A 273,718-nucleotide genomic window follows, 5' to 3' on the forward strand; every position below is an offset into this window, starting at 1 on the left:
TTCTTCGGTATGCTTGCAATTTCCTGTCTAATTGTTTGATCGGTTGCTGAGAGGTAGGCCATGGGTTATTTAATTACTTTTTTTTAACCCTCACCCAAGGATATTTTTCCATTGATTTTTAGAGAGGGTGGAAGAGAGAGGGAAAGACAGAAAGAAATATTGATGTAAGAGAAATACATCGTCTGATTGCCTCCTGCACGTGCCCTGACCAGGGCCTGGGCCAGGAGGAACCTGCAACCAAGGTACATGCCTTTGGCTGGAATTGAACCCAGGACCCTTTGGTCTGCAGGTCGATGCTCTACCCACTGAGCCAAACCGGCTAGGGCTGGTTTGAGTGTAGGCCAATTCAAATCCTGAACCCTGGAGAAGCTCTGCTGAGATTCACTCTATTGGCCTAGCATGGAAAGTACAAAGAGCAAATATGCACACATTGTCCTAAGCTGTGTGTATATGTCACTCTAATCCTCATAACAAACCTATAAGTATCATCATCATCATGCCCTGACTGGTTTGGCTCAGTGGGTAGAGCGTCGGCCTGAGGACTGCAGGGTCCCAGGTTCGATTCCAGTCAAGGGCATGTACCTTGGTTGTGGGCACATCCCCAGTGGGGGGTGTGCAGGAGGCAGCTGATTGGTGTTTCCCATTGATGTTTCTAACTCTCTATTCCTCTCCCTTCCTCTCTGTAAAAAATCAATAAAATATATATTTTTAAAAAGTATCATCATCATTATTACTTTACAGATGAGGAAACTGAGGCACAGGGAGGTTGAGGAACCTAACCAAGGTCAAGTAGAGTAGCCTGGAAACAAACCTAGGCAATCTGGCTCCTGAATATGAGCTTTTGACCTCTACACTATACTGCTCCTTAAAAAATGACACGATTTCCCAGGACAGATAAGAAAGGCTTACTATGAAAGCCCTTTCCTCCTTGATGATTGGCCAGGCAAAGAATCAAAAACACTTCCATCAAGTTTTCTTTGAAATACATGGAAGGATTTAAGGGAGGCCCACAAAGATGGATTCATGAGTTTCTAGTAAGATCACTACTTCCCCATTCCAACACTGTTCACCTCACCACTACAATGTGAGGTGGAATGAAATAGAATGAAAATCAAGGCTTGTGAATGAATACAGTGTCACTCACCACTTGTGGCAACTGAACACAGAAATGTGGCAAGTCTCATTTGAGCTGTGCCTCAAGTGTAAAATGCAAACTGGATTTCGAAGACTTCATATGGAGAAAAGAATGTAAAATGTATCACTAATAACTTTTAATATTGATTATGTGTTGAAATGATAACATTTTTATATATTAGGTTAAAGAAATATACTCTTAAAAATTTTTTTTAAAAGATAAGGCTTCAGGGTCAAACAGCCTGGGTTTAAACCCAGGATGCCTATTTACTAGCTTTATGACCTTGGGAAGATTATCCAACCTCTGTGTCCGTTCCCCACCTATAAATAGTCAGATAGTAACAGGGTTGTCATGAGGGAGAAGGAAATGAACAAATGAAAATGCTTAGAATAGTTCTCAGCATAGTTCAATAGATGTTGTATATTGTTATTATTATTACTAGAGGCCCAGTGCACAAAATTCATGCACGGGGTGGGGGGAAGGTGTCCCTCAGCCCAGCCTGCACTCTCACAAGCCAGGACCCCTCGGGGGAATGTATGACTGCCGGTGTAGGCCTGATCCCTCCTGCGGGATCAGGCCTAACCTGGCAGTTGGACATCCCTCTCACAAGCTGGGACCACTGGCTCCTAACCACTGGCCTGCCTGCCTGCCTGTTCTCCCCTAACCACTGGCCTGCCTGCCTGCCTGTTCTCCCCTAACCACTCGCCTGCCTGCCTCATCACCCCTAACCACCTCTGCCTGCCAGCCTGATCGCCCCTAACCTCCTCTGCCTCGGCCCCCGGTACCATGGTTTCGTCCAGAAGGTCATTCAGCTGTCCAGTCTAATTAGCATATTATGCTTTTATTATTATAGATTGCAAACTGCTTAAGAGATCAATCTCAAAACAGAGACTACAACTGACACTAACTTCCTGCCTTTCACAAAGAAAAAATCATGCCTTACATCCCTGTTGATTGCAGGCATGCCACATGCCTACACTTGCCAGGGTATTCATTCTCACCTTGACTTAGCCCTTAATGACTCTGTTTACCCACTCTTGGGTTCAATTTCCTAACTCCTCCTACCCAGCCCCAAAACCTTTCACTGGAACTTAAGGTCAATCAACAAAGCACTCCAGTTATCAACCCTTCTTGCTCTCACAAAATTGTGGCTTTCCTCCAAAGCCACTGTTTCCTGGCAACCCTTGGAGGAAACATTTGTTTTTTCTCCTACACGCCACATACCCTGAGGTGAGGCAGGTGTCTTTCTTACTCCCCTTCCAAAAACTTCAGCTTCCCTACCAAACCCCAGACTCTTTGAAGCATATGCCAACAGACTAAATCACTCATTTCCCAGGATCGAACCCACAACCTTGGGGTAACAGGACAATGCTCTAACAGGCTGAGCTACCCAGCCGGGGCTCATTATCCATTCTTGTTGCAATCACTTTCCATCTACCTTCACTGAAGGCTTAAGCATTTGGCTTATGTTTACTTACCATTAATGATGATTTTATTAATGTGGACTAAGACATCCACCTAGACAACCCATCCAACACCCCTACCTCTCAGGTCCTTGTCCTCTGCAACCTAGTACAATCTTCTCCTTCATCCCACCTCAACAACACACTCCAATGGCCAAACCCTAGAATTCTGTCATTACCAGTAACTGCACTACCACCAATCTGCTGATTTCCAGCCTCCATCTTTCCAGTCCCCTCTCTGGCACCCTCAGTTCAACAATCCTTACATGCTTGGGGCTCTTTAGTCTGTTGACCAGTCCACATTTTCACTGTCCACCACCCTCTTCATGTCTTCACATTCCACCTCACTCAGTTTAGATCTGATTGTTTATTACTACTATCATTCTTCTGCATACACTTCTAATTCTCTTGTCCTTCTCCCTCCATCTTACTTGCAAGACTGCAAGTGTGATTAAACCAAACTCACCAACAATGAGACTTTCCCTGAGCTTCTAAGAGTAGCTGGAGATAAACAACTGTGCTGACAGATCTCACTTGGAGTTTATAATGACAACTCACAAGTAGGCTCTCAGGACTGCCCGACCATCTTATGGTTTCCCTATTCTCTCTCCTATTCTCTGAAATGATGACTACATATCCCTTCTCTCCTCAAATGGCACCCCCCATCCTCAGCTAGTGATCCTACATTTTTTAGTTGATTTTTAGAGAGTGAGTGGGGGGGAGAAAGGAGAGAGAGAAACATTGATTTGTTGTTCCACTTATTTATGCATTTATTGGTTGATACTTTTTTAAAAATATATTTTATTGGTTTTTTTACAGAGAGGAAGGGAGAGGGATAGAGAGCCAGAAACATCAATGAGAGAGAAACATCGATCAGCTGCCTCCTGCACACTCCCCACTGGGAATGTGCCCGCAACCAAGGTACATGCCCTTGACCTGAATCGAACCTGGGACCCTTAAGTCTGCAGGCCGACGCTCTATCCACTGAGCCAAACCGGTTAGGGCAGTTGATACTTTTTTTATGTGCCCTGATCAGGGATCAAACCCACAACCTTGGCATATCAGGATAATGCTCTAACCAACTGAGCTACTAGTCCAAGCTGTGATCTTAATTTTGATTTTATAAAGAAAAGGGAAGCAACCAGAAAAGAACTTACCAATTTTCCCACCAGTGCGTCTTATGATGTCTAGTCCCTGCAAATTCCCGTTTTTCTATTTGTTTGTGAGTCTTTCATGTTGAATGTGTTCCTCAAATGTCTAGACATTTTTTCTTCCCCATTCATATCCCCACCACTCCAGCGAACACACTGTTGTTGAGATAATGCCAAATCCCTGGACAGTACTCACCCTCTTGGCAGCATTTAATGGAGTTGTCCCTCCCTCCTCGAAACTCTACCTTGGCCTCCAGGACATCTCACTCTCCTAGTTTTCCTCCCACCATGCCAGGGGATCTTTTGCTAGCGCCGCCTCCGCTTACAAGTTTCTCTTCCTCTACCCTCTGTTCTCTGACTACACTCACTTCCCTACCACTGCCCCACATACCTGTCTTTCCCGTTTATTGATGGCACCAATCATCCCATCATTGGGTCCAAATCTTAGTGTTCATCCATGCACGCAAACCCTCACCAGGTCCCAAAGGCTGTATCTTTAAACTGTTTCCCAAATCTTGTCACTTTTCACCAACTCTACCATTATTACCACATGGGTCCAGGCTACATCTATCCCTCACCTGGGCTGCCATAAGAACCTCCTTAATGGTCGCCCAACTCCCAGTCTTACCGGTCCACAATCCATCTCCTCATAACAAAGGGTAACAGTAGAACCTAAAGCTGATGATGTCAGCCACTGTTCCAAACTCTCCAGTGACTTCCCCATGACACCTATGATAGCACTCAAACTCTTACCACTACCAACAAGGGTTAGAGCCCTACATCACCTCTCCAGCTCTTCTATCACTCACCAAGCTCCCACTCGGCAATTCTTTGTGTGCCTACAGCAGGCCAAGTTCATTTCCTCACAGACTTCTCCCAAATCTTCCTTCTTTCCTGAATGTTACTGCCTCCGAGAAACCTTCCCTAACCTCCCTAACTAAAACAGTTCTCATGACCTGTTAGTCTATCTCCTTAACTTGTTATGTTTTTTCTCTTAATACTGTTCACTACCTAAAGTTATATATTTATTTGTTTGTTTATTGTCTCCCTTCCTGACTGACTCCCCAGCATGTTGAGCAATGCCCGGTATAACTCAATAAATATCTGCTGTATGAAAGAAAGAAAAGGAGAGAGGGAAGAAAGCGAGATAGAAAAAGCAGATATGCAAAAAAATCTTGGGAAACTGGTTTTGTCTAAAGCTGCCTTAAATCATTAGCTCTTCCCCTCTTCATATTTCATCCATCGTGTTGATCACACAGCCCAGCATTTACCACCACAAGAATTAGAGTCTGACAGGCTGGAGTCCAAGTCCCAGCTTGACTAGTTTCAACTGGGTGGTCTTAGGCAAAATCTCTCTGGGCCTCATACACTCATTCAGCAGATATTTACTGAGTGCCTACTTTACAGCAGGGACACTATTCTGTGGCTATTGTGAAAATTATATAAGGTAATATATGATAACTCTCTAGCAACAAGGCTGGCTAATCATAAATACTTAATAATCTGCTGTTGCCCGGCCCGGCATGGCTCAGTGGTTGAGCATTGACCTATGAACCAGGAGGTCAGGGTTCAATTCCCGGTCAGGGCACAAGCCCAGGTTGCAGGTTCAATCCCCAGTGGGGGGTGTGCAGGAGGCAGCCGATCAATGATTATCTCTCTCATCATTGATGTTTCTATCTCTCCCTCTCCCTTCCTCTCTGAAATCAATAAAAATATATTTTTTAGCCCAAACCGGTTTGGCTCAGTGGATAGAGCATCGGCCTGCGGACTCAAGGGTCCCAGGTTCGATTCAGGTCAAGGGCATGTACCTTTGTTGCGGGCACATACCCAGTAGGGAGTGTGCAGGAGGCAGCTGATCGATGTTCCTCTCTCATCGATGTTTCTAACTCTCTATCCCTCTCCCTTCCTCTCTGTAAAAAGTTAATAAAATATATTTTAAAAGAATATATATATATATATATATATATATATTTTTTTTTTTTTTAAAAAGGGCCTTTTAAAAAAAATAATAATCATCTAGTGTTATTTATGCCCATTCTTCAAGTTTTGCCAAGATGCATTCTCATTGTCTGTTTATAATAATCTTTGTAATTTGGATGTTCGAATTTATCAAAGAATTATTTAGGAGAGTTTTGGGTTTTTTAAGAGGTTGCTTACCTCTTAGACCGTGTAAAGTTCTAGTTTATTGTAAAGTGGTAAGAGAATGTGGCCAATACAATTTCAGGTTTGGGGAATTTGGTATTTCTTTCAGAGCTTAATGAAAAAGGTGTGTTCTCCATCTATGAGATACAAAGTTCAGTAAATATAATTTGAATACAAACTCTAGGATGGAGAATATCTATGTTCACTGCTGTATTCCTGGTATCCGGCAAGGGGCCTGGTATTACAGACATTCAATGAATATTTGTTGAATGAGTGGCTAATTAACCAGCTTCTGGCTGAGGGACGCTCCCCCTGCGGGAGCATACTAACCACCAGGGGACAGCACCTGCATTGAGCACCTGCCCCATGGTGGTCAGTGTGTGTCGTAGCAACTGGTCCTTCTGCTGTTCTGTTGATTTGCATATTAGCCTTTTGTTATATAGGATAATGTCTTATTATGGGCAAGGCCTCTAATTCAATTTTTTTTTAGGTAGTTAAAGGGAGGGGCAGAATTTTCACTTGAGCCTGAAGCTAAAGTTGCCCTTAGCTCAAAAATCTGCATACCACTGAGACACAGCTTGGTGAGGCTCATTCTAAACCCATACACTGTTCTATTATGTGTATAAGTATTGGGAGCCACCAACAGGGTTGCTTTAACACAGAAACCTCCATCCGCAAGCCCACCGGCTCCAGGAGCACGCAGGAGGTTGAAAGTGGCCGTGGGTAGATGAGGCTGGTGCCAGGCAACCTGGCAGGTGTTAGCGGCTTGGCTGTCTGAGCCCCAAGTGTGGGGAGACAGGCTCTGACGTCACCACCACGCGGGGGATTTGACAGCAGCGACTTCAGAGCTTGTTGCTATTTTGTTTTATTTATATCTCCTTTTCCCTTTAAACCTCTAGGTTGCCTTTGTTGGAGACAGGAGCAGCCTTTGCAGCCTCCTCGGTGGAGAGCAGGCCTTCGATCTGGGTTCACACGCAGCGAGACAGACTCCTGTTTAGAAACACGTGTGGGTCTTGCATTATTTGCTCTGTCACGGATAAAGATGGTTTTAGATTCTGGCACGTAAATGTGTTTCCTGCTTATCCACGACGGCAGGCCGAGCACAGCCACTGGCACAGCCACAGTTCTTCACTCCTTCCCAGGCCTCCGTCCAAGGGCGGCGCAGGCACTTCACACAGGGAGGGGGACGGAGAGCAGGTGGGGCAGCCCTGCGTTTCCCAGACCTTCTGTCTCAGTCCCCATCTTCCTGCTCCGGGTCTGCAGGGTCTTCCTTTTGAGGCGGATTCAGGCGTCTGGGGGGACATGTTTATCACAGCTGTTTTCCGTGTGGGTGGTCAACAGGGGGGTGTTCCTGAATCAGGCTTCCTTCGGCATTGCAGTGGAGGGTGGGGAGGGGAGACAGCATGAAGGTGCAAACACAACCCGTGGGGAAGTCTCGCTGAGCACCTTCTGTATACCTTCTTTATACCTGGTGGGTGTCTCCCCTCAGAAAGGGTGCTCCCTATGTCTGCGACCAGTAGGTGTGTGTGTATGTTGGGGGGTTGGGGGGGGGGGTGAGGCTGGTTGGCTGCTGTAGTGCCCTCATAGCCAGTGTCAGCGGGTGGGGCAGAGTACCTGGGACCCTGGATTCGCTCTGGGGTCTGCAGAATCGCCCCCTCCCTTTGTTCTCCCATTCTCCGTGGAGGAGGAGGCTGTTGGCAGACAGCAGGGCGGATGGATCCTCCATCAGACCTACCGCCGGACCTCCAGGGAGGTTTCCTGACCCCTCTGTGTCCCCCGCTCACCTGAAGCCCCTAAAATAGTCAGGGTGCCCACTGCTCAGAGGCTCCCGTGAGCTCATGGAGGTGGGCCCTTGGTCATCGGTTTTTATTTTTTTACTACATTTCTTCCGTGTGCAGTGATCACACTTCATCTGGAGCAGGGCGGGCTCAAGTGACCTTGTGGAGCGTCTAGGGCGGGGAAGCAGCCGCAGTGCCATGGTTGTCAGTGCCTGCAGCTCCGGACCACCCCACTTGGTTTTAAATGCAAACCCGCCTTGGACAGGCCTTCAAGGTCTTTTTTCCTTCTGTCTGCTCACATTCAAGTGCTGGCAGTGCTGGTCCCTTGGCGCCTGTCCTGTCCTCTTCAGATTCAACCTGCAGGACTACTAAGGAAGCCAGTCCAAGGGATGGGAAGCAGCCTCAGTGCTGATCATGATCACAGGGCCGCAGGCAAGGCGGCACCTCAGATCACGATCACTGGCTGGGGAACGGGAAAAGGCAGCCAGGTTCTCCGATCCAGGGCTGGGGGGCACCTGGCTCTTGCCTGCCGCCTGGGTTTCCGATCACAGTTCTTCCATCCTTCCCCTTTCACCTCCCATCATTGTGCCTATGTATGCAAATTAACCGCCATCTTTCTTGGCAGTTAATTTGCATATCACCCTGATTAGCCAATGGGAAGCGTAGCAAAGGTACAGTCAATTACCCTTTTTGTCTTTTATTAGATTAGATTATTATTATTACTAGAGGCCCGGTGCACAAAAATTTGTGCACTGGGGGGGGGGGGTCCCTCAGCCCCGCCTGTGCCCTCTCACAGTTTGGGACCCCTTGGGGGATGACCACCTGCTGGCTTAGGCCCACTCCCCAGGGGATTGGGCCTAAGCTGGCAATCAGACATCCCTCTGGCAGCCAGGGAGCCCTCGGGGGATGTCCACTTGCCAGCGGGGAGCAGGCCTAAGCTGAAGTCTGACATCCTTAGTGCTGTTGAGGAGGCAGGAGAGGGTCCCACCACCACCGCTGTACTGGCAGCCATCAGCGTGGCTTGTGGCTGAGCAGAGCTCCCCCTGTGGGAGCACACTGACCACCAAGGGGCAGCTCCTGCATTAAGCGTCTGCCCCCTGGTGGTCAGTGTGTGTCATAGTGACCAGTCATTCCCAGTCGTTCTGCTGTTAGGGTCAGTTTGCATATTACACTTTTATTATATAGGATAGAGTCCTGGTGCATGGGTGGGAGCCGGCTGGTTTGCCCTGAAGGGTGTCCCGGATCAGGGTGAGGGTCCCGCTGGGGTGCCTGGCCAGCCTGGGTGAGGGGCTGAGGGCTGTTTGCAGGCTGGCCACACCCCCTTTAGGGTGGGGGGGTCCCCACTGGGTTGCCTGGCCAGTCTGGGTGAGGGGTGAGGGCCGTTTTCAGGCTGGCCAAGCCCCCTGGTGATGGAAGCTCCCAGCCTCTCCTTTTTTTCTTTTCTTTTTTATTCTGGGATTTATTTACCTTCTATAATTGAAACTTTGTTGCCTTCAGTGGAACTCAGAGCCAGCTGTGGCAGGCGGGAAGCTTGGCTTCCTCCATCACTGGAGCAACCAAGCCTCCTGCTAGCTCCAGCTCCGTGGCTGCCGGCCGCCATCTTGGTTGGGTTAATTTGCATATAGTTGCTCTGATTGGCTGGTGGGTGTGGCTTAAGGCATAGCGAAGGTACGGTCAATTTGCATGTTTGTCTTTTATTAGATTATATTATTGTTATTTTGATTCTTTTGTTTGTTTTTGATTAATTCTCACCAGAGGATATTTTTCCATTGATTTTTAGGGAGAGTGGAAGAGAGAGGGAAAGACAGAGAGAAACATCGATGTGAAAGAAACACATCAATTGGTTGCCTCCTGCACGTGCCCTGACCAGGGCCCAGGCTGGGGAGGAGCCTGAAACCAAGGTATGTGCCCTTAACTGGAATTGAACCCAGGTCCCTTTGATCTGTAGGCCAATGCTCTATCCACTGAGCCAAACCAGCTAGGGCTTATTTTGGATTCTTGATACTTTTGTATATTTTTTCTTACTTCATCTGCCAGAGTCTGGTGAGTTATGTCACAGTTTCCCACTATTATTACATTTCTGAAAGTTTCCCAATGTGTTTCTATTTTGGCTTTATATATTTCAATACACTATGAGTTAGTGCCTAAAGGTTTTATGGCTAGTCTATAACCATTATAAAAGTACCCATATCAATAGAAAGTGACCATTGAACAACACACTATCTATACAATATGGTTTAATTTTAGTATGCTTTTTTTTTGATAAGCAACACATTACTAATAAAACTCAAAAGGTACAAAAATACCTTTTCACAAAAGTGAAAAGTAATTTCCCTTTCTCTCTTATCTCCCATTACCCCATTCCCCTCCCCTGAAGCAACCACTGTTAAAAGAATTTTACTGATTAACTCAATTTGAAAACATTAATTTTTCTCATAGAGGAGTTTAAAATATTTACATGAATTGTTTTACCTATATATTTGGTATAGTCATCTTATTTTATGATTCCTTGATGCTTTATCTTCTGCTATGTGAGTTAAGTTTTTTTCTATTTTATCTTTTCTGATGCTTTGGAAGGCATATAACCTATTTTTTATTGCTCTAATATTTCCTTTAAGATTTTCAAAAGTATCCTTATCTTGTATTTCTTGACTTGGGGGTCAAGAGTGATATAACATTCACCGATAAGTGTTTAATCTCCAACATTTACAAGGAACTCATACAATTTAACAAAAGAGAGATAAACGACCCAATCAAAAAATGGGCAATGGACCTAAATAGATACTTTTTAAAAGAAGACAGAAGGAAGGCCAAGAGACATATGAAAACATGCTCACAGTCACTAATCATTCGAGAGATGCAAATCAAAACGACAATGTGGTACCATCTCACACCTGTCAGAATGGCTCTCATCAACAAATCAACAAATGACAAGTGCTGGTGAGGATGCGGAGAAAAAGGAACCTTCGTGCACTGCTGGTGGGAAAGCAGACTGGTGCAGACACTGTAGAGAATAGTATGGAGTTTCCTCAAAAAACTAAAAATGGAACTCCCATTTGACCCAGTGATCCCACTTCAGGAATATATCCCAAGAAACTAGAAACACCAATCAGAACGGATATATGCACCCCTATGCTCATAGCAGCACAATTCACCATAGCTAAGATTTGTACATAACCTAAGTGCCCATCAGCAGATGAGTGGATTAGAAAACTGTGGTACATCTACACAATGGAATACTACGCTGCAGTAAAAAAGGAGTTCTTACCATTTGCAACAGAATGGATGGAACTGGAGAGCATTATGCTAAGTGAAATAAGCCAGTCAGAGAAAGATAAATATCACATGACCTCACTCATTTATGGAATATAATAAACAACATAAACTGATGAACAAAAACAGATCCAGAGACAGAGAATCATTGATCAGAACATCAAACCTCAGAGGCAAGGTAGGGGAGGGTGGGAGGGAAGTAAGAGGGAGAGATCAACCAAAGGACTTGTATGCATGCATATAAGCCTAGCCAATGGACACAAACAACAGGGGGGTGAGGGCATGAGTGGGGGGGGGGAAGTAATGGGGGGATAAGGACACATATGTAATACCTTAATCAATAAAGAAATTAAAAATAAAAAAAGAGTGAAATAACATGCTAATACTTTCCAATTACATCAAGAAGTTAAGCATATCTCTTTCCTTCTCTCCTCAGATAATGTTGATTAAATCAAGGTTACAAATAGAGGCCTGGTGCACGGTTTCATGCACCAGTGGAGTCCTCAGCCTGGCCTGTGGGGATCGGGCTGAAACAAGCTCTCTGACATTCCTGCAGGGGTCCCGGATTATGAGAGGGAGGTTCTCAGGTGATGCACACCGGAATTGGGCTCCCCCTCTCTGTTCTGGATGCGTCACCCAAGAACTGCAGCTGCCAAGATACTCTGCAGCTCCTTCATTTAGCGTCTGCCCCCTGGTGGTCAGTATGTGTCATAGCTACTGGTCGGATGGTCAGAAGGTTAGCCGGTTGCTTAGGCTTTTATATATAGAGATCGTTCTAATCTGGCCCTGTGGTTGTAAGAAAAGATTGCCCATTATCGGTTCATGTAGCTCCCCAAAATTCATAATTTAAGTCCTAACCCCCAATGTGACTCTTTAGAGGTAGGTTCTTTAAATAAGTTAAAGTGAAGTCATTACAATGGGCCCTCATTCAAAATTACTGGTATTCTTATAAAAAGAGGAAATTTGGACACTGACGTGTCAGAGGGAAGATCACATGAGGATACAGGAAGGAGACTGCTATCTACAAGCTAAATTAACCAACCCTGCTGACATCCTGACTGATCTCGGCCTTCTGGCCCCCAGAACTCTGAGAATCAATTTCTGTTGTTTAAGCCACCCAGTCTGTGGTACTTTGTTTCAGCAGCCCTAGCAAACTAATACATTACCCAAAATAACTCAAAGAAAAGGGGACCATGTGGCAAGCCCCTTCTCATCTTCCCACAGTGTCTCTAATGACCCTCCCAAGAAGAACCAATAGAAGACAGAGCATCCTGTGTTCCGTGCTGGGCTGCCATCTGCTGGCAGTTCTTTCCTGCCATTCAGTGTCCCCAGTGAGGATATGGTGACTGACACCTCTTAGATGACATTTCACAGGGACTAGTCGCAGGGGTGGGCAAACTTTTTGACTGGAGGGCCACAATGGGTTCTTAAACTGGACCGGAGGGCCGGAACAAAAGCATGGATGGAGCGTTTGTGTGAACTAATATAAATGCAAAGTAAACATCATCACATAAAAGGGTACGGTCTTTTTTTTTTTTTTTTTTTAGTTTTATTCATTTCAAACGGGCCGGATCCGGCCCACGGGCCGCAGTTTGCCCACGGCTGGACTAGTGCCTTCCCCTGCTCAGGATTCCTCCTTGCTAGCATCCCTGAAGTGAGTATACACTACATTAATAAGGAGTTAAGCAGTCTTTTTTTTTTTTTTAATATATTTTATTGATTTTTTACAGAGAGGAAGGGAGAGGGATAGAGAATTAGAAACATCGATGAGAGAGAAACATCTATCAGTTGCCTCCTGCACCCACCCCACTGGTGATGTGCTCGCAACCAAGGTACATGCCCTTGACCGGAATCGAACCTGGGACTCTTCAGTCCCCAGGCCGACGCTCTATCCACTGAGCCAAACCGGCCAGGGCAGTCTTTTTTTTTTTTTTTTTTTTTTTAAGAAAAATTTTATTGTGTTTTTTAGAGAGAAAGGAAGGGGAAGGGAGAGAAAGAGAAAAACATCGATGTGCGAGCAAAACATCATGGGCTGCCTCCTGCATGATCCCTACCAGGGATCGAGCCCAAAACCCCAGCATGTGCCTTTGACCAGGAATCAAACCGGCAACCATTCGGTGCAATGGGACAACGCCCAACCAACTGAGTCACACTGGCCAGGGCAGAAATTAAGCAGTCTTGACTGCAATGTTTTGATATCTCATCCTGGAGATAATGAGGAGAGAGACACTGGGCATGGAGCTACCACTCTAGCAACTTTGTTCTTTACCCCATACTCACAGATGGCTCCTCATTCTTTTCTTTCTTTCTTTTTTTTTTAATATATACTTTCTTGATTTTTTTACAGAGAGGAGGGAAGAGGGGTAGAGAGTTAGAAACATTGATGAGAGAGAAACATCGATCAGCTGCCTCCTGCACACCCCCTACTGGGGATGTGCCCGCAACCTGGGCATGTGCCCTTGACCAGAATCGAATGTGGGACCCCTTCAGTCCTCAGGCCAAAGCTCTATTCACTGAGCCACACCGGTTAGGGCTCCTCATTCTTAATACTCTGCCTATTTCTACAATTCTCTCCTAATTTCTGCTGGGTTGGTGCCCTTTTCTCAGGAAACACAACCCCTTCTTGCCTATGGAAAGAATCTATCCAATACCTTCTTGGGTCTTGCAAATATTGCAGTCAAATGCATTTCTCCCAGTGGGCCTCAGTGTCTATTCACCACAAACATGCAGTGGAGGGTGAGAAGGGACAGTGAGCTCTGGTCCCCTGGTCTCCAGGTGTCTCAGCAGTGAGAGGGGAGAGGAGAGGGGCTATAGTCACAACCTTTCTACTGAAAAATCTGAAATCAAACCCTCATCACCATTTGGGGACTATTTCCCTTCTGAAGACATCCCCTCCACTCATTTGGACCTTCGTTCTCAGGACCTGATAACTCTGGCCTTACCATGCTAAGAGATCATTCAACCCCCACCCCCACCCCAGATTACATTATGAGACATCCTCAATGGGGTCCTCTGAAAAGCATCACTCTTATTCCCCGATATCCCTTCATACCTTTCACCTCCATGGTTTTATGTCCCCAATTCAGGAAACAAAACCACTATTCATTTGTTTGCCCAAGCCTGAGATTTAGTTTTGTTTCATGTTTGGTTTCCTTTTTTCCCATTACCTCCACATTGAATCCATCAGTAACCCACTGCCCTCCATACACATCCCCACGCTCCACACCTACATCCTTTCTCACCCGCACCGCTGTGATAGTCCCCAACCCCTGCTTCCACCCTTCCCCTCTACAGCCATTCCCTGGACACTACCAAAACAATCTCTTAAAAAAATAAATAAAATCATATCACTCCCTTGCTTAAACACCCCCCACCCCCCGCAAGGCTTCTAAATGCCTCACAAGGCCCTATATGATCTAACCTCTGCCTACCCTTTTGCCCTCATCTTGGATACCTCTCCCCCATGATTTTTAGAGATAGTGGGAGGGAGGGAGGGAGGGAGGGAGGGAGGGAAGGAGGGAGGGAGGGAGAGAAGGGAGAGAGAGAGAGAGAGAGAGAGAGAGAGAGAGAGAGAGAGAGAGAAACATCGATGTGAGGGAGACACATCGGTTGGTTGCCTCCCGCACATACCTGGACCAAGGCTGGGGATCAAACCTGCAACCCAGCCTGACCAGTGTGGCTCAGTGGTTGAATGTCAACCCATGAACCAGGAGGTCACAGTTCAATTCTCAGTCAGGGCACATGCCTGGGTTGCAGGCTCAATCCCCAATGGGGGGTGTGCGGAAGGCAGCTGGTCAATTATTCTCTCCCATCACTGATGTTTCTATCTCTCTCTCCCTCTCCCTTCCTCTCTGAAATCAATAAAAATATATTTTTTTTTTAAATCTGCAACCCAGCCGAAACCGGTTTGGCTCAGTGGATAGAGCGTCGGCCTGCAGATTGAAAGGTCCCGGGTTTGATTCCGGTCGAGGGCATGTGCCTGGGTTGCGGGCACATCCCCAGTGGGAGATGTGCAGGAGGCAGCTGATCGATGTTTCTCTCTCATCGATGTTTCTGGCTCTCTATCTCTCTCCCTTCCTCTCTGTAAAAAATCAATAAAAAATATATTTTAAAAAAAATCTTCAACCCAGGTATGTGCCCTTGACTAGGAATCAAACCCGCAACCCTATGGTGTGCGGGCCAATGCTCTAACCAATTAGCCACCGGCCAGGGCCTTTAGGTCCCTTAATGCAACTCTTCTCTGCCAGAGCCTTTACCGGTCCCTCAACCCAGAACATGCTCTGCCTCCAGTTCATCACGTGGCTGTCTCTTCCTGTCCTTCAGGCCTCTTCCAAGAGGCTCCCCTCTCTGAGTGGAGGCAACAAACCGTTACGGTCAACACCACAGACTCTGGAGCCAAACTGCCTGGATTCCCATTCAGGCACTTTCAGTTTCCTCATCTGCAAGTCAAGGCTGATGATAATCATTCCTATTGTAGGTTTGTTATGAGAATTGTGGGTGTTAATATATATTAAATACTTAGAACAGAGCCTGGCGTGCAGGATAGCCATTGTTACCATGTTAGTTATTATTATTAGTATATCCTACAGGCCCACTGCTAACATTTGCAAGGCCCAGGACAGGAGTACAAATGAAGCCCCACATATCTAAAGTCTAAGTGTTTTAATGTATAAATCAAGCTGTACCCACGGCCTCGCCCACATTTGTGCCCTTAGCCCAGGGGTGGGCAAACTTTTTGACTCGAGGGCCAGAGTGGGTTCTTAAACTGGATCGGAGGGCCGGAACAAAAGCATGGATGGAGTGTTTGTGTGAACTAATATAAATTCAAAGTAAACATCATTACATAAAAGGGTACGGTCTTTTTTTTTTTTTTAGTTTTATTCATTTCAAACGGGCCGGATCCGGCCCGCGGGCCGTAGTTTGCCCACGGCTGCCTTAGCCTATGCACCTCCTTACAATCCAGAGGCTAAAGGACCCAAAGTCTTCCCTGGACCAGAGCTGCCACCTGCAAACCTAAGGGCTGGCCCGAACAGCTGGGGCAGGGTGAGCAGATGCTGCCCAGATTCCCATGATGACACCCCCCACCCCCATCCCTGACACACAACCTTGGTGTATCGGGACAACGCTCTAACCAACTCAGCTCCCCGGCCACAGCCAACACAATGCTTTCTTAACACTCAAAATTTTTAAAATATATTTTTATTGATTTCAGAGAGGAAGGAAGAGGGAGAGGGAGATAGAAACATCAATGATCGGCTGCCTCCTGCACACCCCCGACTGGGGAGCGAGCGCACAACCCGGGCATGTGACCTTGACCGGAATCGAACCCGGGACCCTCCAGTCCGCAGGCCGACGCTCTAGCCACTGAGCCAAACCAGCTAGGGCTTAACACTCAAGTTTTTTTATTTTTTGTTAATTACAGCTCTTTTAGAACCTTAAAAAAATTATCCTGATACATACATGAAAAGAAAAATGTAAGTAAAACAAATTGGTTAAAATATTCCTAAAGTTTCTTAGGGTCTGACTCTCTGAATCACTTTCTGACTGTTATCAATGTCTGTGTATTCCCACGCAGCACTGTCCTCTGTGCCCTCAAGGGCGCCGCTGATGCAGCTTTCCATGTTGTCAGTGTTTTGGATTTTGGCCTTTCTAATGGGTGTGCGGGGACATCTGCATCTCTCTAGTGACATGATTTTGAGCATCTTTTGAGATGCTTACTTGTCATCTTTATGTCTTCTTTCTTCAATGTAAATGCTTTATTGTTTCATGTATTACATATGTCTCCTTTCCCCTTTGACCTCTCCTTGGCCACCCCCAACCCCCAGCATCGTTATATCTTCTTTGGTGAGGTGTATATTCAGGTCTTGTGCCCAATGTTTTAATCAGGTTATTTTTTATTATTGTTGAGTTTTAAGAGTTCTTTGTATGTTTTTTCCCCCCTTTCAAGTCATTTTAATAACCTGGCAGTGACTCAAAATAGGAAAAGCAGATTCAAACGTGTTCCCTTTAAGGGGGGGGGAGGGGATGCTACCATGATTGGTTTGCACAAGCATGATCAAAGATAATGATGGCACTGGATCCCAAAGAGCAAGGGTGGTAAGAAGGCTTCGAGGCTCACAGAGTGGACAGAGGGGTAGCAAGTGGCAGGAGAGACATGACATTTAAGGAACCCTCAGATTACAGGGCGAGGTTGCTGGGTCATCAGAACCTTTAAACATTTTTTCATGGTGATTCGGTGTCGAGAGTATGTGTCGTCTGGGGAGCACAGAGCAGGATGGGCCGAGCAGGTCTGTTGTCCCACAGGATCAAACTTCTTCAGGGCATGGACCGGTCTCCCTGTTCATTGAGGTGACACCGGAGAAACATGATCTCGCTGAGCAGGAGGTTCCAATTCCACCTGCAGCGCTCTTTGTGTGTTTTAGATAACAACCCTTTATCAGGTATGTCTTTTGCAAATATGTTCTCCCATCCTGTGACTCACCTTCTCGTTCTCTTGACAGTGTCTTTCTCAGAGCGGAAGTTTTTATTTATTTATTTTTTAGCAAAGGTGGAAATTTATTGAAGAACAAGCACAGACTCTCAGATGGGGAGGGGGAAAGAGTCCCCTCAGAGTAGTTTTTAATTTTATTTTTAAAATATACTTTATTGATTTTTTTTACAGAGATGAAGGGAGAAGGAGAGGAATAGAGAGTTGGAAACATCGATCGATGAGAGAGAAACACCGATTCAGCTGCCTCCTGCACACTCCCCCACTGGGGATGTGCCCGAAACCAAGGTACATGCCCTTGACCGGAATCGAACCTGGGAGCCTTCAGTCTGCAGGCTGACGCTCTATCCATTGAGCCAAACCGGTCAGGGCAGAAATTTTTAATTTTAATGAAGTCCAACTTGTCAGTTATTTCTTTCGTGAATCATACCTGCAAGTTAGTTCTACCTTTGGACGTTTTGATGACCTAAACCAAGAAATCCCCTTTTTGTTCTGGTAAACTTGGTTTTTCCTGATACAGTTCTTTAAAATGGCCCCTGGACAAGGCACATTCCGTTTCATAACTAGATTTATGAAACTTATTTACAGTTATGCCAAGACTTTCACATTTTGGAGTTTTCTATTTTACTTCATTTTTTGGTAAGTTAAAATACTTTTAAAAGAAGAAGGAGGAGGAAGTGGAAGAGGGAAAGGAAGAGAAAACAGTGGTATTTCCAAACCCAAGCATTCTCAGAAATGCAATTCTGTTGCCCTTCACACACAAAAAGCAACTTAAATATATATACAGTAAGTGAATGATGGCTTTTGGGTTTTGTTGTTATTTTTCTTTTGCTGTCGTTACTATATACGTTGCTCCTTTGTCGTCTGCCATCGCAGAGAAATCTCAGGCCAGACCCGCTTGTGTTCCTTTCTAGGTAGCCCTTCAGTTCTGCTGAGATGGACCCTTTAATTCCCAGTTCTCTTCCTTATGGCTCCTGATTATTTATGGTTTTAATTTCCTCGTGGCTTTTGCTCACTCCCTGCTTTCATATTTATTTTCATTTGGGGCCGCCCTTCCCTCTGACGACTCTCTCATGTTGCCTCACATTCAAGTTTCCCAAGAATAAAGATCCCATTTGTTGATCAGTCATCATTAAGTGAGGTACCTCTGCTGGGCAGAGATCTTGCCTCAAGCTTCCTCATAGGTCTCTGGCTATGGGTCAGCTACTCATACCTGGCTCAATCAGCTGTGGCTAGACAATGGGGTCTGTATCAGTCAGCTATTGCTGTGGAACAACAACAACAACAAAAAAACCAAACCCACAAAGTCTTAGTGGCATATAAATATGGGCATTTATTTCACTCATACATGTATGAGGGTTGGTTGGAGGTCAGCAGATACAGGCTGGGATTTGATCTGGGCCTTTTCGCTGTATCTTACACCTTCCTTTTACCAGTGGGTTAACTTGGGCATGTTATTCCCATGGCAGTGATGGGGCACAAGGCCTAGGCTCAGAACTGGGATATTGTCACTTCTGCCCACATTCCACTGTGCCCATATGGTGAGAGGTACAGGCTGTCTCTGGTGGGAGGGACAACAACTGTCATAGCAAAAAGCATGGAGGACTGAAGAACTGGAGCAAAGAGTTCAATTCTTACCACAGGATCACCTGGTTATATAGCCATCAGCTATAAAGCTAAGAAGCATGGAAAACCATCTGTACAGACCCCCTCAAAGGAGGTTGCAGGGATAACGACAGTCTGGGTCTTTTCAGAGAGAGGCAGGGTAACAAGTTAAAGGATGCTTTTGGAACACTTACAGGTAACCACTACCAGGATTTATAATATGCCTTCTAAAACACAAGAGAATATTAAATAAATAAATAAATAAAATAACAACTCAGGATAAGAGACAGAAAAGTTAATGAAAAGAGACATCCAAAAACAACATAGAAGTTTTTTTAAAGCATTACACAATGCAACGAAAGCCAAACAAAATATCAGTTATTACAATAACTGTCTATGAATCAGAGGCAGACAGTGGGGAGAGCTTCCAAGCACTTTCTTTTTCAGGCATCCTCTAATTCATAAACAGTAGCTCCTCTGTCTCAGAAACAGTAAAAATTTCTCTAACATTCTAGCATTCATTTTGAGGGGTAAGTTTTCTCCATTTTTCATGTCTCTGTAGCTGTTTGAGTGGATGGCCAGGACAAGCGACAGCAGAGGCCACTGGCTGAATACCACTTTCCGTGTGACATTCTCAACGCCTGCCTTCTGAAGTCCTGCAGCACTTCCTGCCGCCCTGGTCTCTTCCATGGCACTCCCACATCCTGCTTGAGCCTTCACTCTCCTTTTTTTGCTCCCAAGGCCCATATCTGAGTCTCATGCATGCAATTTTGAATCCTCGCAGTCTCCAGAGCAAGGACCTGTCCACAGCATGGGCTCTGTATCAAAAAGACTCTATGTAGCCCTGGCCAGTTTGGCTCAGTGGATAAAGAGAGCATCGGCCTGCAGACTAAGGGGTCCCAGGTTCGATTCTGGTCAAGGGCATATGCCAGGGTTGCAGGCGTGTAGGAGGTAGCCAATAAATGATTCTCTCTCATCACTGATGTTTCTCTCTCTCTCTCTCTCTCTCTCTCTCTCTCTCTCTCTCTCTCCCTTCCTCTCTGAAATCAATAAAAATTATTTAAACAAATATTTATGGTGTGTGTGTTTTTTAAAGACTCTTTGAAGTAGCCAGCAGAAATACAATTCAAACTGCTGCACATAATCAAAACTTTCCAAGGGATGATCGGGCCTCTGGCATAGCTGAATCTGCATGCTCAAAGATATAATAATCAACAGACTTAGTGTCTTTCCAGCCTTTGAATGTTCTTTCCTCTGGATTGACTTCACTTTCTAACACCCAATGTGCTACCAGCAATTTCAGGTCCCCAACAAAAACAGAACTTCTTTGACCTCAGATTGCCAACAACAAAAAAACAGAAAACAATTCCCAGGGGGACTGGCTTGGATCACGTGGCCGTCGCTGAGTCAAACACTGAGGCCGTGGATAGATGCTCTACCCACTCAGGCTCCCACGGAGAGCCCAGCAGGAAGAGGGCTTGATAAACAAATATGGAGGAGAAGAAGAAATGAAAGAACAACGAATGTCCACTACTCTCTTCTTAGTTTCTTTCCAGAAGGAAACCTCCCTGCAGGACTCATGGAAATGATGAGGCCACCATACAGCTGCTTGGTGTATCCTAGTTTATACAAGCACAGCTTCCATTGTCTCATTTAATCCTTACAGCCAGCCTGTGAGCCAAGTGCCACGACACAGATAAGGCAACTAAGGCTTAGATAAATTAAGGGGCTTGACTAAATCACAAAGCAGGTAAGCAGCCCACAGAGGAGCTGAGGAGAGGTGCGTGCAGGGAAAAGAGGAAGAACACACTGACCCCAGGCAACTTCCTCTGTGTCAAGCTCCCCCACCGTCTGCACCACATCCTCCCCTTCACCTCACGGACAGCAGTCCCCGCACCCCCCCCCCTACCGCCTCTTTGCCCGTGTCTCCTGCTTCTCCCCCTTATCATCGATCGGGCCTGTCTAGTTTCTGCCACACCTCTTTCCTGACCTTTGCTCCTTGCTCCAGGCTTGTTTTCCTCCCCGCTGGCCTCCGGGCTCACTTTCACCCACAGCCTGTCCAGCCACCTCACCATGTGCACGGGACAGTGTGCCCGCTTCGTGGGGCTCTCCCTCATCACCCTCTCCCTTGTCTGCATCGTGGCGAACGCCCTCCTGCTGGTGCCTAATGGGGAGACCACTTGGACCAAGGCGGACAAACTCAGCTTGCAAGTCTGGTTAATGGCTGGCTTCTTCGGCGGGGGCCTGATGGTGAGAAGGCTAGTGAGGCAGGGGGCTGGGTGTCCCTCTCGCAGCGGTTCTCAACCTGTGGGTCGCGAACAATGAAAATACATCCTGCATATCAGATATTTACATGACGATTCATAACAGTAGCAAAATTACAGTTCATGAAGTAGCAACGAAAATAATTTTATGGTTGGGGGTCACCACAACATGAGGAACTGTATTAAAGGGTCGCGGCATTGGGAAGGTTGAGAACCACTGCAAGGGGTTCTGAACAGGAGGGAGAGGGAGAGAGGGAAAAGGGCGGCTGCCTGGGAAGGGGTGGCAGTGGGACAGTGAGACCTGGAGCACTCTGAATCTGGTCCCAAACACTGGGCACTGGGGAGAGGTGCTGGAGGAGCCTCACAGCGCTGAGCTGAATGTCTGAGGGGAACAGGAAGGAAGGGAGCCTCACTGCTCTAAGCAGCTTCCCTTCTGGGAAGGGAGTATGTCCTACCTGCCCCTCCTCATCCCACCACTGAGCAGATGTTTGCAGCCACAAGGGCTGAGGCTGAAGGAGCAGCTGGTTGTGTGGGAGGTTATCAGGGCAAGATAATAATGGGTGTGTGTGTTGGGGGGGGTGCTTTGATAAAGTCTGGAGCCAGGAAGCTGTGTCACAGATTAGTCATTCTATTTCTCATCTTGGTGTCACCTTCCCCAGTCTCCATGTCTCTTCACTCTCAGCCCACATTTCTTTTTTTTTTTTTTAATGGGAATTTCTTTTTTTATTTTTTTCTGTTCATCAGTTTATTTATTCACTTGATTTTTAGAGTCACTTGTTGATAGATGTGTATTTGTTGTTCATAGTTTGTATCTTTACCATTTTCTTCTTCTTCCTCTTCTTAAAGGATACCTTTTAGCATTTCATATAATACTGGTTTAGTGGTGATGAACTCCTTTAGCTTTTTCTTATCTGTGAAGCTCTTTATCTGACCTTCAATTCTGAATGATAGCTTTGCTGGATAAAGTAATCTTGGTTGTAGGTTCTTGGCATTCATCACTTTGAATATTTCTTGCCACTCCCTTCTGGCCTGCAAAGTTTCTGTTGAAAAATCAGCTGACAGTCATATGGTTACTCCCTTGTAGGTAATTGACTTTCTTTCTCTTGTTGCTTTTAAGATTCTCTCTTTGTCTTTTGCTCTTGGCATTTTAATTATGATGTGTCTTGGTGTGGTCCTCTTTGGATTCCTTTTGTTTGGGGTTCTCTGTGCTTCCTGGACTTGACAGTCTATTTCTTTCACCAGGTAGGGGACGTTTTCTGTCATTATTTCTTCAAATAGGTTTTCAATATCTTGCTCTCTCTCTCTTCTTCTGGCACCCCTATAATTTGGATATTGGTACACTTGAAGCTGTCCCAGAGGCTCCTTACACTATCTTCATATTTTTGGATTCTTTTTTCATTTTGCTTTTCCGGTTGGGTGTTTTTTGCTTCTTTGTATTTCAAATCTTTGCCTTGATTCTTGCGATCCTCTAGTCTGCTGTTGGAACTCTGTATAATATTCTTTATTTCAGTCAGTGTACGTTTAATTTCTAGTTGGTCCTTTATCACAACCTCGAGGGTCTGATTAGATTTCTTGAGGGTCTCATTAAGTTTATCGGCGGTTTCTAGAAAATTCTTGAAAAACCTTAAAATTGTGGTTTTGAACTCTATATCCAGTAGTTTGCTTTCCTCCATTTCTGTCATTTGTGTCTTGTTTCTTTGTCTCCGCATTTTTTTATGCTTCACTGTGTCGACAGAGTGACTTTCTGTACTAGGTGTCCTATAGGGCCCAGTGGCTTAGCCTCCCCAATTACCTGAGGTAGACACTCTTGGTGCACCCCCTTGTGGGCTTTGTGCACAGTCTTGTTGTAGTTAAATCTTGATTGTTGTTAGGTAACACTGGGAGGGATTGACCTCCAGGCCAATTGGCTGTGAGAATCAGCTGTGTCTGCAGTGGGAGAACTTCTGTACTGGAGACACCCCTCTGGGGCAAGACTTGCTTCAATGGGGCTTTGGTGCTCACTGAGTCTGCCCTCTGGGTGTGTCCTTTATGAATCTGAGGAGCTGCAATCTGGATGGTCCCACTCTGACCACCAGGCACACTGGCTCCTGGATCTCTAAGGAGGTGCTAATCTAGCCTCTGCCTGAGGCTATCCAGCAGGAGCTCAGCAGTGAAGCAATGCAAGTTGCCCTGGGGCCTGGGGCCAGCTGCAGTTTGTTAGGTAATTATCAGATTGCAAAGGGCCAGGCCTTTCATATGCAAAAGCCTCCATAGCTTGGGCAGGGCGGGGTCCCAGGGGATCAACAGGGGGAATGAGCAGTTATGGCTGCTCTCAGTCCTGCCCTCAGAGGCCCTGCTTCTCAGTGTCCCGGCAATCGCTGCAAGCACCCCTGAGAGAAAGCTGCCCTCGAGTTCCGACCGATGCCAGACAGTCCAGTTTCTCCCATATGAGTCTGGGTCCTCAGAGACTCACCCGGAACTGGAGCTCAGAGCTTGAGACTCCCTCCCGATTGAAAAAGACAACCATGTCCTCAGCCACCAACCCTCTCCGCATGCGCCTCTGTACCTCTGTATTTTACTTCCGCACCACACCTCCTCTGAGTCTCGGTATGCTTTTCTCTTTCCTTCTAGTTGTAGAATTTCCACTCAGCCAGCCTTCCTGTGGTTCTGGATGATGTCCGTTCATCTTTTAGTTGTATTTTTGAAGTGGTTGTGCGAGGCAGCAATCTCCAATGTTTACCTATGCCGCCATCTTGGTTTCTCCTTCTTTTCTATTTTTTAATATATTTTATTGATTTTTTTTTAACAGAGAGGAAGGGAGAGGGATAGAGAGTTAGAAACATTGATGAGAGAGAAACATCGATCAGCTGCCTCCTGCACACCCCCTACTGGGGATGTGTCCACAACCAAGGTACATGCCCTTGACCGGAATCGAACCTGGGACCCTTCAGTCCTCAGGCTGACGCTCTATCCACTGAGCCAAGCCAGTTAGGGCCTCACCCCACATTTCTGAATGCCCCCTCTGTGCTCAGAGCTAAGGATAAACTCAAACCTAGGTCAGGGTGATGAAGAAGGTGCCCCCACATCTTCCTGGAGACTGGAATCGGTCAGGAAAAGGGGGAGACTGGGAGACACAGATTCCCTGGACTTCCTACCTCCCATCCTGCAACTCCCTCCCCATTTAGAGGAACTTTGGAATGTCAAGCTAGTTTAATATCTTCATGGGATGAAGACAAAACACCTACCCAGCACAGTTCCACACTTCTCAGTATAGTTGACTGATAAAATTTTCTGGGAGACATCTCCCCTTTATCTCTTTCATAGGTCCACCTCTTCTACTGTATCCACCAATCTCCTCTTAACCTCTGGGGTCTTTGTTCCTCCTCCCCATCCCACATGGATTCATGGCTATTGGGCTCTACTCCATCCTTCTGACTTTAACTCTCCCTGAGATGTCACACTCCTCCCAGACCTACACCCTCACTCAGGATCACATCATGCTCTTCTCTAGCTTAAACCATCCCAACCTGCCCACAATATAACCAGCCTGCTTCAGGGGAGATCCCTGAGGATACCCTCTCAACGTGAATTTTTACAAAGTGAACATACCCACATACTCAGCACTCAAAATACAGGTCATTACCAGAATCCCAGGTGTGCCTCCCACCAGACACTACCTGCCACTGACAAGAGTCCCAACTATCTTGGCTTCTATCCCATAGATTGGTTTTGCCTAATTGGCACTTTATATAAATGGACTCATACAGTGTGGCCACCGGTGTCTGGCTTCTTGAGCTCAACATTATGTGTGTGAGGTTCATCCATATTATTGCATGTATTTGTAGTTTATTATTTCTTATGCATTCCATTGTGTGAATATACCACAATTTATTTAAGCATTCGACTGTTGATGGACATTTGGATAGTTTCCAAATTGGGTTTATTACAAATAAGGCTACCATAAAGATACCTGAAAATGTCTTTAGGTGAATAAATGTTTGCATTTCTGTTGGATGTGTACCTAGAAGTAAAACTGCTGGTTCTTAAGTGTGCAAATATTCAGTGCAACTAGATATTATCAAAGTTTTCTGAAGCTCTTATACTAAGTCCATGTCCATTAGCAAAGTATTAGAGTTCTAGTTGCTCCATACCCTATTGGGCTTAAGAAGATCCCTGTGGCCCTGGCTGGTGTGGCTCAATTGGTTGGGTGTCCTCCAGTGCACCAGGAGGTTGACGGTTCAATTTCCCCATCAAGGGCATATGCCTGGGTTTTGGGCTCGATCTCCACTAGGGGCCATGCAGGAGGCAGCCAATCGATGTTGCATTTTCAGATCCATGTTTCTCTCTCTCCCTTTCCTTTCTGCACACTCCACTCTCTCGCTAAAAAAGTTTTTTTAAATCAGTAAACTATTATTTTTTTATTTTTAAATAAACTATTCTTTTAAAGAAAATCCCTCGTGCAGCTATGTGGAGAATGGAGAGTGGGAAGTCAATAGTGGATGCAGAAAGATCAGATGGAGGGATGAAGGTCACTGCAGTTGCCCAGGAGAGATGATAGTGGCTTGAACTAGGCCAGTGGCCATGAGATGGAGAAAAGTAAGCAGATTAGAGCTATACACTCAATGTTTCCTCCTGTGTTTACAATTACTCATCTCTTTTCATTAAGATGAGTAGATAGAGAGACAGGGAAACTCAGATAACAAAAGAAACACTTTGACTGAAAAAGTAAGAATATCAAATAGATAGGTCATTCCAAATTGGTAGACCCAAAAGGCAATTCTAGGTGTCTGGATCCAGGAGCTTCCCAGTAAGTGACCTAACCAGAGAGGCTAAGCCAGAGGGTCAAAACTGACCCTAGAGCCCTGGCCAGTGTTTCTCAGTGGTTAGAGATGAACCAATTCCTGGAGTGTGCAGTGCATTGGGGTTAGCATTAAACTCAGGCCTCCTAACTGCCATTCAGTTGGGCACTGAACATGTCTCAAGATTTATTGAGACTATATTATTAGGCCCTACCCTCCTGGAGGCTACAATCTGGACAGAAATAAGTAGTCACATAAATTATGATAAATTAGAATGGAACCTGAGAGTGCTCCGGGAGAAGTACAGATAAGGTCTTCCTACAGTCCAAAGGGCTGAGGACATCACAGGCAGGTTCCAGGAGGAGGTTAGCACCGATGAGCTAAGGCCTGGAGGATCTGGAGGGACTGGCTGTCACACGCACTTTTGTTCCATAGGTGCTGTGTCCGGGAATTGCAGCCGTCCGGGCAGGGGGCAAGGGCTGTTGCGGTGCAGGCTGCTGTGGGAATCGCTGCAGGGTAAGATCCAAATTCAGAGGGGATCCAGGATCGGTCTTTGAACCGGTCTCGGAAGAACCAACCTAAAGCCACGCCCCCTCTTCCTAGCAACACCAGCTGCTCTGCAGTCTCAGGATCCACCTCTCCCCCGCCCGACCCCTACCCCTACCCCTACCCCTACCCCATTACCCCCTCCCAATCTTAGGCCTCAATGGGCCTGATTAGAGGGGACTACAACCCCCATGAACCTCTGCAGCCGCTGGCTTTTAGGGTTAACCTAACTCCTAGCAATGGGGTTTGAAGGAAAATGTATAGGGAGAGGGGGTAGGAGCTAGGCGGGGCCGACTCACCTTTCCTTCCTCTCCACGTCCAGATGCTGCGCTCGGTCTTCTGCTCGGCGTTAGGGATGATTGGAGCTATCTATTGCGTCTCAGTATCCGGGACCGGGCTCCGAGATGGACCCATATGCTCTAAGAACGGCTCTTGGGTCTCCCCTTTCAAAGAGACCGAGTAAGGCTTAGCCGGTTTTCGCGCCCTCACTACCCCATTCTGTGCCTCTCCCCACGTGGGCCGGACCTGCCTTTGAGCGCTTCCCCCACGTGGGCCTCATGCGCCCTCTGCAAGTCCCCCGTGGCGCGTGCTCAGGACGGGGAACCGGGAGGGGGGCCTCCGCGGCGACCTCCGTCTCTCACGTGACCTTTTCGGATCCACAGAGGCTCTTACTTGCTCAACCGCACCCTGTGGGATCTGTGCGAGGAGCCACCTAATGTGGTCACCTGGCACGTGACGCTCTTCTCGCTGCTGCTGGCCGCCTCGTGCCTGGAGCTGGTGCTGTGCGGGGTGCAGGTGGTGAACGCGGCCATGGGTGTCCTCTGCGGCGACTGCAGGAAGAAGGTGGGACCGCGCGCCCAGGAGCTTTGGAGGGAACCTGCTTGCTCCCTGGCTGCGTTCTCACGGTCTCTTTTCCGCAGGGCGCCCCTGAATGAGGCTCCACTGACCACCCTGCTCGCCGCTGGACGCCCACCCGACCCACCCCCGCCCTGAAATAAACCGTTTTGAGCTCTCTTGTGCATCTCAGATCGTGCCCTATGTGAGGAGTGTCCAAGGCGGGGCTTGTGGCTCCCCTGTGTGGGGCCCCTGCACCGCGCTTATTTTCTTAGCAAATAGTTATTTTTTAAGCCTGAGTTTAAATTTTTTATTTATCATTTTTCATTGATTTGAGAGAGGGGGAAGGGAAGAGAAAGAGAAACATGGGTGCCAGAGAGAAACATCGATTGGTTGCCTCACCCACGCACCCCAGCCAGGATCCATCGGCAGTCTGGGTCCCAACCGGGAAGGAACCACCTCTTAGTGCACCTACCAGGCTCCCACCAGCTGAGCCAGGAGGGCCAGGGCAGCAAATAGTTATTGAGCTATTAGTGTGCACCGGAAATACCGAAGTTAACAAGACAGACAAGTTCTGGGCTCTCAACTTAACATTCCAGGATGTGAGGGCGATCTGGCTGCGACATTTGTTACCCCATTGATCGCCAGGGTTGATTCGGCTGATCTGGCTGGCTGGGCGGGTGTCCCCCTCCTCCCTCACCAATCCATGTGCGTCCTCCCAGAGGAGAGGACCGGTCTTCGGTAAGGGTATACGAGTAGCTGCGCTCCCCTGCTAGAACCTCCAAGCAAGCTCTCAATTTAATATTCCAGGGTGGAAAATTGGCAATTTTTAAAAGATCAGCTGATGATAAGCACTTTTACAAAGCTCGTTGAGACCTGGCCAGTGTGGCTCAGTTGGTTGGAACGTAGTCCTGTACACCCAAAGGTTGCCTGCTCTTTGGATTCTGGGTCAGGGCACATACCTACCTAGGTTACAGGCTCAATCCTGGTGGGGACTCATACTAGAGGCAGGTAACCAACTCTCTCTCTCCCCCCTACCATTTCAAAGAGACCGAGTAAGGCTTAGCCGGTATTTTCGCCTTCACTACCCCATTCTGTGCCTCTCCCCATGTAGGTCAGACCTGCCTTTGAGAGTGCTACGTCCACATGGGCCTAATGAGCCCTTTGCAAGTCCCCCTTGGCACATGCTCAGGACGGGGAACCCTTTCTCTAAAATCAGTAAAACATATCCTCAGGTGAAGATTAAAAAATAACAACACGTTGATAATGGGATAGATATAAACCCTGAGGAAGTGAAATTAGAGCTGAAGTCTGCTTGTGAGCTAACCACCTGGGTGCTGAGGGATTCCAGGCAGAGAGAACATCAAGGGCAAAGATCCAAAATGGGAATCAGTATACAGAAAAGCCACCCTTGGGGTTGTGTAGAGGGGAGGGGGGTGGGGAGGGGACAACTATGGAAGAGACACATTAACCAATTAAGCTATAGAAAATGAAGCCTGAAGGTGTGGTAACATGTCGCCTCCTAATTTGGTAGAAGTTTCTTAATCTGAGGTCACTGGTGGCTCAGAAAATAAATATCCTGGGCACTTAATGGGCATGATGTGTATGCAGACGCCCCCAGAGAGCCAGGGACTTCCTTCACTTGTATGCAAATGGAAGTGACTAAAGGTCCATAACTTTGGGTAGCCTGTCATGGACTCCTAAGCCAAACCTGAATTTCAGCCTGGCCCAGTGCTAGGCTAGGAGACAGGGAGATGCAGTTTTCTATGCCTAAAACAAATGACACCAAAGCCATGACGGGGAAGCTTTAATTCGGGAGGTGGGACAGCCGGAGGTGGGGCCGGGAGCCGACCGCAAAGGGATCAGCTGCTGCAGCAGAAAAAACGCACGTCGTTCATCGCGGTGTCGTCGGGGAGGCCTCTAGGCCGCTGGATCTTGGTCTGCAAACCACATATGCCTTTAGGACACGGCTCGCTCCAGCTTCCAAAGTCTCCCCAGGCCAGGCCAGGCCCCTCCAGCTCCTTGCCGTCGGAGCAGCGGAAGCGCACGTTGTTGGCGCCCGTGTTGTCCCCAAGGGTCTTGGGTGCCTCCACTCGGAGTGAGAAAGCCACGAGGAAGCTGCCATGGGGACACCACAGCGGCTCGCTCCATGCGCCCCACCTGCGAGGGAAGGGAAGACTCATGGCTGTGGGGCGCCCCCGACTCACCTCCAGCCCGACCCAGGTCTGGGGACTTCCCAAGCCAGGGGCTCCTTGGCCTCAAGGGTCGGGTCTAATCACCTGACATCCAGCACGGTGCGCAGGGGTGGTCTACAACCTACTCCCCAGGTCTAAGGTGTGGCAGCTAGAGTTACCTGCCGGCTGGGAGGGGGTGGTGTAACAGGATAAGGCGCATACCCCACCCTAGGGGATCATTGGCCCCTGCCCCTCACCTTCCGGACTCGGACTCCACTTTGTGCCCACGGGAGCAGTGCAGCCGAATCCCATTCATTGCCGTGTCGTCTCCAGGAATGCCTTGCGGGGGCTCCACCTGGCGCCGAGAGGAGGGGGAAAGATGAGTCAGACTACCAGTCACTATTTTATTTTTTTTACAAATAAGCGTTGAATGCATTCTTTTTAATTTTTATTACTAGAATTGGTTGGTATCTTTTATTTAAAAAAACATATTTTTATTGATTTCAGAGAGGGAGGGGGAGAGAGAGAGACAAACATCAATGATGAAAGAGAGCCTTAGCCAGTTTGGCTCAGTGGATAGAGCGTCAGCCTGGGGACTGAAGGATCCCAGGTTCGATTCTGGTCAAGGGCACATGCCTGGGTTTCGGGCTTGATCCCCAGTGGGTGGTGTGCAGGAGGCAGCCAATCAATGATTCTCTTTCATCATTGATGTTTCTATCTCTCTCTACCTCTTCCTTCCTCTCTGAAATCAATAAATATATATTTTTTAAATGATGAAAGAGAATTATTGATTGGCTGCCTCCTACACACCCCTCTCGCAACCAGCATGTGCCCTTGCTTGGAATCTAACCTGCACCCTTAAGTCCACAGGCAAAGTTCTATCCACTGAGCCAAGCCTTTGAGACCTAGATCTGAGCCCTCACCTTGATGGAGAATCCGATGGTGAAAAATCCATCAGGACAAGTCTCGGGCCAGGCCCAGTCGCCCCAGGGGCCCCCGTTGGTCACCTCGATCACTTGGGTGTAGCTTCTGGAACCAACCGCTCTGGTGTGCCCGCAGCACATCGCCCACAGCAGCAGCAGCTTGGCTCCCACTGGCTCCATTCTGCAGCCTCTGTGAGCCAGGGCCCCTTAAGCAGGTTTATACCACCTCTGCCCCATGAGGGCTCCGATTGCGGAAGGGCCACTCGGATTAAGTGACACCAAAAACTAATCTGCTCCCGGAACCCTGCAGACCTGATCTGCTGCTCAGGGAGACCTATGCTCCCAGCACCAGAGGAGGAGGGGCATCAGGAGCAGACAAGTTGAAATCACCACCATCGCCTGAACTTTTACTACAGGCCACAAACTGTGGTTAGCGTCTTGCAGGCATGTTCTATTTAACCCTCACAATTTTAGAAGGTGGGAATTACCCTTCCTATTATGTAGATTAGGGAACTGGGGCTTAGAAATGGCAAGCAACTTGCCTAAGGTCACTGTCAGCCAAGCTGAGAAACACTTTAACACTGGGAAATGGGAAGCTAGGGATGGAAGTGAAGGCTCCTGAATCCCACAGAAAGGGATGGGATTGGTCAGTAGCAAACTCAGGGACCTCCCAGAGTCAAGGGAGCATCAGAGTGAGAGACAGGGCAAGAATCCATGAACTGTGGGAGCTAGGAAGAGTCTTCGTATAGATTGGGGTCCTGACTCCTTGATAATCTGGGGTATTCTCCCTCACCTCACCCCAAGAAGAAAATATACACAGAGACAGGGACAATTCTAAGAAGTTTACGGACTGGGGGCTAAGAACAGGAGATAATAGTTTCTTTGATTGCATCCTGTATCCTTTCTCTGAAAGCACCCCTTCCATGGCCACTAGGTGGACTCCTAATTTGCAAAAATCAAAACTATGCCCCAAAAAAGTGCAAATTTGTCATCTGGGGCACTACCCTTGTTTGCCCACCCCTAATACACATTTCTTTGTTTATTAACATACTAGAAGCCCAGTGCACGAAATTCATGCACTGGCAGGGTCCCTAGTGGCTGCGGAGTTGGGGGGTCTCCCTCCCTTCCCCTGGCTGGCCCTGCCCCTTGGCCGAACTCCCTATGAACTCCCTGTTGAGGGGACAATTTGCATGCTACACTTTTATTATATAGAATACGTATTTTGCAATAATGTACTTTGGCCCAGGTAATATTCTAAATTCTGTAAATAGAGTTACAACCAAGAAAAACAAGATTCATCAGAGCTCACATTCCAGTGGGGTAAACAAATTATTAAGTCTCTAATGGACCTTGAGCTCTATGAAGGCTCAGATTATTTGTCTCCTTGAGGCCTAATCAGGGCTTGGCATGTGGAAGTACTTAATAAAGATTTGTTTGATAAATAATAGAGGAGCCAACCTGGAGTTGGGACAAGGACTGGGCAGGAGCTGGTGAGGGCATGGTGGATCAAGCCTGAAGTATACAATCAGGAGTTGATGTATTTAGATCAAGACAAGGTCCCGTGGGGATAGGCTAGAGAATTTAGACGTGGGTGCTCCCTGGATCCCAGGTGCCCGGTGCTTGAACTTTATAGGTAAGATTTATGGAGCAATTGTGGTAAGCTTTTCCATTTATAGTGTTTACACGTACATTATCATTTAATCCTGGCCAAGTACCTATTATTATCCTCAATTTACACTGGAAGGAACTCTAGCCCAGAGTCTGTTATCTTAGGACCCACATCATTGCTCAGTGTGGGAGCTGGTACTGACCCCAGCCTCCCTTCCCGATACCCAGGCTGCTTCTTCCTACAACCTGATCCTATAAGGAAGGGAAATACAGAGACGTGTCATTGCCACCGAACTTCCCAAATCCTCTTAATCTGGTTTCTCACCCCTGAGGTGCTGCCCTCTGGGGCAAAGGACACAGGGTAAGGGGCCTTAGATTAATGATTAACCCTTGCACTTCAGTGCACTGCGGCCTTCTCTTCCTTCTGGGAGGCGGAGGGATAAGGCCTGGGTAGGAGCTGGTGAGGGGTGGTGGTCCCAGCAGCGCCCATGGGGGTCGTGCTGCTTCCACAGGTCTCCAGGCGCTGGCTCCGCCATCCAATTCCTCTTGCCATTTTCGCGCTGCTACTTTTTTATCTCTGTACTCGGAGCCTACGTGAGTGGCCTCTTCCCCCACCTTCTCTGGCAGGAACCCAGGAATCCAGGTCCTGGGGAACTAAGGCCCCTCTTCGAGTCCTCACCGCCCCGCCTTGTTTCTCCCCAGGCGCCCTCTCGGGCTGCGGATCGGGGGCCCAGCCCTGCGTTAAGGAGGGACCTCAGCCTTCACAGGTATGCTGGGGGCAGGGCTGGGGCCGGGAGCTCCAAGCAGGACCCTCAACAGGGGGAAGGTGGAGCCAGGCTGACTGACTCCCTGCTGAGGAGCAGAGCGGGTCCTCCTTCCTGTCCCCCCACCCTAGACAGAAGCCGAGAGCACAGCAGGAGGGACACCAGCTAGACCTTAGGTTGGCGAAGGAGGCCTAACAGGCTAGGGGTTCTGCTCCCCCAGATCCGGCAACAGTTGGGATCCCTGGAGGCCCCGGAGCGGGAAGAGCCTCGGTGTCTGGGCCCCGAGGGGATGCTGGGCCGCTTGGTGAGGCCGTTCCGCGCTAGTCTGAACCTGGACGGGGATGTGGAACTGTCGCAGTACCTGGCGGGATGGAGGGAGCTCATCAAGTGAGTGGTCTCCCTCCCCTCATCCTTCCCCGCCTCCATGGCTCCATCGCCCTCTCTCTAACCAGCCCACTCTTCCCACCACCGAACACACAGATTCCTAACTCCCTTCGGCTCCATCTTCACCTTCGCCACCAGCGAAGCCTTCACCAAAGTGACAGCCCTCGAGGCTCGGGTGCACGGCCCAGAGGCCGCGCACTACACATCGCTGGCGACCATGGCCGCGTGGGAGCGGCGGGCGGGACTGCTGGAGAGGCCTGGGGTCGCCCCTCCGGACTCGGCCAAGGCCTCGGGCTCACGGACGACTCTCCTGCTGCACCGGGCGCTACGCTGGTCCCAGCTCTGCCTGCAGCGGGTGGCCACCGGGGCGCACCGAGGCCCGAGCGCCGGCGAGCAGTGCAGCGACGCCTACAGCACCGTCCTGGGCCCGCACCACCCCTGGCTGGTTCGGCAGGCCGCCCGCCTCGCGTTCCTCTCCTTCCCGGGTCGCGGCCGCCTGCTGGACCTGGCCTGTCCGCGGACCAGAGAGGCGGAGGCGCGGGCCGCGTTGGCTCGCGCGGCGGGCACCCTGGAGGAAGTCTACAACCGGACGCAGGGTTTGCTGGCCGAGCGCGGCCTGCTCCAGCTGGCCTAGGGGACCCGCCGGGGAGGGAGCGCCCCGGGGCGGGACCCGCGCAGCTCTGGGCTCAGGGTCCAGGCCCCCGGAGCCCGGCTACCGAGGGGCGGGGCGCCGGATATCCCGCCTCTTCGGTGACGTCATTCCCTGCAGGCGCGCCCCGGGTAGGGTGGGATTTTTTTTTCTCCTCCCTCTACCCGAAGTCCCGGGAAGAAGGGAGAAGCTAGAGGGAATAAAAGGTATTTTTTGGTAGCCGTCGATTTAGGGCGTTTTTTTGTGTGAGGCCAGCGGGCACTTTAAGGGGAAACAGAAAACAGTGGGTGTGGGAAGATGTGTCATCCCTGTTCCCGGCAGCGGAGAGACTCACGCTCCCCGTGGCTATCTCAGCCACGCCTATGGCTGCCCTTGGCCAACCACAGGCCAAGCCTCCAGCCCGGACCTGTCTCCTGAGCTACCTCCACGGACCCCGCAAAGGCAACACGTCCGGCTGGGATCCAATCGCCTCCTCCCAGTACTGCACCTCTTGTGTTCCTTGTCTCTGTGAATAAATGGCACCCTTTTCTGTCAGCCACCCAAGCCTAAAACCTGTGCATTATGCCTCACACCAGAGAGGCATTTAATCTTTACTAAATGACTTTGGCTGCTCCCACAACGAGAGTGAACACGAAAGAGCTTAGCATTTCATACACTGATAACTCCCAAATTACAACTCCAACCCAGTTTGCCCTGATTCCAGAATCCAGGCGACACACCTCCTCATTCGACATCTCCATTTGGATTTCAACTAGACATAGCAAAGTTAAATGCCTAAAACTATGCTTCTAATTCCCTCTCCTCCAAAGTACCCTCTTTATAGCCTTTGCTATCTCAGTAAGTGACAATTCCATTCTTCCAGGTCCTTAGACCAAAAACCTTGTAGTCATCCTGACACTTCTGTTTCTCGTTCGTTGTACCCACATTCAATTTGTCAGAACCTGACTACTTCCCACTATCTCCACTGCTACCACACTTGTAAAGTCAATTTTATTACCTATATTGTTGCAATAGTCTAATTGTCTCTCTGTTCCATACTTTACGTCCCTATAATGTATGTTCAATAGAGCAGCCAAAACGATTATTTAAAATGTAGTTCACATCATGTCACGTCCCTGCTCAAAACCTTCCAATGGCTTCCTATTACATTCTGATTTTTAAAATTAATGTAGCCTTAGTTGGTTTGGCTCAGTGGATACAGTGTCAGCCTGCGGACTGAAGGGTCCCAGATTCGATTCAGGTCAAGAGCACATGCCCAGGTTGCCTGCTCGACCTCCAGTAGAGGGCGTGCAAGAGGCAGCTGATCAATGAATGATTCTCATTATTGATGTTTCTTTCTCTCCCTCTCCCTTCCTCTCTGAAATCAATAAAAATATTTTTTTTAAAAATTAATCAGGACATTTTCTGTATCATATTTTCAGTTAAGAATGTTGAAAAGCTTTGTAAAGATCCTACCTGATCTGACTCTGCATTAGCCAAATTGACCTCCTCAATATTCACTGGACATGTCAGATTGATCTTGCCTCAGAACCTTTGCACTTTCTCTCCCCTCTGTCCATACCGTTTTTCCCCCAAATAGACAAATGTCTTCCCTCCTTACTTCCTTCTGGTCTTTATTCAAATGTCTCCTCAGTGAGATCTTTCCTGATTATTCTAAAATGTGAACACACACACACACACACACACTTCCTAACTTCTTTCCTTGCTTTATTTTTCTTCTTATTCAATTCACTCTCTAACATACTGTATATTGGGATTCTTTATTTTTTGTTGTCTCACCCAACATATATATAAGCTCCATGGTGAGAGACCAGTCGGGAGCCAAAAACCAGGATTATAGGCTTTATTAAGGGAAAGAGACCTGCCGGGCTGTCTCGCAGTGGGAGAACAGCAGCACGTGCAGAGGTGAGCATGCCTTTTGAGGGAAGGAATGGGGGCTTAGTGTACTCGGCGTGCGCTGATTGGTGGCTTAATGTATGGTCCATATAGGAACAAGGGCTTAGGGCAGTGATGGCGAACCTATGACACCTCTGACACGCGAACTCATTTTTTTTATTTTTCTTTGTTAAATGGCATTTAAATATATAAAATAAATATCAAAAATATAAGCCTTTGTTTTACTATGGTTGCAAATATAAAAAAACTTCTATATGTGACACGACACCAGAGTTAAGTTAGGGTTTTTCAAAACGCTGACACGTCAAGCTCAAAAGGTTCGCCATCACTGGCTTAGGGTATTTAGCAGGTATTGATCGGTGGTTCAATGTATTGTCCATATAAGGTACATGATTAGTCACTCAGGTATTTCCGGGCTGCAGGTTACATCATACTCCGCCCACCAGTTGGGGGAAGGGAGGATGTATCACATGGGGCTAGAAATTTCTGTCCATTTTGTTCCCTGATGTACCTTCAGTGCCTCACACAGTGCCTGGTACCTGGTAAACACAATGGTTTGTTGAATGAATGTATGAGCACAAAAAATAGTTCAGATGGCTGGAGCCAAGAGAGTCAAAAAGAAAAGAAGGGGGTTGCATAACAATGTAAATGTACTTGGTGTTACTAGATTGTACACCAAAAATGGCTAAAATGCTACATTTTATGTTGTTTATATTTTACTACAATAAAAAAATGTAAAAGAAGCCTGGCTGGTGTGGCTCAGTGGTTGAGTGTTGACCTATGAACCAGGAGATCACAGTTCAATTCTGGTAGGGACACATGCCAGGATTGCCGGCTTTGATCCCAGTCTGGGGCGTGCAGGAGGCAGCCAATCAACGATTCTCTCTCATCACTGATGTTTCTATCTCTCCCTCTCCCTTCCTCTCTCTGAAATCCATAAAAACATATTTTAAAAAGTATATAAAAGCCCTAACCTGTTTGGCTCAGTGGATAGAGTGTCGGCCTGCGGACTTAAAGGTCCCAGGTTCGATTCCGGTCAAGGGCATGTACCTTGGTTGCAGGCACATCCCCAGTGGGGGGGTGTGCAGGAGGCAGCTGATTGATGTTTCCCTCTCATCAATGTTTCTAACTCTCTATCCCTCTCCCTTCCTCTCTGTAAAAAAAATCAATAAAATATATATATATATTTTTTAAATTTTCACAAACTTTGTTTTTATTTTTTTTTAATTTATTGCTTAAAGTATTACAAAGGGTATTACATATGTGTCCATTTTATCCCCCCGCCCTAGACAGTCCCCTAGCCTCCCCTATCCCCCAATGTCTTATGTCCACTGGTTATACTTATATGCATGCATACAAGTCCTTTAGTTGATCTCTTACCCCCCTACCTCCCGCCCCCCAACCCTCCCCGGCCTTCCTGCTGCAGTTTGACAATCTGTTTGAGGCAGCTCTGCCTCTGTATCTATTATTGTTCAAAAGTTTATAATGGTCTCTATTATCCATGAATGAGTGAGATCATGTGGTATTTTTCCTTCATTGACTGGCTTATTTCACTTAGCATAATGCTCTCCAGTTCCATCCATGACGTTGCAAATGGTAAGAGTTCCTTCCTTTTTAGAGCAGCATAGTATTCCATCGTGTAGATGTACCACAGTTTTCTAATCCATTCATCTACTGATGGGCACTTAGGCTGTTTCCAGATCTTAGCTATGGTGAATTGTGCTGCTATGAACATAGGGGTGCATATATCCTTTCTGATTGGTGTTTCTGGTTTCTTGGGATATATTCCTAGAAGTGGGATCACAGGGTCCAATGAATGCATAGATAAGTAGAACAAAGTGGTCATCTCCCTCTCCCTCCCGTCCTTCCACTCTCTTTCCCTTCCTCTCTCTCTCTCAAATCGATAAATAAAAATTAAAAGAAAAAAAAAGTTATTTGAAAAGATCAAGAAAATTAACAAAACTTTAGGTAGACTAACCAATAAAAAAATGTGGGAAGACAAATGATTAAAATCAATAATGAAAGGGGACATTACTACAAATCTTAACAGAAATAAATGGGATTATAAGGGAATACTATAAACCACTGTAGACTAACAAATTAGGTAACCTAACAGAAATGGACACATTCATAGAAAGACATAAAATACCAAAATGGACTCAAAGGTAAAAAGAGCCCTAGCCAGTTTGACTCAGTGGGTAGGGTGTCGGCCTATCGACTGAAGGGTCCCAGGTTCTATTCTGGTCAAGGGCACATGCCTGGGTTGTGGGCTTGATCCCCAGTGGGGAGCGTGCAGGAGGCAGCTGATCAATGATTCTCTCCCATAATTGATATTTCTATCTCTCCCTCTTCCTTCCTATCTGAAATCAATTTAAAAAATTTAAAATAAAGAGAATACATTTTTTTTAAAGAAAAGTAAATAGAGCCAAAACCAGTTTGGCTCAGTGCATAGAGCGTCGGCCTGCGGACTGAAAGGTCCCAGGTTCGATTCCGGTCAAGGGCATGTACCTGGGTTGCGGGCACATCCCCAGTGGGGAGTGTGCAGGAGGCAGCTGATCGATGTTTCTCTCTCATCGATGTTTCTAACTCTCTATCTCTCTCCCTTCCTCTCTGTAAAAATCAATAAAATATATTTAAAAAAAAAACAAATACAGATCAACAAACATCCAAAAAAAAAAAAAGTAAATAGAAACTCTGACTAGTCCTATAATGAAGAGACTGAGTTAGTAATAAAAACTTCCCACAAAGAAAAGCCCAGCACCAGACATTTTCACTGATAAACTCTACTGAATGTTTAAAAAAAAAAATTAATGGCAATCCTTCTCAAACTCTTACAAAAATAGAAGAGGAGGGAAATCTTCCCTACTTATTCTAAGAGGCCTATATTACCCTGATGCCAAAGATATATATATAAAAAAGCAATTACAGACCAATATATTGATATATTGTATGAGTAGAGATGTAAAAAATCTTCAACAAAATACTAGCAAACTATATATAAAAAGTATAAGCCCTGGCCAATGTTGTTCAGTGGTTAGAGCACTGGCCATGCACTGATGGGTCATGGGTTTGATTCCCAGTCAAGGGCACGTACCTGGGTTGCAAGTTTGTGCGATCCCCGCCCTGGTTGGGGTGCTGTGGGAGGTAAGCAATCTATGTGTCTCTTTCACATCAATGTTTCTCTCTCTCCCCCCTCCTACTCCATCTACCTCCCTCCTCCCCTCTCTCCCTCCCTCCTATTCTCTAAAAATCAATGGAAAAAATATCCTCAGGTGAGGATTAACAAAAAAAGTATTACACCCATGGTCAAATGATTTTCAACAAAGGTGTCAAGACCATTCAAAGGGGACAGAATAGTCTTTTCAACAAATGGTGCTGGAACAAATGAATATCCACGTACAAAAGAATGAATATTGGATCTTAGCCGGTTTGGCTCAATGGATAGAACATCGGCCTGCAGACTGAAGGGTCCCAGTTTCGATTCTGGTCAAGGGTACATGCCCGGGTTGCATTACGGGGCTCCATCCCAGTTGGGGGCGTGTAGGAGGCAGCGGATCAATGATTATCTCTCATCATTGATGTTTCTATCGCTCTCTCCCTCTCCCTTCCTCTTTGAAATCAATGTTTTATATATATATATAGAGAGAGAGAGAGAGAGAGAGAGAGAGAGAGCCCCTACATATTAAATACAAAAATTAACTCAAAATTAATCATAGACCTAAAAACATAAGAATTAAAATTATAACACTGTTAGGTGAAAACATAGCGGTAAATCTTTGTAGCCTTGGGTTAGGCAACAGTTTCTCAGATATCAAAAGCATAAGCAACTAAAGGAAAAACACAAAATTGGACTTCACCAAAACTTAAAATTTTGTGCTTCAAATGATACCAATGAAAAAAGTGAAAAGATAATCCATAGAACGGGAGGAAATATTTGCAGATCATGTATCTGATACAGGTCTAGTATCTACAATACCAAAAACACTCTTACAAACTTAACAAAAGATAACCCAATTGTAAAATGGGCAAAGGACTTCTTCAATAGACATTCCTCCAAAGAAGATAAACAAACGGACAATTAGCATATGAAAATAGGCTCACCATCACTAATCATTAGGGAAGTACAAAAACAACAACAACAACCCACAAGATACCAATTCACACCATCTAGGATGGCTAAAGTAAAAACACGCAACAACAATCAGTGCCGATGTAGAGAAACTGGAATCCTGTTACGTGGCTGGTGGGGATGCCAACTGGGATAGCTATTGTGAAAAACAGTTGTCCGTTCCTCAGAATGTTGAACAGTTAGTTTATGACCCAGCAATTCCACGCCTGGCACTGTATATACTACCAGGTATATACATACCTAAGAGAAATGAAGACATAGTGTGCTCTCTGTAAGTCAGAGGCTCAAGTCTGTCTTGAAGACTTTTTTTTTTTTTTACTTTTTTAGAATATATTTTTATTTATTTCAGAAAGGAAGGGAGAGGGAGGGATAGAGAGACATCAATGATGAGAGAGAGAGTCACTGATCGGCTGCCTCCTGCACTAGGGATCAGGCCTGCAACCTGGGCACGTGCCCTGGGCACGTGCCCTTGGCCCGAATCGAACCTGGGACCCTTCAGTCCGCTCTATCCCCAGCCAAACCGGCCAGGGCTCCCTGAGCTTTCTTGTCAGTGTCTGTGAGGCTGTTCAGGATATGATCAAAAGCCCAAAACGCTTTCTGCAAGTACATGTCTGTTGTGTGACCTGCACTGCAGTCCAGTGGCACTTGCCCCGTGTCGCTAATGGGCACCTGGAACGTGGTTGCGGCGAGTGAAAACGGAACTTAAAATTACACTTAAGTTCAACCCTATGTGGCAAGTGGTTACCACGGGACAGTGCAGGTCCAGTGTCCAGCACGCTGGGACCTGGCAGGGAGCAGGCAATGTCTGAAACTTCTATAACCTTGCTCCGGACGCAGCAGGGCAAGGCCTCAAACCGTTCCCACAATGTTCTCGCAAGCACGGCAGGAATGCACTTGAAGGTTTTTTGATTTGTAATCCCAATCAGATATATCAGTACTGCACAATCCAATCGGAAGCACAGCCCTTGCCGACTGGGTTGTGGTTTTTTGTTGTTGTTGTTGTTTTGGGGGGTGGTGGTATTTTTGTTTGCTTACTTGCCTGCCACGCTGCCGTCAAGCATTCACTGTCGCAAAAGAAACGTCCTTCCACATTTCTTTTCCCTTCTGCCGTCAACCGCGGCCCAGCTTCGCTCCCAGAAGGCCTCGGAGCACGACTAAAGGGAGTGACAGAGCGCTTTACGACAGTTGCTTTGTGGCAGCACCAGAGGAGAAAGATGGCGGCCACCTTAGTAGCTAGAGGAGCGGGTCCGGCTCCAGCCTGGGGGCCGGAGGCCATTACCCCCGACTGGGAAAACCGGGAAGTCTCCACAGGGGTGAGGAAGGACTCGGGGTTCAGGAGATGTGCGCACGTCTGAATGCGATGGGAGGACAGGCCTGGGAGCGTTGGGAGGCCTGGGGGGCGGGGGCGGGAGGCGGTCTGGGATGTGCTGGAGGCCGAGGGAGAGGTGTCCCGAGGGTGCGTGGTGGTAGGACGGGAAGGCCGGCGGAAGTGTGGAGTTCTGGAAACGTGCGCGACACAGGCTAAAGCTGGGATGAGCCTATGGGGATTTGAAGGTTGGAATTGTGATATTTTGCGGGTCGTTGAGGCCCCTCTGAGACTTGACAGTGGGTCCCTCGTACTCTAGGGGCTGGTAGGGGGATCATTGCTTGTGCTGGAGGATGCGAACAGGCCCACACTCACCCCTTTCTCTTCTTTCCCAGACCACTATCATGGCCGTTCAGTTTGACGGGGGCGTGGTTCTGGGCGCCGATTCCCGAACAACCACGGGGTGAGCTCACGACGGACGTGGGAAAGGTCTTCCTGTCTTTCTCTTCCTTCCATGCCTGCCAGCCCATCCTTACCCTCCGCACTCAGCTGCGGGAGCGGGAGGTTTCTCCCCTCCCTGGAGATAAGGATTTGTTCCAGCTTCTGCAACTCACCCGTAGGTGAAATTCTTGCAGAAGCCTGTCCTCCAGACTGCTTCAGTTTGGATGAGAACAGGAAGTAGAAGACGCCCTATTCCTGAGGCCAGAGGGAGTAGATAATAATGGGATGGAGGTGGGAGACAAGTGGGGTCCTTTCCCTCACTATCCTGTCATTCTGCAGGTCCTACATCGCCAACCGGGTGACTGACAAGCTAACCCCTATTCACGATCGTATCTTCTGCTGCCGCTCAGGCTCTGCAGCCGATACCCAGGCTGTAGCTGATGCTGTTACCTATCAGCTTGGTTTCCACAGGTGCTTGTGGGCTGGGAAGAAACAAGTATGTGAAGGGAGCTGGGATGGTCTGACTTCTAGGTCCTGATGATGCCTTCCCTGTGACTCCCCTCGTCTTCTAGCATTGAGCTGAACGAGCCGCCTCTGGTCCACACTGCAGCCAGCCTCTTTAAGGAAATGTGTTACCGATACCGCGAAGACCTGATGGCAGGAATCATCGTCGCAGGCTGGGACTCCCAAGAAGGAGGGCAGGTCAGATACTCCCCACCCCTGGAGTCTTGGGGCCATGCCTTTGATCTTCTCCCCACCCCAGGTATTTTCTGTTTGCAGCCTCTACCTCACTATTAACTCTTCCCAGATCAATCCCACAATGGACAGGTGAATGTACATGTGTTGTGAGGAGGGTACAACTGATGACTCTTTTCCTCCCTCCACCTGGCAGGTGTACTCGGTGCCCATGGGGGGGATGATGGTAAGACAGTCCTTTGCCATTGGAGGCTCCGGAAGCTCCTATATTTATGGCTATGTTGATGCTACCTACCGGGAAGGTATGACCAAGGAAGAGTGTCTACAATTCACTGCTAACGGTGAGAACGGGTTTCTGGGCCTATGAGCTTCAACCCCCATACCCACGCCAGTCCAATTTTCATCATTCCTTGTAGTGATGCCAGCAGCCAACTCTGACCCCCAACTTTTTTTTATCCACAGCTCTCGCTTTGGCCATGGAGAGGGATGGCTCCAGTGGAGGGGTGATCCGTCTGGCATCCATATCAGAATCAGGGGTAGAGCGGCAGGTACTCTTGGGAGACCAGATTCCCAAATTCTCCATTGCCACTTTACCGCCTCCCTGAACCCTGGGATTCTAGGGTACAGTAAGAGACATCCCATACTGACCCAAAATTCAATAAAGTTTTTCAAAGAGTCGGTGTGCTTTGGGGTTCTTTTTTTTTTTTTTTTTTTTTTTTTTTTTTTACTTCAAGCCTGAACTTGTCTGGACCACTACAGTTTGTACAGGCCACTGCTCTGAGCTCTGGGGGCATTGGAGAGGAGCCTTTACAGGGGTGGTTTTCAAACTCTTCAGGCCACCTTCCCCCACATTTCCTTTCCTCTACTAAATCCAGCTCCTTGTGACACCAGACTGTAGTTTATGCGGAACCACCAACAAATGATCCTATCCCCACCTCTGTTCAAGCCCGAGGTAGAACTCAGTATTCTGACTGAGACTAAGGTCTCCTCCCGTTAGCCTGCCTCCTGCCTGTCATCATGGGAGGCTACTGGCTCTAAGGCCAGAAGGACTCCAGATCTCTTCTGACTCAGGCTCATGGTCTCCTCTCTCCAAACTCACCTCTGTCACCTCATCTTGTCAGGAGCAGCAGTGTGACTTCCTTGGCTTTTGGGAGAAAGGTGTTTGCAATTGGAGCTTCAGATGGACATTGGGTGGGAGAGGGCAGCCACAGAGAGTGCGGTGGACCAGTTCTGGAAGCCACCGTTCCCATGGGGAGTGTAGTGATATGTCGGCCTTCAGCCCCTTAGATGGGAGACAGAGAGTGGATTCTGGCCCCTCCGTGGCTGTCTCCACTCAAGCCAGGGCCCTAAGTGAGCAAAGTGGTGTTCATTGACAGTGACCAACATTCTTAATCCTGTCCCAGTCTTCTTTTCTCCCCATTATGGGCCAGGGAACTGAATAAGCTACATTTGAAAACTTTGTTCTAGAATATAATCCTGCCCTGTAGAGGGATAGTATCTGATTAAGTGAAAAAGAGCAGAAAAGGATCTCTGTCCTCAAACGTGTACTTCAAACTTAAAATAACCAATAGAGAACTTCTGATTTTCCTGCCAAACCTGTTCTGGTCCTCCCTGCCTTAGGGCATCTTTGATTCCTTTCTTCCCTGTGTACTCCACATTCAGTCTAACAGTAAGTCCTAAAACTCTCCAAAAGTACCTGTAGAATCTGTCTGCCTCTCACTGCGCTGCCGTGGGCCAAGCCATCTTCATCTCTTGCCTGGAGGATGGCAACACCCTCCCCTACATGGCCTTACTGCTTCCATACTTGATCTTCTCCAATCTTTTTCCAGGTACAGCAACTAAAGTAATCTTTCATTGTAAGTGAAATCATGTTGTTTCCCTGCTCACAATTCTTCAGTGGCTTACCATTCCATCTAGAATGCTATTTTAACCCCTTACCGTGGCCTAGAAGACTCAGCAGTTTCCCTCAATCTTGCCACTCCAGTCACTGGCTTTTTTCCCTAGAACCTAAGAGGTTTTGCACTTAAGTTACTGGTGTTTTGTTTTGTTTTTTTGCCTAAGACTACTCTGCTGATTTTTTAAAAAATTATTTTTTAGAGCAGTTTTAGGTCCATAACAAAATTGACTGGAAGATACAGAGATTTCCCATAACCTTCCTGCCCCCCACATATGCATAGCATCTCCCACTATCAGCATCCTGCACTGAGTGGTGCACTTTTTACAGTTGATGAGCCTACATTGACACATCATTCAGGTCTCAGCTCTGAATGGCACCTTATCAGAAAGGCCTTCCCTAACCACCTGAAATTTAAGAAACAGCCCCCCACCACCACCTCTTCCATATTACCCTGTTTAATTTTCTTCATAGCAGCAGTTATTGCTATCTCATATTATCTTGTTTACTTACTGTCTACCTCCTCTATTAGGAAGTAAGGTCAGGGAGAAGAGAGAATTCTTTCTGCTTGTTCACTGATACATCCTCAGTGCCTAGAAGAGAGTGGACAGTGAATGAACATGACAGCCCTGTCTGCTGTCCTGCCTAGCCCCCAACCTCTGCAAACTGCTCTCACCACACTCAACTCTGCAGTTTGATTTCAGCAAACTTCCAGCTAGCCACAGCGGGCTCTTCATTAGATCAGCTACACCATATTGACCACTCCTATGTTCCCCACTCCCACCCAATTCTGCACTTCCCACCTCAGCCCCCTAACCAAGTCCACTCCCCATCTACTCTTCACCCCGACATACATGCACATACACAGAACATTTGGCAACTCTGAATATATTTAATGAGAAGATCATGAGGGACTTGGGGGAGCCAGAAACGAATCACTGAGAAGCGGGGGAAGGAAGGTTGCCAAGGCTTCCTAGAAGTTCAGCCCCTGGTTGTCCCCTTCAAATGGTAGAGTCATTGGCTGATGCTATGTCATGCAGCTGGTGGCGGAAGGAGAGCCGGGCTTTCCTGCTGAAGTAGGCACTAGACCCTAGGGAGGGCATCCCTCCCTCAGGCATGATGGGGGCTGTCACTGGGCTGGGATCTGGATCTGGAGGGGCAGCTGGGTCCAGACCTAAAAGGGAGATTGAAAGAAGAAGGGAATTGTGAGTCTGGATCCCTTTTACCCCCACACCACCACCCTCAGTGAGGAGGAAAAAGGCCAGGGAAGACATCTGAGGGTCCTGGGTGAATGTTGGTGGCATCAGCAGGGAGAGGGAGAAGAGTCCTTGAGAGAGCTGGCCTGTGCAGTTGCAAAGGACCCTACACTCAGAAGGACCCCATGCTGGGTGTACTGCTCTACTCTCATCTTGAAATTCTTAATCATTTTTTTTTAAATATATTTTATTGATTTTTTTACAGAGAGGAAGGGAGAGGGATAGAGAGTTAGAAACATCGATGGGAGAGAAACATTGATCAGCTGCCGCTTGCACACCTCCGACTGGGGATGTGCCCGCAACCAAGGTACATGCCCTTGACCAGAATCGAACCTGGGACGTTTCAGTCCTCAGGCCGATGCTCTATCCACTGAGCCAAACCAGTTAGGGCTCTTAATCATTTTTTAATATAGGGTCCCACTTCTGCATTTTGCATTGGGCCCTGCAAAGTATTTAGCCAGCTCTGTGGGGAAGTCATAGACCCACCTCCCATCCAGGGAAACAGACTATCCTTTCCCTTCACTGGGTTAAGCATTTACCTTTCTCCCAGTGCAGTTTATAGCTTCCTGATGCCCCCTCCTTTTCCCCCATACCTGCTCCTCTTTCAGTCCCCCGCTGTCTCCGGCACACACACCATGGGAAACACCATGCCCCCTTGAGACCCATCTCAACAGTGGAGGAGACCAGGGTGTTGGGAATGGCCAGGAGGGCCCCAGGAGAAGGGGTGTGGTTTCCAAGCCCCACTGTGGGCAAAACTACCACTTAGCCTCAGACCGCCTGGTGATTAGAGGCGCCAGGAGATGGAAGGGGGAGAAGAGGGTGGAGGGAAGGGGTGGAGGGATACCCCACTCAAACACCTGTCCTTTTGTGCCCTCTTAATTTGGGGGCTCTCTTGAAGCTTGTGGAGAAGCAGGAGACTGAGACGGATGGCATGGCAGAGACACACATAGGGGCTGGGACATACAGGTGCAGTGAAAATTCACTACAGCAATGCTGGACATCTTGGTGCCAGCCGGTACACTGCTGGGGACTCATTTGTATTTTCAAGTGAGAATTCCCAAGATGTAAAGTTTTAAAGAATAGTCCTTTTTTTTAATTTCTATTTTATTTTATTTAGAACAGGAACCTTTACCAGTCAGGGAAATATTATGTTCTCATTAAATGATACAGTAGCTGTTGTCCCCTTTTATGAAGATAATGAGTTGTAATTGATTAATTATGCTGTGCCAGGTAGATTCTACGGACTTGCACATGTTATCTTTATCATGTCTGTGTTCCTTTGAGGCAAGTGTTATTACTATCTGATTTTAGAGGCGAGGAATCAGAGGCACTGAGAGACTCGGTAACTTGCCCAAGGCACACGGCTGTTCTCAGCAGGGCAGGAACTCACCCCCACTCCCGTCAGTCTGACTCCAGAGTCCACTTTGCTTGCCACCACACTGAGCTTCCCAAGCATGTCCCTGGCAGGCTCTGAGGCCCTCAGCCAGGCAGGGAAGGTGCCCAGAGCCTGGGCTGGGAGCCGCAGGTCCACCCTAGACAAGGACTCTAAATGCCCTTTAGTAAAGCTGCACTAGAGTATTCCCTTATGAGGTGGGTGAGAAGGGTTGGGAAGCACTGCTGACTATATTGCCTGACTGAGACAGAAACCTGTTTTCTGTTTTTAAATTAATTTTATTTACTGAAGTAAAAATTTACACATAATTTAATATACACATCCTAGTGTACAGTTCTATGGGTTTTGACAAGTATATACACCCATGTAATCACCACCCCAATCAAGATGCAGGACATTGCATCACAGAGTTCCCTTACATGTCCTTTCAGTCGATCTTTTCCCCACCCCCTGCCACAGGCAATTACTGATCTGATTTCCACCACTGTAGATTGGTTTTGCCTGTTTCAGAACTTTCTATAAATGGCAGCATATAGTATTACTCTTTTGTGTCTGACTTCTTTCAGCATCATGGTTTTGAAATTCGCTCATGTTGCATGCATTAACAGTTTGGTTTGTTGTGTTTTTTTTTGGTATCAACGGCTTTATTAAGAGAGAATTCACACATCATAGAATTCACCCTTTTTAACCTTCTGTCCAGCATTTAGCAAGGCTGCAGTGGTAGCAGCTTCTCTTTGAGCTTCCCTGTGCTGCCAAAGAGGACAAGATGAAGAAAAATGCCAGAAAGTTGGCCAAGAAAGACAAAGACCCAGTGAACAAATCTGGGGGCGAGGCCAAAAAGAAGTGACCCAAAGCGAAAGTTGGGGACAAGCTCAATAGCCCAGCTTCATTTGACAAAGCAACCTATGACAAACTCTGTAAGGAAGTTTCCAACTATAAGCTTATAACCTTGACTCTTGTCAGGACAGCCCTAGGAGCTCCTTAGTAAGGACTTATTAAATTAGTTTCAAAGCACAGAGCTCAAGTCATGTACCAGAAACACCGAGGGTGGGGACGCCCCAGATGCTGGCGAAGATGCATGAACAACAGGTCCCACCAGCTGTACATTTTGAAAAATAAAACTTTATTAAATAAAAAACACCCTTTTAAAGTGTACAATTCAGTGGCTTTTAGTGTAGTCACAGAGCTGGGCAACCATCACAACCAATTTTATAACAATTTTATAACATTACCCTCAAAAGAAAGTCTGTACCCATTAGCAGTCACTCCCCTGCCCTTCTCCCCAGCTACTGGCAACCACTAATCTTTCTATAGCTATGGATTTATTCTTCTGGACATTTCATACAAAAGAGTCATACAAAATGTGGTTCTTTTGTGTCTGGTTTATTTCACTTAACATGTTTTCAAGATTCATCCATGTTGTAGTGTATCAGGACACTGTTCTTTTTTATGGCTGAATAATATCCTACTGTAGAGATTAAACCACATTTTGTGTATCTATTGATTAGTTGATGGACATTTGGGTTGTTTCTAGTTTTGGGTTATTTGAGTAATACTACCATGTACATTCATATACAAGTTTTTGTGTGGACATGTTTTCAGTTCTCTTGGGTATATAGCTAGGAGTGGCATTGTTGGGCCATACGATAACTCTATGCTTAACAGTTTGAGGAACCTTTTCCAAGGTGAGTGCACTATTTTATATTTTATGCACTTCTATTGCTAAATAATATAGCCTATATACCACCAATTAATCAAAATAAAAAACTTCTGCTCTTTAAAAGGCACCATTATTTTATTTTAAAATTTTAAAATTTTAAAATTTATTTATTGATTTTTTCTTTTCTTTTTTTTTTTTTTAGAGAGCGGAAGGGAGAAAAACATTGATTTGTTGTCCAACTTATTTATGTATTCATTGGTTGATTCTTGTATGTGCCCAGACGGGGAATGGAACCCGCAACCTTAAAAGGCACCATTATTTTATTTTATTTATTTATTTTTTTTGTAAAATATATTTTATTGATTTTTTACAGAGAGGAAGGGAGAGGGATAGAAAGTTAGAAACATTGATGAGAGAGAAACATTGATCAGCTGCCTCTTGCACACCCCCTCCTGGGGATGAGCCCGCAACCAAGGTACATGCCCTTGACCGGAATCGAACCCGGGACCCTTGAGTCCGCAGGCTGATGCTCTATCCACTGAGGCAAACCAGTTAGGGCAGGCACCATTATTTTAAAAGGACGAGCCATATTCTAGAGGAAAATATTTGCAATGCATATATTTGATAGAGGATTTGTATCCAAATATATATCTAGAACTCCTACAATTCAATAATAAGACAACGTGATTTAAAAAAAAAAAAAAACTTAGTGAAGACTTAACAGACACTTTACAAAAGATCTACAAATGGCCAATAAGCACATGACATATGGTCAACATCATCAATAATCAGAGAAATACAAATAAAACTACAGTGATGTATGACTTTACATATTAGGATGGCTAGCCCTGCAAAGATTGGCAGCATCAAATGTTGGCCATGTGAGGAGCAACTGAAAATGTCAGATGAGACAACTGTTTTGGAAAACAGCTTGGCAGTTTCTTACAAGGTTAAAGCACAGTTACCCTATGACCCAGCAACTCCCCTCCTAGCTATTTACCCAAGAGAAATGAAAACATGTATCTACACAGACGTACACAGGAACGTTACAGGAGCTTTATTCACAAGAGATAAAAACTAGAAACAACCCAAATGTCCCTCCAAAGAAGAGATAAATCTGTTTTCAAGTGTTTTGAAATAGATTGTCCTTTACAACCTGAACATGTTCCTGTTTCCTCCTACGCTGTAAGTTCCAGGACAGCAGCTCCCGCGACTGTCTCGCTCACTTCTGTAAGCTTCACGTCTGGCGGGAGCAAGTGCGCAAAAACTGTTGAATGAATGAAAGAATGCAAGCCTGCGTACATTGACTTTATGGCCACCATCCCTCGGGCCTTTTATCTCCCCTCCCATCTACAAACGCCGGCCGGGAGGTATCCGGTGTGGCTCACTGCCCGCCCGGGAAGGAACAGCCGCAGGTCCCCACCGGGAGGCGCGTCTATGTTGGGGCCGGAAAGCGCCCGGGGGCCGCGCCAAGGGGAGGTGCGGTGCGCCGCGTCGAGCGCCCACAGGGCGGCAGCAGGGCACACCCGGACCGACGGCGCGGGACAGACGGACGGACCGGCTGACGGCGCCCGACCGCCGCACGGAGCCGGCGCGCAGCCCCGCAGAACAGAGGAGGACCCCCCGGCCCAGGGCGGCGCGCAGGACGGCGGGGGCGGGACGGACCCGACGAGGATCGCGCGGAGGTGAGGCGGGGGCCGTCCCGCCCACCAGGGCAGGCCCCGAGCGCCGCCCGGCCCGGGATCGCTGGGGTGGGGGCTCCCGCTCCGGCTCAGCTCTGCTCCGTCTGCTCGCGACCCCGCGGCGGCGCTGGCTCGGGCTGCCCGAGGAAGGGGTCCGGGGAGGGGAGCGCGGAGGACCGGGGCCCAGGAAGTCGGGCGGGGTCCGGCATGAGCCCGGGCTGCAGAGCCTCCTGACTCAGCCGCACTCTCAGATTTTGGGGTTTCCCTGCCAGGCGGAGAGCGCGTAACTTCCTCTTTCCCGCAGGGATTCCCCCTCCCAGCCGGGCTGGCCTAGCCCGAGTCCCCTGGCGCCCCCGGGGCCCCTCTCCCTGGCTTCTGCTCTGCCCCAGTTCAGCGATATCGGGGCCTGACTGGGTGTTCCTGGCTGCACGCCCTGCTTACGGAGCAGGAGGCGGGATCCAGGGGTCCTGGATGAAGGACTGGGGTCGGGATGGATGTTAGAGGCGGGTTGGAGGGGGTTTGCAGGTGATGAGGCCGCAATCAGGGAGACTGGAGTTATGGGAAGCTAGGGTGGGTGAGAAGAGGGGACCTGTGGGAAGTGGAGAGCCTTGGGGGTGAGATAGGAGGGGCAGTTCTGCAGGGCAGATCATTTCTCTGAGGTTTCCCCTTACTCCTAGGATGGCGGCTAGCCCAGAGAGCCTCTTCTCTTCCGGGGGCGACCTGGACTCCAGCCAGTTACAGATGGAGCCCGATGAGGTGGACACTCTGAGGGAGGGAGAGGACCCAGGTACACAGGGAGCACGGCGCTCAGGGAGAGGAGGGGGAGGGGGCTGAGACCTCCTGGGGTCTACACTCTTCCACTTTCTTTCCTCCCAGCTGATCGGATGCACCCCTTTCTGGCCATCTATGACCTTCAGCCTCTGAAAATGCACCCCTTAGTGTTTGCCCCTGGGGTTCCTGTCATCGCCCAAGTGGTGGGCACTGAAAGATATACCAGTGGATCCAAGGTAGCTGGGCTGGGACCAAAGGATGGGGCGGGGGGGGGGGGGGGGGGGTTAAGGGAGCACTGGCCAGAGTTGGGGGTTGCAGCCCAACCAGGGAATATCCATTCAGTTCCTCACACCCCCAGGTGGGAACCTGCACTCTGTATTCTGTCCGCTTGACTCATGGGGACTTTACCTGGACAACCAAGAAGAAGTTCCGACATTTCCAGGAGCTACACCGGGACCTCCTGAGACACAAAGTCTTGATGAGTCTGCTCCCTCTGGCTCGGTGAGGGAGGACCAGACTGCTTCCTGTGAAGGGCAGGCGCACCTCGCCCTGTGGTAGCTGTCACTGCCCCGACCCCCATCAGTCCTTCTGCCTAGTCTCGCCCCCAGACCCCAACTTCTCCTCCCTCAGGGGCTTTCCTCCCCCAACTCACCACTGAGCCTTCTCCCCTGACCCTGGTTACCAGGAAACCTTCCCTGCTCAGCTCTCTCAGCCCATGGTTCTGTGCCAGTATCTTAGCCGGGCTGGATGCCCAAAATGCCCTTGGCAGCCTCCTCCATTTCTTTCTTTTTAAAAAATAAAAAATATTTTTGCCCTAGCCAGTTTGGCTCAGTGTATAGAGTGTCAACCTGTGGACTGAAGGGTGCCAGGTTCCATTCCAGTCAAGGACACATGCCAGGGTTGTGGGCTCCATCCCCAGTAGGGGGCATGCAGGAGGCAGCCGATCAATGATTCTCTCTCATCACTGATGTTTCTATCTCTCTCCCTCTCCTTTTCTCTCTGAAATCAATAAAAAAAAAATATATATATATATATATATATTTTTTTTTTTAAACAGAGAACCTTTTTTTTTAAATATATTTTATTGATTTTTTACAGAGAGGAAGAGAGAGAGATAGAGAGTTAGAAACATCCATCAGCTGCCTCCTGCACATCTCCTACTGGGGATGTGCCCGCAACCCAGGTACATGCCCCTGACCGGAATCGAACCTGGGACCTTTCAGTCCGCAGGCCGGCGCTCTATCCACTGAGCCAAACCGGTTTCGGCAATAAAAATATATTTTTAATAGAGACATCAATGATGAGAGAGAATCATTGATCGGTTGCCTCCTGCACGCCCCCTACTGGGGATCGAGTCCACAACCTGGGCATGTGCCCTGACCCAGAATCGAACCTTGACCTCTTGGTTCATAGGTGGATGCCCAACCATTGAGCAACGCCGGTCGGACTCCATTTCTTATCTCCATTCTCAGCATAGGGGGGCCTTCCTGCCAGCCTCTAGGTCTCCTTTCTCCAAGGCCCCATCTCTAGTGCTTCAGGAACCCAGGTGTTCAGCCTCCCAGCTCTTACTTGACCCTCACCCCATCCCTTCCACAGCTTTGCTATTCCCTATCCTCCAGCCCGAGAGGCAGCCGACAGAGAGATGCCCTCTCTACCCCGGGCAGGTCCTGAGGGCTCCACCAGACATGCATCCAGCAAACAGGTGCGACCAAACACCAGGCCCTTGGGGAAGGCGTTGGTGTGCAAGCGGCTCTGGTCCCATCTGTCTCTGTCTCCCATTTCTACTTCAGAAATACTTGGAGAATTACCTCAACCGCCTCCTGACCATGTCTTTCTACCGCAACTACCATGCCATGGTAAGGTTCAGGGGCTGGCTGCCTGGGTCTTCTTAGGAGGAGCAGGATAATCAGACCCCCATGGGGCAGAGGACTGCGGTCAGTAGGGCCTGAAAACTAGAGTCTGTCCTCTGAGCCTGTTTCTTCTGCAGACGGAGTTCCTGGAAGTCAGTCAGCTGTCCTTTATCCCAGAGCTTGGATCCAAAGGACTGTAAGTGTCTGACACCCCTCACCCAGGCACCTGTAAAATGTCTATGTCTGAATCACTGCCTGAGAATGGGGGATGACGTGAAGGGTGGGCTGGGGGTCTGGGCTCCCCATCCAGCATCTCTTCCTGGTTTTTCCCACAGGGAAGGGGTGATCCGGAAGCGCTCCGGTGGTCACCGTGTTCCTGGCTTTACCTGCTGTGGCCGAGACCAAGTTTGCTATCGCTGGTCCAAGAGGTGAGGCCTGGGGTGGAGCAGCTGGGCCTTGGGTCGGGATGAGGAAGGAGGTCCCAGGGGCAGGGAGGAACAGACAGAGCCCTTCTGCTCCAGGTGGCTGGTGGTGAAGGACTCCTTCCTGCTCTACATGTGCCTCGAGACAGGCACCATCTCGTTTGTTCAGCTCTTCGACCCTGGCTTCGGCGTGCAGGTGGGGAAAAGGAGCACAGAGACACGGTATGGAGTCCGGATCGACACCTCCCACAGGTAAGACCTCTCTGGTGTGGACAGACGCCTGGTGAGTCGATAGTCAGCCTAGGGCCCTGAGGGGAGCTTTGTGGAAGAGCCCGTGGAAGAAGGGAAGGCATTTCCATGCCCCTGGAGCTGGCCTGGATTTGGAACCAGGGAACGGTTCTAGCCAGATGCCTGGGATTGCTCTTAGCATAGGCCCAGAGAAAGGGGCTGAGTGTAAGCCTGAGGGAGGGACTCTTTTTTTTTTCTTTTTTAAAAATATATTTTATTGATTTTTTACAGAAAGGAAGGGAGAGGGATAGAGAGTTAGAAACATCCATGAGGGAGAAACATCGCTCAGCTGCCTCCTGCACACTCCCTACTGGGGATACGCCCGCAACCGAGGTACATGCCCTTGACTGGAATTGAACCTGGGATCCTTCAGTCTGCAGGCTGACGCCGTATCCACTGAGCCAAACCGGTCAGGGCAAGGGAGGGACTCTTGATGTAAAAGAAATGCACTCCATTCATTCATTTATTCATTGGACAAACCTGTGTGCCTGACATAATACTAGGTGCCAGGAACCCAACTGAATAAGGCAGGTATATGCCCTGTCCCTATGGAGCCGTGATTTAGGGACTAAGGCAGGAAGTGGGGAAAATATGATAGCTAAAGTGGGGAGGTTTCCCGGCCAGACCAGAGGTACTGAGGGTGAGGGTTGTGGTCGGTCTCATTGTTCCCGTCCAGGTCCCTGATTCTCAAGTGCAGCAGCTACCGGCAGGCCCGGTGGTGGGGCCAGGAAATCACTGAGCTGGCCCAGGGCCCGGGCAGAGACTTCCTGCAGCTGCACCGGCATGAAAGCTACGCTCCACCCCGGCCTGGGACTTTGGCTCGGTGGTAAGACACTGATGCGCCTGCTGAGCTCTGTGCCTTCTGTGGCCTTCTGGACCCCCTTGGTGTGGAGTCTTTGATTCTCTTTTATCTCCATTAACCCCTTCTGACCTCAGTAACCTCCCTCTTTGACTTCTTGAATCTCTCCAACCCCCTGACCTCTTTAAACACACAGATCTCTCTAATTCTCCTCTGATATTTCTTCTTTTTTTTTTAATTCTCACCCGAGGATATTTTTCCATTGATTTTTAAAGAGAGTGGAAGAGAGAGGGAAAGACAGAGAGAAATATTGATGTGAGAGAAACATATCGATTGGTTGCCTCCTGCGCATACCCCGACCAGGGCCTAGGCTGGGGAGGAGCCTGAAACCAAGAGGTACATGCCCTTGACTGGAATCGAACCCGGGACCCTTCAGTCCACAGGCCAACGCTCTATCCACTGAGCCAAACCGGCTAGGGCTCCTCTAATATTTCTCACCCTCAAACTTGGTAATCTCTTCTGATCCCTGAACAATCTGACCTCCTGTGATCTTGTAAACCCCCTTTCACCACACTGACCAGACTTTCTGTTCTCTATGATCTCTTCAAATCTCTCTGATTTATTCATTTTATTTATAAACATTTCCTAAGCACTACGATATGCCATGTCCAGTGCCAGGAATAAGAGTTCAGTCGGTGATTCATTCACAAAACAATGGGAGCTCACCATGCTGGTGGTAGATACAGGAGAGGAGCAGTGTCTGCCCCAGCGTGGGAACGTCAGGACTGTGCTTCCAGAAGGCAGTAACCCTGAGGTTTGCCTTAGCAAGATAAAGAAAATGGAGAAGGGCTGTCCATGCAGAGAAGCTAGAAATAGCCTGGTGTGTTTGGGAACCACTGGTCTGACCGTTGTTGTGCAGTGAGGAGGAGCGGCCAGAGAAGAGCCTGGGAGTCGGCACCCCCTGTCCTGTCCCCGAATACTAAGCTGAGGAGGCTGACATTTATGATAGGCAGGGGGCAGTAATGGAAGGATGGAAGGGGTGTTGAGATTTGTTTTTAACTTGAGAATAATCATAGCCAGTCCTTATGTAGCACTTACTATGTGCCAGGAACTGTTTTAAGTGTTTTATATGTATTACCTTACTGAATCGCCACAACAACCCTACAAGGCAGGTATAGTTATCTCCATTTTACAGATGAGAAAACCGAGGCAAGGAGAAGTTAGGTAACCGGCCCAGGGTCACACACCTTGTAAGCAGTGGCACCAGGATTCAAATCCAGGCAGGCTAGGTTAAGACCCTGCTGTTAACCATCATACTAGAATGTTATTAAAAAGTCAAACATGTTGCCCTCGCCAGTTTGGCTCAGTGGATAGAGCATTGGCCCATGGACTGAAGGGTTCCGGGTTCGATTCTGGTCAAGGCCATGTACCTCGGTTCTCTCTCACATTGATGTTTCTTTCACTCTGTCTCTCCCTCTCCCTCCCACTCTCTCTAAAAATCAATGCAAAAAATAAAAAATAAATAAAAATAAAAATCAATGCAACCCTAGCCGGTTTGGTTCAGTGGAGAGAGCGCCGGACTGCAGACTGAAGAGTCCCTGGTTCAATTCCGGTCAAGGGCACATGCCCAGGTTGTGAGCTTGATCCCCAGTGTGGGGCATGCAGGAGACAGCCGACCAATGATTCTCTCCTATCATTGATGTTTCTATCTCTCTCTCCCTCTCCCTTCCTCTCTGAAATCAATAAAATGTATTTTTTTAAAAAAGAAAAAAAAATCAATGGAAAAAAAATCTTCAGATGAGGATTTTAAAAAAAATAATAAAAGTCAAACACGTTAACAAAATTAAAGTTCCCACTCATTGCATAATCCTTTATTCCCTTTCACCCCCAGCCCTTACTTCTTCCCTATACATCCTCCCAACAATCCCCTTTTTCACCTCAGAAGTAACCCTGGCAACAGTTTGAAATTTATCCTCCCAGATTTTTCTCTGCATATTTTCATATTCTTATTTGTTACTTTTTGTTTTAATGTAAATGAGATCATGTACTCTCTTCTATGACATTTTTTCACTTAATACATGTATTAGAGATTAGGTGTTTAGGTTTTTTTTCCCATTTTTTACTTTCTTTTTTAAATGTTTGTATTAATTTCAGAGAGCGGAAGGGAAAGGGAGAGAGAGATAGAAACATCAATAGTGAGAAAGAGTCATTGATCACACCCCCTACCAGGGATTGAGCCTGCAACCTGGGCATGTGCCCTGACTGGGAATCGAACCGTGATCGCCTGGTTCATAGGTCAATGCTCAACCACTGAGCCACACTGGCCAGGCCCCATTTTTTACATTTTCCCCATTTTTCATTCTTGTAAGTAATGCCGCAATGAACATAATCTTTGCACAAGCATTTAATTGGATATATTCCTAGAAATAGAATTACTATGTGAATTTAATGGTTTTAATGCATATGTACATCTAACATTCAGATAGATACTGCCAAGTTGTCATCTAAAAGGGTTATAACCAATGTATCCATAGTCTATGAGAATACTCACTTCCTCATATGCTAACATTAAATGTTACCAGTGATTTTAATTTTTGCCAATTTAGTGAATTAAAAATGTTATTTCACTTTATACCAGTTTTTTTGCTTACTAGTGAAGTTGAATATCTTTTCTTATATTTGACTAGAGGCCCAGTGCATGACATTCGTGCACTGGGGGTGGGGAGGTCCCTCAGCCTGGCCTGCGCCCTCTCTCACAGTCTGGGACCCCTTGGGGGATGTCCGGGGCTCTCGCAGTCCGGGACCCCTTGTTCCTTACCACCTGTCTGCAGTGGAGGCAGGAGAGGCTCCCGCCCGCCACTGCACTCGCCAGCTGTGAGCCAGGCTTCTGGCTGAGGGGCACTTCCCCTGTGGGAGAGCACTCACCACTAGAGGGCAGCTCCTGCACTGAGTGTCTGCCCCCTGGTGGTCAGTGAGTGTCATAGCAACCAGTTGTTCTGCTGTTTGGTCGATTTGCATATTAGCCTTTTATTATATAGGATCATTATAATTTCCTCTGTGAGCTGTTCTTATTCTTTGTTCACTTTTCAGTTGGTTGATATCCTTTGTTGGAAATCTTTATGTGTGATATATTAATCTTCACAATCTTTAGTCATTTTCCTTACTTTATTGTCTTTCCTAATTTTTAATTTTTTTTGCTCATATTGGCAAATTTATCCCACTTTCATATATCTGATACCATCTGACCATTCTGATCACTATTGATCTTTGACCCTGCTGTCACCTCTGACCCATGACTATCCTCTGGTCTTCACTCTCTAGAGCTTTCTGACTCCCCTGACCTCCTTGGCTTGGCCTCCCCCCAGGTTTGTGAATGGGGCAGGTTACTTTGCCGCTGTGGCAGATGCCATCCTGCGAGCTCAAGAGGAGATTTTCATCACAGACTGGTGGTACGTGGGGGAAAAGCCCAAGCAAGAAGGTTTGGGATAGGGCCTATGACAGATCAACTATGGATCCCAGGAGGGAGTGGAAAGGGAGGTTTGGCTGGTTGTCTGGGGCTTAGCTCACCCTCCTCAACCCCTTCCCTGAATCCTAGGTTGAGTCCTGAGATTTACCTGAAGCGTCCAGCCCACTCAGATGACTGGAGATTGGACGTTATGCTCAAGAAAAAGGCGGTGAGGAGAGTGGTCAGGCTGGAGGGGAGGTGTGGTGGGATTGGCTAGAAGGGACGGAAGCATGAAGGAACATAGGAATCCAAGGCTTCAAGGGGAGGAAACATGCCCATCTTGGCTCAGTGTCCGGCAAACATCACCTCCTCCTCCTCTTCCCTAAGAAGAACTGACACCTCCCTCTTCATGCTCCTCTACCTGGTATAGACTGCCCTCCCAGTGCCCATTGTACTTTATTGTGTTACCTGGGGGTGTTCATGTCTATTTCCCATTGGACTGATTAATATCACTAGTTCCAGTACAAGGCACAATGTCTACCATGATGGAGAGTGGGTGGGCAAATAGATAGGTAAATGATGGAAAGGGAGATATATGGAAGGATTTGAGTTTGGAAAGGTGGATCAATAGGAAGGTGGGTGAATAGTTGGATGAATGACAGACAGTAGATCAGAGGATGAACAAATGGTTGGGAGGATGGATAGATAGTGATAGATAGGTGGGTAGGTATATAGGTGGATGAGTGAGTGAATGCATTGCTCACCCACTGCTAAGTGCTTTGCAAGCATCAAAGCCGGGTAAGTGGCAGAGCATCGAGGTTCTCCAGGCCGGGCAGGGGGACATTCAGGAATCCTGAGCCAGGGGAAGGGTTTGGGAAGGTGGAAAGGGGCCATTCTGAGAGAGGCATTAGGATATGATACCTTGTGCACCACCAGGAGGAGGGTGTCCGTGTGTCCGTACTACTGTTTAAGGAAGTGGAGCTGGCCTTGAGCATCAACAGTGGCTATAGCAAGAGGGCTCTGATGCTGCTGCACCCCAACATAAAGGTGACTCACACCTCAGAGACCCTTCCCACATACAGCCCTCCTCACCACCCTTCCCATGCTCTCAACCCTCCCTTTCCTTAAGCATCATATCCTTCTCTTTCCACTTCCCTCCCAACATTACCTCTTGTCTTTCTCTCGCCTAAGCCCACCCTCATGAACTGCTCCATACCTGCTCCAGGTGATGCGTCACCCAGACCATGTGACATTGTGGGCCCATCATGAGAAGCTACTGGTGGTGGACCAAGCTGTGGCCTTCTTGGGAGGGCTGGATCTCGCCTATGGCCGCTGGGATGACCTGCACTACCGACTGACTGACCTTGGAGACTCCTCCGAATCAGCTGCCCCAGAGGTAATCCCCCACGGTCTTCCTGAACACCCCCAAACTCAGCTAACCTAAATCTATACCCCTTCCCAGCTCCAGCCTTTCCCCTCATTTCCACTAACCACTCCCACCCGCCACCCCAATTCCTCTAGGAAGTGCAGCTGAAGGGGAGGGCTGGGAAGTCAGACTGTCCGTTTCATTCTTACTCTGTGTCTCTGTCCCTGTCTCATACTCTTTCAGTGTTCCTCTCTTCTCTTTGGCCCTGGCTCTGTATGGCCCCATGACCTCTCCTTGCCCATGGCTTGGGTGTGTTCCCCTCACAGCCTCCCAACCCGTGCTCAGACTCTACAGCCACCCCAGATTTCTCTCACAACCAACTCTTCTGGCTGGGCAAGGACTACAGCAATCTTATCACTAAGGACTGGGTACAGCTGGACCGGCCTTTTGAAGGTGAGGGTCCCCTCCCCCAAAGTCCCTGAGAGCTGGGAGCAGGGGCAAAAGTCTGGGCTGTGACTGAGAATGGGACAAGCTGGGTCAAGGATAATGCAGCCTTTCTTCTGGTCAGCTGCTCCTCCTCCCTGCCTCAAGTGTCCCCAAGGAACCATCCCTGACCTCTCTTCTGGGATCCCCAGATTTCATTGACAGGGCGACCACAGCCCGGATGCCATGGCGGGACGTTGGAGTGGTTGTCCACGGCCCACCTGCCCGAGACCTGGCCCGGCACTTCATCCAGCGTTGGAACTTCACCAAGGTGCTCCCTCCCTCCTGTGGATGCTGGAGGTTGGGAGGGGGCCAGGGGCAGCTTGCCACCTCCCACTGACTCTGCCATTCCTCCCCCTCAGACTACCAAGGCCAAGTACAAGACACCCATGTACCCTTACCTGCTGCCCAAGTCCACCAGCACTGCACACCAGCTCCCCTTCACACTCCCAGGGGGGCAGTGCGCCACCGTGCAGGTGAGGCCGGACTGACTTCAACCTGCCTCCACTCCCCTCCCTTCAGCCCACTCTCCTGGAGCTGAGAGCCCTCCAGACTCCGCCCCCCCTGGGGTCAGGCACCACCTCATATTTGCCATTCCCCCAGGTCTTGCGGTCAGTGGACCGCTGGTCAGCGGGGACTTTGGAGAACTCCATCCTCAATGCCTACCTGCACACCATCAGGGAAAGCCAGCACTTCCTCTACATTGAGGTCTGACTGGGGGGGGGGGTAGTGGGCGGTGGGGGGGGGGGGGGGGGGGAGAGAGTGGAGGGATGTCCCAGGAGAGAGATAGGATGTCAGCAGATCGGTGCTGATGGGCTGGTATAGCTGGGCCTGGGGGAAAACGGGAGCCTAGGGCTGAGGCCTGGAGCCTAGAGATGGGGATGGCAGCCGGGAGCTGAGGGCAGGGCAGGGGCTTGGCTGCTGATATCTCTTTGGTCCCTGCCCCAGAATCAGTTCTTCATTAGCTGCTCAGATGGACGGACGGTTCTGAACAAGGTGGGCGATGAGATTGTGGACAGAATCCTGAAGGCCCACAAGTAAGGTGGACTGGCAGGTCCGGGGGGGGGGAACTGAGGGCGTGGTTTAAGCCCAGCTGGAGGGGCGGGGCTTTGGGGAGAAATTACACCTCTGACTCTCCCCAATTCCCAGGCAAGGGCAATGCTTCCGAGTCTACGTGCTTCTGCCCCTGCTTCCCGGTTTTGAAGGTGACATCTCCACAGGTGGTGGGAACTCCATCCAGGCCATTCTGCACTTCACTTACAGGTGCCCTTCTATGGGGTCTCCATGGCCCCATTCACCCTGCCCCCACCTGATTCTATCCCGATCCCTTCCCACTAGACCTTTGAGGTCTTGTCTTCCTCTCTCCAGACATCCCCCATCCCCTCCTCCAGCCTTTATTTCTCTCCACCACTCTTTTCCCTCAGGACCCTGTGTCGAGGGGAATATTCAATCCTACATCGCCTCAAAGCAGCCAGTGAGTTCTGGGGGCTGGAGGTTCAAGCCCTGGACCCCTTGGGAGGAGGAGATGGGGGACCTGGAGACCCGGGGCGGGGCGGGGGGGGGAAGGAGTCTATTATTCCTGTGTGCTTCTGGGGCTGCTGCCCTGAGACCACAGGTGGTCTTTCCCTGGAGGGAGAAGTGTATAGACTGGGCTCTGAAGCGAGGAGGTAGATGGGCCAGGGCTCCATATGCACATGGAAGGCACCTGTCATCTCACCCCCCTCCCCCGATCTCTCGCTCTCAGTGGGGACAGCGTGGCGGGACTATATATCTATCTGTGGGCTCCGCACACACGGAGAGCTGGGTGGGCACCCAGTCTCAGAGCTCATCTATATCCACAGCAAGATGCTCATTGCTGACGACCGCACAGTCATCATCGGTCAGTGCTGGGTCTGAGTCCCTGGCAGCAAGAGCGGGTGGGAGAGGTGTGAAGGGCAACGGGGTGAAGGGAGGCCCAGTTGGGGATGGAGGCCAAAGAAGGCGTGTTGCCCACAGGCATGTGCTCTGGTAGAGGTGACGGGGTGAAGGGGGTCACCCTGGGTTCAGACAGGCCCAATGTGTCCTGCACCCACCCCAGGCTCTGCGAACATCAATGACCGGAGCCTGCTGGGGAAGCGGGACAGCGAGCTGGCTGTGCTGATTGAGGACACGGAGATGGAGCCGTCCCTCATGGATGGTGTGGAGTACCAGGCGGGCAGGTTTGCCTTGAGCTTGCGGAAGCACTGTTTCAGGTAGAGCCTGGGTGGGCCTTACAGGGTGTGGCAGGAGGGGGAGGGGGATCTACCTTTTGAGGAGGTGGGAGGATTGCTTAGGCATACTACTGGGTTTCCCAATAGGCACACTAAACAAGTTTGGGGTGCCAGCAAAGTAGGGGCACCAAAAAATGAGAAAAAATACTTTAAAACTAATTTGGTATGATTTTCAAAACATTGTAGTCACCAAAGTAGAGACACATGAAGGCTCGTTGATACTATTTTACTGTTTAGCATTGCATCCACTTTGAATGACCTGGGTAGGCACAGCATGACTTTCCTGGTATTCAGGCTCTCTGAGGATCCTAATCTGGTCCTGCTGGGACCCCTTTCTCATGCAGCGTGGTTCTCGGGGCGGATGCCCGGCCAGACTTGGATCTCCGAGACCCCATCAGTGACGACTTCTTCCAGTTGTGGCAAGACACAGCTGAGAGCAATGCCAATATTTATGAGCAGGTGGGAGCTTCGGGGAGTGGACCGGTGTGTGTGTGTGTGTGTGTGTGTGTCGGGGGAGGGGGGTGGTCATGGATTATTCTGTTCAGAGTGGGATGGAGAGAAGCCCCACCACACAGCCATACTCAGAAGGCGCATGAGACTCTGGGGGCATATCATGGGATTCAGTGGCTCAGGGTTGGTATGAGGATGTGGGCTTCCAGCTTAGCTGAGCTTGGGCTCTTGACAAAGTCTCCCCAAGTCTTATTGGCTTCTCTGTCCCCCCTCCCTCCCAGATCTTCCGCTGCTTGCCATCCAATGCCACACGCTCACTGCGGACACTCCGGGAGTACGTGGCTGTGGAGCCCCTAGCCATCGTCAGCCCTCCCTTGGCCCGATCTGAGCTCACCCAGGTCAAGGGCCATCTGGTCCACTTTCCCCTCAAGTTCCTGGAGGATGAGTCTTTGTTGCCCCCACTGAGTTGCAAGGAAGGTGTGATGCCCCTAGAAGTGTGGACATAGCCGGGGCTCCAGCCAGAAGAGGTCACCAGCTCCACCAGGTCTGGCTCCCTGTCCCGGAGGACTGAGGGCAGTGCCCTTTGAGACCCGTGCGAGCAGCATCTCTGAAAGGGATGGGAGAACAGACAGAGGACCCTTTCTTGAGAATCAGCCAAAGAGGGCATTCCCAGCCCTGGGCTTGAGTGGCAGGAGAGGGTCCCAGAAAAGTTCACCTTCCCTCCAGTCCAATTCAAACCACTGCTACAGAGGAGACGCGAAACTCCTGCCAGGATTCCTGAGGCAAGCCTTCCCATCTCTCCCTTCCTCTGCCCCAGGGCCTCTCCCAGCCCACTGCTGCCAAGGTGGAGAGAAGGATGGAGCCACTCCTGGCTTCAGCCCCCACAGTGGGGAGGGTAGGAGCCGCACACTGACTCCCTCCAGCATCCTGCTGCCAGACACTAACTTTGTATCAGTTCAATAAGCATTTCATAAATAAAAGCATAGGAAAAATCCATGCCTCTTCCTCAGTCGGAGTGAGTACTGTCTCAGCCACCCTCCCTGCCTACACAAAGCACCGGTTTCTTCACCCTGCCACCCCACTCCTTTCTTCTTCCTGCTGTCTCCATTTCCACTGTACTTGTCTGTGGCTTTGGGAGCTCAGTTTCCTAGGTGCCGGGGAAGGTCACACTGCTGCCTGGCCAGAAGGAAAGCAGGATACCTGGAGAACAGTGGAGCTGGTGTTGCAGTTGCACGTGAGGGAGGTGCACAGAGAAGGGCTGGAGGAGCTGCCTCCTGTTCCTCAAGTGACAGCACAGGGAGAGGCTCAGGGAAGCCCCTTTCCAAGTGGTTAAGGGTATAGGCTTTAGGTCAGGAAGAGCAGGGCCCAGATCCTGGAGTGGTCATTTAGTACCAGGTGCCTTGTCAAATCACATCACTCTGGGCCTCAGTGATCCCAACTGGGAAATGGGAACAATCCTATATAATAAAGATGTAATATGCAAATAGTTGTTACACCATGAAGCAACAAGCGACCAGGTAATGACTGGATCACGGATCAGCAGGAGGGTGGGGCAGTGAGCTACAAGCAGGTGGCGGAAAGATACAGGAGGGGGCAGGGCAGCAAACTATGATGCAGGGGGGAGGTGAAGGGGGTTGGGGGAGCTACAGGAGGGCAGCAGCGAGCTGGCAAGCTACTGGTGCATGGATTGACTTAGTTACTGAGCACTTGCTATTTCCCAGGCATGGTTCTAGACTCACAGAAGTGAGCATAACAAAGCCCTCATCCTTGTGGGGCACTTGGGCACATATGGACTGTTCTGAAGCTTCACTGTCCAGTACAGTAGCCATGAGCCACTTTTTTCAGTTTATATTGAAATTAATTAAAATTAGAAATAAGAAAACATTTAGTTTATCACTTGCACAGGCCACATTTCAAGTGCTCAGTTGTTGCTAGTGGCTAGCATATTGGACAGTGCAGGTAATTCCAGCATTGCACAAGGTCCTATTGGATGTCGCTGATCCAGAGGAAGGAAGAGAGAAAATAAATGCTATAGTTTATGCAAGAGTATAGCACACACCAGCTTGAGAAGGATTATCTCCCAGGTGTGGAGAAAAAGGGATAATGGGTATGCAGAGAGCCCTCCAAATGAATCGGTGACTTATTATTTTTTAAAATATGTTTTTAATGATTTCAGAGAGGAAGGGAGAGGGAGAGAGCCATAAATACATCAGTGATGAGAGAGAATCATTAATTGGCTGCCTCCTCCTGGGGATTGAGCCTGAAACCCGGGCATGTGCCCTCACAGAGGAGAATCAAACAAACCATGACCTTCTGGTTCATAGGTCGATGCTCCACCACTGAGCCACACTGGCCAGACAATGACTTTTCTTAAGCTGGGTGGTGGGTGTATGCATTTTTATTACATATATTCATACTTTTTATGTAGATATGAAATATTTTGCCATTAGAAAATAGTTGAGCAAAGGTCCTGGCTCTTGTACTTCATTCCCCGCAAGCCTCACTCCAGTCTCAGAATGGACCACAAGGGAGTAGAGTGAGGAGTGTGCTGTGGATAACGATGTGGCAAGAGGAAATGCTGCTGTCTGTTCCCATCTTTTCAATCCAGTCCTCCCTCTGAAGAAGGCATTTCCACACATGAAACCCCCTCCCACATTTAGCGGTCCCCTGGTGCTAATTGATATTCTGCTAATTAGCCTCATTGTCAGCACTAAGTGTCTCTTTCCCTAGGAGACCATTACCTCATTAACTGTGGAGTGGGTGGAGACAGCAGCTGCCTGGGGCTGGGCCAGGGGCTGGGCACGGTGGCTTTCTGCTTCACATTGTCTGTTGGTGTATCTTCCCACAACCGCCTCCCCCTCCCCCCCCTCGCCCCCCCAAACATTTGTCCTGGAGTTTCTTGAATGGAGGCCACCAAGTGCAGGGAAAAGAGTAGTAAGCTTGGAATAGGAAGAGTTGGCTCTAAGGAGACTAGCAATTTTCAACCTTTTTTTATCTCATGGCACACATAATTACTAAAATTCTGTGGCACACCAAAAAATATATTTTTGCTGATCTGACAAAAATAAGTATATATTTTTTCTTTTTTAAAAAATGTTTATTGTTTAAAGTATTACATATATCTCCTTTCTCTCCATTGACCTCTCCCCAGCCATTCCCACCCCCCAGCACATGCCCTCACATCCCTACTGTCTGTGTCCATGGGCTAAGCTTATATGCATGCATACAAGTCCTTTGATCTCTTACTCCCACCTTCCCTATGAGGTTGGATGGTCTGTTCGATGCTTCTATGTCTCTGGATCTATTTTTGTTCATCAGTTTATGTTGTTCATTATATTCCACAAATCAGAGAGATCATATCTTTCTCCATCTGGCTTATTTTGCTTAGCATAAAGCTTTTCAGGTCCATCCATGCAAATGGTAAAAGTTCCTTCTCTTTTACAGCAGCATAGTGTTCCATCGTGTAGATGTACCACAGTTTTCTAATCCATTCATCTGCTGATGGGCACTTAGGCTGTTTCCAGATCTTAGCTATGGTGAATTGTGCTGCTATGAACATAGGGGTGAATATGTCCTTTCTGATTGGTGTTTCTGTTTTCTTGGACTATATTCCTAGAAGTGGGATTACTGGGTCAAATGGGAGTTCCATTTTTCATTTTTTGAGGAAACTCCATACTGTTTCCTCCACAGTGGCTGCACCAGTCTGCACTCCCACCAGCAGTGCAGGAGGATTCCTTTTTCTCCATATCCTCACCTTATTCATTTACACCAGATAGCTATTGTTCTGTTGGCTGTTGTCTTTTTTTTTGTTGTTGACAATCTAGGGCAGTGGTCAGCAAACTCATTAGTCAACAGAGCCAAATATCAACAGTACAATGATTGAAATTTCTTTTGAGAGCCAAATTTTTTAAACTTAAACTATATAGGTAGGAACCTATACATACATTGTTATTAACTTAATTAGGGTACTCCTAAGGCTTAGGAAGAGCCACACTCAAGGGGCCAAAGAGCCACATGTGGCTCGTGAGCCACAGTTTGCTGACCCCGGATCTAGGGAAAAGAGGTTAGTGCTCCTATAGGGTGGTGAAAGCCTGAGGTGGGGGTGGGGGCTGGCTAGAGGAGGTCAATGGGGGGGGGGGGGAAGGAACATGTGTAATATTTTTTTTTTTTTTTTTTTTTTTTTATATATTTTATTGATTTTTTACAGAGAGGAAGGGAGAGAGATAGAGAGTTAGAAACATCGATGAGAGAGAAACATCGATCAGCTGCCTCCTGCACATCTCCCACTGGGGATATGCCCGCAACCCAGGTACATGCCCTTGACCGGAATCGAACCTGGGACCTTCCAGTCCGCAGGCTGACGCTCCATCCACTGAGCCAAACCGGTTTCGGCATCTGTAATACTTTTAACAATAAAGATTTAAAAAAAAAAAAAGAGGTCAGTGCCCCTGACTAAATAGGTGTTGCGTGTTTTAAAAATTCTTGCAGCACACCAGTGTGCCGGGGCATACCAGTTGAACATTGCTGCTCAGCCCTGGCCAGGTATCTCAGTTGGTTAGAGCTTCATCCCCACACGCCAAGGTTGGAGGTTCCATCCCCGGTTAGGGCACATACAGGAAGCAACCGATGAGTGGATAAATATGTGGCACAACAAATTGATGTTTCCCTCTCTGTCTCCCTCAAAATCAATATTTAAAATTACAAAGAAAATTGTTGCTCTAGACCAGTGGTTCTCAACCTGTGGGTCGCAACCCCTTTGGGGGTCGAACGACCCTTTCACAGGGGTTGCCTAAATACATCCTGCATATCAGATATTTATATTATGATTCATAACAGTAGCAAAATTACAGTTATGAAGTAGCAACAAAAATAATTTTATGGTTGGGGGTCACCACAACATGAGGAACTGTATTAAAGGGTCGCGTCATTAGGAAGGTTGAGAACCACTGCTCTAGACCCAGGCAGAAGAAAATAAATTCAGCCTCCCAAGGTGGTGGGAGACACTGAGGGTCACTGGGCCTGTGGAAAATGCTCACTCATTGCCCCGGAGTACTATAATTTGTCTTATTTTTAATATATTAACTTTCTTTATACCTGACCCAGGACTTCCTCCATCCACCTCATTGTCTCTCATTAAGTTTTTATTAAGGACACATTTCATATACATATACAGGAGTGGTCAAAAGTAGGTTAATAATAATACAATAATTAATTAATATCAGAATAAACTGTTTCACTTACAATTGTAAACCTACTTTTGCCAACCCCGTATATATAAAAGTAGGGAATAGGATAATGAACCCTCACATATATGGGAATCCATATTCTGGCTTTGATAATTATTAGCACTGGACCAATTTTGTTTCCATCTTCCCTAACCCCCAGTTTATTTGTCTCTTGAGGTTTGAATGGCCATTTATCCTATCCCTGTGATCTTAATTTGCTCATTCACCAATTCCATATCTCTTCATTAAACACTGCCTATGAGTCAGGCATTAGTAAGTTTATTGAAGACCTAGTATATGCCAAGTGTTTTACATACCATTTTATTTTATATTACCCTCCCTGTTATTATCTCTATTTTACAGATGATAGAAGTGAGCCTCAGATATTTAATGACTTGTTCAAAGCACTAACTTTAAATTGTATGTTTTTTCCTACGACCCAATGGTCTTGACCTTGAATTACTATATATCACTGTGCTTCCCAGACAACAGAGGTCTTCATGCCTTCATTCACTTACGTGTTACTGAACCTCCAAGTGTGGGTCCCAGGCCCTGTGTTAAACACAACTGACACAATCCCTCCTGTAAGGAGATTCAACAGGCATTTAACTCAAATTCAAAGCGTTAAATGTTACCATGGTTTTAAGCCAGGTAAAAACTCAATCTTAGTCAAGGAAGGCTTCATGGAGGAAGTTTAGGACAAAACATGTAGCACAAAACAAAGGGCAGTGGGCATGGTTAGAATGTTCCAGGGAGAACAGCCGCAGTGCAAAGGCGGGAGGAGGGTCTGTTGAATTCTGTGATTTTAGCATGGCTAGAATATGTAGAGTTGAACGGTGGAATAATGGAAAACAAGGCGGGAGAAGCAGGCAGAATCTTGAAGGATCTTTGATGCCAAACTTTAGACTTTACTCAAAAGACAGTGGGGGTGCCCAGCTGGTGTGGCTCAGTGGTTGAGCATGAACCTATGAATCGGGAGGTCAGAGTTTGATTCCCAGTCAGGATACATGCTGGAGTTGAGGGCTCCATCCCCATGTGGTACGTGTGTGTGTGTGTGTGTGTGTGTGTGTGTGCAGGAAGCAGCCAACAACGATTCTCTTATCATTGATGTTTCTCTCTCTCCTCCCTTCCTCTCCCTGAAGTCAATAAAAGCATATTTTTTAAAATATATTTTATTGATTTTTTACAGAGAGGAAGGGAGAGGGACAGAGAGCTAGAAACATCGATGAGAGAGAAACATCAATCAGCTGCCTCCTGCACACCTCCCACTGGGGATGTGCCCGCAACCAAGGCACATGCCCTTGACCAGAATCAAACCTGGGACTCTTGAGTCTGCAGGCCGACACTCTATCCACTGAGCCAAGCCGGTCAGGGCAAAAGCATATTTTTTAAAAAAGACTGTGGGCAGCCAGTGAAGGGTCTTAAATAGGAGAGTGACACCAGATTTGAGTTTTAGAAAAATCACTAAGGATTTGGAGAATTGATGTCAGGGGGTTGGACAGGGAGGCCAAGTAGGAGACTGATAAGAGTAACGGAGATGAGTAAGGTGTGTGGCTTGGACAAGGACAATGGCAAGGTAAATAGGAGGGCAGAGGAGCAAGCCTGGACGTGCACCTGAAAGTTCTCAGGAGAAGGGCTCAGGGAGGAGGGTGTCAGCCCCTTCCCAAGCACTTTCCATTATTCAAACTCTCCTAAACGATGCTTACATTAAGGCTGGTGGCGGGGTCCATCAGAGATAGTATTGTTTCTGGAAGTGATCTGGAGGAGCAGCCTTCTCCCTCAACATCACCGTGAAAGAAATGTCCAGAGAAGCGAAGCGACTTGCTCAAGTCCCCCAGCACGTCAATGGCAGAACGTGACTCCTTGTTCTTTACATGGAAGTACCCGGCCTCCCGTGAGGCCAGCAGCTGGGGGTGCTCTGCCTGCATGACTGGACCTAAGGGGACCCGAGCAAGATGGAAGAGCTTGGACACATTCTTCCTCCTCCCCTCTGCCTCTCCCTGCCACTCTTTCCCCCACACGTGGCTCCAGCCATCAGTCAAGGCATAATTGTTGAAACAGTTCCTCGGTGCAGAACAAGAGATTCAGAAATTACGGTCTGCGGCAAGAGTACCTATCTTGAGATCTGAGATCCCCTCCTCCACAACCCTCTCCCGCTAGGGAGGGGATAAAGGGCATTCCTGAGGCACCCAGTCCCACCCACTGCACTCCCCAACTCCCTGGTGGTTTCTCCAGACAAGTTCTCACTGAGAGGCCCCCCCCTCAGCGGCCCCACTGTTGCCATGGCAACTAGGTGGGTGGACAGCCCATCCTACCTAGAGGCCACCCAACCCTCGCGTGGGGAGTTACCATAACAACCCCCTTAGTAATAGAGGGGGTGGTGTCCCTCCCCCTTCCCCTGCAAAGAGAGCGGTGGGTGGCTTGATTGGCAGCTGGGCACGCGAAAGAGGAGGGGAAGGGAAAAGGGAAGGAAAGGCGTCAAAGGAGAGCTAAGAAGAACACAGGGGAGAGAAAGGGCAAAAATTAGGGGAAGGGAAGGAAACACGTGTGCGCACGCGCGGCAGCGGGCGGTGCGCGGCCGTCTCGGCCGCCGCCCACTTCTTTCACGCCGGGCTCGCGCGGTCGCTCGGTCCTCACGCGCGCCGGTCTCTCCCTCCTCTGCGCTTGCGCGCAGGTGCCGGCGCCTAGGGGGAGGGGGACCCGGCGCGCTCGCGTCACGTTCTCTCGTCCACCCTCCCCGCGCGCCGCCACTCCGCGCCTGCGCAGCAGAGTCGGCAGGCTCGGGTTGCAGGCTCCCGGGCGAAGGCTCCTGTCAGCCCGTGGGTCGGTCCTCCCGCCGGCCCTCCCCTTCCCCGGTGGTGTCCGCCCCCAGGATCCCCCGATGGGGGAGAAGTGGCGACGGCGGCAGCGGAATAGCCGAGCAGGAGCGTGAGCGGCTCCGGGGCCCCATTCGCCGCGGAGGCCATGGGCGACCCAGCCCCCGCCCGCAGCCTGGACGACATCGACCTGTCCGCCCTGCGGGTGAGCGCGCCGTCCCCCAGCTTCGCCCGGGTTCCTGTCCCCGCCGCAGGGGAGCTGGTTGGCTGCCCGCCTCGCGTGCGCCCCGGAGGCCCTCTCCCGCAGCCCGCCCGGCCCCCCTCGGCGACCCCCGCTCCTTTCCCGGGCGCCCCCCGGGCTGGGCCCCCGCCCTCTGCTCTCCTCTCTCCACTCGCTGCAGATTCTGGGGAGCCAGTTCGGTCCCCACCCTGTGGGGCCCCGCCCCCACACTTCCCTGCCACCTCTACCTTCGCTAAGGTTCCGGGCTCGCTTCCTTCAGGGTGTCCGATGGTCATCCTCGAGTTCCTCTAAACTTAAGCTCCATCACCTGCAGAATCCTTATTATGGTGCCCCTCCCTGGCTCCCTCGCCCGCCCCCCCGCCCCCCTCTTGAACCTCTTTCAATCCTTGCCTTTACTTAGGGCACGGATTTCCTCCCCCTCCTTTTTCTGGGTTTCTCGAATGTTGACTTTGCAACTGTCTTGACCAGCCTGCCTCTCATCACTCTTTATCCTACTCGGCCGCCCCTGAATTGCATCTCTCTCTGGTCGGAATTTCAGCCTCCCCACCCCACCCCACCCCACCCCGCCTGCCGTCGTCCTCGTCCCCCCGTTCAGCTCTCCCCAGCCCTTCTCTGGTGTTTGGAGTGCAGCAGCCTAGAACCAGGCATTTCCGGTCTCAGGGTCCCTGCATATTACATTACCAACTCTGCAGCAGCGGGGCTGCGAGGCAAGACAAGTGCACTGGTGGAGGAGGGGACGCGCTCATTCTCTTCAGAAACTCCAGCACGGGTTGGGGAGAGGATGTGTGTGTATGTACACACACACACACACACACACACACACACACACACAACACATGCTGTATGTTATGTGGTCGGTCAGGAGGTTGGGAAAACCTGCTTAAGGTTTGGGGAGATCGCGAAGACCTCTCCAGGGAGGGGCTCATTTGAAAAGGGGTGGGAATTTCTTCGAAATACCTATTTATTGTTCCGCCCGGGGCGCTTGCATGCCCTCCTATGGGAGCTTTCAGGAGCACTTGTGTGCTTTTCGTTCTTCAATAAGGAGCTCTGGCTTCAGGGCCAATTGAGTGGTTTCAAGGTGAACACTCCAGACTGTCACCCAGGTGGTGTTTTTGTCCTGTGTCCTTCGAGCCTTTTCATCAGGCCAAGATGTGGGGAGAGTAGGATTTCCCGTCTCTGGGTTAGCTTCTCTGGAGGCCGTTGACATTGTCTTCTGGCTTTGGAGTTAGCCAGGGAACACGGCCAGTATCAGAAAAAAAAGAAAGAAAAAAAAGGCGGTCAGCCACACAGGTGCCCCGGATATGACTGGAGGGGAGAGGGGAATTGAAGAGAACAGAGTCAGGTTGTTAATTGGGTTTCTCTAGGTGACACAGATTTTCTTGCCATTCAGGTCATAATTTGGTTGGTGCAATGTTGGGCTAGGAGACCTGACTTGCTGGAGATAAGGTGATAAGTTGCTGAGGAGGGAGAGACTGAGCATCGGATTTCTGTGTGTGTCTGGGTGGGGAGAGTGTCTGAAGGCTTTAGCAGGGAGATTCTTAAGGTCAGTTTAAACTTTGATTCTCAAGTGAAGCCAGTTAGGGTATAAGGTGGTAATTCAGGCTCCCCTTGATTTGCTCCTCTCTGGGATGAGCCCCCACTTTCCCTTCTTCCTTTCCCACTTTAGTTGTTCATTAACTCTGGCTACAGGTTCTGTGGCTGTGGTGACTAAAATACAATAAAAAAGGGGTGAGTTCAAACCATGACCTTTGGTTTAAACCTTATGGGACTCTGCTTAGGCTTCTGTTTTCCTGTAGCCTCCTCTGCTAGTTTGGCCTGGATCCTCAGCCTGAGATTTCCAGCAATTCTGCAAACACCCTTTGACCTTGGATGTGGTATTTCCTTTCTGGACTTTTCTGCTGGAAGCAATGTTTGCCTCCTTCCTCAGTTGCCTCCTGCCTTATTCTCCTCTCCTTCCAGAGAGGCCGCTGATCTGCTCCCAAGTGCTTCTGTCTTTCCTGCCTCAGGCTTCTTAATAAAGCATCCCCTCCCCCCAGGACCACCCGGGTACTCAGGGCTTGAGAGGGAGCTGTGCTTTCTTTGAAATGGGGCTAGAAAGGGCCTGCTTCCTCCTGATGCTGACCTTTTCTCAGTGCCTGTCCCCTCTACTCCACCCCAGAGAGCTGCTGTGGCACTGTGGAGCAACTAGCTCAGTCATCTCTTGCTCTGTTCCTGTTGTTTTCCAGTGAGAAATTGGTAACCTAGAGAATTAACAGCAAAGATGTTTCCCATTGCCCTAGCTGGTTTGACTCAATAGATAGAGCGTCGGCCTGTGGACTCAAGGGTCACAGGTTCGATTCTGGTCAAGGGCACATGCCTGGGTTGTGGGCTCGATCCCCAGTGTGGGGCATGCAGGAGGCAGCATATCAGTGATTCTCATCATTGGTGTTTCTATTTCTCTCGCCCTCTCCCTTCCTCTCTGAAATTAATAAAAATATTTTTTTAAAAAAGATGTTTCCCTTTATATCATCTTGCGTTGGGGGCCTGGGGAGGTGGATGCGAGAGGAACATATTCAGCATTTATTAGCTGGTCTTGAAGAGGCCAAATTGTCATTCTCTTGTTTCAAGATAAAGCTTGATTTTTAGCTGGTGATGAGAGTAATAGTCTGATATTAGGGAAGATTGAATTGCACTAATCTCTTATCATGTGTGGGGAAGCCAGATGTACCTGCCGCTTTGTAATCACAGGTACACTTGACCTCTTTGAGGCTCCATTTCACCCTCAGCACAGTAGTATGGGGCTGTATTCCTAAGTTCAAGTCCTGCTTTTTCACTGAAACCTTGGCCTTGTTCCTCCTCCTTCCCTTACTTGCTACAGATTGTGCAAAGAGCCTTACTTACCCTCTCTGAGGCTCTGTTTCCTCATTTGTGTAGGAGAGGATAGTATAGCACTGAACTCACTTGTTGAGGGCTAATGAAATACTGTATGCTAACTACTTAGTCCAATTCCTGGCACATAGTGACCATATACTAGCTTTTATTGTTGTTAATTGTTATCAAATGGCAATCAGAGAAGCCTTCTAGGGCAACTGTATCTAAAATAGCACTCCCTCCTCTGCTTAATATTTACATAAAATTTTATATAACATCCCCTTAGTCTGCTGTATTTTTACTTCATAGTATATATCACCAGCTGACCTATATATTTTCATCAACCCTGACTGAAATGTAAGTACAGTGAAAGCTAGGATTGTGACTGTTGTTCACTTTTGCATCCCCAGCGCCTATAACAGTGTTTTGCACATAAAGGGGGCTCAAACGGTTGTTGAATAAATGTATGTTATAATAAGTGAAAGCTCTTTTAGCACAATGCTTGCTTAGAGAAAGCATTCAACAAATGTCATGCTTGTTAGGCTTCCTCCTGCCACTCGTTTATATGCACACAATTAAGAATATATCTTTTCTGAGTTGTTTTGAAATCAGACCTTGTCTGGTGGTAAAGAGGGTCCTGGAAACTTCTATCTGAGCGACGCTCGTGAAGTAAAGTTAGGATCATTCAAGAGAAAATTTGGGCCTCTTGTTTCAAACCTTTTTTGTGTCCAAGTTTGGTTATATTCCAGAAGAGTCTTCTGACTTGGGACTCTGGGCTTCTCACGGAGGGCAAGTATCAGTGGAAGTGGATGGGACAAGAAGGGAGCAGACCCCAGGCTGGCCTCTTTCCTTTGCATTGCTCCTTTTGGTTGACCCACTTCAATAAATCAAACAGCTTCTCTTTACTGTCCAACCAGCTGGAAGTTTTAGGCTGCAGTGTTCTTGAAACTATGGAGCTAAGTACAGTGTTGATATATTGAAATAATATCACGGAGCGCAGTCAAGAGAGACTTGTTGCTAGGTAGTAGGGCTGACAGAGATGTTCTTTTCCAACGATTTTGTGTTGTTGTGTCTGTTCTTTGGAGGAGTCTCTTCCCCCTCCTTGTCTCTTCATGAGACTGTAGAGCCAGCACCACTTGGAAAGCTGGCAGCTCTGGGCATGCATTTCTAGGCTGCTGAGCAACGTGGGACTGCTACTGTGTTCTGATGTGCTGGCTGTCCAAATGTTGATGACAGATGCCTCCGGCAGGGGAATGGGAAGACTGACCTCCTCCTGCAGGAGAAATGGTATTAAATAGTGACTTTTTCCTTAGAGAACTGTAAATGGGGAGTGGGGCTGTTTGGGGAGCTCGTGGCATTTGGAGTGAAGTGAAATGCTGCTTGGCAAAATGAAGGAAGGAAGAGTGCAGAGAGTTTTGCTGGAACTAGAGGTTCAGCCATTCCCCCAAACGAGGGCAGAGGCACCACCACCCTTTATGCTGTGGGATAGGACAGATTGCCATAGTCCTTAGTGATACATGGAGGGGAAGGTCTTTGCAAAAGTGAGGTTTTGACAGTTAAGATAGTAGTAGAAGGGTTAGCCAGAGAGCCAGCGGATCCACTGCCTCAAGCTTGCCCCAGGAGCTCAGTCGACACTATGCTGTGTGGAATCCTGATTTCAGACGTAGCCTCGCCCTTTCCTTGCAGCTTTGAACTGTGTGCTTAACACAAGGTAACCAGTGCTCGCTTCGGCAGTGTATATACTAAAATTTGAATGATACAGAGAAGGTTAGCATGGCCCCTATGCAAGGATGACTCGCAAATTCATGAAGCGTTCCATATTTTTTAAAAAGAAAAAAAAGGCAGGATAACTCACACAGCTTGGATAGGTAGAGTGTCCTCAGTTGCCATCTTGGGGACAAGATGGCAGAAAGTGTGTAACCACTCTTTGCAAGCTTGCACCTTTCGCGTAGGCCTATAAATAAGGAAGGTGGTAACCTCTCAACCCAGAAATATAAAGCAGTTCTGGGGCTGAGGAGCATCTCCAGAAGCCATCTGAGAGTCTGTCTGACTAATCATTCTGTCTCCAAAGTTGTGCCAGAGAAAGTTAATAATATCCTTTCTTGCATCAGTCAGTCACCAATCATTGTCAGTCTGCTGTATTGAGAATCAGACTCTCGGTACTATGGGAAGGATGTAATATTGTACTCAGATCTCTACAAAGCTATTTAATCAGAGCTCTGGGAGCATCCACTTAAGAAATGCCTTTGTGCCCTGGCCAGGTAGCTCAGTTGGTTAGAGCGTCAACCCAGTATGCCAAGGTTTTGGGTTTGATCCAGGGTTGAGGAACATAAAAGAATCAACCAATGAATGCATGGGTAGGTGGAACAACAGATCGATGTTTTTTCCGCTCTCCTTCCCTTCCTCTCCCTCTCTAAAAAAAATCAATAAAAATTTAAAAAGAAATACCTTTGCAAGTTCAGCAGGCTCCCCTTTTCTGATCTGTTATTGCTTTCCTCAATGCCTAAGAACCTTGGAGGAATTTCTTGTTAAATTTGTTTTCCTTGAACTATACTCATTTTCTGTTATCCTCAGTCATCTTGAAATCCAGTCTTTTCCCTCCCCCAGCAAACACTTTATATCCTCCAGCTCCCTCAGTCTTTTCTTTCCTAGGTTTAAGAAATAGAACAAAAGTAATCAGGTTAATAAGTCAACTCTCAAAGCATTTCTTGAATGCCCACAGAATGCCCACAGAAAGACACAAAACATCACTTGGTAGAAGACTTGGACCCTGTCCACAGCCAACATTCATTGTCTTCTCTCTCCTGTTCTTCCTGCCATTCTTTTCCCAACCAACCAGTCCTTGACTTGCATCTGGGATTTTCCTATCTACAGGAAGCTCCTCCAGAGAGTAATTGGAAAGGTACTTGAGGTGCTTTATAAGGGTAGGGAATGGTAGAGGAAGGAGAGAAGAAAGGGATGGAATTGTGGTGACTCAAGGAGCCTCGGGAGATTTTGAGGATGTACTTGCTAACTGTGGGAAGGATTTCCTATCCTGTCTGAGGAAAGATCTAGAACTAGGCACAGAGGATACAATGACAAACAAAATAATCATTGGTTTTCCTGCAGTGTAGGTAGTAGGAGAGACATTAATAAAATAATCAATGAATGAGCCCTGCCTGGTGGTTGAGTGTTGTCCCATTCACTGAGATCTCTGATTTGATTCCTGGTCAAGATACATGCCCAGGTTGCAGGCTCGGTCCCCAGTAGGGTGCGTGCAGGAGACAGCTGATCCATGTTTCTCTCTCTGATCCATGTTTCTTTCTCTCTCCCTCTTCATTCCTCTCTCTTTAAAATCAATAAAAACATCTGTATATATAAAAGCCTAATATGCTAAGTGTCCAACCAATAGGTGGACTGTTTGGTCAACCGCTCAACCAGTCACTATGATGCACACTGACCACCAGGGGGCAGACGCTCTGACCGGTAGATTACCTTGCTGCTGGGGTCTGGCTGCTGGGGACTGGGCAAGACGGGCCTGACATGCCCTGGAGCCCTCCTGTGGTACCTCCCTGGCCAGCCAACCTCCTGCAATCCCTCTCCAGCCGGCCAGCCCCCATCTGCCCTGATTGGGACTGGGTGAGATGGCCCCGATTGGCCCTGATTGCCAGCCAGGCAGAGGGACCTCATCTGTGCACGAATCTGTGCACTGGGCCTCTAGTTAAAAAAATATTCATATATAATACATACACATACAATTGCAAACCATGGTAAGGACTGTAGGAGAAAACTTTAGTATGACATGAAAACATATAATGAGAATTGTCTTTACTTTTTTTTTTTAAGTATATTTTATTGATTTTTTTACAGAGAGGAGGGGAGAGTAATAGAGAGTTAGAAACATTGATGAGAGAGAAACATCAATCAGCTGCCTCCTGCACACCTACTACCGGGGATGTGCCCACAACCAAGGAACATGCCCTTGACCGGAATCGAACCTGGGACCTTTCAGTCTGCAGGCTGACGCTCTGTCCACTGAGCCAAACTGGTTAGGGCTGTCTTTACTTTTTACGTGACAGAAATATTTGGTTGGTTGATTGAGAGAGAAGTAAATAACATATAAGAAGACCAACCTGGTATTGCCATAGAAGGAGTAGATAGAAGTGAACCAGCAGGTGGAGTTTGGTGATGACGAGAAATGGGAGACCCTGGAATGGGGCCGTTCTTAGGGTGGGACATTTGGTCAAAAATCAAGGGCTTGGGGCCTGAGGATGGGATGGAATTTTCTTCTTCTCCTCCTCTTCCTCCTCCTCCTCCTCCCCCTCCCCCCTCCTCCTCCCCCCTCCCCTCCCCTCCCCCTCCCCTCCCCCCCCCCTCCCCCCCCCTCCCCCTCCCCCTTCCCCCCTCCCCCTCCCCCTCCCCCTCCCCCCCTCCTCCCCCTCCTCCTCCTCCTCCTCCTCCTCCATTTATTTCACAGAGGAAGTGAGAGGGAGAGAGAGACAAACATTGATGATGAGAGCGAATCATTGATTGGCCACCTCCTGCACACCCCCTACTGGGGACCGAGCCCACAACCTGGGCATGTGCCCTCGACCGGAATCCAATCTGGGACCCTTCAGTCCACAGGCCAACACTCTATCCAGTGAGCCAAACCAGCCAGGGCTGGGGTGGAATTTTCAAAAGGATTTCTTCTGAGCCTTACTTGTGTGTGGCGGCTGGGGGGGGGGGGGGGCATTATTTGTTTCAAAGGGTAAGGGCATATGACTCATATGACCCTCATTTTTATTTAGTTAGGGGAGAAACTCTGAGTATGGGTTTTGTGGACTCACATGTTGCTTTGCAGAGGGTGCATGAAGGAATGTGCTTGTTGCCTGGAGAGGGCCTGTGAGGGAGAAGGGCATATTAGTAGATGCTTTATTTTTTTAAAGTTAAAATTATATATATTTAGGGTATACAACATGATGTGTTTTTTTGTTTTGTTTTTGTTAATCCTCACCTGAGAATATTTTTACCATTGATTTTTAGAGAGAGTGGGAAGGAGGGTGGGAGGGGAAGAGAGAAACATCGATGTGAGAGAGACACATTGATTGGTTGCACACGCCCTGACCGTGGCTGAGGATTGAACCTGCAACCAAGGTATGTACCTTTGACCCAGGAATCAAACCTGTGACCCTTTGGTGTGTGAGCTGATGTTCTAACCATGGAGCACACCAGCCAGGGCTGCAACATGATATTTTGATATACACAGTGAAATGGTTGCTACAGTCAAGCTAATTAACATAGTCATCTCCTCACGTAGTTACCTCTGACTGTGTATTACTAAATGGCATTAACATAAGTGGTAGCTAGGATTGGAAGGTAGGTAAGTCTCACAGAAATAAGTACAAGTAGGCCTGGTTGTTGTGGTCTGTGGGAAGTGGGATTCTTCCTGACATGAGATGTATATAAATAGGTGATACTCTCAGTTTACATTGTGTACAAGTGAAGGGTGTGTAGGGGGAGTGTTACTGATTTTGCATGTTTGAAATGAAACGGGTGAGGGAACCACAGTCTTGAGCTTCTTGGAGGAGCCGTACTCCAAGAGCAGCTTCAGTGCCTGGGGTGTCAGAGTAGAAGACAGTGGGATAGATGGAGAAATGTTTGATGGCACAGCCTGTGGGAGGAGCCTTAGTGGTTGGAGAGAGATGGATGGAGGAAATGGACTCTCTGCCTAAGAAAAATGGTGATGGTTGTTAAGGGAGGAGGCAGAAAACCTTTGACAGAGGAGGTGGTTAGGACCTCAGACTCCTCTAGGAAGTGCATGTCCCCACAGCAGGAGAATCTTACAAGGCCGAAGGTGATGTGGGGAGCTTCTGTAATCACAACTGGGAACTCCCTCCACCCAGAGTCTGACTGAGTCAGTGCATGTGGCAGGGAATGCACCCCTGCCTTGCCTCTGGGAAGAGAAGGCCTCCTTAAAGGCCTGCCAGTAGCTGGTCTTCTGAAGAAGAATGGGAAATTCCTCACAACCTCTTCTTCTGCCAGGATCCATTTGAGGCTGTGATCTGAAGGGCTTGCAGTACTGAGCTGCTCTCGGAACCATAGGTTTGGGGGAGTTTTCTATGTACAGCGGTGCTCGCAGGGACAGATTGAGGATCAGGAGGGGCTGAGTGAAGAAAATTCCACCTCCTTCAAGAGTTACCTCAGCTGCTTTTTCCACGAAGACTCTCCTGCCTATGCTAGACCTCACTGTTTGTGTTCTCCGCCTTCTCACAGACCTTACAATTTAGCATTTGGTTATATATTACCTCTTATTGAAAATATTTATGGGAGTGTGTTTTTTTCCTATCACTTCCTTAGGTATAGGGACTAAGATCTGTATTTTCCATTGAGTTCTCACAGTGCTTACAAAAATGCCGAGCACATAGTAGGGGTTCAGTAATAACCTGCTTGGTAAGAGATATGGATTTGAACATTCCTGTGACTTGTCCTTTCCCACTAGATTCAGTCCACAAGCACCAAAGCGTGCCTAATATGTGCTTGGCACTGCAACAGAAAACAATACAGGTTATTCAGTGCACTGCCTTCCAGGGGGTGTTTGGAAATGGGGAGGGAGGTTTAATTGTCACATGTCTTGGAAGCACTAACAGCATTTAATATTTGGGGATCAGAGATGTTGAACACCCTACAATGTATGGACAGCACATTGAAAAATTGTGGGGTTTTTCACCTAAATTTCCAGTATTGCCTCTTGTAAACTTGTTATAAACGAGGGAAAGGTTAGGTGGAGCACTAGACAGCTTTCTTTCATGAAATTGGAAAGTAGTTCCTAGGTGACCTTTTGCTTCTTTTGGGGTGGGGAGAGGAATGTAGGCTTTGCATTACTTTTCTGCATGGCGTGTATCTCTTCTAACAGCTTTTATTTGTCTGCCAGCACACCTCAGGAGGTAAAATGGGCCTGCTCCAAGCCAGACTGTAAGGAAGGTTTTCATGTTCTCTTTTCACCACCCACCCACTTTTTCTTTCAAGGCACATTTAAGAAAGTGGCTGAAGCATATAGCTCTTGGTCTTTCATTCTAAGTGGCTCAGGAAAGAGTTTTCAAAAAAAAAATCAATCAAACAGGGCCACCCCAAAGCCTAAGCAGTATGAGGCAGAGGTAGGGATGTGCGCACACAGTGTTCGAGAAGGACAGCACCTTTGTCTCATCTTTCTGGTCCCCTTGAACACAGAGGTGTCATCACTCAAATTTCAGAAAAGTAACCAGATGTAGAAGGCAACTTGCCTAGTGGATTCTTTGGAGAAAAAGACCATTGGGGGTGGGTGAGTGGCTGGCAGTAGAGCTGCTGATGGGGACAAGTTGATGAAGCTGTCCATTCACTTCTCACTACGCATCTCCTAATCTAATATAGGAGAGCAGAGCTCGATGGGTTCTCTGAGTGCTATATTTCTGCCTGGAAGCTTTATTCAACAAACATGTATACGTGTATTTTTTAGGAACTGTTCTAGGTTGTGAAAGCTTATATGTGGGTGACGTCAATTAAAGGGAGTAGGTTTTTAATATCAGGTAGTGTGAGTTTGGATGCTTCTCTTATGTGGGACTATGGGCCATGTAAAAGACCTAAATTCTTATGGAAAGAAGAAGGCGGTTAACTGCTAATGTGTTTTGGGGAAAACATGGGTAGCTTTTTAGGCCCCCTTTAATGTTCCCTTCTGGACCTTCAAGCCTGCAGTTTGGAGCTGGGTCAGGCTCTGTATCCCTCTGTGGTGTCTACACTGCTGGATAAACCCAAAGCATGACCTAGAATTGAGTTAGATTTCTTAGACCAATTCAATGGCCTCCCTGGCCTCCTCACTTTCCTTTGTCCACACTATTTACCGGTTTTTCATTGACCTTCATGGGGAAAGAGAAGAAAAGGAAGGAGAGACAGGCTTGGCTCTCAAGTCACCCAGGAAGAAAGGAAGGCAGGAGAAGCCTGCCTTACAGGTCAAAATCCAGGCCACAGAGGCCTTGAGCTAGTAGATTGGGGGTGACAACTTAGGGCCCACTGTACAGGGCTGTGTCCCTAGATCACCAGTTCTTGTGTTGGATTCCAAGGACTGAGGAAGAGTTTAAGGACTCGTAGTCTTTTTTCCTATCTCCTATGCACAACAGAAGGAGGTTACACACATATAGCGTTTTTTTCTCCAGGGTCTGCCCAATATTGATGGCCCTTCATGCCACAGTCCCTCTCACCGCAATCTGAAGCCGACTTTTCGTAGACTGAGCCTAAAAATCCTTTGAGTACCTACTATGTGGGGCACTCTGTTCACAACACTGACTTAAACATCTGAATACCAGATGTGTGATTTGCAGTGTAGTATATGTAAGCAGAGGTGTATTTATGAGGTGGTGATTGTGTGTGTGCATTGAGGTTGATTGTTTTCCTTGGACTGATCCTGTTTCCGAACCCTGATGCTCAAAGTTTGAATGAAGAAATGTTCTACTCACTCACTCCTAGAAACACTGCATTTTTTAGCTGTTATCCTACAGTATGGTATTACTCACTGACTGCATATGGTTATCATCACCGTCACTAATAAAAGTAAAAAGTGATTTAAGTGCCTATGTTTAAAGCAGAGCATTCACTGGCCATCTTTTTTTTTTTTAAGTTATTTTATTGATTTCTTTAGAGAGAGAGAAAGGGAGAGGGAAAGACAGAGAGAAACATTGATCTGCTGCCTCCTGTGCACCCCATTCTGGGGATCAAGCCTGCAACCTGGGCATGTGCCCTGACCGGGAATTGAACTCTGACCTCCTGGTTCATAGCCCGATGCTCAACCACTGAACCACACCTGCTGGGCCCATCTTACATTTTTAAGGTGCCAGCAGTAGGTCAGGTCTCAGAGCTAGTTAGGTCTGACTTCCAATACTCTTGTGCTTTAACCACTCCGTTGTATTGCCCAGTCCCCACCAGAAACAAAGAGCTCCCATGTGTTTGGTCAGCCTGGGGTCCAAGGTCATTCTGCACAGATGAGGTGTGTTTCACAAGTCAATGATGAATGCCCAGATACTTCCCAGATCCCCTGCCCTGGCCTCCTAAGTTCCTCAGACTAGGTAAAATTGGCAGTCTCCAGAGAGCTCCTAGCTGGAGGCCTTCTGATTGTAGAGGCTATTAGAGCTTAGGCAATGTGACACTTGGAGTGAGCATGGCATTAGAAGCTGGGAGACCTGATTCCAGCTTCAGTCTCATCTCTAGTTTACAGGATGAGAGTGCTTTCTCTAGGATGGTTTCCTCACTAGCAGAAGAAGGGGATGAGAACAGTGGCTTTTAGTCACAGGCAGAATCAGAATTACGCGGGTACCTTTTTAACCTACATATACCCAGGCCCTGCCCTTGGAGGTGATTCAGTCATTCAGGGTGGGGCCGGGTGTGTGTGTTGTTCCAGGTAATCCGATGCATTTTCCTTCCAGAACGACTGGACCAGATGAAACCTAAGGTTTTTCTAGACCCAGGAGTCCACTCCTGCCTTCTTTCCTTCCTCCCTTCCTAAAAATTTTTGAGTGTTTACTATGTTCACAACACTGACTTAAACATCTGAATGTCTGATGCATGATCTGCAATGTAGTGTATGTAAGGAAAGGGAACTTATGGGGTGGTGATTGTGTGTGTGAAGCTGGGCAAAGGAGGAGCTGAGAAAAACGATATTGGAGGAGGTTGGCCAGAGTTGGGTAACTGGGGATGATGTGTGAGTCGGTCTGGGAAACAGCAGCACCTGCTGTGTAAAGATCTCAGTTTGGCTGAGTGAATAGAGGATCAGCCTGTGGACTGAAGGGTCCCAGGTTTGATTCCGGTCAAGAGCACATACCTGGATTGCAGTCTTGATCCCCAGTAGGGGGCATGTAGGAGGCAGCAGCTTATCAATGATTCTCATCATTGATGTTTCTATCTCTCCCTTCCTCTCTGAAATCAATAAAAATATATATTTTAAAAAAAGATTTCAGGATGGGGATAAAGTTGGGGTATGCGGCTGGACATCTGGGAAGGACACAAGAAAAAGATCTAAAGGACTGTTTGAAGTATGAATCTCAGATTATGTGCACTCTAGAGACTGTTTCCTGAATCTCTTAGTGCTGAGTGGAGAGCAGTCAGACTAGGTGAGGCTTGGCCCTGTAAGAAAGGAAATTTTTACTTGGGTTTTAAAGATAGGGAGGGGCCACAAAGGTAGGACCTTCCTCATCATCATTCATCCCCAAAAGCATAGCCCTTGTAGACAGGCTTTCATTCAAATCCCAGTTCTATCACTTAATGTGTGACCTCTGACAAAATCATTACTACCCCTATGCCTCATTGTCATCATTTGTCAAATGAGGATAACAAGACCCACCCAATAGAGCTGTTGCGAGGGTTAAATACAAGTGTAGTCTGGTAAGTGCTCATTAGATAAGGTGGTAGCTGCCTGATTTCTCTTATGAAAGAAAGCACCCAGAAAGGGTGTCTCCCGGGGTTCTGTTAATATTCCTCTCCTGTGTTTTGTTTGGGAAAGAGAAAACCACCCAGTCTATTGAGTTCTAGCTTAATGGCTGTGGGTGGGTGAGTCACTGAGCCTCCACGTGTGGGCATAGAATTCCATGAGCCTGACCTCCCCTTCTCTGCCCTAGAGCCTTCTACCATCTCCTGAGAGTCTTCCAGCTTCATTGGAAGAAAGAGCAACTTTAAAATCTAATACCTGAACTTGAAACTCCTGTTTGTCCTGCCCCCTGAGTCAGGAATTTCCTGCAGTAGCTAGGCAATCACTCTGGCCCTGCTTACACTTTTGTGTAAAGGTTCTCTGGACCCACCCAGAGGAAGCACTGAGGGTGGGGGTGGGGGTGGGACCAGTGCCTCACCCTTGGGAACATTCTGATGGGGATACATTGCTTTGTACTGATGTGTAAGACAGGACATTCGCACAAAAATGTATAAAGTGCTTTGGCAAAAGGCACAGATTCCTGGGTGGGTGGCTAGGGCCTCTGGGCTCCTCACAAGGCCTTGCCTAGAGATTTGAGACTTTTCCAACCTCAGATCCTTGGGCCTTTCCTACTACCCGACCTTTGCTTGCTTAACTCTCATCCTTTTGGTCTTAGCTTAAATATCACTTCCCCAGCAGGCCTTTCCTGGCTCACCTCCCCCACCATGACCTCCCTTTCATCTTTCTAATAGTGTTTTGTACTTTTTTATAGTTGGATTTGTGTAATTGTGTCATCATGTTCTTAATGTCTGCTTCCTGTAAACCCCATTTCTATTTTCATTGCCAAACTCTACTGTCTAGTAGGCACTTGATATTTGAACTGGTGTCCTGGGGCCTAGAGTTGATATGAATGCAGGCAGGGAGGTTTTCTTAGGAGAAAGAGGAGAGATGGGCCTGTTGAAAAGTTGGGTGAGCATATTTGCTCCATCCTGTTGGTCAGGAAGTTCCTTCTGTCTCACCTACATCCTTTGGGCTATAATTTATTCTGAGTTAGTCTTTGGCAGAGCCAGAGACTATCTGGTCTCCACCCTTTGGAGACTAACCCTGGTTTTCCTTTGTAAATCTGATTCTGACAGTTCTCCATTCCCCTCCCTGCTGGCCCCACCCTTTATCTGCTCAGACGGCCATTCCTTCCCAGTTCTCTTTTCATAGTCCTCTGGTCTTTCATAGCATTCTTTCTCTCATGGCAGCTGGTTGGTCTCCCATCTGGAAGTAGAAGCATACAGGGGTAAGACAAGTCACGGGTTTTCTTGGTCATAAAGCTTCCCCAGTCTTTTGCCTTGGATTTGTGGACACCTGACTCCCACAGAAGGAGGTTGGCAATGAGGTATAATGATTTGTTTGTGCTCCAATTGAAAACCAGCAGTGAGAAGCCTTATTATTATCCAGCCTCTGATTTTTGTTACCCTCTTCCGTGAGCTTGGTGTCTGCCAGCTTGAATGAGTTTGTCTTCCCCGCTTCCCTGCCTGCCTCCTGCTTCCATACTCTGCCCTTTCTTGCCTGCCCTAGTGTCTACTTCCCAGGGACTCCCCCTCTTCCCTGCCCTTTTTAGCCCTACCTCCAAGGCCATAGATCTTTTTCTCTCCCTTCTCTTTCACCTGCCCTCCTCTCAATTCTACTTTTTCATCTTATTTCTTTTCTGCTTAGTTGCCACTTCTGTACTCTAAATCCTAGTAACACCAACAGGCTTATTAGTAAATGACCTTTTTATTGTGTTTTAGCATGTGAATTTTTTTATTTGGGGGTAACATTGGTTAATAGCATTATATAAATTTTAGGTGGTGTATGCCATTATAACTTGATACCTGTATACACTATGGCATGCTCACCACCAAAAGTCTAGTTTCCATCTAACACCATAATATTTTATCCCCTTTACCCATTTAACCTTCCTTCCCCCCTGTAACCACCAATCTGTTGTCTATATCTCTGAGTTTGTTTTTAATTGTTTTTTTTTTGTTTCCTTTTTTAATATTCCAGATATGGGTGAAAACATATGGTTTTAGTTTTTGTTTTCTATCTGACTTACTTTGTTTAGCATAACAACCTCAAGATCCATCCATGTTGTTGCAAATGGCAATATTTTATCTTTTTTTTATGACTGAATAGTATTCCATCATAGATGTATCACATCTCTATCTATTCATCATTGATGAACAGAAGGTTTGACACAGTTTTTCCTTGCTCTGTGGGAGGCAGTCTCTTCATAATAACTATGCAAATTTGTTGCATTTTATGGGTTTCAAAGTGTTTACATCCATGAATTCTTGTGAGATGAGTTTGGGTAGATCAGGAAAAGAAACTCTGAGAGGTTAAATAATTTGCTGTTTGACTAAATTACATGAAAGAATTAGAACGAGTGCCCAGGCCTTCTGATCCTTGGTGAAGTATAAACACTAACCATTTCATACCATTTCATTTTTACTACACTCCTGGCTTTCTTTTTGCAAATAAATAAATAAAATCTGTCCTTGCGTTTTCCTCTTAAAATTTTGAGTCTTCCTGTAAGTTGTCCTCAGAGGTGGGATCACCTTCTGTCCTCACCACACCACCCCATTCTCTGCCCGCTTCTTTCTCCTTTCCAGAATACTTCGCTCCTTCCTCCTTTAGGAAGCCTTCACTCTATCTCTTCTTACCTTGTTGCTTCCTGTGGTCTTTGGGTCCTTATTAATGTTCCCATTTGGGTTTTGCCAACTATATAGGAGTTCCCAGCTTTCAGAAAGTCCACTTTCTAATGACATCTATATACCAAATATATAAATTAGGGGGTGCTGAGTCACATGATAAAAACGGATTCCAGCCGAAACCGGTTTGGCTCAGTGGATAGAGCGTCGGCCTGCGGACTGAAAGGTCCCAGGTTCGATTCCGGTCAAGGGCATGTACCTGGGTTGCGGGCACATCCCCAGTAGGAGATGTGCAGGAGGCAGCTGATCGATGTTTCTCTCTCATCGATGTTTCTAACTCTATCTTTCTCCCTTCCTCTCTGTAAAAAAATCAATAAAAAGTATATTAAAAAAAAACAAAAAAACGGATTCCAAGCCCTGGCCAGGTAGCTCATTGGTTAGAGCATCATCCCAGTATGCCAAGGTTGTGGGTTTGATCTCCAGTCAGGACACATAACAAGAAGCAACTAATGAATGCATAAATAAGTGGAACAACAAATCGATAGTTCTCTCTCCTTCTTTCTCTCTAAAATCAATAAATTTATTTTTTAAAAAAAGGATTCACATTTAGTAGCTGACTTAGTGCATTGCTTTTAAGTAAATATTCATGGATTATTTTGAAAGAATGGTGATAAATCCAAATTATTGTTAGAAACCATTGTATTAAGGAGAAGGGAAGGCTTTTCTAGATAACACCAGCCTTCTTTTATGTTTATTTTTATTCAACAGGTTGTGGTATTGAATGTGGCCCTGACCTCCAAGAACTTAGGCTAGCAGAGAAAACAGCCAATTAAAGAGTCAATCACAAAAATGTAATTGGTGCCATGAAGGGGACAGTACAGAGTCCTGTGAGAGCAGAGGATAGTCAGGGAACCTTCCTGGAGGAGGTGATGCCTACATCGAGGTCTGGAAGAATGAGCGTGGGACATTCAGGTAAGGAGGGAAGAGCAAACAGCATATGCATAGACCCTGAAGTGAGAAAGGGCATGGCAGATTAGAAGAACTGAAAGAAATCCAGTAGAGTGTAGGGCTCTTGCCCCTCAGCCTCCTCCCCAACCTAACATGAAACAGAACGACCCCAAGATGGGAACTGGCAAAGTTCCAGATAGATTGTCCTGGGATAATCAGCTGTAAGGCAGTCAGATCTGAGCCCGAGGAAGAACCCTTTTGGCCCACATATGAGATGTAAATGGAATCTAGTGGACAAAGCCAGGGGTTGGACTATGGGAAGCCTCCTTGGATTTGCCATGAGAAGACTAAGCAAGCTTTAGTTCTGACTTTACCATCACAAACATTTAGCTTCTCGGAGACTTGGCTCTCTCATGTGTGAAATGGGGTAATAATTTCCACCTGGCTTCCCTACGGGTCTGAAGTGCAAATGAGATAATGGCTGTGAAGGCATCCTGTGGTTTGTAAGGTGCTGGGCAGTTGGGTGATGGCAGCAGTTGGCTGTAGCCATGAGGTGATGAAATTGATTCTGCTGGTTGCAGAAAGATCAAATTGCTCTGATAGCTTGTAACATTTTAAAAGCAAAGAACTTAAAAAGTTGAGACGCCCTGCCTGGTTTGGCTCAGTGGATAGAGCGTCGGCCTGCAGACTGAAGGATCCCCGGGTTTGATTCTGGTCAAGGGCACATGCCCAGGGTTGCGGGCTCAAGCACCAGTGGGCGGCATGCTGAAAGCAACCGATCAATGGTTCTCTCTCAGCATTGATGTTTCTATCTCTCTCTCTCCCTATCCCTTCCTCTATGAAATCAATAAAAATATATATAAAAGCAAAACAAAACAAGCAAAAAAAGTTGAGACTTGGGAAGTGAGTATTGGAGCGGAAAAGGGAAGTACCACCTCAGCTGCCTAGAAGACTTGGCAACGTCTGCCAGGTCTGGGCAGGGGATGGCCAGAATGACCGCCAGCAGTCTTCAGACCTGAGAGCAGGGGTTGTTCTCCCAGGCCTGCAATTCTTAATTTTCCCTTAGAAGGCTCTGGAGGCAGGCGGAACTTCAGAAACAAGCTGTCTATCTTTTAGGTTTTTGGGTTTATTTTTAAATTTCTGACTGTAATGGTATTTATATTTTCCTTTTTCCTTTTCCCACTTCTCCAGCTCAGCATCAGGAAGGGACCATCTGTCTCCTGCCTTGCCTGTGGCCATTTTAGAACCAGCACAAGGCTGCTTGAATTCTGGTCCATCTTCCATTTCCCTCCCTCCCCCTCTGCCTGACTTTCCTCTGCACTCTCCCTCTATCTCCCTCCATGTATCAGCTACCCGTCTCCTGGGGGCCTCTGCAGCCCTGAAGACCTCTGGTCTGGATAAAGCACCGGCCCAGGGTCCCTGATCCTGGCATGGAGACATGGAGGGCAACTGCTTCTAACCTCCTTGCTGAGGCAGTGCCCCTCTGCTCTGACTGGTTTCTGATTATAATGGTATTTATGTTCATATATGTGTCATGTCTGGACTTGTTTTTGCCTTTGTTTGTATCTGCAAGCGTGTATGTTCATGTGTGTGTCCTGGCATAGAGACTCAGGAGGAGTGACTTAAAAACTACTGCTCCCCCAGCATATCATTCCTGGATTTTTCCCCTCCCCCCTCCTCCAGGAGCCTACTTGATTTCTTCCCTATTTCCATAAAAACACTTCAAAACATGTATAACAGTCAATAGCTAAACAAAGTACTAGTACTTCACTGTGTGGAACCAGAACAAAAGAATCTGGTTCAGTTCCACAGTGTGAGAGGTAGGTTAGCCCAGAGCAAAGTGGAGAGTCAGTTTTACAGAATGATGAAAGCTGGGGAAAGGAGTTTTTTGAAGACTTTATTGAGTCCAGTTTATTATTGGACACGATGGGCAATGGGGGATTGATGAGGGTTTTTTGTTTGTTTTTAATCCTCGCCTGCAGACATGCCTAGAGGGAGGGATGTGGGGAGGGAGCAAGGGAGAGAGAGAGAAACTTCCGTGTGATGGAGATACATTGATCGGTTGCCCATACGTGCCCTGACCAGGAATCCAACTGGCAACTTTTCGTCTTTCCGTGCACACGACGACAATCAATGAGCCACTCTGGCTGGGCTGATGAGGGTTTTAATCTTCCTTTCGCTTTGTCTTCCTTCCAGTTTGTTGGTCCAATGAAGAGGTGTTCTGATGACCCCTCTCCTAGATCCCCCCTCTTCCTCTTTGTATGGGCTTTCTGGGTCACAGGAAGAGCTCAGGACCTTTTGAGCTCGGCGTGTCAGCATTTTGAAAAACCCTAACTTAACTCTGGTGCCGTGTCACATATAGAAATTTTTTGATATTTGCAACCATAGTAAAACAAAGACTTATATTTTTGATATTTATTTTATATATTTAAATGCCATTTAACAAAGAAAAATCAACCAAAAAAATGAGTTCGCGTGTCACCTCTGACACACGTGTCATAGGTTTGTCATCACTGGCTCAGGACTTCCTTTCTCACCATGGGAATATTTCATCTGTTTCATGCTTTGGCTTTGGGCCTGCTTTCCACACTGAGCCCTGTTGGGTAGGAATGGGGGTGATGCAGCATACTTCCCCTGGTTGATTTAGGGGTAGATGGAGACTGACTCGGGCCTCCCGAGGAGGCCAACTCCTGTTGAGAAAGGCAGGCATCTGAACCAGTTGTGTCTTTGGGGCTGTGTCTGGTTTCTCTGCTTGGGTAGGAAGGAAGAGGTGACATAATGAAATTTTCCTTGCCACTTCCCTACCTCCAATCCACACATCCACTCCCATTTCCCCCTCTTATGCACTCTCTTTCTCACACACACACCTTTCTGTATTTTTTTTATCATGTGCACACATGCACACATATCCTGTAGCTACTCATAGCTAATTGAAGGATGTTTAAGTATTCACCCCTCTACCAGACTAATCCCCTGACTCCCTATCTCTGCCACTACTGAGTAAGCTAGGCCTGTGCCTTGTGGGACTTGAACTGTTGGAGCAGCCCTGTCTCTGCTCCTCATCTCACAGGCCCTTAGCTTCTCCCCTGGTGGTGGAGTATCTCCTATAGAAGGGGTTTAGGCTTAGCAACCTGGCTGGTAGTGGGACTACGGGATGGGGCTTCAGGTTGCATTTGCATGGCTGTCACTGTTTTAGCACTTAGATTATTGGGTTTTTGGGTGTGGCTTTGTGGCTGCTGCTGAGCTTCTGCGAGGTGGAAGGCCTCCTCCCCTAGGCTGTGCCTTGGTACCACGCTGCTACCACACTGCCTTTGCCCCCCTCTTCCTCTTTGTGTGGGCTTTCTGGGTCACAGGAAGAGCTCAGGAAAACAGGCCTATTGTTTTTTTCTCTCAGTCCAGCACCAGATAAATAGAGGCTCCACAGGCCCTGGCAGCCCGGCTCTTCAAGGGCAAAAGAGTTGTTTGTCTTGGGACTTTCTTATGCCAGCTCTGTATACCGCAAGTTCCCATTCTCTTTCCCTAGTAGCCCCGCCATTCTTTTTCCTACTTCCCCCTCTGTTTGTCTCTATACACGTTTTTCTGGGTCTCTCATCCTCTGTGGAGTCCTGGTGTGCTTGGCAATAGGAGTGGGCCTGTCTCCTGTAAGTGGGAGGCCCCCTCCCTCAGCCCTTGTCCTCCTATCCCCCCACACCCCAGGGCAGCCCCACCTCCTGGCGCTGCTTCCCTGTTGGGGGTAGGATGGCACCTTGCCTGGGTTTAGGAATGGCACTGGTTATGGCAGCAGGACATGCTGGAACATATTTGAGTGAATAATCATTGCTGGGCTTGAAACACAGAAGAGACCAGTCCTTCCCTCATCTCTTTCCCAAGGACTCTAGCCTTTCCCCGGGCTTTATGCTTTTAATTCTTTCTGCTATTCTAGCAGCGTCCTAGACTCAATATCCTGGAATTCTTAGTGCATGGACCCTTCCAGCTCTGGAATTCTGTAACAAAAAAGTAGGGGCTACATTTTCCTATTTTACCTGCTTCTCCTGCAGTTTCCTCACAAGCAGTCTTACTCCATGTTTTAGCATGTTACTCTTCTCAACATGTTAATTTGCTGTATTGATGTCTGACTTAGAAGCTCTTAGAAGGTAGAGCCAGGGTTTAAGAAGGCATTCTTGGACAGACACTTAAAAAAGATGACAGTTGCCTGCCAGTGTGGCTCAGTGGTTGAGCATCAACCTATGAACCAGGAGGTCACGGTTTGATTCCTGGTCAGGACACATGACTAGGTTGCAGGCTCAATCCCCAATGTGGGGCATGCAGGAGCCAGCTGATCAATGATTCTCTCTCTTCCTCTTCCTTCCTCTCTGAAATCAATAAAAAAAAAAGTATATGTATATTTTTAAATCTTTATATTGCTGAAAGTATTACATATGTCCCCTTCTTTCCCCCATTGACCCCTTCTAGCTAAAAAAATATTTTAAAAAAAGATGCCAGCTAATACACACACACACACACACACACACACACACACACACACACACTAAAACCCTAATATGCAAATCGACTAAACGGAGGAACGACTGGCAGAACGGTCACTGTCACATGCACTGACCACCGGGGGGGCAGATGCTCAACACAGCAGAAGCCAGGCTCACAGCTGGCAAGCGCAATGGCGCCTCTCCTGCCTCCGCTGCAAGCAGGTGGTAAGGAGCAAGGGGTCCCGGACTGTGAGAGCCCTGGACTGTGAGAGGGATGTCTGACTGCCAGCTTAGGCCTGATCCCAGACTATGAGAGGGCGCAAGCCAGGCTGAGGGACCGCCCCCCCACACAAGTTCATGAATTTCGTGTACCGGGCCTCTAGTATATATACTAGTATATTTGTTGTTGTTGATGTTGTTGTTAATCCTTACCTGAGGATATCTTTTCCAGATGCTTTTTCAGAGAGTGTAAAAGGGAGGGAGGAAGGAAGAAAGAGAGAGAGAGAGAGAGAGAGAGAGAGAGAGAGAAACATTGATGTGAGAGAGCCACATTGACTGGTTGCCTCTCACAGGTGCCCTGATTGAGGACAGGGGGTGAACCTGCAACCTAGGTACATGTCCTTGACTGGGAATGAACCCAGGATCATTTAGTCTGTGGGCTGATGCTCTAACCACTGAGCAACCAGCCAGGGGGGGGGGAACCCACTATGCCAGCTAATATTGATAATAAATAGCAGATTGGCCCTAGCCAATTTGGCTCAGTGGATAGAGGTCAGCCTGCAGACCAAAGGGTCCTGGGTTCAATTCTGATCAAGGACATGGCATGTACCTTTGTTTCAGGCTCCTCCCTGGTCCGGGCCCTGGTAGGGGCCTGTGGAGGAGGCAACCAATTGACGTGTTTCTCTCACATTGATATTTCTCTGTCTTTCCCTCTCTCTTCCACTCTCTCTAAAAATCAATGGAAAACTATCCTTGGGTAAGGATTAAAAATACTTTTTAAAAAATAAATAAATAGCAATTTGCTTTCGTTGACATACTTAAAAAAACAACAAACCCTTACCCCTCAGAGGATTTCATCTGCATGCAGGGCAGACACAGCATGAATGACTGACTTGAATGACTGTGGCCATTTGGAGATGGCAATCAGAAGTACCCTGGGAAGAGGCACATTATTAGAGGAGGTATTGTTAGTGGAATAAGACTGGAGGCCAGGGTTCTAATCTGCTAGCTCTGGGCCACTTCCAAGAAATGTGACCCCAAACCTAAGGTATTCCCCTCATTTTGCCTATTCTGTCTCCCACCCCTTTCATCCTAAATTTCATTCTGACTCCAGACCTCTCCTATACATTTCTAGGTACTCACATGCTAACTGTGAGGGAGCAATTGCGGTTTCCTCCTTCCCGTGTCCTACAGCTTTCAGTCACTGCTCCCCTAGTCCTTGGGCTTCAGGTAGTACCCCCCTGCCACCCTGTCCCACAGCCTCTGAACTGGACTGTGATTTGATAATCCTGAAATAATTGATGCATAAACTCCTTTGCATTTTCTCTTGGGAAATGGGTACAGTGTTCATTTCTTAACTTAATCTCAATCTGTCCTACTACTGCATTAAAGTGACTTTTTGGTTTCAAGGAAGGGAAAAGAAAATGCCAGTTGGTACTGGTCCCTGAGCATCAGACCAACTGCCTTGCTGTTTGTCAGAGCTGTGCTTGCCATTTCCCTGTAGTTCTTTCTGTGGATACAAGCTGTGAGAGAGACCCAGGGAGCCCTTCAGGGTCAGCAGAGCAAGGAAGAAAGAGCCGAAGGCCAGTTTGTGCCCAGTTCTCTCCTGGCCAGTCCTAGTGAGTACAGCCCTCGACGAAGGTATAAATCCTCTGCGTCTTGGGAAGGATCAAGACGCTGTGCCTGGTCCTCATTCAGCTCACCTGTATCAAACACATAGCATGTGTTGAAGGCTGGGGAGATTCTAAAGCACAAGGTAGTGCCTTTTGGAAGTCCTTGGCTATAGCTGGGGAGACGAACACACTTGAAATCATTAAAGGGGAATTTAGGACAGAGGAGAAGAGTCTGAAGGGACCACTCTTCCCTTTCTGCCCCTTGCCCACCCCCAGGCTGCGTTTCCTCTTTTCCACCCAGGTTGGTGCCTCTTCTCTCCCTCTGGCTCTTTATCCTCAATTTCTTCCAGAAAGCTTTCCTTGACCAAACCCATCTCTACCTTGCTCTGTCTGTCATTTAAACATTAAATCAACAAGCATCCAAGTATCTTATGCATACTCAGAAACATAACAGATGCTGTGAGGAAAACAGAACGGGCAACAGGCACTCCCTGAGTCGTGCAAGGGTAACATCTGAATGAGCGGCCCCTCACTGTGTTAAATGAGTGTGGGACATGGTCCCTTGTATTACACATTGCACACGGAGTTACATCCACCTGGAACGATTCTGCAGTTAACATCATTGCTGTCTCTTCATATTGTGCATATTATAAATCGTAAGTGCTATACAGTGTAAAGCACAGTGCCATGTAACTTGTCGCTGGCTGTTTTTGACCTACGTGAGGGGAGTTGTCAGTCGTCTCAGAGCCACACTCTTCCATAATTTATTCCAACACTTTGGTGATGCCTTCCTCAGCCTCTACATCAACGGAATGCTTTATAAAGTTTTATGGTTTATAAAATGTGGAGGACGAGAAATGCTTAGTAACATCAGCTCTAGTGCATGAAAGAAAGCAGCCACAGGCTGTTACTCCACATGCTTACTATGCAACAAAAGTAGTTTGTGTGTGATACAGATTCTGAGCTGCACAGAGCCTCACTGCTGTTATTTTTCATTCAGGCACCCATATCAACACAGGTTTGCATAACTCACGCTGTGTAGTACCCAGGAACCCACCTGGTTCCTGCCCTTAAAGAGCTTCTGTTCTATTTGGGAAGTTGAGACATAATCAGGTGAAAAGTTAAATAGTGATGTTGTGGTCTAGTTTGTTTGGTTGTAAGGAACCTGCGCAAACTATATCAAATGAAGGGATGACGGTAACACAGACTCTGGAGCCAGGCTATAAGCATTCAAATCCTGCCTCTGCCACTTAATTAGCTGTTTGACTTTGGACAGTTACTTTACATTCACTGTGCCTCAGTTTCCTCGTCTGTAAAATGGTACTAACAATAGTGTCAATGTCATGGAGTTGTGTGGGATTACATTAATTGGTATTAGAATAGCGCTGGCTATTAGAAATAATTTTTATTTGCTTTAAGGTCCAGAATCTCATTAGCACCTGAGCATAGCCAGTTCCTTGGAACTATAGGGTAGTTCTGGATTGATTCACAGTAACATAAAGAAACAACTAGAACTAATCAGTTCATCTCTCCCCACGTCCATCTCCCTCCACTTTGCTTTATTCTCAGCTTTCCTTTACCTGAGATAGTAATGGCCTCTCCAGCCCTGACTCTCTGTGTACTGTCTGGCATCTTCCCTCTGGGTTTTAGTTGGAAAGACTGAGGGGAAAATCATCTTTTTTTCTTCAGTCTTGGATTGACTACTCTTGTGCCAGGAACCCTTTTCTTAAACTCACGAGCTATGGTTGAAAACATGGTCCTTTAGACAATAGGAACTGTGAGCAACTAGGGCAAAACAGAGCAGGGCGACGCAGTACTGGAGTCACATTTTTGAGGTCAGACCTTGGCTCTACCACTTCCTGGCTGTGTGTAACTCTGGGCAAGTCATTTAATTGCTCCAAACTTTCTTCATCTGCGAAATTAATGTACCAACAGTACCAATCAGAGTTTGTTAGGAGATTATACTCCTAAAGTGCTAAGCAGTATCAGAAACAAAATACTAACAAATTGCTACCTTTTTAATTATTAAGGGGCTATGGGGAGTGTGGGCAATGAGAGATATCCCTGAGACAGATAATCAAGGAGAGCTCATGAGATAATAAAGGTAAGGGCCACAAGGATGGGATGGATCATAGCATTCATTGCTCAGAGGAGAGTAGGACTGGGAATGCTTTTAGACCCCAGCTTAAACATGTTGTCCTGAATGAGCCTTTCCCCAATTCCTCTGACTTGGTCAAGTTTGTTCTCTTAGCGCCAATACTTTTCCATGGTATGTAAGATGTATCACGGTTATAATTAAACAGTTGTTGAGTTACTTGATGTCTGCCTCCCCCTTTAGAATGTAATCACCATTATGGCAGAGTCTGCCCCGTTTTATTCACTGTATGTCTGAGCCCGACACAGCTCCTAGCACACAGCAAGGATACATTAGGTTGGCAGTTTCATGGAATGTGGACTTGAGCATTTAGAATCATAGAGGTAGAACTGGAAAGTTATTCTGTTTGTTGGAAGGGAAACAGTGACTTGCCCCCGAAACCCACAGCCTGTTCACAGCAGAGCCAAGAATAGAAATCAAGTTGCCTCACTCTTCATCATATAAGTGGTTGCATTTCATCATTTTCTGTGTTTGTCTCAGGACTTTTTCATTTGTGTCATTAGGTCAGAAGCACTTTGAGAGCTTCCTTCATATTAGTAGAGTAGCTTTCTTGAGTGGAAACTGTAATTAATCAACAATAATTTATTGAGCGTTATGGAACGTGCTCTTGGGATTATTATTTCTTTATTGAGGTATAATTGATATACAACATTAGGCTCAGGTGTACCTGACTCGACATGTATGGGAAAGGATCACCACAATAAGTTCAGTTAACATCTGTCACCATATATACAGAATTTTTATTTTCTTGTGATAACTTTTAAGATTTACTCTTAGCAACTTTCAAATATGCAAATAGTATTATTAACTATAGTCGCCATGCTGTATATTACATTCCTGTGACTTATTTTATAACTGGAAATTTGTACCTTTAAACTACCTTCAGTATTATTATTTTTTAAAGTATTTTAGAAGTCTTATGACCAAGGATTTACAGAAGAAGCCACATGGAGACTGGTAGGAAGAGCAGAGATCAAAGAGGGCTGGCCCCGCTCCCACAGACTGTGACTGAGATTCCAGAGGGCTATCTCAGCTACAAAGGTTCCCCCTGAGGAGCATAGGTCTCAATCCCATGCTGGGCTTCCCAGCCCAGAGCACCAGACCCAGGAAGAGACGTCCACATAACATCTGGCTTTGAAAATCAGCAGGGATTCTGTCTGCCAGGGAGAAATGGCAGTGTGCTAGAGACACGGGCGCCCTACTAAAGGGTCAATGCACAAAATCTCAATTGCAACTACTCACCCTGGGCTATGGCAGAGGAAGGGTGGAGCCGATTAAAGTCTTGTATGGGGGGAGGTTTGTGGCTCTGGGGAGAGGGCTGAGGGCGCAGCTGCCAGGACCCCTGTGCTGAATCATTCTTCTATACCACAGACTCCATATTTCTTGGATAGAGTACTCTCTCCTTATGGCATCAGCCTAGAGGAAAGCAATGGCCCCACCCTGCTGAGGAGTCAGCTGCCTGGGCTGGGGTGTAGAGGTCTGGGCAGACTCAGGGAGCATCAGTGACTAAGTCATGTGGCGTTAGGATGGGGGCCATTCCCCCCACTTTCCCCACCCCTTGGGCTCCAGGTAGCTAGTGGTCATGCTCTATTGAACTTGAGCTCCTGGCATAATTTTGGACAGCTGAGTTTTGTGGCTCTAGGACGGGACCATTTTTCCCTCGCATGCCCGACTGCTTTGTTTGGGCCTCATAAACTCTGCTGGTCTCAGCCTGATGACTCTCTGAGACCCTGCCCCATGACAAAGGTCTGCTGGCATGCAGCAGGTGGCAGCTAGAGTGGGTATACCCTGGGATATTTGCTGATCCAGCCTTAGATCCAGCACGGACACTGAGTTTCAACCTGCATCAACCTGGTGAACACCACTCACCCTACCTGGTGACTCACCGAGAGCCTGCTTCATTCAACTTGAGTGCTGCCAGGGACTCTTTCAGTGACTAAGCCTAACAGGCAGCTGGCAGGAAGAAGCAGATCTAGGGGTTCCTTAGAACTTTTGCTGACCTGCTTCTGGCTCCGGCGCTGGTAAAAGCTGGCCTTGGTGGTCAGCTTGGTACTTCCCATGCATACCCAGCCCAGCAGAGGCAGGCACAAGCAGTAGATTGCTTTGTAGTTTCTAACAGGTTGCCCAGAGCTAGTCACAGGCAGTGTCTGACATTGGCCTGCACCAGTGTCCCTCCCAGAACCAACTCACCCAGTGGCCAGCTTTAGACAACAGAGCAGCATCCAATTAACTTAATAAGCGGCATATCCAAAGGGATATCTTGGCAGTCACCAGACCCTACCGAGGCAAATTTAGCTACATGTGATCAACACCTGCACAGTCTGAGGGTCAACCCCACACATGAGTGGGCCCATAGTAATCAAGACTAAATTATAACAGGAGGATCCACACAAGGGACTTTCCTGGAGCACCCAGATCAGGTGATTAAGGAGACAGTGCCACTGGGTCTCACAAGACACCTACTACCTAGGGCTACCCTACCAAGACTGGGAGTCATAGCAGATCTACTTAATACATAGAAGAAACACAAAGTGGTCGCCAAAATGGGAAGACAAAGAAACATGCCCCAAATGAAAGAATAGGAGAAATCTCCAGAAAAAGAGCTAAGTGAAATGGAGGCAAGCAATTTATCAGGTATAGAGTTAAACAAAAATGGTTATACGGATGCTCAAGGAACCTAGTGAGAGCATCAACAAAGAGATAGTAAGCAGATAAAAGGACATAGAGCCAGGCCGGTGTGGCTCAGTAGTTGAGTGTGGACCTATGAGCCAGGAGATCACAGTTCCATTCCTGGTCAGGGCACATGCCCAGGTTGCAGGCTCAATCCCCAGTGGTGGGTGTGCTGGAGGCAGCCCATCAATGATTCTCTCTCATCATTGATGTTTCTGTATCTCTCCTTCCTTCCTCTCTGAAATCAATAAAAATATATATATTTAAAAAGATTAGAACCGAAATAAATGTAATAGAGTCTAAAAAAATACAAAAGATAATTAAATCAAGAGCTGGTTCTTTGAAAAGATAAACAAGATTGACAAACTTTTAACTAGACTCATCAAGGAAAAAAGAAAGAGGATCCAAAAGATAAAATCAGAAATAAAGAGAAGTAACAACTGACACCAAAGAAATACAAAGCACTGTAAGAAAATATTACCAATAACTATATGCCAACAAATCAGACAATCTGGATAAAGTGGATAGATTCCCAGAAACATACAATCTTCCAAAACTGATTCAGGAAGAATCAGAATCTGAATAGACAGATTACAACCAGTGAAACTGAAGCAGTAATCCAAACACTCCTAACAAACAAAGGTCCTGGACTGGATGGCTTCACAGGTGAATTTTACCAAACATTCAAAGAAGAGCTGACACCTATCTTTCTCAAACTACTCCAGAAAATTAAAAGGAGCAAAGACTCCTAAGTTCATTTTAAGAGGCTAGCATTATCCTCATTCCAAAATCAGATAAGGAAAGGAAGAAGATTATCCAGTATCCCTGATGAATATAAATTCTAAAATCATCAACAAAATATTAGCAAACCTGATGGAGCAATACATTAAAAAGATCATACACTGTGATAAAGTCGGCTTTATTCCAGGGATGCAAGGTTGTTAAAATACCCGCAAATCAATAAATATGATACAACACATAACAAAATGAAGGATAAAAATCGCATGATTATGTCAGTAGATGCAGAAAAAGCATTTGATAAAATCCATCTATAATAAAAACTCTCAGCAAAGGGGGAATAGTGAGAACATACCTGAACATAATAAAGACCATATATGACAAATCCACAGGCTACATCATATTCAGTGGGCAAAAACTAAAAGTGTTTTCCTTAAGATCATGAATAAAACAGGAATGCCCACTTTCACCATTTATTCAACGTAGTACTGGAAGTCCTAGCCCCAGGAATCAGACAAGAAGAAATAAAAGGCATTTAAATTGGAAAGGAAGAACTAAAGATGTCGTTATTTACAGATGACGTAATACTGTATCTAGAGAACCCTAAAGATTCCACCAAGAAAAACTACTAGAACTGATAAATGAATTCAGTAAAGTAGCAGGATACAAATAAATATCCAGAAATTGGTTGCATTTTTATGTACCAATAATGAACTAAGAAAACAATCCCATTTTCAGTGGCATAACAAAGAAAATACCTTGGATGTAAAAGACCTATACTCAGAAAATTATGAGACACTGAAGAAAGAAGTTGAAGAAGATACCAATAAGTAGAAGCGTATACCATGTTCATGGGTAGGAAGAATTAACATCATTAAAACTTTTATACTACCCTGGCTGGATGGCTTCAGTGTTTTCTCATTTCTAAAATCAATAAAAACATATTTTAAAAAAATGTCCATAGTACTCAAAGCAATCTGTAGATTCAATGCAATTCTTATTAAGATACCAATGGCCTATTTTACAGACCTATAGCAAATGTTCCAAAAATTTGTATGGAACCGCAAAAGATCCTGAATAGCCACAGCAATCTTGAGAGAGAAAAAGTTGGAGGAATCATGCTACCTGATATCAAACTATACTATTAGGCCATAGTAATCAAAATAGCATGGTACTTAGCCTAGTTGGTGTGGCTCAGTGGTTGAGCATTGACCTTTATGAACCAGGAGGTCACTGTTAGATTCCTGGTCAGGGCACATGTCCGGGTTTTGGGCTCGATCCCCAGTAGAGGGAATGCAGGAGGCAACCGATCAGTGATTGTCTCTCATCGTTGATGTTTCTATTTCTCTATCCCTCTTCCTTCCTCTCTCTGTCTAAAAAATCAATTTTAAAAAAACATATTTAAAAAATGGGCAGAGAAGCTGAATAGACATTTCTCCAAAGAAGTTACACAGTGGCCAATAAGCACATGAAAAGATGTTCAACATCATTAGTCATGAGGACAATTAGAAACAAAATCATAAGATACTACTTTATATCCACTAAAATAGATATAACAAAAGGATGGATAATAACTAGCATTGGTGAGGGTGTGAAGAACTTGGAACCCTCACACGTTGTTGGTGGGTATATAAAATGATGACATTATTTTGGCAAATAGTTTGGCAGTCCTCAAAATGTAAAATAAAGAGTTACATATATATGACCCAGCAATTCTACTAAGTAGATACCCAAGAGACTTGAAAATAGTATATGTCCACACAAAAATCTATACATGAAATATTCACAGTGGCATTATGCATAACAGCCAAAAAGTAGAAACAACCTAAATGTCCATCAACTGATGAGTGGGTAAATGTGATATATCCACATAATGGAATATTATTTGGCAATAAAAAATATATCAAGTAATGATATATACTATAACATGGATGAACCTTGAAAAGATTATGTTAAATTGAAGCTAGTCAAAAAAGACCACATATTGTTTAGCTCCGTTTATGTGTAATGCTCATAATAGGCAAATCCATAGCGATAGAAAATAGATTAGTGGCTTCCAGGGGTTGAATGGAGGTAGGAATGGGTAGTTACTGCTAATATGTACTGAGTTTTATTTGGGTTGGATGAAAATGTGCTGATATTAATGGTGATGGCAGGTCTGTAAATATACAAAAAACACTTTAAAATACTTTATTATTTTTTAATTTTTATTGAAGTAATTAGGATTTAACTGGTTAATAAAATTATATAGGCTTCATGTGTATAATTCTATAATACATCATCTGTATATTGGAGTGTGTGTTTACCACCCAAAGTCAAGTCTCCTTCTGTCACCATTTATCCCACTTTGCCCTATTCTACCTCTCCCCACTCCCTTTCCCTCTGGTAATCACCATACTGTTGTATCTGTGTCTGTGAGTTTTTTATTTGTTTGTTTAATCCTTTCACCTTTTCATCCAGCCCCCCAAAGCGCATACCCTCCAACAGCTGTCAGTCTATTTATTGTATCTATGTTTCTATTCTATTAGTTTATTTGTTCATTAGGTTCCACATGTAAATGAACTCATATGGTATTTGTCTTTCTATGACTAGCTTATTTCACTTAGCATAATACTCTCTAGGTTCATCTATGCTATGGCAAAAGGTAAAATTTCCTTTTTTTTTTACAACCGGGTAGTATTCCATTGTGTAAATGTATCACCGCTTTTTTAGCCACTCATCTACTGATAGGCACTTGAGCTGCTTCCAAATCTTGGCTATCCTATCTAGTAATAGACAAACATGGTAATTGACCGTACCTTCACTATGTCTCCCATTGGCCAATCAGTGTGACATGCAAATTAGCCGCCAACAAAGATGGCAGCTAATTTGCATACTGCAGGCAGGGCGGGACAGCGCCATCCTGCCTGCCCTGCCGCCATCTGGGCCTGCTATCTGCGACCCTGGGTGGCGGGTGTCCGTGTGCAACCTGACCCGGGGTGGCCGGGTGGTGCAGCAGTGATTGGCCAGCCCACCCGGCCTCCATCTGGGCATCCTGTGTGCGACCCGTCCCAGGGCAGCCAGGCGGGGCAGCAGTAATTGGCCGACCCGCCCAGGGCATCCCGTGTGCAACCCGACCCGGGGCGGCGCCCCAACCCCCGGATCGGCCCTGCCGTGTGCATGACCTGGGGAGGCGGGGCAGGCACCGAGGGATCAGGCCTGCCATCTGCCACCCGGGGAGTGGGCCTAAGCCAGCAGGTGGCTATCTCCCTGGGGTCCCAGACTGTGAGAGGGCACAAGTGGGGCTGAGGGACAACCCCCCTACCCCCCCAACCCCCCCACCCCCGCTACTGCACAGATTTTTGTTCACCGGGCCTCTAGTCTATAATAAAAGTGTAATATGCTAATTAGACCAGACGTTGTTCTGGACAAAGCCACAGCAGGTGGGGGCCGCGGCCAAGGCCCTTGTACAAATTTCGTGCATTAGGCCTCTATTTATAAATAACACTGCAATGAACAGGGGTGCATATATTCTTTCAAATCAGTGTTTTGGGTTTCTTTGGACATACTCCTAGAAGTGTTATTGCTGGATCATAAGACAGTTCCATTTTTAATTTTTTAAGGAAACTCCATACTGTTTTCTACAGTGGTTGCACCAGTCTGCATTCCCACCAACAAGGGTTCCCTTTTCTCCACATCCTCACCAATCTCTGCCCCTTTTTTTTGTTGTTGAAATGTGGGCTTCTATTTTTATTATTTTTTTAAAAATATTTTTTCCACTGTATGTTTACTTACTGATATTTTATCTTTTTTTAAAATTTATTTTATTGATTTTTTTACAGAGAGGAAGGGAGAGGGATAGAGAGTTAGAAACATTGACCAGCTGCCTCCTGCACACCCCCTACTGGGGATGTGCCTGCAACCAAGGTACATGCCCCTGACCGGAATTGAACCTGGGACCCTTCAGTCCACAGGCTGACGCTCTACCCACTGAGCCAAACCAGTTAGGGCTATTTTTATTATTTTTTAAAGATATATTTTTATTGATTTCAGAGAGGAAGGGAGAGGGAGAGAGATATAGAAACATCAATGATGAGAGAGAATCATTGATTGGCTGCCTCCTGCACGCCCCCTACCAGGGATTGAGCCTGAAACCTGGGCATGTACCCTTGACTGGAATCAAACCTGGGATCCTTCAGCCTGCAGGCCAACATTCTACCCACTGAGCCAAACCAGCTAGGGCTCTGCCCATTTTTTAATTGGATCATTTGTCTTTTTGTTATTTTATTATTGAGGAGTCCTTTTTAAATAAAAATCTCTTATCAGATGTAAGTCGCTTATCTAGATACAAATCCCTTATCTGATATATAATTTTCAAATGTTCTCTTCCATTCTGTGGTGTGTGTTTTCATTTTTCTGCTGGCATCCTGTGAATCACGAAAGTTTTTAATTTTGAGAAGTTCAGTTTATCTTTCTTTTTTCTTTTGTTGCTTTGTTTTTGGTGTCATGTGTAAGAAACCATTGCCTAGTCCAATGTCATGAAGATTTACTCCTATGTTTTCCTTTAAGACTCGTGGTTTAAGCTCTTACATTTTAAAATCTGTGATTTATTTTGAATAAATGTTTTTGTATATGGTATGAGGTAGGGGTCCAGCTTCATTCTTTTGCAGGTGGATATTCAGTTGTCCCAGCATCATGTGTTGAAAAGACTATTGAATGATCTTAGTACTCTTGTCAAAAATTAATTGATCGCAAATTTAGGCATTTATTTTTGGATTCTCAGTTCTGGCCCATTGATCTATATGTCATATTTTCATGCTAATATCATGCTGTCTTGATTGCTATAACTGTATAGTAAGTTTTGAAATTGGGAAGTGTGAGCCTTCCACTCCAACTTTGTTGTTCTTTTTCAAGATAGTTTGTCTCTTCTGGATCCCTTACATTTCTACATGATTTTTAGGGTAAGCTTGTCAATTTCTACAAAAAGCCAGCTGGGCCCGCCTGGTGTGGCTCAGTGGTTGAGCATTGACCCATAAACCAAGAGGTCCTCAGTTCCATTCCTAGTCAGGGCACATTCCCAGGTTGCAGGCTCCATCCCCAGTAGGGGACATATAGGAAGCAGTCAATTTATGATTCTGTCTCATCATCGATGTTTCTATCCCTCTCTCCCTCTCCCTTCCTGTCTCTGAAATCAATAAAAACTTTTTTTTTTTTAAGCCAGCTGGGATTTGATAGAAATGCATTGAATCTGTAGATCTTAACAAAATTAAGTATTCTGATCCATAAACATAAGATATCATTCCATTTATTAGATCTTTAATTTTTGCAACAATGTTTTGTCGTTTTTAACACTTTTTTTGGTTAAATTTATTCCTTTCGGTGCTTTTGTAACTTGTACTGCTTTCTTACTAGTAGTTTTATTTTTGGACTGTTTATTGTAGTATGTGGAAATGCACTTGTATCCTTCAACTTGCTGAACTAACCTGCTTGATTAGTTCTAATAGGGTATTAATGTATTTCTTATAATTTTCTACATACAAGATTATGTCATCTGCACATAGAGATAGTTTTACTTCTTCATTTTCAACCTGGATGTCTGTTATTTCCTCTTCTTGCCTAGTTTCCATACAGAACATTGAATAGAAGTGGCAAGAGTAAACAACCTTGTCTTATTCTAAGATTATATTATTTATAGTATATATAAAAATATATCCATTTGGTCATATTCTTGAGAAAGTTAAACTCACGGTAGAGATGAAATTAATATGTGAAATTGAGGGTGAAATTCATGCTTGTGGTGGGCTAGAGTAGCTAGGGAAGATTTCCTGGGGGAAAAAACAACAATTTGTGATTTGGCTTGGCTGATAGGAGGTGATTTTTTAGGCATGCTTGGATACTTGAACATGGGGAGTAAAGAAAAAAATGGGGAGTAAAGATATTCTGTAGAGCTGTTATAGGAGAGAGCAGTAGTTGGTCATCCAGAGCGCGGATGGATCTCCTACCACTGCTCAGCCTGCCTGGCTTCACTCAGCTCTCTGGACGGTCTACAGCTTCCATTTACCTATTAGTAACCCCATAAAGTTTAATGTTGCTCAAAATGGGTCCACTGCCTTTTGCATTAGAATCACCCAGGAGGATCTGTTAAATAGACTGATACCTGCTCCTCACCTGTGGTGCTAAATCAGAATCTCTGGAGGCAGATCCTAGGAGTCTGATTCCCAGGTGATTCCTATATATCATGAAGTTTGGGAGACAGTATCTTAAAGCACCTTGTGTAGCATCTGTTCCCAAGTTTTTCCCAACTCACTCAGGCCCCCAATTCTACTTAGTAGATGATCTTCCCTCTGACATCCTTAAAGTCATAGTCATTCGATATTTATGGAGTTCCCTCATCTTCCTTCCTCTTTACCTCAACAGACCAGTATCTCTTCACTTTTTATCTTTTCCTGTCCTTCTCCCTTCTCTCTTTAGTTATTCATACTCTTTTTCCCACCCCTTCCCACCTGCCAGCAGCTGGCTGGACAAGAAATTAGACTGCTGAGAGCAAAGAGTTTGAGCACCAAGAAAAAGAGCTGGAGAAGGCCTACCACAGCATCGTTAGAGAGCTGTGTCCACGTGCAGGGGCCAAGCCAGGACTGTTTTGGTGGCTTCCCAGTAGCAGAGCACCTCCCTCTGCAGACACCTCCATTAGATTGCCATCAAAGAGGGTGACCAGGCACGGACAGGTGCATATTTGAAGGGCTCACATTTGAGACCAGATCAATACATAAATCATATTTAAACTGCTAAGCATTTCTGGGCATTCTGAATCATTGGGTATGTGAATAAGAGAGAAATAGGCACTGTTGTATTTTATCACTATGTAAATCAGTGGAAGATACAGATTACATACTATGGAATACACATATACATGCATATACACATATATATCATTAAAAATCAATTCATCAAACATCATCAGTCTCCTCTCTGGCTTCTTCCCTTCCACAAGCATGAGAGATCTTCCCCATTTTAAAAACCCTTTCGTCTGGCCCTTCTGCCTCCTCTAGCCATCACCTGATTTCCCCCTTCCTCTCAAAGTTAACATTCTCCAGTGAGGGTGCAGCACCCATAGCCTTTACTGCCTTGTTACGCCATCTCCTCTTCCTGCTCTCACAACTGCAGTTCCCACAGAGGTTCCTAGTGGTTTCCTGGGTGCTGAGTCACTGCTGTTTTCCTCAGCCCTGATTGCCTCCCCCTCTGGTGTCTGTTCTGCTGCTCTCCATCGTGGTGCACATGGCCATTCCTCAGAGGCTGACCTTGGCTCTTCTATTCTTTTTTCCCTGTGCATGCTCCCTGGACATCTGGTCTCCTGTCTCCAACTCTCACAGTGTGAATGTCCTCTAAATCCTTATCTCCGGACCTTTGTTTCTAACTGCCTGATAGACATTTACTCCTAGCGTCCCCTAACATCCCAAACCCAGACTGCTGTCCCCTAGCATATCATGGCCTTCCCCACTCCTTTGTTTTTTAAAATACGTTTTTATTTATTTCAGAGAGAAAGGAAGGGGCGTAGGGAGAGAGGGAGAGGGAGAGAGAGACAGACAGACAGACAGACAGACAGACATGGATGGGTTGCCTCCTGCATGCCCCCTACTGGGGATTGAGCCTGCAACCTTGGTACGTGCCCCCACCAGGAATTGAACCAGTGACCTTTTGGCTCATGGGACTTCGCTGAACCAGCTGAGCCACTCCAGCCAAGCGGCCTTCCCCAGTCTTAAATTCCTATCACCAACTGAAACCTTAGCCAGCTGCCAAAGCCCAGCCTAGACTCTCCTCTGGGGAGTCTGCCTGAGATTTCCAACCTGAATTTAGTTCTGTTCCCTGAAACCATGAAAGAGATTTTTTTTATCCAATTCATCTCCCTCTTAGTTTGTATGTGGAAGATGAGTCCCCAAACCATTAAATACCTGCTTGGGAACATACAGCTACTGCTAACGTCCTTAGAAACTCACTCTCCAGTGCTCTTTCCACTCTACCAAGCAGTTTCTTAATGCCTTGAGTGCTTTCCGTTGCTCTTATGGCAAATAATCATATACTGCCATGTGGGCATGCTGGGGTACTTGTAAAGTTAGAGGATCCTTGAGCGACCTTCCATGTTTCTCATGTATCACTGAGCTCCTCATTATGCCTGATTGAGGAGTCATCACTCAGTTAGTGCTCAGTAAATATTTAATTGCTGGATGAAAGAAGAGAAAGTCACCTTACAGATTTTCCCTGATTAGGGCCTAGCCCGGTGCAGGGTAGATGTAGACACTCAGGAAATATTTATTGGTGACGGGAAGCTGTAACGATAGGCTCAGGTGTTGGGACTCTTCTTAGGCAGTGGGAGCCATGCTGGTTCCAGGCAGAAGAGTAGGATTTAAAAAGCACCGTGTTACGAGGGTTCAATCTGGCGGCTGCGGCAGAAGGAAGAGTAGTGAGGCAGGAGCTCCAGGAGGGAAAAGGGGAGGGATTGCTGGGCTGGCAGCTTTAGGAATTGAGAGGGAAAGACAATCAGGGAAATTTTGAAGGGAGAAAGGATAGGTGACTGTGATGTGGAGAAGGAGTGGGGAGGGGGTAGAGAACGGTAGAGGAGAGGTTTTGCTTTGAAAATGGTATTGCTCTTGACGAGGGGAGAGGAGTCGTCTCTGAGGAGCATGCTCTGTGCAGGATGTTAGGTACATAACTGCTGTGTCACATTGATGCTCTCAGCCTAGTTCTTAGCGTAACCATTTCAAGTAGGTGTGTTATCTTTGCTTGTGGGTCAGAACACGGGCTTAAAACCATTAAATCATCTACTGAACCCAGTGTGTCTGACCTCAGAGATTGTTCTTTCATTTCTCAGTGCCGCCCAAACATCTAGGAGGAGACAGATTTGGAGCTAAGATTATAAAATTAAATCTGTGCTAATTTGAGGTGATGGTGGTATATCATTATGACTCGAGCAGGCCCATCATATTTTCTCTTAGATTAGGAGCATCCCGAAAATTATAAGTCCTTTTTCCTTGTCTCTGTCCATCTAGGAAGAACTAAGTTGGATGCAGAAAAAGACTTCTCAACAGAGTTAAGAGGCCCCCAAATAGATGAGCCCTTCTTTTGGGGAGACTTGTAGGGAACGGGGGGGCTCCCTTCTCTAAGTCTAGATTTGCAGGTAGACACGACACCTTCTTCCAGGTTCCTTGCAACTCTTCAGGCCTCTCATTGGTCCTCACACTACAGTGACAATATCTCCCTTTCCTGTGGGGCCTGCTGTTTTATTAGACCTGTTCAAGGACTTTTTAAAAGTAATTTCAGCTGGAGCTAAATAATTGAACATAGAACCACGAAATTCTTGGTCTGGTCAGCCCAGGTTCGTTCAGAGCCCATAGAAGGAGCCGTCTTCTACTTCTATCAGGTCTTCCCCTGGAGTAGCTCGTGGAGTAGCTCGTGTTCTTTCAGGCTTCTGTATGTGAGGCTCTGGGGGAGGTGGGTACTGGACACACCGGTAAACAAGGAGGACTTAGTCCCTTTTATCCGGGAATGTATACACAAGTCGATACACAATTGCAGTGCATGCTAATACGTACTCTGATAGGGGAAGTACATTGTTATCCTCCAGTTCCCCTCTTTGAGAAAATGGACGGAGATAGTATAGGGTAAGGATATTATAAAAAAGCCTTGGGCTGGTGTCTCCCTGGTCCCAACCATACCCAAGCTATGGTCCATGTGCTGGCTTCAGTGGATGTCAGACAGGTGAAGGATTCTTTTGGTGTTTTTTGTTTGTTTGTTTTTTAGAAATCTTATATTGGTTTTCAAAATCAGGCGGAAAGGCGTTTTAGATTATATACTTCTAGGATTATCAGCACAGAGGCCCAGCACTGCCTGGAGAGTGTGTTTCCTAAGTGACATCCTCAGTTTGTGCCTCTCCTCTCAGTCCTGCAGGTGGCGGGAGAGGGCCTGCCCAGTCTGCAGGAGCTCAGGAGGCAGGCTGGCTCTCCGCTTGCAGCCCCACTTCCCAGCCTCTCTCCCTCTTTCAAAAAAGAAGTCCTGCCAGGAGGTGTGGGCAGGCCTCCCGGCAGCTGTGCTGCTCAGCCAGGCTGCCTGCTCTTGGCTCGGCAGGCAATGAGCCTCTTTAGAGGCTTTGTCTGAGCCTCTCGGGCTCTCTCCTCCTGGCACTGCTTGGCTCAGGAAAGCAGGAACCGAAAGTTCTCCTTCTCATCTGCCCCTGCCAGTGGCCCTCTCACTGTCACCTGCTCTCCCTCCTGCCTAGAGGTCTCTTCTACCCCCAAAGGCCACAAACACTGGCTCTGAAGCCCTTGGTCTCGGGAGGACTGGGAAGGGGGAAAATGTCAAAAGGATGGTGGCTCTCACGTTCCAACTCCCTGCTTTTAAAAAATTAATAACTATAAGTAACTGTTATTGCACACACGCTCTTAACCAATGCCAGGCACCGTCTTAACCATTTTATGGGCACGGCCTCATTTAAAGTTGACACCAACCTGCCCTAGCCAGTTTGGCTCAGTGGATAGAGCATCAGTTCGTCGACTGAAGGGTCCTAGGTTTCATTCCAGTCAGTGGCATGTACCTCCGTTGCAGGCTCAATCCCCAGCCCTGGTCAGGGCATGTGTGGGAAGCAACCAGTTGCTGTGTCTCTTTTTTTTTTTTTTTTTTAATATATTTTATTGATTTTTCACAGAGAGGAAGGGAGAGATAGAGAGTTAGAAACATCGATGAGAGAGAAACATCGATCAGCTGCCTCCTGCACATCTCCCACTGGGGATGTGCCCGCAACCCAGGTACATGCCCTTGACCGGAATCGAACCTGGGACCTTTCAGTCTGCAGGCCGACGCTCTATCCACTGAGCCAAACCGGTTTCGGCAATGTGTCTCTTACATCAATGTTTCTCTCTGTGTCTCACCCCCTCCCTTCCACTCTCTAAAAATCAATGGAAAAATATCCTTGGATGGGGATTAACAATCAATCAAATAAAGTTGACACCAATCCAAGAGGTGGGCACTCAGGCACCCCCTTTTGCAGATAGGCTATACACTCTCAGAGTTTGTCACTGAGTTTGAAATCAGGAGCATACCTTTGAAAAGGTAGCTGGGCTCTGGCTTCTGTTTTCTCTCATCTTCTGACTTTTCCTATAGAACATGAACTCTGAACCAGTCCAGGAAAGGGGCAGCTGGCCATCAGGGTTCCCCCTGCAGGCCTCGCATAATATACTAGTCTTCACTTTTCTCTCCTGATTGAATACATCCCCACCACCACCCCCAGGCTACATAATCTTTTTCTGAAGTCCAACACATTATTCTTTCTCTCCCTCTCCCCTCCCCTCCAGGACCCTGCTGGAATCTTTGAGCTGGTGGAAGTGGTTGGCAATGGAACCTATGGACAGGTGTACAAGGTGAGACTCTAATGGTGCAGAAGTGTGACTGTCTTCCATGGGGCCCTCTCAGGAGGGGTGGGAGAAGTATATTCCAGGTCAGGAAAGTGGAGTGGTTATGGGAGATTGCCGAGGCTGGGGACCTGGGAAAGAAGAGAGAGAAGAGGAAAGTAATGAGGGAAGGAAGCAGGAAGCAGCAAGAAGTGGGATGTTTTTGCTGGCTTCTGCCCGAGTTTGGAATTACTGGTATAGCAGGGACAGGTTTGGAGTTGAATGGGGTGTGGGAAAGGAATAGCTGAAGGCAGAAGGAACGATATCAGAGCTCACCTGGGCGTTCAGAGTAAAGCTCAGGCCAGAGGTGCAGGTTTGGCCTGACAACAGAAAAACCCAGGACTTGGAGTGGGTGGGATCCCATGAGTGACCCTCTGCAGAGGGGAAGCGGCTTTCTTGAGCTTCCACAGCTGGTCTGCAGCAGGGCCAGAGCCGGAGCTCAGACCTTCTGCCCTTGAGGCCGCCTCTCTCCCACAGAAGTGGTGTTTCCTCAGCCACTGATTGTACTTTCTGGTCTGGCCAGCTCGGCATTCTCGTGTGGCCTGATCTCTGGTCCCACTTGAATGGGGGGAGGTGGCCACAGCAGAGAGATGTTCAAGGTGGATGCTGCCCCAGGGAATACACGCGATGCTGAGTCTTTTTACAAGTCTCCTCTGCATCTCCAGGGCCTGCTTCCTGGGTCACTGGGACCACATGCCCTTCTCTTATCCTTCTTCCATGGAAGCTTTGGGAAACAGGCACCTCCTCCCCCCATTTCCCCATCTCTTGCCTAATTGTTGCCATGGAAATCCTAGCTCTGTGTTCCACTGCTTTTCTGGGCTTGGGTCTTGAATGACTGCTGAGGATAAAAATAATCCACGGTCTGGCAATGCCCATGTTCATCCCCTGAGGGGCTGCTTTCCCTCACCTTACTCTTCCCCAGGAAGCCTTGGGCTTTCCTGTCCAAACCCCAGTCGGCTCCTGCTAGGAATTTTAGGAGGAGGGAGGGGGAGGGCAATGGCAGGGCCATCCTATATATAGAAGTTTCTTCCCATTAGCACTGGTGATGGGGCCATCGACATGTTAGTCGATGTTTCCTTCTGAGTTTCCTAAAACTCTCAGCTCTATTTTTAAAAAATATGTTTTTTATTGATTTTTTTTTTTAGAGAGAGAGAGGAAGGGAGAGGGATAGAGAGATAGAAACATCTATGAAAGAGAAACATCATTGATCAGCTGCCTCCTGCACACCCCCTACTGGGGATCGAGCCTGCAACCCAGGCATGTGCCCTGACCTGACCGGAACCGAATTAGTGACCTCTTGCTTCCTGGGTCGATGCTCATCCTCTGAGGCACACCAGCGAGTTCGGCTCTATCTTAATTCTTTCCTGTCAACAAAATAAAAAGCTGGGGGGTGGGGGAAAGCCTGGGAATAGCCTCCTATCCAAAGGGGGCTTGTGTGGCATAGAAGATGCAGAGAGAGGCCAAGGCCCTCCCTCCTCAGCATCTTTCCCAGCTCCCTGCAGCTCCATCTGAGGATGGAGAAGGTGTCCTTGACTCCCGCTCTAACTTTCAAACTGTAGCAAGTACAAGCCAGAGAGGCTTGAGTATGAAGGGAGCAGACCCTTCATTTTTACCAAGCACAGAGCTTGGAAATCCAGTCTTGGTAGTTTTTCTGTAGCCACTGTTAGTCCTGTGACCAACCAATAAATTGAGGTGGCTAGCCACCATGAGGGGCATGTTTTAAGATAGAAAAGAGCCAAAAGGTGTGGCTTCTCCCAGAATCAGGCCCTTCGTGAGCATGACCCAGGCCCCTCTGTGTTCATGTTCACCTTTCTGTGCACAGGGTCGGCACGTCAAGACTGGGCAGCTGGCTGCCATCAAGGTCATGGATGTCACGGAGGTAGGAAGCCGCGGGGGCAGCGGGGTGGGGGTGGGGGTGGGGGGAGCATTGAGAATGAGGCTCACCTCCTCGCGTTCACCCAGGATGAGGAAGAAGAGATCAAGCAGGAGATCAACATGTTGAAAAAATACTCTCACCACCGCAACATCGCCACCTACTATGGAGCCTTCATCAAGAAGAGCCCCCCTGGGAACGACGACCAGCTCTGGGTGAGTGCCCTCAGGCCTGCCCCGGCCCTCCCTGCCCTTTCTGTCTCCAGCGTCAGTACCCGAGTCTCCTTGCCAGCCCTCTCTTCAGTCCCACAGCCTCTCCTGTGCATGGATGGAGGGACCTCCTGACCCACACTTGGCAGTCTTTTGTCCTCTGGGCGTTTCGGTGGCAGGGGTTCTGGGGCTCGCCTTTGCCCTAACCAGTACCTTACCTGTGTCTAACAGTCCCTTCATAAGTATCAAGCAATGCAATGCTAGCAAGGGCTGGGAAAGACCCAGGGAGCTTAGTTGATGAGTTCTCCTGCGCTGGCACAGCCCCTAGGAAAGCAGCAGACCAAAATCTGTCGTAGGCGAACGTAGAGCGTGGACCCCTCCTGGCAGTGTACAAGCCTCTGGGGGATTGTTCTAACCAGAGCTTACTGCAGCCCTTTTGGTCTCCCCCAAATTCCCTCCTGGCTCAGAACATTTCTAAGTCATTCACCCTCCCTGCCTGGGCGCTGGTGCCAGCTGATTCCTCAGCCTCATCCTCTCTGGTACTCAGCCAGACCCAAAGACAGAGCAGCAGGGAACATGGCGGTGGCTGGGCAAGGTGTGGATGGGGGGCGGCCAGGGATTAGTGCTCATGCCAGGTCTCCCCTTGCAGCAGTTGCCAGATGAGTACTTATTTAGCACTTTCTGCATACCCTGCACAAATAAGTATGAGTCATGGTTCCTGTTTCTATGCAGTAGACTTTCTGAAGGCATGCACATGCGACACACACGCGCGCACGCGCGCGCACACACACACACACACACATTCACATTTCATACCCACAAAAGAAGGTGATTAATGAGTTAGAGAGGTTTACCTGCCAACTGTACCTAGTGAGAGATCCTTGAGGACTAGAGGTCAGGTGCTAGTGACCAGGCGCCCCCCTTCTGGACCTGTTGGACATTGTCTTTCCACTATGCTATACTCAAATGTGGAGCATATGTAAATTATTTTTGCATATGCAAATGTCCACATCTCTTCCAACCTTTTTCTGTGCTGGGTGTGGCTTTTAGAAAAGGTACAGTGAAAACATTTCGACAGACACGCCTGTCACCGGGGGACTTCCCTGATGGCACAGGAGCTCTCCTCATCTCCCCGCTGTAGTCTTACCTCTGTTTGTGGAGTTTCTCCCAGAACACTACCAGGTTCCCTCAGCTCTCTGGTAGACCCTGTGCACTCTTTTTGTCTCTAGCAGACTGGAGAATTGCTGGTTCTAGCCCCTTTCTTGACTCGGGATGAGAGGTTGGCAAACTTTTTCTGTGAGGGACCAGATAGTAAATATTTGGGGCTTTGTGGATCATACTGTCTGTCACTACTCAGCTCAGCCATTGTACCATGAAAGCGGCCATAGACAATATATAAATGAGTGGGCATCACTATATCCCCCAGAACCTTTATTTAGGACACTAATTTGCATGTCATGTGATTATTTTTTTATTCTTTTCAGCCATTTGAAAATGTAAAAAACTAGCCATAGTTTGCTGACCTTGCTCTAGAGCAGTAGGGGTTATGAATCCCAAAAAGGATCTGATGAGCACATGGGATCCCTCATTTTGTCTACAATTTCAGGGATTCCTTGGGCTCCTACTCGGGACAAAGACCATGTCCCCAAACCCTCCCTGTCTATCTTTTCCGACTGTATTTCCTTCCCCTTTTCCTCCTAACCTCAGGAAGTTCTGTGGTCTTTGTGAGAGGGGGCATGTGGCCCCTGCCCTTCAACTTATACCAGTTTTGACCCCAAGGCCTCTGGTTCTCCTCCAGGGCACTGGCAGGGGAAAGGGGCCTTGCCTAACTGCTACTTTTCCTTCCGGTCTCCCTGGGACTACAGCTGGTAATGGAGTTCTGTGGTGCTGGTTCCGTGACGGACCTGGTAAAGAATACAAAAGGGAATGCCCTGAAGGAGGACTGCATCGCCTACATCTGCAGGGAGATTCTGCGAGTAAGCGCCAGGCCCCTCCCTGCCTCCTGCTCTTGGGCCACCCCCTCTGGAGCTTCTCCCTGGGCATGGACCCCCCCTGCACTGAGGAGGAAATGAAATTATGCCCTTTTTATTTAATTTAATTTATTTATTTTTATTGATTTCAGAGAGGAAGGGAGAGGGATAGAGACAAACTATCAATGTGAGAGAATCATTTATTGGCTGCCTCCTGCACGCCCCCTACTGGGGGGTATCAAGCCCGAAACCCGGGCATGTGCCCTTGGCCAGAATTAAGCCTGGGACCCTTCAGTCTGCAGGCGTCGCTCTATCCCCTGAGCCAAACCAGCTAGAGCTGTGCCCTCTTTTAAGGAGCAAGTGGCCTGATGGGGTTGGAGGCTAGAGACAGAGTCCTAACCATGAGGACTCAAACTGTTGGAGGAGACAAGTGCCACTGTTGCCAATCTCTGCTATTTCTCCACTTGGAATCTACACCTGCTGGGGATCCCCAGGAGCCACCATGCTGAGGAAACTCTCCAGAAATCTCAGCCTGTACTTTGGGCACATTGTGGAGAGGGACTGCTTCTTCAGCTCAGCCCCATCCAGACTGATGACCTCCCCTCCCCTCTCAGTCAATGCAAGTCCTCGCTTCTTCTCCCTCCTCCAACATCAAGCCTAATTCCCCCCACTCTCTGCCCAGGGTCTGGCCCATCTCCACGCCCACAAGGTGATTCACCGAGACATCAAGGGGCAGAACGTGCTGCTGACAGAGAATGCCGAGGTCAAGCTAGGTGCGCTGCTCCCTCTGGGCGGACGGCCCTCTGACCTCCCGGCCAGAGGCCCCTTTTCCCTCTGGGGCTTAAGTCCCACAGCCTGTAGGCTGGGAGGCTTGCTTTCCCATAACCCTCCCCTGGGGTGCCTGCTGTCTGCTATGTCCCCAGTGCTGTGCAGGTCCCTTTGGAAAGATGATCTGAGGTGATGTCCTTTCACCTTGGTTTTTCCCAAGATGCAGGGAGACTAGGTCAGGTTCTTCAGGGTGTTGATGGGATGGGAGAGGTTCCGGGGAGTGTCTAGGGAGAGCCAGGACCTCAGCTGCCTTGGGACACGCCCATGCTGGGTCCAGGATGAGGGGAGCAGATGTGACACTCTGCTATGACCCCTCGCCTCATGTCTTCTCAGTGGATTTTGGGGTGAGTGCTCAGCTGGACCGCACCGTGGGCAGGCGAAACACTTTCATTGGGACCCCCTACTGGATGGCCCCGGAGGTCATCGCCTGTGATGAGAACCCCGATGCCACCTATGATTACAGGGTATGGACCAGAGAGTGTGCAGCATGGGGCAGCCAAGGCAGGAAGTGAGATGGGGGTGATGGATAGATTGAAAATATCGGGGACTTAAGCAGCTTGGAGGCAAAATGAAGGTCTAATGATGTGTTGGCTATGAGGGATTGGGGGACATTTTGTGGCAAGGGAGGTATGGGTGGGAATATTGGGTAAGTTGGAGGACATGCAGGGTTAGAGGAGGGCCCTCAGGAAGGGATTGGCCGGCAAGGGGTTCTGAAGAGACAGGGATAGTAGGTGAAGAGAGTTACCAGGAGCGTTCACCTGTCCTTTCTTTCCCCTCTGTAGAGTGACATTTGGTCTCTAGGAATCACAGCCATTGAGATGGCAGAGGGAGCCCCCCGTAAGTGCGGAGTCTGGGAGAGAAGGGAGGGCCCAGAAAGTGGCTGTAGGGGAGAGGTGGGCCTTGGGAGGTCATGGTGAGAAGGGCTCCTTTAGGCTCTCAGCATGGCAGAGGGACTGACGGTCTCTTCTGTGTCCCAGCTCTGTGTGACATGCATCCCATGCGAGCCCTCTTCCTCATCCCTCGGAACCCACCACCCAGGCTCAAGTCCAAGAAATGGTAGGTCTCTGGGGATTTGGTGTCTAGGAAGGTCTCTGGACAAGGCCACCTCCACCATAACCCCCTGGGTTCAGGCTTGGGTCTGCACCATACAAGAGGCATTGGGAGGGGCTGGTACTGCAGCCACAGCCTTAGGGGCGCTGGTGTTGGGGTATGGAGAAGACAGAAGGGAAGTCAAAGTGGCTTTTTTAAAAAATTTAAATTCTTTATTGTTTAAAGTATTACATAAGTCTTTTTTGCCCCCCATTGACCTCTCCCCAGCCACTCTCACCCCCCAGCACATGCCCTCACCCCCCTACTGCCTGTGTCCTTTGATTATGCTCATATGTGTGCATACAGGTCCTTTGGTTAATCTCTTACCCTCCCGAAGTGGCTTTTTGATGAATGATCTCCCCTCTTCCTCCTGTGACACCCCCTCCCAAGGGGGCCCTCCTAGTGTGAGCCATTGTTTCCAGGTCTAAGAAGTTCATCGACTTCATTGACACATGTCTCATCAAGACTTACCTGAGCCGCCCACCAACAGAGCAGCTGCTAAAGTTCCCCTTCATCCGCGACCAGCCCACAGAGCGGCAGGTCCGCATCCAGCTCAAGGACCACATCGACCGGTCTCGGAAGAAGCGGGGCGAGAAAGGTCAGTGGGGGAGGCGGGGGTGGGGGGTCAGGACACACTTCAGCCCTTGCTCCTCTTCACCAGCCCTGGCTCCTCCTTGCTCCCTTTCGGGCACCTCTCCCAGGCCCCAGCTGTCCCCATCCGAAGACACCTGCTTTCCCAGGCTTTCAACCCCAGAGTGCTTTTTCTCATAGCGCCAATTCAAGCCAGCCTTCCAAATGAGTGTGGCCCTTTTGCATCCTTACAAAAGCTTCCTGTTGAGCACATTCATTTGTGAGTGCATGCACACATTCAGTCACATCCCACCTACTATTGGGTCTAATCCCCATGCCTGTGCAGGCCCAAACCTGAGACCCACCGTCATTCCATTGCTCCCAGGAGGTGGGCAGGGACCCAGGTGCGTGGCCATCCAGACAGATCTTATTGGTTGTCCCCGTCTAAGGTTTTCCTAGCCCAGGGTGGGGTCTGGGGCACTGGGTGAAGAAACAGCAGTGATCTCCCCCCTGCAGAGGAGACAGAATATGAGTACAGCGGCAGTGAAGAGGAAGATGACAGCCATGGAGAGGAAGGAGAACCAAGGTGGGCTTGGCAGGTGGGGATTGGGGGCCTCACTTTTCATCCGAGGGGACATCAGAGGTCCTTGGCTTGGGGACTCTCAGCCGGGGGATGGTGGGTTAGAGACCCATAAAACGATCTCTGAGAGCTGAGAAGAAACGGAATGAATGAGCAAGAGGTGGCAAGAGCCCAGGCCAGTGTGGCTCAGTTGGTTGAGAGGTCGTCCCATGCACCGAAGGGGCGCTGGTTTGATTCCTGGTCAGGGCACATGCCCGGATTGTGGGCTTGGTCCCCAGTAGGGGCATGTAGGTGGCAGCCTGTCGATATTTCTCTCTCTCAAAGAAAAAAAAAATCAAAAATTTAAAAAAATAAAAAGCGGGGAGAGGGTAATTCAGGGCTGCAGGCTGGGGTATTGCTGGAGGACAGGGTCCAAGACTGGGCAGGAGGGAGTGACCAGAGGCAGCCTGTCTGGTCCAGGCAGAGCAGCTACTCCGGTGTCTCCCAGACGTGAAAGTGGGAAATGACTGGGTTCTGACCCCACCCTTCATTTGCCACCCTGACCCAGCTCCATCATGAACGTGCCCGGCGAGTCCACGCTACGCCGCGAGTTCCTCCGGCTCCAGCAGGAGAATAAGAGCAACTCGGAGGCTTTAAAGCAGCAGCAGCAGCTGCAGCAGCAACAGCAGCGAGACCCTGAGGCGCACATCAAACACCTCCTGCACCAGCGGCAGCGCCGCATCGAGGAGCAGAAGGAAGAGCGGCGGCGGGTTGAGGAGGTGGGGTTGTCCTGGGAGGACCTGGCCAGGCCTGGTTCAGCACCCCTCCTGGCCCCATCCCTGCTTCCATTAGGACAACAGGAGAAGAGGGAGCAAGCCAGGGCTTCTAACCCCCTGCGTTCAGAATTGGATAGAAAGGGTCTGTGCTGTTAGAGGCCAGTCCCCAGTGCACGTGGTGGTGCTCTCAGCCTCCCTTGGGAGCAGAGCCATTTCTGAAAAGCCATACTGGTTCCCCACAGACAGGACTGTCCCTGTCCTTGTCTGGCCCCCGGAGCTGGGGTCTGTGTACAAATACTCCAGGCCCCTGAGCATCTGACTGATAAGCAGTTGTCTAGTCTGAACATGAAGAGGAGCCTTCTCTTTACCCGCCTTTTACTTTTAATTTTTTGGCTTAGATTTGCTGGAAAGTACAGTCTTGTCAGTAGGACTTGCTGGAGGTGGGTGGGAGGAATTCATTTTAATAGAGAATCCTTAATAGCTACAGTTTTTTATTTTAACCACCATTTTAAAAGATCTATATGCATATTTATGTTTTCTATGCGTCTGTATTTTTTATTTTACAGGGGGCCATGGTGGGAAAGGCAAGGTATAGGTTAGTTTTAAAGATGCCTTAAGTGATGAACTTTTTGTTGAAACAATTACATGATTTCGAAGTTCACGGAGAGCTGGGCTTAACACAAAAATTAATAGACAGAAGCATCCACACTGTCTATGAACTGCTCCCCAAAGCAGGCACCAGTCTTTGTTGAACAAAACACAATTTGTAAGGAAGCCTGCTACCAGAGAACATAGTAAACATTGTCTTAAGGTCGTTGAGTGACAGAAAATTGTGTCTAGCGGGTGTTTCCTGGAGCAGGCCTGCCGAATCCTCATTGTGGAGATGGCCCGGCACAGGCCCCCAACTGTACTGGCCCTGAGGGCTTAGCTTTTTCCTTTTTCCCTTTCCCTTTGTTTCTCTTTCTGAACATGAAAGATCCTTCTAAAGAACCACCTTTTACTTTTGTTTCAGCTTAGATTTGTTGGAAAGTACAGTCTTGTCAGGTGGGAGGGAGACATTCATTTTAATAGAGACTTTTTTCTCTTTTTCTTTTATTGGGGCAGACTCTTTGGTCGGAAAGGTTGTGAAAGTAAAATGCAACCTGAGCCTCTGATGTTGGCTGAGGACCTGGCGAGTCCCTCTCCGCTGGGTTGTGCTTCTGTGCATGGGCATCTGCTGCTCTCTGGTGGCCAGAGGCCATCATTACAGCCCACTCCTTTTGGATTTACAGGCAGGTTGTTTAGAGGCCAGGAGCACTGACTCTGGTCTTTGGTGGGCGAATGGCTAGGAGAAGGTGTTATCCAGTCCAGCCCACTCCGAGGGCAGCAGCCAGCTGCTGAGTCTCTGGTCCCAAGCTCACAGCCACATTGGACGAGTAATTTTCCCCAAGCTCAGCCCCCCATGGGCTCCTGTGTAGGAGTTGGTAGGTCTGTGGAAACAAGTTGAGGCCATTCTCTCTCACCATCATCCCAGGTGAGAAGGAGCATTGTCCTGAAAGGGTTGCCTTTCCAGGAGATGCCCAAAGTGGGCTGGTTTCCCCTTCCAGGGCTGTCTGAGTGTGCAGGCCTTAAGACCACACCTCTCTCACCCACAGCAACAACGGCGGGAGCGGGAACAGCGGAAGCTGCAGGAGAAGGAACAGCAACGGCGTCTGGAGGACATGCAGGCCCTGCGGCGGGAGGAGGAGAGGCGGCAAGCAGAGCGGGAGCAGGTACAGGCCCCCAGCACACACTGTACACACCCCTCCCCTCCCCTGGCCTCCCTGCCCGCTCCTGCTGCCTGCATCCCTGCTCCCCGAAACCCTTTCCCCCTTCTTTCCCTACCCCTAGATTCCTCCTATCTTTTCTAGCTTCACTCTTTCTCTCTGTTTTCTCCCACCCTTCAACCCCCAACCCTGGCTCCCTGCCCTCCTCCTGTCTCTGTGCCTTCATTCCCCATCTCTTTGCCCACCCTGACTCCTCTCCCCTGCACTTTCCCTCATGGGTCCTCCACCCTGACTTCCTCCTCATTCCCTGCCCCTTCGGGGCTCATCCCATCCCCATCCTCTCTATTGCTCTTCCCTGCTCTCCTCATCCTCACCCCACCGATCCTTCCTCTTTCTCCAACTCCTCCGCCGCCGCCGCCTTTTCCTCTTTCCCTGCCCTTTGCCCCCACCCCAACCCCACCCCCCAGGAATATATTCGTCACAGGCTAGAGGAGGAGCAGCGACAGCTCGAGATCCTTCAGCAACAGCTGCTCCAGGAACAGGCCCTACTGCTGGTAACGGGGTCCCCCAGCTTTCTCTGGGAAGATGTGTATCAGAGCTTCTCTGCCGGAAGGAATGGGATGGGAGCACTTCAGGGGAAGGGACTCACCCAGGCATCAAGGGGAGACATCTCTCTAGGCAGGAGAAAAGAAAGGGCATGCCACCTCTAACTTCCAGGGCTACATCTTGCTGAGCCCCTCTTCCTACCCTTGGGCCCAGGAATACAAGCGGAAGCAGCTGGAGGAGCAGCGGCAGTCGGAGCGCCTACAGAGGCAGCTGCAGCAGGAGCACGCCTACCTCAAGTCCCTGCAGCAGCAGCAGCAGCAGCAGCAGCTGCAGAAACAGCAGCAGCAGCAGCAGCAGATCCTTCCCGGGGACAGGAAGCCCCTGTACCATTATAGTCGGGGCATTAACCCCGCCGACAAGCCAGCCTGGGCCCGAGAGGTACTCACTGCCTCCTAACAGCCTAAGCCACCACCCTCCCAGGCTCTCTGCCCGAGGCCTGAGCTGTAGGAAGTGGTCATTCCGCACTGGCGGACACTGAGAAGGGGAAAGGGGTGCTCCGCACAGGCATGAGGGCTGGAGCAGTGGGGCAGGTGGGGACCTACATTTTGAGGACAGTGAAGCAAAAACTGGCCTGCTTGGCATCCTTTTGAATCACAGGTGGAAGAGAGAACAAGGATGAACAAGCAGCAGAATTCTCCCTTGGCCAAGACCAAGCCAAGCAGCACAGGGCCTGAGCCCCCTGTTCCTCAGGCCTCCCCGGGGCCCCCAGGACCACTTTCCCAAACTCCTCCTATGCAGAGGCCGGTGGAGCCCCAGGAGGGACCGCACAAGGTGAGTTTCTTCCCATTTCCGTCCTAACACAGACATAGGGAGCCTCAGGCAGCGCAGGGACACGCACACACAAACACATACTTAGCCAGGGATCATAGACCTCATGATAGGTACCTGGGCAGACATCACCTGCTTGCTGCTGCATGTCTGTCCTACATCTTGCCTGTTCTCGGGCTCCAGGAGCCCCTTCCACTCGATGGGTAATTGGAAGCTGGAGGCTTTACTTGCCCCTTCCTCTCGGCCCAGGCCCCGGCTTACAGGTGGGGATGTGCACAGAGTGGGCAGCCTACCCTCCCTGGTCTTTCCCTGCAGAGCCTGGTGGCACACCGGGTCCCACTGAAGCCATATGCAGCGCCTGTACCCCGATCCCAGTCCCTGCAGGACCAGCCCACCCGAAACCTGGCTGCCTTCCCAGCCTCTCATGATCCTGACCCTGCCGCCCCCACACCCACTGCCACGCCCAGTGCCCGAGGAGCTGTCATCCGCCAGAATTCAGACCCTACCTCGGAAGGGCCTGGCCCCAGCCCGAACCCCCCAGCCTGGGTCCGGCAGGATAATGAGGCCCCACCCAAGGTAAGGACAGGCCTGTGGGACCAGGAAAGAGCACAAAATACAGTTGACCCTTGAACAATGTGGAGGTTGGGGGCACTGACTTCCACACAGTCAAAAATCTAAGTGTAACTTTATAAAAATATGTTTTTATTGCTTTTTAGAGAGAGAGGAAAGGATAGGGAGAAAGGAGAGAGAGAAAGAAACATTGATGAGAGAGAAACATTGATCCTCCTGCATGCCCCCGACCGGGGATTGAGCCTGCAACCTGGGCAGATGGCCTGACTGGGAATCAAATCAATGACCTCTTGGTGCATGGGTCGATACTCAACCATTGAGCCACACTGACCGGGCTAAGTGTAACTTTTAAATGCCCCAGAACTAAATTACTAATAGCCTACTGTTGACTAGAAGCCTTACCAGTAACATAAAGTTGATTAACACATAATTTTGTATGTTACACATATTATATAAACTAGAGAAAAGAAAATGTTATTAAGAAAGTCATAAGGAAAAAATAATACATTCACAGTGCTCTACGTGTTTCTTGAGAAAAATCTGTGTGTAAGTGGACCGTGCAGTTCAAACCCATGTTATTCAAGGGTCAACTACAGTAAGAGAGAAAATGGAGGAGAGTGGAGGGAGCAGTGAGGTAGAGATGGGTTTGGGGTTGGAAGGGAAGAGAAAGGCAAGTCATCCACCACAGCCCCCGTCCTGACGGGGTTTCCATCTGGTGGCCCATGACTGTGTCGTGGTGATCCCAGCGGGTCATCCCGGCGTGAGTGTGTGAATGGAAAGATGCCCAGGGTGTTTGGGAAGCACTAGGGCAGACCTTCTGGGTTGGAACCCCAGCTCTGCCATTTCCTAGCTTCATGCCTCTGAACAGATTCATCAGCTTCCTTGAGCTTAGCTGACTTCATAAAGGCCAGGGGAGCACCTTGTGGGGCCTCAGCGAGGACGAAATGTTCGTGGTTCCAGCACAGAGCTGGCTCCCAGCACACTGACCCTCCTCCTCTCCTCAGGTGCCTCAGAGGACCTCATCCATTGCCACTGCCCTTAACACCAGTGGGGCCGGAGGGGCTCGACCAGCCCAGGCTGTCCGTGCCAGGTAACACTGAGCTGTGCAGAGCTGGGTGGCAGGCTAGGGAGCGGGGCAGGGACAGAGGGGAGTTTGCCAGGTTACCCGCTTAGGGGTGGGCAAGCCCCGACCCAGTCACCTCAGCCCCCTCCCTGCCCCTGCCCCCGGCACCCCTGTGCTCCCTTCACAGACCTCGCAGCAACTCCGCCTGGCAAATCTATCTGCAAAGGAGGGCAGAGCGGGGGAGCCCCAAGCCTCCAGGGCCCCCTGCTCAGCCCCCTGGTCCGCCCAACGCCTGTAGGTAATGGAGTTGTCCCCTCACTCACTCCCACCCTCACTTCTGCCACCTACTTGCCTCCCCTGGTGATGGCTCCCTCTGCAGTGCAGCTCAGCCCCCAGGGAGGGGAGCCCCTTGTCGCCCTGACCCCGTCTCTGCTCTCCCACAGTAACCCCGACCTCAGACGGAGCGACCCTGGCTGGGAGCGCTCGGACAGTGTCCTCCCCGCCACTCATGGGCACCTTCCCCAGGCCGGCTCTCTGGAGCGGAACCGAGTGGGAGGTACGTGGGTGGGCCTGGCAGCCTGCTCTGGGGCCTGGACGTCTCCCTCAGGGTAGGGGCTGAGACATCCTCAGGGGTAGGGTGGGCCCTGGGCTGGGTGTGGAGCGTGTCAGCTCCGGGGCTCAGGCCCAGGTCTCAGCCCAGGGTGTGGGCTCCAGGTCACCCCCATCCGGGTGTCAGTGACCTCCCTTCTCCCACCGTGCCATACCAGCCTCTTCCAAATTGGACAGCTCCCCAGTGCTGTCCCCTGGGAACAAAGCCAAGCCTGACGACCACCGCTCACGGCCAGGCCGGCCCGCAGTAAGTCGGCAGGTGGCAGCTGTGGCCCTGCCTTCTGGTCTGTGACTTTGGGGCCAGCTTGGAGCCTCTTCAGCTTGGGTGCTGGGAGGTGGGCCTTCATTAACCTGCCTGAGGGGGGGCTGTGGTATTACAGATGTACTTCTCAGTTACTAACCTTTCTTAACCTCTCTCCTGCCTCTTCCTGGCTGCCCTTCCCCTGTGGCCCCTCCCAGAGCTATAAGCGAGCCATTGGTGAGGTTAGTGAGAAGGGGCCTGCTTGCGGGAGCCCTCCTGTGACCCTGCCCCTTCTCCTTGGACATCCTTTACCACCGCCCTCCTCCCCCACCCCCCTCACACAGCTCCTCCCTTGCAGGATTTTGTGTTGCTGAAAGAGCGGACCCTGGATGAGGCCCCACGGCCTCCCAAGAAGGCCATGGACTACTCATCGTCCAGTGAAGAGGTGGAGAGCAGTGAGGACGACGAGGAGGAAAGCAATGGCGAACCATCAGAAGGGAGCAGAGACACCCCTGGGGCCCGGTATGGGGCTCCCTGGGGGGGGTGGCACGCCCATATCGGAGGCACCCAGAGAAGGGCTGTAGGTTGGAGGGAGGGGGGCCTCGGGCACATCTGTGGGAACCTGGTGTCACGGCGGTGAGTGATTCCTTCCTTTCTCTGGAGAACGGGGTGTGAGACGTGTTCCTCTCTCTCCCGCTGTGCTGTCAGTGGGAGTGGCGGTGGTCTCTTCAGGTGTCTCTGCCACCAGCCTGCCCCAACCCAAGTGCGGGGCCCAGGACACCCAACAGCAGGACAAGGTTGCTCAGTGGGGGCTGAGTGCATTGTGTTTTGAATAGAATCTGAAGCTGAAAGCGCTAGGCCTGCTCTCGCCTGCTGCCATGGTACTTGGGTGGCAGGCAGGACCTGGAGGCCCTCATGACCTCCCTCTCCCATAGCAGCGATGGGGATACAGACAGTGTCAGCACCATGGTGGTCCATGATGTGGAGGAGATCGCCGGGACCCAGACCCCCTATGGGGGTGGCACCATGGTGGTCCAGCGTGTGAGTAGGCACCCCATTCTTCCCAGCACCTGCTGTGACCCTCCTTGGCCCTAGCACTGGCCCCCTTCCCTCTGTTCCTTTAGACACCTGAAGAGGAGCGAAGCCTGCTGCATGCCGACAGCAACGGTTACACTAACCTGCCAGACGTGGTCCAGCCCAGCCACTCGCCCACTGAAAGCAGCAAAGGTCAAAGCCCCCCCGTGAAGGATGGAGGCAGTGATGTAAGTGGGTGCAGGCTGGTCCATGGGACGAGGGGAGGGCACTGGCAGTGGGCAGATCAGGGGGTGTTGGGGGTTACTGTGCTGGGCGGGCAGAGCACCTGGGCCAGGGTTCCCCTGGGGGCACATGGGGCCTAGAACAATAGAAGGGGGGGCACAGGCCAGGGTCTCACATGTTTGCCTGACTCCCACTCCTGCCCCCACAGTACCAGTCTCGTGGGCTGGTGAAGGCCCCTGGCAAGAGCTCGTTCACGATGTTTGTGGACCTTGGCATCTACCAGTCCGGAGGCAGTGGGGACACCATCCCTATCACAGGTGAGGATGGGAGGACGGAGCTGCCATGAGGCCTGGAGAGGGCAAAGGTGAAGCCCCGGCGAGGCGGTTCACAAAGCAGGTGCTCACGGCCTCCCCTCACCTGCGCACCTGCCCTGGCACAGAGGCAACCAGAGCTCCTGACCTCTCTCCCCGAGAGGGACGATGCTCAGCAGCACAGGGCCCTACGGGACGGAAGGAGCACTTTGCCAGGCCTTTGGCTGTTCCAACTCCTTCATGCACCTCCTCCAGTCTCCGGTCTTTCTCTTTCCTTCTGAGTATTCAGAGGAGCCGGGACTGAGTGTAAAGGTAGAGTAAGAAGAGACGGGGTAAGGGGACAGCAGCCCACCCCCACTTCTCTCCCCCCGCAGCCCTAGTGGGTGGAGAGGCCAGTCGGCTTGATCAGCTGCAGTATGACGTGCGGAAAGGCTCTGTGGTCAACGTGAACCCCACCAACACACGGGCCCACAGTGAAACCCCCGAGATTCGCAAGTACAAGAAGCGGTTCAATTCCGAGATCCTCTGCGCGGCCCTTTGGGGTAAGCCAGGGCTGGGAAGGAAAAGAGGGATCCGTGTGCCCCTCTGCCCCTGGTCGGGTGAGGGCCTGGCTCTGCCTCTGATCTGCCCAAGGGCTCCCGTTGCAGGCGTCAACCTGCTGGTGGGCACGGAAAACGGGCTGATGTTGCTGGACCGAAGTGGGCAGGGCAAGGTGTATGGACTCATTGGGCGGCGGCGCTTCCAGCAAATGGATGTGCTGGAAGGACTCAACTTGCTCATCACCATCTCAGGTGTGTGTGTGGAGGACGGGGGCGGGGACAGGGCCTGGAGGAGGGGGCTCAGCTCCTTGGCTCTCTGTCACCATCTTCAGCCGGGGCAGAGGGCACCCTTGGTCCAGGAGCCGGAAGGTGGGGCCACTTTCTCACCCCTTGTGGTACGCAGAAAAGGATGGCGGGAGGCCGAATCTGGATCTCCAACGAAGGGAGTGTGTGTGTGTCCTCGCCCCTCAGGGAAAAGGAACAAACTGCGCGTGTACTACCTGTCCTGGCTCCGGAACAAGATTCTGCACAACGACCCAGAAGTGGAGAAGAAGCAGGGCTGGACCACCGTGGGGGACATGGAGGGCTGCGGGCACTACCGCGTGGGTGAGGAGGTCACAGCAGAGTGGCCAGAGCACATTTGTTTACGAGAAGAAATGAGGGTTTGGGCTTAATGGTCATGAAGCCAGAGACGTGGGGCCTGGCTTGGGGGTATAGGACAGACCTGTGGGAGGGGCCCCGCAGTCCAAGGGAAGTCCCAGCATCCCTCTTCTTTCCTGCCCCCAGTGAAATACGAACGTATTAAGTTCCTGGTCATCGCCCTGAAGAATTCCGTAGAGGTGTATGCCTGGGCCCCCAAACCCTACCACAAATTCATGGCCTTCAAGGTAATCCCCGCCTCAGCCCCCCAACACTGCTCCAAGGTCTGACTCCTCCACCTGTGTCCCCTGATCCCTTCTTTCCTCCACAGTCCTTTGCTGACCTGCCTCACCGCCCCCTGCTGGTGGACCTGACGGTAGAGGAGGGACAGCGGCTCAAAGTCATCTACGGCTCCAGTGCTGGCTTCCATGCAGTGGATGTCGACTCGGGGAACAGCTACGACATCTACATCCCTGTTCATGTAAGCTCAGCTGGACTCTGGGCAGAGGGGGGCCGCCAGTCTGGGCTCCAGACTCAGGGACTCCAGCCCTCCTCCTCCCAGATCCAGAGCCAGATCACACCCCACGCCATCATCTTCCTCCCCAACACCGATGGCATGGAGATGCTGCTGTGCTACGAGGACGAGGGCGTCTACGTCAACACGTACGGGCGGATCATTAAGGATGTGGTGCTGCAGTGGGGAGAGATGCCCACTTCCGTGGGTGAGTGGTGCTTGTCCCCGAGCTGCGGGTCCCCGAGCTGGCCCTAGAGTGGGCCTGGGCTGCAGTCCACTCACTGCCCCTCCCCTCTTTCTCCTCCAGCCTACATCTGCTCCAACCAGATAATGGGCTGGGGCGAGAAAGCCATCGAGATCCGCTCCGTGGAGACAGGCCACCTGGACGGGGTCTTCATGCACAAACGAGCTCAGAGGCTCAAGTTCCTGTGTGAGCGGAATGACAAGGTGGGCGCCCCTTGCCCCTGGAAAGGGCTGGGGCCTGCATTGGTCTGGCTTCCAAAACCTTAGGTTCCTACCAAGGAGGTGACCATTGTGGAGTCTTCCTGAAAGGGGCCCCTTGGGGAACACACTCAGTCACAGTCTGCCCTTTCCCTTCTCTCTATCCACCCCCCGCCTCCGCCCCCCCCCCCCCCCCCAGTTTCTTTCACCCTAAAGGTCTGCCAGCTGCCCTCTTCCCCAAGCACTTCTGCTCTTCAGGGCGATAGGGGTAGTTCTTCCCTTTTTTTGGGTAATCCTCACCCAGGGATTTTTTTTCCCCGTTGATTTTTAGAGAGGGGGGGGGGGGCATGTGGAGAGAGAGACACATCAACTGGTTGCCTCCTGCATGTGGAAGATTGAACCTGCAACCCAGGTATGTGCCCTTGACCAGGAGTCGGACCTGCGACCCTTTGTTGCGTGGGCCGTTGCTCTAACCACTGCACCACTGGTCGGGGCGGGTGGGGTTATTCTGAGACTAAACTGCAGTGTCTCTCTCTCCCAATTAATGGAACCCCCTCCCCCAACCCCTTGGTGACTTCTTCTCTACCCCCCTCCCCCCAGGTATTCTTTGCCTCCGTCCGCTCTGGGGGCAGCAGCCAAGTTTACTTCATGACTCTGAACCGCAACTGCATCATGAACTGGTGACAGGCCCTGGGCTGGAGCTCTCCCCGGGGACCCAGCTCTGCCCCCACAGCCAGACTTCCCAGGCCGCCCTGCTTCCCCCTCCTTGGGCTTTTGCTTTTACTGGTTTGATTCACTGGAGCCTGCTGGGAACGTGACCTCTGACCCTTGATGCTTTTGTGATCACATGACCACCTTCTTCCCCAACATGTTCTCTTCCCCAAAACTGTGCCTGTCCCATCTTCTGGAGAGAGGCACAGCTTCCCCTTCACAGGAATCGAGTGGGCTTAGCCCCACCCCCTTTCTCCACTTGAGAGGAGAGTGCTTGGGGCTTGGACCCCGTACCCCACTGCTGCTGACTGGGCAGGGCCCTGGGCCCCTTTATTTGCACGTCAGGGGAGCCGGCTCCCCCCTTGAATGTACCAGACCCTGGGGGGGTGTCACTGGGCCCTAGGTTTTAGGGGGGTCACCAGCCACTCCAGGGGCAGGGACCATTTCCTCATTTTCTGAAAGCACTTTAATGATTCCCCTCCTCCCAAACCCCAGGGAATGGAAGGGGGACCCCGCCAGCCAAAACATTTCTCCCTTTCCAGCCCTCATCTCTTCTAGCCTCTGTCCTTTCCTGGTGGAGGGAGGGAGCATGGAGCTCTGGCCTCCACACCCCCTTGCTTGCATCTGTATATAGTGTGAGCAGCAAGTAGCCCTGTTCCCTCCCTGTCCCTACCCCTCCTCAATGTAGTGGCCTTGGATATCCCGTTTGTTAATAAAGACTATTCAACCAGCTCCCACCACTTCAGACCCCTTTTTATTCTGTTTTCTCTCACAGTCCAGCTACTCGCCAGGGCAAGCAAGCAGAGTTAAGACGAAGGGGGTAGGGTGGGGTGGAATCTACAATGAGTCTTGGGGATTCAAGTAGGTGGGCAGTACTTGACCAAGAAAACGTAGAAGAAATGACGGAGGGAGGGCCAGGGCATCCTCAGCCTTATTCTCTGGGCCTGTGGGGGCCTGCCCTGAGGGCATTTGGTCCCAGCAACCGTGTCTCTCCTGTGTGGCCATCGAATAGCTGCCAGCTTAGAAGCTCACAGGGCTAGAAGGTCCTACGCGGCTGGAGCCTGAGCAAAACTGGAAGATCAGCAAGGCTAGGTCTAGGGTGGTCTTTGCTTCCCAGAGGACTGGCATTCAGGAGCTGCTTGAACAACCATCTTGACTGACTCAGTGGTGGGCAGGGACCTGTGAACCAGGAGGTCACGGTTCAGTTCCGGTCAGGGCACGTGCCAGGTTATGGGCTCGATACCCAGTGTGGGGCATGCATGCAGGAGGCAGCCAATCAATGATTCTCTCTTATTGATACTTGTATCTCTCCCTTCCTCTTCAAAATCAATAAAGTTTTTAAAAAGTCTTTCCTCTTTCTAATCCCTGCGCAGTGACCAGACGTACACACTTGTGCACAGGCAACACGTGTTTACAAAATACTGATTTATTATCCGTGGTGGTAAAGGATCATAATATAGCAGTGGTAGCAACTTGTTTTTCAAAATCTGTTTCCTCCTGGAGACGGATAGGAAAGCTGAAATCAGGCGGCCACCAGCGCAGGTCTACATGCACGGCGGGTAGGGCAGGTCGGGCACTTGGTTTAAGTAGCCCCCCAGGAAGATGAGGCTGGAGCCCACACTGAAGAGCACCAGCGCCGCCCAGAAGCAGATGTTGTCCAGGGCCTTCCCCATGCGCACCCAGTCGGACACCTCCTAGGAAGGGGCAGGCGCGAGCTGAGTCCCTGCAGCACAATAGCTGGTGGGGAGGCCTCGGCAGCGCCCCGCCCGCCCCTGGCTCCGGCCCCACCTCGCCGCTGGCCTCCTGGCCTCGCGTGCTCTCGGCCATGAAGTTCACGGCGTCCACACAGCAGCGGATCTCGGGGGCGGCGGCGCCCAGGCTCTGGTAGAGGGCAGCTGCCGGGAGGTGGGCGCACCCCGGTGGGTTATGAAGGCCTCCCCCGCTTCAGGCGCCCCCGTTGGCCCACCCGGCCACGCTGCTCACCCGTCCAGGTGCCGTGCCGGTACCTCTGCCCCTCAAACACGAGCTCGCTCCGCGGCTTTTTCAGTATCAGCTCCTCCGCGCGGAGCAACAGGCCCACGGACGATGCTCGCCTTGGGGGCGAGGCTGCCCCGGGGGCCTCCGGGGGCGCGCCCGAGCCCAGGAGGCGCGGCAGCAGCTCCAGCAAGACCTACGGGCGGGGGGGGCGGGAGGGGTGGGGGCGGAGGCGGGGCGGCGCTCAGCTCCAAGGCCTCCCGCTCGCCCGCCTGCCCCGCAGCCGCCCACCCGCCCGCCCCGCGCTTACGTGGCGCAGCCGCGGGGACGTGGCGTGAGTGGTGGGCGTCCGCAAAGACACGTTGAGCACGACGACGCAATTCATTACAATGAGCGTGGCAACCACCATGACGAAGATGAGGTACCTGGGGAGCCCGAGGTGCGTGACCTCACAGCCTCCCCACGGCCCGAGCCGCAGGTGGAGCGCCGGGCCTCTGACCTCACAAACCCTCCTCTCCGCCGGGAGTGGGGCCTCCCCAGCCGCTCCGCTGCGGGGCCGCGCGCGCTCCCCGGCGCTCTCCCTCTCCGACCGCCCGTGGCAGCCATGAAGGGGACCCCCGGCTCCCTGGAAACCCTGCTGTGGGTCTACCACTTCCACAGTTCCACGGAGGTGAGGCGACGCCCGGGGCCCGGCCTGAGGGTAGCACCTCGACACCCTCGGGGAAGGTCTCCAGGCCCCCCACCCCCCAGCGACCTCTTCCCCTGACCCGACGGCTCCACTGCCCCTGCCCCTCCCCAGGTGGCCCTCCAGCCCCCGCTTCTGTCGTCGCTGGAGCTCGCTGTGGCCGCGGCCCACGACTATCTGGAGCAGAGGTTCGCAGAGCTTCAGTCGGGGGGGCCGCCCGCTCCGAAGCCCACCCTGGGGCTGCTGCTAAGAGAAGCCGCGGCCAGCGCCGTGAACTTGGGCACCACCTTGCTAGAGGTAGGGCGCTGGGGGCTGAGGAGGGGCGGAGACGGGGGACAGGGACCTCTGCGTCCGCAGCTAACTCCGGGACCCCCCCCGCTCCCATGCAGATCTCAGCCCTGTGGCTGCAGCAGGAGGTGCGGAAACTCGGCGGAGATGCCCCGGACGCCGGAGATCCGGGTGGCGCGCTGGCCCGGGTGGCCCAGGCTGCGGGGCAGGGCACTCGGCAAGCGGGGGCGGCGGCGGGCGCTAGCACGCGGTTCCTGCTCCAGGGGGCCTGGCTGTGCCTGTGCGGACACGGTCTCCCGGGGTCCGCCTCATTCCTGCAGCGATGCGGAAGCCAGCTGGATCTCGGAACCCCCGGGGAACCGGTGAGTTCGGGATGGGCAGGTGATTTGGGAGCCAGAGGTGGCGCGGTGGGGGAGACACGGAACCGCCTCCCCGCCTCCCCTCCTCCCCCGGCAACAGAGACACGCAGAAGACCTCAAGGTGGCATCCAGCGGCGGTGCGGAGGATGGGGGGCCAGAGAACCCACAGGCGTCCCAGACCCACCCTGTGTTCAAATAAAGCCCAGGCGGAGACGAGGCAGCCAAGGCGGCTCCCAGAGTTATTTGGGTTTGGCCCCGCCCACTCCGGCCCAACCCCCTTAGCCCCGCCCCGTGCCAGCCTGGCTCCGCCCTTCGCGCTAGCCACGCGCGGCACGGGCACCGTCGGGCCCCGGCGCCCTCACCTGCCCAACAGCGGCACGCTCAGCGACGTCTCGGGGATTTTCTGGGCGATCAGGAACAAGAAGACGGTCTGGGCGAGCAGGACGTTGATGGAGACGGTGCATTTCTGGCCGCCGGCTGGAGGGAGCGCCCAGTGAGAGCTGCTATCCCCCCCCCCCCCAGCACACACACACACACACACACACACACACAGAGTGAGAGCTGCTATCCCCCCACCCCAGCACACACACACACAGTGAGAGCTGCTATCCCCCCACCCCAGCACACACACACACACACACATCCCGGAACGAGCCCCAGGGGCGACTCCTTACCCTGCGCCGGCAGGAAGTAGGCGAGCAGCACCAGGCCTGAGATGAGCACGCAGGGCACAATGATGTTAATGATGTAGAAGAGCGGCTTCCGGCGAATGATGAGCGTGTACACGATGTCAATGCCCCCTGCGCCGTCAGCGGAGCCTCCGTCCTGGCGGTGGATCTCCCCGGGGCAGAAGTCGATGGCCCACTCGCCGTTCTCTGCAGGACGGGGGCGCGCTCAGCCTGCTCTGAGGCCCCACACCTGAGGGCGGGAGCCCATAACTCCGGGCGGAGGAGAGTCTGCAGCGGTCTGCACCGGGGAGGGTGGGGCAGGTGGGCTGGACGGCTCGGGCCTTGGGCCTTCGGCAGACGGGCAATTCGGGCAGGGCCGAAGCGGGTATTCCGGGTGAGGTACGGAAGGACCGCGAGGAGGTAGGACTGGTCCGACCATCGAGAATAATTTCAGGAAAGGGGCAAATTAAAGCACGGTTGCCAAAGTCGGTCCCTAGGCTTGAAGGTCTGGGGCAGCCCCACTTTGCAAGTCCCTTCTCTGGACCCGTCTGGAAGCGGGTTTTAGGAGCAGGAGGGGACCTCACCGGTGTAGGCCTCAGTGTCGATATCGATCTTGCTGATGGTTTCGCCGTCATCGCCCACCACAAAGACGAACTCCACCTCTTGGGCATTGTACGTCTCAGAGCTGTGGAGGCAGGGGGCCCCCACCCCAGCAACTCGGACCCAGCCCCTAGCCTCAGGCCCTGTCCTGGAAGCTGGGCTCTGGCGGGGTGAGAACGCCCCACCCCATTACCCCAATCATGTTGTTTTCTCCCCAACTTCAAATTCGCTGGAGCAGCCCCAACCCTTTCCAGAGTCTGGCTCCGCCTCCAGCACAAAGCCTCGCCCCCCGATTAGTGTCCCCCCCCCGTATGACGTCACTCCCTGCTCCCCTAATCCCGTAATGGTCTGGCCTGAAGGAACTGTGCCCACCGGAAGACGAGCGAGCAGTTCTGCCAGTCGAAGGGGAAGTAGGAGACTTCCACGGCGCAGACGCTGCGGTAGATGGCGGGGGGCAGCCAGCTGACGTGGCCGCCCTCGGAGACCAGCACGTTGCAGTCGTAAGCCACCCCGAACTGGCCGTCGATGCTGTGGGCCCCGGAAACCCGGCGTTCGCGGAGGTCCGCCACCCCTCACCCTCCAAGCAACCTCCCGCCTCGGCCAGGTCCAACCCAGCCCCTCAGGCCTCGGCTTCCAACAGCCTGGTTTCCCTCCGGTCCGTACTTGTTTTCCAGCACAATCTCTGGTAGCCATACGTGTTTGGACGGGACCCGCAGGATTCCGATGTCCCCAAAGTCCTCCTTGCTGAAGTTGAGTCGGTAATCGTCCCAGTCCTAAGGGGGGGGGGAGGGGGAGGTGACGGGAGGACATGTGCCCTGCATCTCCCACCTGGTGCCCGCGAAGAGTCTGGGAGGAAGGGGTGCCCTGGACCAGACCTCGCACTGTCCCCCAGATTGGACTCACGATTCCAATCCAGACGCTGGTGGTGAGGGTCTCCTCTTTCTCGTTCTGCGCAGGGGAGATGGGGAGGGGTTCCAGGGCCACAGGTGAGCGTTAGGACAGCGCTCAGTGGTTGGGGCCAAAAGTGGGATTTCAAGCTCAGAGATGGTGCTGGGAGTGGAGGGTGGGGTCTTACCAGCGAGATGAGGTTGGTCAGGGTGACCTTGATGTTGATGCTGACAGTGTCCTCAGGCTCCCTCACTGGCCTGCATTGTGGGTCATAATTGTCGAAAAGATGGTGATAAAGGCGCAACTCCTCATTCCCCTCACCTCGGCCTGGGGATGGTGACAAGCAGCAGAGACACCGAGATGAAGAGGCTAGGGGGCCTCTCCCTTCTGCCCCCTCCGAGTCTGTGCGGGGCCCTGCTTCCCTGTGTGTCTGCCTCTGAGACGATGTACTTTTCCATGAGTGTCTTCGGAACCAATGTTGTGCCTGGGGACCAAATATTGCAACCCAGTCTACATCGTGGTCTCTATCTTGTTTATGTTCATATCTCGGTGTGTGTGTGTGTGTGTGTGTGTGTGTGTGTGTGTGTGTGTGTGTCCAGCCACCTCCCCCGACCCCTGTCCATACCAAGAAGCTGCAAGAGGAATAGGGCGCTGAGCAGAGCCCCTGCCATCCTGCTGTCTGGTCCTCAGGGTTATTCTGAACGTTGGCAGGCTCGGAGCGGGGCAGGCCAAGGCTCATGAGTGAGGGGGGGGCGGGGTGTTAGTTCCGGGCTGAGTTAGGGGACTGTCACCTAATCCTCTTACCGCCCCACCCCTGCTGAAGCCAGGGACAGCTTGTCTGCTTCCAGAGACAGCTGCCTCGTCCCATGTTCCCTGCCACCACCCCATCCCAGCATCCTTTGCTTGGCCTTCAGCCAGCTTCCCAGCAACAGAGCTCATCCTCTCGTGACTGGAGCAGGCTGGGTTCAGGTGAACCCTTTCAGAGCACCTGGAACCACAAGCCTGGCAGCAGGGGGATGGGGAAACCCTGCTTCAACATGCACTGATGCCCTTTCACTAAGCTGCCTTGTGCAGGTGACAGCCCTTGCCTCCCATACTCACCATGTGGAACACACATTACTAACCCCTCAGCCAACCAAGGTCACACTGGTGCGGTTTCTGCTGGCAGAGTTTGGCAAAAGCAAAGCGTCTGTAAAGACCTGGTAATCAGACAGGCGGTCACAGGGGAGTAGTCTGCAGTAATAGACTTCAGCTGGCAAAGATGACCGTGCTGAACTATAGGGCCCAGCTCCTCCCACAACCCATCCCCAAGTCTGCCCACTCCCAGCCCCTCACCTTGCCTCTCTCTGCTGCCATCTCATGGCCACATATGATAGTACTTGTCTTCCCACCCCTGACACACACACACAACTTAATCCTTTCAGTGTTTCTTAAAGTCTCCCTGGACCACCCTAATCAATCACCGAGGACGCTTATTTAAAATTCAGATGTTTAGTCTCCATCCCCAAAGAATCCCAATTAGGAAGATGGCAGAGATGGGATGCCAGGAGTCTGTTTTTTAAGAAGCTATCCAGCTCTGGCCTGTGTGGCTCAGTTGAGCATCTCCCATGCACTGAAAGGTCACAGGTTCAATTCCAGTCAGGGCGCATCCCCAGGTTTCAGGTTTCATCCCAGTGGGGTGCATATGGGAGGCAGCCAATCCATCTCTCTCTCTTTCTCTCTCCCTTTAAAATCAGCTAGCTTCCTAGTAACAGAGCTGATCCTCTCATGGCTGGTGAAACAGTGATGATCTCTAAAATCAATAAAAACATTTTTTAAAAGAAGCTATCCATATAAGAAGCACTTTTTATGCCTTACGCATTGCCTCCTCAAGCCAATCCAGCAATGCAGTTACCATTGTGCTGAATGTATAAAAGAGGACCTTAAGATCAGGTGTAAGATCACAGAAATAGATTGGCACTACTGCATGAGACTTATCAATAAGCTTTATTAATCATTTTACCTGTGTTCATTTTACACTTCACAAAATACTTTCATGGCCATTTTTGGGGTCTCCTTCCTCTACCTGTGAGGTCCCCATGTTACAAGCACGGACACTAAAGATCAGAGGGGCCACACAGTTTATCCATTTCCCACACATCTTTGAAGCTGCTTTGCTTCCTCTGCTGCCTTATCATTCCACGTTTTCCACTTCAGACCCCAGAAAGAATCTTCTTGGCCCATCTCACCTTTCTGCATGTGATACGTAGACTGATTCTAAAATCTGTGATGCTGCTTATTCCAGAGCCTCTAGATTAGGGACTGGGCAAATAGTTGTGATAAACAGATATTTATTCAAACATTAGTGGCACCTGCAACACTCCCTGAACAGGGCCAGATGCTGTTGTTATAAAGATGAGCAAGACATGGCCTCAAGGAGCAGAGGAAGGCTTATGAGCAGACAGTGTCACCAGAACTGTCAAAAGGGTAAAAAAAACAGGAGCCGCTTGGCCGGTCTGGCTCAGTGGTTGAGTGTCGACCTATGAACCAGGAGGTCATGGTTAGCTTCCAGGTCAGGGCACATGCCCGGGTGCAGGCTAGGTCCCCAGTGTGGGGCATGCAGGAGGCAGCTGATCAATGACTCTCATCATTGATATTTCTATCTTCTCCCTTCCTTTCTGAAATCAATGAAACTATATGTATTTTTAAAAACCTACAATAGTGAGGTAAAGCCACATCTGGACCAGCAGCCTGCATGTGGGAGAGTAGTTTGGGGTGGAGGGAGAGTGCGTGGAAATCCTCATTTCTTGCTGCCCAAGCCCTGAGTTGCTGCTTGGGTCACAGCCCAGCATGTATCACTTTCGCCACAGAGCACCTCGCTGCAGGACCCCTGGCTGGGACTGTAACTTGTGGGTGAAGGTCTTGCTCAGACCAGTGCATCCCACCAACATCTCTTGCAAAATCTGCACATCAGAAACCTTCCTCTACAGCTCTCACCGGTTTGGCTCAGTGGCTAGAGCGTCGGCCTGTGCACGGAAGGGGCTGCGTTTCGATTCTGGTCAAGGGCACATGCCTGGGTTGCAGGCTCGATCCCCAGTTGGGGGCATGCAGGAGGCAGCCAATCAATTCTCTCTCATCATTGATGTTTATATCTCTCCCTTTTCCTTCCTCTCTGAAATCAATTATATATATAAAATCTCTTTAAAAGAAACCTTCCCTTATGTAGTCGCCAGGAGGGCCGCTCACCCCTCATCCCTTCCTCCTCCTCCTCCTCTCCGCTCTGGCTCCTGGCCGCAGTCCATCCCACTAGTGCTGGCACAGAGCTGAGCCATCTTTTTTATTTTCCTTTTCTTTTCTTTTTGCTGTTTGCTCAGGATCACAATTGTCTGAGGAACTGAGACTTTCTTTCAAGTTGGTGGAGTCGGGCACCGACCTCAGAGCTGGGTTTAGTATTTTTATAATAAAAATTCCACAGATCCTTAGTGGGCTCCCTGACAATTTTGTTTCTGGGACGCCTTAACTTCCAAGCTAGACTCAAAGATCTCAGCTCAACAGGAAGCCACTCCCTTCACCTACTGGCTCTTGGCTGGTAACTCACAACAGCTGCAGCTGTCCCCATTGGCCAGGCCAAGCGTCTCTTTCTTAGTCATCAGTGTCCTCACAGTGGAAATATCCCCAAGCTGCTCTGACCAAGCGGCCCCCTCTGACACAACAAAAGAGACCCTTTTGTCAATTGAGAGAGTGGATTGGCTGAGCTAGGACAGGGACAGCAGACACTGATTTCTAGGCTGTCTTCCTCACTGGAACCTAAGCTGTCCAGTCACTGAGACCTTGCTAGTTTACTGTGTTCAGTAGCACAGAGCCCAGCACATAGTAGGCATGCAATAAAAATTTACTGAATGAGTGAAAGAATGAGTGCCTTCAAATATATGGTGATGGAAGATGATTTGACCTTGGGTTGTGGGCACACAATGTATCATAGAAATGTAAACTTAAAACCTATGTAACCTTATTAACCAATATCACCCCAATAAATTTAATATTAAAAAAAAATGAGTGCCTTCCCTAGCTGGTTTGGCTTAGTAGATAGAGCATCGGCCTGCGGACTGAAGGGTTCCGGGTTTGATTCTGGTCAAGGGCATATACCTCAGTTGCAGGCCCCTCCCCGGCTCCTGCAGGAGGCAACCAATCAATGTATGTTTCTCTCACATCGATGTTTCTCTCTGTCTTTCCCTCTCTCTAAAAATCAGTGGTAAATATCCTCAGGTGAGGACTTAAAAAAAATAAATAAATACAAATGAGCGCCTTACCTTCCCAGCATCCTCCCATCTATTGAGAACTGTTCTTCTCCAGCCATGTGACTCCCGAGGCTCTGCCAAGCGCTTAGAGCAGTGGTTCTCAACCTTGGCTGCACATTAGAATCACCTGGGAATCTTCTTTTTTTTAAAATATATTTTATTGATTTTTTACAGAGAGGAAGAGAGAGAGATAGAGAGTTAGAAACATCGATGAGAGAGAAACATCGATGAGAGAGAAGCATCGATCAGCTGCCTCCTGCACATCCCCCAATGGGGAAGTGCCCGCAACCCAGGTACATGCCCTTGACCGGAACCGAACCCGGGACCTTTCAGTCCGCAGGCCGACGCTCTATCCACTGAGCCAAACCGGTTTCGGCCTGGGAATCTTTTTAACATCCTGATTTCTGGGCCTCATCCTCCGGAAATTCTGTTTCTTTGTTATGGGGCGGGGCCACAACATTAGTAACAAAGAAATAATTTCCGGAGGATGAGGCCCAGAAATCAGGATTTTAAAAAGATTCCCAGGTGATTCTAATGTGCAGCCAAGGTTGAGAACCACTGACTTAGAGGCTTCTCACCTCTGGCCAGAGTTGATGGATCCAGAACACCTGGCCACAGAAAGCCCTTCCCTGAGAATATTGTTAAGCAGGAAGTCCGTCTCTCTCTGCTGTAGGAGGGCAAGAGATAAATTTCACATTTTTGTTGTTATTAATCCTCACCAAGGTTATTTTCCCATTTATTTTTAGAGAGAGTGAAAGGGAGGGAGGGGAAGAGGGGAGAGAAGAGAGAGAGAGAGAGAGATGTGAGAGAAATACAATTGGTTGCCTCCTGCACAAGGCCAAACTGGGCTGGGGATCAAACCAGCAACCGAGGTATGTGTCCAGGAATTGAACCCATGACCCTTTGATTCCCCCGTCAAGGCCCTAACCACTGAGCAACCGGCCAGGGCAAGATATAAATTTAGATACACAAGGCAGCCATGTTCATTCCCCATCCTTTATATGACTGAGAGAGAATGCAGCCGGTACACAGAGACCAAAAAAAAAAAAAAAAAAAAAAGGCCTCCAATATCCCAGGCCCGGGCCCCAGAAATTCCAGGGGCCCATCTGCATTTGTCTCCTCCTGCAGGCTGCTCGAATGAGGAACATCAGCATCCTTCCAGTAAATCTTCCTTTTCTTGACTTAAAGATATAGGGATTAAAAAAAAAAACCAAACAAACAAAACTACGCCAGCCGGTGTTGCTCAGTGGTTGAGCATCGGCCTGTGAACCAGGAGATCACCATTTCATTCCCAGTCAGAGCACAGTTGCTCGATCCCCAGTGAGGGGCATGCAGGAGGCTGATGAGTGATTCTCTCTCATCATTGATGTTTCAATCTCTCTCTCCCTCTCCCTTCCTCTCTGAAATCAATAAAAATATATTTGAAAAGAAAAACAAAGAAAACTAAAAAAGAAGAAATAAACTAGTATAAAGAAAAAAAATGCCTCGTAACACACGTCAATTGATTGCCCAGAAAAACCCTTCTGATAAAAAAGGTAATGCATGCCCATCACTAGAACTGAAGAGTGCAGAAGGACATAGCGAAAACCCAAAGCTTGGCAGCGTGGTTAGCTGTAAACCTTCCTAAAGTCCAGCACATGTAAGTATATATATAAATACTAAAGGCCTGGTGCACAGATTCGTGCACTGGTGGGGGGCATGGCCTGTGGGGATCAGCCTGCTGTGAAAACATTGCTCATCTCTGTCATCTGAGTGGCTGCTCCCGCTGTGGGAGTACACTGACCACCAGGGGGCAGCTCCTGCATTGAGCATCTGTCCCCTGGTGATCAGTGCACGTCATAGCGACTGGTCGACTGGTCATTCTGGTCATTCCACTGTTCGGTTGCTGGGCTTTTATTTATATGGCATCAGACTATGCTTACTATTCTGCAACTTTTGTTGAGATTGGCCCATATCAGTACATACAAGTCATCCTTGTTCTTTTAAACTGCTGCACAGCGTTCCACGGCATGAATGTGCCATAGATACTTTATCCAGTTCCCAATGGATAGACATTTAAGTGCTAACCATTTGGGGTTTTGCAATGACAAACTATGTGAACATGTTTATGCATTTATCTTTGGCATACTTTTGCAAATGTATCCATAGGGTTAATTCCTAGCAGTGAAATTGCTGGGGCAGAGTTCATGCATTTTCTTTTAACCGTTGATGCCTTTTGCCAAATTGTTCTCCAAAAAAGCCGTCACACCAACAGAGTGTGAGAGTGCCCGTGTCCTCATACCCTCCCCAGCAGAGAACATTATCAACCTTTCTTTTCTTTTTCTTAAAAGCCTCTATTTATTGCCTGGCCGGCATGGCTCATAAGAAGATAAAAGGTGGAGAGAAGAAGGCAGAAAGGCAAGGGACCTCGAAACCCAAGGAACAGCAGGATGGCGGTGAGTTTCCTGAGTTTTCTTTTTGCTTCGCTCATCCATCTCGAAAGTGAAGTCAGCAGGCTGGACACCAAGGCGCAGACAAAACAAAAAAGCAAACAAAATAAAACAGCCCACAACAAAAACCTGCTCTCTCTAGCCAACGGACCAGGAAAGGGCAGCCTAACAAGAGAGAAAACTTGGAAAATAACGGCTCTATTCCAGCCAAATACCACAGAAGAACTGTGGCCACACCCACACCCAACCACACCAGTGCTGAGCCTAGACTTCCACTCTTCCCAGGATATAATGAGGCGCCCCAGCTCACCAGGGTGGTTTCCGAGAAGGTCAAGTAGGGAGGGGGAACTTTCACCCCCTACTCCCCCTCCCCCACCAGCTGGAAATGAGGCCTCCCACACCGCAGGGTCAGTAAGGCCACGTGGGTGCAGGGACTTCAGTCCCGGATTGGCAGTGGGGAGACAGCCCTCAGCCTCCCTGCTGGGCTGCGGCAGAGGAGGCCTCCGCTCATTATATCCTCCCAGGTGGCAGTGCAGACCTGTGGGAACTGCCCCCCCCCCCCCCCCCCCCCGCCCCGCGCTGCAGTGAGGAGGCCCTCACCTCCATCCAATGTCAACAGGGGCTGAGCTGGGCTTTGAAGGGCTACCTCCATCTGGCAGTGAAAAGACAGCACCCCCCCCTCCACCCCCCAGAGCCCTGTCATAGAAAACCGGCTAAACGAGGAGGGTTAAATAAGACCCAGAGTCTCATAAAATAAGACAGAAATGTCCATGTTTGGCGTGCGCCAAGCACACAGCACGCGCTGGAGTAAGAATGACAGTCGGGGAAGTCCTTCCACGTGTCAGGACCGGGGGTCTTTCCTGCGCATGCGCGGCTGCGAAAGCAGCGAGACGGTCCAACAGGAGACCCGCGGCTGCAGCAGTGCTGGAGAGGAACCAGCCGGACCGGCACCTGCTGAGCAAGCTGCCGAGATGGGGAGGCTGGCCCGGGGGAGGGAGGCGATGCGGAAGGAGCCCGGGATGCCTCGTGGCATCTGCCCAGCCCGGTGACGAGCCCTGTGCAGTGGGGACGGGAGGAGGGGGCGCCCGGCTAGGGGGCTGTCAGCTCTGCTGCCCGGGAGGCCGCGCACCGCTCGCTCCGCAGCCTCTCGCCTCCGATCGAAGCCCCGCCCCTGCAGCCACGTGCCTGAGGGCTGGGGCAGGGGAAGGTGGGGGGTGGAGGGGGCTCCAGTGCGTGGGGACGGCCAGGGCCACGTGCTGTACCTGTTGCCTTGGGGCCACCCCCAGGTCTGGGTGGATGTGTTCAAGCGTGAGCTCCGCCTCCCGCACAGCTGAAAGCCGAGCTTGCCTCGCAGGGACTTGCTGCGGACTGGTCTTATGAGGCTTTCCTTAATTTTAGTACGAAACACGCACTGACCAGAAGTGATAGTTGGATGACAGATGAAATGAGAAAGTGTTGGCGAGTCCTAGGGCGCCCTGGGCCCAGGGCTCCTGCGGGCCACTGCAGGGACCTGCTTAGAAGGCGCATGCTGGCAACCCATCCCCTCTCCTGCCTCCTATGTTTTCCCTTTTTCTCTGAAAATGTTGTAACAGGAATGAGTATCAGACCCTTTTGGTTTAAAATAAACACAATTTTAGCATTAAAAAATGCCCATGTTTCCATTGAAAATCATTCATCATACGAAGAACTGGGAAGGCCCTGGCTGGTTTGGTTCAGTCAATAGAGCGATAGAGCGTTGGCCTGTGGACTGAAGGGTCCCGGTTCAATTCCTGGTCAGGAGGGCACATGCCCAAGTTGTGGGCTTGATCCCCAGTAGAGGGCGTTCAGGAGGCAGCCGATCAATGATTCTCTCTTATCATGGCTGTTTCTAGCTCTCTCTCCCTCTCCCTTCCTCTCTGAAATCAATAAAAAAATATATTTTTATTTTTATATATATTTTTATTTATATTTTATATATTTTTTATTTTTATTTTTTATATTTATATTTATATATTTTTTATATATTTTTTATTTATATTTTTATTCTTTTATATATATTTTTATTGATTTCAGCTAGGAAGAGAGAGGGAGAGCTAGAAACATCCATGATGAGAGAGAATCATTGATCGGCTGCCTCCTGCACGCCCCCTACTGGGGATCAAGCCCGTAACCTGGGCATGTGCCCTTGACCGGAATCAACCCAGGACCCTTCAGTCCGCAGGCCGAGGCTCTATCCACTGAGCCAAACCAGCTAGGGCTATATATATATTTTTTAAAAAACTGGGAAGATCTCAAATTGAATGAAAAAAAGACAATCAGCAGCTGCCAACACCAAAAGGAGAGAGGTATTACAATTATCTGAAAAAAAAAAACATTTTCAAGCAGCCACAATAAAAATGTTTTAACAAGAAATTATGACTTGTTTGAAACAAAGAAAAAATAAAAAGCTTTAGCAGAGAAATAGGTCTAAAGAAGAACCAAATGGAAATTTTAGAACTAAAAATATAGTAGTTGAAATTAAAGTTCAGTTGAAATGGGCTCAACAACACTATTCATGAGAAACCATGTGAGATGGCACAAAGCAGCACTCCAATGAAAAGTATAATTTAAGTGTATTTCCCTAAAAAGCAAAAATGATTGTATTTCCAATCTTTTTAGTGAACTAAGATTTCAACTCAAGAAAGTAAAAAGAGAACATGAAAATAAGCTCAAAGTATGAGGAATTATTAATGATGAAACTAGCCAGTGATGGCGAACCTTTTGAGCTCGGCGTGTCAGCATTTTGAAAACCCTAACTTAACTCTGGTGCCGTGTCACATATAGAAATATTTTGATATTTGCAACCATAGTAAAACAAAGATTTATATTTTTGATATTTATTTTATATATTTAAATGCCATTTAACCAAGAAAAATCAACCAAAAAAATGAGTTCGCGTGTCACCTCTGACACACGTGTCATAGGTTCGCCATCGCTGAACTAGATATTCATCATCAAATAGAAAGAGCACAGCAATTGACTAGTAAAACTAATAAATTTAGTTCTTCGACTGGTCCAATAAAATAGACCAATCTTTGGTAAGTCTGATGAAGAAAGAAAGGAAGGGGCAGGGGAAGGAAGAGAGAAAGAGAGAAAATACAAATAAACAATATTAGGGGTTATTACTATAGATAAGGAGATTTTAACAAATGATAAAAATATAAATGTTCAAACTTGCAATAGTAAATTTGAGCAGGCACGTTAAAGGTATGTTTTAGTAGAAATATCAATTACCAAGTTTGACTCAACATGAAGAACTCTCAACAGAGCAATAATTATGGTAGGAATTGGAAAGGTATCCAAGGAGCTATCTATCCCCCCAAAGGCATGAGGTCCAGATGGTTTTATAGGTGAATTCCACCAAGCCTGCCCGGAACGGAAAACCCCTATGAGCTCTAATTTTTCCAGAGAATATAAAAATTTCCAGCTTACTTTACAAGGCCAATGTAACTCCAATAACAAAGCAGAACAAAACCAACAGAAAAAGACAAAGCCCCTCAAAAGAAATCTATGGGTCACTCTCATTTTCGTTGTTTATTTTTAACTTATGAGGCTCTATACTTTTTTAAAATTTTTTTTAATTGATTTCAGAGAGGAAGGAAGAGTGAGAGAGATAGAAACATCAATAATGAGAGAGAATCATTGATCGGCTGCCTCCTGCAAGCCCCCCACTGGGGATCGAGCCCACAACCTGGGCATGTGCCCTTGACCAGAATCGAACCTGGGATCTTTCAGTTCGCAGGCCGACGCTCTATCCACTGAGCAAAACCGACTAGGGTGAGGCTCTATACTTTTAAAAATTAAATTTATTAGGGTGATGTTGGTTAATAATCACATTATATGTTTCAGATATACACCTTTATAATATGGCATCTGTAAGTGTTGTCACAAATGGCAATATTTCATCTTTTATGGCCACATAGTATTCCATCATATATATGAACCACATCTTTGTTCAATCATTTGTTAATGGACACTTATATTATTTCCATGTCTTGGCGATTGTAAATAGTGCTGCAATGAACATAGGGGTACATATATCTTTACAAATAAGTATTTTCAAAAATTTTGGGTAGCCCTAGCCAGTTTGGCTCAGTGGAAAGAGCGTCAGCCTGCAGACTGAAGGGTCCCAGGTTCGATTCCGGTCAAGGGCACATGCCTGGGTTGCAGGCTTAATCCCCAGTGTGGGGCATGTGGGAGGCAGCCTATCGATGATTCTGTCATCGCTAATGTTTCTATCTCTCTCTCCTTCTCCCTTCCTCTCTGAAATAAATAAAAATATTTAAAAAAATTTAGGTAGATGCCTAGGAGAGAGATTGCTAGGCATATGGTAACTCTATTCTTAATTTTTTGAGGAGCATCCATACTGCTTTTCAGAGTGGCTGCACCAGTTTACATTACCACCAGCAATATGTGAAGGTTCCCTTTCTCCACGTTCTCTGCAACATTTGTTATCTCTTGAGTTATTGATAGCAGCCATTCTAACCGTATGAGGTGGTATTCCGTGGTTTTGATTTGCATTTCCTTTATGACTAATGATGTTGGACATTTTAAAAATATATTTGTTGGCCAGATGTATGTCTTCCTTGGAGAAGTGTCTATTCAGATCTTCTGCCAATTTTTATTTGGATTGTTTGTTTTGTTGCTGTTGAGTTGTATGAGTTCTTTATATATTTCGGATATTAGTCCCTTATTGGAGGTATCATTTGCAAATTCTTCTCCCATTCAGTTGGTTGCCTTTTTGTTTTGTTGATGGTTTTGTTGTTGTGCAGAGCTTTTTGGTTTGAGATAGTCCCATTCATTTATTTTTGCTTTTATTTCCCTTCCCTTTGGGGTCGAGTTCACAAAACACCACCGAGGCCAATGTTGTAAGTTTAATGCCTGTGTTTTCTTCTATGTGTTTTGTTGTTTCAGGTCTTACATTCAAATCTTTAATCCATTTTGAGTTAATTTTTGTGTATGGTGTCAGATAGCAGTCTACTTTCATTCCTTGGTATATGACTTTCTGGTTTCCCAATACCGTTTTTTTTTTTTTTTTTTTAAATATATTTTATTGATTTTTTTACAGAGAGGAAGGGAGAGGGATAGAGAGTTAGAAACATCGATGAGAGAGAAACATCGACCAGCTACCTCTTGCACACTCCCTACTGGGGATGTGCCCGCAACCAAGGTACATACCCTTGACCGAAATCAAACCTGGGACCCTGAGTCCGCAGGCTGATGCTCTATCCACTGAGCCAAACCGGTTAGGGCCCAACACCGTTTTTTGAAGAGACTTTCCTTTCGCCATTGTATGTTTCCGGCTCCTTTGTTGAAAATTAGTTGGCCATATATATGTGGTTGATTTCTGGGCTCTCAGTCCTTCATAAAATTAAAAACATTTTTTTCCATCTCCCTCCCCTTTGGCAACCATCCGCTTATTCTCTATATCTATGTGTCTATTTTCTATATTTATGGGATCTCAATTCTGTTCCATTGGTCTGAGTATCTGTAGTTCTGCCAATACCATATTGTTTTGATTATTGTAGCTTTGTAGTATAGTTCGAAGTCAGGGAGTGTGATACCTCTGACTTTGTTTTGTTTTGTTTGTTTTTTAGTTGCTTTGGCTATTTTGGGTCTTTTGTGTTTCCATACAAATTTGAGAATTTTTTTGTTCTGTTTCTGTAAAAAAAAAAAATGCCATTGGGATTTTTATAGTAATTGCATTAATTCTGTATATTGCTTTAGGTAATATGGCCATTTTAACAATGTTAATTCTTCCAATCCATGAACATGGAATATTTTTCCATTTATTCGGTTTCAACAATGTCTTACAGTTTTCTGGGTATGGGTCCTTCACCTTCTTGTACATTTGTTACCAAATTTCAGTAATTGTAGTTATTTTTAATGTCCCCCTTTAACCTTTATGTTATAATTAAGTATTTAATATCCTATTTTGAAGTAGTTTTGCAGTTTCCTGTTTCTGTCTGTCTATTGTTCTTTTTACTCAAAGCTTTGAACACTTTTGTCTTTTTGTTTGTGGTAGAAGAACTTCTGGAGACGGGAAGTCCCAGGTCAGGGTGCATGCTATGGGCTCCTGGAGAGGGTCTCTTTCTGGCCTGCAGATGCCATCTTCTTCTATCCTCACAGGGCAGAAGATTAATTTTTGACAGTTTGAATAAAATGTGATCTGGAGAAGTTCTTTTAGCATTGGTCTATTAGCTTCCTCCCAGCGGTTCTCAACCTGTGGGTCGCGACCATCGGAAAACACATATAGCATATCAGATATTTGCATTACGATTCATAACAGTAGCAAAATTACAGTTATGAAGTAGCAACGAAAATAATTTTATGGTTGGGGGTCACACAACATGAGGACCTGCATTAAAGGGTCGCGGCATTAGGAAGGTTGAGAGCCACTTTAGAGTCTATTCTAAAGTCCAGTTCTTTCCAAAAGCTTGGGAAGTTCTCATCAATTATTTCTTTCAGTAAGTTCTGTGTTCCCATCTCCCACTCTCCTCCTTTAGGAATACCTGTGATCCTCACGTTGCTCTTTCTAATTTAGTCAGATAGTTCTCATAGAGTTCTTTCATTAAAAACAAAACAAAACCAACAACCTTTTAGTTCTCTTTCTTCTCCCTCCTGAGTCACTTAGAGGTTGTTGTTGTTTTTACTTACAAATTTTTATCTTCATGTTCACTCTTCGATCTGATCTGCTCTGTTTTCAATGTTCTCTAGTGTATTCCTCTTCTCCTTCATTGAGTTCTTCAGCTCCAGAATTGCTTTTTTGTTCTCTCTTATAGTTTCAATCTCTTTGGTAAAAATCACTGAACTGTCTTTTTTTAAAAAAATTGTAAGTTTATTGGGCATTTTATTATGTGGTTTTTGTTGTTGTTGTTTTTTTGGTTTCAGAGAGATAGAAACATCAAAGATGAGAATCATTGATCAGCTGCCTCCTGCACGCCCCACACTGGGGTTTGAGCCTGCAACCTGGGCATGTGCCCTTGACTAGAATCAAACCCGGGACCCTTCAGTCCACAGGCTGACGCTCTATCCACTGAGCCAAACCAGCTAGGGCTGAACTGTTTTTCTGTGTATATCACTGAGCTTCTTCATAACTGTGATCTTTGACTTTGAGTTTGGTTTCTGGGGACTTTTTTTCTTTCTGTTACCTTAGTTGTTTATGGTTTTTAATGGTTTGCTTCTCTGCCTGCACATGGAGGTAATGAACTTTTTTCTTGTTTAGATGCTGTTTGCTCTCAACAATTCAGCAGGTTGATGGATAGGTTACTCTCTTCTTGCTGTGGTGCTTAAGTCATCTCAGTTTTCTTTACCAGGCTCTGCCAGGGAGTGTGGGCAGGGGAGGTAAATTAGCCGTCTTGCAGCTCCATCCCCCTCCCAGTAATGGCTGTCAGTACTGTTCTGTTGTTTTAAGCTTCCCAGCCACCTCTACCTGGCTCTACCCTGACGGGGAAAGGACAAGGGAGATGCCCTTTTTCAAGTGAGAAACTACTTCTCCTCCTCTTATGCTCCAGGCCACATGAGGAGAAGGGCCGCGCCCTGACTCTTGCAGGAGCTGCAGTGGATGCTGAACTGCATTGGTGCCCACTGTCCCGGACTTCCCCCGTGCCACTTCCCCTGCTTATTTCCATACGCCCACCTTCTGATGTCCTGAATCTTCCAGGTGTGTTTGTGTTAAGCAAGATCCTTTATTGAGTTATGGTTGTGTGACCTGTTGCAAGTTTAAGTGGAGCAACAATGGGGTCTTCTTAATCATGATGCTGACATCAACTTGGACCACTCTTATTTTCTAACGTAGATGTAAAAGTTTTAAAGAAAATGTGAGCAAACCAACCTAGAATTATACTAAAAAAAAATAATTTATAATGGCCACATAGGGTTCATCCCAAGCATTCAAAGATGCAAAATTGGAAAAAATTAAGGACATTGACATGGAAGAAAATAAAATATAGGATCATTTCAGCCGGTGCCAAAGCACATGAATCTCTTACCTATGACTGCAAAAATCCTTCAACTTACGAATCCTTGGAGAAGCAGAACTTGGTTCCTATTACAAAAGCTGGAAATATCAGATACTTGCTTTCACTGACCCACGGAGTCACAGGCACACGATCAATCAGGTCACACCAGATGTTGATTCAGGAATTAGTATCACAAAGAATAGCAGTGGCACAGAATTCTCTCTCTCTGCAGCGGGAGGTTGAGTAAACACTGAGTCCCTGGCTCGGCAGCTGGAGCAGTCCAAGCTTCAATGACCTGGTCTTGCAGCAGGAGCAGAGCTTTGCTCACCAGACTGGTTCTGCAGCCTAATTCTGGCCACTGTCCTGGCTACACAGTTCCAAGTTTGGTTCTCTAGCCCTCACTGACAAATCTGTAAAGTAGCCAGTGTATTTTTAATAAATTCCTTTCAGCCTAAATTAACCAGATCATCTTCTGCTGCTTACCACTATAAACCCTGTTACTAACGCAGCAAAAACCAACAGCCTCAGGGCCTTATTCCACATTGTAATCTCTATACAACTTTCTGCCTCACTTCCTGCTGTCTGCTGTCTCCTTTTCTCCACATTTTCAAATACTTTTTGCAAATATGTAAATGGCAAGACTATGGACTAACTGCATCTGGCTCGTGTCCACCCCTTGTCCAGTCACCAATGGCAAATAGACAAGGGCAGACTCATGCCCTTTCTGGGGTATAGTAGGTAGGACATTTAAATCATTAGGATATGGTGACTGGATCTCTGAAATAGGCACCTAACCTGATGTTGGCAAGTCCTAAAAGCTTTCTAGATGAAGGAATTCTGGGCTGGAACTTTCCATATAAGTAAGAGTTACACAGGAGGAGGTAAGAGATGAGAGAGTCCAGGCACAAGAGAGAAAATGGTCTAGTGTGAAGAGATGGGGCTGGAGAGGTAGGCAAACATCAGATCACATAGGACTCTATTAGTCATGTGAGGGGTCTTAGACTTCCTCCTGGAAAGAGCCATTGATGAGTAAGCAGTGAAGTATTTGAGCAAATCTGAAGTTCTGAAAGACAGCTCCAGTGGAGAATGGGAGAAAGGGAAGTCAGAAAGCTAGGACACCAGATGGGAAGCTGTTTAGGTGAAGCAGTAGAGAGAAGATGGCACCCTGGACTAGAAATGGTGGCAGGAGGGAAAGAAAAAAAGAGGTAAAATCAATGGAATTTGGTGACAAGTTAGATGTGGGGATGAGGGTGGGGAGGAGTTAAGGATAACTATCAGGGATTTTGTTTATATTGATTGAATGACTAGACCAGCATTTTCTTTCTTTCTGTTGTTCTCTTTCCTCCTTTGGGCTTTTGTTTTATTTTGTCTTTTTTTTTTAAATCTTCACCCAAGGATATTTTTCCATTGATTTTTGGAGAGAGTGGAAGAGAGAAAGACAGAGAGATATATTGATGTGAGAGAAACACATTGATTGGTTGCCTCCTGCATGCACCCCAACCAGGGCCCGGGCTGGGGGAGGACCCTGCAACTGAGGCATGTGCCCTTGACCAAAATCGAACCTGGGACCCTTTGGTCTGCAGGCTGACACTCTATCCACTGAGCCAAACCAACTAGGGCTCATTTTGTCTTTGTTCTTTTCTTTTATTTCTTTAAAAAAAAAAAAAAAAAACCGGGTGGCGGCGGGGTCGGCGACTGGCGAGAGTCTTAGGTGCAGCTCGCCGCCCGACCCGGCCCGGACCCCGCCGACCCCGCCTGATCCCGGTGCGCAGATCGAGCCCGCCTGGTAAGCGCGCGGCCCGAGCCCCCGGCGCCCGCCCGCGGCCCGGCTCCACGACGCCCCCGGCCCGCCATCCTCTCCTCTGCAGCTGCCCCCAGGCCCCTACCCCTGCGGCCATGGGCCCTGCCCTTCACCCCCGCCCTGAGCCCTGCCGGCCCGGCCTCTGCTCCCTCCCTCGGACCCAGGACCTGGCTTGAACACCGCGTCCAGTCCTGCGAGCCCCCGGGGGGTGTCGGGGCCTGGCTAGTCTGAACGGCGGCCTGAGCGCTTTCGTTCTCTTCTCTTGCCCTTTGCGGTGGGTGATCGCCTCGGGGAGGGGCCCAGGAGAGGACTGTCATTTTCGCCGGTTCACGTAGCTTTACGGAGACTTGTGCTCCTTGTCTGTCTGGCCTGGTAGCCTCTTTGTAAGCCACCAACTGAGAAATAATTGTGTTCGTTTAGTGCAGCTCTGCTATTTCTGCCTGCCGCTTGTGATGGCGCGAGTGGGCGCGAGGACCGGCTCCTGGGTTGGTTTTGGCGCCTCTTTCCAAGCAATAGCCCCCTGGGACGAGAGGGCTGTTCTCGGAGGGCGCTGTGGGTGCCTCTGCCTGCCGCCTGTGCAGCGGTGGCCTTGAGTCATCCCTGGTGAGAAAGTCCGAACATAAGGCCAGGCGTTCTGCAGTCCGACAAATGGCTTCATGAACTGGGAAGACGTCCTCACTGGGTTCAGCTTACACTCCGTTGCAGAAACATTCCATTGGACCATCCCGGTTTCAAGGGTTAAAATAGGAGTTCTTGGGTCATCTTTCAAGATAACAGTTAAGGTGTTTTTTTAAAAGATGTTTTTATTGATTTCAGGGGGAGGAAGGGAGAGGGAAAGAGAAACGTCAGTGATGAGAATCATCTAACAGTTGTCTCCTGCACACCCTCCACTGGGGATTGAGCCTGCAGCCCAGACATGTGCCCTGACCAGAATCTAACTGGGACCCCTTGGTTAATAGGAAGATGCTCAACCACTGAGCCACACCAGCCAAGCCATAGTTAAGGTTTTAAAAGCGAGGAGGTATTTATGCTAAATAGCATTTCAGGTTGGCCCGTGTGATTCAGTGGTTAGAGCTTTGGTTTGCACACCCAAGGGTCGTGGGTTTGATTCCTGGTCAAGGGCATGTACCTGGGTGCGGGTTCAATCCTCAGCCCTAGTCTGGGTGGATGTCGGAGGCAACCAATCAATTTGCCTCTCACATCGATGTTTCTCTCTCCCTTCTTCCCTTCCACTGCCTCTAAAAATCAATGGGGAAAATCTCCAGTGAGGATTAACAAAAAAACAACAATACCTTAGCATTTCAGAGAAATTGGGATTCTCACATCCCAAACCAGTTGCCAATGGGAGGTTCCTTTTAAATTGAAGCTAAGTAATTTACTTTTCACGTATTTTCCCTTTAGTGGTTGTGCAAATGTTCACTCCACTTTATTTGACGCAGTGAGAATTCAGAGCAGGCTCCCCCCCAGTCTGACTTCTGTTGCCCATGTCCTGGTGACCAGACGTGAGGGCAGGCACAGTTGTGTGGGGACCTGTGTCGGCAGGTGTGCGGGTCAGCCCTGCACTCCACCCCACACAGGGCTCTCCTGTGGCTGCCATGAGACCAGAGTCTGCAGAGGGCTCTGTAAATTCAAACCCACCAGCACATCTCTCCAAGAGCGACTTAGCCCGTTTCTGCCTTTCACACTGTGGTGACAACATTCTACCGGAAGCATTCAGTCTGGGGGCCGGTCCTGGGCAGGACTGTGCTTTGGTGTGTTTGCCCTCAAGATCTGCTCATTTCTGGGGGAAATCACACGCAGCACAGGGAACTCCAGGGCAGAAAGGAGCATTGGGTGAATTCTGGTTTGTTTCCATCAATTACAGAAAACAGATCTCTATTTCTTAACTGATCTGGCCTGGAGTGGACTCTGAGGAACATCAGAGTTATGGACTTCCAGGCTTAGGTTTGGTTGTGTGAGACTCAGGGTTCCCCTCACTGAGTAACTTAAGATTAAAGATGAAATTTGGACGGAGATTCTTCTGGTCTTGTTTTTACCTGCACCTCAACATGAAGCTCCATGACACTGTTAACGGAGAGCTGGTCTGAGCAGTCAGTCACGTGCCCGCAGCAGTGAGGGGCAGGGAGGTGGAGGTGTGAAGCGCCCAGCAGCAGAGCGGGTGTGCGGCATTGCTGCTCACACTGCTCACACTGACAGCCCTCCGGTGTTCTCCAAAGGCTGCGTGTTGCCATGTGAGTTAGAGGGCAGCTCACAGGTTCCACTCACAGTCGCGAGAAGGCCATCTTCAGAGGCCACACACTTCCAGGTGGAGATGACCTGGAACCCAGGTCCGACCCGAGGTGGTGGACACAGAACCTGTGGGGATCACTAATGTCCAAAACTGTGCGTGGCCCCCACCTCATGCCTCCAGCTTGAATCTTTTTATCATTTTGATTTTCCTGGTCATGAAGTCAGTGGGCCACCAGTGGAGGTTGAACTTGGCCACAGCTCGGAGGCTACAAAGAAGGAAATGGCGGGCCCTGGCCGGCGTAGCTCAGTTGGTTGAGCATCACCCTGCGCACAGAAGGCCGCTGCACACTCCCCACCTAGGCACGTGCCTGGGTTGCAGGCTCGATCCCCAGCGGGTGGCATGTAGGAAGCAGCCAATAGATGTATCGCTCACATCGATGTTTCTCCCTCTCCCTTCTTCTCTTACTAAAAATTAATTTAAAAAAACGTAAAAAAAAGAAAAAGGGTGGGGTGAGATGGAGGGGGCCAGTGGGATAAAGGGGACATCTGTAATACCTTTCAACAATAAAGATTAAAAAAATAAAGAAAAGAAATGGCTTTCCAAAAAAAAAAAAAAAAAAAAAAAAAAAAAAAAAAAAAAAAAAACCTCTTTTTAAAAAATATATTTTATTGATTTTTTACAGAGAGAAAGGGAGAGGGATAGAGAATTAGAAACATCGATGAGAGAGAAACATCGATCAGCTGCCTCCTGCACACCCCCCACTGGGGATTGCCCACAACCAAGGTACATGCCCTTGACCGGAATCGAACCCGGGACCCCTCAGTCCGCAGGCTGACACTCTATCCACTGAGCCAAACCAGTTAGGGCAAAAAAAACCCCACCTCTTTTTTAATCAATATTTTTTAGAGAGAGAGGGAGAGACACATTGATGTGAGAGTGAAACATTCATCAGCTGCCTCCTGCATGTCCTCCACTGGGGCTTGAGCTCACAACTCGGGCATGTGCCCTGACCAGGAATTGAACTGGCAACCATTCAGTGCAGGAGATGACGTCCAAGCCAACGGAGCCACACCAGCCAGGGCATCTTTTGTTCTTTTTTTGTATCTATCTTAGACCAGCAATTTTTTTTTTTAATTTATTGTTTTTAGAGAGCGAGAGGAACATCAGTTTGTTGTTCCATTTATGATGCATTCTTTGGTTATTTTTTGGATGTGCCCTAACTGGAATGCAAATCCACAACCTTGCCATTTCAGGATGACACTCTAACAAGCCAGGGCCAGACCAGCAATTTTTAAAAATACGTTTTTATTGATTTTAGAGAGAAGAAGGGAGAGGGGTAGATAGAAACATCAATGATAGAGAAACATCTATCAGCTGCCTCCTGCACACTCCCTACTGGGGATTAAGCCCGAAACCCAGGCGTGTGCCCTGACTGGGAATTGAACCAGGGACCTCTTGTTTTATGGGTCGACACTCAACCACTGAGCCACACTGGCTGGGCCAGACCAGTGATTTTCAACCAGTATGCTGTGGCACACTAGTGTGCTGCAATAATTTTTAAAACATGCTATACCTGGCTATTTAGTCAGGGGCACTGACCTCTTTTCCCTTAGACTGTCAAATTTTTAAAAATGACAACACCCCTACCTGGTTTGGCTCAGTAGATAGAGCGTCAGCCCACGGATTGAAGGATCTCATGTTCAATTCCAGTGAAGCATGTACCTCGGTTGCAGGCTCGATCCCCAGCCCCGTTGGGGCACATGCAGGAGGCAACCAATAGATGTGAAAGAGACACATTGATGTTTCTCTCTCTCTGTCCCTTACCCTCCCTAACACTCTCTCTAAAATCAATGGAAAAATATCCTTGGGTGAGGATTAACAAAAAAACAAACAAAACAGAAAAATGACAACAGCCTGGCAGATGTGGCTCAGTAGTTGAGTGTCAACCCATGTTTCTCTGTCATTGATGTTTCTATCTCCAATTCCCTTCCTATCTCTAAAATCAATGAAAATATATTAAAAATAAATAAAGCCCTAACTGGTTTGGCTCAGTGGCTAGAGCGTCGGCCTTTGGACTGAAGGGTCCCAGGTCCGATTCCGGTCAAGGGCATGTACCTTGGTTGCTGGCACATCCCCAGTGGGGGGTGTGCAGGAGGCAGCTGATTGATGTTTCTCTCTCATCAATGTTTCTAACTCTCTATCCCTCTCCCTTCCTCTCTGTAAAGAATCAATAAAATATATTTTTTAAAAAATAAATAAATAAAAATGATGTTACTTTGAAAAATAAATAAATAAATATCAGTAGCCAACACAATAGCAGTCCAGTGTGAATGCCATCTTGAACCATACATATATGTCATATAATAAAGTTGCATCTTGTTGATCATGTTGCATAATAAGGTTGCAACTATTGGTTAAGTTTTGGTACCAGAAATCCTTATATACAAATACAGGCATCTGGCTTTTTTTGTTTTAATGGCACCTGACTTTTTAAAAAGTCACTTTGGAGCAAAAAGTGTAGGTAATTATTATTATTATTATTTTGTAAATCAATCAAAGTTATACCTATTTTTTTGTCAGATTGGCAAAAATGTATTTTTTGATGTGCTGCAGAATTTTAGTAATTAGTTTCTGTGTGCCATGAAATGAAAACGGTTGAAAATCGCTAGTAGAGAAAATAAATGCATAATGGTACCATTCACCGGGCTGGACAACACGGGCAGATAAGCTGCTTGGAGAGAGATGAGCTCTGTTTTGAACGTATTGTTCTAGTGCAGCCGTGGGCAAACTACGGCCCGCGGCCGGATCCCGCCCGTTTGAAATGAATAAAACTAAAAAAAAAAAAGACCGTACCCTTTTATGTAATGATGTTTACTTTGAATTTATATTAGTTCACACAAACACTCCATCCATGCTTTTGTTCCGGCCCTTCGGTCCAGTTTAAGAACCCATTGTGGCCCTCGAGTCAAAAAGTTTGCCCACCCCTGTTCTAGTGTCTTTGGGATACTCAAGAAATCCAAAAGGCAGTGGGATATATGTGTTTGGGTCTCAAGAGAGAGGTCTGGCCCTAACCGGTTTGGCTCAGTGGATAGAGCGTAGGCCTGCGGACTGAAGGGTCCCAGGTTCGATTCCGGTCAAGGGCATGTACCTTGGTTTTGGGCACATCCCCAGTGGGGGGTGTGCAGGAGGCAGCTGATCGATGTTTCTCTCTCTTCGATGTTTCTAACTCTCTATCCCTCTCCGTTCCTCTCTGTGAAAAATCAATAAGATATATTTTTTTTAAAAAAGAAAGAGGTCTGGGCTAGAGATAAAAATTTAAAAGTCACTGGAGTACAAGTGGTAGTTGAATGCAAGGGAATGGACAAGGATAATCTCAGAGGTTTGTGTAGCATAAAAAAAAGAAGGGGCCCAAAGAACCAAAGTCTGGGGGTTGGTTAATTTTCATGAAGGGCAGAGGAAGAAGAATCCACAAAGGATATGGGGAAGGGCTAGCCGGAAAGGTAAGAGGAAAACCGGGAAGATTCGTGTTATGAGTCCCAAGGTGGGTGTGACCGTGAGTATGCAGGCTGCGGAAAATAATGGAGAAGTGTCCAGTGGCTGTAGAGGGGTTGGGGCACTGGCAATTTGGAAAAGAATGCTAAACAATGGAGGGGTGAAACCAGCCTAGAGTCAGTGAGAAGGCAGAGGGAGGTGAGGGTTAAAATTAGGCGACTCTAACCATGTAGCTGTGGAGGGGAAGTGAGAGTGGCAGCTGGAGAGGTTTCTAAAAGCTGGATGAGGGTGGTGGTTAAAGAAGTCCACTCCCAGTCACCCTGCTGGAGAAGGAAAGTGGGAGAAATTAGAGCCAAAAGGAGGGCTTGGGGGAAGGCTGCGGAAGGGGGTGATAAGGGCCTGTGTCCGGGAGGGAGACTGTTCACTGGGTCTCAGGAGTCCCTATCAGGTTGGCACTTCCTCCTATCCCCATTCCCTTCCTGCCCCTGACCAGGCCCTCCCTAGAGCTGGAAGAAAGAAGGACCGAGTCACACCCTGGAAGCTCTGTGCCTTTGGAGGTTTTTCTGCCTGCCCGTAAGCTGGGGTTAGGGCTGGGAGGGGAGGGGAGCGGGTCTGAGGGAGGGATGAGAGCCAAGGACCTGCAGCTAGCAGTTAAGGCTTTGGGGGACAAGGGCAGGAGAGGGGAGTGGAGGTTGGGAGGTGTGGGAGCCAAGTTTCTGGAAAGGATCCTGGAGGCTTCAGCGAGGGCTAGGGCCTGGGGGAATGATGTTGGGGCCAGTGAGGTACCCGCTCAAACTTCCCTTGCCCACAGGTCCTCATGCCTCTCCTCCTCTTGCTGCTCCTGCTACCGAGCCTTTCACATCCCTTTCCCACCTGTGAGGTCGCCAGAGTGGCCACCCAGGTGGAAGTGAACTGTGACAATCAGGGTCTGAAGGCGATGCCTTCAGATTTGCCGGCAGAGACCACCATCCTCCGCCTGGGCGAGAACCCCCTGCGCACCTTCTCCATGGTGTCCCTGGTGCCTCTGACTAGGCTCACTCAGCTGCATCTGGGTGACAGCCAACTGACCGAATTGCAGGCCGATGTGGAACTACCGCTGCTGGAGACCCTGGAAATACCCAATAACCAGCTGAAAAGCCTGCCCTCGCTGGGACAGACACTGCCAGCACTCACCACCCTGGATGTCTCCTTCAACCAGCTGACCTCATTGTCTCCTGGGGCCCTGGATGGCCTCAGCCACCTCCATGAGCTCTCCCTGCGGGGCAACAGGCTGAAGAGTCTGCCACCCCGGCTCCTGGCGTCCACGCCCCAGCTGAAGAAGCTCAATCTGGCTGAAAACCGGTTGACGGAGCTGCCCCTTGAGCTCCTGGATGGGTTGGAGGAGCTTGACACCCTCTACCTCCAAGGAAACTGGCTGCGTACAATACCAGAGGGCTTCTTTGGAGAGCGCCTTCTGCCTTTCGCTTTTCTCCACAATAACCCCTGGTTCTGTGACTGCAGCATCCGTTATTTCAGTCGCTGGCTGCGAGACAATGCTGACAGTGTCTACTTATGGAAGGAGGGTGAGGAAAACAAGGCCATGACCCCCAATGTGGAGAGCGTGCGATGTGTCAATATGGCAACACCCGTCTCTGACTACATAGGGAAGGACTGTGGCCCTCTCAAAAGTGTGGATGGCCTAGACTATGATGTATATGACGAGGGCGCTACAAGTGAGAAGGTGCCTACCACGAGGACTGTGATCGCCAGCACCAAAGCCCATACAACTCACTGGGGCCTACGCTACTCAGAATCTACTGCTTCTCCAGACAGCCAAATGCCCTACTTGCCTCCAACTCGTGAGTCCACTAAGAAACAGACCACATTTCCAACCACGTTAGAATCCATTACATTCTCCCGCACTCCAAAACCCACGACTGAAACCACCAAAACCTCGACCACCCCAGAGCCCACCACAGCCCCGACCACCCCAGAACCCACCACAGCCCCGACCACCCCAGAGCCCACCACAGCCCCGACCACCCCAGAGCCCACCACAGTCCCGACCACCCCAGAGCCCAGCACAGCCCCGACCACCCCAGAGCCCACCACAGCCCCGACCACCCCAGAGCCCACCACAGCCCCGACTACCCCAGAGCCCACCACAGCCCCGACCACCCCAGAGCCCACCACAGCCCCGACTTCCCCAGAGCCCACCACAGTCCCGACTACCCCAGAGCCCACCACAGTCCCGACCACCCCAGAGCCCACCACAGTCCCGACTACCCCAGAGCCCACCACAGCCCCGACTACCCCAGAGCCCACCACAGCCCCGACCACCCCAGAGGCTACAACCCTGACCACCCCAAAACCCATCACAACCCCGAGCACCCCAGAAACCACAACTCCAACCACCTCAGAACCCATAACCTCAGAACCCAGCACACTCCAGACCACTTCAGAACTGACCACAGAACCCACCTCCCTCTCTCCCTTAAAATCCACAACAATCATCTCTGACTTTTTCGACCCCGAAAAGGTCCGAGGACTGGCTCAAGGGAATGTGGATAGCTCCAGAAACGACCCTTTTCTCAACCCCGACTTTTGCTGTCTCCTCCCCCTGGGCTTCTACATCTTGGGTCTCCTCTGGCTCCTGTTTGCTTCTGTGGTCCTCATCCTGCTGCTGATCTGGGTCTGGCACATGAAAGCGCAGGCCCTGGACTTTGGCCAGCCTGTTGCCCTGACCACAGCCAAGCACACCACACATCTGGAGCTGCAGAGGGGAAGGCAAGTGGCTGTGCCCCGGGCCTGGCTGCTTTTCCTCCAAGGATCACTCCCAACTTTCCGCTCCAGGCTCTTCCTGTGGATCCGGCCTAATGGCCGTGTGGGGCCTCTGGTGGCAGGACGGCGGCCCTCAGCCCTGAGTCTGGGTCGTGGTGAGGACCTGCTGGGTACAGTGGGCATTAGGTACTCTGGCCACAGCCTCTGAGATTGGGTGATTTGGGGACTTTGAGAGGCTCTGATGGGCTTTCTTATTGGGATCTAGTGGGGGGTGGGGGCTAGTGAAAATCACAGGGTCAGGGGGAGGTCTTAATTACTTTCTTATCAGAAGCCTTCCCTTCATACCACAAGAACATAACCTCAAAACCAGTAAGCCAGGAGAGGAAGTGAGATGGAGTTGGATGGTTCATAGAAAAAAACACTGGATGCAGTTGGGGGGGTCTCAGACCACTAGGTTATTACTACTTTGGGGAAGTTTTAGATAAAAGCAAATAAAAAACAGAATAGAACCTGGCTGGTGTGGCTCAGCGATTCAGCATCGTCCTATAAACCAAGAGGTCATGGTTCAATTCCTGGTCAGGGCACATGCCTGGGTTGTGGGCTCAATTCCCAGTGTGGGGCATGGAGGAGGCAGCCAATCAGTGATTGATGTTTCTACCTCTCTATTCCTCTCTAAAAAAAAAAAAAAAAAAAAAAATCAATAAAATATTTTAAAAAAATAGAATAGTGGTCCTCACATTTATCTGTATTGAAAATTTAGAGCCCTAACCGGTTTGGATCAGTGGATAGAGCGTCGGCCTGCGGACTGAAGGGTCCCAGGTTTGATTCCGGTCAAGGGCATGTGCCTTGGTTGCGGGCACATCCCCAGTGGGGAGTGTGCAGGAGGCAGCTGGTCAATGTTTCTCTCTCGTTGATGTTTCTAACTCTCTATTCCTCTCCCTTCCTCTCTGTGAAAAATCAATAAAATATGTTTAAAAAAAAAAAAGAAAATTTAGAGATTTATCAAGATGTGAGCCCTGATTGTCTTGGGGTGGTATAAATATGGTTTTCCTTTCCTCTGCTTGGCATTTTCTAGTTTTCTATCACCACATTATTTATATAATAAAAAATAATTTCAAAAAGAAAAATTAAGTTCTTTTGGAGAGGAAGAGTGGCTGGGACACCTGTCCTTGGCATTCCCAAGGCTCCAGCTACCCCCAGTCTAGTTGCACTACTCACCCAAAAAGATCTAGCCGTAGATTGCACTTCTCCTGCTTGGGGTGCCTACTTGTCTCCTCCAGGGGTGACCACCCTCCAGGCCACCCCAAGCACCGGTTCCAGATCAAGAACCATACGTTTCCCTGGAGGTTAGTAACACCACTGAGGCCTGTCTGTGGCCGCAGCACTAGGAGTGAAGGTGGGTGCTTGCTCTCACCTGCAGCCTCGGGAATGCAGCTTTCCTGCGCTGTTCAGGTGAGTGCGACAGAGGAAAGGTGTGGGTTTTACCGAGTAGTCCGTTTCCTACTCTCAAGCTAGGATGCATGCTAATGGAACCCACTTCGCTCACCTTGTGCCACATTCTCCCATTCTCCTTACCACATCTGATGGGGCTCTGTCCTACCTTGCCTCCAGCACAAACCTAGGCTTGGGGCCCAGAGAATGAGGAGACCCCCTCTCCTAGGTGGTGCTGGAAGAATCTTCCTAACTCGAAAACCCAACTGAATTTCTCCTGCTCTGAACTCTTCCCTGGGTAGAGGACAAACTCCTGAGCATGACAATCAAGGACTTCTGTGCACTGATCCATTGAACACTTCAGCTCCATCTCACAAACACTTCACCACCTGTGTCCCGGCTACTGCACCTGCTCCCCGGCCCTTCCCCTCTAAGCCTTTGCGCTCCTATCAGCCACAACTGCCCCGCCCCCCTTCCCCAGCTAGGCTGCTGCTGTGCACAGGTCTCTCCTCCCCCAAGCAAAGCCGGTGCTCCAAGTTACCCAGCACCTGCCTATTGCTACACTCCCAGCAACCCGAACTGCTCCTGTGCCATCTTCCCCTCTGGACTTGGAATTCCTTAAGTATAAGACTCAGACCCCAAGTGTCTCAAAGTGGCCACAAGGCGCAGGCCAGCATGTACATGGAGCAGGTAGAGACAGGCAGAGGTGGGAGGGCCCAGCACGATGCCAGGCTGCTGAGCTCCACTTCTATCCAGAGGCTCTGCCAAGAGGACAGCTCCCACCTGCTGCCTGCCTGTCCCCTGGCCTGGCTCACAAGCCTTCAGACCTCATACTGCCCAACCCTCCTTCCAGCTGACCTTCTCATACCCTTTTATGCCCCAAGAGGTTTGGGGGCTCCTAGAGGCCAGGGTCTGGGAGTCACGCAGACAAGGCAGTCACTCTCCCCAACCTAGTGCCCAGATCAAGTCTCGGGTTCCTCAAACTCCAGGCTTTGGGAGTCTGGCTCCTGTGCTCACTCCCCCCGCCCTCCCCGCAACACACAAGTCAGCCTTCTCTTCCCATACTCTTTATTCCCTCCCTCTTTAGGCCACAGAAGCAGTCATCAGACCCGAGGCTTTCCCGGGGATTACATGAGCTGACTTGTGCTGACTTGTGCATCTGTTGCATTCTTGGCCAAGTGGCTGGGAAGCAAGACACAGTGCTTGGGTCTTGGTTTTCCTCACCCAGCCAGCTGCCACAGTGAGGCTGATTTACGTCGCACTTTCATAAAACCAGCAGGTGCTTTTTCTGTAATCGTTTTTCTTAAAAATTCCAGTTGATGTTCTCCAGGGGCATCACTTCTTTGTCCAGTCTCCCCCCTCCTCCAGCCCTCACAACTCTTCAAAATTTGGGGGTAGTGTTATCAATCCAATTACAATGTCCTCAGGGAAGTGGAGGAAATCCAATTTATTGATTATGTCCTCTCACTGCAGACCCTCTGACCATCCTGACAGCTCCCGCGCTCTCTAGTCCCTCAGCTCTGCCTTGGTTTCCCCACTGAGAAGGGGGAATCTTCTGCTGTCCTATGTGACGTGAAACTAACGCCCAAGAGGAGGCTGGAAATTCTCAGGGAGTTTCTCAGCTTCCCCCAAGGCACAGCCAGGGACAGAGAGGTCATGAAGATCAGGACAAGCAGGGTGAGCTGGAGCAGGGGGAGGGCAGACCAAACTCCTTTACCGCAGAGGAAGGAACCACACTGTGGAGGGAAAATAAATAGAGGGGCCCAGGGCAGCAGTCCAGGCCCCCCAGGGGCACACTGACTGTAGGAGCAGCAGGCGAGTGGGAGCCCAGCACACTGGCTCCAGGCCCCTCGCCTGCCTCAGCCACTGAGGAAAAGACGCTTGTAGGCCTTGTTCATCTGCTCCAAGAAGATGAAGGTGAGGACGGTGTGGGGGCCCAAGCGGGCATAGTACGGTGTAAATCCCTTCCACAGGCTGAAGAAGCCCTCGTAGCGAACGACCTTCGCCAACACATCCTAGACAGGCAGGTGGGCAGGACACTGGGGCTAGGACCTGGCCTCTGGGGCCCTGGCCCTCATACCCAGCTACCCTCGCTGTTTTCCCAGGACATCCAATCCTCCAGCCCAAGCCCCCAGCCCTGTTTCCTCACCAGGCCGTTTTTGTATTCCGGCTTCCCGTCAATCATTCGCATGTTCTGGATCCTGAAGGAGAGGAGGCAGGGGCATGAGAGACCTAACGGGGGCCCTCCCTTCCTTCTCCAGGCCCAGGTCTGCAGACTCACCGGGTCTTGACAATGTCCACGGGCATGGAGGCAGCAGTAGTGACCAGGCCACTGATCATGCTGGCACAGAAGTGGCACAAGATGTTGTCAGAGAAGTAACCTGGGGGAGGTGGAGCAGGGAGTGGCAGTCAGCTAGAGCCCGGCTCAGGCCAGGCTGGGAGCTAAGGGCCCAGCTCTAGGTCTCACCTGAGTCCAGTAAGAACTGCTTGGATTGGGAGTAAGAGGCGAGCTGGGCAGCATTGACGACGACCGCCCGAGCCATGGTAGGGATGCAGCCCTGGGTGGGGAGTGGAAGAGGATTCAGAAATGCCTGGGACCTGACCCCACCCCTCGGGTCTCCAGCCCCTTCACTCACCCTCCACAGTGTGGGGACCCCCTCTTCCCGAGCGATTCGAACCAGGGCATTAAACACATTTTTGTAGCCACGGCGTTGGTCAGCTGGAAGCCTGGTGGGAAGGCAGGGAGAGGCCAAGCTCAGGACAGACCATCCTGTCCCACAGGAACAAAAAAAGGGTGTCCAGAACAGGTGAATGCTCTGCTTTAGATTGAAGGTAAGAAGTTAGTCCTTAATTCTAGATTCCAAAGAATGGAGCTGGAGGCGGGCTCAGACCTGGAACTCACCGGCCATCGGCGGTCATGCGAATAAGAGCCACCTCTGCTGGTGTTCCCACAAAGGCACCAGTTGCACCTGCAGTCATGCCAATCAGGGCCTTCAGCAGAAAGCCGGGAGGTGTACCATCAGCCCCAGTCAGGCGTTCAAACAGCACAGTATAGATGCCAAGGCGAGTGGTGGTGTAAGTGGCCTGGCGCAGTAGGCCAGCTGACAGCCTGGGGAGTGAAGGGGTCAGTCTATTAGGCCAAGGTCTGGAGCTGCCAACCCGCACCCTAACCCCCATCCTGTGGCCTCAATACCCGGTGTAAATGCCCCGCAGCCCTTCTGCCTTAAGGATACTGGTAAGGGCATGGAAGCTGGTTTTGTACTCTCGCGTTTTGGCTCCTTCCCCGCTCAGCTGCATCCGGTTCTTCACCAGGTCCAGGGGTTGTACAAAAACGGTAGCTCCCATCCTGGGGGAAGACAGGGGTAGAGTCCAAGTGTCCCAGATCTACCAGTGCCTACTTGGTAACTGGCAACAAGTCACAAGGGGCAGGGCCTGCCATACCATTGACTAAATGTTCAGGAGGTCGTTGGACATGAGTATAAGTCTATGCGTGTATCAGGAGCAATGGGTCTAAACAGTCCAATGATCCAGCATGCAATGAAAAGTGCTCCATGCAACTCCAAGGGGGTCAAGCAGTGACTTGGGACTGCATGCAGTCCGACCCATTCAGGACCGGCAGGAGCCATGCAATGACCTGGAACTCCATAAACCCGGCAGAGCCAAGCAATGGGTTGAGAAATTCAGGTGGCCGCCCAGCGGGAGCCGTGCAATGACCCCGCATGCAGCCTAGTAAGGGCCCTGCAATGGGTAAAAATATCCTGGTATCCCATCAAGGACCTCGAAGAACACTGAGGACGGCGCTGACCCCGTGCCGGCTCAGTACACTGCAACAGACCCCAAGATGAACTGGGCCCGGTTACTTGCACCCGTCCCTTCCTCCTCTTTACCATCCCTAGGGCCTGCGCTTACCCAGCCAGGCCCCCAAACAGGAACTTGACCGACTTAGGGGACGTACGGGGTTTCCCGTCCATCCCGCCGGCCCCGGGACTCGCCGTCGCCGCCATCGCTACTCGATGGCCCTGGACACCCGGTCCCGTGCACGCGCGGCCCCGCTCGCGCCCAAGGTGACACCACGCGCAACAGGGGCGAGGGCGCGCGCGCACAGGCCGGCGGCTCGGGGTCCAGAACCACGGGGATGATGGCGCAGGCGCGCAGCGCAAAGGTGGCCGGGAGTAAGGCGGAGCTTAAGGAGGAGCTCAAAGATGTACTGCGAAGGGGTGTGGCTGATTTCGGAAGTCAGAGCATAGGCGCAATTTTTACCAAGTTGGAATCGCGGGAAAATAGAGAGGGTGTTGAAGATCTCGCGAGATCGGGTAAACTAGGCTAGCAAGAGTTAGGCGGTATCTCGCGATAGAGACAGCAAGTTTCAGCAGGTGGGAGGGAACTGTGATGAGGTCTCTCGCGAGACCTGAAGGTACCGCGACAGCGGCAGCGACAGCGGCCACAGGGAGGAGAGGTTTGTAAACTGGTCAGCTCCAGGATTCGGGCTGTAAAAGGGGAACGACTAGGTCGTCTTCTGGAACTTCAGTGCTTCCTTCATCTCCACAGGCACTCCCTCCAACTCTAACCTTTCTTTTAACCGGCCTTTTAGGACCGGAAGTCCTTCATCTTGAGCGTCCAATGCTGGAAGCGGCCTGACTTTCTTTACCGGAAACCCTTTTCCAGGACCTAGGAAGACGGCCCACCTGGCCGGAAGTCCCACCTCTTTGAGCGCCCCCACCCTCCCAGAAGTTTTTCTGTCACCGGTGTTTACCTCCCTCTCCTTTCCCCGTTTTATCCCCATTCTAGGGAAGGCTACATTTAGTGTCTCCTAGGTCCACTAAACGGTTTGGATATCTCATTTCCCGAGCCGGGGTTCCTTCCCCGTATCTCCATGTAGCTGGGAAGTGGAACCTGGGGGTGGTTGGACCCCTGGGATCCTGGAGGGGCGGAGAGGGCGCAGAACTCCGCTTCTGCTCCTGCTACCAGGACGCCGGGGCCTCAGCCTCTCCCTTCCCGCTGCCATGCACTCTGCGGCCTTCTCGCTTCCTGTAGTTGTGGCCACTGTGCTGTGGGGAGCGGCCCCCATCCGGGGTCTCATTCGAGCGGTGAGTCAAAGGGGTAGTTGGGGGAAGGGCGCTTGAGGGAGAGATTGCAGGCTGAAGGGGAACATGCAATCTTTTGTCCGCAGACTTCGGACCACAATACCAGCATGGACTTTGCAGACCTCCCAGCTCTCTTTGGTTCTGCCTTGAGCCAGGAGGGACTTCAGGTAATTTTCTTTCCTCTTCTGTTTCCTTAAACCTCCCATCCAGGATAGGGATTGAGGAGCCATAATACCCTTGGATGAAGCTAGAGGTAGGAAGAGTTGAGTGAGAAAGTGCATTAGCACATCTAGCGTGGAATCCAGAATCTAGAGGGAGAAGACCCAGCCTAGCCTAAGAAATCTGAACCCTGTGAGGGAGACTGAAAGTGGATCAAGATAAAAGGCAGGGAGAAGTGGTGTTTACAGTAGAATCTCTGGGGTCAGTTATTGCTTTATATGATCATGGACAAGTTGATCTCTCTGAGCCTTAGTTTTACTTTACCATGTGATAATAATAGATGTTATCTCACAGGGCTATTGTGAGGATTAAATTAGATAAAGAAATTTTGTAGTACTTAATCACAAAGATGCCCACACAGCAAAAATCGGGCCATAGATATCAATGTAATTGTTTGTAGGATGGGTAATTGGGAAATTAAAGAGAGGTGTTAAAAAACAAAATTCTAGCCTGGCAGGTGTGGCTCAGTGGTTAAGCCTTGGCCCATGCAGAGAGATCACAGGTTCCATTCCAGGTCAGAGCACATGCCGGTTGTGGGCTCCATCCCCAGTCAAGGCTGTGCAGGAGGCAGCCAATCAATGATGTTTCTCTCTCATTGATATTTCTGTCTCTCCCTCTCCCTTCCTCTCTCTCTAAAATCAATAAAAACACATTCTAAAAAACACACAGAATTCTACCGAGTAAATTTTAAAGACCTTCCTGGCTTTATCCAATGATTTATGAATTGGGCAATAACCCATGTAGCAAATAGAAAGTAACTCCAAAGAATTGTACATACTGAACGACTTTTAAGGCAGAAGGGAGCAGGACAAGGGAGTTACATTAGCAAAAAGCTGGTTGTTTTTGGCAAGGTCACCTTTCGGTAATGGCAGGGGGTCTATCAGGCAGATTACTTCACTAGTGCTGACCAGGTAATTCCAGAATGGCTTATGATTCCATTCCTGGGAGTGGCTGAAACTATAATTAAGTTCGGTATTAAGTCTCAGTTTGGTGACATGGGGCTTAGCACAAGTGACTCCATTTTTTAAATTGATGTTGGAGAGAGAGGAAGGGAGAGAAACATCAATCACTGCCCTCCCATACACACCAGGGATTGAGCCTGAAACCTAGTATGTGCCTGACTGGGAATGGAACCTGTGACCTTTTTTGTGTATGGGATGACACTCCGACCAATTGAGCCACACAGGTCAGGGCCCTGTTGCCTCTTTTCTATTTATATTTTGTGTGTGTTGTCGCTTCTTTTTAACAGAGAGGAGTATGTTCTGTATGAGTATGTACTGGAGAGGGGAGTGTGAAATGGAACTTGAGAGAAAGTGACATGGATAAGTGGAGAGTTGATGTACAATCAGTGGGAAACTGGAATGCAGAATTTGAATTAGAGAATTGGAGTATGGGGTATAGGTTAGCTCATCTGGGACATGGAGAGGGATAAAGGGATGGTCTAGTAAAAGGATGTTGTTTGATATATTTTCATATTCAAGAAGCTGAGAAGAGGTAGATTTCTGACTTAGGTGGAATGCTCAGACCCCAGGAATGAGAAGGAAGTAGATAGAGAACATGTATGTGGGGGCCAGTGTGCTTGGTGGGCCCTATGGAGAGCAGAACCTAGGGAGGTGAAATCCAACTGTTTACTTCTTTTCTCCAGGGCTTTCTTGTGGAGGCTCACCCAGCCAATGCCTGCAGCCCCATTGCCCCACCACCCCCAGCCCCGGTCAACGGGTCAGTCTTTATTGCACTGCTTCGAAGATTCGACTGCAACTTTGACCTCAAGGTTGCTGAATATGGAGTGGGAGCTGGGAATCTGAGGGTAAAAAAATGCACCAGGAATGAAGGGAGATAAGACCCATAATGGCTCCTTATCCTGTCTTGTCTCCGTAGGTCCTGAATGCTCAGAAGGCTGGGTATGGTGCAGCCGTGGTACACAATGTGAATTCCAATGAACTTCTGAACATGGTGTGGAATAGTGGTAAGGTTGGACCTGAAGGGCTGGGTTTTCAGTAGAGTTCAGACTTAAGAGATGGTGGATGGGCTAGAGCAGTGGTCGGCAAACTGCGGCTCGCAAGCTGCACGCGGCTCTTTGGCCCCTTGAGTGTGGCTCTTCCACAAAATACCGACTTCTGTGCATGGGCCACGAAGTTCCAATCACACTGTATGTGCGCGCCCACACGTATTTTGTGCGGGCCGACCACTGGGCTAGAGAATTAGGGGAAAGAAGTCGATCTTTGGGTGGGATGGCACAAAAGAACCAAATGCTAGGATTACCAAAGCATTTGAGTAGAGGGTTGAGTCCTCAGTGTAATGAATGCCCTGATCCCTGCAGAGGAAATCCAGCAACAGATCTGGATCCCGTCTGTGTTTATTGGGGAGAGGAGCTCCGAGTACCTGCGTGCCCTCTTTGTCTACGAGAAGGGGTAGGATGTGTCCCTCTTTCCCATTCTTTCTTTAGCACTTCCATGCCAATCTGGAGCCCAAGCCTCAGGCCCTTCTGTCTCTTGACTTTCCACCCCTTTTCCATCCATGGGCCTTATCCAGAGTCAGTTACTTTTTCTCTTCCTTTGTCACTGCTTTTCCTGCCCCTGATACTGGTTGGTCTTCCTTTTCCCAGGGCTCGAGTGCTTCTGGTCCCGGACAGTGCTTTCCCATTGGGTTATTACCTCATCCCTTTCACAGGGATTGTGGGACTGCTGGTTTTGGCCATGGGAGCAGTGATGGTGAGTAGCTCAGGGAGCATGATGGGAAGAGCTGAGGCCTTTAAAACCAGACTGGCTCTGGGGTTTAGTAATGGGGATGCTTTGTACTGGATTGTCCAGTTTTGTTCCCTAAGGCTGATCTGATCCATCCACTCCCTTTCCCCAGATAGTTCGTTGTATCCAGCACCGGAAACGGCTCCAGCGGAACCGACTGACGAAAGAGCAACTTAAACAGATTCCGACACATGACTATCAGAAGGGTGAGGGGGGTAGGGGAGCAGAAGGCCTTCCCCATAGTGTATGGTTCTGAAGGAGTTTGAGCCCAGGAGATAAGGGGCAAAGAAAGATGGCAGGGAGATGTCAGCCTGAGATGCCACCTTGCCTCTTTTAGAGAGGGAGATGGATAGAGATAGAAACATTGATTTGAGAAACATAGATTGGCTGCCTCCTGCACCCCCCTACTGGGGATCAAACCCACAACCTGGGCATGTGTCCTGAACAGAAATCCAACCAGTGACCTCTTGGTTCATGGGTTGACAACTCACCTGAGCCACACCAGCCAGGCACCTTTCCTCTTTTTACCCACACATATAATGAAGACAGGATAGGAACAGAGCAGATGAGAAGTAAAGATGACTAATGGAGTAGTTGGGGGGAAAGATGAGGACCAACCTTGATTATAAGAGAACATAAATGGAAGGAGTGGGCAGGATTTACTCTGAGAACAGGTGGAGGGGCGAGGTCTTTCGGCCCAGGAGTCTCCATGCCCAAATAAGGCCATAGTAGAAGCCCTACCCTCATCTCCACCCCTCCCACTGCGGTTATCTCCACCCACACCCCTCCCCAGATAAAACCCACTTCCCTTCTTACCTCTGCTTTTCTTTGTCCCTTCTAAACCTCCGTTCCTCGTGTTCTACCTTGGCTTTATCCTTGCAAGTCCCAGTCTTAGCTATTCCACTGGCTTTGTAGAACCAGGGAAAATAACTTGCAAGGGTTAGCTACCTATAGGCTTCCCAGAGTGAGTGCTTATGGGCCCTGGTCCAAAGTACCCGAATAAAAGGACTCCTTTTTTCCGCCCCCCAGGAGACCAGTACGATGTCTGTGCCATCTGCCTGGATGAGTATGTGGATGGTGACAAGCTGCGGGTACTCCCCTGTGCACATGGTGAGGCCCTCAGTTTCAGTGCCCATGTCCCACTCTACCAGCAGGCATGTTGTTTCACTTCATTCCTCTCGGCAGCCTATCACAGCCGCTGTGTGGACCCCTGGCTCACTCAGACCCGGAAGACCTGCCCCATTTGCAAGCAGCCTGTCCATCGAGGTCCTGGGGATGAGGAGCAGGAGGAAGAAACTCAGGGACAAGATGGTGATGAGGAAGGGGAACCAAGGGACCATCCTGCCTCAGAGCGGACCCCACTTCTGGGCTCTAGCCCTGCAACGCCCACCTCTTTTGGCTCCCTAGCCCCAGCCCCACTTGTTTTTCCTGAGTCTTCAATAGATCCCGTACCCTCTCCTCCTTTGCCCTCCTCAGCTGCCATCCTAGTCTAATAACCCTTGTCACCCCCACCCTGATTACCTATTTTGCACAGCCTTTCTCTAGCCTTCTATGTTGAAGAATAGGGGATATTTCTACCCTGGGTTTCTCCCTTACCCAATCCCATCCTTTTGAGGGGGTTGGTACAAAGGGACTGGGTCTTCAATTACTGGGTTAATAAAATTGTTTTTGTTGACTAAGGAAGGGGAAGATCATTCTCACACAAATGAACCTCTTACCCACTTGGGAAATTGCCCCCTTTTTTGGTATAAAGGGGCAAGGGAGTTCTGGAAGAGACTAACCTAATCATGGGGATAGCCCCAGCATTTTGTGAGTCAGAGAGGGGGAGCCCCACCCACAGGATGACTCAACTGTCCCTGCCTTGCCTGCAGGCTGGGGCCCATTCTATGGTCTAGATGGCTCTATTCCATTATTCACTAATTCAACTAGCACCTGCACCTAGGGCTAGAAACAGGCGGCCAGATAGGCCTGAGGCAGGTGCTCAGTCCTAGACTTTGTAGTGCTTCAACCCTTCCTGCTCCCAACCCCAAACAAGGATAAAGGAGGCAAGTCCTAATGACTGCCCTCCACTCAGGCTAAAACCACACAGCACCTTGTTAGAATCTTTTTTATTCAGAAAAAAACAAAAATTTTTTTCCAACCACACACGGGAGGGGTATGGGTAGGGGGAGGTGTCTTCCGCCCAGCCCTGGCCCCCAGCCCATGTGGTTTTGGCAGCAATAAGGGGTATAGGGTAATGGCCCAAAAAATAAAAATGGTATATGTGTGTGTATGGGAAGGAGAGTGCCAAAGCAGTGGGGAGTGGTAGGGGGAAGGGAAAGACGAGGTCAGTACTGGGAACGCCGCAGGTGGCTGGCCATTTCATAACATTTCTTGTTGATCACACCACCGTGGGTACCTTCTTTGCCCATCAGCAGGATTAGCGCTGGAGGAAAAAGAGAGGAGGCTAGGACCCAGGTGTCACAATGCTACCCCCCTGCCAGCTGTTGAGCAGCTGTCCAGCCCTGTGGGCTGTAACCCAACCTCATCTCCCAACCACCCCCCCCCCACACACACAGGCAGGCCCGACTGTCAGTCACCCTGAAACAATAGGGCTTTTCAAAAAAAAAAAAAAAAAAAGGCGGGGGGGGGGGGGGGGGGGGGGGGGGTCAAGCTAAAAGACTGGAAGCAGAACACTAAAATTTAGGGGTCAAAGGCTTATAGACCTGACTCCTGTTCAGGCTAGAAATGGATATGGATGAGCCTGCCAACTCCAAATTTTAACAAAAGGGTTCAAAAGACAACTCCTAAGTGCTGACTACAATCAACAGTCAGTCTCCTCCCAAAAAGGAGTTTCTCATCTGAAAAGCCTCAAGTAGGAAGAAACTGAAGAGGTAATATAGTCGATTTCTTTATATTTTAAGATGAGGAACTAAGAACTGGAGGGACTATCCAATACCCTAAATACCCAGCAGGCTGGGAGAAGGCTGCTCTGATCCCTTCATACTGGGGAACCACACAGAAGAACCCAAAAGATTCATAGAAGGATGTACATTAGGGATATTGGAGCTAGACTACAGAAAGATAAGACTCAGAAAACTCACCCTTGGCAGTCATGGCGACGGAGATGTTGAAGGTGGGGGCTCCCCCAGTGCTCTTGGTACGAAGATCCATGCTATGGTCCCCGTCCTGCAGCAGCGAGTCCCGGATCACAGAACATTTCTGGCCCCCGATTGTCAGCCCATTCACGCACAGACTTCCCCGGTCTTTGCCAACCAGGACACCAATTTCAGCTGGCTGGAAGGGGAACCAAGCACTCAAGTTAGTACACCAAGGTTCCCACCTTCTCCAAGGGCATACCCGCTTCTCACTTCTCAGGAGAGGAAATGTGTGTGTTAAGTGCTTTGTACTCATCTATGAAAGCTGAGAAGCTCTTAGGACTTTCTGGAAGTTAGTCCACAAAAAGATCAGGATCCTCAAACCCAGAGAATGGTAACATGAAGAGATGGCATATTCCTCTGGAGACTTAGCAAACCCAGGAAATAAAGGGCCAAAAGCCAGTGAGGAAAGTGGAGTGGAATGGAGTGGGGAGCCTTTGGATGCTCAGAACCCTCCTTCAGGAAAAGCAGAAGCTAATAGGGGAAGAGAGGGGGCGGGCAAAGCCGGAGAAGCAACTTTGTCCTTATTTGGTCAAAGGTTCTGAAGGAGTTGTTAGGGGCCCGGACGCCTGGGTCTCCAAGTAACCTAGAGTTTAGGTCCAGGTACCTATGCCCCAAGATGAGGAAGCAGATCCCTGGGGGCTTTCCGGGGAAGTTGGAAAACTTCTAAAAGGGGACCTGGGATGGACCCAGCACGCTAGCTCTCGGGTATAGATACCCCAAGGAACCTTTCCACCCCTCCCCCTTACACCCCAAATCCCCACATCCGGTCCCCTCCCGCCCGGAAATCCCCTCCCCCCAATTTGAACTTCCGCTCCCCCTCCCCACTTCCGGGCAGTGTGGACCCGGGAGGCAGTGATGGGGACAGCAGGGGTCATTCCTTATACTACCCTAGAACTTCTCACAAAGTTCCCCTGCTGCAGGCCCCGCAGGATGGCGGGAAGGGAGGGCGAGGGGACTTCCGGATTTGGTCTCACAGGAATGCTGAAGTCCACCACGCAGACTTGGGGAGGGGAGTTGGGGACATGAGGCGGCCCAGTCTTTTCCAACCAAGTTGGGAGGGGCAGGGAGCCCACAGAGGACCAGCATGGAACCCCGACCACGCTCCCTCCCGCATAAGGGGGAACAATGGTGGAGGGGGTATGAATTGGCGGCCGGAAGTGGAGCTCGGGGGTCCAAGGGTCCCACAGTCCTTTCTCAATCATAATCCCCGGTTGGAACTGCAGCGCGTGCCCGCCCCGCCCTGAACGAGGCGGAAGTGGGCCGCCGCACCGGGCGGCGCACCCCTCCCCGCCCTGTGCCCCGGATGTAACGCCCCGTCGCGGAAAGCGGGCGGCGGGCTGGATGGGAGACACCGCCTGGGGCGTAGCACTTAGGGGGCTGCCGAGGGACCCTCACGTGCAGCCGCCATTCGCGCCGCTTCCAGGGCAAGGACCGGGTCCCGGCCTTTCGCAGCCCTTCCCAGACCGCACCCGCCGCCACACAAGTCCCTCCCTCAGAGTCCAAGCTCGGCCAGTACCCGGACCGCGGAGGCCTCGCAGTACCGTGATGTTGGCGAAGGCTTTCCCGGGGACGGAGGCCCAGACGGAGGGCGTGTCCTTATAGCCCACGATGGCCGCGTCCTGACAGGTCCCGTCCGCCATGAGGTTGCCGATGTAGGCGTCCCACCCGACCGTCGACATGGCGCTGCTGCTGGGGCTGCTCTCGGCGCTGCTGCTGGGGCCGCGGGCTGGGCTCCGGCTGGCGGGCGGGGGGAGGCGGAGAGCTCGGGGCACGCGCTGCCGTCCGGACCGCGGCTCTGCTAGCTGTGCAGCAACCCTCGCACCGCCACTTCCTGCTCCTCCCCCCCCTTCTAGATTTTTATTTGCAAAGGGCGGTAGGGGCGGGGCCTGCTCCTCATTCCCTCCCTACCTCCCCCCTTGCCTGCCCAGATACCTAACTTTGTACAAATGCAATTTAAAAAATCCCTCCCCCATTGCAAAATTTGCAGAGGTCAATGGAAAACAACATAAAGGGTTGAAAAGAGTGGGGAGCAGGAAGAGGTTAGGGTGAAGGCTCCCTCCAATTTGCATTGAGTGTGAACCACACTTGGGTATAAGGGAAGGGAGTGAGCCAGAGGAAGGAAAGTAAAAGGAGGAATTACCGACCTGCCAATTTAGCAAATAAGAGTGGGTTCGGGGAACTCAGGGTTAAACGGAACGACTCCCCTTCCCCCACCTCCGCCGGAGGGAAGGAGCGGCGGGCGGCGGCGCGTGCGCCCGCGCCTGCGCCGGCCCCGGAGGGAAAGCGCGTGGGGCGGTTGGGGCCGGCGGCCGGCTGCGCCCGCCGGGGCCGCTTTGGGACCCCAGCGAGGGAAGGCGGCCGGGGACGCGTCTCCCGCCGGGCGGAAGAGGCGGGGGCGAGAGCCGAGGCGTGCACGTTACCGCTTCTCCACTTTTGATTTTACTTAATAAAAATAAGAGAGCAGAGGGGAATTTGACAAAATACCCCGGCCAGTTTCAGAAGTGAAGGCACCCACTGGAGACACTTCCGTCCTGTCTCCACTCTCTGGCCGGGTGGCACCATTTCGACTCAGTGGAGCCCCCCACCCCCACCCCCACGTAGGGGATCACTCCTGACGGCATCGGCTCCAGTGCCAGGCCTCACGCTCAGGTCCCAGCCCCGCCCGTTCCCCGGCCAGCAGCGCGGGTCACCGGCCGCGCTCCCGGGCGCCGAGGTCACCGAGCGCGGGCGCCCGCGGGGCTCGGCGGGCGGGCCTATTTTTTAAGGCGGAAGAATAAGTTTCAAGCTTTGCAGCTTTTTCAAGAAGGGGAAGGTCCTTTCTTCTCTGGGGCCGTTGGGTTTCTTTCTTCTTTTTCAGTAAAACGTATGCCAACAACTTGAGTTCGAATAGGTCGCCCGCCGCCAACTGGAAGGGGGTGGGGCCGGACCCGGCAGCCGGCTCAGGGGAACCAGCCGCGCTCCTGCCGCGGGGCCCGGCCGCTTCCGGTCCCCGGGGGAGGGGAGCCTCCGGGCGGGAAAGGGCTTCATCTCTCACCCTCCCGGGCTGGGCGCGGCCGCTCCGCACGCCCTGGGCACCCGACGCCCCCCGAGCTCGGGTTCCTAGACAGCCGCTGGGGCTGAGTCACCGGCCCGCCGAGGCGGGGCCGCACTCGGGCACGTGGCGGCGCTCCCCGCCCGCCATCTCCTGACCTCTGGCCTGCCGCACCCCCCACCCCGGGGTGGAAAAATCCCGAGAGGGAGCGGCCAGAGATAAGGGGGGAGGGGCGAGCCGGGGGAAGGCCCTCGGGGTTGGGGGCTGGAGGGCGGACCGCGCGGCGCAGGCCGTGCGGGGAGGGGCGGGGGGAGATGAGGACTGGCCGGCGGCAGTGAGTCACCGGCGCGGGCAGCCCAGGCGCTCCATGGCCCTCGCCCGCCGGCCGGCCCGCGCCTTGGCGTCCCTCCCTCTCCGGGCCGGCACCGCACGGCCCCCTCCCCCACCCCCGCCGACCGGGCGGAGAAGGCCTGCGCTGAGACCCACTGCCCCGCGAGGCCGCTAGGGGACCACCAGCGTGGCCCGGGCGTGCGGACACTCTAAGGGCCGCCCCTCCTCCGGTGCATTCATTGTCACTCCCGACTCGACGTGGATGGGCTAGGACCGCGTCCTGAGCCGCCCGCCGGCGCTGGGGAAAGGGGCTCCTGGCGGACGGCCTCCCCGCTGGGCGATGAGCGCCGCCCCAGCGCTGTCGGGCGGCCGCGCTTCCTCCCCGGGCCAGGGCCAGTCTAAATGCGTCTCCCCTCCCGCTCCCCCGCCTTCCTTGCTTGCGGGCAGAGGCCGCGATGAGGGCCCTAAGAGGTGAGACCCTCTCGCCTTCCGAATGGGGGTTTCCGTTTTAGACTCCAGAGCTGGCCCAGAGCCCCGGTTCCTCCCCCCACCGAGGGCAGCGGCAGCCCCTGCCGGCCACGTGCGCTCGGCATGTGTGGATGCCAATCCGGCAGCCCCTCTTCCAGGCCCCCTCCCCAGCCCTGCGGGGCTCAGGTTACTCCTGGCCTTTCCTAAATGGCACTAGTTCCCCTTTAACCTTTGCAAAAGGGGAATATAGTCCTGGGGAGGGGAAGACCCCTCCGCCCCCCTTCGGAAGCTCCTTCCCAGCGCTAGAATTAAAAGTAGGGACATTTTACTGGGGAACAGAGAGAAAGGAGGGGTAGTTATTGACCTTTGGGAAGGGGGCCTTAGGCTGTAGTGGGCACTTGGCTGCCAGCCGGGTGCGGAGGGGGAGGATAGAGAGGGAGAGAGGCGGGGCTGGCTGGGGGACAGGGTGGCTGGGGATAAATGCCCAGCCTGAGAGGGGGTGAGCTGACACTGTCCCAGCTGCCACCTAGACCCGGAGCTCACCCCAAGCCCCAGCCAAGACATTCAGGTCTGGTGAATCTTTCAGCCCCAGGGGGTGGAAGTGGTAAAGGGTGAGGGTGGTGCTGGTTTGAAGGAAATGTCAGCTTTTTCCCCTCCTGGGACTGGGGGTGCTTACAAAAGACTGGAGGAGTTGGAGCAAGCAGGATGGGTAGCCATGGGTAGGGAAATGAGGATGTGAAGAGAGGCAGGCAGAGATACGGAGAAGGGTAGCTAGGGCTACAACCAGGCGGAGGATGTGGGCCCCCCTAGGATCTGAAGACTGAAGAGCAGGGGGGAAAACAAACAGAATAATGATAGAAGATCTGATGGCTAGGAAGCCATGGAGAACAGATTGCTTGACTTTGCGGTAAAGGGGTTCAGGGAGTGGTGGAATCAGACTCGCTGGAGCTGTAAAGGAGAGGCCCCTGGATTCTTGCGACTGGTGGAGGGTGGAATAGGAGCTGTTCTGAGTGGGGGAGGGGGCTGTGCCTGCCTCTTCGGTCTGTGACCTTTTTGTGGGATATTTTTAGCTCCAGCACCTGCCTTCTTGGGGTGGGGAAGACTCTTAAAGGGCACAGGATTTGGGGTTCCTAAAGGGATCAACTGTCCACATTCAACCCCTTGTCCTGCAGCCATGGCCATGCAGAAAATCCTTGCCCGGGAAATCCTGGACTCCAGGGGCAACCCCACTGTAGAGGTGGACCTGTACACAGCCAAAGGTAACACAGGCACGGGACTTGGTTTGCCTTGGAAGACCCTGACCCCATCTGGTCTTTAATCCCCAGCTGTCCCACATCCTCACCTTTCTCCGAGATCCCCTTCCACAGAGCTCTTCCCAGGCCTTCCTCTTTCAACCTGGCTCCCCTGCTGGGAGAAGCCCTAGTCTGTCTGCTGTCTGCATGGCCTCCACCCTAGGCTCAGAGAGGAGGCCTTCGCCCTTTGGGGGTGGATGGGCCTGTCTGTGATCTTCCAATTGCTCTCACCCCAGGCCGATTCCGAGCAGCTGTGCCCAGCGGAGCTTCCACAGGTATCTATGAAGCTCTGGAGCTAAGAGATGGAGACAAATCTCGCTACCTGGGCAAAGGTGAGGAAAGACCAACACTTGAAGAGCCTGTGAGGGGTGGTTTCAGGTCGTGGACACCCCCTCTCCCCAATATCTGCTTGGAGTAAAGGCCTGGAACCCAAAGTTCTTGAGGAGCTGGGGTCCACGGGAAGAGACCTGATTGGATCAGAGGTCTGAACCCCCTCCTCTGGCCTCTAGGCGTCTTGAAGGCTGTGGAACACATCAACAAGACTCTGGGCCCTGCTCTGCTGGAAAAGGCAAGTGGGGAGAGCTTCTTCCTCCTACCCCCCACCACCCCCTGCCTGGGAGGGGCCAATGGTTCGTCTCTCCAAATACCTGCACTTCTTCCTTCTGCACATGCCGTGGCTCTTTAGAAATCTGACTTCTGCTCTCCCCTCCTCAAACCTGCTCTTCCAGAAACTAAGCGTCGTGGATCAAGAAAAAATTGACAAGTTTATGATTGAGCTGGATGGGACTGAGAATAAATGTGAGTGAAGGGATGGGATGTGGGATAGACGGGGAGAGACCGTGGGGCTCATGTCTGGTTAGGATTATTACTGTGTCCCACATTGCAGGGCACATTGTAGCTGGATGGACTTTTATTCATTCCTCAGGCGTGTCCTGATGTCCGTGGACACAGTGTGAAGCTGACACGTTCCCTTTGAGATGACCCCAAACACTGGGGGAGAAGCTCTCACCCTTTCTTTGTGCTTGCTTCCTCCAGCCAAGTTTGGAGCCAATGCCATCCTGGGAGTGTCGCTAGCTGTGTGCAAGGCTGGAGCAGCCGAGAAGGGGGTCCCGCTCTACCGACATATTGCAGATCTTGCTGGGAACCCGGACCTGGTCCTCCCCGTGCCTGTGAGTGCAGATGCCCCCCCAGATCCCACAGTGACAGAGTTGCCTCATCCAGCAAAAAATGTATAAGCAGCCCCTGGAGTGTTCACCTTCCAGACCCAGCTCCAAAGAAACAGTTTCCTGAAATGGAACCTCTCCTGCTCAGTCCAGCCCCCCTCTCCCTCCCTTCTCTCCCACAATCCAAACCTTCCCTTAAGCCTCTCTGCTTCTTCCCCCTCAGGTAACCCAGTTCCTTCACATTCCAATCTGAGGCTCAATAACTGCAGCTTCTTATTTTGTTTTCTACCCCAACCCCCAAATCAGATAGAGAGCTTCTTTATGGCAAGGATCTTGGCATTTCTTTGTATCTTCTTTAATCCTTGTAAGCTCAGATTTCCTCTTTATGGAAACCCTTTGAATTTAATGTCAATAAAAATGTTATAGACAAAGCCTGAACTATGAACAACTTCATACCATAAAAGCTATTTTTTTAAAAAAAAAAAAAAGGTAAAATAAAAAGTCGCAGTTTTTATTGTTACTAGGCAGATTGTATAAGAACATGAGCTGTGGAGATAAACTGCTGGGTTCGAATCCTGGCTTTGCCTGTGTGTTAGCTGTGTGGTCTTAGGCAAGTTATATAACGTCTGTATGCCTGTTTTCTCACTTGCAGATTTGGGGGGATAATAATAGTGCCTAGTTTCTGGAGTTGTTTAGAGAATGAAATGAGCTAATAGAGTATATGTGAATCACTTAAAGCAGTGCCTGGCCTGTAGTAAGTGCCATATCAGTTACTGTTGTGTACAGGCACATGCTAGGAGCTTTACATTCACTTTCTCTAATTTTCAGCGTAAGATCCTACAGGGAAGCAGGTGGTATTCCCATGAGAGAAATGAGGAAAGAGGCTCTGAGGAGTAAAATTACTCACCTTAGGTCACTCAGCTAGTAAGTAGGGAAGCCAAGATTCCACCTCGACCCCTCCTCTCCAGCTCTTCTTGATCCCTCATACCCTCGCCCAGGTCTGAACACCCACTCCTCCTCTCAGGCCTTCAATGTGATCAATGGGGGCTCCCATGCTGGAAACAAGCTGGCCATGCAGGAGTTCATGATTCTGCCTGTGGGAGCCAGCTCCTTCAAGGAAGCCATGCGCATTGGTGCGGAGGTCTACCACCACCTCAAGGGGGTCATCAAGGCCAAGTATGGGAAGGATGCCACCAACGTGGGTGATGAGGGCGGCTTTGCCCCCAACATCCTGGAGAACAATGAGGGTCAGTGTGAGCACTCTGAAGGGCAGAACCCCTGGGTCCTCACAGAGGAGGGGGCTGTGGAGACAGGGTGCCCAGGAGCCTCAGGTCTTCTCTGTCCTTCTCCGCAGCCCTGGAGCTGCTGAAGACGGCCATCCAGGCAGCCGGCTACCCAGACAAGGTGGTAATTGGTATGGATGTGGCGGCATCTGAGTTCTATCGCAATGGGAAGTATGATCTTGACTTCAAGTCACCCGATGACCCCGCACGGCACATCACAGGAGAGAAGCTAGGGGAGCTGTACAAGAGCTTCATTAAGAACTATCCTGGTGAGACCCTCCCCCTCCCCCCAGGTGTTCAGTGTACCTGCCTGAGTACCTGGTAACTGCCCAACACACTGACTTCAGAGCCTCCATTGCCAACTCAGTCCTTCAGTCCTTAGCACCATTGCAATCTCCATCCAAATTCTTCTGACCTGTCACCCCCTTCATGAAGCCCTCAGACCTTTAACCTGACTCTGCCCCATCTCCTGCCAGTGGTGTCCATTGAAGACCCCTTTGACCAGGATGACTGGGCCACTTGGACCTCGTTCCTCTCGGGGGTGGACATACAGATTGTAGGAGATGACCTCACAGTCACCAATCCCAAGAGGATTGCCCAGGCCGTGGAGAAGAAGGCTTGCAACTGCTTGCTGCTGAAGGTCAACCAGATTGGCTCGGTGACCGAATCCATCCAGGCGTGAGTGCCTCCTGGCCCTGGGGTGCACCGTAGCCTCCCTCCACCCCAATTCTGCCTCCTCCAGCTGCAGTCCTACCCTCAAACTCCAAGTCTACCTTTCCCCTGGCTCCTGACCCACCCCACTCTCTTGACTGACCTCAAGGCTTTGACTTTTTTAAAAAATATATTTTATTGATTTTTTACAGAGAGGAAGGGAAAGGGATAGAGTTAGAAACATCAATGAGAGAGAAACATCGATCAGCTGCCTCCTGCACACCCCCTACTGGGGATGTGCCTGCAACCAAGGTACATGCCCTTGACCAGAATTGAACCTTGGACCCTTCAGTCCGCAGGCCGACGCTCTAACCACTGAGCCAAACCAGTTAGGGCTAACTTTTAAAAATACATATTTTTTCATTGATTGCAGAGAGGAAGGGAAAGGAAGAGATAGAAACATCAGTGATGAGAGAATCATTGATCGGCTGCCTCCTGCACGCCCCCCATTGGGGATCTAGCCCACAACCTGGGCATATGCCCCTCTGGGAATTGAACCATGACCTCCTGGTTCATAGGTCAACACTCAACCACGGAGCCACACCAACTGGGCAAGGCTTTGACTAACTCTTGGCCTGGCCCCAAGAGCTTTGCCATTGTGACCTGCTATCCCGACCTCCACCCCATACCATTCTTTTCTCCAAGATTCTGCCCTTCTTTCTACCAGCATCTCAGGAACCAAGTCCAAGATCAGGAATCCCCCCTTTTCTTCTAGTTTACAAATAATTTTAGTCATTACCCTCCCCACAAAGTGCCTGCTCCCCAAAACAGAAAAGCCCCATCCAGCCCTGGCTTTCTCACTGGAGGTCCTGTTAGGCCTTATGGATTATCCTCTCTACACAGCTGCAAACTGGCTCAGTCTAATGGCTGGGGAGTGATGGTGAGCCACCGCTCTGGGGAGACTGAAGACACATTCATTGCTGACCTCGTGGTGGGGCTCTGCACAGGACAGGTACTCATGGCTCCCCTCTGTCATGTTAGAGCAAGTTTTCTTGGGATCCCTGGCCTTCTGCCCCTGAGTTGAATGGCACCACAGGCTACTTCCTCAGGGCCAGGCCCAATCCCTCCTCTCTAGCCTCATGCAACCCTTGGAATCCTTCTTCCCTCCTCAGATCAAGACTGGCGCCCCCTGCCGCTCAGAGCGCCTGGCCAAATACAACCAGCTCATGAGGTACAGTGGGTGCAGTGGGTCTGAGTGTGGGAAGCTGAGGGCTCTTGGGCTAGAAGGGTGCAGTTCTGACTTGGTCTACCTTCTAGGATTGAGGAGGCACTCGGGGACAAGGCTGTCTTTGCTGGACGCAAGTTCCGCAATCCAAAGGCCAAGTGAGAAGCTGGGGGCCCCAGGACCCACAGGATAGATGGAGGCCTTCAAGTCCTTCTCCCTGAAATAAACACTGATGCCAACCAAGACAGTGGCGTGCTCCTTTGTGGGAGGGAGGAATGCAGTCTCCGGACTGGAAAAGTCAGGAGATGGGGCAGGAAAGAGAGAACAGATGTATCGCCTGCTGTGACAGAGAGGAAGTGAGGGACTGGTCATTGAGGAAGTTGGGCTGAATCTAGGACAACAGAGTTCACATTGTGAAGGAGCTGGGGGAAGCAGGTGCCACATGTGAAATGAAGCTGGAAGCACTGACAGAACATGGAACTAGAACCATGAGCAGGGGGGGACCGGGGTCTGACATCACCGTGAGGGGAAGCTGGATCAGATCCGCCGGTAAGTTGGCGTACAGTCTGCAGTGTGTGTGGTGCCGAAGTCGGGTGCTTTGTGAGATGACCGTGAAAACCAGAGCAGCTACCACGTCTGTGGATGGAGCTCAAAGACCTGCACCTGCTCTACATAGCTGACATATACTGACCTGTGTAACCTTTGAAACAGTCCTTTCAGATAGTTACCATTATCATCACCATTTTATGGGTAAGGAAACTGAGGCACAAGAAAGTCAAATACCGCACCCAACGTAACAGTAACTGGCAGAGCCAGGATCCAAAACTAGGCCATCTGGCCCTAGCAATTGTGCTCTTAAAATACTCTCTCTTATGAAAGTGCCAATATTTGGCTATCTTTGGCTTACACAAACAACAGTTTTATCCTGCTCAAGCTAAAATCACTTCTCTTCCTCTTCAGGACCCACCTCTTATTCTGTTTAAACAAACCAAGACATTGGTTCAAACAGTGTTTATTGAATGTAAAGTAACCCCAACCCCATGGGGAAGAAAGTTCCAAGGAGAAAGAATAATACAGATTAAATACCCACCTGTGCATTCACTCTCTTGTGCACAGCGCGCATGCACGCGCGCGCGCGCGCACACACACACACACACACACACACACACACACACACAAAACCAAATACATATCCAAACTAAGAGTGACAAATCAAACACCTGCTTCCTCCAGCCTAAGTGATGGCCGTTAGCAGGTGGTTCAGAGGTGGGGCTCCAGAATGGGTTTTAATAGCAGCAGCCTGTCCCTCCCTACCCCGTCCCAGAGAGCTGGGGTGCCTAGGAGGTAGGTGGCAACTCTTCCCCACTCTGCCGCAGACGCTTCTTCGCTCGGATCTCATTCATGGCCTCTTCAATGGAGCGTGTGTCCCTCTTGTTGGCCACGGGCACTAGGGGTAGAGGAAAGGGTGGGGAGGGCCTAGGATCCCTGTGCCTTAGCCTTCCCTCTCCTACCCTCGCCAGCCCCCACTGTGGCCTCACCACAGCCATAGGTCTTGTTGGCCTGTAGCATATGGGCTGCATCCTTGGCTGCCCCCTTGCCGATGAGGTGGCTGTACTTGTCCTTGTAGTCACTGGTGGGGCTCACTACCACAGGTCCCTGCTGAGCTGCCTCCTCCTCCTGCCGCTGGGCCAGCTCCTAGGGGTGCAGAAGTGGAGCACTGGTGCTCAGGGACCTGACCCAAACCCCTCCCAGGTGGTGGGCTCCAGGGACTGCCAGGCATAACTCACCTTCAGCTTCCGTTTCTCCTCAGCCTTCTGGGGGTCCCACTCCTCCCCACGACGGTAGGAGTCCAGCTCTTCATCTGAGGGTGCAAACTCCTGGGGAAGAGGGATGATGGCGTCAAGGCTCCATATACATGTTTCATCTCATTTCTCTTCCCCAGGGGGGCATAGGCTGAAAGGGAGAGAGTGGGGAACTCAGGCCTTTTACCTTTTTGAAGATCATGACATAGCGACATTCATCATCGTCCCCGAAGGAGAAGGATGTCAGGCCAGCCACTTCTACCACATCGTGTCTGCGAAGGGCGGGAGGACAGAGAGGAAAGAGTATGTAGAGCCATGAGGGGGCCTCGCACCCTCCTCTTGTGGATTTCCCCACTGGACCTCTCATGCCGCCCTGGCCACCCGTTTCCTGCCTCCCCTGCCAAGACACTCACAGTATGCTTCTCTCTATCTTGTTCATCGGCTGAAACTTTTTCTTGATCTGCCCACTGTCTTGGATGAAATCGGACACCTCTTTCTCCATCTTGGGAGAGGGAAAAGGGGAGAAGATATGAGACGATGGCTCTGCCCCAATCTCCCTCTTCCCAGCTGGGCCAACGGGCCTCTGCCTCCCCACACCTAACCCAGCCTCCATGCCATTGGCTTCCAGGCTTCATGTCCCCTGAGGCATTTTCAAAATCACCGAGTTCTAATTCTGACTTATTGGAAACCCTTCCGGAGGCTGCCTTGATCTCCCCAGTTGTTCTCACCCTTTTACGAAACTCCACTTTCTGTTGTTTCTCTTGCTCCTGTAGTTTCTTCAGGCGGGCAGCCTGCTCTGGGGGTGAGAAATGGCAGCATGAGGCCAGGGCAGACGCATGGGTGGGAGGTTGGAAGGCTTCAAAGGAGGTCTGGTGTCCACTGGGAGGTCTCAGGCTAGGAAGGGAGGGCTGCTGTTTATTCACCAAGCATTTATCGATGTTTAAACCTGGCACTGTCCTAGGCCCTGGAGCACCAAGCTCTTTAAGACATAGCTTTGCCCTTCAAGAGCTCGGAGGAGGAGGAGCAAAGATTAGAATCATGCTTCCCCTCACTTCCCAATCTCACAGGGGAAACCGATTCACAAACATCTCATACCCACAATATACAAAGAACTCTAAGGCACCTGCGGAGGTAAGGAGACCAGACTAAGCCCTGGCCTTAAAGAGTTTATCATCTCATTGTCTACATCGGAAAGGGGAAATTATTTAACTTCCTACCTTTATTTTGTAAACCCCGCCCCTCGAAACTTCTCACTTCTACAGACAAGATGAAGCTGAAATGACTAATCTGACACCATTCTCCTTGGAGAGTGTAGGTGTTCAGTCAATTGTAGAGGAACTTCCCATCCTTACATCTTAATGTCCCCTCTCCTCTCTTCTGTCATTTTAAATCCTTTATATCCTTAAGGCCCATTCCTTCCACAGCATCCAAATAGCTCTAGCTGCACTGACCTCTTCCCATTTTCCTAATCACTCCTTGCCTTTGCACATGTTGTTCCTTCTGCTTGAAATGCTTTTCCTCCTCTTGCAAACTTTGAGATTTGCCATGAGTCAGGGTTACTCACTTCTTCCTCTGGGGCCCACACACATTCGGCTCAGACATCCACTACAGCATGTGCTGAGAACCAATATGTCTCCCCTACCATCCTAGACGCTCTAGGAGGCAGGGACCCTGCTCTCCTCCTATCCGGTTATTCTCTGTGGCCCCTGACAGCTTAGGAGCTCTCACCTCTTTGACATCAAGGGCTCTGACCATCAGTGGCCACTGAGTGTTCCACAACTGGTTTGAGTTCTCTCTGTATCGGAGATGGCAAATGATGATGGTTAAGGTCATAGGCTTAAAAGCCACACCTGGATTCAAAACCCTGTCACTTATTAACCCTGTGACCTCAGGCAAGTGACTGAACTCAACTTTGGCTTCCTAGTCTGCCAGCTGCTGCCGCACCTAGTCATGGCGAGCATGAAATAATCCCAACTGCCAGGTCCATTATGTTCCCTCCTTCCTCAGAGCTTCCAAATACGCATCTGCCTGTAACACTTCGCTCCCCCTCTTACTGAAGCACCTATCCTTCACTTCAGATCCCAGGTCACCACAGGCTAGGTTAAGGGCCCCTCGGGGGTCGCTCTCATAACTATTTTTCCTCACAGAGTACTTATCAAGTTGATAATTAAACTTCTATGTGATCATTTAATCAACGTGCATTCCATCAATGCTTCAGACTGTGGGCTTCGGAGGGTCCCCTGGCTCCTAGCAACCGTTCAGTAAATAATAGATATTTCGCTATTAAGCAGCACTTGAGCTCACTGGAGGCATCCGGCCTGCCCTGGCCCCTAGGGCGGGTGGAAAGCCGGGGGCCGGGCCGGGGCTAGTCTGTGGTCTCGCAGGGTTGGGGGCTGGGTCCTCCCAAGGCACTTCTGTCTGACTCCTTCACACGCCGCAGCACCAGCAACCCAGGGGACGGCTGCACGCCAGGCCGACCGCGCCCTACGCTGGCGGGCGAACTCAGGAGCCCGCCTGCAGGGAAGTCACTCAGAGAACCCAAGTGCCTACAGCCAATCGGACCGACAGAGGCATTTTCTTCTCTCCAATCAACATCACCGCCCGCTCGGAGAACTGGGGAAAGTAAGGCTACAGATGGGCAGGGTAGGAAAGAGGTTAAATCAAGTAGGAGGGGCATAAGGGCACCGAAAGGACCCATCAACCAATTGGAGGTGCTTGAGGTGGGTGGGTGGGCCAGAGGAAGGCCTTTAATAGGCAGGCCTTTAAGATGGCCAATAGAGGTGAAAGGATTGCGGATGGGCGTGTCTTGGACCCAATCAGAATGGGAATGGGTCGTGGGACACTCCGGAGTTGGGAGGGGCTGAGTGGCCGAATACGCCCTCCTGCGACCCGAAGGCGGGTCAAGAAGCACCAAGTTGGGTGGGGTCGGAGGCAATCTACCAATCAGAGCACGCCAGCAGCGGACAGGCGGGCCTCTTGGCGAATAGAAAACAAGGACTGCGAGGCCAGGAAAGAGGCAGGAAACTGGCACTAGGCTTCGGGAAGCCAATCACCGTCCGCTACGAACAGCGGGCGGGTCAGCAGACCTTGTAGGGATTCTGGGGGGCCTAAGAAGGGGCCTTTGAGGGGGTTTTCAAGGTGGAAGAGGCGGCACCGTCTAAAGGAGGAAGAATGCGGTCCTGAGAACCGAATGAAGAAAAGCAGATGTGAATTTGGGATCCTCACCTCGGGCCCTGCGCCGAGTCTCCTGGTCACTGAGGCTGGGTGGCTTTTCCATGGAGCTCAGGATGGAGCCCAGTAGGTCCGCCATCTTGGGAGTGACAGAGACGGGGCGGTGCGTCTTAAAGGGAAGGGCGAAATGCCTTTAAGGCCGGAAACACGTCGGAGGTGGAAAACCTCACACCGGTCCCGCCCAGGCACTGAACTGGCCGGGCGCGCGGCAGCCTCCTTTGCCGAAGCCCCGCCCCGGCCCTCCCCTCCCCCTTAGACAGAAGTCGGAGGCTGGCTGGTGCAGCGATGTTTAATGGCATTTCTTAGAAACTAAGCCCATGCACAAGTAGAAAGTGCTCGTGGGGCCGGCGGAGGCCCCCCACAGCGCCTGGGAACCACAAGCCCGGCCGTGCAGCCCTCCCCGGGCGCCTTAAATAGATTCTTCACTAAACTCTGTATGTTACATATTTACAAACCCCCTCCCATCAGGGGATGGGGTGGGACTCCGCAACGTGTTCCTATATACAGTCTCCCCTGTGGCCCCGACGTTGGTGGCCAGAGTTGGAGTGACGGGGGGAAGACAGGGCCAGAAAGGGAGGAAACGGACGCGAACATGCGGAGTCGGGTTGGGGCACGGTCAGCCCTGAAACACGAGGGGCGAGCGCAGCGAAGGCAGAGGTGGGGCCAGGCCGATACATTCAGAGACGCTTCGAACAAATAAATAAGGCAATTCGGGAAAGGGGTGAGCGGGTGCAGGCAAGGATGGAGCTGTGGGGAAGGGGCAGGCGGGGCTCCGGAGGTCACAGCTGAAGATGCAGGTATGTGGGGCGTGGGTCTTCTGGAGCCGGGGACCAAAAGAGGGGGCACGACCCGGAGGGAAGAGGAGCTGGGGGTGGGAGAGGGAGTTCAGCACTTCGGAGGGGGGGAGGGTAGAGACCTAGGAAGATCTCCAAACAAAGTGACGAGGAAAGCTGCCGACAGGGGGCTCCTCCCCCGAGAGCCCTCTCCCTTCAGACTGCCAGGAGCGGCCTCCGAGTGGGGAGAGGTCAGGTGGCCAGTCCAGGTTGGGGCAGCCCTTCCAGCTCCTGGTTCTGCTTCAGTTCCCTCATCCTGCAGAGAAACAGGAAGGAGTCAGGTGAGATCAGCAGACCAGGGGAGGTGGGTGATGGAGGTGGCTGAGCAGAATCCAGCAGGAGAAAGAATGGGCACCTGTGTCGGCAGCGCCGCAGGAATCTCATGATTTTCCGGGCTGCCTGGTCCTGTTTTTTGGTGAGAAAGGAGCTTCTGGCAAAAGGAAGAAAAGATGAGGAAAACTGACACAACACTCAGGCATCCCGTCCTCAGCCCTTTGGGACCCTCGCAAGGAAGGACTGGGGGCAGGACGATGAGCTGGGAGTTGGGGGGCTATGGGCTGTGGGCATGGATGCAGTGGGCAGGCACAGAGGGCTTGGGGCTGGACCCCTACTTGCTGCGGGGCGGCAGGCTGCCCGAGGGCCGGCGGCGGTAGGAGCGGTAGTGCTGCTGGATGAGCACAGCTGCTCGGCGGCTCTGCTGAAACCGCTTCTGTTCGTAGTAGCTTCGGAACTTGCTCTGGATCAGGATGGCCGCCTGCGTCATCTTCTTATAGAGAGCAAACTAGGAGCGGGGAGGAGAGGCGGGCTGAACTGGAGGGACAGAAACCAGACCCCTGAGGGTCACCCCAAGTTCAGCTGATGCAGGTCTTTCTCTGATCCACGCGCTCGTGGACAGGCTTGAATCACCACAGACAACCTCACACCCGGATCTCATGCCTAATACCTTAAGTGCCATCCAGGTCAGCTTGTGGAGAGAGAAGGGAGTCAGGGTTCCAGCAGCATTCTGGATGCTCTGGGTGGGAGTGGTTGGCTATGCCTTAGAGAGAGCAGGGTCTCACCTGTTTGTACTTCCGGTAACAGCGCTGGATCACAGCTGCTGCTACCTCCTGCTGCTCCTTCAGCCACCGGCCCTAGGGGAAAGCAGGAAGTCTCAGCACCTAAAGGCCCACCTAATAGACATGTGATCTGTCCTTCCAACTTCCCCGAGGTCCCCTGGCCTTCAGCCCAAGGCCACTTTGGATGATTGCTCTCCCTCCCAAAGTCCTGGGAGTCCGCAGTCTCCCCTGACTCAAAGATTGTGTAATTCTTTCCCTGAGACCTCCCAGCCTCCTGACCTTGTACTTTCGGAAGGCCGTCTGGATGACTCGGGCTGCTTCGTACAGTTCCCGCTGCTCATGATCCGACAATGTGAGCAGGGCAAAATCACTCTCCATCTTGCCACTGGCAGATGCAGAGAGAAACTCTGCCCAGGAAGGTGCTGGAGGGACCGCCAGGCGTCCCCGCTCAAAAGACGGTTCGCTGCAGGGACAGGGAGAGGACAAGTCACGGGGCATGTGAAGTCCCTCTTCTGCCCAGGGACAGCCCCAGCAACGGAGCCTGGAGAGCATGGCTTCAGAGCTCAGCCAGCTTCAATGCCCTCAAAGGCCCGTAGGGCCTCTGCCAGAATGGATCTCTGGCTATGGGGAAGCTGCCTTCCCCTTGCCATCTTCCCTTAAACAAGAATCTGGAGGCTTTGTCCTAAGCTGGTCACCTGGGAGGGGCGGCGCTGGGGAAATGGTCCACATTCTCCAGGTAGCTGGCCAGCCAGGACATGGTCTCGCTGAGCCCCAGGGCCCCTGTCCGCTCCCGCATTGAGGCTCCAGCCTCAGGCAGCCCCACAAAGCCCTCTCGTTTAATCCGCTCTGGTGTGGCTTCGATGATCTGCTTGGCCAGTGAGATCATGTCCACCTGGATGGAGAAGCGGGGTGAGCCTTGGGGGTCCCCAGTGACAGATGTTCCTGCCCTGACACAGCTGTCGCCTCGGTCCCCTTCCTGTCTTGTTCCTTCTCTCCCATCGGGTGAGGCCTCAGGGATTGCTGTCCTGTCTCACCCCATCTTTCTCAGCCACTGTTCCAGATTCATTCATTCGTACTTACTGGGTCTCCACCTGTGTTGAGACGTTGTGGAGAACATAGGACAGGGAGGACATACTCCAAATGGAGATTCAAGCTGAGCAATGAAGGATTTAGCCTTCCAGGCTGACTGCTTACTGTCCCACCCAGGTCTGGCCCATGCAAGCCCATCCTACCCCCAGGTTTGGCCATGCCTGCCACCCCACCCCCCTTCAGCTCTCTAAGAACCAGCTCAACCAACCACATGACCCTATTGATGGCTTCAGCCTTGCTTTTGCTCCAGTCCTGCAGCCTGCAGCACTTCCTGCTGGCCACATGTAACACCGCCTACCTTGTGGAAGTCTCCAGGTTTTTGTACTTACAGTGCTACCCTGACCTCTCTAACCCATTAGCCTCTCTAAAGCAGGCATGTCCTCCGGTTCTTGCTGCTATACCTAAAGATTTACTCTGTCATTTATCCCACAAGAGTTTCTTAGCTTTTACTATGTACAGGCTTCCTCCTCACCAAAAGTCATTGCCAGATACCTCCATCTTGCTAAGCTCTCTCTTCCACAACCCTCCCCATTTCCCTCTATGTCTCTGGTTCCCCAAGAAGCTTGTCTCTTCATGGATCAACAGGCAACCCCTACAATCCAGCTCTAACTGAAGATACTCCCCAGAATTTTTAAGCTCTGATGCCTCATGACTCTGAGTTAAGCTCTGATAGAAGTTAAGCAAAGGATTACCTTGCTTGTCCAAAAATGAGGGCCAATAGCTGCTCCTTCCCAAACTGAAGCAAGACTCAGTCTGTTTCATGAACTAGTCGGCCTCCCCCCACCCCTGCACCCCTCTTTCTAGCCCTCATAAATCCATCACACAAGCAGTACCGGGATCACGTCCACAGCCGGTGGGCTGTAAGCGTCCTCTGGAGCAGCCCCTGCATCCAGGGCTGGTGGGAGAGGAGGTGGTGAGGGTGGGGGCCCTTTGGGGTTGGTGGCTTCATAGTCCATGAGGAGTAGGGGGGCCTCTGGGGCACCAGAGGAGAGCTGGCCTGGGGCCATCTCCATAATAATCTCAGAGGCTGGCAGAGGAGCAGGGGGAGGACTTCCATCTGGGGCACTAGAATAGGCTGATGTGACAGAAAAAGTGCCATCGGACAGCTCTGAGGGCGAGGAGACACTGCTCAGACCTGGAAGGTAAGGGGAGAGGGTGAGGGCAGCAGGGGCCATCTGCCATCCTAGAGTCACCTACCTGCCCCGCCTTTGCTCTCAGTCTCCCTGGCTGTCCTTGCTAGTAGGATCTCCCCTTCCCTGCCTCCTCCTCGATTTCCCTCCTCTCACACTTTGTGTCTCCCACTCTTCAGCTGCCCCTGGCCTACTGTCTCACCCACATCCCCCTCTTAAAAAGGTGAGGGGTAACCCTCACCCGTGTCTGGACTGGAGGAGGGTGGCGACAGGGCAAGTGGGGGCTCAGCTGAAGCTTCCTGTCTCTGCAGTTCCTCAAGGCAGCGGGCAAGGCGCACGTGGCCCCGGGAGTGAGCCACAGACAGGGGCAGGCGGCCCAGAGAGTCGGGGATGCTCAGCGCCCGCCGATTCCAACGGAAAAGGAGCACAGCGGCTTCCAGGTGTCCCAGGGCACACGCCCACATCTAAGGAGGGGCAGGGCAAGGGCAGGAGTGGGGAGACAGGCAGAGGTGAGGCCAAGGCCCTTTTCCTGGTGGCCCATCTTCAGTCCCCTGTACTCCCCACTCCCGCAGGCCCTCCCTTCAAAGCACCCTTCCCCTCTCCCGACGCCCCACATGCACTCGGGACCCCAGCACCCTCACCAGAGGCGTGCAAGAGAAATGATCCACGTTGAGCGGGTCAACCTCCTGCTCTAAGTCCAAGCTTCCGGTCTCCACACTTCTGGAGGGTTTGGGGAAGGGACAGCAGAGCCCAGTTAGGGGAAAAGTGGGCAAAGTGGGGACAAGGGAACTGAAGGGACTGGGAAGCCAGCTGTCTAGAAGCACCACAGTCAGTGGGATGAGGCAGTCAGAAAGTAATAAATGTGATGGGGGTGGGGGTGTTGGGAGCGGGTGGAGGGATTGAACAAAAAGGAAAGAAAAAGGGAACTCGTGACATGAACAACAGTGTGGTGATTGCGGGATTGGGGGGAGGGGTGGCCGTGGAAGAGGGCACAGAGGGGATAAATGGTGATGGAAAAATAAATAAATGTAAGGCGGTCAAGAAGTCAGTGTTGTAACTCAGGGGATGTTAAAATTCCTCCCACACAAACCTTCCAGCCCCTCTTCCTTCCCAGTGATTCCAGCCCCCTCTTAGCAGGCTTCAGTCCCGACACTTCCGTTCCAGTGGTTGCCCAGTCCCCGCCCTGCTGCCCCTGCTCACCGCCACTGGCTCAGGGTCTCGATGAGGCGGGCATAGCCCTGGGCAGCGGCCAGGTGCAGAAGGCTCATGCCCCGGAAGGGGCTTCCGTGGGCCAGACGTTCAGGACCCCTCCAGGTGGAGCGTGGGATCATGCTCTCTACCAAGACCACTACCCGTGCCTCGAACCCGGGCCCCTGGCCTTCATCCTGCAATACACACAACCTTATGCAGAGAACTGAGCATCCGGTCCTCTGGCTTGAGATGGCCTTGGCCATCCCATACCTGGCCTCTCAGCTTCTAACTGCCCCTCCGACACTTCTCACTCCAGGTTCCCACCACACAGACCTCTGACGGCCTGTCAGTTCTCCCAGTTCAAGTTCCTGGATGTCCCCTCCTCCCACAGCCAACTTCCTGCAGACCCTCTGGCCGCCAGATCTCACACACCCTGGCCCGTGTTGTGCCTTCACGTCAGCTCAGGTTAGTGCCATATCCACAGGTGCTTCTCCCCTTCAGAACCCAGAGTCCTCTCCCAGTCTTCTTCCTTCAGACACGCAGGACTCCCAGAGCACTGAACCCCAACCTCCTGGTCCCCTCCCCCACCCTCTCCTTCACCTCCACCCTTCTTCAGCCCAGAAATAGTCTGAAGCCTGTCATGCCAAGAGGGTGCCCAGAATAGCCACTCTTGCCACAGGGCGGGGGTGGGAGCAGGTGACGTCAGGGATTAGGGAGGAGGGCAGGCCGAGGGGCTGGGGACGGGGGAGTGAGAAGTCACACACCAGAGCCATTTTCTGCAGGAAGACCCTCCCTCCATCCACCAGGCTCCCTCATGGAAGTACCTGCATTGGAGGCCCGTCAGGACCCTGGCAAGGTGCCTGCCCAGCTGCTGCGATCTCTGCCATCCGCTTCTCCATCTGCTCCAGCCGCTCCAGTATGGACATCCGGAACTGGTTGTCTGAGGGGGAAAGGGTATGGGAGGCTTACGGGCAGGGTCTAGGTGATGCCCTTAACACAGAACTAGACCTATCCCAGGATCTGGGAGGTAAAGACACTGAATCATATTCTTTCCTCTCTCCAAAACAACAGCCCCTTTACCCACCCACCTTTGAAACTCAGTCCTTAAGCTAGGGCTCTTAACCCTACTCATCCACCCAGGACCAGAATCCAGAACCACAACTGTGTCCTTCAAGGCACAGAGACAGGAGGAATTCCCACATAGTATCCAGCCCCGAACTGCTCCAGATCACACACACTCCCTCAGCCTTCCCCTAGGTGAAACACTGTCCGCGCTTGCCCCAGACACTACCTCTGTCCCCCATGCTGGGGCTGAAGGACTCCAGGGTCCCTGCTCTCTGTTAGCCACAGCCCCAAAGAGCTCAGGAACTGTGATTTGAAAAGCACCGCCCCTTCCTCCTGGCCCCCCACAGCTGTCCACAAAGAGGATGGTGGGGAGGGAACATGACAGAGATGGATAGCCATCCATTCCTCCTCCTCCCCTCACCCCATGCACAAATACACACGCGCACACACACATCCCAAGCTATATCTGTCCCCTCTTGAGATCACACAAGGACAAGGAGGAGGGGCGGGAGGGGATCAGAGCCATGGAAAAACAAGCATCGAGAAACAGGCTGGAGGTCAGGGATGTTCTGAGATGCTAGGCAGAAGGGGCTGAGGCACAGAAGTGATGGTGGGGAGGAAGGAAGGTGGAGAAGGATGAGCAGAGACCTTTGTATAACAGGGAGGAGAGAGAGCAGAAAGGATAAACAAGGTGAAGAGAGGAGAGAGAGGACGAAGGAAAGCTGGGGACTGTACCAAGCAAGCAACAAGAGAAGAAGGGGGACAAGTTAAGACCCTGGTCCAAGGAGAAATGAAAGAGGAAGGAGAGATGGTAGAACAGGGACAGGAAAGGAAGGCGAGAGGCAGTCACAGCAGGACAGACAGAACAGGCCTGGGAGACCTGGCAAGATCCCACGGTAGGCTGCGGGCAACCCACACACAGCCCCCTGAAGGGGCAGCTCTGAGGGAGGTGAGCCAGGACGAGCCCTGAGGGAGACACCACGGGGTGACAGCAGAGCTGAGACACCCAGAGGCAACAACAGAGACACCCAGAGGAGAAGACAGAGAAGCGCACACCCTGAGAAAGAAGCAGGAGCCGAGAGAAACAATTTCTCAAAGCCAGTGCTGGATTTAAATAAATACACACTGCCCAGGCTGCACAGCTCAGTGGTTGAGCATCGACCTATGAACCAGGAGGTCATGGTTCGATTCCAGTCAGGGCACATGCCTAGATTGCAGGGTCGATCCCCACTGTGGGGCATGCAGGAGGCAGCCGATCAATGATTCTCATCATTGATGTTTCTCTCTCCCCCTCTCTGAAATCAATAAAAATAATACTTAAAAAATAAATACACACATACACATGCATGTATGCATGTCTGTGTTTGTATAAGAAAGTGTGTTTGTATGAGAAAGTACAGGATGCTATTAAAGTGGTAGATATTACTGAGTAGTAATATCGGCAGTTTTCATTTGTAGTTTGTGCTTTTCTATAATTTCCTATAATAAATACCTATCTTTATGGGGAGGAAAACAATACATGTCTATACACATGTACATACTTGCACGTCCTATATATATATTGCTCTAGACCAGTGATGGCGAACCTTTTGAGCTCGGCATGTCAGCATTTTGACAAACCTTAATCTGGTGCCGTGTCACATATAGAAATTTTTTGATATTTGCAACCATAGTAAAACAAAGACTTATATTTTTGATATTTATTTTATATATTAAAATGCCATTTAACGAAGAAAAATCAACCAAAAAAATGAGTTCGCGTGTCACCTCTGACACGCATGTCATAGGTTCGCCATCACTGCTCTAGACCCTGTCCCTGCTCCCGCCTCTTGGCCTCGCTTGCCTAGATCCCATCCTTTGGGATGGAGAAGACAGAGCAAGAACTGAGACAAACATGGCTCCAAGATGCACAGGGAAGAGGAGCGAAGGGAAGTTTGCTGCTGCATTTAGAAACGACCAGTGAAGCAGGAGTTGAGAAAAGACTGGTAAATGTGGGCTAGGTGGTGGCCACCTGAGTGCTGAGGGGACCTAGGAGTGTCATGCTCCAAAGTTGTGGGGCCCGACACTTGGGATCAAAGGGCTAGCTACTTACCATCTAGTGACAACCAGTCGAGCTGCGTACTAGGCAGTGACAGGAATCGGCGGGCTCGATACTCAAAGAGCACAGAAGCAGAAAGGGGTCCCTCCCGCCCGGCCACCTGCAAAGACACCAGCCCTACCTCATGGGCTGGGGAGGGCAAGGTCAGTGAGGAGGGCTCTCTCCCTGCAGCTCCCTCTCTGGCCCTCTGTGTTAGAGCTACAGCTGGTCATTTCATATTGAGCTTCCCAGCTTCCCCGCTGTGGGCCAAGAGGCTGCTGGCTTCGGTGGCCTTGGCACTAACTGGGAAGGGATTCCATTCATGTGAGAACTCGGTACCTGCTACGGACTCTAGACCCTGTAGTTAAGGATGTTTGTTACTCAGCACCAAGGCCTGGAAGCTGAGGGTCAAGAGACACCTATACTTATAATAAATAATTTGATGGCATAGAAACCCCTTGGTCTCCCAGAATCAGTGTCCAGACGTCATGACCCTGTTACTAAGATGGGAGGAAGGAGAGCCAGCTGCTCACCAACGGTGTCTAGTGAGGGCGACGCCCCAACTATAGCCTTGAAAAGGAAGCCATCAGGCCCTGGTCCCTGATGCACCATCTGTGCACCACTGAACAGGGCTGTTGAGATGGGGAGAACACGCACTGAGAACAAAGCTGTCACCATGTCCCTGGTGAGCCTTTGGGGTCCCACAGTAAGGCTGACTGTTGAGTGCAGGGTAAGGGGCAAGGTTGGTGGCAAAAGGGCAGACACTGGAGGTTGCCCTGGCAGTGACGTCTAGACCAGCACCGTCCAACAAAACGTTCCTCAATGATGGAAATGCTTATCTGCACTGCTCAATAGGGTAGCACCAGCCAGGTGGCTACTGAGCACTCAAAATGTGGTTAGTGCGACTGAGGAACTGAATTTTAAATTTTACTTAATTTTAATTGATTGCAATAGGCACATGTGGCTAACAGTTACTGTATTAGATGGAAGCCAATGTCCTTCAGTCTCAAGATTGGTTGAAGGAGACCAACATCTCTCCCTTTTCATTCTTCCAAGAGCTAGACTCTGGCTTTAAGGCTGGAACAGACATTAAAGACTCCTTGGGTCAAATACCTGACCTTACAGGAGGGGAGGCCAAGGACCCAAGAAAAGGGCAGACGTATCTAAGGTCACTAGTCCAGTAAGGAGTAGATTTCTCAGGCCAGAACCCAGACCTTCTGACACCTAAGCACAGACTCATTTGCCTGCTGGGGGACCATGGGACTCAGCCTCAAGACTAAATGAGGGCTTTGTGCTCTCAGGAACAACTCAACACATTTGTCCCCAGTGCTTCCAGAAGTCCTAAATGCCATTAGTTAGTCCCTTCCCCCACTAGTCCCCATCCCCATACCAGGACAGTAGCAGCGTAAGACACCAGGCTGGACAAGTGACGCGGGCACTGCGATGTGGTCAAAGACGCAGGAGTAATGCTCGGAGGCCTCCGTCCACGGGCCCGTGATGAGCACCTTGACCCCACCCTGCAGACAGAAGTCAGAAGGCCATGTGGCTAGAGCTCTGCTTGGTATTCATTCACTCACTTATTCATTAATGTAGACTCTCAGAGTGTATCTCTATGTGGCAGGCCCTGTGCCTGAGCTTGGTGATACAGGGACTGGACAGGACCCACTGGGGTCAGGTCAGCTAGCCTGTCCCTCCTCCCCAACATCCCCGCCCTCCACCTGAGTCTGCTAGCCTCACCCAAGGCCACCGACTCATTTGCAGATAGCTGTCATCAGGAGGAAGTTCCTTTTTAGGCCCCACCTGCAGGTCCTCCTTTCCCTCACTACGGCAGCATAAAGCAGAACTTCTCTACTAATGAAGACAGTCTTTAGCTTCTCAAAGTCTGCAATCATATCCCGACTATGTTTTCTCTCCGCACTAAGTTGCCCCAATTCCCTCCCTGTGAAAGTCGCCAAGGGAATGAAGTCCCCTGGGCACTTGGGGACTCATACAACCCCGTGGAAGGGGAAGGGAGGGAGAAGGGTGAGTCAGAAGGACTACAGAAACAGGAAAGAAGCCACACTCTGTGGAAAAACAGAGGTTGGAAGGAGAACTAAGCAGCCATGGTAACTAGGCCCCATACCAGGGGGTAAGAGGGGACAGGGATGGGAGAGACTCACCTCTGGGTAGGACCACTCTGGGGAGAAGTCTGTGATGGTGCTAAGAGCAGGTGAGAGCTGGGGGTTGGAGGCAGGGATGCTTGGAGCTTCGTCACTGATGAGTTCTCCCATAAGGTCTGGGAATGATGAAAGACTGAACGGCTCCAGCTCGCTGGCCCCACTAGCTCCTCCAAACAAGGCCTCCCCTCTTCCTACCCTGCCCGATGGCTCCGAGGGGGCAGGTGAGGGGGGTGGTGAAGGAGGGGGTGAAGGTACGGGTGGGGCAGGCCCCTGGACCTTAAGCTCCTCTCCACTGTCATCATCTTGAATGAAGAAGCAGTTTCCTCTCCTCCCACCTCCTACTGACTGTGGAGGGGGACCCCGAGCAGCCGCCTGGGGCTCCAGGGCAGCAGCAGGCTCTAGGGCAGGACAGGGGGTATGGGCAGCCTCTGCCTCCGGGAAGTCTGGGCTTACCCCCTGCCCCCCTCCATATGTCTGACCCCTCTGGGGGCTGTTGAGAAAACGATCAGGGTCAAAGGCAGGGCTGGGAGGAGCTGGTGGGGCAGAGGGCTCAGAGCCGACGACCACTGCCAAGCTCATGGGAGGGTGAGGATCAGCCTGGGGAGCCAAGTGCCTGGTGGGCGTCAAGCCCCCAGTACGCTGCTCCAGTCCAGTCAGAAGGAGGATAGCGGTGCCTCCCCTCGATGAACCCCCTCGAGAGGTGGGAGGGCTAGGTCTGATCTCTAGGGGTTCTGCAAAGCCTGAGGAAGAGGAGGAAGAGGAGGAAGAAGATGGGGAGGTATGTGCCTTGGGGAGCTCTGGGGGAAGTGGGGCTATCAGTGGAGGGGGCTCAGGGGGATGGGGATGGGGGATAGAGGTCAGGGTTAAAGCTCGGGGCTCCACTTTGGGAGAGATGATGCGGTGTTTTGTGCTGCTGCATTTGTGTGTAAGGCTCCCGGAACCTGGAATGGAAAGAGGTGGGGAGGAGAGAAGGGATATGACACGTCTTTCTCCATCATTCCCTGGCTGGGTTGGGGGTAGGACTAGTCTGCTCCCCAGCTCTTCCTCTGTGCAGTCCCTTTGCAGGAATCCCAATCTTCCCACAAGTTCCTCTTCAACCCTTACCCACCCCCACCTTTCCCCACACCTTCATGTAGTTCCTGGGACTCCGCTATATACCAGAGATGTAATACTGATTATGGCCACTGGGGGGCAGCAGAAGCACTCCTCCTTCCCCACGTTAAACAGGACTGAAGGAGCATGGGGGAGTGGGGGGCGGACTGAGGGTTTGGAGGAAAGGTGAGAAAAATAGGTAAAAGCGTAAAAAAAGGACAAAAGAACAGAGCCAAGGGGGTACCACTTAGCAGTAAAGCTAAGGCTGGGTCCAAGTGGTAGTGCTGGGGTGGAAGGAGTTGCTAACGGTAGAAGGCAGATAAAAAGCTGGGCTGCCAAGACTCAAGTAAAAGGAGCCGGGGTCAGGGTGCACCCAGATGGGAAGGCATGCAAATCCCAGCAAGACAGATAACCCCCTGGCTTAAGTGCAGTGTGACTAGACAGGAAGAGAGCTCCAAAGTTGGGGGTCACTAACCAAGGCCCCCACTGCAGAGGCAGGCATGGGTCCGTGGTGCAGGCTTGGTCGGGTGGGTGTCCAGGATCTGCTGCACCAGCTGCTCTACAGAGAACTCCTCTGTCCCATTCCCACAGCTCCACTTGATGCCATGAACTAGAGGAGAGTTGGGGGGGAAGTGCTATGGGATCCCCACAAAAGTCCCCAGAGCCCCTTGACAGCTCGGCTCCTTCAAGCACCTGAGATGCTCCAAGACTTCTGGCCAGGTGCAAGGAGGCCAGCAGCCCCAAGACTGCTTGCATCTGTAGTTCCCAGCGGTCCCTTCTCCACTGTAGAACTCACCAGGAGGCCTAGCACCCCCGCAGGAGAGCACCCTCTGGCTGAGAGGGACATGGTCACCCCACAGGCTCCTGGTGCCTCTGGGGGGCCCCTGTTTCCACTCTCCCCTTGGGCACTGTCCTGGCCCTGCTGCCTTACACATGGGCTTCAGCTGTCCCAGCAGCTCCTCCCGGGACCACTTGAGCCACTCTCGACGGTCACTGCTGATGGAACAAAAGATGGGGCTGCAGCCCTTTCCACAATCCTCCAGGGCTGGGACGTTCAGGTAGTGCACAAGGACGATGTCAGGGTTCTGCGGGCACAAGGGTACACACAGAGCACGATGGGGTCCTGAGATCCAAGGGCTCAGCCTCCTAGTCTTCACTTTTCCCCCAGGCATCCCCCAGCTCCATCCCCAAGTTCTGGTTCTCTCCATCCCAAACTCCGTATCTCCCAGGCTCCTGCACCCACTCAGAACTAGTCATCCTTCACTGCACCCTTCCAGACCCCATCTCCCTCTAAGAGCCAGGAAGAGTGTGTCTCCCTGAGCGCTTCCTTCCTTACCTGGAGCAGCCAGTAGCAGCGCCGATGGAATGTGGGGACGATGGAAGAGTGAACGTAGCAGCCATAGAGACACTGCCAGGAGACAGGCTGGGGTGGGGGGAGGGCTAGTCTGCTCCCCAACTCTTCCTCTGTTCAGTCCCTTTGCAGGAATCCCAATCTTTCCACCAGTTCCTCTTCAACCCTTACCCACCCCCACCTCTTCCCCACACCTTTAAAATCCCAGCACCCCAAATCATGGATGAGAGGCAGGAGAAGGGAACAGTGGGACTAGGGCTTTACAATGAGGATCACATTTGAGATATAGAACTATCTAGAAATCGGAGGGCAGGGCAAGATCACAACTGAGATGAGGAGCAATGATTTGGGGAAGATAAACCTGTGCTTAGAGGTTCAATACTTGGACCCCTGAGGGAAATACAAGTGAGGTGAGGGGACTGGGCATGGGTGTCCTCCAGGGGAGGCATAACCTAAGGCCTGCAGAGCTGGGACATGGAAGGAAATGGGGTGTGGAGGGTGGGCTAAGCTATCAGCCAGCAAATGCAAAGCGAGTGAGAAGGGCGGGTAGTGAGGCAGACAATGGTGCCAAGTCCTGACAGGGCTGGAACCCAGCTAAGGGTTGAGAAGGGTGGGCCAAGGCAGATGAGCTGGATGCCTTGCTTACCTCCATGCCCTGGACCTTCAGCTTCATGTGGTCCTCTCGGGTGGTCTTCCCATCCTTCCGCTTCTTCCAGAGGTAACCATCCTTCCGGTATTTCACCTTCTTGCGGTTGTAGAGGATAATGGAGCCATTCTGAGGCCTGAAGAGGATAGGGTTGGCCTTGAGCTCTGTGAACAGAACCCAGGACCCCCGCCACTCGCCACCTTCACAAACTTTCTCACCTTGTCTTTGGGGCACAGGATAGCCACTCCTCATGCTTCTCAAAGGTGATCAAGTAGGATGCAATCTCCTGTAGAAGAGGAGGTACCCAGATGGGTGTCCCCTGCATACAGTCTCAGACTGGCCTCCTGGCCACCCCCTCAGGGTCCTTCTCCACTGAGTCCTGGTAGCTAGTGGAGGATGCTGCCAGCTATCTGACCCAGCAAGGCTCACTGCCCTTCTAAGAATCTCAGGTTCCATCGCAAACAAAAGTCTAACCTCTGGAATTCCATCAGCCTGACTCCTTCCCTCCCTGACAACTGGGGCTTTTATCTTGGGGCCAGACCCAAGCTCTTCATCATTCTTTGTTCATCATTATCTTCCTCTCCAAATTCCACGTTTGTGCCACTTCCTGACTCAGAAAACTTCAATAGTTTGACATCACCAGGAATTCCAGACTCTTCAGCCTGACTCCAAGGCTCTCCCTGACCAGGGATCCAACCATTGCTCCTACGCTCACACTGTTTACCCATTTGCACCTACATTCCTGCCAGAACGAACCATTGGTTCTTCCCTGAACTTGAGCTGAGCAGCAGTATCCTCAGTGTTAGCGCTGTACAACCTCATGGCACCCTGAAGTGCCATGTACACATCTCTCTGAGTCTGGAACTCCTAGCCATCCTATAGACAAATCCCTTCTCAGATCTCCACGAAGCGCTGCTGACCTCTCTAGCGCTAATAACACACACACACACACACACACACACACACGCACACACGCGCACACGCGCACACACACACCCCCCTTTTGACTGACAGTCCTCTTCTAGTCAAATAATCAAATCAATAATGATCAACCACCAAGTACATAGAAAGCACTGGGGGTAGGGAGAACAGAAGGTGTGTAACACGGGACATGCCTCCAGAAGGAGCAAGCATAAGTGGTGGTTAAAAGCAGGCGCTCTGGAGCGAGTTAGATAAGTCATTTCCTCATCTATACCACGGGGATAACAGAGCTTGCTCTACAGATAGCATCATCAGAGCTGCAGAAGGAGATAATGGAGGTCAAGTGCTTAACACAGTGCCCGGTTTGTAAGAAATGCTGTAAAGGTGGAGCTATTATTTTTACTCAGGTGGATATGCCAAGAAGTGAGTTCCTACAAGATGCAGGTCTTTATACCTCCCCGGTGATCCCCAGAGAGCCCCACACTCTGCAGGTAGGAGCGTGGACAGACACAGGACGACCCTCATTCACTCTCCCCAGACCTTCCACGCCCTGAGCCCCCACGCTCCCTAGGAAACCTCATTTGTATTCCACCGCAGCCGCTCTGGAGGCAGCAGTGGACATCGAGGAAGACACTCCAACAGCTTCTTGGGGAGAAAGATCTTCAGGTGGTGGCTGTTCTCTAGAGAGAACGAGAAAGGAGGGCTTAGGGTGCTGGCCGAGGGCAGAGGGCTGAATCCAGGGCACTGTGGGGACTGAAACAAGGAGAGCAGGGAATCCAAGGACCACACGCACCACAGGGCAGGGAGAGAGGAAGGTTGTGTCCAAAGTGGGAACCTGGATTGTGGACTCACCAGCAACCTCGGTGGTGTCCTTGGTACTCATGGTGAGGGCTCCAGGGGCAAGGTCACCCCTGGCCGGAGGGGCCGGGGGGAGGGGGAGTCTGTGCTGGGAAAAGAGAGAACAGGTCATGGCAGGAGCCCTCACCCTTCCCCAGGATGAGGTGGGAGAGGCAGTACAGACTGGGCCATGGGAAAGAAGAGGAAGAGAGGAAGGAAGGGGATAGGCTCTGATGGGAGAGTAGAGCCAGGCCATGGGGGAGGGCGAGAACCCGGACCTGGTGCCAGGAACCAACGTGAGTGGGGAGCCACGACAGAGGAGTAATCAGGAAGAGACGGGTGGGTGGGGGAGGGGAGGGGAGGCGCTGGCGGGGCGGGCGTCCTGCAGGGTAGGCTCGGTCCCGGGGACTGGGACTCAGGGCATCCGGTCCTTGGAGAATGGTTTGGCAAAAGAGAGCCTGGATGCTGGGGGTGGGGCGCTGGGCAGGAGAGCTAAGTCCAATGGAGAGCGAGGCCTTAGAAGACACACCCTGAGTCCCTTCTCTATTTGATTTTTCCAAGAGGAAAGACATCTGATAACCGACCCTAACCCATCTCTCTGGTCCAGGATGGTCAAGGCCTAGGTCTAGGACAATCTGGGATATTCCCCCAGGACCCAGCTTCCCACCCTCAGGACAGCCCTCTCCACCCCTAACCCACCTCTCTCCCACCCTCCCCAAACGCCTCTGCTTCCCGGCCCCAGCGCACCCCACACCATCTACACTCGGCTCCAGCCCCAGCCCCACCCGCCCGGGGGGACAGATGGAGCTGGAGGAGGCGGTCGGCGCGGCTCCGCCAGGTGTCCGAGGATGAAGAGGGGGAGGCGGCCCCTCCGAGCTCAGCTGCGTGGGCTGGGTAAGGACTCCGCCCAGGGCGCAGGTGCACAGTCCGGGCCAGGCCGCCTACTGGGGTGCGGAGCGGGCCGGGGGCGCCCCCCACAGCGGGGCGGTGGTCCCCAGAGAGGCTCCGCGCTGGGAGGGTCTTGCCTCCGGTTCGCAGGGAGGGAGGGATGTTCTGGAGAAACTGCGGGGCAGAGTCCGCGGGCGCGCGGCGCCGAGGGGCAGTCGGGGTTCGGGGGTCCCCAAGGCAGTCCCCGCGCGCAGGTCCGCGGTGGGGCCCTACGCGGAGCGGCGCCCCCTGGCGCGGGGGAGGAGGACGGAAGCGGGAGCGGAGCGCCCGGAGGAGGGCGGTGGTCTCCAGCGCGGCGCGCCGGGAGTGGCGCCCCCTGGCGCGGGGGCGGGGAGGCGGGCAAGGGCCCTGGCTCTTACCTCCCGGGGTCCCGCAGGTGACGGCGGCAGCGGCCATTCTACCCCACACCGACCCCCCCCAGCGCCGGCTGACAGCGGCGTCCGACGTCACTGCGCACGGGGCGGGGCCTCCCAATTAAGGGGAAGCGGGTGGCGAAGGGAACCTGGGCGCTGCAGTGGGGCTCGGGGTGGGGCGCTGGTGGGGGGGCTCCCGGCCGGGAAGTCCCCGAGGAGGCAGCGGGGTGGAGGGGCAGGGTCCCGGGGTCCCGGAGGCGGGAGTTCGCCCGACTGGCGTGACCCTCGAGACGCGAGAGTGGGGCGCGTGGCTGTCCAGCGCTGGGCGAGGAACGCTGGACTGGGGGGCAGGCTTTTCTCGCCCAGGCATGACTCCTTGAATTTTGGGGACCCAGCCCGACTTCACTGTAGCTGGGTCTTGCCCACGAGCCTTTCCATCACTCCTTCCCGGAAAGACAACTCTGAGCTCAACTTGTTTTCCTTTTAATGACAGACCAGCGGAAAGAACCCTGCAGGGAGCCAGCGGGCCCGCCGGCCTTGGGGAGCTCCTGCGAGGGGCGGGCTGAGACGGGAGGCCCGGGGGCTGTCAGCGCCGAGTGCAGAGGCGGGAGGGGAAGCTGGGAGAGGCTGAGGACGGGAGGTGCATTCGGGGGTGATTCCAGCGACGAGGAGGCGGCGTGGGTCCCCGAGGCAGCGCGAGCATGTTGGATAGACATGGGTGGTTTCGTTACCATCCCTGGGCCTTTAGTCTGCGGAGACTTCATAAGGGCTCTTCCTTATTCCTCGGGCAGCTCCATCCCCCAGGTATTGAAAGGGGGGCTCCTACAGGCTGTGACAGTGCTGTAGGGGGTCAGAGAGCTCAGCTGCCTGGAGAGGAAAGATCCTTCCTGGGCCAGGGGACTCCAGGGAGACCAAAGCAGCTGGAAAGAGGAGAGAGATGGAAAAAAGAATGAACTAATGGGAACGTATGTCTCTCTCCAGATTTCCTAGTGCCCATACCCAGGTACCCCCACGTCTCTGATTTGTTCCCCTCAAATCCAGCAATCCAGCTTGGCTCTTGGCTTCCGATGCCTCTCCATGCAGGACCAGGCATCCACATCACCCTCCGAGTTCCCTCCAACCGTACCTGGGCCCTGCCGGGAGGGAGGAAGTGGTCGTCTTCCGGTGGGTAGGTTGCCCCCTCCTCGTCCTGACGAGGCTGTTGGCTGGTGCTGGGGAATCCACAGCTCGCTTCTCCAGGCACCAGGGGCTCGGCCGCAGCGCCAGAGCTGCTCCACCGGGCCTTCTTCAGCCTGTGGAGATTTTAGGCTTAGCAGAGGAGCCTGGAGGCCAGGCTTCCTGTCTCTCCATTCTTCACCTTTCTGCCCTAAAATACTTTCTGCTGGGACGGAGGGGCATTGTCCTTTGACTTCCTACTCTCCACTCCCACTGTCTGCTCCCCTCAGACTGAAGTATTTTTAGTTCAAGGACTCAGAGGTGACCACTAGCTCCCCACTATCCTCCAGTTCTATGGAGTGCTTTCCTGGCTTTAGTGATCCAGTTTCCACTTCTTCTAGCTCAGTATGGCTCATCCACCATCCCTTCGCTCCCTCCTTTCCACATTATGGAAATTCTGCTGTGATCCCACCAAGTTCATGATTCATTTCCAAACAACCTCCAATTCCTTCAAAATCCTCCGCCCCTTCCTTAGTTCAAACCATTCTGCCTCCAAACCCTGCTAGGCTCCCGGAGCCCAGATGTCGCTCCTTACTCATTGATGATTCTCTGACGCCTCCTTAGATCCTCCAGGTGGTAAGTGACAGCCCTTACCCGGGCTGGGATGCCCCCAGGTCCCTGCATTCCTGCCAAATATGACCTCCTCCTCTTTCTTCTGAAAAGCATCTCAGGGGGTGGGAGCCCCTCAGGGGGGTACACGCCAGGCTGGGAACAACCAGTGGCTCTCTGTGCCAAAGAAGGGGAAAGGAGATAGATGGCAGAACTGGGGCTCTCGGGGGAGCTTAGACTGAAACAGGGAGTCAGGGGTCTTGGGAAGCTCAGATCACGAAAACAGCTGTGATCTGGAAAACACGATTGATAGAAAGGAGGGCCTGTTCTGTGCTTTGGTTGGGGGACACTAGAGGGAACGTGTAATAGGAGAGCTGGGGTGCAGTTTTAACCGAGAAGTATTGAAGGGCAGAAGGTTTGTCATACCTGCAGGGAGGGGATGTACCGTTCTTCCATCCAGGTGGAGCTGTGAAGCACAAAAAAGGGGGCTAAGTGCAGCGGGGCACCCCCATCCATGTTGTTTCCCTAATGATCTCTCCCAACCACCTATTTATCTATTATCAGGAGCCTACAAAGTCCATCAACCAGTGAGGCAGTTATTCCCAGACTAGTGCATATTGCTATAGAGCTTTCTTCCCCTTAATCCTCACCTGAGGACCTGCTTTTATTGATTTTAGAGTGAGAAGAAGGGAGAGAGAAACATTGATCAGTTGCCTCCTCACTTGTGCCAACCAGGGATCAAACCCAAAACCTGAGTATGTGCCCCAACCAGGGTTCAAACCTGTCACCTTTCCGTGTTCAAGTCAACTAAGCCACACCGGCCAGGGCTATAAAGCTTTATGAGTGTTAAAATTGTACAGCCTCACCTTCCCACCGCCAGGTAGTCCCCGTTTTCCCATTTCACCCACCTGGGCCTTTCACTAAGGCTGTCCCAGAAGACGTCTCCATAATGCTGGCGTGTCAGTCTGAGGCTCTGGGAAGGCAAGCTGGGGGGTGAGGATCGGCTGACCACCCTGGAACACCTGCGGTGAGGACAAGGGAGGCTAGGCTCTGGCTCTCCCCTCATATCTACTCACCCCAGGGATTCAGAGGCCCTGTCTTATTGTTTATTTTTAGTTAATCCTCACCCAAGGATATTTTTCCATTGATTTTTAGGGAGAGTGGAAGAGAGTGGGAAAGACAGACAGAAACATCTCTGTGAAAGAGACACATCGATTGGTTGCCTCCTGGATGTACCCCAACCAGGATCCCTGGGCTGGTCTGCAGGCCGGCACTCTATCCACTGAGCCAAATGGCTAGGGCTGGAGGCCCTGTCTTTCCATGCGACCATACAGCTACTCAGACTCCCTCAGGCTATGTCCTCACTTTATCCATTTTAGCTGCAGAAGGCTATAAAGCTTCTGATTTGAAAGGAGATTGGAGCTGGGATGAGGGTGGAGATTGGCTATTGTTGAGCCTCAGATCTCACTGAATCTCAAACTTCTACACCCCACAACCAGAGAACACCATATTTAGCAAGCAGGGCTGTTAAATAGGAAGGCCCAGCTATTGGCTACTCAGATGATGATGACAGGTTAATGCAAGGATGCAGGAGAGCAGATCCCTGTTTAGTCCTGCTTCGTCTCCCCTATCTCAGAAGGACTAATATCTTTGTAGGTGGTGAGGGATGTATGGAGCTGTTTGAGAACAGTGCTCATCACTTCCAAAGCCTGCAGATTAAATGATGACTGCTCTCCTTCTCTATAGGAGGAGAGTGTCCAAGGGCTTAGGCCTGAGCCCTGTATCTTCTCCATTTCCATCCCTCCTTGGGTGACCTCACCCAGACCCATGACTTAATTCCCCACCCCCTGCACCATGACTTTAAATACCACCAATGTGCTGATGACTCCCAAATCTATATTTCCAGCCTGGCTCCTTTCCTGAACTCCAGACTTGCAGGTTCAACTGCCCACTCAACATCTCCTTAGCCTTCCCCATCTCACTGAAAGGCACCCTAATGCCCAGGTGCTAGAGCCCCAAACCTGGTATACCTCATTTTCCCTCACCTCCCAAATCTATCAGCAAGTCCTATCAGTTCTACATCTAAAATACACCCAAATGTGACCACTCCTCATTTCCACTCCCGTCTCCATATTCCAGCTCATCTTCCGCGACGCTGCCTGGACTATTGCAATGGCCTCTTCCTCTCCCTCTGTCTAATCTCCTACATGCTACTCTTCACAGAACAGCTTGAGTGATCTTTTAAAAGTGATCATGTGAAATGATGTATAATTTGAGATTTACTTCAAAATAATCTGAGTAGTAGGAGGTTGGCTAAGTATACAGATAAGATGATTATCCATATAATAACAGTTATTAAAGCTGACTGAAAAGGGTACACCGAGTTCATTATTGCTGCCTTCTCTACTTCTGTATTTGTTTGAAATTTTCTGTAATAAAAAAGTTGAAGAAAAAAAAAGCCTGCAGTCATTTCCTTGCTTAAAAACTTCCACTGCCGAAACCGGTTTGGCTCAGTGGATAGAGCGTCGGCCTGCGGACTGAAGGGTCCCAGGTTCGATTCTGGTCAAGGGCATGTACCTGGGTTGCGGGCACATCCCCAGTGGGAGATGTGCAGGAGGCAGCTGATCGATGTTTCTCTCTCATCGATGTTTCTAACTCTCTATCTCTCTCCCTTCCTCTCTATAAAAAATCAATAAAATATATTTTTTTAAAAAAACAAAAACAACAACAACAACAAAAAAACTTCCACTGATTGCCCTAACTGGTTTGGCTCAGTGGTTCTCAACCTTCCTAATGCCGCGACCCTTTAATACAGTTCCTCATGTTGTGGTGACCCCCAATTTCATTGTTACAGATTGAACATAATTAAAGCATAGTGATTAATCACAAAAACAATATGTAATTATATGTGTGTTTTCCGATGGTCTTAGGCGACCCCTGTGAAAGGGTCGTTAAACCCCCAAAGGGGTCGCGACCCACAGGTTGAGAACCGCTGGCCTAGAACAACGCAGTGTTCAAAAATTATTTGCTGAATAAATGAATGAGTCATCAATCCCCTGAGCCCAGGCATTGAGCTTCTCCGTCCTTATTTCTGACTCTTCTTAGGAAAGAGCCCTGGCGTGCAATCTTCCCTCCATCCTGTCCCCATTCTCCCCACTGGGTGGGGACGACTCACTTGGCAAAGGGGATGAGGTTATCTCCATCTTCCTGTACCTGCAGGACTGGACTGGGCTGGCTGGCGGGACTGAGTCGCTTCATGGGTGCTGGGAGGATAATGAAAAATGAGTCATTCACGCATGTACATGGCTGTGGGGATGAGACCGGGAGCAGATCTGGAGACTGGAAAGAGGATCCTGGGTCCTGCAAAGGGAAAGGGAGCTTTAAAGGCATTTCTAGTGCCGGACAGGTCTAGTGGCTGAATATACAGGTGGAAGATGGAGAGCCCAGGGCAGGGATGGCGAACCTATGACACGCGTGTCAGAGGTGACACGCGAACTCATTTTTTTGGTTGATTTTTCTTTGTTACATGGCATTTGAATATCCAAAATAAATATCAAAAACATAAGTCTTTGTTTTACTACGGTTGCAAATATCAAAAAATTTCTGTTTGTGACAGGGCACCAGGGTTAAGTTAGGGTTTTTCAAAATGCTGACACGCCGAGCTCAAAAGGTTCGCCATTACTGGGCTAGGGGCTGTGGTTGTGGCAGAAGACAAAGGAGAAAATGAATTTTCTGAAGCCAAATGTATAGACTCTATACTATAGAGTAAGTGACATTTGCAAATGGCGGTTAAGTTACTTAATTGGCGCTAGGAGATGATGAAATGAAAAGGGGTGACAGGTGGAAACGACAGGACAGAGGCATTTGTGGCTGGGGCAGCTGGAGAATGGAGGGTGGGTAAAAAAATCAGGTGTGGACAGAGGGTCAAAGGGTGACGGGAAGGGGGGGCAGGGGGAGCCGACAGGTAAAGGTGAGCAAAGGCCAGCTGCACGGAGCCAGGGGACGGGGAGCCACATACAACCCGAGAGCCCGGGACGTGGGGTGCGAGTTGCAAGAGCGCCTGCAGGGAACATGGAAGAAAAGGCCCGCGGGGAGCAACGGGGCCTGCATCCCAGGGCAGCTGGGACGGGGCGAGAGCAGGTGGGCGAGGGGAAAGGAGGATGTTCAGGCCGAGGCGGGAGGCGGCCGATGGGATGGAGTCGGGCTGAAAAGGCAGGAGGGTCCACACGGGAGGTCCTGGGCCGGAAGGGGTCAGTTAGGGCCTGGGGAGGTGGGCCTCGGTCTGAGGGACAGGACCGGCGGCAGGAAGCTGGACGGAGGACCCAACAGCTGGCCAGGGGTGCAGGCGAGGCCTCCCCTGGCAGAGGGGGGCCGAGGGGTCTGGGCTGCGGGGAGAGGGCGGGCGGCCCTGCCTGGAGGGAAGGGTCAGGCCTGTGTGTGGCTTCGCCTAAGGGGCGAAAGCGACCCTTGCTTGGCAGCCAGATTGGGGCTCGGGCAGGCCTTCGGGGGCAGCCACGCCGGGGGGTCGGAGGAGCTGAGGGAACGGTCTGGTCTGGACCCTTCCTGAGGGGGCGATCTGGGCCCTGCGGGGCCAGGCTGGGTCGGGAGGGGCGGCCTGGGCCTGAGGCGGCGGCAGGAGCAGAGCGCCGGTGGCTGTGCGGCCGCTGCCCGCACTCGGCGGGGGCACCTGAGGCAGCTGCGCGGCGAGTTCTAGAACGCCGGGCCCGGCGGGACGGGGGCGACGCGGCGACGGACAGAAGTGGAGCCGTCCGCACCGCGCGCCGGGGGCGGGGCCTGCGCGGAGCCACCTCCTGGGCGGGGCCCGGCGAGAGGCCCCGCCCCCGAGCGCGCCTCCGCCGCGTGAGCGTGCGCGGGGCTGGCCTGGCTCCCCTACGGGTCCCCCAGCGCTCTGGCTCCTCAGGCGCTAAAACCTTCCCGACACCCAGCGTCCAGCTCGCCCTTCGGCGACCGTAACTTGGCTCCCCATCCCCGCCCGGTGGGCCCACAGTCCCGAGGGCATTGCCCCTTTAACAGTCGTTCCAGTCTCTCCCGGGCCCTGCTCCGGCGGCGCGCCCCCGCCCGCCCGCGTGCGCGCGCCCGTCGGCTCCCCGCCCCTCGCTCCCGCCCCAGCTCGCGCTGCCCGGGCGGGCGCCGGCCGCTGGCGCCGCTTCTGCAGCCGCCCGCGGGGCGTGAATTGGCCGCCCGCCGCCCGGGGACCCGGCGAGGGGCGGGGGCAGCCCCGAACCGGCCCCGGATCGCCCCGCTCGCGTCTCCCGCTTCCCCGGGAAGTTTGTCTCTGTGCGCCGTGCCCGCCGCTCCGGGAGCCCCGCCGCCGCCAAGTGAGAGCTGGGGGAGGGGAGGGAGGGACGCCCGCGGAGGAATGTGTCGGGCCTGGGGCGGGCGCGGGGTCCTCGTGTGCACGACCCGGGAGGGCCGGCTGGCCGCAGAGCCGGGTCATGTGCTATGGGTCCCGCGGGGGCGCAGAGGGGTGCCAGGCCCGGGCCGCCGTCGGTTGGCTGGACCGGAGGACGGGTCCGCACGGCCTCCCAGGAAGGCCGGCGTCCGGGCCTGTGTGAGATCTGCCGGGCGGGTTGGGTCCAGGTGGTCCTTGGGCTCCGGTTCGGGTGGGTCACCCCCTCCCCAGTCGTGGCCCCTCCCTGCACCCACTGCTCCTTGACGCCGCGCCGGCTGACCTGCCTGTCCCCTGGCCCTGTACCCCGCTGTCCCCGAGCCGTGCCATCCCGACCCTGCTCCATTGGCCCCCTCGGCGTCACCACTGCATGTCCCCCGCCTAGTGTGGTCAGGGTCTGGGGTCAGGGCTGTTCTTCCTGAGAAAGCCTCTAATGTCAGCTACTCCCTTCCTGCCCTGGGACACACCAGCCCTCTCCCTCTGCACCCCCACCCCCGAGGCCGGTGAGGGGAGACCCAGCCAACATGACAGCAGTTTGAGCCCCTTTAGGGTCCCGGAAGGGGCCCCAGCATCCCGGATCCCTCTCTCCACACTCTCCACCCTGTCTCCGTGGGCGTAGGCTGCTCAGCCTCTCCTCCCAGGGTGTGGGCACCCGATCACCCACATTCCTGGGCTCCAGGCTGGCACCTTCCCCAGGGCAGTGGACGCCATAGCATTAGCCTCAGGCAGGGACCGAGACCTGCCTGCTCCTTTCCCGTCTCCCCCTTTTCAGGGAGACAGACCCCAGGGTTACCCTCCCTTCCCCATAAAGACAGGTATCCCGGCTTCCTCCACCCAGAGCCCGGGCTGGATGGATGCAGGATGACCCCGCCCTCCCCTGCCCATTGTCCTGGAACCTGGGGAGGAAGTGCTGGGGGCTGGGCGAGGGGTTTGGGGCCACAGGCCCTGCGGATCCCAGGCCTGGACTGTACCTCCAGCCCTTGCACTTTGCCCATTGGCAATCCCTGCCCCTGTGTGGGGGGTGTGGGCCCTGGTGGGAGCTGGCTGCCACTTGGCCCTGGCTGACCCCGACCCTGACCCTGTGTGGGAATTTTAGGGTAGTTTTGTGTTTAGGATTTTCCCTCCTCTTGCTTCTCTTCTGGGCTCCCCGTTTGTGCTTTGGCCCTGGAGTTCTCTTCCCTGTCTGTCCTCCCATTTCTGTGTGTGTTGGCCTGCGCCTCTCCTTCCTTTTCCTCCCATTATTTCCTTCATAGCACGACCTCGATTTTGCCTTCTCTCTTGTCTCTGGTTTTCTTGGTATCTGTGACTCTCTGCCCCTCCTCTTCCCCCTTCCTGCCACCCGCAGGGTCTCTGCCCATGTGTCCCTTTCTCAGAATTGCCCTCCGTGCAGCCTCTCCTCTATCTGACGTTTAGCACACTTGTGAGTGACGAGGAATAAAAATATCACCATCTCTGCCCTTGGATTCACATTGCATTCGGCCACTCCAGAGGGACAGCCATCCTTCCTTTTTCCGGCATTTCCCCCCACCCCCTTTTCTCCAGTCATGCCACCCCAAACACACCTCTGGAGCTACAGGTGCCTCCTAACCGCTCTTCCCCCACAGCCAGGGTTTCCCCCACAGCCCCAGCTGGCGTGGCCAGGCCCCAAGTGTAGGATGGGGCTCCCCCTACGCGGACCGGTGGCAGCCAGAGCTGATACAGCCCCCCTGGTCCGGGGCCAGGACGACAGGTAACTGCGAGCTGGGATATGGCTAGGAATACCTGTGGGAGTCCCTGAGGAGAGTGACGTTTGGGAGGAAGGCCAGGGAGCTAGGACCTGGCTCCGTGGGGGGTTGGGTAGCTGGAAGGGGGGTGGAGAGACTGGTTTCTTGGAGAAGCTGGGAGTTAATGTCTGGGTCCCCCCAGCAGCTCTAACCACCTCTGTGTCTCTGTCCTCCAGCTGAGGAGGGTGGGAGTATCTGAAGCCATGACTGGTGCCTCAGTGAAAGTGGCAGTGAGGGTTCGGCCCTTCAATGCCCGTGAGACCAGCCAGGATGCCAAGTGTGTGGTCAGCATGCAGGGCAGCACCACCTGTGAGTGAGTCCCAGGAGCCTGGCAGGGGACAGGCGGGGTGGGCCAGGCCCACCACGCAGGCTAGTCCTGCTGGGCTGAACCCCGAGAAGGGCTGTGCCCAGCACAGAGCAGGTGCTAGTTGTAAGGGTGGGGGTTGGGGCGGGCTGGCCTTTCTGTGCTCCCAGTCCCTGGGAGGGGGAATGCTGGCCTGGAGCCCTCCATTGCCCAATCCAAGGAGGCAGTCTGGTGGGGGCGGGCCCTAGGAGGCCAAAATTAGCTGTGGTGCAGGAGGGGGTGGGGAGTATTAAAGGGGAGAGATGAACTAGGACAGAGGAGGGAGTACTAGGATGCCTGCATTCGGGGGCTTGTGGGCAGTGGGCAGAGGTTGGGAGTACCTGACCTTGGCCTTCCTTTGCCGTCTCCTGCCCCCTCAGCCATCATCAATCCGAAACAAAGCAAGGATGGCCCCAAAAGCTTCACCTTTGACTACTCCTACTGGTCACACACTTCGGTAAGGTTTTGGGCTGGGGAAGAGCTAAGCAACAAGGGACAGGGGATTTAGGTCCTGGGCGGGGGCATTGCAGGGGAATAGCACCTGTGGGGGGTTGGGTGGGATGGGGTGGGTAGGACACGGGTTGTGACTGGGAGCAGGAAATTGAATAGGACCCCCAGGGATGTTTAGGATGTGATGGGGGTGGGAAGTGCACAGGACCTTTGGGCAGTCTCTGACAATGGGTGCAAGCCTCCCGGGACCAAGACACTAAGGACAAAGCCATGTAGGGCTCATGCTGTCTTTCTCTGCTCCATTTCCACCTAGGCTGAGGACCCCCAGTTTGCATCTCAGCAACAGGTGTATCGGGACATTGGAGAAGAGATGCTGCTCCACGCCTTTGAAGGCTACAACGTGTGCATCTTTGCCTATGGGCAGACCGGGGCTGGGAAATCCTACACCATGATGGGGCGGCAGGAGCCAGGGCAGCAGGGCATTGTGCCCCAGGTACTTGCCGGGACCTGGCAGGGCCGCCGGGGCGGAAGCATCTTCAGCTCTCCCGAAGGGGTCTAAGGGTTATGGAGCAGAGAGCTGGCTATCTGAGGCCCTTAGTGACAGGGAATGTGATGGTGGGTAGGGGTTGGCTGCAGCCTGGACATCCAGGACCCTCCAGAAGCAACAAGGCTCAGTAAGGAGAGCCAAAGCTATGGCATCAGAGAGCCCTGGTTTGAACCCTGGTTCTGCCACTTACATTTACCTTGTCTCATAGCCGCTGTGAGTATACCTGCCCTGTATTCTGGGGTACCGTAGTTAGCGTGGTGAGTATACAAGAAGCCAGCCGAGGATAACAGAGATGCTCGTAATTCTCCCTGGCTGTGCGGTGCAGTGGCCTTGCACACAGGCTCCGGAGTTAGGATGCCTGGGTTTGCTAGCTGTGACCCCGGGCAAGTGTGAACCTCTCTGAGGTTGCTTTCCCATCGGTAAAACAGGAATGACCCCTCCCTCAGGGTTGAGTTAGGGTTCAACTGGACCACCTAGGACAGGGCCTGGACTGATGCTGGGCGCCGCAGGGCACTGTGAACAGCAGCTTTTCTGTGTCCTCTCCAGCTCTGTGAAGACCTCTTCTCTCGTGTTAGTAAGAACCAGAGCGCTGAGCTCTCCTATTCTGTGGAGGTAAGCCCGGGTCTAGGTGGGCAGGAGGGAGGGCGTGGTAATCCTGGGGGGAGAGGGGGAGAGAGGAGTGGTTAAGACCAAGGGCAGTCTCTGAGTCAGCCAGCCTGAGGTTCATGTCCTGCCAGTTACTAACGGTGGCTTTGAGCAAATGATTTCATCTCTCAGCTGCTGAGTCTGTTCATCTATGAAATGATAATGGCGGGATCCCGTCCTAGGTTGTTGGGTGGTTCAGTAAGCACATGCGAAGTGCTTGGCACCATGCCTGGTGCCTAGTAAATGCTCAGATCACCAGTTTCATACTCAGTGGAGTATAGGGTGTTTCGTAGTCAGTATTTTGTTTGCTTGTTATGTTTTTTTTTTTTAAATTGAATTTATTGGGGTGACATTGGTTAATAGAATTATATAGATTTCAGGTGTATGATTCTGTAATATAGGGTGTCCCAAAATTCATGCAAGATTTGAATTTTGCGTGAGCATTAACAACAACAACAAAAAATAAAAGCCTAATTTTACTTGGTTTATTGAATCAGATTCTAATATGTTACCCTGTGATTTCAGTCCCTTCAATTTGATAAGCATTACCAAGTACCAATTATGGCCCAGGAGCAGGGACAATGAAGACCAATGAAGACCATGGCTTTGCGTATGTGCCAGCAAAGCCGTGGAGGCCATTTACCCGATGTGCTATTCCATACATAACCTTATACTGTATACTTTATGAATCAATAAAAAATTTACAATTTTTAGCCGAGGCCGGTTTGGCTCAGTGGATAGAGCGTCGGCCTGCGGACTGAGAGGTCCCAGGTTCGATTCCGGTCAGGGGCATGTGCCTGGGTTGCGGGCATATCCCCAGTGGGAGATGTGCAGGAGGCAGCTGATCGATGTTTCTCTCTCATCGATGTTTCTAACTCTCTATCTCTCTCCCTTCCTCTCTGTAAAAAATCAATAAAATATATATTTAAAAAAAAAAAAATAAAAAAAAAAAAAAAAAATTTACAATTTTTAATTATAAACCTGTGTTTTCTATCAAAATTACTTCTTGCGTGAATTTTGGGACACTCTATATATCATCTGTACGTTGTGTTGTGTGTTTACCACTGCAAGTCAAGTCTTCCTTCACCATTTACCTCCCCATATGATGCTCTTCTGCCTACGCCCACTCCCCTCTACTTCTGGTAATCACCGAACTGTTATTTCTTATTTTCTTCTTCCACTTAGGTGAGCTATATGGAGATCTATTGTGAACGGGTACGGGACCTCTTGAACCCCAAGAGTCGGGGTGCTCTGCGGGTCCGGGAGCACCCCATCCTGGGCCCCTACGTGCAGGACTTGTCTAAATTGGCTGTGACCTCTTATGCAGACATTGCCGATCTCATGGACTGTGGCAATAAGGCGAGGTGAGGTGGGCCGGTGGAGTGGAGGGAAAGGGAGCCAGGCTTAGAACGGTGAGAGGTGGGATCCAGTGACCACTCCCTTTCCCCCAGGACTGTGGCTGCCACCAATATGAATGAGACCAGCAGCCGTTCCCATGCTGTCTTCACCATTGTCTTCACACAGCGTTGCCATGACCAGCTCACTGGGCTGGACTCAGAGAAGGTGGGGACCCCCCCCACTATCCCTACCTAGTAACACGAAATGGCCTTGTGTCCTCCTCCCTGCCCACGCTGGGTTTGAGTGCCTTCTCCAGGCTTCCAAAGGTCTCTGTCCTTCCCCTCTCAGATCATAGGGTACAATCTCCCATTTGCTTGTTTGTCCTTCTTACTAGACTTCTCAGGGCAGGGCTTGGATTCCACTGTACCTTGTTCTGGCACACAGTGGGCAAGTGAATACCTATAAACAAAATAAATGCACAAATGGATGAATAACCAGTCCCTTATTATTGTCTTAATAAATTTCATTTCCTCCTGTCCTGTTCCCTCGTCCCCTCCGCATTTCCCCATCCCTTGCCTACAGCCCAATTCCCTTGCTGGGTGTTCTGCTGATTTGCCTGCCCCGCCCTCTGACCCAGTCACCTCTACCTTTTCCTCTTACCCAGGTTAGTAAGATAAGTTTGGTGGACCTTGCTGGGAGTGAGCGGGCCGACTCCTCAGGAGCCCGGGGCATGCGCCTGAAGGTGAGGCTTAGGAGAGGCGGACAGGGCTAGTGTTGGGGGCTGTGTGCAGTGGTCTCTCATCCTAACTTGGGACTCTGGTTGCCGGGAGGAGGGTGGGAAGTGGGTTGGAGTGGGAGAGTAGGGCCTCATTCTTCACATTCCTTATCGCTTTTCAGGAAGGTGCCAATATAAATAAGTCCCTGACTACTCTAGGGAAGGTGATCTCTGCCCTTGCGGATATGGTAAGACCTGGGGTGGGAAGAGAAGGGGCTCTGGGTGAGGGGACACCGGGGATGGCCCACCCTGACCCCCTCCCCTCTTCTATCCCCCAGCAATCAAAGAAGCGGAAGTCAGATTTTATCCCTTACAGGGACTCTGTGCTCACCTGGCTACTCAAGGAGAATTTGGGTGAGGAGCTCCTCCTCTCTGTCTTTGCTGACCTTGCCACCATTCTGCTAACCCCCTTTGATAAATCCCCTTGCCACCCTGAGAAGCTTAAGTTCTCCAGTTGTCCGATGGACTCTCCCCTGACCTGGGAACATCCTTTGAAGATGTCCTGTTGCTGAGATCAAAGCCACACCCTGCCTGCCAAGCCAAGTGCCTCACTAACCTGGCCACTCATGACCCCTCTCTGATCCTACACCCACTGCTGACTTCATCCTCCTCCTACTGCTCTCTGTCCCACAGATGTCTGTCCTCTCTTTGCCCTCACCTCTGCTCCCTCTAGCTACTAGATTTCATGCATAGCTCCACAATGCTTAGCTTCACCCTACCTTGGACAGTGCCCCGTCAGACCCCTGTCAACAGGCACTAAGGCCCCCTGACCCACTATGACTTTCCTTAGGACCCAGCCCAGCTTAAGCTTTCCCCTCCTCTCCATGCATAGGTGGGAACTCACGCACAGCAATGATTGCAGCCCTGAGCCCCGCAGACATCAATTACGAGGAGACTCTCAGCACCCTCAGGTGGGGCTCTGGTGGGGTGGAAACAGCATAAGAAAAGTGCCAGGGGAGCTCAGAGGCTGGTAGGTAGTTCAGGACCTTGCCCATGAGACAGAGTTGACCCTGAACTGTGCCCCAGTATTTTAAAACCTGGGAGGGAGAGAGGGAAATAGGCAGCAGGCAGCAGACTAAGGTCACCTGGGTCTGGGCCTCACCATTCCCAATCCTCCTCACCCAGGTATGCTGACCGCACCAAGCAGATCCGCTGCAATGCCATCATCAATGAGGACCCTAATGCCCGGCTGATCCGGGAGCTGCAGGAGGAGGTGGCGCGGCTGCGGGAACTGCTGATGGCTCAGGGGCTCTCAGCCTCTGCTCTGGGAGGTAGGGCTCCAAGGGAGGGGCAGCTCAGGGATGCCCCTTGGCTTGCCTCAACCCTCCTCATTTGCCTTTGCCCAGTCCTGGGGCCAGGGAGGGGCCACTGACCACGAAGCCCTTCATGTCCTCGGTGACATGGTACAGATATGGAGCGGGGACTTACCCTGTCTTGCAGAAGTTCATGTGAAACATAAGCTTAACAACAGTTCATAGTGGGATGGTTTCTAAAGTTTACTGCTTAGCCTCACTGATACAAAACGATGTCCATTCTCGAGGATGTAGAACTGTATGGGCTGCGTCAGGTGTTGACTCCGAATCAGTATTTGAGTCCATCCCATTGAGGACAGTCAGGGTGCTGAGGGGCACAGTGGGGGAAATAGGGTGTCTATTCTAGGTAAGAGAAGGATAAGGTAGATGTAAAAAAAAGAAACAAAAACAGTCTAGTCTCTCTTATCCCAGAAGGCAGGATCAGAAACAATGGCCACCTGTAACGGAGGTAGATTTTAGCTCCGCATAGCTGAGAACTTTCTGATAGTGTGAGTCAGGTAACAATGGAAGAAACTCACTGCCTTGTTCAGTAATGAGCTCTCCACCCTTAGAGGGGAGCAAGCAGAGACTGGGTGCCCATTTGTTAAGGCTGCAGTAGGAGGGCTTCCTGGTTGGTGGAGGTTGACCAGATGTCTTCAGAAGTCCTTATAGACTGGTCCTCTCTGAGGCCTCTACATTTCCAATCAGCTACATCTTTCCTTAGCCTCCTTCTTTGCCTTCTCTCTCCTTCCCAGGCCTGAAGGTGGATGAGGGGAGTCCTGGAGGTGCTCTACCAGCTATAGCGTCTCCCCCTTCCCCAGCTTCACCCTCATCTCCCCCCACACACAATGGGGAACTGGAGCCATCATTCTCCCCCAATGCTGAGCCCCAGATTGGGCCTGAGGAGGCCATGGAGAGGCTGCAGGTGGGAAGCTGGAGCTGGCCGGGACTGGGGACCTGGGGGCTGATGGGAGTATAGTTCTCTAAAGCCAGGGTCGAAGAGGAGGAAGGAATCCCAGGAGTGACGTGGGCCCCACGGTAGGTGCTTGTCCCAGAATGTCCTGATCCCCATCTGCCTCGTGCCCCCAGGAAACAGAGAAGATCATAGCTGAACTGAATGAGACCTGGGAAGAGAAACTACGCAAGACGGAAGCCCTGAGGATGGAGAGGTATGAGAGGAGGGGGGACAGCTGGAGCCTTGGAAGACTGGGGGATGGGGAGGGAAGGTCAGATTCTTTAGGGGAGCAGTTCATGGGTAGCGATGATAAGACTAACATTTGTTTCTTGGCCTGCAGAGAAGCATTGCTGGCTGAGATGGGGGTGGCTGTCCGGGAGGACGGGGGAACCGTGGGTGTCTTCTCTCCGAAGAAGGTGAGTGAGTGGTTGGGTGAAGAGGCCTAGGAGACCCTGGATGCTTAGAGAAGAGGGTTGGGGGTGGGAGAGTGATAAGTTCTAACCCTGATCTCCGAGGTCTCTGAATTGTCCCCCCATCATCTCTGTCCCCACTCCTGCATCTTCTCTCTGTGTTATCTGTCCATCCCTGCCTTCTCTCTCCCTCCATCTGACAGTTAGCCAAAGAGGCAGGTGCTCAGTAAGTGCCTGTGGCCAGGGACTCTAGGGACCCAGAAGGGTGACAGGGCCCCTGCCCTTAGGGGGATTCAAGAGCTGCTTAGAATCTAGGTATTTACAAACGTAACCTCACACGTGTGTATGTGAATTCATGCCTGGAATTTATCTCAGTAAGAAACTGGTTACAGTGGTTGCCCCAGGAAAGAGGGAGAGGACCTGGGAGGTTGGAGGTTGGTTGGATAGAGACTTATTCACAGTATACTATTTTGTATCATTTGACTTCTGTACTCTGTACATATGGTATCTACTCAAAAAATGAGCTAAAAATACATTTCAAAAAGGATAACTTGGAAACAGATAAGAAATAAACACCAAACTGTATGCTGTTGATTGCAGAAGCAGTGAGAGGCGTAAAGATGGTAGCATCAGTACAGCCTGTAGATGAATGGAAACTGGTTTCCTGGAGAAGGTGGTTTGGAAAATGGAGCGTGAATGAAGGTCAGGATTTGGGAGTAGCGAAGAGCAGAGAGAACATTAGGCTAAGGAAACACAGGTGTCAGTGGGTGGGGCGCATGTGTCATGTGCCTGGTGTATAGTGGGTCGCGGGTGCTCAGTACATCTTTGCTGAGAGGAAGGAAGGAAGGAAACGGGGTAGGAGTGATCAGGCTCAGCTGGAGACACCAGCAAAGCATAGGAACGGACCAATCAGAATGGACGCTAGCCATAGACAGCTGGCGCAGCTGTATGGGTCAGGCATACTGATGAAGGGATGACGTGGAGGCCAGTTGGAGTAAGTCAGGAATTCCCAGTCCCCTGGAGAGCTAGCCACATCTGTTTGGTCCACTTTATGAAGGAAAATAGGATCAGGACCTAAGTCAGATACAGTGCTGATACAGATAGGGTCACGGGGACTGCCTAGAAGAGGTGGTGGGTTGTTGGAAGAAGGCCCTCCTGGTTTCATAAGATCAGGGCCGTCTGGGAGGCTGAGCAAGCAGGGATCATTGGACAGGGATCTGAAAAGAAAGGGGTGTGCTTTGCATGGCCTACGGCACAATGAGGGAGTGAGAGAGCTATGGGTGGATGATGGAAGGTGGCAGGCTGGACTGAGGGACCTGGTCCAGGGGTGAGTACCCAGGGCTTGGGGTCCTCCTGAGGTCTGCATCTGGGGGAGGCGCTACATATGTCTCTCAGCATAGCTTGCAGCCACCTTGAGGTACTGGTACCTGAGGAGCTTCCACCACAGTTGCAGGGTTAGAGGAAAAGTAGAAATGGGTGAAAGGTAGATGTGGTGGGGGTTTCTTCCCTGGAGGACTTCCATTGCACAGGGAAGCCACCTACTGAAGCCCAGGGACCAACAGGGATGTGTTGTTTTTTATTTGTAATTATTCTTTTTTTTTTTTTTGTAAATATATTTTATTGATTTTTTACAGAGAGGAAGGGAGAGAGATAGAGAGAGTTAGAAACATTGATGAGAGAGAAACATCGATCAGCTGCCTCCTGCACATCTCCCACTGGGGATGTGCCCGCAACCCAGGCACGTGCCCGCAACCCAGGCACATGCCCTTGACCGGAATCGAACCTGGGACCCTTCAGTCCGCAGGCCGACGCTCTATCCACTGAGCCAAACCGGTTTCGGCTGTAATTATTCTGATAAAGGTGATGTATACCAGAGAGAACCCTCACGTAGTCCTTTTCCTTCCCACCCTCAGGTTCCCCTCCCAGAGGCAAGCCCTCTTACCAGGTCCCAACGTGTTCTGGAGGTAGCCAGTGCACACACAAGTGTGTTGTGTATAATTAGACGCAGGTGTGTGTGCATGCAGGCGCGAGTGCCTACATACATGACCTCTTTTTGGAATATTAGTTGTTGAGTACTTTATACTTTATTTTTTCATATAACCTTGAAATTCTGTCTTTTCTTTTTTGTGGTGTCAGAATATCCTATTGATGTAGGATAATTTAATTAGCCAGTTTCCTGCTGATGGTCATTTAGGTTGTATCCCATTTTTAATATTATAAATAATATTACAACGGTTGGTCTTAAATAGGTCTGTTATCTGTAGAAAAAATTCCTAGAAGTGGAGATTTGGGTCAAATAGTAGCTATATGAAATTTCAATCTAATTTGCCAAAGTGCACTCCAAAGATAATAACCATGTCACTTTATACTCCCAGAAGCAACATCCTCACCCTCTTCTAATTTTTGACCTTTGCCAATCTGGTAAAATGGTGTTTTACTTTTGCATTTTCTCAAGGTGGTAAGGATGAACATATTTTCATATGTTTAAAAGACATGTATATTTCAGGAGGGGGAGCTGTTAGACTACAGATGGGGAGATGGGTTTGGTGGCTCCAGCCTGGGAATGGTGGGTGAGGAAATGTGGTCCTAGGGGAGAGGCTGTAGCTTGTCTTGGAGAGGGCCAAGAGACAGGGAAAGTTCCCTCTTTCTGGGACCCCCCACCACCAGGCCTGCTTAACTAGGTGATTTTTAAACCTGGCTTGGTGCTGCTTTCACAGGGGTGGGAGTGGGTAAGGGTGGCGGTGGGAGGACCAAACTCTGGGTCCCCCACCCCCAGCCTCATCCTGAGTGGCTCCCTGCTTATCTGCCTGACATATTAGGCTTCTAGGTAAGGTTTCATTTGAACAAAGGGCTCCAGGGCTGAACAAAGATTGAAAAGCACTGTCCTCAATCATGTCCCCTCTCCCCAGGGATGGATCCCTTTCTGCTCTCAGAGCCCATCAGTGTTTGGCGTTCCTGACACTACAGTGTTGGGAGGGGCGTGAGAGTCCCTTGGGAGAAGAGGAAGTGTGGCAGCTGTGAATTGTTGGGGTGCCTGGGTAGAGGGGCAGACACATGGATACATGGTATGTCCACCATGGATCACCATTCAGGGCGTCCCCAAAGAAATACGGGGCCCGACTATTGGCCCTTTTCCCCTACACGGTGCGCTTTCATGCCTCCATGCTGTTGCTCACACTCCTTTTACCTGGAGTGCTCTCCATTCTGCATGTCCACGTCCTCGTCCTCAAAGATCGGATCCCATGCTGCCTTTCCACGAGGTCCTCTTGAACCTCCTCTGAGTTCCTGCAGTTCTTCACTTTATTCATCTTTGCATCTACCCTCCCCCCAGCCCAGAATATGGTGGCACTCACCTCCTGGGAACAAATGAGTGAATGAATTACTAAGTGAAGATGTGAAAAGATCAGAAACTCTACTGTGAGGCATCCCTTTCCCACTTGTAACGTTGCCAAGTCTTATCTCCCCAAGTTGACGGATTTCCTTGCTGATGGGACAGCAGCATTGGGGGTTGCTTCATCGCTGTGTCCCACCTAGCACTTCACAGGGTCTTTCGAAAGTAAATTCTTGTAGAAAGGAGGCAGAGGATCTTGTCTTCAGTTGGGAGGCAGGGGAGAGCTTCGTAGAGGAAGTGGCATTTGAGACAGACTGAGGGAAGTGAATGACTAGGACAGGTGGGGATAGGGGTGGGGCTGGGAACATGGGGAGGAGCCCCCAGGCATGTTTAGGGATGAAGGCGGTCTTCTGGAATAAGTGTTCAGCAGTCCCACTGGGTGGGAACACAGGAGAGAGGGGTCCCAGGAAGGGGCTGGGATAGGAGGGCTGGGACCCTGATGTGGATGAGGCCCACGGATGCCAGCGTAAAAAGCAGGCTTAGCCCTGGCTAGTTTGGCTCAGTGGATAGAGCGTTGGCCTGGGGACTGAAGGGTCCTGGGTTTGATTCTGGTCAAGGACACATGCCCTAGTTGCTGATTGATCCCCAGTAGGGAGTGTGCAGGAGGCAGCCCATCAATGATTCGCTCTCATCATTTATGTTTTTATCTCTCTCCTCCCTTCCTCCCTGGAATCAATAAAAAATATATATATATTTTTTAAAAAGCAAGCTTAAGTCCGGTGGGCATGGGGTGCCAGCTGGGGTGGTCTGAGTGGAGAGGCATGACTTGGTCATGGTGCGGTATGAGCAGGAATACTGGGAGACCCCTGGAGACGGAAGTCAGGCCTGCGGCAGGGTAGACCGAGGCAGCAGATAGTAGGGAGGGAGACCTCCCCAGGATGGCAGCAGTGGCATGAGGGGGTGTAGAGGGAAAAAGGCTTATGTACTGTGCTTTCCAGAGTTACATGCCTGGGGAGAGTGGGGTGTTGCTAGAGAAACAAGTCAGGAAAGGGTGCTTTGGGGAAAGGGAATGGGCTGAGGTTTCGATGTGGAGCAACATAATGATCAGCCCGTTAGATGGGGGCTCGACAGGGACAGCACCAGGCAGCTGCTGTGTGACCTTGGCCCCAGGTGAAGCAGGGCTGGGAACAGGCAGTGGCCAGGGAAGATTGGGGAGTCTGCTGGGAAAAGGGGGTTTGTTTGTTTTATATGCTTTTGAATTGAACTGACACTGTTTTTTTTAATCCTTACCTGAGGATATTTTTCCATTGCTTTTAGATAGAATGGAAGGGAAGGGGAGGTGAGGGGACATTGATGTGAGAGAGACTGAAACTGAGGTACGTGCCCTTAACTGGGAATTGAATCCCAGACCTTTTGGTGTGTGGGCCGATGCTCTGACTACTGAGCAACCCAGCCCGGTCTTAAACTGACACTTTTTATTTTTAAACTAGAGGCCTGGTGCACAAAAATTTGTGCACTCGGGGGGTGGGGGGGTTCCCTCAGCCTGGCCTGTGCCCTCTCGCAGTCTGGGACCCCTCGGGAGATAACGCCCTGCTGGCTTAGGCCTGCTCCTGGGTGGCAGAGGGCAGGCCCAATCCCTAGGTGCAGCCCCTGGTCGGGCTCAGAGCAGGGCCGATTGGGGAGTTGGGGTGCCGCCCCCTGTCATGCACAGAGCAGGGTGGATCGGGAGGTTGCGATGCCACCCCCAGTCATGCTCAGGGTAGGGCCGATTGGGGGGTTGGGGCGCCGCACCCTGTCACACACAGAGCCGCAGGGCGATCAGAGGTTGGGGAGCACCCCCGTATCAGGCACAGAGCAGGGCTGATCAGGAGGTTGGGGCGCCTTCCCCTGTCATGAACAGAGCAGGGCGGATAGGGAGGTTGTGGCTCTACCCCCTGTCACACACAGAGCCGCAGGGCGATCAGGGGGTTTGGGCGCTGCCCCCTGTCACGCTGATTCCGGTGCTGGGAGGCCTCTCGGCTCCGCTGATCCCGGTGCTGGGAGGCATATTACCCTTTTACTATATAGGATAGAGGCCTGGTGCATGGATGGGGCTGGTTGGTTTGCCCTGAAGGGTGTTCTGGATCAGGGTGGGGGTCCCCACTGGGGTGCCTGGCCAGCCTGGGTGAGGGGATGATGGCTGTTTGCAGCTGGTCACACACCATTCAGGGTGGGGGTCCCCACTGGGGTGCTTGGCCAGCCTGGGTGAGGGGATGATGGCTGTTTGCAGCTGGTCACACACCATTCAGGGTGGGGGTCCCCACTGGGGTGCTTGGCCAGCCTGGGTGAGGGGATGATGGCTGTTTGCAGCTGGTCACACACCCTTCAGGGTTGGGGTCCCCACTGGGGTGCCTGGCCAGCCTGGGTGAGGGGCTGAGGGCTATTTGCAGCTGGTCACACACCCTTCAGGGTGGGGGTCCCCACTGGGGTGCCTGGCCAGCCTGGGTGAGGGGCTGAGGGCTGTTTGCAGCTGGTCACGCACCCTTCAGGGTGGGGGTCCCCACTGGGGTGCCTGGCCAGCCTGGGTGAGGAGCTGAGGGCTATTTGCAGCTGGTCACACACCATTCAGGGTGGGGGTCCCCACTGGGGTGCCTGGCCAGTCTGGGTGAGGGGCTGAGGGCTGTTTTCAGGCTGGGACTGAAGCTCCCAACTGCTCCTTTTTTTCTTTTTTTTTTATTCTGGGCCAGCTTTAGCTCTGAGGCTCCAGCTCTTAGGCCTCCGCTCCTGAAAGCAGGTATCTGGTTTGTTTCGGTTCTACAATCGAAACTCTGTATCAACTCCAGCTCTGAGATCCCAGTCGGCTGAAAGCTGGTTTCTGGGGTTTTGTTTAGCGTCTATATTTGTTACATTGTTTGAAACTTCAGGCTCAGAGGCCTGCAGTGGCAGGCGGGGAACGTTGGAGTCCTCTGTCACTGAAGCAAGCAAGCCTCATGTTAGTTTCAAGTTGCCTGGCTGCCGGCCGCCATCTTGGCTGACAGTTAATTTGCATATCTCGATGATTAGCCAATGGGAAGGGTAGTGGTCGTACGCCAATTACCATGTTTCTCTTTTATTAGATAGGATTATGATTGTAAGTAAAAGTAATCCATGCTCCTAAGAAATTGAAGCTGTAATAAAAGGTGGGAAGTACCAGTCCTCTCACCCAGTCCCCTCTTGTACTCTCCAGAAGTGGCAAGATACGTTTTGAAGGAAGAAATGAGACCTGGGGACAGGGAATACAGGGAAAGCAGAGGCGAGGGCAGGTAGACTCTAGGCTTCAAGGAGATGGGTGGGTCGAGGTGCCTCTGAAGAAATGGGGCCTTAGGAAGGGTTGCTGACCTGGGAAGGGGTAGATGGAGGGGGCTATTTTAGGCCCCTTACGTATGAGGAGAGGGTGGGTTAGGCTGTTCTGGAAGTGATTGGAGTGGGAGTAAGGAGAGGGCAGAGTTCTCCGAGTGAGGGGAGGAGGAGCAGCCTTAGTGCTAGAACCGGGAGGGATGTCTGCTGGAGCTCCTTTCCTCCCCTGTGGCATCCCCTGGCTGGCTCTCAGGATCCCTTCCCTGACCCCCGCTTTCCCACAGACGCCCCACCTGGTGAACCTGAATGAAGACCCCCTGATGTCAGAATGTCTGCTCTACCACATTAAAGATGGCATCACCAGGTAGTGTTTAATCAGTGCCTGTGGGGCAGCCTCTCCTTTTGGGGTGTGATTTGCAGAGGGACGGGCCACACTAGTGACTCCCTTTCCTGGTGACCTTGCTGGAAGCACCCCAGATGTCAGGACGGCTGGTCCACAGCTCTGCCCACTTTCTAGGCTTCCTGAGAAGTGGCTGAGCCTGGCTGCGAAGCAGCTGTCCTGCCTCACCCACCACTTCGGTTTGGCTGAGACGCCTCCTGGGACCAAACTGACCCAGTGCTTCGGGGATAGCTTCTGACTGCTTAGAGCACAGGCTGGGGTTGGAATCCAGACCACCGCATTTTTAGCCCATAGCACCACTGCCTGGCCTCCCTTGGTGGGACCCTCCCTGTGGGGTAGAGGGAATCGTGGTCCCAGGCCTTCATTGTTTAGGGGCAGTGCCTGTGCTGCAGGTGGCTGCATGGCTAATGCTAATCCCTGGGGCTCCGTGCCTCTGAGGTCACCTCTTGGAGTTAACGAGGTGAGGGTGCCCCTTTCTGTCTCACCACAGGCATTTACTAGCTGTCCATGGTAGGCAGTGAGCCCTCAGGGTGACCAGCTCTAAGGATGATGGGAGGCCCATCCCCTCCAGGTTCCCTTTTCTCTTCTACTGTGAGTCAGGCAGATCTGGGTTCAAATCCCAGCCTCACCCCTCCTGGGCTGCATGACCTTGGGCCAGTTACTTTACTTTCTGAGCCTCAGCATCCTCATCTGTGACGTAGAAATAATTATACTTGGCTTATAGGTGGGGAAGAGCTGGCATTCAGAAGTGGCTTGGTGAATGTCCGCTACCTGCTTAGGAAATGTTGGCATTGCTTTCCCAGGGTCGGCCAGGTAGACGTGGACATCAAGCTCACCGGGAAGTTCATTCGGGAGCAGCACTGTGTGTTCCGGAGCATCCCTCAGCCGGACGGAGAAGGTAATGGCTGAGGGAGCGAGAGTGGAGTGGCCAGACAAGGAGAGGGACAGGGCCCATGTTTCACACTCTGAATTGGGTACTGGGTGTGCAGCCATGTAAGAGGGCACGTGTCCACGCCCTCACAGGGGCTTTGAGCTCCTGGTAAGCATTAGGGAAATCAAGGGCCCGGCTGTCTGCACGCACCCCGAGTGCTGCAAGGGGCAGTGCGTGGCGAGGGTCTTGAGGCAGAAGCAGAGCACTGGCATTTTGGTGAAGAGGTCGTCTGCCTTCTTTCTTGACTTTTTTATCCTAAAACAGCATCCTGGTCATTTTTTTATAGAAAATTATATTTGTTCCAGTGGGCTATCTGAATTTATCTCTGGAAAATGTGTATATCTATCCAGCTATGACTGCAATGGTTTCAGGGAGTTAATTGGTCCATGTATCCCTTTGATTTCAAAACTTTCAGAGATTTTTTTGCCTCTCTATGGCCATAGCTGCAAAAGCTTTTAAGAATCACAAGCCCAAAGGGTGAAGGTAGTAGCCTGTCTGACATCAACAAAACAATGCTCCTGAGGTTCAGGGGGTATTTCGAGGCCACCATTTTGTTCTTGATCAGTCATTTAAAAAAAAAAATGTAATGATTTGTGTTCAGTTAGGCCCAAGTGAAGTTGAGCTGAGGAAATGTGCTGGGCAGGGTGGCAGATGTTACACATGAGCTCTTCATCACCTTGAACTCGTATCTTGTGTCTCACAAATCTGAAAGGAGTGCCTAGTCTGATGCTTTTGAAGGCACAGGGAGATGGGACAAGCAATGTCAGCACGTTTTTAAAAATAAGAAAAGACACTGTTGTGTGGCTTGCAGTTCAGGTTTAAGACATGCCCATTGGGCTGCAGTTGGTTCAGGGTCAGGAGGTTATTATTTTTATTTTTTAAATTGAACCTATTGGGTCACATTGGTTAATAAAATTATATAGGTTTCACGTATACAGTTCCACAGTGCATGATCTGTACACTGTATTGTGTGTTCACCACCCCAGGTCAAGTTGGGTCAGCAGATTCATGCCATCGTTCTGGTCTGGTTCAGGTCCCCAGTGGCAGCATATGCTTCCAGCACTGGGGGCTAAAAGCTGTTGAATCAGCCCAGCCCACTGAGTTATTGCTGAGTTCCTGTTCTGAGGTTCCCTCAAGTCATCCCAGGCATGCGGAGTGAGCCCACCCTCAGGAGCTCAGAGTGTGTTTTGAGAGATGACAGGTGAAAAACCGTTAGTTACATCAGTAGAAGCAGCTGATGAATCTGTGCCCCAAACATCGGGGGCCCTAAAGGTTCCATCCATTTGTGCCTCTGTTCTTATAGCAGATTGAAGACTTGACCAAAGACAGGCAGAGGAGGTGGGTGCAAACCTAGAAGAATAGTTATCTCTGACCATCTACTGCGTGCCTTTGCTTTTTCTCATGCAGCTCCTGTGAGGGAACTGAGACCCAGGGTTAGGGAATTTGCCCAAGACCAATATGGCTAGAAGAAAGCAGAACTAGTTTTGAATATAGCGTGGCAGGCTCTGGGGCTGTGCTGTGAGCTCTGCTCTGGGCTGCCTTAGTACCGATTGCTGGATTGCTGTGAGTTCATGGACATGGAGAAGGCTGTCCTGGCCAGCTATGGCAAAATCCTCTCCTTGCCCGAACCCATTTTCCTCTGTTACACCTATCCTCCTGACTTGAGATTACCTCCTGACTTATTCCTTTGCCGTCTGTCTTACCACCTGGAAGTGAGCTCTGTAAGAGCAGGGATTTGAGGTTTTATTTCTACTGCATTTCCATGACCTCAAATAGTGCCTGGCAGATAGTGGGGATGCAGTGTATGTGTGGAAGGGCGATTGAATTTTGGGGCATGACAGGGAATAAGGGTGGGCATAGACTGGTGCCCATTACAGGCACACCATCCTCTCCTCTGCTGCCTTCTTTCGTTGTTGTTCTGGGGCATATGGTGATGCCTCTTTCTCTGTCTTTTTCTTCTCCATCATTTCTTCACCTTGAAATTAAGCATCGGCTCAGAAATTGCTGCTTTCCCATACTCGTTTCTAGTCCTCTTGTCTAAGCTGAGTTCCTCTTTGCTTTCTTTGACTCCCACAGTATCAGTAGTCCCATCTCTGCCTTATCTTACAATTCACTCCAGTTTCTCTATTACTTCCAGCATAAATAATAACTCGAGTTTGCATATCACTTTATTTGGGCTTTCAACCACTCTGAGCTAACATCTGTGAGCTATAGAATGGGAGGTCTTTGATGATCCCATTTTATAGCTCACAGGAGGTGGATGACTTGCTCAGTGTCCCTCAGCTCAAGAGTTGCAGAGCCTGGATTTTTGGGATACAGGGCTCTCTCTGTGACAACAGGAAGACAGGAAGCTGCCTCAGGCATCTTTGTGTCTCGGCAAGCAGTGGGCTTGGTGATTTGTTCAGAGGAGCACCTCGATAAGTGTTTGGGTTGGGTTGACTTTACCTTGTCCTGTGAAGGCAGTGATCTGTTGGTTGGCTGTGGCTTGAGCAGATTAGTCCAGTAGTGTTTTGTAAGATGCAGTGGGCTAGGGGCGTGCTGGAGGAATCCAGGCCTACCCCGGGATAATGCTAGTTGGAAAGAAAGGGATGGACATCTGGAAGGCAGGAATGACAAGCCCCGATGACCATTTGGCCGGGAATTACTGGTTTGCTAAGCTGCTGTGGGGAGGATGGTGGTGGGTGAGTACAGAGCTCCTGCAGAGGCTCCTGGGAATTCCAGCTGGGGCGCTAACCCTCCTTCTGCTCTTCCTTTCCCTTGCTGCCTGCCACCAGAGGGGCCATGACACCCCTAACAGGTACTGGGGGGGTGGGACTGGGGATGCATGTGTTTTGGGGGGTAATGCAAGATGGGAGTATGACCATAACCCTCCTACCCCCAGGGTCTAATCGCTTCCTTTCCTTTCTCCCTCAGTGGTGGTCACCCTGGAGCCTTGTGAAGGAGCCGAGACCTATGTCAATGGGAAACTTGTGACCGAGCCACTGGTGCTGAAGTCAGGTAGAGGACGTGTTCAGAGGGAGGGCGCTGGGCATGCTGTGCAGAGGAAGTGCTAGGGCCGCGCTTCCTGGTGAACCTTAGGCAGCACCCAGAGAGAACTAGGGAGCAGCGTGGGGTGTGAAGAAGGGACTGGGAAGTGAAGATCAAGGAGTCAGGTTTTGGTTTCTCTTGCTGCCCAGGCAAACAGGAACAGGAGGCCCAACTCCCCCAGGCGGTGGTTCCTGGTGTCAGCCGGAGGAGCCTGGGCTTAGACCACCCTCAGGCTTGGCATGATGAGAGAGCTGGTGTCAGGGCCCCGGGACTTGTGGGCAAGACCTTGCACGTCTTGGGCACGGGGATGAGTTTGCTGCCATGGGGAAGCGAGTCCACTTTCCCCTCCTCCCATCTCCAGGGAATAGGATTGTGATGGGCAAGAACCACGTTTTCCGCTTCAATCACCCGGAGCAGGCACGGCTGGAACGGGAGCGAGGGGTCCCCCCACCCCCAGGACCACCCTCTGAGCCCGTGGACTGGAACTTTGCCCAGAAGGAGCTGCTGGAGCAGCAAGGCATTGACATCAAGCTGGAGATGGAGAAGAGGTGCGAGGAGGGAGTGCTCCAAGCCCCGGGCCCTCTAGGCTGTTCCTCCAGGCCCCCAGCATCTTGCTGTTGGACTCCCATTGAGGTGGCTCCAGAATTTCACAAAGCCTTCTTCTCTTCCCCACCCCAGGCTGCAGGACCTGGAGAATCAGTACCGGAAAGAGAAGGAAGAGGCTGACCTTCTGCTGGAGCAGCAGCGACTGGTGAGGAGTTGGCAGGCGTGTGGGGTGCAGAGGCAGGAGACAGGCTGGCAGCGCTGCAGCCTGACTCCGCTCTTGGTGCACACTGTGAGCCAGAGTGAGGAGTGGGCATGGAGACGGGTGGGGGTGGTGTCTAGGAGGAGACGGTTGTGAGAGAAATGGGACCCGCAGGACACTGTGTGCAGGGAACTGGAGTTCCTCCCAGGGCTTCCCAGACTCCAGTCTATCCTGCGGCACCTACCTCTCCTATTATTCATTTAAGATTGCTTTTCACATGGACTTTTAAATCGTTTTTTTATTTTTATTTTTTTATTGATTTCAGTGAGGAAGGGAGAGGGAGAGAGAGATAGAAACATCAGTGATGATAGGGAATCATTGATTGGCTGCCTCCTGCATGCCCCCTTCTGGGGATCGTGCCCACAACCTGGGCATGTGCCCTTGACCAGAATCGAACCCAGGACCCTTCAGTTTACAGACTGACACTCTATCCATTGAGCCAAACCGGCTAGGGTGACTTTTAAATCTTTTTTTTTTTTTTTTAATATATTTTATTGAGTTTTTACAGAGAGGAAGGGAGAGAGATAGAGAGTTAGAAACATCGATGAGAGAGAAACATCGATCAGCTGCCTCCTGCACATCTCCCACTGGGAATGTGCCCGCAACCCAGGTACATGCCCTTGACCAGAATCGAACCTGGGACCTTTCAGTCCGCAGGCCGATGCTCTATCCACTGAGCCAAACCGGTTTCGGCGACTTTTAAATCTTTAACCTCATCCTGAGCAGCAATACATATGCAAGAAATCTAGACGATATAGCTGCAGCTTATGCTTATTGGTCACTTTCTGGGCCAGCCACTGTTGCCACACTTGGTGTACACGAACCCTCAAACTACCTGTGAAGGAGATAGTGGTATCATTTCTGTTGCCTGGATGAGCAGAGGTTAAGCAGTCCACCTAAGGGTGTGCGGTTCTGATGGGTGTTTCCAGTGTTGTTGGGACTCAAGGGTTTTGGGATGTCCTTAGCCTCCTCCCCATTTGTTCTCTCTCTGGCCCCACCCAGTACGCGGACTCTGACAGTGGGGATGACTCTGACAAGCGCTCCTGTGAAGAGAGCTGGAGGCTCATCTCCTCTTTGAGGGAGCAGCTGCCACCCACCACAGTCCAGACCATCGTCAAGCGCTGTGGCCTGCCCAGCAGTGGCAAACGCCGGGCCCCACGCAGGGTGTATCAGATCCCGCAGCGTCGGCGGCTGCAGGGCAAAGACCCCCGCTGGGCCACCATGGCTGATCTGAAGATGCAGGCAGTAAAGGAGATCTGCTATGAGGTGGCCCTGGCTGACTTCCGCCACGGGCGGGCCGAGATCGAGGCCCTGGCCGCCCTCAAGATGCGGGAGCTGTGTCGTACCTATGGCAAGCCGGAGGGTCCCGGGGATGCCTGGAGGGCCGTGGCCCGGGATGTCTGGGACACAGTGGGCGAGGAGGAAGGCAGCGGAGGTGGAAGTGGTGGCTGCGAGGAGGGAGCCCGCGGGGCAGAGGTGGAGGACCTTCGGGCGCACATTGACAAGCTGACCGGGATCCTGCAGGAGGTGAAGCTGCAGAACAGCAGCAAGGACCGGGAGCTGCAGGCCCTGCGGGACCGCATGCTCCGCATGGAGAGGGTCATCCCCCTGACCCAGGTACAGAGGGCCTTGCCCGGCTTTCTCCCTCCTCAGCTATCCCCTTTCAGAATCTGAACCTCCTCCCAACCTCCTTCCCCGTCTTGCTTTCAGAAATGTCGTTCATGTATAGGAGCTTTTCTCAGTGTAGTTGGTGAATCATGTGCCTCGGTCACTAGGGCACTAACTGAAAATGCAGATTCCTGGGTCCTACCTCAGACCTACTGAATCAGCATCTTTGGGGATGAATCTGCACTTAGGACAAGTACCCAGGTGTTTCTGAGCTATAATAAAGTTTCAGGACCACTGAGATACAGTGCACTTTCAGTTACCGCTGGATGAATGTTCACATGTGCATTCTCATAACCTCCCCTTCACGGGGGACCACTTATTTCATGGTTGCTGCTGTGCTGAGCACTTTCCTCTGTCACCACATTTAATCTCCACAACAGCCCTGCAAGGGAGCATTATCACTGATCCCTCATTTGCATGTATCCACTCAATAAATAAATACTTGAGTGCTTACTGTGTACCAGGCTCTGTGCTAGCCACTGGGGCTACCCAGCAGACATGGTTGCTGCTCTGCCAGCTTGCCTTCTGCCGCAGGCAGGCATCCACAGCAGCTCGTGGCTACTGAAGGCTTACCTCTCCAACACAGCTCCCTCTCTCGCTCTCTCCACTCCTGCCGCTCTGGCTTACTTGCTGGGCGCACTCCTACCTCAAGGCCTTTGCACCTGCTGTTCCCTCTGTCTGGATGCCTTTCCCCATGAAAGTCTCACAGCTTGCCCCTCACTTCCTTCAGGTGTTTCCTGCAAGGATAACTTCTCAGTAAATCCCTTTCTGGCGATTCACTGCAGCCACCTCACCGAGGCCTCCCATTCCCCTTCCTCGTTCTGTTCTTCTTTATCTCAATATGTATAATTTATATAAAGTATATTGTGTAATGTATGTACTTATATATGATATGGGTAATGTATATTAAATAGTTTAAATATATACACTTACATTTAACTTCTTATTGAGCTATAATATATGTACCATTTTATAATTTTTCTTATTTGTCAACTGTCTCACCACTAAAATGGTGGCAAGTCTTGTTCTTCCCTTTTTGTTGACTGCCATATCCCCAGGACACATTATTTATTCAGCTCTGTTTGCTGAGTGCCTACTGTGTATCAGGCACTATTCTAAAAACTTTACATTGTTTAATTTATTTAATTCTTAAAACAACCCTATGCAGTAGCTCTAATTACTATTGACCTCATCTTACACATGAAGAGACTGAGGCACAGAGGTGACAAGCCGAGTTCCAGGCCACACAGCTGTGAAGGGGCAGACCAGTGTTGAGCTCAGACCCCCTGGCTCCCGGGCCTGTGCTCCTAAACCACTGTTCTAGCTCCCTGTCTCCAAGCCCTTCTGGGGACCCCTTGACATCCGGCCACTCAGGGCCTTCTGACTTCTCCCAAACCCGCTGTGCTCAGGGGACTCGGCTCTTCTCACATTCCCTCTCTTCTCTCCCCTCTTTTCCTCCCAGGATCATGAGGACGAGAATGAAGAAGCCAGTGAGGCCACCTGGGCCACGTCCCCAGGGTCAGAGGTAGTAGAGGAGGAAGCCCCCAATGACCACGGGCCCTCAGCCCGGTCTACTTCGCCACCCCTGTCAAGCTGGGAGCGGGTGTCACGGCTGATGGAGGAGGACCCTGCCTTTCGTCGTGGCCGCCTTCGCTGGCTCAAGCAGGAGCAGTTACGGCTGCAAGGACTGCAGGGCTCTGGGGGCCGGGGTGGGGGGCTGCGCAGGCCCCCAGCCCGCTTTGTGCCCCCTCACGACTGTAAGCTGCGCTTCCCCTTCAAGAGCAACCCCCAGCACCGGGAGTCCTGGCCAGGGATGGGGAGCGGGGAGGCCCCAGCGCCACCCCAACCCCCTGAGGAGGTTACTCCCCCAGTGGTCACCCCTGCCCGCAGGCCCCCAAGTCCCCGAAGGTCCCACCGTCCCCGCAGGAATTCCCTGGATGGAGGGGGCCGATCCCGGGGAGGGGGTGCTGCACAGCCTGAACCTCAGCACTTCCAGCCTAAAAAGCACAACTATTATCCCCAGCAGCCCCAACCATACCCGGCCCAACGCCCCCCCGGTCCCCGCTACCCCCCATACACTACTCCCCCGCGAATGAGACGGCAGCGCTCAGCCCCTGACCTCAAGGAGAGCGGGGCAGCCGTGTGAGTCCACGTCCTGGGCAGAGGGGGCCTGGTGGGCCCCTTGCTGGGAGGAGAGAAGATGCCTGAGACGCTGCTTCCCCAGAAGCCTTGGGGCAGGGAAGCCCTAGAGAGGAGAGAGAAGGTTCGAGTAGGTGCTAGATGACCAGGTGATGGGCCGGAGGCTGAAGGAAGGAAGAGGGCACGGAGATGCCAGGAGCAAACCAAAGTGAAGGAAGAGCACGGGAAGCTGCCTGGGGGCCGCCCCTTGCAGAGGGGAGTCCCACAAACGCTGCTATGGGTGGGCGGGGCTGGGGTGCTGTGTAACCAGTGTTTGACTTTCTTTTCAAGTGGGCACAATGGGGAGAGAACCTAGAGTGAGGCACGTTCTCTTCCCCAGCCCTTGTCTGTCTGTCTGTGGTGGTTTCTGTTTCCAGGGAGGTGTGGTGGGATCATGAGTCATTCCCCTCCCCTTCTAGGCCTCCTGCTATAAATGGAGGGCCTGTCTGGTTTCTGGTTTGGCTGGGGTCCCATGAGGGTGTGGGACCCTTCAATAAAGGATAGCAAACGGAGCTTGTGGCTGGTGGTCGTTTGGTTATGGTGTCTAATGGAGGTGTCGATCATATAAGGAAGATGCACGGATCTTAAGTGAGCCGCCCCAAGTTTCACATAGTCACCACCTGGATCACGAGGTAAGAACAAGTCCACCTTGGTTTCTTGAACATTCAACATCAGGTGCCTTCTCTTCAGAGTGCACTACCCACTTTTAAAAAATTGTTGAAAGTATTACATATGTCCCCTTTTTTCCCATTGTCCTCCCCCAGCCCAGGTATTGCCCCCCCCCCATTGTCTGTCCATTGGTTATGTTTACATGCATACAAGTTCTTTGGTTGGTCTCTTACTTCATCCCTGACCACCCTTCCCTGCCTTTATTTCCCTTTCATTTTTGCTTACCCAGTGCCTCCATCTCTGCCCCCAACACAGCTGTCATTGTCTAGGACAAAGGAGAGGGGAGGTAGAGGAACAGGTCTGTCAGCACCCAGCTGGCTGTTCCTAACCGGAAACCGAGGGGCAAGGAGAGGTTCTGCTTCATGTGATCACTTAACTGCTGGCAAGGTCTCCTAAGGAGCCATGGTTTCCCCAGAGTCTGTTCATCTTGGATGTGTTCACCAGAGACTGTTGGTCAGGCCGACTGCACTTCCTATTTTCATCCTGCTTCTGTTTCCTGCCGTAGGGCAGGGTCCACGCAGCATTCCAAGTAGCATTTTGTCTTAAGACTGTTTTCAGCATGGATGCTGGCTGCTTGTCATGTTCTGACTTGGAGGAACACGCCCAGGGCAACGTAATATTGTGGAGGTTTTACAGTTACACTGTATCCTTGTTCTGCCTTCACCTTGTCAAACCCTAGAACCCCCACTTTTTGTCCTGTTCTCACAAAAACATTTCCACCCACTTGGAAATTGAGCTGCTTCTCCGCAGCTTCCTGATGTTAGAGTTGAGGTGCAACCAGCCAAAACCACAGACATTATCCCAATTGCAGCCAAACCACAGCTCTGGGCAGGGATGCAATTAGGTTTACTCTTGGTTTCTGTACCCGAATGCTGGCTACCTTTGTTTTGGCACCTTTGACTAAAGCCAGGTCTTCAGGGACCTGTTGACAGTGACTCAAGATCTGGACTGTAATGGGTAGTTTGGCGACAGTGTTTACTTGAGCAGTTGTAATCTGCTCAGGGAGACGACCTGTGAGCAAGATGATGATTGAGGGGAAAGTTCTCTGAATCAGAGCAAGCTGAGTGGTACAGACAGTGCTGTGGGACTTCAGGTGGGAAAGATAGCTCATTGATGTAAAACACAGTTGGGTTATTTTTCTCTAAAGGTTGCCTTATTAAATGTATTATCTGATATTTTTATCCATTTCTCACTTCCAAATCAATCTTTAAAAATGTGATGAAATTTAGATTTTATTCAGAGAAATGCCTGCTTATCTCTTATCGTGCTGCACACTAGCATATCCTCCTTAGAACAGCCCTGTAAAGTCAGTCTCTTTTTGTCTCCATTTATCAGATGGGAAGACTGAGGTTTGAATAGATTAATGAGTTTCCAAAGGTCACACAGTTCATAAGGCAGTTAGGATTCCAACCGAAGCCAATGTGACTGAAGCCCAGACTTTATCTCTGATACCTCTAGGACAGTGGTTCTCAACCTTCCTAATGCCGCAACCCTTTAATACAGTTCCTCATGTTGTGGTGACCCCCAATTTCATTGTTACAAATTGAACGTAGTTAAAGCATAGTGATTAATCACAAAAAACAATATGTAATTATATATGTGTTTTCTGATGGTCTTAGGCGACCCCTGTGAAAGGGCCGTTCAACCCCCAAAGGGGTCGCGACCCACAGGTTGAGAACCTCTGCTCTAGGACATCAGACACCACTTTTCCTCTAGAAACCATGTTGCCTTCTCCTCACATTAGGTCTTCTCAGTTATTTCATGAGTCTGTCTCTAGTTTCTGATCTCTCCCAACATTGTCCTGTGAAGAAGTGAGAACTATTTGTGGACCTCCTCCGAAATCAGGGGCAGAAGTCACCCCAACTATCTGCCAGGTTTTTTTTTCTTTTGCCCAATTTGGACATGTCTACAGTTTCACCCTTGGTTTCCTTGGAAATGCCATTCGCTTTTTAAAATTTTTCTCTCTGGAGGCCTCTTTTGTTAGCTATTCACTTAGACTTTTTGTTCTTTCACCTGGAATTTTTATACCTTGAGTACATTTGGGGATTCCCAAGATTTTTTAAACAGTCTTTTGTACCTTTCCTATATTCCTAGCTTCTAATTTGGTTTGGTTTGAAATTGTTCTTTTCCCTTTTAAAGATTTACCAGTAACGTCAGCAGCTACCTGATGACATTTTGGTCCAGGTGGACTGTGTGTAGGTTCTTACCGTCCCCGAAGACCCACCACTCCTGGCGGATCACAGCCTCTGCTTGCATCATCGAATTCCTCCACAGGGCGTCTGTGAGACTCTGAGTGTCCCGGGGCCCTGCTTCCTTTTACCAGTAGTTTTAGAGAACACTCCTCAAGGCAGGCTGGCTGTAAGTATCCATGCAACCTGATGGCTCAGCCTCTCCCTGTGGCCCTGGTGTACTGTGCTGCTTCCTTAACATCTCTGGCTACCCACTAAGGTGGGCTGAGTGTAAACCTCTCTGCAGGTCAAAGGCCAGCAGTCTCTGCCTCATTATACAGGTTCTCACTCCTACCATCCATTCTGTTTCTCTTGAAAGGCAGGAGGAGACTGGCATCATCTGGATATATGTCTCATAAAAGTTCTGGTCACCAGCCTGGCCAGTGTGGCTCAGTGGTGGAGTGTCGACCTGTGAACCAGGAGGTCACGGTTCGATTCCCTGTCAGGCCATATGCCTGGGTCAGTCCCCAGTGTGGGGTGTGCAGGAGACAGAGCCAATCAATGATTCTCATCATTGATGTTTCTAGCTCCCTCCCTCTCCCTTCCTCTCTGAAATCAATAAACATATATTTAACATTCTGGTCACCAGATGGGTGTTGTGGAAACGGCTTCTCTCATCCCTGAACAATCCAGTTGCAGGAGCTGACATCAACAGGCAATGCCCCTGATAGCCTCAGCCACGAGGATTCCCTCCTCAACCCCTCCTCCCCCAGTTTCTTGTGCTCCCTCCACCCCCAATCCTGGAGGACTAGGTTTCAGATACCTTGGGAGCTCTAGTTCTGGGCTGTGGCTGGGTTCCTGCCTGATGCAACAGGTGGACTAGCCTGACAAGTTTTCATGCCTCGTGAGCTGAGCTTTAAAAAATGACCATGGAAACGGTTCTGAGTGCTTTACCTTCTCAGCTCGCGGAGACATTCCTTTCTCCCCGTCCAGGGCCCCATTCCTGACAGGTTAGGGCCACAGTCAGCCTTTGGAGCACACAGATCCAGCCTGGTCATGAAGGAGCTGAAAGTCACCCCTTTGGGCCTCATTATTCTTGTCTGTTAAGAGGACAATTAGCCCAGGGGAGCTGTTGTGAAGATTTGATGCAAAGTGCCCAGCACACATTAGGAGCTCAAGGTTTTGCCTTGCCTTTTTCCTTGTTTTTAACTGGAAATGAATTCTTGGGAAAGAAGGGAGGGGCCGCAACATCAGGTCAGGTCAGGTCCCCCCAAATGTCAAACTATACAGCTCAACCCTGCTCAACGTTTGACACCCCAACCCGCCTCTTCCCTAAGCTCTGTTGTTCCACGGTTGTCCGCCAGGAGGAGAAAAGGCGCCGGTTCCCTTTCTGGCTGCTTTCCCCTGCGCTTTCCCAGCCCCGAGGGTCCGACCCGTGTCTCCCGGGGGCGGGGCGGGGCTGATTCGGAGCCAGCCGTCTGCTTCCCTTTCTTGCTGGAGGTAGTTGGATGTACAGTAGTTGAGGCCTGGGCCTTGGGGCCAGAGGAGGGCGGGCCAGCTTCCATCTCTTCGTTTTCCAGAAGGGGTGACCTGATTCCTTTCAGAATTACCATTTCCCCCATCGTGGCTGCTCTTGATTCCAAAGAAAGGGGAGAGAGAGGACGTTCATTGAGCACCGCTGCCACAGGCACAGTGCAAGGGAAGTAGACCACCCTGAGGGGAATGATGGCCCTGGAGGGGAGGAGGTTTGGGGTGTGCTTTATCCCAAATTTAGCAAATACAGAAAAGTAGAAGGAAGAAAATTAAAATAATCCATATTTCCTCCCCCCCCCCCCCAAAGTACCCATTGGTGCCTCCTGAAAATCTATACTAAAATGTTTATTCAATAAGTATTTATTGAGCCCTAGCCGGTTTGGCTCAGTGGATAGAGCGTTGGCCGGCGGACCAAAGCGTCCTGGGTTCGATTCCGGTCAAGGGCACTGACCTCGGTTGCAGGCTCCTCGGCGGCCTGGGCCCTGGCCAGGGTTCGAGCAGGAGGCAACCAATCGATGTATTTCTCTCTGTCTTTCCTCTCTCTCTTCCACTCTCTCTAAAAATCAATGGAAAAATGTCCTCAGGTGAGGATTAAAAAACAACAACCATAAGTATCCACTGACACCTACATATACTGTGTGTTCAGTACTGTTCGGTTGTGTGGGGACTACAGAGGTATGAGAGTGATGACCAGGAAGCAGGATTTCTAGAAATCCGTGCAAATGAGCACATGTTAGTATCTTAAGGGAGAAGGGCAAAGCCAGAGAATCACTTTACTAAGGGAGATTTCAGGAAAGAAAACCCACGGAAGCGAGGAGCTACAATCTACACCCTAATCTAATTGCACGTTAGAGAATACACACAGTACGTAAAGAAAGTTATTTAGCCCAAATCTCTGGTTTTACTAATTTTTTCTTATAAGGTTTTTATTTAACTTTAAAAAACAAAATAATAATGAATAATGTTAATTATATATAAAATTGTAAACTATCAGAATTTTCATACTCATGAGAAAATTGAGGCCCAGAAAAGCCAAATGACTTGCTTAGAATCAAGAAGGGCAGGACTGGGACTGGGCCCTGGACCTCAGATGTCCAGGCCGGTCCTGTTTCTGTTGTATCAAATGTAGCTCAGGCTTTAAATGAAATTCTGACATTATTGAGTTTCAGAGGATGCATCTTGGAGGAAATAAGTCTATAAACTTAATCAGAACTGGCATTCTCAGATAAAAATTATATCTTGGATAATTCTTATTGAAAAGATAGTCTATAGACATCATGAGTAGCTTTGGGCTATATTGTAACTTTTAGGAGATAGCAGGACTTATACTGGGAAGTAGCTAAATATTTCATAAATATGATAAGAAGTCAGAAGTGTTCTTATCTTTGTTAAACTCCAGGGAACACACTCTTGAATTAGCTCCTGTAAAAGTTTACAAAGTTTACAACTTCCATAGAACCAGATGGGTGCCTGTCACTCTTGTGATTGGAGGAGCCACACAATTTGCTTTCTTTTTTTTTTTTTAATTTATTTTATTGATTTTTTACAGAGAGGAAGGGAGAGAGATAGAGAGTTAGAAACATCGATGAGAGAGAAACATCGATCAGCTGCCTCCTGCACATCTCCTACTGGGAATGTGCCCGCAACCCAGGTACATGCCCTTGACCGGAATCGAACCTGGGACCTTTCAGTCTGCAGGCCGACGCTCTATCCACTGAGCCAAACCGGTTTCGGCATAATTTGCTTTCTTTGTGATTCAGAATTTTGTGATTACTCTCTCTCTCTCTCTCTCTCTCTCTCTCTCTCTCTCTCTCTCTCTCTTTTGATTTTTAGAGGAAGAAGAGAGAAACATCAATGTGAGTACAACATGGATCTGTTGCCTCCCGCACGCCCCCTACTGGGGATCAAGCTCAAAACCTAGGCATTTATTGAACATTTAGTTGTCTACGTGTTCAGAGGCAAAAGAAATCACGATGTCTTTAGAACCGGAGGTCTGTATCTGAAGAGAAGCAGAAGGCTACAAAGGCCTCAACAAGGGAAGCCAGGCCCACAAGAACGGAGTCTGGGAGCGGGCTGTGAACAGTTACTGTCAGAACAAGTGTGCCTGGGGTGCTTGTGATTGTAAAGGCGCCTTTTGTGGGGGAGAGGGGTCCAGCGAGGAGTAGGTACTTGTAGTAGGAAGTGGAAGAACTTTACTTAGTGAAGAACATTACTGGGCACTGCCATGTCCCAAGGTCAAACTTGTTTATGTCACGGGGGCGAGGGCTGACATGTCTGGGGGAGAAAGGTCACTGTAGGTCTCAGTGGAAAGTGCCTCACACCTTGGGCTTCACCAGAATTTTCACAAAAGAGCAGAAGCTGGGTTACAAGGAATAGGAGTCGTGGCCCTGGGGGAGGGATGGGGCCGGGGAACAACCAAGTGGACCAAGGTCTAACCTGCAGAATCCCTATGCTCCTTGGTGGACTTGGGTTCATAGTACCTAAGGACCCTAAGCCACCCTACTGTGTGCCCCAGGGGACAGGCACCCCCAGGGAATAGCACTTAAGACAAAGAGTGAGTCAGTTTGGGGGACCTAAGGCTGTTCCCATTTTGCTGCCCAGAAAGATGATGGCTCCTCATACTCCCTCATAATATCCAGTCCATTTGGGTGGGAGGTGCCAGTGGTAAGGATTTTCCAAATCTCCATTCCCTGACCTTTCACTTCCCCTAATGTCCTTACCCATTAGCCACAGAGTACCTGGAATCCTAGCCAATTGCTAGGGTTTCTTTCTTTTTTTAAAAATATATTTTTATTGATTTAGAGAAAGGAAGGAAGAGGGAGAGAGAGAGAGAGAGAAAATCAATGATGAGAGAACCACAGATCTGCCTCCTGCACACCCCCCTACTGGGGATCGAGCCCACAACCTGGGCATGCGCCCCAACAGGGAAGCGAATCATGACCTCCTGGTTCATAAGTCAACGCTCAACCACTGAGCCAAGCCGGCCGGGCAAGGGTTTCTTTTTTCTGAAGGCCTCACACAGCATTCAATTAATGTTGCAGGGAGTGGGTTAGGAGGGCGGACACAAAGTTCTCAAAGCGGATTGGGCTGGCCCTGCGGTAGGCACCTTTATTCATAGACTGTTGTGCATGGGATCAACCATCCTTACTGATTTCAGTGACTTATCCCCCGTCTGTGTTGGAGCTGTGGCTGTCGCCCAGCATTTGCCTTCTACCCGGCAGCAGGCCCCTAGCCTCTCCTCTCTCCTCCATCTCAGGAACGGTGGCCTCAGAGCTCAGAGCAGGAGTGTAAGCCCAAGTCAACCTGAATTCTTTTCTTTCTTATCTTATTCCTCTGCTTCAAGTGGCTCCTCCAGAACCCCTCCCCAGGGTTGTCGAGGGCCACAGTCTTACCCTGGGTGTGACTGTCTCCAGTCCAAGGCCTGATTTTGACAACTCCCCCAGGGGGAGCGCAAACCCAGCTGAATGGCATAACTACCTTCAGGTGGTTTTACACCGCTCCCCCTCCCCCAAGTAGATACTTCTATGGAGCAAAAGTTCTAGAAAATAAGCCCACAAATGAGACTTGGTGCTCCCATTAGAAACCCACAATATTCGGAGCTCAGAGAGACCGTGGCGGCAGCACTAACTTTGAGGAGGGCTAGGAACTTTAAACCCATCCTCTTATTTTATTTATTTTAAAAAACACTGCATAGGATGTGTTTTGCTATGTAATTTGGATGACACAAAGACATATTACATGTCTATGAAAGCCTGGCCCTGTCCTTCCTCTCCTGCCTTCTTTCTGGCACTCTCTGCCTCCAGCAAATTGTTTACGGTTCTTTGTGAACACCACACTGCTTCCAGCCTCTGTGCCTTTCCTCCTCCTGGAAGGTCCTCCTACCTCTCAGCCCCCTCCATTGGCTGCCTCCTCCTCACCCGTGAGTCTCAGTTTGGCTGCTGCGGTCTCAGGAGACCTTGATTCCCTCTGTCTGGGTTAGGGATCCCTTTCCCCCTAAGCGTACCCTGGGCACATCTCTATCACTGCATTTACCACGGATAACAGCACAATTGTAAATGTTGTCCTTGTCTCATCCCCTTGCCTCTAGACTCCTTGAGGTTAGGGACTGGACCTTATTTGCCCTTTGAATCAGCCCTAGATTTTCCTCTAATCAACACTGCAGTGCAGCTCTAGCTGGTTTGGCTCAGTAAATAGAGCGTCAGTCTGCAGACTGAAGGGTCCCGGGTTCAGTTCCCGTCAAGGGCATATGCCCGGGTTTCAGGCTTGATCCCCAATAGGGGGTGTGCAGGAGGCAGCCAATCAATGACTCATCATTGATGTTTCTATCTTTCTTTCCCTCTCCCTTCCTCTCTGAAATCAATAAAAATATATTAAAAAAAAAAGACTGCAGTGTAGTAGGATAGAGAAACTGGCATGAGGCTTATACAATGATTACATTAAGTAGGTGTGATAAATACCATCCTATCTAATAAAAGAGAAACATGGTAATTGGCGTACGACCGCTACCCTTCCCATTGGCTAATCAGCGAGATATGCAAATTAACTGCCAGCCAAGATGGCGACCGGCAGCCAGGCAGCTTGAAACTAACATGAGGCTTGCTTGCTTCAGTGACTGAGGACTGCAATGTTCCCCGCCTGCCTTGCCGGCCTCTGAGCCTGCAGTTTCAAACATTGTAACAAATACAGACGCTAAACAAAACCCCAGAAACCAGCTTTCAGCTGGCTGGGATCTCAGAGCTGGAGTTGATACAGAGTTTCGATTATAGAACCGAAACAAACCAGATACCTGCTTTCAGGAGTGGAGGCCTAAGAGCTGGAGCCTCAGAGCTAAAGCTGGCCCAGAATTAAAAAAAAAGAAAAAAAGGAGCAGTTGGGAGCTTCAGTCCCAGCCTGAAAACAGCCCTCAGCCCCTCACCCAGACTGGCCAGGCACCCCAGTGGGCACCCCCACCCTGAAGGGTGTGTGACCAGCTGTAAACAACCATCATCCCCTCATCCAGGCTGGCCAGGCACCCCAGTGGGGACCCCCACCCTGATCCAGGACACCCTTCAGGGCAAACCAGCCAGCCCCCACCCATGCACCAGGCCTCTATTCTATATAGTAAAAGGGTAATATGCCTACCGGCACCGGGATCAGCGTGACAGGGGGCAGCGCCCAAACCCCCTGATCGCCCTGCAGCTCTGTGTGTGACAGGGGGCGGGGCCACAACCTCCCTATCGGCCCTGCTCTGTTCATGACAGGTGAAGGCGCCCCAACCCCCTGATCGGCCCTGCTCTCTGCCTGATAGCGGGGAGCTCCCCAACCCCCTGATCACCCTGTGGCTCTGTATGTGACAGGGTGCGGCGCCCCAACCCCCTCACCCCATGGGCCCTGCTCTGTGCGTGACAGGGGGTGGCACCACAACCTCCCCATCGACTCTGCCTTGAGTGTGACAGGGGGCGGTGCCCCAACCCCCCAATTGGCCCTGCTCTGAGCCCGACCAGGAGCTGCACCTAGGGATTGGGCCTGCCCTCTGCCACCCAGGAGCAGGCCAAAGCCAGCAGGTGGTTATCTCCCAAGGGGTCCCAGACTGCGAGAGGTCACAGGCTGGGCTGAGGGACCCCTCCTCCCTCCCGAGTGCACAAATTTTTGTGCACCGGGCCTCTAGTAATAGTATAAATGAGGAAACTGAGGCTGCTACTTGTGGAAAGTCAACTCTCGGCTTCTTGGCAGCAGGCCAGGGCTAGAAGTCCACCTCCAGCTGGAGGAACTAGCCTGGGGAGGGGTGTGAAACCACATCAGACTTAGTGTCAGAGCTAAAGGCCTTGAGTCGCAGGGAGGTTATATCAAGATCAGGAGCCCAGGCTGGCCTGTGTGACTCAGTGGTTGAGCATCGACCCATGAACCAAGAGGCCACTGGTTCCATTCCCTGTAAGGACACATGCCTAGGTTGTGGGCTTCATCCCCAGTAGGAGGCAAGCAGGAGGCAGCCTATCAATGATGTTTCTCTCATCCATGTTGTATCTCTCTACCCCTCTCACTTTCTCTCTCTCTCTAAAAAAGATCAATAAAAACATTATATATATATATATGATCAGGAGCCCAAGTCATAATCAGGTGAATGTTCTGATCGACAAGGAGGCAACAAGTAGTGGGAGGAGCCCAAGACCAGGCATCAAGAGATGACCTGGGTCCTGGCTCATACTCTGTTCCATCTGATCCCTTGCCTTAGATCCATTTCAGCCCATAATGAGCACCCACAAGCCAAATGGGACTTCCCAACTTGTCATATCTACTCCTCAGCCTAGAGTAACTTCTGTCCTTCCCAGTGATCTCCTGGTCAAAATACTGCCCTTTTAAAAGATCCAGCCCTAATCCTACGTCCTGAGTGAAGCCTTCTTCATCTCCCTAACCAGAGGTGAGGTGAGGATTTCTCTTCTCACCTCTGAGTCCCCACAGACACATTTACATACCTCTCTTAGGAAACTTAGTCTTGTTCTGCCTTATTGTTTACGTAGATGCTTCTCTTGTTTCGCCTACTAAACCAGTGGTTCTCAACCTTCTGGCCCTTGAAATACAGTTCCTCATGCTGTGACCCAACCATAAAATTATTTTCGTTGCTACTTCATAACTGTCATGTTGCTACTGTTATGAATCATAATGTAAATATCTGATATGCAGGATGGTCTTAGGCGACCCCTGTGAAAGGGTCGTTCGACCGCCAAAGGGGTCGCGACCCACAGGTTGAGAACCGCTGTACTAAACTAACCCCATTAGATTCCTCCTCCTTGAGAACAAAGACCATATTTACTCGTGCAGCTTCCTTATTACCTACTTTATGGTAGATGCTCAAATATCTGTTGACCTAAAGAAGGACTCTCTTTTATCAGTGAGGTGTCGTGGCCAATGGCATGAACTCTGAGTCACCCACTAGCTGTGTGACTTTGGGCGAGGTAAGCTTTCTGTGTATCAGTTGCCCCGACAGAAAATGGGTATAACAGTACCTGACTCATGAGGGGTGTTGAGGAGCCAGTGAGCACTTAGCCGTGAGACAAGTCCACGCCTTCAGAATGTGCCAGAGCTGGAATGCTGTCCTCAGTGTTAAATGCCTGCGGGTAATGAGACCTTTCTCCTCCCTGAACGAGTGCCCTTCCTCCTCAGTCCCTGGTTCTGCTGTGAGCAAACCACCAGTGAGTTGTGAAATCCTCCCAGAGAACTTCAAATTGTTCTAGATATTTCTGTGGATTACTTGGTTTGGGTCTGCAGTCTACAGATGGAAAAATTAAGGTTCTGTATCATGTTTTCCAGTTCATTGTACAGTTTACTTATTAATTTGCTTTTTTTTTTTTTTTTTGCAAGAAAGTAGGCCTTTAGATAGGTTCCTGAGAAGCCACAGATGTGTTTTGTTTTGTTTTCCGGTTTCTTTTGTTTTAAAAAATATTTTTATTGATTTCAGAGAGGAATGGAGAGGGAGAGAGAGATAGAAATATCACTGGTGAGAGAGACCATTGATCGGCTGACTCCTGCATGCCCCTTACTGGGGATTGAGCCCACAACCCTGGGCATGTGCCCTTGACCGGAATCGAACCCGGGACCTTTCAGTCCCCAGGCTGACGTTCTGTTCACTGAGCCAAACCAGCTAGGGGGGCCACAGAGGTTTTTATCTCGGTGGAGTTAATAAGAGATAGACCAGTGTTGTCCTCCAGGCTTAACAAGGCTGGTCCCTGAGTCAAGTCAAAGGTCTTATGATGATTAACACAATTTATAATTTATGTGAACAAAGACAGTTTTCTCTACCAAACACTCAAACAAATGTAGGTTCCTGTAACATTCATAGGCTCCAGGTTACGAAGGAACCATTCTTAGAATTATGAAAACAACTCTTCCAATATTAATGAAAAGCTCTGACACTTTTAAAAATATATATATTTTATTGATTTTCTACAGAGAGGAATAGAGAGTTAGAAACATCCATGAGAGAGAAACATCGATCAGCTGCCGATCAGCTGCCTTTTGCACACCCCCTACTGGGGATGTGCCCGCAACCAAGGTACATGTCCTTGACCGGAATCGAACCTGGGACTCTTCAGTCCGCAGGCCGACGCTCTATCCACTGAGCCAAACTGGTCAGGGCAGCTCTGACACTTTTAAAAGAGGAGAAGGATCTGAAAACCAGTTTTAACAGGACAAGATACAGAACAAGTCAAGGTCTAGCTTACGTTTTGTGCTAATATTTTGCTCTAATATTTCTTATCATTCTGAGAAACAGGCTCACGAGTAGCCTGGGGCTTTGTATTCATTAAGCGCCTCAATCTGCATCAAAGGTAATTTGGCTGATAGGCTTTTTTTAAAAAAAATATTTTTATTGATTTCAGAGAGGAAAGGAGAGGGATAAAAACATCAAGAATGAGAATCATTGATCAGCTGCCTCCTGCACGCCCCCTACTGGGGATCAAGCCCAGAACCTGGGCGTGTGCCCTTGACTGGAATTGAACCTGGGACCCTTCAATTCGCAGGTTGACGCTCTATCCACCGAGCCAAACCAGCTAGTTTATTTTTAAAATATATTTTTATTGATTTCAGAGAGGAACGGAGAGGGAGAGAGAGATAGAAACATCAACGATGAGAGAACCATTGATTGGCTGATAGGCTTTTAAATTCCACAGGGTGAGGTGGATCTGTAGATAAAGGGTTGAGAAGCAGAAGTGAGGAACGTTAAGGGGAATAGGAGGGAAAGGGGCGGCCACCCCATGGAGGGAAAGAAGCAGGTTGCTCTGACTGGTTCTCTGCTATTAACTCCGGCACAGCTGGCCCTCTGCCCGGTTTTGCTGCACAAATATTTTGTGTTTCCAAAGCTTTTCCTATTGTAAGGCCCTGGGACGGAGCTGCACTGCTTTCCCCAGTACCCACATCTGGCACCGCAGGGAGGCCTGCAGGGATAGGGAGCCTCCCCAAGCCCTGCTTTCTTTCGAGGGCGAGACACACTGCAGACACCCCTTTTGGGTGTCTTCCCAGGCCCAGGCTCCTTCACTCGGGGCAGCCGGAGTGGGGAAAGGAGGGGGCAGCCTGGGCAAGCATCCTCCTCCTCATGCTGGTGCTTGTCTCCTTTTAAGGACATTTATTTTGTTTCTGTTCTCACAAACAAATACTAAGATGTCCTGTGGAGGGCTGGACAATCAGAGGAACTTCAAGGCGGGGGGCGTATTCCTGCTTTCTGTACAGCTGTGCAGGGGGAGGGGAGGAGAGGGCAAAGATGGGCGTGGAAACCTTAACTGCATCCTTGAGCTGTTTTTATATGTCCGGGAAACAAGCGTTAGAGTTAACCCTCATCACACACAAGCCCTCCCCTACAGTGGAGAGGGGGTTCACAGCAGTAACCATGGAGACTGAGGGCTACACGGCACCCCAAAAGCAGCATTCAGTGTTGGAACGCTCAGTCCAGATGTGAAGACAGACAAGCATCGTGAGGAGTGTGAACGCAAGAAACCTCTAAACCTGTAGAGAACTTTTATGAGTTTATTTGAGCCGAACTGATGACACATGCCAAGGAGCGAGATCTCAAATGCCTCAGAGAGTAACAGTTCTGTAGCTTTTTATTATGGCCTTGAAATTGAGAGAGCAGCAAGATTACATGGAGGCGGGAGAAAGCAAAGTGGGGGCCCGATTACAGGACAGTTAAGATTATGTGTTCTCTTCAGGGTGGTCATGTATTCGAAGGGAATCTGAAAAGGGACATTTCAAAGGTGTGTTAACCTAGATCAGCGGTTCTCAACCTGTGGGTCGCGACCCCTTTGGCGGTCGAAAGACCGTTTCACAGGGGTCGCCTAAGACCATCCTGCATGTCAGATATTTACATTACGATTCAGTAGCAACATTACAGTTATGAAGTAGCAACGAAAATAATTTTATGGTTGGGTCACCACATGAGGAACTGTATTTAAAAGGCCAGAAGGTTGAGAACCACTGACCTAGATGCATAGAAACAATGGACAGGGCTTGCTAAAGGAAAGATAAACCTTTTGGCCCTGGCCGGGTAGCTCAGATGGTTAAAGCATCGTCATGATATGCAAATCGATGTCTCTTCCTCTCTCTCTCTCTAAAAAAAAAAGAAAAGAAAAAAGAAAAGAAAAAAAAAGAAAGAAAAGAAGAGAAAAAGATAAATCTTTTCCTAAAGAAGTTATTGGCCTAGGGCCTGACTGCTCACCATGACCTGCCCAGTTAGGAATTTATCCTCTGATCGTGCTGTGAGGTGACTCCATAGCATCCCTTTTTCATCACAGGAGGTTCAGTGGTTAGACTTTTTTGAGCTTTAGACATTCGACTAAACCATTGAAGCTCTGAGTTTATGAGAGACAAAAAGAAGCAGTCCCAACATATTAGATGGTCCCATTTATATGAAATATTCATTATAAGAAATCTCTAGAGTCAGGAAGTAGATGAGGGGTCGCTAGGCTGAGGTGGGGTGGAGGGATGGAGAGTGACTGCTAATGAGTACAACGTTTTTTTTGTGGGATGATGAAAATGTTCTAGAATTATGTTTTTATTGACTTTAGAGAGAGGGAGAGGGAGAGAGAGAGAAACACCATTCAGTTGCCTCCTGCATGTGCGCTGACCAGGAATTGAACCTGGGTACGTGTCCTGACTGGGAATTGAACCCGCAACCTTTAGTTCCATGGGATGACACTCAACCACCTGAGCCACACTGGCCAGGGCAGGTCTATATTTCTTTTACTGTTGTTTCCTGTTTGGGTTCACAAATTTGTTTCCTATAATTAAAATAAAATCGCTTCTAACTACAGAAGGTTTTTTTTCATTGCATCCAGACAGGCTTGCTCTCAAATTATTGTTTAATGTGATTTTCTGAAGCTCTGGCATTGCATTAAGACTGGAAACAAAGATCCAGCTTTTGGTTCCATTGATTTCCTGTTTTCAGTCTCACTGATTTTTTCTCTAATTTTCTTAATGACATCGGCCAATTTTGTATTTATTTATTTATTTACATTTTTTTTTTAATCCTCACCTGCGGATATTTTTCCACTGATTTTTAGAGAGAGTGGAAGAGAGAGGGAAAGACAGAGAGAAACATCGATGTGAGAGAAATACATCAGATTGGTTGCCTCCTGCATGAGCCCTGACTAGGGCTCAGGCCGGGGAGGAGCCTGCAACCAAGGTACATGCCCTTGACCAGAATCAAACCCAGGACCCTTTGGTCCTCAGGCCCACGCTCTATCCACTGAGCCAAACTGGCTAGGGCTCTCTAATTTCTATTATTTATTTTCTAATGCTTACTTTGAATTTAATTTGCTTTCTTTTTCTAGTTTCCTAAGGTGGAAGCTTGGATGACTGATTTTTAGATCGCTCTTTTTTATGATATATGCTTTTGTTGAATGAACTCAATATAAATTGGGAGGCTTTGCTGGAAATAAACGATAAAGATTTATTCAAGGATCTTAGAGTTTGCGAACTGGGAATACAGCTAGGCAAAAACCTGGAAGTGTTCCAAATAAGAAAAAAAAATTAAAATTTCTTATCATAAAAAGGACATTTTTTTTTTAAAAAAAATCCTCATCCAAGGATATGTTTTCTTGATTTTTTTTTTTTTTGAGAGAGAGAGAGAGAGAGAGAGAGAGAGAGAGAGAGAGAAACATCGATGTGAGAGAGAAACAGAGAAACATTTATCAGTTGTCTCCCACATGCACTGACAGGGGATCTAACCCACAACCTAGGTATGTGCCCTGATTGGGAATTGAACCTGCAACCATTTTGATGTGTGGGAAGACACTCCAACCAACTGAGCCACCCAGCTAGGGCTAAAGAGGACATTCTTGAGAATTACCTGTCCCATATTCTCAGCCCTGCTCCAGAAGGGTTAGAGTCAGATGTCAGGCAATCTGGATATGAGTCCTTTGGGGGGGTAATCAGAGGGTTATCTGGAAGTTTGGTGTATGTCCAGATGTTTATCTAGGCATTGATGCACGACTGGAAAGTTCAAAACAAGTTTAAGTTCCCAGGATAGTTAGAACAAGAATGGAATCTTTCCTCATGCCTGAAACTTCGTAATGTTAATAATTTTAGCAGCTTGGTTAAAGTGACTCCTTTTATATATTCCCTATCTTCACATGTTCCTCATTTTTAATGCTATATATTTCCCTCTAAGCACTGCTTTAATCAAGCCCCAGAAATTTTGGTAAGTTATGTTTTAATTTTCTTTTCCCCCCATGGGTTTAAAGCTTTTATTTGTATATTTTAAATATTGTGCATTCCAATCATTAAAATCATCTGAATGGGAGAAAAATGGCACTCTGACGAAACTGCCTTGCACGGCCTGCAGGGCACTTGAACAGCTGGGTTTTTGCTCTAGATTTCACTGTCCTACCACCCAGCTTCTTCCTTCACCAACACACAAGTTATATTCCTTTCCTGCCAGCCAGACAGGCAGATGAGAGAGGCAGGTGTGGCCTTTGTTGTCAGTAGTTCTCTGATGTGAAAGGGGCAGCATTTGCACTGACTCAGCCTCCTTGCAGCTCACAAAATTCAACAACTAAAAGGAGCAAACTGAGAAGGCAGTGTGCGCTGGCTGTGCACGCCTCATTATGTTTGCCTGCTTGCTTTGTTCAGCTGTTTCTTTTGAAGGCAGTGGATTTTTCTCTTGCATTTCTGTCTTCAGGGTCGACCTCGGGGATTTCTCAGTTTATCAGACATGGCTGCAGAGGAAGTGGGGTGAGGCGTGCGAACAAGTCGAGGCAGATCTGCTCAGCGGCCGCCACCGAGTTTAATTTTCATTTAGTTCAAAATATTTTTTAAATTCTCTTGAGATTTCTTCTTTGACTAGTGTGTTATTTAGAAGTGTGTTGTTTAAGCTCCACATATTTTGGGATTTCCCAATTATCTTTGTGTTATTGATTGCTAGTTGAATTCCATTGTGATCTGAGAGCAAACATTGCATGATTTCTATTATTTTAAATTTGTGAAGGTATGTTTTATGGCCAGAAAGTGCTCCATCTTGGTAAATGTTCCATGTGAACTTGGGGGAAATATGTATTCTGCTGTGGTGGATGAAATAGTCTGCAGATGTTCCCTATATCCAGCTGATTAATGCTGTTGAGCTCAACTAAGTCCTGTCTTTACTGACTTTCTGTCTGCTGGGTCTGCTCATTTCTGATGGAGGGTGTTGAAGTCTCCAATTATAGTAGTGGATGCCTCTATCCTTTCTTGCTGTTCTTTTTTCTTTTTTTGCCTTGTGTATTTTTTAAAAAATATTTGTTTTATTGATTTCAGAGAGGAAGGGGAAGGGAGATAGAGAGAGAGAAACATCAATGATGAGAGAGGATCATTGACTGGCTGCCTTCCGCAGGCCTCACACTGGGGATCAAGCCCGCAACCCAGGCATGTGTACCTGACTGGAATCAAACCTGGGACCCTTCAGTCCGCAGGCTGACGCTCTATCCACTGAACCACGTGGGCCGGGCTTGCCTTGTATATTTTGATGCTCTGTTGTTAGGTGCATACACATTAGGGACTGTTGGAGAATGGCTCCTTTATCATTACATAATTACCCCTCTTTAGCCTGATGGGTTTGCTCTGTCTGAAATTAACATAGCCACTCCTGCGTCCTTCTGATTAGTGGTAACCTGGTGTATCTTTCTCCATCCCTTTACTTTTAATCTGTATGTGTCTCTATATTTAAAGTGGGTTTTTGTAGACAGCATATAATTGGATCTTGTTTTTTGATCTACTCTGACAATCTGTCTTTTAATTGGTTCAGTAGACCATTGGTGTCCAAAGTGATTATTGTCATAGTTGGATGTGTATCTACTATATTTGTTACTATTTTCTACTTGTTGCTCTTTTTATTTGTTCCTATTTCTGTCTTATACTCTTTTTCTACCTTTTGTGGTTTTAATTGAGCATTCTGTATGATTTAGTTTTCTCTCCTTTCTTAGTATATCAGTTATGTTTCTTTTTAAAATCTTTTTTGGTGGTTGCCCTAGAATTGGCCCTAGAGTTGCAATACACATTTACAATGAATCCAAATCCACTTTCAATAACACTATGCTGATCATTGGTAGTGAAAATGCCATGTAATAATAAAATAATCCTCATTGCTCCCTCCCATCCCTTGTATCATTGCTGTCATTCATTTCATTTATATATAAGCATATGTAACACACACACACACACACACAATTGAATACACTGTTGCTATTATTTTGAAAAACTGTTATCTTAGTTCTACTAAGAATAAGAAAAATAAAAGTTTATTTTATCTTTACTTATTCCTTCTTTGGTATTGTCTTTGTATAGATTTGTTTTGTTTTGTTTTTTATTGATTTGAGGGGGGGGGCTGATGGGGGGGAGAGAGAGAGAGAGAGGGATTTGTTGTTCCACTTAAGTGTGCAGTTATTTGTTGCCTCTTGTGTGTGCCCTGATGGGATTGAGCCCACAACCTTAGCTTATTGGGACGATGCTCTCTGACCAACTGGGCTACCCGGCCAAGGCCTCTTTGTGTAGATTTCGAAGCTGTATTATTTTCTTTCTCTCTAAAGAACTTCTTTGAATGTTTCTTGCATGGCAGGTCTATTGGCAACAAATTCCCTCAGGTTTGTTTGTTTGAGAAAGCTTGTTTTTCTCCTCTTCACTTCTGAAGGATAATTTTGCAGGGTACATAATTACAGATTTGTGTGTTTTTCCCTTCAACAGTTTAAACATTTTATTCCGTTATCTTCTTGCTTGCATGGTTTCTGAGGAGAAGTTGGATGTAACTTTTATTTTAGCTCCTTTGAAGGTCAGGTGCTTTTCCTCCCCTCTGGCTTCTTTCTTTATCTTTGATTTTTTTGTAGTTTGAAAATGATATGCCTTGGTGTCGTTTTTTTAAAAATATATTTTGTTGATATTTTACAGAGAAGAAGGGAGAGTTAGAAACATCGATGAGAGAGATTGACCAGCTGCCTCCTGCACGCCCCCCACTGGGGATGTGCCCACAACCAAGGTACATGCCCTTGAGCGGAATCGAACCCGGGACCCTTGAGTCTGCAGGCCGAAGCTCTATCCACTGAGCCAAACCGGTTCGGCTTGTTTTTGTTTTTGTTTTTGTTTTGGAAGGGGGGGCAGCGTGGGGGTGGCAGGGACATGGCATATATCTTGCTTGATGTTCTTTTGACTTCCTGAATCTGTGGTTTGGTGTCTGACATTAATTTGGGGGAAATTCTCAGTCATTATTGTTTCAAATATTTCTTGTGTTTTATTTCCTTTTTCTCCTTTTGATATTCCCGTGACACATATGTTATACCTTTCGTAGTTGTCCCACAATTCTTGGATATTCCTCTTTTTTTTTTTTCTTTTCAGTCCTTGCTCTCTTTGATTTTCCGTTTTGAAGTTTTCCACTGAGATATACTGAGGCTCATAGATTCTTTCCTCAGCTGTGACCTGTCTACTGACAAACTCATCAAAGGCATTCTCCATTTATGTTGCAGTAGTATACCTTGGTTTTGATCTTTAGCATTTCTTTTTTAAAAGATATATATTTTATTGATTTTAGAGAGGAAGGGAGAGATAGAAACATCAATGATGAGAGAAAATTATTGATTGGCTGCCTCCTGCATGCCACCCTCTGGGGATCAAGCCCGCAATCCGGGCATGTGCCCTGACCTGGAATAGAACTGTGACCTCCTGGTTCATAGGTTGACACTCAACCATTGACCTACACTGGCCAGGCTTTAGCATTTCTTTTTGGTTTCTTCTTCTCCTTCTCCTTCTTCTTCCCCTTCTTCTCCTCCTCCTCCTCCTCCTCTTCCTCCTCCTCCTCCTCCTCCTCCTCTTCCTCCTCCTCCTCCTCTTCCTTCTTCTTGTTTTGCTTAAAATTTTTAAAAATACTGATTTTAGGGAGAGAGAGGAAGAGGAAGAGGGAAAGAGAAAGAGAGAAAGACATGGATTTGTTGTTCCGCTAATTTGGGGGGCAGTGGTTTGCCCTGTGACCTCGCTTCTCTGTGGATCTCAGAAGCTGTTTTCCTCCACAGCTTGTTCAGCTTTTACTTGTTAGGATGGAGTGGTGACCTCCAAGCTCCGTACTTGTGGAACCAGAAACCAGAACAGATTCCAAGTTTAAATAATACGTTCTCTAAATACGTTATTTTTAAAATAACAAATACCTTGCCCTGGTCGGTGTGGCTCGGTTGGTTGGGTGTCATCCCACGCACTGAAAGGTCGCTGGTTCGATTCCTGTCAGGGCACATGCCCGGCTTTCGGGCTTGATCCCTGGTAGGGGGCCTGTACGAGGCAGCCCATCAACGTTTTGCTCTCACATCACTGTTTCTCTCTCTCTTTCTTTCTCCCTTTTTCCTTTTCTCCCTCTCCCTCTCCCTCTCCCTCTCCCTCTCCCTCTCCCTCTCCCTCTCCCTCTCCCTCTCCCTCTCCCTCTCCCTCTCCCTTTCCCTCTCCCTCTCCCTCTCCCTCACCCTCTCCCTCTCCCTCTCCCTCTCCCTCTCCCTCTCCCTTTCCCTCTCCCTCTCCCTTCCTCTGTCTCTAAAAATCAATACAGAATTTTAAAGAAATAAGCACCAATACCTTTTTGTAGTACAGAATTCAAAAGAACAAAAGGGCACCAGCACCCTGCTTTCTTCCCTAGAGTTAGGGTCTCTGAGTCCTTCCAGAGATAGTCTGTGTGCATTCAATCAAATACGTGCTACTTTCCTTTTGCTGTTGTTGGTGTTAGTTACACAGTTGGTATTGTTCGGTAACCCTATCCTGGAACCTTATTTTTATTTTTATTTTTTTCTTATTTTTATTTTTAAGGTAGTTCCATTATGGTATATAAAGAGCTTCTTAGTTTTTATTTATTACTACTATTATCAGTTACAAAAGTTCATTCTTACTCGTAGAACAGGCCCCAAGGCAGCACTTCCTTCTTGCGAAAGGTGGTAAGAGATGTTAAAACAGGAGTGGAGTGAAGGACCGCCATTGCCCAGGCACAAGAACAGCTCACTTTTTGCCAGATTTCCTAATTTCACCCGTGGCCTGGGGGCCCTGCCCCGAAGCCTTTGTTTTTAGCTGCTTGAGTTTCTTCAGCTCCTCTTTTGTTTCTGCTCCAATGCCTTATCTTCCCCGTCCCTCTCCTGGGCCCGATACTGGGCTGCACCAGGGGCTTCTTCTCGCCACCTTGGTGCTGGGCATGGCACCTGCCCCTCCCTCAGACCCTGCCACCAGAAGCTGAGCTCCCCATTTCACACCCACCCCCTGCCTTTCCCTCCATGTGGGCCACAGATTCTAGTGCCAAACACTCTTTTTTTTTTTTTTTTTTTTTTTTTTTTTTTTAAATACAAGATTGACTGGGGTAGGAATTCTGATCATTACAAGTTGATAGTTTTGTTTTTAATGTTGCTAACTTATTTTAAAAGACTTCTTAGCATATACTCCTATACAAATTCTATTAGAAATGGGATTTTTTTTTTTTATTTTTATTTTATTTTTTTATTGCTTAAAGTATTACAAAGGGTATTACATATGTGTCCATTTTATCCCCCCGCCCTAGACAGTCCCCTAGCCTCCCCTATCCCCCCATGCTTATGTCCACTGGTTATGCTTCTATGCATGCATACAAGTCCTTTAGTTGATCTCCTACCCCCCTACCTCCTGCCCCGCAACCCTCCCCGGCCTTCCTGCTGCAGTTTGACAATCTGTTTGAGGCAGCTCTGCCTCTGTATCTATTATTGTTCAAAAGTTTATAATGGTCTCTATTATCCATGAATGAGTGAGATCATGTGGTATTTTTCCTTCATTGACTGGCTTATTTCACTTAGCATAATGCTCTCCAGTTCCATCCATGACGTTGCAAATGGTAAGAGTTCCTTCCTTTTTAGAGCAGCATAGTATTCCATCGTGTAGATGTACCACAGTTTTCTAATCCATTCATCTACTGATGGGCACTTAGGCTGTTTCCAGATCTTAGCTATGGTGAATTGTGCTGCTATGAACATAGGGGTGCATATATCCTTTCTGATTGGTGTTTCTGGTTTCTTGGGATATATTCCTAGAAGTGGGATCACAGGGTCAAATGGGAGTTCCATTTTCAGTTTTTTAAGGAAACTCCATACTGTCTTCCATAGTGGCTGCACCAGTCTGCATTCCCACCAGCAGTGCACAAGTGTTCCTTTTTCTCCACATCCTCTCCAGCACTTGTCGTTTGTTGATTTGTTGATGATAGCCAGTCTGACAGGTGTGAGATGGTACCTCATTGTTGTTTTGATTTGCATCTCTCGGATGATTAGTGACTTTGAGCATGTTTTCATATGTCTCTTGGCTTTCTGAATGTCCTCTTTTGAAAGGTGTCTATTTAGGTCCTTTGCCCATTTTTTGATTGGATTGTTTATCTTCCTTTTGTTAAGTTGTATGAGTTCCCTATAAATTTTGGAGATTAGGCCCTTATCGGATATGACATTGGCAAATATGTTTTCCCACACAGTGGGTTTTCTCGTTGTTTTGTTGATGGTTTCTTTTGCTGTGCAGAAGCTTTTTATTTTGATGTAGTCCCATTTGTTCATTTTCTCTTTAGTTTCAAGTGCCCTAGGAGCTGTATCAGTGAAGAAATTGCTTCGGCATATGTCTGAGATTTTGTTGCCTTTGGATTCTTCTAGAATTTTTATAGTTTCCTGTCGTACATTTAAGTCCTTTATCCATTTTGAGTTTATTTTTGTGTATGGTGTAAGTTGGTGGTCTAGTTTCATTTTCTTGCATATATCTGTCCAATTTTCCCAGCACCATTTATTGAAGAGACTATCTTGGCTCCATTGTATGTTCTTGCCTCCTTTGTCAAATATTAATTGAGCATATTGGTTCGGGCCGATTTCTGGGCTCTCTATTCTATTCCATTGATCTATATGCCTATTCTTGTGCCAGTACCAGGCAGTTTTGAGAACAGTGGCTTTGTAATACATCTTGATATCTGGTATTGAGATCCCACCTACTTTGGTCTTTTTCAGGATTGCTGCAGCTATTCGAGGTCTTTTTTTATTCCAGATGAATTTTTGGAGAGTTCGTTCTAGATCTCTGAAGTATGCCGTTGGTATTTTAATGGGAAGTGCGTTGAATTTATAGATTGCTTTGGGTAGTATGGACATTTTAATGATGTTGATTCTACCAATCCATGAACACAGTATGTTCTTCCATCTGTTTATGTCTTCCTCTATATCTTTTTTCAACGTCCTGTAGTTTTCTGAGTAGAGGTCTTTTACCTCTTTAGTTAAGTTTATTCCTAGGTAGCTTAATTTTTTTGGTGCGATGGTAAACGGGATTGTTTTTATAATCTCTCTTTCTGAAAGTTCACTATTGGTGTATAGAAATGCCTCGGATTTCTTGGGGTTAATTTTGTATCCTGCTACATTGCCAAATTCATGTATTAAGTCCAGTAGCTTTTTGATGGAGTCTCTAGGGTTTTGTATGTATAATATCATGTCGTCTGCAAATAAGGACAGTTTTACTTCCTCTTTTCCAATTTGGATGCCTTTTATTTCTTCTTCTTGCCGAATTGCAATGGCGAACACTTCCAGTACTATGTTGAACAGGAGTGGTGAGAGGGGGCATCCCTGTCTTGTTCCTGTTCTTAGGGGAAACGGTGTTAGTTTTTGTCCATTGAGTATGATGTTGGCTGTGGGCCTGTCATATATGGCTTTTATTATGTTGAGGTATGATCCTTCTACTCCCACCTTGCTGAGAGCTTTTATCAAAAATGGGTGTTGAATTTTGTCAAATGCTTTTTCTGCATCAATTGATATGACCATGTGGTTTTTTTCTTTCAATTTGTTTATGTGATGTATCACGTTTATTGATTTGCGGATATTGTACCATCCTTGCATCCCTGGGATAAATCCTACTTGGTCATGGTGTATGATCTTTCTGATGTACTGCTGGATCCGATTTGCTAAGATTTTGTTGAGGATTTTGGCATCTATGTTCATGAGGGATATTGGCCTGTAATTCTCTTTCATTGTGTTGTCTTTACCTGGTTTTGGTATTAGGGTGATGCTGGCTTCATAGAATGAGCTTGGAAGTGTTCCTTCCTCTTGAATTTTTGTAGTAGTCTGAGGAGGATAGGTTTTAGTTCTTCCTTGAATGTTTGGTAAAACTCCCCTGTGAAGCCGTCTGGTCCTGGGCTTTTGTTTGCTGGAAGCTTTTTGATGACTGCTTCAATTTCTTCCATAGTTATTGGCCTGTTGAGATTTTTAGATTCTTCCTGATTGAGTTTTGGAATGGTGTATTTTTCTAGGAATTTGTCCATTTCCTCCAGGTTGTCTAGTTTGTTGGAGTAGAGCTGTCCATAGTATTTTTTAACAATCATTTGTATTTCTGTGGGGTCTGTTGTTATTTCGCCTCTATCGTTTCTGATTTTGTTTATTTGGGTCCTCTCTCTTTGCTTCTTGGTGAGTCTGGCTAGAGGTTTGTCAATCTTGTTTATCCTTTCAAAGAACCAGCTCTTGGTTTCATTGATTTTCTGTATTGTTTTTTTGGTCTCTATGTCATTTATTTCTGCTCTAATCTTTATTATCTCCTTCCTTCTGCTCACTCTGGGGTTTTCTTGTTGCTCTCTTTCTAATTCTTTGAGTTGTAGAGTTAGATGATTTACTACCATTTTTTCTTGTTTGTTGAGATAGGCCTGTAGAGCTATAAACTTCCCTCTCAGGACTGCTTTCATTGTGTCCCATAGGTTTTGGATTGTTGTGTTTTCATTGTCATTAGTTTCCAGGATGTTTTTAATTTCTTCTTTGATTTCATTGGTAACCCAATCAATATTTAATAGCATGCTATTCAGCTTCCAGGTGTTTGAGTATTTTGGGTTGTTTTTATTGTAGTTTATTTCTAATATTATGCCATCGTGGTCTGCGAAGACGCTTTTTATGATTTCAATTTTCTTGAATTTGGGGATACTTTGCTTGTGACCCAATATATGGTCTATTTTTGAGTATGTCCCATGAGCACTTGAGAAGAACGTATATTCCCTGGCTTTGGGGTGAAGTGTTCTGAAGATGTCTATTAAGTCCATCTGATCTAGTGAGTCATTTAGGATTGCTGTATCTTTGCTGATTGTTTGTCTATAGGACTTATCCAGTGCTGTTAGTGGTGTATTAAAGTCCCCTACTATGACTGTATTGTTGTCGATGTCTCCTTTGATATCTTCCAGGAGTTTTTTTATGAATTTGGGTGCTCCTGCATTGGGTGCATATATGTTTACCAGGGTTATATCTTCTTGTTGTATTGATCCCTTTAGTATTATGAAGTGGCCTTCCTTATCTCTTGTTATGGCCTTCACTTTGAGGTCTATTTTGTCCGATATAAGTATTGCTACCCCAGCTTTCTTTTCCTTTCCATTTGCCTGAAAGATATGTTTCCATCCTTTCACTTTCAGTCTGTGTGAGTCCCTTCTAATGAGGTGGGTTTCTTGTAGACAGCAGATGTATGGGTCATGTTTTTTTATCCATTCAGCCACTCGATGTCTTTTGCTAGTGCCAAACACTCTTAAAAAACATATATATATATATGCATGTATATGTATATATATATATATATGTATATGTATATATATATTTCAGAGGGAGAGAGAGATAGAAACGTCAGTGATGAGACAGAATCATTAATCAGCTACCTCCTGCACCCCCTCCACTGGGAATGGAGCCCACAACCTGGGCACGTGCCCTTGGCCGGAATCGAACCTGGGACCCTTTAGTCCGCAGGCGGACGCTCTATCCACTGAGCCAAACCAGCTAAGGCCCAAACACTCTTTTTGCTGTTGTTAATGTTCACTCGAAGATATTTTTCCATTGATTTTTAGAGAGAGTGGAAGGGAGGAGGAGAGACAAAGATAAACATTGATGTGACAGAGCTACATTGACTGGTTGCCTCCCACATGCGCCTCCACAAGGATTGAGCCTGCAACCGAGGTATGCGCCCTTGACTGGAGTTGAACCTGGGACCCTCCAGCCTGTGGCCCATTTCTATCCACTGAGCCAAACATTCTTAATCCCCCTTTTAGCAGGTGATTTCAAAAACTTACTAGCAGACAAAACTGACTAGTATGTGTAATTAATCTCCCAATCAACTTCTTGTGAAGTTTTTGAAAAGTAAAACAACTTTCAGTAACTTTTGACCAGGTAGAAATTTCAAAACTCTCTCCTTTCGTAGGTTGCCTAGAGGAAAATCCAGGAAATTCTGACATTGGTCAAGTGGCACCAACAGCAGAGAGCTCTGCAAAGTGGGCCACTCAGTCAAGATGGAAGCAAAGGCTCAGGAAGCAGCCCACCACAGAGGCAGAGGCCGAACCGAAGACAGGCGGACTGACCCACAGAGGGGCGGCTGAGCCCCTACCCAGAGCCCCAGGCACCAGCATTTCCCGAGCCAGTTGTTTCTGAAGGCCAGGCCCTTCCGAACTCCTGTCTCTGAGAATGTATGCTTATGCTCTCTGAAATGTACGACACCCAGTTTTAAGAGGAAAAAATAAGTGGGGGTGGGAGGTAGAGGGTTATGGGGCAGGGGATAAAAGGGAGGAAAAGATAAGAAGAGCCTTTTTTTTTTTTTAAGTATATCTTATTGATTTTTTACAGAGAGGAAGGGAGAGGGATAGAGAGTTAGAAACGTCGATCAGCTGCCTCCTGCACACTCCCTACTGGGGATGTGCCCGCAACCAAGGTACATGCCCTTGACCGGAATCGAACCCGGGACCCTTTAGTCCACAGGCCGACGCTCTGTCCACTGAGCCAGACTGGTCAGGGCGGAAGAGTTACTTTTTGGTTGTTTGTTTTTTAAAATATATTTTTATTGATTTCAGAGAGGAAGGGAGAGGGAGAGAGAGAAACATCAATAACGAGAATCATTGATTGGCTGCTTCTTGCACTGCACCCCCCTCCCCAGTGGGGATCAAGCCTTCAACCTGAGTATATGCCCTTGACCAGAATCGAACCCTGGACCCTTCAGTCCACAGGCCGACGCTCTATCCATTGAGCCAAACCGGCTAGGGCAGGAAGAGCTTCTTCATTTTCAGTCGTGGCTGCAAGGTATGCCCTTTTATGGCTATATCATCATTTACTTAGCCACTTTCCCATGGGTCCATTTAGAGTGTTTCAAACCATTTGCCATTGGGAACCATGTTGCACTCAATAACCTTGTAAGTGACCTTGTACACTTGTCATTTACACACAACACGTCTCCCTGAAGAATGCGTTACTAGAAATGGAATTGTCCAGCTGAAAGGTGCGTGCGTTTTTCACTTGAGAAAGTTTGTTCTCCTTGGAGTTTATGTCAGTTGGATTCCTCCGACAAGGAGCAAGTGCTGCCCTCCCCACAGCAAGGACTTACCCATTTCCTTCATTTGTACTAACGAGCTGGGTGAAAACGTGTGGCCAGAGGAATGTGTGCCACGTGCCACACAGGATATAGCCCATGCAGGAGAAAAACGACGTACACGCCGTAAATGCTGGACAGTTTCCAAAGGGACGTCAGAACTCACTGGGTATTATTGGATTCAGAGTGGAAAAACCCTTGTGAGAGTAAGGAACGCGTGGAAACTTCTGAGGTGGCGATTTCGACTTGTTCAGCATCGGAGACTTCACAGTGAGACAGCGTTGGCCCGTGTAGAGAAGGGCTCCTGGGGGAGCTCATGCATTGCCCAACCTCAGGAAGCTCGTTTGGGAGGAGCCTCTGGGGGAGCACTGAGCGTGGAGGAGCCTCAGTGAACATCAGCGAGTTCACACTGGGAAAAAAACCTATGCATGTAGGAGTGTGGGGAAACATTTAGACATAATTCAGCCTTCCCAGTCCGGAGACTTCGTGCGAGAAGAGAACCCTCCCTTTTTAAAAAGAAATATATATATATATATATTTTTTATTGATTTCAGAGAGGAAAGGAGAGGGAGGAAATAGAAACATCAATGATGAGAGAGAATCACGGGTCGGCTGCTGCCTCCTGCACGCCCTCTCTTGGGGATTGAACCCACAGCCTGGGCATGTGCCCTCGGCTGGAATCAAACTGCGACCCCCTGGCTCATAGGCCGATGATCAACCATGGAGCCATGCATGAGGCTGGGCTAGGACAGAACCCCTTTGAAGGTAATGACTGATGGAAAGCCATGCCTCAGCCGCACACCTTGCTCTATCTACATCACTGTGTCTGCTTGTGAGAGAAACCCCGTAATTTATCCAATGTGGTAAAGCCTTTCATCAGAGCTTGAGTCTCATTCAACATCAAAGGCTTCATTCTGGAGAGAAACCCTGTCAGTGCCGTAAGTGTGGGAAGGCCTTCAATTATAGTTCAGACCTTATTCGACCGCAGGTGATTCATATGGGAGAGAAACTGCTTGAATGTAATAAACGCGAAAATGCTGTCTGGCCTAAGCCAAGCTTTACAACTCAAAGAATTCATTTCAGGGAAGAATCCTATGAATGCAATGGAAGTGAGGATACCTTCCACCAGACTAGTTCCTGAAAATCTACTCTGTGAAAAAAGAGATGACAAAAATGTGAGCAATTAAAATATATCTGTGAATTTATTTTGTGATGCAAAACGGCCAGCTATGCACCTCCCAGGCTCGTACATTTCCTACGTAAATGACGGATCCGGAAGTAAGCCTGGAGGACAGTTTTTCTGGTCCTCCTTATGTGTGCCACACCAGATGGAAACGCAGTGGGTGCAATTCTGGAAGTGAATGGACACATTCTGACTTGTCATGTCTTGTAACCAGCCTGAATGTCCATGTTGAGAAGGGTCAGAGCTTCTGACATCTCTTGAAATCTCCTGCAGTCGTTTGTGTACCCCAAATCAGGGAAATGCAAGGTAGCCCAGAGATGGAGGGTGCTGACCATTAAGATATAGTTTTTGCCCTAGCCGGTTTAGAGCATCGGCCTGAGGACTGAAGGGTCCCAGGTTTGATTCTGGTCAATGGCACATGCCTCGATGGCAGGCTCCTCCCCAGCCTTGGTCATGGCCCGTGCAGGAGGCGACCAATCAGTGTGTTACTCTCACATCGCTGTTTCTTTCTGTCTTTCCATCTCTCTTCCACTCTTTCTAAAAAATCAATGGAAAAATATCCTCAGGTGAGGATTTTTTTTTTATAAAAAAAGACTGGCTGGAGATCCTGGATAGAACCAGGCGAGAGAACCCAACCATGATAGGCTTTGGGCCACACTGCATCAGTTTTTTTTTTTAAATATAAATTTTTATTGGTTTCGGAGAGGAAGGGAGAGGAAGAAAGAGATAGAAACATCAATGATAGGAGAATCATTGATTGGCTGCCTCCTGCATGCCCACTACTGGGGATTGAGCCCACAACCCGGCATATACCCTTGACCAGAATCGAACCAGGGACCTTCCAGTCTGCAGGCCGATGCTCTATCCACTGAGCCAAACCGGCCAGGGCAACGCACTGCATCAGTTTGACTCCCGGAAAGGACCCTGACTAGCTGAGGTCAGTCCCAAGGGCACTCCTTGCTTCCATAACTGACTTCAATACAAATGCTGAACTCTGAGGCTTGGCAGAGCTTCCCTGTTTGGCAACACGTTGTACACGTCGACACACATCATTGCTGGGAGAGCAAAGTGATGCTGTCCATGTGATCCTACCGGCAGCAGACAATTGGAAGCTTCACTCTAGTCTTTCTTGGACTCCACCTTGTGTGCCCTTTCCCTTTGTTGATTTAATCTGTCCCCTTTCGCCACAGTAAAACAGTATCCCAGCTGTCTGACTGGTGAGTCACGCTAGTGAATCATCAAACCTGAGGGTGGCCTGGGGGCCCTCAACACAGACAGATGCTCGTGCGGGGGGATCAGGGAAAAGCCGAACAGGAAGACCTCGGATGGTTTGCTGAAAGAACTTCTTCCTTTTAAATATAACTTTCAGCCACAGCACTTTATTTTTAAAGCAATTGTAAGTACCCAAGACAAAACTTCATGCCCTGGCCGGTTTGGCTCACTGGATAGAGCGTCGGCCTGGGGACTAAAGGGTCCCAGGTTTGATTCCGGTCAAGGGCATGTACCTGGGTTGCAGGAACATCCCCAGTAGGGGGTATGCAGGAGGCAGCTGATCGATGCTTCTCTCTCATTGATGTTTCTAACTCTCTATCCCTCTCCCTTCCTCTCTGTAAAAAATCAATAAAATATATTTAAAAAAATGATAAAAGTTCATAACACAAAAACAAAACAAAAAGAGGACACCAACAGCTATCGTCGTCTATATGCTGCTAATTCTAGCGGCTCGAGAGGGATTGCACCAAATGCCTAACAGGATGTCTCTGGACTAGAGACAAGGCACAGGGCCTCATAGTTTGATGTTGGCTTTCCTGGAGGAACCCATCTGTGACTTTCTCAGGTAATGGGCCCCTGGTATAATGATCAAAGCATTCTATCTATCTATCTATCTATCTATCTATCTATCTATCTATCTATCTTTGTTAATCCTCACCGGAGGATATTTTTTCCATTGATTCTTAGAGAGTGGAAGGGGTTGGGGAGAGAGAAACATCGATGCCAGAGAGACACATTGATTGGCTGCCTCCCATACGGGCCCCAACGAGCTGGAGCCTACAACCCAGGTACATGCCCTCTCTTGATGGGGAATCCAACCCACGATCCTTCGGTGGGGTGTGCAGATGGCTGCTCTAACCACCTAGCAACACTGGCCAGGGCCAAAGCATCCCTTTTCCCAGAGGAAGAGACTAGGACAAAAAACACTAAAGTATAGTGTCTTATCTACCATTCCTTACAATCATCCCGGAACGTCTCAGTCATTACAAAAGTAAACTGCTTATTGGGGAAAAAGTGCCTGTCAATGGTGACTCAGTAATAATTTATTGGATGATTAATACCTTAAGCTTCACCTCCACTTGTTACTCTCTTATCTCAGAAACTTAGGACCTTGATTAACCCCCCGCCCCCCCTCCCCATACTGGTTTGGTGACTAATTCTAGCAGGGCCAGCAGGGGCCCGAAGGTCCTCCCGCTCTAGGCGTCCGGCTCCTGTGCAGACAGCAGCGAGAGGACTCCCGTCAGCCAAGCATTCATGGCAGTGTCCTCCCCGTCTCCGCTGCTTTTCGGCCTGACGCTACTCGGTTTTAAAAGGGTTGTCTTCCTCTCCCTCTCACCACCTTCTCTACTCGATCTTCCCTTCCCGGATCCATATTATTTTCTTGAAATAGTCTGTGTAAACAAAGTTAGCGTTCTTCTATGATGTATCAGTCGGATTGTGATTTAAGACCTGAAATAACAGTGGCTTCCGCATTATTTATGTTTATTTTCCTCTCCATTGTCCCGAGGGGGACAATTCAGGGTTTCCATGGAGCCCCTGTAGCACCTGGGATCCGGGCTGTTTGTAGCTTCTCACTCTGTCCTCCTAGGGCACAGCCTCAGCCTGCAGGTATAAGGTGGAGCTCCTGTCATCAAAACCACGTTCCAGGCAGGGCGTGGAGGGGACACTTGCCATGTGCCTCTCAAGGAAACTTCCCACCGGCCGCCACAGGGCCACGCGCAGCTCAGGGAAGACTGCGGCTGCCTTGCGCCCAGCTAAACCTCCAGGACGCTGAGAGGAGTGGGTATCACTGGGACAGTCTGTCTCAGCTGTCATGACTTCTCCTCACGTTTTCTCTTTCTTGCCTCCACCAGGGCCCGTGTTTCACTGCTGCATTTGCCAGCAGAAATGGCTTGTCTGGTTTGGCATGTGGGTTATGTTACTTATGATAATAAGTAATACACTAACATACTGTTATAACATACAGTGTGCATGTTTTTTCCTGCCTTAATAAAATGTTATCTGATGCTTTGTTGTTGTTAATCCTCACCTGAGGATATTTTTTCCATTGATTCTTTTTTTTTAAGAGGGAGTGGAAGGGAGGGGGAGAGACAGAGAGAGAGAGAGAGAAACATTGATGTGAGAGAGACACATTGATGGGCTGCCTCCTGCACGCGGGGCACTGGGGTGCCCTGACTGGGGCCGGGGATCGAGCCTACTCCTGACTGGAATCAAACCCGAGACCCCTCAGTTCTCGAGCTGATATTCTATCCACTGAGCCAAAGTGGGCTGTTATCTGGTATTTTAAAGACACGTGCAAAAGCAGTTGAAACTTGACAGTCTTTTTTTTTTAAATATATTTTATTGATTTTTTACAGAGAGGAAGGGAGAAGGATAGAGAGTTAGAAATATCGATGAGAGAGAAACATCGATCAGCTGCCTCCTGCATAACCCCTAAGTGGGGATGTGCCCACAACCAAGGTGCATGCCCTTGACCGGAATCGAACCTGGGACCCTTCAGTCTGCAGGCCGACGCTCTATCCACTGAGCCAAACCAGTTAGGGCAAAACTTGACAGTCTTGATGTTGCTTAGCTAGATCCTTTATATAAAGGATTTTTAATTTTCCTCCTTAATTTAGCTGATGTGGATAAATCACTGAGAAAATATATCACTTTAATCTAGCATTGTCCTAGTATTGTTTATGATGAATAGTAGTACTCTATAATTAACAATATGGGACCTAATTATTAAAAACAAACTTATTTACCTGTCACAGTACATCTATAATAATAAAAGTGTAATATGCTAATTAGACTGGACGGCCTTCCAGATATCCTTCCGAACGACCTTCTGGATGAAGCTGGGGCTGTGAGGGAAGCCCAGGTCCCGGGTGCCAGAGGGAAGCTGGTGCCAGCAGCCGGGGGAAGGAAGGCCTACTCTTGCACAAATTTCATGCATTGGGCCTCTAGTGTTTTAATATGTCCCTTGATATACAAATAATCAGGGGGGGAAATCTAGAGGATTTATCTATAGACTGAATTTTATGGCTTCAGTGAAATGTAAACATTGACTTAAGATGCCCTCTCTGTACAAAGTGGCAGCTGTGTCAGATGGACGCATGCTCTCGGAGACTCAACTTTTTCCTTCTCATCCACTTTCCCAGCCACAGTTGACTCTGATGTGCAGGCTCGGGGCGCCACCTGATGCCCAGGGAGGACACTGTCTCGTCATCCATGCTCAGGGAGAGGATGCCTAGATACATAAACATAGCTCCCGCTCCTGTGCCTTTAACGACTCCCCAGCTACTTGATTCCACTTCAGATAACCTTTCTCACACAGACACCCTTTCTTTCTACCCCATTGTTCCAACTCCTTCCTGCTTCCTCCAGAAAAGCTCGTTCTCCTTATTTGCACTAGCAGCAGCTGCCGTGGTAACTGCCGCCGCGTCCACTCTAGTGCCTGGCGTGTGCTAAGTACTTGTTGTGCATTTAATTCTCACCAGAACCCTGTGTTCTAATGTCACTGCATTTTACAGGAGAGGACACTGAGACTCAAGCTCAGGTCATCTTCCCAGGGGTGCAGAGCTAGTAAGTGCTCGAAGCCCACGGGTAGCACAGGGCTGTCTCCAAAGCTCAGGCTCAGCAGTGGTTCTCGATCCCGGAAAGCTCTGAGAAAAGTATCATTTTTAAAATAAGCATCGTATGATGGGCTGAATCGTCATCTCTCCCAAATTCATATGTTGAAATCCTAACCTCCAAGGTGACAGCATTAGGAGAGAGGGCCTTTAAGGAGCTAATTAAGGTAAAATGAGGTCATAAGGGTGGGGCCCAAATCCAATCTGACTGATGTCCTTTTAAGAAAAGAGGAAATGCCAGGGATACTCTGCATCAAGGAAAGGTCATGTGAGGACACAATAAGCAGACAGCCGTCTACGAGGCGAGGAGAGAGGCTGCGGGAGAAACCCACGCTGTTGACACCGTGATGTTGGACGTCCCAGCTTCCAGAACCCTGAAAAAATAAATTTCTGTTGTGTAAGCCCCATTGTTTGTGGTACTTTATTATGATAGTCCTAGCACACTAACACCTCAGGAGACTTCTTTTTTTGTTTGTTTTCTTTTTGTTTTCTTAGTTCCCAAGGTAATTCTACGGTATATGCAGGTGAGAATACCTGAAAGGAAACCCTAAGAGAAAAGGCAGTCTTGGATTCTGGGGTAAAAATGGACTAACCATCTTTAGAATTCTTGAAATAATTCAGATGGTTCTCTCGATAACTCTGTGTTCACATTTTCTTTTATTCTTGTTCTATTTACTCAACATCAACACTTCAGATAAATAAAATATTCCTTCTTATCTGCTTTCCTTTTGTTTTATGACTATAACGCCACAGCATTCTTTCATGCTGCTCATTGCAAGGGTAAGTTATTTCACTTGTGTTATTGGACAAACAACATTTTTTCGGGTTGTTAGGAGACCTTATCCAACATGCATACAACGTTCCGAGGGTAAATAAAAGTATTTCAGGTTTCAGTAACCACATTGAAAATGAGATTTGGTAGCATCTCCTGAATGTATGCTTAAGGATGTCTGTATACTTATGTGCTTGGCGCATGTTTACTGAAATATTCATTATTAATTCTCTTGAGTGTGAATTTCAGTATCTAGGCTGCTGTGTTACTTGGATACTGAATTTGGATTGACAGCCTTGTTCCTCAGAGTTGAGGTGACTTTTAGATTTATATTTTATATTTTAATCACCTGGGGGATTAAAATATAGATAGCTCTGCCCCCATCCTAGACTTTCTTTTCTCTTTTACTTTATTAATGTAGTAGCTTTATTCCCAATTTCCAAAAATTACAAACAAAGATAACCTGCCTTTAGTACATGAATGCATAAACAAATCTGGATACATTTGGACAATGGGATATTATTCAGTGATAAAAAGTAATGAGCTATGAACCCATGAAAAGATATGGATAGACCCTAAATGCATATTACTAAGTGAAAAAAAAAGCCAATTTGAAAAGGTTATACACTGTATGGTTACAACTGTATGACATTCTATGACAGGTAAAACTATGGAGATAAAAATATCAGTGGTTTCTAGGAGGAAGGGGGAGAGACATGAATAGGCACAGTACAATACTTTTAGGGGAATGAATATACTCTATCTGATTTTTATAATGATTGATGGAGTTCATTAAATTTTTGTCCATACCCATAGAATGTACAACACCAAGAGTGAACCCTACGGTAAACCATAGACTTCAGCTGATTATGATGTGTCAATAGGTTAGTCCTTGGTTAAAAAAAAAAAGTACCATTCTAGTGAGCGATGCTGATAATGAGGAAAACAGGAAATGCACTGGGCAGGAAAGTCTCTGAACTTCTTTCCCAATTTTGTGGTAAACCTAAAACTGCTCTAAAAATCCCATCCGGAAGTTCTACACCGCAGTCTCCTGAGGGGCCCCCGAAATCTGTGTCTGTCTTCTGTTCACCAGGGGAACAGCCTCGTGTCTGTGTGGTGTCCCTGGACATTTTATGTGATGTTGAGTACTTTGAAAGCATACGATAGAAAGTTCATTTGGAATAAAGCCAAACCCTTCAAATTACAACAAAATTTCAAGACCCACCATATGAAAGCTTGCGAAGGAAGCTGTGCACTGTTCACATGAATGCCTCCTGAGCTGATAAACCAATGCCCGCCTCCTTTGCGAGGCTCAGAGGAACGGGGCAGTTGTTTTGATTTGCTTCTGCACCTCCTGTGGCCATGTTGTGGATTGTGCTGTCATCTTAAAAAAAATGCTGTCAGAGGAGCCTAAAGAGACATAACTACTAACTGTAATGTGTATTCTAGATGGGATTCTGGGACAGGAAAAGGATAGTAAGTAAAAACTAGACATCTGAATAAGTTATGGACTTTAATTAGGAACAATGTATCCACTGGTTCATTAATCATAATAAATGTACCATATTCTTGCAAGATGTGAACAGGGGAAATTGGATGTAGGGTATATGGGACTCTGTACCATTTTTGCAATTTTTCTATCAATCTAAAGCTGTTCTAAAATTAAAAGTTTACTTTTTATTCAGTTTTATTGAGATGTAATTGACAGAAACTATTGTATTAGTTTAAGGTGTACCACATATGTTGTACAGCATAAGATTATATTGCAAAAAGTTTATTTAAAATAAAAAATAAAGGATTACAAAGATGGCAAAAATGTAGTTATAATTTTTATAATTTATATTATAACCCTTGCAGTTATTACATAATTGTAATAATGTTAGCACTGAAAAATGTATGCAGAAATTTTACTTTAAAGGAGAAGTAAGATGCAATTAAACTCCATGGAAAAGTTTTAACAACTGCCATGCTGCTTGGTTCTGTATATTTAGGAGAATGAATACGCAATTACATGGGGCAAGTCACTGTACATCATCTTGCTCCTGGGAAGGGCCAGGCCCACTTTCAAAATAACAAGTCAATTTCCCAGACTTTTGCAGGGTTTGCACTGGGTCCGCCTTCTAACCAATCTGTTCTTCTCCCAGGCTGGACTGACAGGCCTCTATGTTCACCATCTTGGCAACTATTGTGCCTGTGCCTACCTCCCTCTTTTTGTTCCATCCCTTCCCCTAGTGATCTTGGGGGAACAGATGGGCGATTCCCTGGGGAATGTGTGAAGCTGTGACTTCCCGGTAAAGCAAGCAGGCTCATGTTCCCCAGTTGGTTATGCTCATTAATGTCTGATTCCCTTGGCTCCCTTCCTTTATTAATATCTAGCTACCTACAATAACAGTAATAACTTGGAATGTGGTTATTGAAAGACCTGAAGGTTTTTGGGGTGTGTGTGTGTGTATATGCTTATGGTCATTTCTTCCAGAATCCTAACAATGGCTTACACTTACATGCTGTCTGAGATGACACTGAGATGACAAAAGACAGCTGAAAATATAATTGCAAGCAGCACCAGGCCCAAAACAGAGTTGTAAACTAATCAGATAGATGATGTGATTTAAAGTTTTAGAAATGAGTGTAGCTGGTGCTGGTAGCCCCCCTTCCCATGTGTTCCACAGACAGAAGAGAAAGGACAAGGGTGAACATGAGCAGTATGTCTTTTATTTTTCATGTGCCTGTCCCTGTGTGAATTGAAGAAGGCAGACAAGGTTCCTACCTGCCATTTTTTTCCCCAAGAGGAGCAACACTGCTCATAAAAATCTATTCAGTGAAAGTCCTGAGCTTGTTAGGAGACCATGAAACATCAGCCCCTATCCAGTCATTCGCATCCTCGTTCACACTGGATACTGGAATGGCATTTGTGGATCATATGCCTTGATCTCCTTTCTTCAGTAGATTCCCACTGCTCCAGATGGCCCCTACACTGGTTAGTGCAGTGGTTCTCAACCTTCCTAATGCCGCGACCCTTTAACACAGTTCCTCATGTTGCGGTGACCCCCAATTTCATTGTTACAAATTGAACATAATTAAAGCATAGTGATTAATCACAAAAACAAAATGTAATTATATATGTGTTTTCCGATGGTCTTAGGCGACCCCTGTGAAAGGGTCGTTCAACCCCCAAAGGGGTTGCGACCCACAGGTTGAGAACTGCTGGGGTAGTCTGATAAATCAGGTAGGCAGGGGAATAGCCTGGAGGATAGAACTTATCCTTTTCCTGTCTAACATACAAGGGCTGATCAAATGAAGCACTGTCAATGTCTGGAACAAACTTTAGTGTGCATCAGAACCCCTGAAGAGCTTGTTAAACACAGACGGTTGAGCCCTAACCCCTGAATTTCTGATTCAGAGACTACACTTTGGGAACCACTGACCTAGGCTATTGGTTTTTCAACCTTGTTAGCTGCATGTTAGAATCACTTGGAAAGCTAAAAAAGCAAACACAAACCCCTCTCCAAAAACACACATACACAAAACAAAAACAGAAAACAACCTTGCCCAGATTATATCTGAGATTAATTGCAACAGAATCTATATGGGTGGTGCTGGACATTAATATTGTAAAGGTCCCCAGGGGATTCCAATGTGCAACCAAGTCTGAGAATCACTGATCTAGGCTCTTGACGCAGATGCCCATTAATGCAGGTACATTAGGTAAAGTCAATAGAACCAGATGTGGTTCTCAGGCAGGATACTTTCGTAGTCTGGGCATTTTGGGATGAATGTGGCTGGCAATGAATTGTGATGGTAACGGACTCCTCTTGGCTCATGGCTTGAGCAGAATGAAGGTTGAAATGGCAATCGTGGAAAATGGTAGGCAAGCTGACTAGGGAAACAGAAAATGATTTCTGGGGAGCAGTGACAAACCTTTGGAAAGTGGAAATTATACATTGATCCTGGGGCTCTTCCCCCAAATGTGTAATTTTCCCCACTAGTTAGCCTGGGCAAGGAAAATGGATATTTCAACTGACCCAGGGTTAACAAACTTCCTGGATAGTTGCAGACAGTAATGATGGACCTTAAGAGTCTAGAGCCTAATCCCAATGACGAACATAAGAGAAAGTTTTCTTTTCTGCTAGGCGTGTACTGGATATACAGGGTGTCCCAAAAAATGTATACACACTTTGAATAATTATTAATTCCAATGGTTAAATCTGAAAAGAAACATCCATTGAGCTACCAGCCATTAACATTGGGGGGCATGAGGGGGGGGGGAACACACTGTATATACACAATATCCCTTTCTGAGAATAGTCACTCCCTTCCCTATTGTAGTGAGGCGAACACAAAAGCCAGACCCCACAATTGGGGTAACTAGTGACCCAGATTTGGCTAATCCTACTATCCCTTTCCCCTGAATATAATGATTGGTCCAGGGGTGAGCATCAGACCCAAACAGGGCCAATCATAGCCCTTCCCTGTAACTGATACTCGGGAGGGGTAGCGGAGTTTGAGGCAACATTAGATAGGATGGAAAGCTACTCCAACCAGTTACTTTTGAACGGGCACCCGAATAACAAGAATCTGCCCGGCAGGGGTGGCTCAGTGAGCATCTACCTGTGAACCAGGAGGTCACAGATCCATTCCTGTGGGGTCACAAGCCTGGGTTGCGGCATGATCCCCAGTAGGGGGCGTGCAGGAGGCAGCCCATCAATGATTCTCCTTTCTCTCTCTCCCTCACGCTTCCTCTTGAAATCTCTCTCTCTCTCTCTCTCTCTCTCTCTCTCTCTCTCTCTCTCTATATATATATATATATATATAAAAGTATGGCCCTGACTGGTTTGGC

At 49.8% G+C, this 273,718-nt stretch overlaps 17 protein-coding genes, 1 long non-coding RNA gene, 1 other non-coding gene and 2 pseudogenes across 56 annotated transcripts; 13 read left to right on the forward strand and 8 right to left on the reverse strand.

Annotated features, from left to right (window-relative positions):
• Positions 1-16,842: 16,842 nt before the first annotated feature.
• On the reverse strand, positions 16,843-17,308 carry LOC118672235 (annotated as a pseudogene).
• A 3,646-nt stretch (positions 17,309-20,954) lies between these two features.
• On the forward strand, positions 20,955-27,636 carry TM4SF5 (transmembrane 4 L six family member 5). Its single transcript, XM_036340567.1, has 5 exons — positions 20,955-21,284; positions 26,512-26,592; positions 26,945-27,081; positions 27,285-27,465; positions 27,543-27,636. The coding sequence occupies exons 1-5, from the start codon at positions 21,108-21,110 to the stop codon at positions 27,555-27,557; spliced, it is 591 nt and encodes a 196-aa protein (XP_036196460.1). The 5' UTR covers positions 20,955-21,107; the 3' UTR covers positions 27,558-27,636.
• Positions 27,637-29,248: 1,612 nt separating this feature from the next.
• VMO1 (vitelline membrane outer layer 1 homolog) lies at positions 29,249-33,552 on the reverse strand. 2 transcript variants are annotated; one of them, XM_036341615.1, is made up of 4 exons: positions 33,436-33,552; positions 30,554-32,065; positions 29,888-29,985; positions 29,249-29,616 (listed from the first exon to the last, which is right to left on the reverse strand). In XM_036341615.1, exons 2-4 carry the CDS (start codon positions 30,731-30,733, stop codon positions 29,319-29,321), a joined length of 576 nt encoding a protein of 191 aa, XP_036197508.1. In that variant the 5' UTR covers positions 30,734-32,065; positions 33,436-33,552; the 3' UTR covers positions 29,249-29,318. The 2 variants fall into 2 exon arrangements, with proteins under 2 accessions (XP_036197508.1, XP_036197507.1); XM_036341614.1 differs by lacking the exon at positions 33,436-33,552 and having other exon boundaries at positions 30,554-32,613.
• On the forward strand, positions 32,621-33,971 carry GLTPD2 (glycolipid transfer protein domain containing 2). Of its 2 annotated transcripts, XM_036341613.1 has the most exons (4): positions 32,622-32,755; positions 32,864-32,928; positions 33,146-33,312; positions 33,406-33,971. In XM_036341613.1, exons 1-4 carry the CDS (start codon positions 32,650-32,652, stop codon positions 33,941-33,943), a joined length of 876 nt encoding a protein of 291 aa, XP_036197506.1. In that variant the 5' UTR covers positions 32,622-32,649; the 3' UTR covers positions 33,944-33,971. The 2 variants fall into 2 exon arrangements, with proteins under 2 accessions (XP_036197505.1, XP_036197506.1); XM_036341612.1 differs by having other exon boundaries at positions 32,621-32,928.
• Positions 33,972-41,135: 7,164 nt separating this feature from the next.
• PSMB6 (proteasome 20S subunit beta 6) lies at positions 41,136-43,104 on the forward strand. 3 transcript variants are annotated; one of them, XM_036342013.1, is made up of 6 exons: positions 41,137-41,296; positions 41,685-41,752; positions 42,070-42,201; positions 42,303-42,432; positions 42,623-42,767; positions 42,869-43,104. In XM_036342013.1, exons 1-6 carry the CDS (start codon positions 41,198-41,200, stop codon positions 42,931-42,933), a joined length of 639 nt encoding a protein of 212 aa, XP_036197906.1. In that variant the 5' UTR covers positions 41,137-41,197; the 3' UTR covers positions 42,934-43,104. The 3 variants fall into 3 exon arrangements, with proteins under 3 accessions (XP_036197905.1, XP_036197906.1, XP_036197904.1); XM_036342011.1 differs by having other exon boundaries at positions 42,889-43,104; XM_036342012.1 differs by lacking the exon at positions 42,869-43,104 and having other exon boundaries at positions 41,136-41,296; positions 42,303-42,493; positions 42,623-42,763.
• Positions 43,105-46,566: 3,462 nt separating this feature from the next.
• LOC118671490 lies at positions 46,567-48,051 on the forward strand (annotated as a pseudogene).
• Positions 48,052-49,987: 1,936 nt separating this feature from the next.
• On the forward strand, positions 49,988-63,430 carry PLD2 (phospholipase D2). Of its 5 annotated transcripts, none has more exons than XM_036341110.1 (25): positions 50,117-50,314; positions 50,989-51,098; positions 51,188-51,318; positions 51,425-51,636; positions 52,679-52,784; positions 52,873-52,938; positions 53,070-53,128; positions 53,268-53,360; positions 53,454-53,606; positions 54,319-54,468; positions 57,807-57,890; positions 58,037-58,115; positions 58,823-58,933; positions 59,112-59,282; positions 59,579-59,705; positions 59,888-60,006; positions 60,098-60,211; positions 60,339-60,443; positions 60,684-60,772; positions 60,885-60,998; positions 61,160-61,209; positions 61,480-61,614; positions 61,813-61,966; positions 62,329-62,443; positions 62,716-63,430. In XM_036341110.1, the coding sequence occupies exons 2-25, from the start codon at positions 50,990-50,992 to the stop codon at positions 62,938-62,940; spliced, it is 2,871 nt and encodes a 956-aa protein (XP_036197003.1). In that variant the 5' UTR covers positions 50,117-50,314; position 50,989; the 3' UTR covers positions 62,941-63,430. The 5 variants fall into 5 exon arrangements, with proteins under 5 accessions (XP_036197006.1, XP_036197005.1, XP_036197003.1 ...); XM_036341111.1 differs by having other exon boundaries at positions 50,129-50,314; positions 51,441-51,583; XM_036341112.1 differs by lacking the exon at positions 61,480-61,614 and having other exon boundaries at positions 50,108-50,314.
• Positions 63,431-70,402: 6,972 nt separating this feature from the next.
• Positions 70,403-129,483, forward strand: MINK1 (misshapen like kinase 1). 12 transcript variants are annotated; one of them, XM_036341128.1, is made up of 35 exons: positions 70,403-70,680; positions 87,406-87,609; positions 110,768-110,833; positions 112,686-112,742; positions 112,826-112,951; positions 114,811-114,921; positions 115,598-115,688; positions 116,077-116,207; positions 116,526-116,580; positions 116,721-116,799; positions 117,255-117,430; positions 117,919-117,988; positions 118,530-118,740; positions 120,372-120,488; positions 120,950-121,036; positions 121,242-121,466; positions 121,686-121,859; positions 122,172-122,432; positions 123,431-123,516; positions 123,677-123,787; positions 123,933-124,045; positions 124,257-124,345; positions 124,558-124,581; positions 124,698-124,861; positions 125,275-125,380; positions 125,464-125,601; positions 125,805-125,913; positions 126,282-126,449; positions 126,555-126,698; positions 126,918-127,052; positions 127,233-127,333; positions 127,417-127,566; positions 127,648-127,807; positions 127,907-128,046; positions 128,641-129,483. In XM_036341128.1, exons 4-35 carry the CDS (start codon positions 112,728-112,730, stop codon positions 128,722-128,724), a joined length of 3,951 nt encoding a protein of 1,316 aa, XP_036197021.1. In that variant the 5' UTR covers positions 70,403-70,680; positions 87,406-87,609; positions 110,768-110,833; positions 112,686-112,727; the 3' UTR covers positions 128,725-129,483. The 12 variants fall into 12 exon arrangements, with proteins under 12 accessions (XP_036197021.1, XP_036197012.1, XP_036197013.1 ...); XM_036341119.1 differs by lacking the exon at positions 87,406-87,609; XM_036341120.1 differs by lacking the exon at positions 87,406-87,609 and having other exon boundaries at positions 125,278-125,380.
• On the forward strand, positions 75,287-75,391 carry LOC118672504. Its single transcript, XR_004973074.1, has one exon. It is a non-coding gene; the product is annotated as a U6 spliceosomal RNA (small nuclear RNA).
• Positions 129,484-129,489: 6 nt separating the features above from the next.
• On the reverse strand, positions 129,490-138,150 carry CHRNE (cholinergic receptor nicotinic epsilon subunit). Of its 2 annotated transcripts, XM_036341132.1 has the most exons (12): positions 134,839-138,150; positions 134,401-134,540; positions 134,229-134,273; positions 133,989-134,098; positions 133,698-133,853; positions 133,310-133,410; positions 132,732-132,932; positions 132,420-132,534; positions 131,036-131,150; positions 130,735-130,921; positions 130,540-130,646; positions 129,490-130,445 (listed from the first exon to the last, which is right to left on the reverse strand). In XM_036341132.1, the coding sequence occupies exons 1-12, from the start codon at positions 134,882-134,884 to the stop codon at positions 130,296-130,298; spliced, it is 1,473 nt and encodes a 490-aa protein (XP_036197025.1). In that variant the 5' UTR covers positions 134,885-138,150; the 3' UTR covers positions 129,490-130,295. The 2 variants fall into 2 exon arrangements, with proteins under 2 accessions (XP_036197025.1, XP_036197026.1); XM_036341133.1 differs by lacking the exon at positions 130,540-130,646 and having other exon boundaries at positions 130,147-130,445.
• CUNH17orf107 (chromosome unknown C17orf107 homolog) lies at positions 131,080-132,339 on the forward strand. Its single transcript, XM_036339422.1, is given in 5 exon segments — positions 131,080-131,395; positions 131,525-131,707; positions 131,800-132,123; positions 132,126-132,290; positions 132,292-132,339. Coding segments are annotated over 5 exon segments (786 nt in total). The 5' UTR covers positions 131,080-131,329.
• An 18,560-nt stretch (positions 138,151-156,710) lies between the features above and the next one.
• Positions 156,711-159,440, forward strand: GP1BA (glycoprotein Ib platelet subunit alpha). The gene is made up of 2 exons (XM_036342120.1): positions 156,711-156,994; positions 157,233-159,440. Exon 2 carries the CDS (start codon positions 157,239-157,241, stop codon positions 159,387-159,389), a length of 2,151 nt encoding a protein of 716 aa, XP_036198013.1. The 5' UTR covers positions 156,711-156,994; positions 157,233-157,238; the 3' UTR covers positions 159,390-159,440.
• A 2,223-nt stretch (positions 159,441-161,663) lies between these two features.
• On the reverse strand, positions 161,664-164,768 carry SLC25A11 (solute carrier family 25 member 11). Its single transcript, XM_036341137.1, has 8 exons — positions 164,522-164,768; positions 163,806-163,958; positions 163,515-163,721; positions 163,249-163,339; positions 163,080-163,170; positions 162,894-162,993; positions 162,762-162,813; positions 161,664-162,627 (listed from the first exon to the last, which is right to left on the reverse strand). The coding sequence occupies exons 1-8, from the start codon at positions 164,614-164,616 to the stop codon at positions 162,472-162,474; spliced, it is 945 nt and encodes a 314-aa protein (XP_036197030.1). The 5' UTR covers positions 164,617-164,768; the 3' UTR covers positions 161,664-162,471.
• Positions 164,769-164,890: 122 nt separating this feature from the next.
• RNF167 (ring finger protein 167) lies at positions 164,891-170,339 on the forward strand. Of its 3 annotated transcripts, none has more exons than XM_036341136.1 (10): positions 164,891-165,080; positions 165,204-165,699; positions 165,783-165,863; positions 167,561-167,686; positions 167,794-167,881; positions 168,236-168,326; positions 168,521-168,626; positions 168,772-168,865; positions 169,689-169,769; positions 169,845-170,339. In XM_036341136.1, exons 2-10 carry the CDS (start codon positions 165,616-165,618, stop codon positions 170,150-170,152), a joined length of 1,059 nt encoding a protein of 352 aa, XP_036197029.1. In that variant the 5' UTR covers positions 164,891-165,080; positions 165,204-165,615; the 3' UTR covers positions 170,153-170,339. The 3 variants fall into 3 exon arrangements, with proteins under 3 accessions (XP_036197029.1, XP_036197027.1, XP_036197028.1); XM_036341134.1 differs by having other exon boundaries at positions 164,891-165,068; XM_036341135.1 differs by lacking the exon at positions 164,891-165,080 and having other exon boundaries at positions 165,087-165,699.
• Positions 170,340-170,750: 411 nt separating this feature from the next.
• Positions 170,751-173,640, reverse strand: PFN1 (profilin 1). The gene is made up of 3 exons (XM_036341138.1): positions 173,341-173,640; positions 171,743-171,935; positions 170,751-171,084 (listed from the first exon to the last, which is right to left on the reverse strand). The coding sequence occupies exons 1-3, from the start codon at positions 173,476-173,478 to the stop codon at positions 170,987-170,989; spliced, it is 429 nt and encodes a 142-aa protein (XP_036197031.1). The 5' UTR covers positions 173,479-173,640; the 3' UTR covers positions 170,751-170,986.
• A 1,729-nt stretch (positions 173,641-175,369) lies between these two features.
• Positions 175,370-181,485, forward strand: ENO3 (enolase 3). 2 transcript variants are annotated; one of them, XM_036341156.1, is made up of 12 exons: positions 175,370-175,631; positions 176,801-176,887; positions 177,157-177,252; positions 177,430-177,488; positions 177,649-177,718; positions 177,956-178,089; positions 179,108-179,330; positions 179,438-179,635; positions 179,843-180,044; positions 180,921-181,029; positions 181,190-181,248; positions 181,335-181,485. In XM_036341156.1, the coding sequence occupies exons 1-12, from the start codon at positions 175,616-175,618 to the stop codon at positions 181,402-181,404; spliced, it is 1,323 nt and encodes a 440-aa protein (XP_036197049.1). In that variant the 5' UTR covers positions 175,370-175,615; the 3' UTR covers positions 181,405-181,485. The 2 variants fall into 2 exon arrangements, with proteins under 2 accessions (XP_036197049.1, XP_036197048.1); XM_036341155.1 differs by lacking the exon at positions 175,370-175,631 and adding an exon at positions 176,067-176,196.
• Positions 181,486-182,238: 753 nt separating this feature from the next.
• SPAG7 (sperm associated antigen 7) lies at positions 182,239-186,478 on the reverse strand. The gene is made up of 7 exons (XM_036341160.1): positions 186,270-186,478; positions 183,773-183,840; positions 183,458-183,546; positions 183,232-183,316; positions 183,030-183,119; positions 182,781-182,937; positions 182,239-182,689 (listed from the first exon to the last, which is right to left on the reverse strand). Exons 1-7 carry the CDS (start codon positions 186,352-186,354, stop codon positions 182,580-182,582), a joined length of 684 nt encoding a protein of 227 aa, XP_036197053.1. The 5' UTR covers positions 186,355-186,478; the 3' UTR covers positions 182,239-182,579.
• A 72-nt stretch (positions 186,479-186,550) lies between these two features.
• Positions 186,551-203,132, reverse strand: CAMTA2 (calmodulin binding transcription activator 2). 8 transcript variants are annotated; one of them, XM_036341142.1, is made up of 23 exons: positions 203,029-203,132; positions 201,737-201,830; positions 201,461-201,564; positions 200,182-200,249; positions 199,964-200,099; positions 199,303-199,374; positions 198,898-199,051; positions 198,442-198,576; positions 196,875-197,815; positions 196,106-196,232; positions 194,731-194,865; positions 192,398-192,513; positions 191,583-191,767; positions 191,024-191,102; positions 190,624-190,846; positions 190,086-190,387; positions 188,859-189,055; positions 188,443-188,626; positions 188,167-188,238; positions 188,052-188,072; positions 187,720-187,889; positions 187,464-187,538; positions 186,551-187,364 (listed from the first exon to the last, which is right to left on the reverse strand). In XM_036341142.1, the coding sequence occupies exons 2-23, from the start codon at positions 201,765-201,767 to the stop codon at positions 187,301-187,303; spliced, it is 3,591 nt and encodes a 1,196-aa protein (XP_036197035.1). In that variant the 5' UTR covers positions 201,768-201,830; positions 203,029-203,132; the 3' UTR covers positions 186,551-187,300. The 8 variants fall into 8 exon arrangements, with proteins under 8 accessions (XP_036197035.1, XP_036197033.1, XP_036197034.1 ...); XM_036341140.1 differs by having other exon boundaries at positions 199,303-199,389; XM_036341141.1 differs by having other exon boundaries at positions 199,303-199,389; positions 201,737-201,825; positions 203,029-203,098.
• LOC118671964 lies at positions 187,284-192,509 on the forward strand. The gene is made up of 3 exons (XR_004972937.1): positions 187,284-187,389; positions 191,890-192,038; positions 192,380-192,509. It is a non-coding gene; the product is annotated as an uncharacterized LOC118671964 (long non-coding RNA).
• A 357-nt stretch (positions 203,133-203,489) lies between the features above and the next one.
• INCA1 (inhibitor of CDK, cyclin A1 interacting protein 1) lies at positions 203,490-209,811 on the reverse strand. 3 transcript variants are annotated; one of them, XM_036341159.1, is made up of 7 exons: positions 209,474-209,811; positions 207,962-208,049; positions 205,695-205,808; positions 205,213-205,252; positions 204,773-204,963; positions 204,149-204,314; positions 203,490-203,942 (listed from the first exon to the last, which is right to left on the reverse strand). In XM_036341159.1, exons 2-7 carry the CDS (start codon positions 208,042-208,044, stop codon positions 203,799-203,801), a joined length of 738 nt encoding a protein of 245 aa, XP_036197052.1. In that variant the 5' UTR covers positions 208,045-208,049; positions 209,474-209,811; the 3' UTR covers positions 203,490-203,798. The 3 variants fall into 3 exon arrangements, with proteins under 3 accessions (XP_036197052.1, XP_036197051.1, XP_036197050.1); XM_036341158.1 differs by having other exon boundaries at positions 207,962-208,146; positions 209,474-209,587; XM_036341157.1 differs by lacking the exon at positions 209,474-209,811 and having other exon boundaries at positions 207,962-208,345.
• Positions 209,812-209,899: 88 nt separating this feature from the next.
• KIF1C (kinesin family member 1C) lies at positions 209,900-234,881 on the forward strand. Of its 6 annotated transcripts, none has more exons than XM_036341152.1 (23): positions 209,900-210,125; positions 211,801-211,925; positions 212,136-212,272; positions 212,683-212,759; positions 213,066-213,245; positions 213,846-213,911; positions 215,130-215,308; positions 215,396-215,507; positions 215,947-216,024; positions 216,180-216,245; positions 216,336-216,411; positions 216,890-216,968; positions 217,183-217,328; positions 218,105-218,274; positions 218,439-218,518; positions 218,645-218,720; positions 225,645-225,724; positions 226,564-226,658; positions 229,605-229,688; positions 230,080-230,266; positions 230,397-230,469; positions 231,526-232,140; positions 233,654-234,881. In XM_036341152.1, exons 3-23 carry the CDS (start codon positions 212,209-212,211, stop codon positions 234,335-234,337), a joined length of 3,267 nt encoding a protein of 1,088 aa, XP_036197045.1. In that variant the 5' UTR covers positions 209,900-210,125; positions 211,801-211,925; positions 212,136-212,208; the 3' UTR covers positions 234,338-234,881. The 6 variants fall into 6 exon arrangements, with proteins under 6 accessions (XP_036197045.1, XP_036197041.1, XP_036197042.1 ...); XM_036341148.1 differs by having other exon boundaries at positions 212,136-212,268; XM_036341149.1 differs by having other exon boundaries at positions 211,805-211,925; positions 212,136-212,268.
• Positions 234,882-273,718: the final 38,837 nt, after the last annotated feature.

Source organism: Myotis myotis, unplaced genomic scaffold (assembly GCF_014108235.1).
Source record: "Myotis myotis isolate mMyoMyo1 unplaced genomic scaffold, mMyoMyo1.p scaffold_m19_p_17, whole genome shotgun sequence".
NCBI lineage: Eukaryota > Metazoa > Chordata > Mammalia > Chiroptera > Vespertilionidae > Myotis > Myotis myotis.

Bases quoted from the DNA above. Each gene is read 5' to 3' on its own strand.
- CAMTA2 (XM_036341140.1), bottom strand. From the start codon at position 201,767: ATGAGTACCAAGGACACCACCGAGGTTGCTG. The intron at 196,233-196,874 runs GTGAGTCTCTCC...TTCTGTCTGCAG, and splicing joins CAGAGTGGTCCTACCCAGAG to GGTGGGGTCAAGGTGCTCAT. The intron at 192,514-194,730 runs GTAAGTAGCTAG...TTTCCCCCTCAG, and splicing joins CGACTGGTTGTCACTAGATG to ACAACCAGTTCCGGATGTCC.
- RNF167 (XM_036341136.1), top strand. From the start codon at position 165,616: ATGCACTCTGCGGCCTTCTCGCTTCCTGTAGTTGTGGCCACTGTGCTG. The intron at 168,627-168,771 runs GTGAGTAGCTCA...CCCTTTCCCCAG, and splicing joins TGGCCATGGGAGCAGTGATG to ATAGTTCGTTGTATCCAGCA. The intron at 169,770-169,844 runs GTGAGGCCCTCA...TCCTCTCGGCAG, and splicing joins GGTACTCCCCTGTGCACATG to CCTATCACAGCCGCTGTGTG.
- GLTPD2 (XM_036341612.1), top strand. From the start codon at position 32,650: ATGGGGGTCGTGCTGCTTCCACAGGTCTCCAGGCGCTGGCTCCGCCAT. The intron at 32,929-33,145 runs GTATGCTGGGGG...CTGCTCCCCCAG, and splicing joins AGGGACCTCAGCCTTCACAG to ATCCGGCAACAGTTGGGATC. The intron at 33,313-33,405 runs GTGAGTGGTCTC...CCGAACACACAG, and splicing joins GGATGGAGGGAGCTCATCAA to ATTCCTAACTCCCTTCGGCT.
- TM4SF5 (XM_036340567.1), top strand. From the start codon at position 21,108: ATGTGCACGGGACAGTGTGCCCGCTTCGTGGGGCTCTCCCTCATCACC. The intron at 26,593-26,944 runs GTAAGATCCAAA...CTCCACGTCCAG, and splicing joins GCTGTGGGAATCGCTGCAGG to ATGCTGCGCTCGGTCTTCTG. The intron at 27,082-27,284 runs GTAAGGCTTAGC...TCGGATCCACAG, and splicing joins TCCCCTTTCAAAGAGACCGA to AGGCTCTTACTTGCTCAACC.
- MINK1 (XM_036341119.1), top strand. From the start codon at position 70,624: ATGGGCGACCCAGCCCCCGCCCGCAGCCTGGACGACATCGACCTGTCC. The intron at 114,922-115,597 runs GTAAGCGCCAGG...CTCTCTGCCCAG, and splicing joins TCTGCAGGGAGATTCTGCGA to GGTCTGGCCCATCTCCACGC. The intron at 117,431-117,918 runs GTCAGTGGGGGA...TCCCCCCTGCAG, and splicing joins GAAGAAGCGGGGCGAGAAAG to AGGAGACAGAATATGAGTAC.
- KIF1C (XM_036341148.1), top strand. From the start codon at position 212,163: ATGACTGGTGCCTCAGTGAAAGTGGCAGTGAGGGTTCGGCCCTTCAAT. The intron at 212,760-213,065 runs GTAAGGTTTTGG...ATTTCCACCTAG, and splicing joins CCTACTGGTCACACACTTCG to GCTGAGGACCCCCAGTTTGC. The intron at 216,969-217,182 runs GTGGGGCTCTGG...CTCCTCACCCAG, and splicing joins GAGACTCTCAGCACCCTCAG to GTATGCTGACCGCACCAAGC.
- PFN1 (XM_036341138.1), bottom strand. From the start codon at position 173,478: ATGTCGACGGTCGGGTGGGACGCCTACATCGGCAACCTCATGGCGGAC. The intron at 171,936-173,340 runs GTACTGCGAGGC...TTCCCCTTCCAG, and splicing joins AAGCCTTCGCCAACATCACG to CCAGCTGAAATTGGTGTCCT. The intron at 171,085-171,742 runs GTGAGTTTTCTG...TTTTTCCTCCAG, and splicing joins CGTCGCCATGACTGCCAAGG to CGCTAATCCTGCTGATGGGC.
- INCA1 (XM_036341157.1), bottom strand. From the start codon at position 208,176: ATGCCTTTAAAGCTCCCTTTCCCTTTGCAGGACCCAGGATCCTCTTTC. The intron at 205,809-207,961 runs GTGAGTCGTCCC...TCCTCACCGCAG, and splicing joins AACCTCATCCCCTTTGCCAA to GTGTTCCAGGGTGGTCAGCC. The intron at 204,964-205,212 runs GTATGACAAACC...TCTTTGGCACAG, and splicing joins GGTACATCCCCTCCCTGCAG to AGAGCCACTGGTTGTTCCCA.
- GP1BA (XM_036342120.1), top strand. From the start codon at position 157,239: ATGCCTCTCCTCCTCTTGCTGCTCCTGCTACCGAGCCTTTCACATCCC.
- PSMB6 (XM_036342011.1), top strand. From the start codon at position 41,198: ATGGCGGCCACCTTAGTAGCTAGAGGAGCGGGTCCGGCTCCAGCCTGG. The intron at 41,297-41,684 runs GTGAGGAAGGAC...CTTCTTTCCCAG, and splicing joins ACCGGGAAGTCTCCACAGGG to ACCACTATCATGGCCGTTCA. The intron at 41,753-42,069 runs GTGAGCTCACGA...GTCATTCTGCAG, and splicing joins GATTCCCGAACAACCACGGG to GTCCTACATCGCCAACCGGG.
- SPAG7 (XM_036341160.1), bottom strand. From the start codon at position 186,354: ATGGCGGACCTACTGGGCTCCATCCTGAGCTCCATGGAAAAGCCACCC. The intron at 183,547-183,772 runs GTGAGAACAACT...CCCTCTCCCAAG, and splicing joins AAGTGGAGTTTCGTAAAAGG to ATGGAGAAAGAGGTGTCCGA. The intron at 182,938-183,029 runs GTGAGTTATGCC...CTGCACCCCTAG, and splicing joins AGGAGAAACGGAAGCTGAAG to GAGCTGGCCCAGCGGCAGGA.
- VMO1 (XM_036341615.1), bottom strand. From the start codon at position 30,733: ATGGAGCCAGTGGGAGCCAAGCTGCTGCTGCTGTGGGCGATGTGCTGC. The intron at 29,986-30,553 runs GTGAGGGCTCAG...TCTCGGCGCCAG, and splicing joins CCATCGGATTCTCCATCAAG to GTGGAGCCCCCGCAAGGCAT. The intron at 29,617-29,887 runs GTGAGGGGCAGG...CTTCCCTCGCAG, and splicing joins GTGGAGTCCGAGTCCGGAAG to GTGGGGCGCATGGAGCGAGC.
- ENO3 (XM_036341155.1), top strand. From the start codon at position 176,109: ATGCCCAGCCTGAGAGGGGGTGAGCTGACACTGTCCCAGCTGCCACCT. The intron at 177,719-177,955 runs GTGAGTGAAGGG...TGCTTCCTCCAG, and splicing joins GGATGGGACTGAGAATAAAT to CCAAGTTTGGAGCCAATGCC. The intron at 179,636-179,842 runs GTGAGACCCTCC...ATCTCCTGCCAG, and splicing joins CTTCATTAAGAACTATCCTG to TGGTGTCCATTGAAGACCCC.
- PLD2 (XM_036341110.1), top strand. From the start codon at position 50,990: ATGGCGGCTAGCCCAGAGAGCCTCTTCTCTTCCGGGGGCGACCTGGAC. The intron at 53,129-53,267 runs GTAAGTGTCTGA...TTTTTCCCACAG, and splicing joins GAGCTTGGATCCAAAGGACT to GGAAGGGGTGATCCGGAAGC. The intron at 59,283-59,578 runs GTAATCCCCCAC...TTCCCCTCACAG, and splicing joins CCGAATCAGCTGCCCCAGAG to CCTCCCAACCCGTGCTCAGA.
- CHRNE (XM_036341132.1), bottom strand. From the start codon at position 134,884: ATGGCAGGGGCTCTGCTCAGCGCCCTATTCCTCTTGCAGCTTCTTG. The intron at 134,541-134,838 runs GTATGGACAGGG...CACCATCCCCAG, and splicing joins ATTCCTCTTGCAGCTTCTTG to GCCGAGGTGAGGGGAATGAG. The intron at 130,647-130,734 runs GTGAGCAGCGTG...ACCTCCCGGCAG, and splicing joins CCGGCACGGCACCTGGACGG to CTGCCCTCTACCAGAGCCTG.
- SLC25A11 (XM_036341137.1), bottom strand. From the start codon at position 164,616: ATGGCGGCGACGGCGAGTCCCGGGGCCGGCGGGATGGACGGGAAACCC. The intron at 163,959-164,521 runs GTAAGCGCAGGC...GTCTTCCCCCAG, and splicing joins CTGTTTGGGGGCCTGGCTGG to GATGGGAGCTACCGTTTTTG. The intron at 162,628-162,761 runs GTGAGGAAACAG...CTGCCTGTCTAG, and splicing joins CGGAATACAAAAACGGCCTG to GATGTGTTGGCGAAGGTCGT.